Source organism: Pyrgilauda ruficollis, unplaced genomic scaffold, assembly GCF_017590135.1.
Source record: "Pyrgilauda ruficollis isolate IOZ18807 unplaced genomic scaffold, ASM1759013v1 scaffold9, whole genome shotgun sequence".
Lineage (NCBI taxonomy): Eukaryota > Metazoa > Chordata > Aves > Passeriformes > Passeridae > Pyrgilauda > Pyrgilauda ruficollis.
The window spans coordinates 12,226,394-12,514,751 of record NW_024531043.1 but is presented as its reverse complement, the minus strand read 5'-3'; the positions used below and the strand labels follow the sequence as shown (position 1 = coordinate 12,514,751).

Genomic DNA, 288,358 nt, shown 5'->3' with positions numbered 1-288,358 from the left:
CCTGCTGCTGAGCAAGCCATGGGCAAGGCCACTCCTAATTTCAGTGTGGGCATCCCTGGCTGCCACAGAAATTCCCTCTGCTCCCAGTTCTTCCTCCTTTCTTGGGCAGAACCAGGAGGGTTCCCACACCTAATCCCTGTCAGACAGTGCAGCAGCAACTGTGAGCCTGCCCAGCTAAATAACCCACATTAACATCAGTTAATAAATCAGATTCAACAGCTACCAACAAGAAATATGCAATATAAATGAGGATACTGAAGTACACCCAAGTCAGAATGTGCAGCACCCCTTAGCAGATGCTGAAATGAATTTTGCAGGGGTTTCTGAGGTCTCAGCCAGGATGAGACCTGGGCAGAACCACGCTGAGCTCCACTCAGTGAGGAGTGAACCCTGAGCAGAGGGAGATGACCTCACCTACTCAGCCACAGTCGTGACAAAAAGCCACTTAATTTGATTTTGGCTTGATCATTTTTAAAAATTATGCTAATCTTAGCAAATAGCTTTTTAATTTTTAGTATTCAGGCTTAATTAAAATGGAAAGTTTAGAGGCACTACGTCTCATCTCCCACACACTCTGCCACCTGCAAAATTGTAGAGAAAAAAAGGGGAAAAGATCCCTGAAGTCCTTAAATATCTCTGATAACTGAGACCCCAGAGCCCTGCTTTTTCACCCTGGTGTGGGTTTGTGCCACTGTGTGATGGGCAAAGAGAATCTGCCAGCTCCTGCCAGGCAGGGCACGGGTGCCCTGGGTGTGAGAATTGCTGGGCATGGGTGGGCATGGAGCAGGCAGGGGTGGCACACTGCACATCAAACCCAGAGAAGGACGTGTTTGCCTTCATCCTTTCTTCAGCTTTTCCCATCCTGATGACACAGATCTGAGCTCAGCAGGAAACAACCACGATCACCCTGCCAGTTCTGCCACAAGCCTGCTGTGAATTGGAAAGGCTCCTGGCAATGAGTCCCTTTTTTGCATACTTTTAAGGAAAAAAGTATCCAAATAGTAAAGAAATGTGACTCGTGAGCAGCAGCAATGGAGAATGTCAACTGACATGAGATAACAATGGTTTGTAAATCCAATCCAATCCTGTTCCTCCCGTGCTCTCCTGTTACACCGAGTTATGATTGCAAATGACAGAAAATGTCCAAATTTGTCAGTCCTCATCCAGCATTCCTCAGTTCCTAAATATATCCTGCTCCAAATGATCCCTCCAAGACAGGAGGGATTTAAATAAAAATATTTAAAATGTTTATGAGGAAATATTTGAGAAGTACTTGTGAAGGCATTGTGGAGTTCAGCAGTGTGTGTTTTCCCTGTGTGTCTGGGGCAGTACACAAGGCTCAGTGTGGCCCAGTAATTAAAATATTCTGATGAGCTGCAAACAGCTCCAGACCAAAGACAAACTTGCTTGCTTGAGGCAGTAATGAGGAATTTCCTTCCCACTGGAGGCAGAACCATTTGTGTGGTTCTTTGGGCAGCATTTTGGATGGAGTGGGTCCCCTGGGAGTGGGTTTAGAATCCAGCTCCAGTGGAGAAGCCTGTTCCTGTAAACCACAGCAAAGCCAGCCCTCTTTTCAGTGGTTTTATGAACCAGGAGCACTGTTCTTAATGTTATCTGTTCTTCATGTTATTTCCACTGACTCCTGTACTTTTGGAGTGGCATTTTCTGCTGGTGACACACGGCTGGGGACACAGCTTGTGGAAATGTTTTAGTGCCAGCTGGGAGCTCCTGACAGGCTGAGGGGCAGGATTTTATTGCCCAGGCACTAACACAGTTCCCTACATCAACAATCAATGTCTTACTAGAGCAGTGTTTCCTGCCTTTATCCATTTTTTTATGTATTGTGGCACTGAATGTGTGTATGAATGTGCTTGTCTGCAGCCAGCTTGGTTGGGTGAAGGTAATCACTTCCTAATTTACTAATCATATCTGCAGCTTAAGGGGAAAGGTTGGCAACCTCAGATGGAAGATTAAATGAGTGAGACTCCCAGAGATTCCTTTAGCTAGAGAAATTGATTTAGAGCACACAGGAAAATCTTTCTTTTTGAAATGGAATGAGCAGGTGGCTGCAATTTATATAAATTAAATCTTGGGCTTGTTCCTCTGGCTTGAGTGGGTTTTCACCCTGTTTTTAACAAAGCTACTGGTGCATAAATGGTGTTTGATTCTTTTTCTAAATGTTGGTTCCGTACAGTTGTTTTTAATCACTGAACCTTTAGGAATCAATTGTAGGATTGATCTAATTGCAGGCTCCTTATTCTGTGGAGCACAGTGCAAGAGAAAAGCTGTGGCCAGGGAGGGAAAGCACAGCTTTGCATTCTTGTCTCATGCCACTTTTCTCAACCAGCCTCTGCCCTGTCATTACAATCAAAATTCTTTATCCTGAAAATTGCGACATGAAATTTTGGAGCTTAAAATAGCACTTCTGTAAGGCAGAGATTAGATTATGCAAAGTGTTAATGCTGCATTAACTGAAGAGTCCCAATTAAATAATTATAAATAGTTACAAGTCTAGTCTCTTTATTTCCAGAGCACTGGAGTTTCAAAGTTTTGCACTCTGACAGAGTTCCTGCCAGTTAAGAAGGACCAAGACCTCTGCAGCTTTTGCTTTTTCTTCTTTTTTTTTTTTTTTAAAGGGCAGACATGAAATTTCAGTTTAAAAACTAAGTGTTCCTTAAGAGAAAGTGATGTCTCTCCCTGAGGCACAGTCAGTGGCTCAGGCTGATTTTCAGAGGCTCAAGAGGTGCCACTGGATGGTGAAAGTCCAGCCCAGTGGAAATCATGAGCAGTGGGTAACTCACAGGCATGGACAGGCTCAGGACCAGATTTATTTATTTTGCCTCTTTATTTGCCTAGATAAGAGATTTTAAACCCATGCAGTGATCTGGATTTTGAGCACCTCTGTCAGGGTCAGGAGCAGGTTCCTGCTCGTGAGGAGGCTGCAGGTGCAGGTTGCACTGAGTTATCATTGCATTCCATCAGGAATTCCAGCCAGCTGGAATATCACATCTCCCTTTCTGCAGAGCCAGGAGAATAAAAAACAAACAGCAGCACGGGCTGAAATCTGTTTGTCCCCCATGGATGTCTGAGTTATGCTTGAAGTGTTGTTTTTGGCTGTGGTGACATGTTAGCTCTGATTCACACCTTGGCATGGCAGGAGACACTGATTATTCACCAGAGCTGCTCCTTGTCTCATAATAATGCACTTCACAAGTTATTCCACCTCGTCCTCTCTGAAATACCTTCCCCAGGCCACTTTCAAAGTGAAATCTGAGGATGGGGCTAACCACGAGTCGTTATCACAGCCTTGCCACAGCAGGGACAGGAGGGAGAAATCTGAAACCAGAGGGGAGATGGGACAAAGCAGAAAATGAAATTTGCATTTAGCATTAAGAAGCAGGGATGTAATTCCAGGTTGGTGGATAAAAGCAGTGGGATAAAGAGTGTTTGAACTCCGTTAAAGCAATCACATGGGCTGCTGAAACATTTGCTTGCTGGTGAGACATCTTGCTTAATTGCTGAGCTGAAAACTATTTATAAAATGGCCCCATTCCTGGAAGCACAGGTAAAGGAGAACAGCTGTTCTGCAGGAGAAAACCTCTCTTTTTTCTGTGTTAAATAGGAGTTTCACCTCAGAGATCCTGGTGTGCATCTTGGTGAAGGCCTTGTCTCAAATAGGAGCGCACAAAATGGGATTTTAGGTGTCCCCTGGTGGGGCTGTGTGGTACCTGGAGGCAGGGATAGCAGGAGGTGTTAATCCCTCAGTCCTGGCTGGCATTTCAGTGCAGATGGATCAGTGAGTGTGCAAGTGGGTACCATTCCAAGCAGAGCTCCCGTGCTGGTTCCTGTGAAATGGCCGGAGCTGAGCAGTGCAGGGCCCCTGTTACCTTCCCTTTTGGAACTGCCCTTGTGGAACACTCCCAACTGTAATTTGGCTTTCCAGGTGAATGCATTTAAAATGGCAAAAAGGCCTCTCTCAAGTCTTGGCAGTGGAAAAACTGATTGACCAAGTGAAGAAGAGGTGGGAGTGGGAGAACAGAGGAGGCCTTGCTTTGAAAAGCAACGCTGTCATTGCACTGAGCTTGATTGCTGCCAAAGCATGAAAACCTGTTCTTTTGGGGGGTGGACTGAGCTTGTTGGGTGTGGAAAACGCCAATCACTTGGTTTTGAAATTTTAAAAGTTTAACAGTAGTAATACAATCAGAATAATAAAGTTTGAACAATTGAGATTAGGACAATATGAGACAATAAAAACAAAGAGATACAGACGTCCGGGTACCTTTTTCTGGGCATCACGAGCCCGAAAAAGGACCCCGGTTAACAGAGGATTAACCCTTAAAAACAATCGCCTGTTGCATATTCATACATCTCATACATGATGCATAAATTCCATTCAAACACAGGATTCTGTCTGGTCACTGTCAACTTCTTCCTCTTAATCCTCATGCCATCTTCCTGTCTGAGCGAGGTGGAAGAAGTTAGTTTTCTGCTGATAAGGGAGCAATAAATTCCCTTTCTCTGAAAGATTTAGGTGTCCTGCTATCAGGTGAGGGCCCCTCATTCCTTTCTAAAAGAAAACATTCCACATACATAGTTCCTATTTTAACTACAAAAGCTACCTTTTTGCTATGAAACTACATTTACCATAGTATTAAAATGTTAATACAGCACTACTCAATACAACTTAATGTGTACAGTAAATATCTGCGTACAGCCATATAAGATGCACTTTTCACATTGGGGATTTTTTTTTTCTCAGCAAATATTTCTCAGGTCCTCTTAATAGGAATTTTCACATTCTTCTCCCAATCCACACTCCTCAGGGGACTGCTGACCCCTTTCCCCCCTTCCTTCCTCCAGCTGCATCTCCAGAGGCAGCACGTCTCTGAACACATCCCTGCCCCTGACAAGGAGCAGTTGTGACAGGAGGGACAGCCTGGGCCTGGCACTTGTCCCTGCTGCACGCCGGGCTCTGTTCATCCCCCAGGAACCACAGCTGCCCTCGATTTCTGCTGGCATTTCCTGGCCCCGGAGCCTGGCTCTGGTGCCTTTGCTGTGGGACCCTGGCATTGTCCCTGCCCTGCTCTGCCCCTGTGGCCTGAGCCCCTTTTGGCTGCTGAGGAATCAGTGGTGCTGGGATTGAGGGTTTTTTGGGGGTGTGGCTGTTGCTGCAACACTGATATTATGTGAAAATGGAGAATAGAAGGTGATTACACAAAAAAAAAAAAAAAATTATAAATTACCTTGTTAGATACATTAAAATACAATACAACGATTGTGGACTTTATCATTACATTAACCCAGGGTAACTTTGTGGTTCTGGGGGATTATTTTGTAATTGTAAGTGAAATTGTAAGTGTAAGTGAAATCATAAGCGAAATTGCTGGTGTTTGTTTCACCAAAACTTAGATGCTGCATCATCTTTCCCATTCCCCTCTCAGCAGGACAAGATGAATGGTCATAGTGTTTTCTCTGGAGTGAAATTTCAAGATGTAGCAAAATCTGCTTGAGGGCTGTGGGCCGACTGACCTCTGGAATACTGTTTTTCTGCCTGACCTTCTTCTCTTAAAACAGAAAAAAAAATCAATTCTGTTGTGTCTAAACATCTCAAGTTGGAAGATCAGCATTAGATTGTCATAATCTTTATTTAGTGCAGCGTTGTGTTATTTGTTTAAAGCTGACACTTCCTGACAGTATTAGGTTACATCTTAGGGAGATGCTGGGAGTTGTGTTTGAAGCTGCATCTTGGATTTACTGCAGCTGCTGTAAATACCAGCTAAGCAACCTTCATAAATTATGCTAAAGGTATTTCTCAGTTATATAAGAATTATTCTGGTATGGAACTTAATATCTGCCATCAGATACTTGCAAACTGTGATAAGGCCAGTGAAATGATGGCATTAAAAATCAGATATTCAGGAGTCCTTGGGGTTTCCAGCAATTTGAGCACACGTGTTGCTTTCTGTACAGCCACGCTTGGAATTGACTTTGCCATTGGTGAAGCTGCTGCAGCCTGGCACAGATTGCAGCTGCAGAAGAAGCTGGGAAGGTTTGTAGCTCCTGTAGCAGTGATTCCCGAGGGACAGTGACTCCCCGGGGTCAGTGACTCACCAGGGTCAGTGACTCCCCAGGGTCAGTGACTCCCCAGGGACAGTGACTCCCAAGGGACAGAGATTCCCCAAGGTCAGAGATTCCCCAGGGACAGAGATTCCACAGGGATAGTGACTCTCCAGGGACAGTGACTCTCCAGGGACAGTGATTCCCCAGGGTCAGTGATTCCCTAGGAACAGTGATTCCCCAGGGTCAGTGACTCCCCAGGGTCAGAGATTCCCCAGGGACAGTGACTCCCCAAGGACAGTGACTCCCCAGGGACAGAGATTCCCCAGGATCAGTGACTCTCCAGGGATCAGAAATTCCCCAGGGACAGTGATTCCCCAGGGACAGTGACTCTCCAGAGACAGTGACTCCCCAGGGTCAGTGACTCCCCAGGGACAGAGATTCCCCAGGGACAGTGACTCCCCAGGGATAGTGACTCCCCAGGGACAATCCCCAGCTCCACCCTGGAGCCTTTATAAAGAACCAGGAGCCCACTCAGCACCTTCCAGCCCTGTGGCTGGGGCAGCCCAGGCTGGGCACAGGGTGTGCCCAGGGTCTGTGAGTGCCAGAGCTGGCAGGAGATAAATGGAGGGAAGGATGACACTCAATTCTGTTTACAAAGGGCCTGATCCCAGGCCCATTACAGAATTTCTATTAACTCAGCCCAGCGCTGGGCTGAGGCCAGGCATGTTTGCAGTGGCTGTGAATCTGGGAGTGTATCTGAGAGGGAGAACTCTTGCAGTGCAGGATGTACTGAGCCATCACCTGCTTTTGGCAAACCCAGTAATGGAGTTTTCCCATAATAAAAACAACAATAATTCCTCAGTCATAACTTTATGATTAAACAACACTGTGGTAGTGCTTTTCCCCTCTTCTTAATTTGCATAATTCCCAGGCTGCTGTGGAGAGAAACCTTTGGAGATTTTAAGTAGATTATAAAAATGTCATGTCAGATTTGAAACTGTCACTAACACAGGACTTTTAATTATGAATAAATTAAAAAAGAGGCACCACTTCTCCCATGGCCAGGAGATTTTGTGCTTTGCACAAACACTAAAGCCGAGAAATGTTCAAAGGCTGAAAAGTAAAATGAGATAAGAGAATGGATTATTCTGGAAAACAGGCAAAAGTAAAACTGATAAAACATTCCTATTCAAATGATATCTTTACAGGAGTCATTACAAGAGAATTACTATTGCTGGAACACAGAGAGAAGCAAGACTGTAAAGCATTCTAGGCCCTACAGCAGAGATTTAATTCAAGAAATGAATCCTTGTGCTTGCAGCAGCAGGCTGGGAGCAGACAGAGATCCAGGCCCGGCTGTGCAGGAGATGCTCAAGAGCTCTCTGTGAAGGGGATGCTCAGGAGCCCTCTCTGTGCAGGGGATGCTCAGGAGCTCTCTGTGCAGGGGATGCTCAGGAGCTCTCTCTGTCAGGGGAAGCTCAGGAGCTCTCTGCCGACCCGAGTGTGAGAAATGATATTTTCAAAACATGTAAAAGATTTATTAAACCTCATCAAAAACACAAGAGAAGACTGGATAGTAAAAATATCACAGTGCCAGCAGCCGAGGATTTTCCCCACCATGTGCTCACCCACACAGTGGAGGTTTCACCTTTTAACCCTTTAACCCCTCCCAAATTTCTGTCCATTGACTCCTCCTTCTCTGCCCAGGGGTGGAGATCACATCCTTAAATCCTGATTGGAGCTCAGCTGTTGCCATGGTAACAACCAAAATCTCCTCCCAAATGTCCCAAACCCGGGCTGTCCTCTGATAACAGCTCAAGGGGGGTAAAACATAATATAGATCTATAAAACTTCTCTTAACATATATACATGATATTTGCCTTTTAGTTGTGATAAAACACAACTATAAATCTATAAAAAATAACTGCATTCCAGGAAACTTTTGCAATCGTTAAGATAGCCTGAAGGCCATTAATTTCGAAGCCCCAAATAAATAAAATCGTTAGTGCCATCTCTTCTCCTGACCAAGATTTTTCACTGGCAGGGACTGAGCATTAGCAACCCCACATTGGGTGGGAGCTGGAGGATCTGCTGAAGTGGTATTTCATGTTTAAACAGACTTAAATTCACCAGATCTAATGGGTAACAATATTTCAAAAAGAGACTTAATCTATTTCATTGCATTTTATATTACTTTGTTTAATAAATCATCTTCCGCTAGAAGCCCAGTCTAAGATGAATTTAACAGACCTTATAAATGATGGGTCAATATCAACTTTGTCATAAATTCATTTTTACTTTGGATACAGGCCTGGTGGGTACTTCTGTATTGCTTTATTTCAAATTATCCATAATTCACACTTAACTTCGACTTTAAAATGTGACAACGTATTTTCTTTTTCGAAGAATGGGATTTTTCCCTTTAATTTTTCACTGAAGAAAAATTAATACCACTTTAATTAGAGGTTTAGATAATGCTAATTTCAATTTACTTTTCTTTGTTGCATAGGATGGTTTGAAATCCATCCAGCAGCAGGAAGAGCAGGATTAATAATGAGCACTGGCAAAAACAATGCATGAAGGAACAAGGGTAATGATTGTCAGTGCTTCAGGGAGCTGCAGGGGGAACTCAGCTTCCTTCATGCAGACCAAAATATTTGTTCCACTTCTCTTTTACTCAGATCTTGGCTTTTGCAGGTATTTACAGCAAATCTCACCATTCTGGTGATAGCAGGGAGACCAGGGGCAGGCAGGGGGGTGGCATGGGGAGAGAATTAATTGGGAAAATTCCATCTCTGGCGGGGGACTGGAGTAAATGCAGGGGGATGCAGTGTGGAAAGAGTCACCTACACAGATGGAACATTGTCCTCAAGCATGTCTTGTACAGGAGTGAGGAATGGGAGCAGAAATAAATGTAAAAAACAACTTACAGAGACCTGTGTAGGGGAATCGTCACAGGACAAAGCCACAAAAGCTGGCTGAAATCTGAATATCCTTTTGGGGCTCATCCCAAAAAAACTTGAGCAAAGGCTGAGCTCTCTACCTGACAAGGGTGTTCGGGTAGTTTAGAGAAAATTAATTGCCACATGTGAGAGCAGGATGTGCTGCAGGAAGCAAGGCGAGGCCCCCGGAGGTGGCAGGAGGTGATGGAGGGGCTGCTCCGTGGCAAACCTCACGGTGTTTGTGCCAGGCTCCGGGCTGAGATGGGAACCAAGCCAAGCAATCAAAGCCAAGCAGAAATACAGAGGTGCTGTAATCACCCCGCTGCCTTGTTCTGCTCGCAGTCATTTTCTCCTCCATCAGGTGGGGAATAAAACACCCCAGGGAGGTCTTGTTCACACCCAGAGAGGGCTCTGGCAGGGAAATTCCACACTGGGGGCTCAGATCCCTGTGCTGCAGGGTCCTGTGAGCACCAGTTCTGCTCCTCTGTCATCCCACACCCCAAGGCAGCTCTGAACCCCCTCTTCATCCCAGGGTGGGACAGGGCTTTGATGGTGAGCGGTTTTAGGAGCTCTTGGATCTCTTTAGGAGGTGGCAGCCAGCAGCGCCTGTCAGCACAGGGCTGAGAGAATCCATATCACAGTTCCTCACTCTTTTTCTGGTCTCTTTTTAAAGCATAATACCTCTGTTTTCCTCTCGGCCCTGAAATGAGATTACTTGGAGGTTTTCTTGCCTGGTTACCCTGTTTGGCCTCGCTCATCAGATCACAGCCTGGGCAGGGCTCTCTCAGGAGGCGTTTTGGGGGGTGATGGATGAGCTGCAGGGGAGATGAATCCAGAGGGGATTGCCCTGCTCTGCTCTGCCCTGGCACTGCTGTGGCTCACTGCCCCTGCCTGCTCACCAGTGCTGTTTGCAGAGCTCCCTTTTCCCTGCCATTCATCATCCCTGGCACACGGCTGCATTTTGCTTTTCCCTGTGCTCAAGGTCAGCCTTCTCCTGTGTCTTCCAGCCCCTGCTCTGTGGAAGATGTGCAGCTTCATTTCTGAGCCTGTTTCATGCAAGGAAAGTTCTGCTGTGGCAGCTGAACCTCCTGCATGATAAGTGCATCACCAGGCCGTTGTTGTCAGCCACTTTCCAGCTTTTTGCCCCAAATTCTTTTCTTTTCCAAGGGGAGATCTGGCTGAGGTCAAAGCTGGCACTGTCCTGCAGCTCCCAGGCTCTCTGGAGTGTTTGCTGGGATCCTGGTGAATCCTGCTGATGCCTTTTCAGGACCACCTAAAACTCGGTGGGTTTTGTTTTTCTTGTTTTATATTAAAAACATAAAAGCCAAAACCCCGAGGCATCATTGCAAGAGCTTTGAGAGGGGTTTCCCCAGGTTTTCCTGTTTGAATTGGATGCAGAACCTTTACTCAAGGCTTGTATTATCCAGTGTTTGCATCAGCTTTTCATCTGATCACCCCAAAAATGCAGGACTTTAAAACCTAACTCGAGTTAGGAAAATCCCTTATCCTGGCCAAGGATGATTCCAGCCCTGTGATGACAGGATGCTCTTCAGGTATTTCTGTTGTAGTCAAACATCATGAAAAAAGTGCCTGGGCAAGCAAATAAACACAGAACCTTTAGAAGCTAATAAATAATTTTATAAATATTATTTCTGTTATGTTATCTATGGTATATATTTATGCATTATAAATAATATTTGCATTTCAAAATTCCCCAGGGATTTTCAGGGAATGTGCTTCTTATTGCAAAGGCCTTTGAACAGAGCCTCAAAACTGAATCCCCAGCCCTTTTTCAGTGTTTAGTTCAGAGTCTTGGACAGAAGCTCGGAGGTGCTGTTTTGTAAACCTGTCACATTTCAGACTGGCTTTGAATGTCATATTTAAATGGGAGTTTCATGTAGGTTTGGGCTGGCTGCCATTCTCCAGGCAGAATTCTCAAGGATCTGAGAGGGAGGCCCAGTAGAAAGCAGAGGCTCTTTGGCCTTAATAGACGACAGAAAACCTTTATTTTTCTTTCTTTTTGGAAAAGTCAGACAACATTCTGCAGCTAAAAAGTGAAAATGTTCTGCCTGCTAACATAAACAATTGATTTTTTCCGACATTGCAGCAGTTGTAATGGAGAGAAACATTTTCTCCACAAGAGCCACGAGCTCCTGTGGAGAACTTTGCCATTTCATAAATAACTCCCCAGCCAGGGAAGGGGAGGGAGGCAGGGACGAGATGTGACAGGCTGCCACAAGGGCTGACCCCGTGCTCAGGTGACTCTGATGCAGGAGAGCTTCAGAGCTTTTCTCTTTCATTAATATAAATCCAGAGCTACTCACTGAATTCATCTGGATTTGATTATTCCTTGGCTGAATGAGCAGAGAGCAAGTGATTAAATTCATTGCTGATTTTCAGGTATGTGGCTTTGTGCATTGTCCTTCACTAACCAAACTTCCTCAGCTCGTGCTGCTGGGCAAACCCAAAATTAATGAAAACCAAAGAGCTGAAAAAAAACACTGTCAGTGGCTGGCAAGTTGCTGCATGGGGTTAAGAGTTGTGCCTGGGCAGTGGCTCACCTGGGGTTTTCTTTTTTTTCACAATTCCAAGCTCACTCCTGCCCTCTCTTATGGTGAAGAGTGGAAAGCACTTTGACAAAGAGCTGGGAGTCCTGGTATCCCATGGAGCAGTGCCATGCCACCCCAGTTTCTGCCTTCAGGAGAGCTTTGCTCGCCAGGGATGCTGTGCTCTCCCCAGGAACTGGCTCCAGGTCTCAGGGTGCTCCAGGGCAGGTGACCCCCGGGGCTCCGGGCACAGCAGCCTGTGGTTGTGGGGTCACTCAGGGACACGGGGACAGGGCTCCAGCAGCTCTGTCCCACAGGAAGAGCTGGGGCACAGTCTGCTCCTGCTGCAAGGGGAGCTCCAGGACTGCCCTGAGGCAGGGAAGAGCAGCCTCAGCCCCTGGGAGGATTTCTCTCTCTGCTCTCCTCTCCTGCCATCGAGGCAGCAGCGCCTTGGCTAAGCAGGCCTTGGGTTTATCTCAGGCTGGGCTCCTCTGTATCCTCAGAACATCTGGCTGAGCACATCTGTCCCCCAGCCAGAGGCTAGAGCAGGGGTTGCAGCTCCAGTTGTGAGCATAAATACAGCTCTAAATAGCATCTGGACCATGAAACCAGCGATAAAATACTGAATTGCAGGCATTTAGGGGGAAGGCAGCTTGACTGAGCTCAGTAATCACCAATTCCAAATGAAACTCGGGAGGTAAGAAAAAGGCAAGGGAGATTATGGAGAGATTCTGAATTTCAGAGTCATTGTCACAGACGCAAACCCTGGCAAGAGAATTCTGTTTGTGATTGAAATTGAAGCAAAATTAAAATTTGCTTCTAAAATGTGGATTCCTCTAGCTTGCTCCATCCTCTTCCCACATCAATGTAACTTTCTGTCCTCAAGCTACAATCTTCCAAGCAAAGCACAGAGCAATGAAATCAAACTTGAGAGAAAAAGCTTATTCCTTCTTTCCCAAAATCACAAACCCTGGCTTTCAGAAAAAGAAGAACAAAAGCAATAGCTTTAGGACAAAGGTAGCTGAGATCAAATGAAGCCAACTTGAGATGTGATTAAAATTAAAAAACAAACAAACAAACAAACTAGAAGTCATAATGAGGATATTCAGCTTCTTTCCCGAAGAAGGGTCAGTGGATTTAATGGAGAATATTTTCCTTTTAGATGTTTGTATGTGGATATCAGTAATGCAGCTAAGCAGCAGCACCCATGCCTCGTGGTGGTGGCAGCAGCTGGGTGGAGAAATGTAAGAAAATTCTCTGTACCTGCAAGTTTGTTCCCAGTAATATCAGAAAAACAAACCTCCAATCCACTGCAAAGGAAGGGAGGACAAAATTCCACCTGAAACAGTTTTTTTAAGGACAAAACTGTGAATAAAACAGGAAGGTTTCCTATGCTTATCCACAGTTTATGAAGATGGACTTTTAAAAACAATCTGAACTAGAAATAGCAGATATCCTTAAGGAACTCACTAATGCTGGGATGCTCTTGTTTAAGCTTTAGTAATTCCACTAAAATTGTGGGTGCTGATCACCTCCCTTGGCTTTAAGCTGTCCAGCACTGCCAGGCACAGCAATTCCTCCCGAAATTTCATGTTTTTCATCCCCTCTGAGCCCATTGCTCCTGTGCTGCTGAGGAACAGGAGGTTCAGTAGAAAATCTCTTGCTGGACACAGCCAGCTGGATAAACTGTGGCACCTTGCACTGGAGAATTTACACAGCCTTAAAGTATTCCGTAAAAATCTTTAAAATCTTCATTTAAATGGTCAGAGGCAGTAAAATAGCAGAGATTTTTAGATGAGGTGAAGAAACTCCGAGCCCATTGCTCTGAAGGACCATGAAGGAGATTGCCTGTGAGCAGCTCTCCCTAAATCCTGGCTTATTTCCTTTTCCAGCTGCAAGTGCCCGTGCTGAAGGTGAGGTAAATTAAATGTTTACTGACATCCCAGCGTGCCACTCTGGGATTTTCTCTGAACATTTGGGAAACCCGGGGAGGACTCTCTAAGATCTCATTATATTAAAGAAAAAGTGATTTTAGTTGCAAAGTGTGAGTTCTACGGATGAGTGAGCATCAGTAAACAAGCCTGGTCTGAGCTGGTACCTTGGAAAAACAACTTCTAAAAGCAATTAGTGACTAATTACCCTGGGCACTTGGGAAGGTCATTAAAGTGTTCCTTACATTAGCAACTAAAGAACATTCTCAGCTCAAAGATGGGGATGGAAATCTCTCAGGTGTTCCCCAGCCAAGGAAATTTTCCGCTGGGAAACAAAAATCCTTCCTGATTTCGGTGTGGGGAGTTCAGAGGGGCCAAAGGCCCATCCAACAGCAAAGCTTTGCAAATCCTCCCACGGCTCTCAGGCACTGCATTCACCTTTTACAAATACAAATATTTCAGGATTCCAAGGGGGCTGAAATGGAGGATGGTGTTTTTGTGCCACTCCAGCAGTGCCAAGCCTCACCCCTCTGCACCCTCCTGTTCTGTGTCCACTGCCGAGGCAGAGGGACAAAACCAGGAGTAAATAAATCCAATAAATCCCTGGGGAATCGTCGCTGAGTGCTGGCATCTGAAATGTCAAAAACTCTCAGGACTTTGGGTCTGTAAGCCAAAGCTTAGAATTAAACACGGGATTTGATCTGAGACTTTGGAAAAGGCTCCCAAACGGAGGTGCTAGAAGTGAGAATTTATAGTGGATCATTCTTAGTGGAGAATTATAGTGGATTTGTAGTTTAAAGCAGAGACATGTTAAGCTAAGTGGAGGAAAGTTTAGAGTTTTAGACTTTAAGATATAGAAAAAAATAAAAGTAGTTACAGAGGTAAACAAGGAGTTTAGAATGCAGCACTGTGGGTTTGTGTGCCATAAATGGTTAGTTAAGAAAGCTTACAATGTAACATGGGTCCATAAGACAAAATATTTAAGGATTGGGTCAAAAACATAAATAACCTTGTTGGCAGTGTTTTATTTGTCAATAAATCCTTAAAAGGCCTTGTAACTAGAAGTCTTGTGGCCTTCTGAGCCATGCAGTGAAGATGTGGGCCAAACTCACCCTGCTTGCCTGTGTGGAAGGTAAGAAAAATAAATTATATCATCTAAACAATTCAGAGGGGCTCCATCTCGAATTCCTTCCACAACTGCTCCCAGTTGAGGTGATCAGTTTGTAAAATGGCCGAGGAGGGGTTGTGGGGAGCCTCAGGGTGCTCACCTGCTGGGTTTGATACTGATGCACTGGGGCGAGGAGCCGGCTGGATTTGATTGTTGGTTATTAAATTGGGTGGACACTGTGGCTGAAGGAAGGGAGCAGCTCTCTGGAATCCATATTTCCCATGCAGACTCAACAAGTTCACTGTGATTTGAAAGAAGTTTAGTCCAAGTGGAGAGGCAGAACTAAAAGAAAACGTAGTTACAAGGCAGAATGTCCCTAAAGCTGTGCTACCTGGCAGCCAAGCAGATTGTAAAGTTCTTATCTGACCATACATCACAGCAGTGCTGTTAAAACAGCTCTCATTCCTTTAAAAGTTTGATTGAAATTGGCAAAAAAAGAGAAGGGAATTTTTTTCCCCAAAGCTGCTGAGTGTATGTAAACAAGCTGGTGTCTAATTCCATTTGTACCTCTGACACTTGCTCTTGAAAAAAGCAAATTGGGCAGCTTTTCCTTAGGTAAAACACCCAAATAAATCAGTGCATGGAAGGCCCAGGGACAGGGGAAGGAATGAAACTGAGATCCTTTGGGCTACAGAATATATGAATTCCTTTTAATGAGATTTTGATTACCAGCAGTAGTGCCTTGCAGCAAAAACTCCAGCAATAATCTCTAATGTATTATTTTGCAGGAGAAATTCCAACATGATAATGTTAATCCAATGAATGTCCATTGAGGCTGGCTAATGATGGAACACTGGATATTACACAGTGCTCACCACGAGGATGAGGAGAGATGTCCTTTATGGCATTATATAAAAAGAAATCAGTTTCATCAAGAATGCAGTTACTCACTTGGAAACCTTCTCATTTACTGAGTCTCAAGCATCATGGGGGATCAAAAACTGATATAATGAGATCATTTCCCCCAAGTAAAAATGCAATATGTGATTAGCCACTATTGACTATTACACCAAATGAAAAGGAGCTCAGTCCCACATCCATATCCTCTCACATGCTTATAGAAAGAGGCCTATAAACATAATTTTTTTGACTGGAGGATCCAAGGTCTTTCATTAGAGAGACTTATTTCCAAGGGAAAGTGGTGTCTTTATGGAGTACTGACAGCTTTTTCTGAGAGGAATGCAAAACTTCCAAATCAAGCCCCAAAACGTGCAAATTCTCAAGGAGTTTATCGCGCCATTTGCATAAATTGGAGCACAAAAAAAAAAACCTGAGCTGCCTTTTCTTGCTAACATTGCATTTCCCACGTGGCTGCAGGTGATTTGGGGCGCTCTGCTTTGGGGTGGCTGTGGGCTGAAGCAAAGCCCACCCCGCAGCCAGGCTGGGGCTGTGTGGGGTAAAACAGGGACAGAAGGAACATCACCAAACTGCTGACCCCAAATCCTGTGCCACGAGGTGCTGACACTGAAATAAAATGGGCAGGAGATCTTTCTCCTTTTTAATGCCTTTATTAAAGAGATTCAGCTCAGGTGGGGAGAAACCGACGGGTTGCGCCCACGCCGCCGCTGTCCCCAAGAGTGGCACGGAGGAGTAAGCTAATTTAACAGCAATTGATCTAACCGGTTTTAGCTCTGTAACCTTAAACAAAAATAGATAACTTTTTATTCATAACAGACACAAAGCTCAGAGCTGATATCAGACCGTGCAGGGTTATCCTCCAGTGTGGGAATCCCAGTTCTGCTCCCTGCTGCTCATCTCCCTGCTTCCCCAAGCAGCACAACGAGGGGCCAGTGCCTGTTTCATCCCAGCAGAGAATCAGTGATAAAACTGATTTTTTTTTTTTAATCAGCGATAAAACAATTTTTCTTCCACCTCCGCCATCCAGGGATCTGGAGCAGGTCTTGCAAGGAAAGTCTGCAGCAAGGTAGAGCAATTTAGTCTTTTTAAAAAAAATATTTTTTTGCTTTTTTTACAACTCTCTCAAGCTGAATGAAGTGAGTAGAGGAGAAAGCTGCACATCTGCCAGGAGTGAATAAAAATAGAAGGAGCTGGCTGCAGCACCCCCAGACAGAGGCTGGGACAGTCAGGGTGTGACACCCTGGTCTCTCCTTTTCCATGTGTCCCCTGCACAGGGAGAGGATGGCTTCCCACGGTGGCTGCAGTGATGGCTCCATGGCCAGGGACTTTGGGGAAGATCTGCTGCCTTTCTGATTTATTCTGCTGGGCTTTAGAGGGGAGCTGGCAAAGCCCTGGGCAGCTCCTGGGGAGAGCCAGAAGTTGGAGCTGCTGGGGGCTCACTGCTCTGCTCATTCACTGAGGTCACACAAACCCCAAATCCTGCAGCCCCAAACCCCTCAGACTCCTCCTGCCACAGCCCAGGGGAACGGCTGTGCCTCCAGGATGGACAGGCACTCAGAGATGCAGCAAAAACCACTCCTGTGCCTCTGCATAAATTAAAAACAAAAAGAAGGAGGAAAAAGAAGAGCTTTGGTTCTGTAGGCAGGGAAAGCAGGAGGAATGAGAGGAGCCAAGGAGGTGCTGCAGGACATCAGAGGAGTCCCAGAGGTCTGTGAGCTCTGGAATAAAGACAATTCCCAGGACATTCACAGGGAGGTCCCTGCTCCCCTGAGAGGGAAGAAGCTCTGCTCTGGAGGCCAGCTTTGCCTTGGGGGTCCCCCCAGCCCCTCCTGCTGCTGTTAATTCCATTCTGCATCACCCTCTGAGCCCCCAGCCTGTTTCCTGCTGAGTTTTGGCTGCAGAACCCTTGAGTGGGGTCACACCTGCCAAAAACAAGGCAGAGGCAGCGAGCAGGCAGGGAAATGGGGAGAGAAATGTGCACATGGGAGGGAAATTAGGGACAGAAGTGGAGCCAGCTCCTCCCTTGGCAGGCAGGGCCCAGGGCTGGAAATGTCTGTGTGAGATGTGGGGTGGTACATGAGGGGGGTCTGGGGTGCCAGGGGACATTTCTGCCTCTCCTGGGCTTCCACGAGCCCCAGGCTGGAGTTGTGCATGGGCTGGCATTCACTGGCAACGTCAGCTGATGTTTTTATGATATAATTAAACAGCAATTACTTCCCTCCCTCCCTCCCTTCCTTCCTTCCTCTTCTGTCTTCCTACAGCGAGCTGTGAATAGAGCGTGGTGAGATCTATTCTTGGTAAAACTCTACGGTTGTGCTTCTTTTTTTTTTTTTTAATTATTATTATTTTAGCAGACACTTTCTCTGCACAATTCCAAAGCAGGTAACTCGACAGCACGTGTTTGAGGCTCCCAAAATCTGATGTTTGTTCTCCTGGGTCAGAAGCAGGGCGTTAGCAATGACTGAAATAGATATTTCTTGGATTATTTTTTTTTTTTTTAATATTCTGTGTCTTTTTACAAAAATAACAGCTAGATCATTGGATATTAATAGAGAACTGTTTTTGGAATTTTGTTCTTGCTGTAAAATTAGTTTATTTGGGTTAACTTCCCGCCCAGTCGTGCTGGTCTTCAAAGCTCATGGAGATTTTGTGTTGTCAGATGACAAATTTAAGGTCATTTGTGATGGTCAGACTGGTTTGCTCATCTCCCAGAAATGTTTCATAGGTGCATTTGTGTGTGCATGACCTGAGCTGTAGAACTTCACTCTCCCTGGAGTTTATTCCTGGGAATTTCTTATCTCACAATTAAAAATAAGGAAATTTGAGACATTGCCATTGTCAGTTCTTATTGAAATCCAGCTCCACGAAACTAAAAGTGACCTTAAAACCAGTGTGTGGTTTAGGAGCACTCCCAGGAGTTACTGATATTCCAGATATTGATACAAACTACGGAACTCATCAGTTTCCAATCTCCTATAACAACCTGAGTAGCACAGAAAATGCTGTAAATAAAAAAGTGTCAAAGGAAGGCAGCTAAAGCCCATTGCCAGTCCTTGTTAAATTAAAGTTATTGTGTAAGCACCAGAAAGGAGAATGAGAAAAACTGGCAATAAAGGAATGTTTCTTTTGATACCTGGATGCCACTTTAATTCTGTTTTTTTGGATATAATAGAAGGAAAGAATAATAGAATAAACAGGTATCTGACATTGTTTATGACAGGTACCAAGTCTTCTATCCTGGTACTCTGAGAAAACCCAAAACCAAGGCAGATTGTGCAATTGTGAGGAGAAACGAAGCTCCCTGGCCATCAGGTCCCTGAGAACAACCCTTTTTGTTGTTGTTGTTTCTCCTTTTCCCCACTGCTAAATCCAGGCTGTTGTTTTTGTTGTTGTTGTTTCTCCTTTTCCCCACTGTTAATTCCAGGCTGTTGTTTTTGTTGTTGTTTCTCCTTTTCCCCACTGTTAATTCCAGGCTGTTGTTCCCCAGTTCCCTGCAGCCTCGGCAGTTTGTGTTTGGTGTCAGGGTTCCCTCTCCCTGCAGAATTCCCTCGTGTTTCCTTCACACCGTGCAGGTCTCTGACTGAGTAACGCTGCTCTGCAAGAAAAAAAAGTGAAAAGCAAGGTTTTTACCCGGTCACCCTGGAGGAAGGAGCTGTCTGAAACTCAAAGCTTGGCCCGGCTGGGGCTCAGGGGTTTTGTTTTTTTTTGTTTTTGTTTTGTTTTTTGTGTTGCAAGGTCCCATCAGTTCAAAGTGCAAGGCAAGAGTCCTGAAAAATGTAGCCAGAACAGGCTCCACATCAAAAGTTTCCAGTTAATTCACCTTCAGTAATTTATCAATTATAGCTTTTTTCCCCTGCTGCACCCTGCCTGAAGGCTGTGGCACTGTGGGACTTTGGAGTCTCCCCTGGGCTTGGAACAAGCTGTAAAAGATGTATTTTACATATATATGGAAAATGTATTTGTAATGTATTTTACATTATATATAACATGTATTTTACATATATATTATTTTGTGTATTATATATATAACATTACATAGTATATATTTATTATATTAATATTATATTTATATTTCTTGTATATTATGTATGGTATTTGTTATTATAATATTATATGTGATATTATATATAGGTATTAATTACATATATATATGAAAGAAACAGGGAAAATATCCTGAGTCCCTGGAGGCTGAGCAGAGCCAGCTTTTTGGAAAAAAAAGTATCAGTCCCCCACTGATACTCCAATAAAAGCACCTTTGGTTTGTGGCTGCACAGCTGGAAGGGCACAGGGATGCTGCCAGAGAGGGAACGGAGCCCTTGAACATCTGGTTGGGACTAAAAGTTCCAGTTTTTCCAGAGGTTTCTAGTTTTTCTCTCTCAGCTCATCCCTGAGTGCTAAATGAACTTTTGTTTTCTGAACTGGATCTCACTGGCACGTGGGAAGGAAGGAAGGAAGGAAGGAAGGAAGGAAGGAAGGAAGGAAGGAAGGAAGGAAGGAAGGAAGGAAGGAAGGAAGGAAGGAAGGAAGGAAGGAAGGAAGGAAGGAATTTAAGGTCAATCTCTGAAGGAAAGATGTCTGTGCTGTGACTCAAAACCATGACTGTCCTAGACAGGTTTAGTGAATGTGAGAAGAAATTTGTCTTTTTGGTCGTTTAAACATTCTTGTTTCACGTCTGAAAGGGGTTTTAGTAGCATTTGTCTTTCTATCCAAGCATGGGTTCCCTGTGTTTTTTGAGCTGAGCATTATTTCAGGGAAGCCTTGGCTGTGGCTCTGTCTGTCCCTGAGTATTCAGGATTCTCTGCCCCACTGAAATTCCTGCCATTGTACCCAAAGGGCTTGGCTACATCTGTGAATTTATTTTATTTCCTGCACAGGTTGGTGGGAGTGGCAGAGAAACAAGAGCAGGATAATTCTCCCAGCTCTCATCACACCTTCAATCAGAGGGAGCAGAAATAAATGCAATGGAGATTGTTCAATCAGACAGGAGCACTGCTAATCCAGCATTAAGATTCCTCATTCTTTAATGACAATCACACACTGCAGGTACCATGGATACATCTCGTTACAGCTGGGACAAATCCATTTGTTTGCTCTGCTGTAATTTACCAAATTGGCAGATTCTAGTGGAGGACAGAAATTATAGGTTAGGCAGACGTGCTGTTTATGGCATTGTCCATAGAAATGCAAAGTGGAGCAGAATGAAAATGGGAATTTTTTTAGCTTTGTGGAAACGATGAAATTCAAGGTGAAAATGACTGATTTAAACTCTTCTTTAAAGCTGCATTCAGGAAATTGAAACTTTTTTCCCCATCAAGGTTTTGTTTTGAGAAGCTTTCTTTTGCTGGTGTTTTCTTGCCTTTTCTTTTACAATAAAAAAGGAGTAAATGAAAGCTAGAGTGAAAATAATTTCAGAGGAAAAAGTTAAAATTTCACTGGAATACTTTTGGAAGAAGCATTTTGGCATTTTCAAAAATAACTTAAATGTGAAATTTGGCAGAACTCATGAAATTTCCCATCACTGTTATGGTGTGGAATCAGAGTGTTAATTCTCTGAACAAAATCTTATTAAAAATTTTGTCTGGCCAGATTTGATTTTGTCGAAATACGAAGGGAGAGAGATCCTTGACAAAATGATGTCATCCCAATCCCATTCCCCTCTGAGACTTCCTTGCTCTTCTAACCCTTCCAGACTTGGTATTTAACTTCCATTTCCCTGCTTCCCCCTCACCCACAGCTGCAGTTTTGGCACCAGGGGGAAAAAAAAAAAAAAATAAAAAATGTAGGGGAGATAAAACTTGTAAAATCTGTTCATGGAAATAGCTTGAATCCCAAGAATAACTCGGCACAGAATGTTCCTGAGTGCAGGAAGCAGGATCCAAGTGGAACATTCCAGGTGCCTGGGATCAGAGGAGGGGTGGAATGCTGAGCAGTGCCTGCAGAGGCAGAGCAGTGTTTGAAGGATGGAGGCACCAAAGAGGCAGTGGCATTCTGAATGCTGAAAAAGGGATTTTGCTATGAAGTCATGGCTGTGGCTTCATGCAGCACTTGAGGAAGATGTGAGAGCCCTGGGCTCTGGGATGCTGGGGAACGAGCACACCCACAGAGCTCTGGAGCACCACAGCAGGAGATCTGCACTTCTGTTTTCTGGCAGCCTGAGTGGCCTGGATGTCACTTGCTGCTCAGTTTTTGGAAAAAAAAAAAAAAAAGAATGGGGCTGCCACCTCAATCAGCTTTTAATTTTTCTTTTTTTTTTTTTTTTAATTGTGGAGTCTGTGCCTCCATTAATTCCAAAGAAAGCCATTTCAGGGGGAAGAACCAAAAGACGCTCAGACAATCCTTTATCTTCAGCAGGGCAGCACTGAAGCCCACCAGGAGGAGCTGCACTGGAGATGCACAGGGACACCTGAATTACAGGATTGACCTTGAGGTGGAGATGGAAACAACCACCCTCAGCCCCTGTTGGGAAAGGAGAGCACACCAGCACCTTCTGAGCTGCAGAGATCCTTCCAAGCCTCGAGGACTTGGCCTCAAACTGAGACCTTAAACTCTTGCACTTTGTAGAGTTTCTAGGGAAGGGTTAATCCCCCTGACACGCTTATTCTGTCCATTGAGCCATCCATAAAACCAGAGAAAGCCCTCAATGTCCTGCTGGACTTGTTCTGTTGTCAAAAATCTGATTTTTGTGTGCACGATGGACGTGCAGCTCTTCCAGGAACAGCTCTTTTTAGCAGGACGTTTTCACAGGCTGGATAAGATAAAAACTTGCATTACTTCAGTGGTTGAATTAGCGATAATTTGGCAACTGAAGGAGAACAGCACTTCATTGTGAAAAATGCTTCTGTAACCATTAGCAAGTCTGACCTGGTGTCAGGCTTAACTGTTCCTTAAAACTGCAGGGGCTTGTCCTTGGAGATGCTGGGTGATGAAAGCAGTGCCTGTCCCCATGCTGCTCCAGAGGTGCAGGGGCTCCTCTGGCAAATGCTGCACACACAGACCTGCAGCAGGACAGACAGCTCGGATGGAAATACAGACACTTGTCACGGATCCTCCAGGGCTTTCCCAGGCACTGACACGACCACGGGCTCATTAGCGAGGATGGCTTGATGGGGAAAACTGCCTGAAGTCTCCCGGGGAGCCTCAGGAGAGGGAGATTCGTGGAAATGGGGGGAATGGGGTTTAAGGAAGAGGGCAAATAGCCACAGGCACGCAGCAGAAATGCAGCTCTGTTGTCCATTCCGTGGAAGGGGCTGGCTCCTTCAGAAGGAGCCAGGAAAGTTTTGCCACTAAATTCACCGGGAGCAGAATTTGTTGCCTTTACAATTCAGGGCAGGGCTCAAAGGATAAAGCAGCAAAATCAATAACTGCTGGGAGCAGGGCTCCAGGAAAATGGAAATTCCACCTGTGTGGAGGGGAAAATACCTGGAACCAGCTGGGGCTGGGCTCAAGGAGCTTTGGCATTGCAGTTCTTGAGATGTCTCTTTTTCTTTCATGGAGCACAGAAAACCTGAGAGTGTGGAAGCAGTTGGGCAAGGAGACCAAATTAATGAAAAGTAATTTGTCACAGATAAGGCTTTGAGTCCTTTTTATTAGTGTGTCTGCAGCTATCCTGTCTCTTCTTTCTTAACTGAGGTCTCTCACCTTCACCTCCTTAACTTTTACTGGGAAATAATTTTTTGGAGGAAAGTCAGCTTTTCAAAATGAACTTAGGATGAAGATTTTATTTTTTAATGCCTCAACTTCCCCATTGAACAGTTGAGAACATAATTGATTTGCTAAAAGCTATATTTTCCTCATTGAAAATTGAGTATTTGGCTTCATTTTGGCTTGTGTTTTCATCCACAACTGGAAAGACTTGCATTGGAAGCTTTAGGGACAAAACCAGAAGTATTTAGAAGTTCTCTTGGAAGATGTTGTGTGTGGCTTGGCCAGGAGTCCTATAATGCAATTAAGACAACTTGTTCAGGCAGAGAGTTATAAATGCTGATCTCTTCATGGTTTTGTTGAATAGCTGCAGTATTGTCCTGAGGTCACTGGTTAAGTTTCAGCTGAATATCTACCCTTTACATTTTTTTTTTTTTCAGAATGAAACTTTCCAGAAATAGAGCTGTCTAAAACACGTTCTCTTTAAAACTCTATTTATAACACACATGGAAGTGTATTTATAGCCTTACAAACACATCTGGAAATAAATATTGTCCTGAAAACAGCCTGATTTTGATTTATTCAGGGCGCCTAATAACCAGGCAGATGCATCCACACCCTGTTGGGAAAGCACCAGGAATTTATCAAATTTATCAGATTTATCATCTGCCCTTGCAAGGCAGAGACAAGGGCGAGCTGTGGTGGAACTAGGGGAGCACCTTGGAGCTACCTGCCCTTATTTCTGTGGGTCAGGACAAATGCAGGGGGAGCAGCAGCATCCAGCATCCCCCGTGCCTGAGCAAGGATTGTGGCCGTGGAAGCAGGAACAGCAATGGGAGCAGCGTGGGGAGCTGGGGGCACCATGGAGCTGCCAGGAGAGAGGGGGCAAAGAGAGCAGAACAACTGCCCAAGTGTCACCTAACTGGGCAAAGAGAGCAGAACAACTGCCCAAGTGTCACCTAACTGGGCAAAGAGAGCAGAACCACTGCCCAAGTGTCACCTAACTGGGCAAAGAGCAGAACATGTGCTCAAGTGTCACCTAATTGGGCAAAGAGAGCAGAACATGTGCCCAAGTGTCACCTAAGTGGGCATGAAAGGAAAAGGAATCTCATTTCCTGCAGCAGTGCAACCAAAGTTCATCATGCACAAAGTGAGGGTAGTGTAGGAAAGGAAAGGAAAGGAAAGGAAAAAGGAAAGGAAAGGGGAGGAAAGGAAAGGAAAAAGGAAAGGAAAGGGGAGGAAAGGAAAGGAAAAAGGAAAGGAAAGGGGAGGAAAGGAAAGGAAAAAGGAAAGGAAAGGGGAGGAAAGGAAAGGAAAAAGGGTTGATGCTTGTGGTGATGTTGCAGGTGTTCCCTTGGGGAAGGTCAGGGCTCAGTGCTTGGATTAGTGGCTGAACAAATCAGAGACTCTTGGTTTCTCCTCTCAGCTCTGCTCCCAATCAGCTGAGCAGGTTTTCCCCAAGAATTGGTCTTCTTTCACTTTTTGCTTTCACCTGCCCTGTGTAAATCCCTCGGGGAGGGGTTGAGTCAGGTGGCTTCAGCCTTGGCTGGGCCTGGAAAGTGTCTGTGTAATACCAATAGCTCATCAGTAAGAGAACTGAGATAATGATGTGTGTAATTTTACTTGCCCTGAAAGATCTGTCCAAATATCAAGATAATACGGACAAGTGAGGTAAAAATTCTTCCAAGCATGGGATATATTTTTGGGAAGGAAAGGAGAGGGTCTTGCTGAGGTCCTGCTTGCCATCCTCTAACTCCACAGCTGGCAGGAGTTTGGGCTTCTGTCTCTTGAAATGATGTAAAAAAAAAGTCACAGGTATGGCCAGCTGCAGCCTGTGAAGTGAACTCCTTAAATAAACTTTAGATTATGAAATTTACCACAAACTCTTTTCTTTTCTTTTTTTTTCCTTTAGGTGTTTCTTACCTGGGAACCCTAAAGGAGGAAAGAATTTCTGGTGCAGGTGAGAAGCAAGGATTGAAATTCCAGTGTTTTCCTGAAGGTTCTGGAGTTGACTCAAGCCCGTGGTGATCCAGCCCAGCCCAGGGTGAGTTCTGCATGTTCCCAGGCCAGCACGTGGTGCATTTCTAACCATCCAAGCTATTAGCAAAATATGAAGAAAAGAAAAGTTTAAGTTATGAAAGATGATGGGCTTTGGATTCCTATTAATGATAAAATTAATTTTATACCCAAACCATTGAACAATGGCCCCCTGGAGAACAATGAAGAGAGTGAAAATCCCTCAGACAATGATTGTTGAAAGCTGCATAATAGTCTTATCATTTCTGTACAGCCTTGCTTGAGACAGCTGTAATTAATTATAAGAAAATGACAAATGGTCAAGGCTGTGCTGAAGGCAGTGGCCCTGGTACTTGACATTGTAATGCAACTGGGGAAAAGCTTGTCAAGTCAAGGTTGTGTTAATTTATTAGGCAGCCATTTGTGTCAAGTTGAATAAAAGGGGGAAAAAAATAAGAGGTGAAAAGCTACCGCAAATATGAAGTGTTTGGGTGGATTTCCATCCACTGTAGGTTTGAAGAATGCAGTAATTTCATTCATCTGACTTCTGCTCCAGGTCCTTGCTTCCTTGTCCCTCACAGTGAGCCACTGCTGGAAATCCAGCCAGCACTTTTAGGTTCTTGCACCCTACAGAGGCAAATCTCACTTTGGGCTTCCACTCCAATAAACCACAACTCTTTCCCACTCTGTCTAGTTTAGCTCCTGACAAAAGATGCTTCAAAATTCTTCCTCCAGTTCCTGGGATCTCTCATTCCCAGCAGCAGAGTCCTGTGGTGAAACTCTTGGGTTTCACCAGGGGAAAAGGCAATTTCAGCTCAGGGAAAGGGAATTTCAGCTCAGGGAAGGAAGATTTCAGCCCTGGCTGGGCTCCTGACTTCTTGTGTGCACCTTGCTTTCTTCTGTCGTGCTTGTTCCAGCCATAATTCCTAAAAACACAACTTTCTTTTAGCCCTTCAGGTCCCAACAACTTTCACTAGGATTAAACTTAAGCAAAAGATTAGTATTTGTAAGAAAACTGAAACTTTCTGTTTGCTTTCAGCACAGCCCAGCAGCCTCCTGGGAGGGAATTGGGGTTTTTGTGGTCACTAACAAACATGGCAAGAGGCACTGAGTGCAGCCAAGTGGGAAACGTGTGACAGGAAATGTCCAGGAATCCTGGATCCCTGGCTCCTTCCTGCATTAAAGCCAGGCTTTGGAAAAGCCCTGGTGCTGCCAGTCCCTGCATTAAAACCGGGCTTTGGAAAACATCTTGGTGCTGCCAGTCCCTGACTCCTTCCTGCATTAAAACCAGGCATTAAAACCAGGTTTTGGAAAAGTCCTGGTGCTGTCAGTCCCTGCATTAAAACCAGGCCTTGGAAAACATCCTGGTGCTGTCAGTCCCTGGGGAGCATCAGACCCTGCCCCAATGGGTTTGTGCAGGAAATGGGCCCTAAAAAAGCCCCAGATGACATCCTGGGGACCGTCCCTGTCTTTTTTTTTTAATTTTCTTTATTTTTTCTTTTTTTCTTTTTTTTTTTTTTCTTTTTTTTTAATTTTTTTTTCTGCATGAACATTTTTTTTTTTTTTGGCTGTTTAACCAGTTATCTCCCATTTGAGCACTTGGCCCAGAAGGTGGCAGGGTGTGGGGGTGGCTGTCACCAGCCCATCACTCCTGGTGGCACCACTCATTAAATTCTGCCTGCGACTGAAATAACCCCTCCTACAAAAATCAGTATTTTTTTTGCCTGATCAGTTGATTGCTGAGACTTGTGTGGTTTTGCAGCGTGGATCTGATTAGAGACACCTCTGGCTGAATGTTAAACATTTATCTGCTGTGCTGCAGCTCTAAGCAGGGCTATAAATCTGTTTATATCCAGATGTCTAATGGATGGTTGGCATTTAAAAATTGTTTGAGGTGGTGAATTGCCAATTTCACATCCTTGTGCCAGTCTTTGTGGTCAGAGGATTCATCTTGCACTTAAACATGGCCTGCTGTGAGGGGTTATATGTTATGTATTGATAGATAACATATATAAATATAAAATATATATATATTATGAAAATGTGTCTATATAAAAATAAATTATATTTGTTATATATAAAAATGTGTTTGTATGAAATATATAATATATAATTTTATATATAATATATAATATATAAAATATATAATATATAATTTTATATATAATATATAATAAAATTTATATATATATACTATAAATTAAAATACTATATACAAATATATTTATAAATATTTGACTATCTTTTCTATATTTATGTGCGTGTTACGGCTCTTTTGGATCAAAGCTGTGCGTGGATTGCTTTGGGCAAACCAAACTGGGATGAGCTGGTGGTGACATAGCAGGGAATGGTTAAAGCCAGGGCGTTCTGGGCGTGGGTATCACCCCTGGAGGGGCAAAACGCCTTCACATCAACACTGGCCCTGAAGCCACTGCATGATGGAGGCTGATTTCCTCAGTCCAGGTTTCCCGACTGAAGATGATGAGTCTGTGCTTTTGTTTTTTTGTTGTTGGGGCTCAAGACATGAAAACGCGACTGAAGCCTTTCATTTGCACCACTGAAAGCGCTTGAAAAGGGAAAGGAGCAAGCAGATGGCTCTCATTAGCACAGGAGTGCTTTCATCTTTTGCACGTTTTAAATTTTATTTCCCTTTCGGCGCTGGCGAGGAAATTGGTACAAAATTAAGGCTTCACCGGAGCAATTGAATTTCACACATTTCAATCCGTGAAAGGAGAGGTGGACTCTGTCCAAGTGGGGACAACTGATGTGATCCTGGCCCCACAATGACCCACGGTGGCCCAGCAGTGCAGGGAATGCAGCAGTGCAGGCACCGGCATCCCTGCAGCAAACCCCATCTCCCGTGTGTTAGAGATGGAAATGAGATGAGATGTATTCTTGTTTGTGTAGTGAAATGAAGGCTCTGAGTTGTTCTTATTTATATTTTTATATATATTTATTTATTTATTTAATATGTATTTGTATATTTGTATATAAATATATAAATAATATTATATATATATTTTAAATATATTATAGATATACACTTATATATGTATATAAATATATCTATTATATAAATAGATATAGTTATATATAGAAATATATCTAGATATATATAGATATATATATCTATATATATATTTTATATATATATAATATAAATATATAAAATATGTATATATTTATATATAAACTTAAATATATAGGGTTTTTATTAAAGTATCATGTTTCTTTTTAATTGGTCAGTAACTAGTTGTTACTTTGCTTAGTACATTAGCAGTGTTCATGAGTTGCTAAGTGGTTTTTTTAGATATTGTTTGTATTTTTATTTAGTGATTTAGGATAGGTTTTACAGGTGTGAGTGTCACAGTTTTAGGATTTTTTCTCATGAGAGAAAACTGGTTTTTGCTGTTCTAGGATTCTGTTCTTAGGAAAGGTTGGTAGGTTTCTCATGGGTATTTATTAGCTTTGGTCAAAGAAATAAGGTTTGATTTTATAAGGGCTTTTTTATAAGGTTTTACTCGTGCGTGACACTGGGGCAGCACCTGGCAGAGGTGGCAAAGCCCCCCCAGCCCTCGTGGCTCAGCAGCTGGGAGCTTTCAGGGACCCCACCCCAAAAATGCAGAGGTGGCTGCAGCCCCCAGCTGCAGAGCTTGGTGTTCTCCTCGTTCTTGTGCAATTCCTGCTCAGCAAATCCAGTTCCAAAGGCTGTTCCAAGGGCTCTTCCAAATCCAGTTCCAAATCCTGTTCCAAATCCTGTCCCAAATCCTATTCCAAGGGCTCTTCCAAATCCAGTCCCAAATCCTGTCCCAAATCCTGTTCCAAGGGCTCTTCCAAACCCTGTCCCAAATCCAGTCCCAAATCCAGTCCCAAATCCGTCCCCAGCCAGGGCTGGCTGCTGCTGCCCTCTGATCCTGCCCCAGGACAGGTTCCCCCGTCCCACCCCAGCTCCTGGCTCAGTGAGTGTAGCCATGATATTTTATGAAAAATCCTTTGCCAGGGTTTTTCTCCTATTCTGGCTGAGAAGCCTCAGAAGAGGAATGTAAACAATTAACAGTCTGATGGCTGTGGGATGTGCTCTGGGCATTGTTCACCAACAGGGGCACCTGGGATTGGTGCAGGTTGGTTTTGGTTGTTTCTAATTAATGGCCAATCACAATCAGCTGGCTCAGACTCTCTGAGAGTCACAAGCCTTTGTTATCATTCTACTCCTGTCCTTTCCGGCCTTCTAATGAATCCTTTTCTCTCTATTCTTTTAGTACAGTTTCAGTATATCATTTTAATATAATATATATCGTAATATCATAAATCAACCTTCTGAAACATGGAGTCAAGATTTGCACCTCCTCACACAAAGCATCAACCATGAGTGAGCAGGGGATTGTCACCACAGGGGATTGTCACCACGGGGGTACTGGGGACAGATAAAGGTGACACAGACTCTGTTATCAGAAGGTAGGAAAAGGCACTTTATTATCAGAAATCTGCAGTTTTTACAGAAATAACGGTGGGCTTAAGACTTGATTGGTTTTTAGGAATCTTTTTTCACTTATTGGTCAAGAAGGGACAACTCCTTCTTGAAAACGTTTTTGACTAACAGAGATTGCCTGCCAGGTGTAGAGATTGAGATAATAATGGGTTTCATTTTTTAATTTGAGTTTTCTCACAGCTTCTCAGGAAACTCCTGGGAGAGCTGTGTCTGTCTGTGCCCAGAGGATGTGTGACACCCCAGGGGAAGGCACTGCTGGGGACTGGGAGGTGATGGGTTTCCTCCAGGTGTTCCCCCACAATTCCTTTATCAGGAAATTTTGCCCTGATGTTTTCAGTCAGGAGCGCACTCTGCAAATCTGAATTGTTCCCTGGATGTGGGTTACCAGCTGGATTCCAGAGGAGTTTCTGGTGGCACTGAGGAAATCCCATTGTTTGTGAGGGCACACAATTACAAATGCAAACTGAAGGTTCCTGATGTCTCCCCTGTAAATAGAATTACATTATTTAAGGCTTGCTCTGTGTGATAGAAACCAAGGTCTGATCCTCTCCTATTTATTTTTGAAAAAAAAGGATGGAAATTGCAGGGCTGCTAGGTTTGCAACATCAGAAAATGAACTCTCAGGGAAAAAAAATTTTTAATTCTGTTCCTCTTAGAGCAGAATTGTGGATAAAATGGCTTTTTTACTTCCTAGGAGTTCTCTTAGTTTCTGAAAAAGAATGTTTATTCTTGGTGGCAGTGCACAGCATACTGATTAAAATAAAAAAAAAGGCTTAACATTTCAGTTATGTTGAGGAATTTTGTTTTGAGCCTAACCTTTTCAAATGGGAGATGTTTTACCAGAAAATGGAATAAATCTCATTCTGGAAAGTTATTTTTAAGTGGGGAAAAAAAGGAGCATTCTCGCTTGGCTAATACACAATTTCTCAGGTTTTCCTATCTAATCTGGGTGAGGGAAAGTGCTTCAAAAAATACTGTGTCAAAATCTGAGTAAGTTAAAAGGACTTGGGTGTTTCTCCTTGACAAACTTGTGTTTTCCTTGATATTGAGACAAAAAAAATATTCTGTCCGAGATGCTTTGCACACACTTCTCAGGACAAAGCCAGCTGCTTCGTCTGGGCTCCTGGGAGGCCAGAGAACATCAGGATTGTTATTTTTTTTTCCTCTCAGGATTTCGATTCAGAATGATTCAGCCGTGATTCACACCAGGAGGAATCATCTCTGCTGCCTGCCTGTTTTACTTTGGGTTGTTGCAGTCAGGTGTGAATGGCTCTGCTCTCCCTGGGAGGAGCTCCCAACACATCCTGGCCATTTTCTGCACCTCGGGGCTTCATGGATGCCCAGAGATCTTTCCTTCTGTCCTTTCCTGGACAATCCTGCTCCAGACTGTCCTTTCCTGGACAATCCTGCTCCAGACTGTCCTTTCCTGGACAATCCTACTCCTTTCTGTCCTTTTCTGGACAATCCTGCTCCAGATTGTGCTTTCCTGGACAATCCTGCTCCAGACTGTCCTTTCCTGGACAATCCTACTCCAGACTGTCCTTTCCTAGACAATCCTGCTCCAGATTGTGCTTTCCTGGACAATCCTGCTCCAGACTGTCCTTTCCTGGACAATCCTACTCCAGACTGTCCTTTCCTAGACAATCCTGCTCCAGATTGTGCTTTCCTGGACAATCCTGCTCCAGACTGTCCTTTCCTGGACAATCCTTGGGCTTTATGGCAGCTGAGAGTTTAATGCATACTATGAGTGTTTAATCCCTGCAAAGGGAAGAGTGCAGCCACTCTGCAGCCAGTGCTGAAATAATCTCACATTTGAAAGCTCTGCAAGGTCTCTGCCCTGCAGCTTCTGGGCTCGGGGTTTTTTTTTTTTTTAACTTATTGCTTTTGTTTCATCTTTCACAGTGAACATTCATTTCAGCACTGCTTGCAGATTTATTGAGCAGGCTCAGAAGAGCAAAGAGAGGAGGAGGAGGAACACAGATGAGGTCCTTAAGAATCAGAATTTCAATGGAAATAATTGATTTTTTCATTTTGTTTGGGGGGAAAAAAATAAAAGGATTTTGAAAAATCTTCTTCCTTTCCTCCTTCTCTGCTCCTGTTAGCAAACAGAAGGGAATGGCTTTGATTTCCTTGGAGGTGTCTGTGAGCTCAGGAGTTCATGAAAAGGTAACTGAGATGATGACACCAAAACCTTTAAGTGTAACAATTTATTAGGACCTTCCCACAAAGGTCTGACTGTACCAATTGCATTTGTCACAGATATTTGTACAGGGATTTTTTGATGGAGTTTAAAACATAAGAAGTCATAGACCCACGTGTGTTTCAGGCACACTTTATTGAGGGGGGAATGTGCCCCAAATTTTGCAAATGTCACAATATTTTATACATGTTATCCAGATAAATTTCACTTGTGAAGGGAATTTGAACCTTTAGGATGCTGTATTTGAATATCACACTCGATAGAAACCATCTATGTTTTTCCTTTGACCTTACTGAGGGAAAAAGCTGAATCTCAGAATCTGGGAAATTGGCCAAAACCTCAACCCTGGAAAAGTTCCTGCCTTAAAGCAGCTGGGCAAGGTGGCTTGAGGCTCTGTCTGATGGAGCATTTAGAGCAGTGGCCTCGGCAGGAAATTCTGCACTGATGGTTTAAGCAGGAGTGCACTCTACATATCTGAATTGTTTATTAGATGTGGATTATCAGCTGGATTCCAGCAGATATCGGGGGAGAGAGGCTGGAGAAACAGGCCAAATGCCTCTGTTTAAAGCAATTTACTGCTTACTCCTGATGTGGAGAGGATTCATTGCTCAGTGCCAGAGACAGCTCTGAAGGTGGGGCAGATTCCCCTTCACCTTTGCCTGTAACTCAGAATTAACTTCTGAATTTCTGAATTTAACTCAGAATTAACTTCCACCCTGAATGGTGGAGCTGGCTGGGCAAAACCTACTGATGCTCTGGGGAGAAAAATGTCTGTTCATGCTCAGCCAGCACATCTGGAAACACCGAACTGAGGGCAGTGAGCTCTGGAAATGTCTGTTCATGCTCAGCCAGCACATCTGGAAACACCGAACTGAGGGCAGTGAGCTCTGGAAATGTCTGTTCATGCTCAGCCAGCACATCTGGAAACACCGAACTGAGGGCAGTGAGCTCTGGAAATGTCTGTTCATGCTCAGCCAGCACATCTGGAAGCCCTGAGGGCAGTGGGCTCTGGAGTGAGCCCCTCACAGCCCTTGAAAGGAGCACAGCTGGCTAAAGGAGCTTTCTCTGGCACCACTGGAGGATGGAGGAGCCCCCAACACCTGAGCACAGTCTCTGCAGGTGGTGCTGGGGTGCAGCACCAAATTTTGACCACAAAATTGCCCTTGGCCAGGTGAACAGGGCATCAAAAATGTGCTTTTTGCAGGAGCAGAGCAGTGCATCCCCCTGGTGCCCTGGGTGAGGAAAGGAGCCAGCTCAGGGGGGTGACAGTGACAGCCACAGGGCCACATTATTATTATTTAAAAAGAAATACACATTATACACACATTGTTATTTAAAAAAATAATAGAAATACACACATTATTATTTAAAAAAAGGAAATAATACTTAATATTTTTTTAAGGGGCTTGTACTGAAGCTGTGTTCAGCCCAAAGTTCAGCCCAAAGTGGCATTTAGCTGCTAGGTGTGTTGCAGAAATTGTATTTCAGGCAGCATTTGTGGCACTGGTGGGTCCCTGGGAAGAGGGATGGGAGGAAATGAGCAGAGTTTAGCAGTGCCTCTCTGACAAAACTCATCCTGCCTCTTCTCCAGCAGTTGTGACCTTCAGAAAACTGTTCCAGTCACATGCAGAGCTTGCCCTGCCTTTTTTCCCAACCTGACACTAACCAGTGTGCTGCAGTAATGTAATTTGATGGGTCCACCTTTGTGTTGTGTCCTTTCCCAGCCCAAACATAACATCAGTTATGGTTTGTGCTGGAGGCTGTGATTATCCTCTGTAGATAGAAATGTTCTATTGCCTCAGTCAAAGGCGTTTACTTCGTCCAGAGAAGTTATTGTTTGGAGGCCAAAATGTCTCCAGTTCATATCCTGGCTCTTGTTTCCATTATTGTATGTGTGTGGTATTAATTTCTGTCTTTGAGGGAAGAAGAAATCCATCCAGTGCCATGAGAAGAGGGCAGAAATTAAAGGGAATGTCTGAGGACATCTCCCCTGGCATAGCTTCTGATCTTGGCAACAGCATATATGGAGGGGCTCCATTTAAATTCATTAAAAACTTCTTTAAAAATGTTGGAAGGTGTCCCAAATTCTGTCTGGGATAACTTACTTTTCTTCACTAGGATAGAGCTAGTGTTTACCCTTGTGTTAAAAAATAAGAAATTAAATAATATCAGGGAACCCAAAAATCCACCATGATGCACATAACAAATGAGAGAATTAACTTGCTCTGGTGTGGCCTCTTCTAGAGGTTTCATCCAAACAGAAACAGAATTTTGCTGCAGGAGTTGGTAAACAGAAACTGGGAAAGAATCAAGGCAAGTTCCAAAAGAGGTGCCATGATTTATATCTACTTAGGGAAATGCATTACAGTCATCATTGCCTTTTACCTCAGCCACAGTGTAGAAAATTACCTTCCACTGTCACAATTTATAAAATACTCTCGGAATGTTTATCAGCAGTGCACAATCATAACAAGAGCAGCAAATGGCAGGATTCTTTTAACAGCTCTTGAGGAGACTCGAGAAACCTGCACTAGAGGTAGCCAGTAATTGGCAGAGATGGGAAAAAATTGTAATAAAGTTGTTGAAGTTACTTTCCCCTAACAAAAACTCCATTAGTTAAGGAACTGGAGACTTCCTGCAGAGGGTAACGCTTGTCGAGTAGGTGTGAACACTCGGGAGAAGTGAGAGACAGGTCCCAGGAGTGCTCAGGATTGCCAGACTGAGCAGCTGCAGGTGCTCAGAAGTCCAGTCCCAGCTCTGAGCAGACTTCCCTTGCCATCTCTCAGCCTTACTGGAAAAAAGATTTCCCCCTTTTTTTTTCACCCCAGTAATGTTTGCACTTACAAGTTTGCAAATTTGGCCTGGAAAGTTGTGTCTGTGCAATACCAACCTTGCTTGGCATCCTTCACCCACCCCCTTCCAGCTGTGTCAGTGTGCCAGAGCCCCCACCCGAGCACACACACCCCCCAAACCCAGTGTGGGGCAGAGAGCACTCCCTGGCCACCCTCCCCTGCCTCTGGGGACAGCAGCCAGGTAATTTATTTAAAGTACAAGTATTTCAGCCAGCTGGAGAGTGGCACTTGGCTGCCCTTGCAGGGCCTCCTTGGCATTTGCTTTAGCCGTGGGTGAGTTGAGCATTCCGAGTGTGTGGAGGTAGCTGTCCCTAAGGCTGTACATGGAATTAAGATATCCTGTAAGAGCCTGAATGAGAGATGTGGGACTCCAGGCAGCTCTTCAAAACGCAGTTTATTGCATCCAAGAGGTTACAGCAGTCCAGGGTGGTGGGTGACAGAGCCTGTGCCTACAGCTGTGAGCTCCAGCTGCAGGCAGGCCTGGAGACCCTTAGTTTAGGTTACAAATGCATTATATACCTTTCTTTGCTGAGCATCTTAATACAATAGAACCAATCTATACCTTAACTTTTATCCCTAGCCTATCACAACTACAATAATTACCATATTCATGTTACTATTCTCCAATCACTAAAAGTTAGTACATTACAGTTTAAGCTAGAAGTTGTTTTTCAGTTTTCTTGCAGTGGAAAATTCTGAGACCTTTTTTCTACTTGCAACATTTGCTGACTTGTTTGCCTGTGCTATCTTTCTGCTTGGTAAAAGCATCTTCTTGTTTGAGGTGGGTTTATCCTTTGCTCTAAGTCATAAAAACCCCTTTCTAACTAACATACCCTTTGCCTCCTTGGTTATCCAGTAAGACTGGTTCAGCAATTCTTTTCTTCTGTATCAAAATTTGCTTCCATCTCTATTCCTTCCTCAGCTTCTACATTCAAAAATCTTTCTGCTCAGCATACATATCTGTGAGTTGTCAAACTTTCATCCTTCCCAACAATATCCAAGAGCCTGGCAACAAGGAGTTCAGCACAGGAGACTCAGCCAGCCCAGCCTGACCCTTCCTGCTCAGCCAGAGCCTTTGTGCTGCTGCTGGAGTTCCAGGCACAAATGCCTGAGCACCCCCAGCTGCATGAATATTCTCTGCTCTCCCTTGATCATGGACAAGGCCAGAGGAAGCAAAGATTCCTGTTCTGTAATCGTGGGATTCATCACGAGGGCTCCTGCCTTTCAAAGTGCACCACAGCACTGGAATTATTTAAGCAAGTGTTACCCCAATTTCTTTTTTTTTTTTTCTTTAGAAGAAATTGATGTATTCAAGGTCAGGACTCAAGCTGCATTGATTTCATGCCAGGGGATTTAGTCTTTAGGTGATGGATTGTGTGGTGAACTGATACATTTTTTAAAAATTAGTGCAACTTCCTGCTGTGGCTTTAATTGTTGGCATTTTCTGAGGGGTGGATGTATCACAGCTCTGTGTCCTGGGACTGCTTCCCCAGGGAGCAAAGCCCTGGCCAGTGGCCTCCCATCCTATTTGGGAGCTTCTGTGGATGTGTGCAAGGACTCTGGAGGTGCTGAGCCAGTGTTCAGCTGGTTCCAGGCACTGCCACCCCTGGGCTGAGCAGCTGCCACTCTGCAGGGCTGTCCCTGGCACTGAGCTCTGCATGCCCTGCCCCTCGTGGGCTCAGCTCTGCACCTCAGTTCTGGGCACTGGGAGGATTTGTGCAAGCCAAAGCAGAGCCAGACAGAGCCTCAGTGCTGCTCCAGCCTCACCTGGAGGAAGAAAATCCTCTGGGTGGCTGCATCCTCAGGTGGAGATAAAGCAGGAGGGTGGTGGTGGCCCTTGGAAAGCAAAATCCCATTCCCTCCTCTCCTCCTCACTGCTCAGCACCACGTGTGGCACTGCTGAAACTCCAACGAGATGCCATCAGTCATGGTTTTGCAGTCCTGCTTAAGGAAAAAAAAAAAAAAAAAGGAATAAAAAATTCAGATTTCATTAAACAATGCTGTGGAATGAACGGATTGGGTAAAATTTACTGAGGTTAACTGGGCTGTATTTTAGATGCCAGTCATCTTTAATGTCAAGATGGATGAAATAGGAAGTACTGGAGAGATGTCACCACTGGGAATGAGACAGAGACTTCCATGTAGAGAGGGATGTATATATTTGCTTTAGTAATGTCTAAATGAGAATCTCAGATTTCATTTTTCATAACATCATCGGGCAGATTTTGAAGGCTGATGTTATTTTTCAGAAAAGGCTCACACCTCTTCTTCTGGAGGTGAGCAGGAAAGAAACCCTTCTGCAGCCTGTTCCTGATAATTGTAATATTATTCACATGTAATTATTTCAGGATCTGTTCCAAATATTTTTTAGCTGGAACCTGATGATAATGAACTTCCAAGGCCTGTTTTCCTCCAGCTTGCAGTGTCATGCTAAATGGACTGCAACAAGAAGTGTTGCTGTGCCTGGGCTGTACAGGAGCCAGATCATAATTTGCAAATGTGTTTTTTGGGAGCTGCTGATATTTCTCACCACCTCCTTGCAGAGTGAGCAGAACACTTCCCACTGCTGAAATTTGAGAGTGAGAACTTTCCAGGCTGATCTTCCTGACAGTGACCAGTAAAGCACAAAGCAAGGCTTTAGAAAGGGCTGGGGAGCCTGGGGTGGTGCAGCTCCCTTTTCTTCTCTGGCAGCCCCTTGAAAAGCCACCTGGTGTTTTGGAAGGACAGAATATTTGCCTGCTAACAAGTAAATTCCCCCTTTGGTATCTCAGTTTCCCCAGAGAAAGTGTCTTCAAAACCAGCAGTCGTGTAATCTCAATATTAGTGCATTATTTAATGCTTGCCTAGCCCCTGTGTGTGTCTATATACACCAGGTTTTTTCCACACCAGTTTCCCTCTGTTGGCTAAAATGGACACAGAAATGGTGAAGAGTAGAAGGAGGCAGTTCAAGGATTAGAGCACTGAGAGAAGCTGATTCAGAATTCAGATTTTTCAAAGCAGATGGAGTCCAGGAGCCAAACTGTTAGCTGGAGCTGCCCTGCTGCAGCCAGGGCAGGGCAAGGCAGAGCTCAGGGATGCTCAAAGATGCTCAGGGATGTTCAGGATTGCTCAGGAATGCTCAGGGTACTCAGGGATGCTCAGGGTACTCAGGGATGCTCAGGGTACTCAGGGATGCTCAGGATGCTCAGGGATGCTCAGGATGCTCAGGATGCTCAGGGATGCTCAGTGATGCTCAGGGGTGCTCAGGATGTTCAGGGATGCTCAGGGATGCTCAGGGATGCTTAGGATGCTCAGGATGCTCAGGATGCTCAGGATGTTCAGGATGCTCAGGGATGCTCAGGGGTGCTCAGGATGCTCAGGGATGCTCAGAGATCCTCAGGAAAGCTCAGGATGCTCAGCCCCAGCTCCTCAGGACCAGGGCACAGAGCCCTGGGCACAGAGGATGCCCAGGCTGGGTTTCACCACAGGTTCAACTGGCAGCATTGCAGGAGCTCAGGTTTCTGCAAGGATGAGGAGGATCCTGGAAACCATCTGCACAGGAGCATCCCAAATTCATTTGGAGGCAGTGTAATTATATGGAATGTCGTTATTTTGGTCCTTTTGAGGTGGATGAAATCTTGCACATTTCCAAAAAAAAAAACCAAACCATTGAGCCAGCCACAGACACCAGAAAACAACTTGATTTAGACTGGTGGTATTTGCAAAGTAATAAAAGTAGCAACATTCTTAGGTGAAGTGATATAATTAACATATTCTTTCTGTGTGAGGACAGTGTGTTTTTTCTTGTAATGATTTGGGTTGCTTGATGGCAAAATTAGGAGAGGAAGGTTTATTCTTGTTCTTCAAGGGCAACAATCTGCTAGAGTGAAACCATGCCATCATTTTTTTTTTCTCCCCCTTATCAAACATTTTATTGTTCAAGAAAAAATGTATCAGGGGAAAAAAAAACGTAACATGGGGAGGATGAACAATGTGCCTGCTGTTTGTGGAGATAAACACCAAACAGACAGAATGGGAATTAAAGACTCTCACCACAAGTGTCATTTTTTTAAGACAGTGGGAATGATTTCAGCACCATAATAGAAACTCCTAATGTCAAATATTAGAACACTCCCTCAAAAATAAATTCCAGTCACTTTACAGCAGTTATGTGTGATCTGATGGCTCTCAGCACATGGGCCAAAAATGCTCTTTATTGTCACTAACAGCATCTTCCCATGAGTTTTTCCTGTGGATGCTCACTCCCCGTCCCTGCAATGGAGCCATGCTTTGGGATCCACCCTCCTGGATTTCAGATTTCCACCAGGAAAAGCAGGAAAAGCAGATTGACAGCTCTTGTTTTCAGCACTGCTCTATTCTTGGAGAGGAGCTACATGAGGAGGATGAGTCGCTGCAGAGACTCTGCCAGCAAACGCTAGATCCTCTTCTGGGTCACGAATTCTTGTCACCTTGTGTATTAATAGGATGTGCCAAGGATTTTTCCTGAGTTTCCTTGCTTGCAGTCAGTCACATGGGTAACAAAGAGCTGAGCATCTGTGACCCATATGCTGGGGAGGAGAGGGATGAGGACACGGTGCTGGAATCAGGAGCTCGATGGGTTTGGCAGAAATGTTCCTGCAGGGCTCTGAGAGCCCGTGGGGAAGGGAATCACTGCAAGGCTGGGGGAAAGAGAGAGGCAGAACTGTAGGAATACAAAAAGGCAAAAAGGCCCCAGAAAGTAGACACAAAGCTAAGAAAGGCTGGGAAATTTCTAAACCTTCTCATGGGAAACTAGTAAGTTAAAAATCAAGTGAATATATTTATATTTATCATAAGGAACAAGAAAGAACAAGAACTTATTGATAGTTCAAGATGTGAGAAGTTCTAGATATATGCTTTGCAAAGATAGAAAAAGTTTCAATCTTAAATAATGAATTATTGTGCATTGTTTGAGGTTTATAGAAGTCCTTTTGTTAATGTGAAACCCACGTGGGTCCCTTTCTTATTGGTTAGAGTATAATGACTTTACACCTTTTCTTTTATGCTATTGGTTCAAAGAATATGTAAAAAAAGGCTTTGCATAAGCTACCATCTCATCTCTAATCTAGATTTGCATGGATGTTGTTATTTTCCTGTGTCTCTTGCTTTTTGCTTGTATGACACAGACAGATAATAAATCCTAAGTCTGCAGTCAGTCAGGATCCCATCCCATTTGTGAGACACAAACCAATCCAACAGAAGTATCTCAGACACCACGTGCTGCCCTCACACCCAGCTGTGCTCTGGGGGCTTTGGGCAGACCTCAGACTTGGTTTTCTCCCACTCCAACAAGAGATTTCTGAAAGCTTTCAGCAGATGTCTGGGCTGGGGCCACAAACCCAGCTCCAGGCTCAAGGTGTCCCAAGTGTTTGAGGCTGTTTGCGCTGCACAAGAGGAGAGAGCTCATTCCTTGGTTGTGTTTGCTGGCCCTGGGAAGGGTCAGAGGGCAGAAATTCCCACTCAGCCCTGGGGGCTGGCAGTGCCAGCACCTGGGGATCCTTCCCAGGCTTCCAGAACCTTCTGTACCCACTGAGAGACACAGCTGGGAAGGATTCCACAGCAGGGACACCCAGAAGGACAAATCCCACCAGCACAGTGCCTTTGAAATGGGAGGCTGTGGCTGAGCCACTTCGCAAATTCACAGAACCAGCAGGGTCTGCCCAGGGCAGACATTCCCTATGCTGGAATGTGAGTTTTCCCTTGCTGCTGATGCACCTGCTGCTGAGCAGGGGGACAGATTCCCCTCTGTCCTCCACCGTGTTTGACCCTTCCAAACTGTGCAATAACCAAGGTTGTGCTCTCTCACCCCTTGGCACCAGCAGTGTTTCCCAGCCCTGCTGACCGTGGCACAGCTCCAGGGTCAGGATGGTGCAAAAATCCAGCTGGGGCTGATCCGCCTTGGAACGCCCTGCCTGCCCCTCCTCAGCAGCAGCAAGGAGCAGTCTTGCAGATTTATTGATTGCTCCCTGGCAAACACCACCTAAAACACAGCTCCACGGAGTAAGGGAGCCTGAGTGTGGCCCTGGATGGCAGTATGTAACAGTTAGCTTTTAAATTAAATGGTAAAGAAACGAATGGATAATTAGCAGATAGATAATGTGAATTAGCCCTTGTGTTATACATTAAATTCTGTTCCAGTTATTGGGCTGTAGTGCTCTGTTGCAAAGTGCTAAGCTGAAATCCATGCCCTAATTATTTGCCGTGATGTGAGTGTCTCAGCTTTTGTACTAAATGAATGTAGGTAAAGATAAAAACCTATTACAAAAAGCCAGGATTCTAATGTAAGATAGGCCAGTGCTAATTACTGGCTAATCATTGTGTTAGAATAATTATATTATGTGCTTTCAAAGCCTTGGTTAGTGCCAAGCTGAACACTAGCATATAATTTGTCAGAGAGGAGTTAATTTTTCTTGTTATCATAACAAGAGAGATTTTCCCATTTTTCCTCAGTATTTTTTCAGGAGTTTATGATTTCCCCACCTTTCTATAGGTTTTTCCTCTCTTGTTAGCCTTCAGGAGCTGCTGGGCTCTGCTTTAGGGCAGGTTTCCTCCTGTGCTGCACTAATGGGAGCCAGCTCCACCAGGTCCTGTGGCTGATCACTGCACTGATGGGATCATTACAGTTTTTCAACATTATTATTTTCACTTCTGGCCTCCTTGCTGGAGCCTTTCTCAGGCAGGTACAATGGCAAGGAGTCAGGGTTTTTTTGCCTGGAAACCTCCCAGGCCTTCTGTTGTGCCGTGTTTAAAACACACCCAGCACCCTTAAATACCCAAAATAAATACAGTCATGAGAGCTGATAGCACTGCAAGGCAACTCAGTGTTTCTAAATAACTGCTTACCATGATAGCAATTATGGGAAGATGGATGGTTTGAATCTCTAGAGCAAGCAAATAGTTAGAAATAGCTATATTCTTTACTTAACTTCTGTTCCTGTTACTCCACAGACATGTGGAGTATATCATTAATTTTAAAGAGGGAAATAAAACCAAATTGAAGGGCCTAGATTCAAAGGCAGCACCTAAGCATCACCATTTATTCTGTCTGTAATGGCTTGAAAATCTGTGTTGGGCTTCCTATGACAGAGCTGGCAGAAGAGTGGAAGAGTGCTTCCAATTAAATACAGATTTTGTATGGATCAAATTTAGAAACTTTTACTAGTTGAAGGTGCCTGTTAAACTTTGTGGGGACAAATGGTTCTTGGATCCCTAAAAGTTACACTATGTCTGCTTTTTATATATTTATACAGGCAGCTCTTTCTGTCTGGCTCACCTCATAAAAAACCTATTTTTTTCTTCTTATTTAAAAATAATGATTTGATTTGGTTTAATTTATTTCCTGTAAAATCCTTCTGTCTTTGACACACTGAATCCACTTCCTGATTTAGACCTCTGTGATCCTGCAGACATGGCTGGGTTTAGTACATTTTTTCCAGCTACAGCTATATCTGAAAAGCAGCTCTTCTTTTGAAGATTTTGGGGTAGGTTTTTTGCATGTTGCTCATGATGTCTAATTGGAAATAATCTTCAAAGGAGCTCAATATCTGGCATTTCTTTATGAGGAGCTGGTCCTTCACTGCAGCACCTGGAAAGATGAAGAGCCCTTTGAGAATCCTGGCCCAGCTGTGGGTGCTGATCACATTTCAGGGTCGGGTTTGTTGTTTTCCAGGCTGCAGCCAGTGAGATAATTGAGATAATTACCTGTCCCTGGTACTGGCAGTGATGGAGAAGCTGCTTGGCCACCTGAGTGTCCCCTGGTGAGCTCGGTGTCACCTGGACCTGCTCCACACCCGGGCTGGCCTGGCTCGGAGTGGCCAAGGAGCACTGTGGACAAAGTGCTTAATTGTACAAAGGGATTAATTGTAGGAATTAGAGCTCGTGAATTTGTCAGGGCGAGGGGGGAAAAGGCAGGATTTGTCCCCAAACAGGCTGATGGACCAGGCAGGTGCTGTTACTGGAGAACTCTGAAGCCTGATTTGCCTTTGCTGATGGACCAGCCAAGGAGCTGTTCCTGGAGAGCTCTGAAGCCTGATTTACCTTTATCCACTCATAATGACGGATTCCTTTGGATCTGCCTCTTCCTGAATGATTTGGGTTCTGTGGAGGACTCTGCTCTCCCAGCACGGAGTGCAAAGGCCTTTCCTGATCTCCGGGGAGCACCAGCCCACACCGATGTCCCCAAGGTGCCTCTTAGAGGCCCTTCCTGGCTGTGGGAGGTTTCCAGGGAACACGGGAAGCTGCAGAGGGTGCTGATGGCTGTCCTGAAGATGTCACAGGAGGCGGCTGCTGTGACAGGCAGTGTTGGAGCTGTCTGTTTAATCTAACATCAATGCCTCCACTCCGGCAGGGACGGGGCAGAACTGTCAGCAGAAATGTCCCCCTCCTTCACGTGCTGGATGCAGAGAGCTGTCTGCTCTGCCAGGGGAACCTCATTTACAGGAAAATCCTGTGCTGGAGCCCCCACACCAGATCTGCAGCAGGGATCTCACCCCTCTTTGTGTTTGTGTTCTGAGCAAACCTCACCACAGACACACCACAAACTTTCTGCGCAGACATCAGCACCAGCCTCTGTGCTCTGGCCGGTGTGTGATGAGGCTCAGGGACTGAAGTTGGATGTTTTAAGAAGCACACTTTTGATTTTTTTAAGAGGCAAACACTCCCCGTTAAGTGTGCGGCCCCATGAGCTCACACCCCATCCCTCAGAGCTGCTCCTTCCAGCTCGGCCCTGCTGACTGCAGAAATCCCGGCAAAACCTGAAGGGGCTTTTTGTGAAAACAGTGCTGGGGAAGGCTGAGCTGCAGCCCTGTAAATTCTCAGACAATCCTTCCCCACTCTGAGCTCCTATTTCCTGCCTTGCTGTGTTTGCCTGCCTGGATTGCCAGGCCTGCAGGGCAAGGATTGGTTCTCATAATGTTTGCTCTGCCTTTCATAATAGAGTCTGGCTCTCAGGTGGCTGCTATTAATCATGAATTATGTATTAATGGTAATGCTGTGCAGCCAGCTCACACAATGTGATGATAACTGGCAGGGATGAGGGTGAGCCGTGTTTTACAGGTGTGGAAGGGGCAGAGCTGGGGGATTCCAGGGCAGGAATAGCACAGGGGAAGGCAGGAAAAGGGGCTTCATGTTTTATGTAGGCAGCTTCTGTTCTCTGGCACCTGAGGAGGGATGGAAGATCAGTTAATCCACCGTGCAAGGTCATTTTAATGGTGATGCAGGAGTGGGAAAGAGAAGGTGACCCCTGAGGGGGGAACTCGGAGGAGCTGCTCCAGAGTCAGCTCTTGTGGCTCTGCTGTGGAGCTGCTGGCACAAACAGGGCAGGGCAGCTCAGGAGCGGCACAGAAATGGCTCTGGCACATATGGGAAGCTCTGGGGGGGAGACAAAATGCAGATTAGTGTCTGGAGTTTGTCACAGATACCGAAATAAGGGAAGAGAGAGGACTCACAACACAGGGGGAAGGAAAGGAGAAACCTGCTCCTTGCTGTAGATCCCTGAGCTCCGTGGGTGACTGCATCAGAATTCTGATTTGGATTTGGGTGTGAGTCTCCTTTACCATGGAATGAACGAGAACATTATAAACAAGGAAAACCGTAAAAATGAGCGGAGATGAAAACATCAAAGTAGAAGCAAGGCAATCTGCAAGTAACAGCATCAGGAAGCACATGAACAGGATCAGCTGTCCCTGGAAGAGGGAAAAGCTCCTCTTTCATTCTGCCCAGTCCCTGACAGAAGATTTACACCTGGGGTGAGTGACCCAGTGCAGGAGGGATCCTCTGGCCCAGAGCCTGTCCAGGATTTCCCTGGGAGGGAGCTGGGCTGGATGCAGGAGCCCCTCAGGCTGCTCAAGTGCAGGAGGATGGAACAAAGTATTGGAAATGTTGGGAAACCCACAGTCAGCCCTGAGAGCCTGCGTGTTCCCATGGTCCAGCTAGCAAAACCTTGGCAAGGTGTGAATGAACAGCTGAGGCCGTGAGAACCATGGGATTCCTGCCCTCTGCCTCAGGCCATGGGCTGCTTTAGAGAAAAAACCACCCCACGGCACTGCCAGAGATACCCCTGTGCTGGGAGAAATAAAAAAATCACCACAGCACTGCCAGAGATACCCCTGTGTTGTGAGAAAAAATCATCATTACAGCACTGCCAGAGATACCCCTGTGCTGTGAGAAAAAAATAAAAAATCGTCCCCACAGCACTGCCAGAGATACCCCTGTGCTGTGAGAAATAAATAAAAAATCCTCATCACAGCACTGCCAGAGATACCCCTGTGCTGTGAGAAATAAATAAAAAATCATCATCACAGCACTGCCAGAGATACCCCTGTGCTGTAAGAAATAAAAAAATAATCACCACAGCACTGCCAGAGATACCCCTGTGCTGTGAGAAATAAATAAAAAATCATCATCACAGCACTGCCAGAGATACCCCTGTGCTGTGAGAAATAAAAAATCATCCCCACAGCACTGCCAGAGATACCCCTGTGCTGGGAGATTTACCACCAGGCTGTTAAAGCTCAGGGGAAATGCTGTGCCTGGAAATGCTGGCAGAAATGGGTCCTGGAGATGCCCTGCTGCTCATGCAGGGCCTTTGGTTCCATTTTTCCCCTGAATACATGGAGGTGATGGTGGCAGAGGGCCTGCAGCCCATGGCCACCTCTCCCAGCAAGGTCCTGATGCTCATCCAGGCTCTGGCTGCTCTTGCCCACGGGCACAGGAGAGGACAAAACCCAACACGCTGATGGAGCTATGATAATTTTATTATAATTTATTATATATTTAATTTATTAAATTATTTAAATATTAAATTTATTAAAATAACATCAAATTTATCAAAAATATTTAATATATTTTATTATAGCACATTATAGCTATGATATTTTATCAAATATCCTTTCCTAGCATTTTTTCCCTCCTGAGGACCTGGGAGTAATAGACATGGAGTCAAGCCTTGTGTCCCCACACACAGAGAGCTCATCACAACAGAGGTGGCTCTTTGAAAATCCAGCTCGGTGCCAGCCGCAGTGGGACAGGCAAAGGGAGCTGTGGGATGGTCCCAGGAGCCAGAGGAGAAGTGTTTGTGATGCCCTGGGATGGTGTGTCCCTTACCTGGCTGTGGTCAGTGTTTGCCACCACCCCTGGACAGGGACACAGAGAAAGGCAGAGAAAATGCTCAGAGGCAAAACGTGGCTTACAGAGAGGAGAAATGAGGGCAGAAGTGGAGCTGGAGTAGGTGAGGTGTGTAAAAAAACGCAGGAGATGGAGAAAGAGAGAAGAGCTGTTCTTTATTTCTCTTTGTGACACAAGGCACAGCTCCCCAGTGACCCTCTGGCCACCACTGACCAGCAGAGGAGAGGACAAAACCCCCAGATCATTTCTGATCTCAAAAATGTGGCTCAAAAACGTGGTTTTCATGCTCTGCTGTGGGGATGGAGACAAGGCTGGTGGATAAAAATGACAATTGGCAGGGCTGGGGCTGCTGGGACAAACTGGGACAAACTGGGACAAACTGGGGGGCTCCTCGCTCGCAGGATTTGGGGGGCTGGAGGGGCAGGACACACCTGGACCCTTTTTCCCGGAGCTAACCCCGGTGCTGTGCCCCGGCCGGCGCTGCAGCCAGCGGATGGCACTGTTGCTGCAAGGAAATTTGGGAAAAAAAAAAAAAAAAAAGAAAAAGAAAAAAAAAAAGCCATTTAACACTCCAGAACTGTTTGGATGGAAGTTTTCCATTGAAAACGGTTTTGCCAAAATGGAAACGTTTCACGGCACATGTCTGTTCTCCATGAATTTTTAATGGAGAAAAATGTAAATTAATCAGTTTGACTTTATAATTGCAGTATAGCTTGGTTTTTCTTATTGTACTGAATCACTTTATTAATTTATATGGGTCCACAATTCCAATATAATTCTTAATTTAATAGTTGGGTTGGTTTGTTTTTTTGTTTTTTTTTTTTATCGTAATGATTCAAAATCTCACAAAATAAAATGGAATGAAAACATTTTGAAATTTTTCAAAAATAATAATACCAACAACTGCTGCCCCAGAAAAAAAAAAACCATCATATTTGACACTCAGTGTGAGACAAAAATACGTTTCTGAAGGGTTGAATTTTGTATGGCCTGGGTGATCTGGGTTTGGATCTGCTCTGAATGGGTCTTGTTGCCAAAAAAAGTGCTTGAGGAGCTTTTTCATGGTGCCACGAGAGTGGCAGTGCTGCCCAGCAGAACGTGCTGCAGGAGGTCAGGTCAGGAGGAATTCCAGGGAGGAATTCCAGGCAAGTGTGGACATAAATGCTGTTTGAGATCAGGGAGTGCAGAAGGAGCTCTGGCTGTCCCAGAGGAGCAGCACAATTCCTGTGCTCCCCTCGGGGATGCAGGGCTGGGCTCTCGCTCCTGAGAGCTCCTGCAGGAAGCTCTGCAGTCAGGAGAAACACATCTGGGGTCTTTTCTGAGCCCCCCATCGAAGGGAGGAAATGAAGGAATTTGACTCCATGCTCTCAGAAGGGTAATTTATTATTTCATGATATTATGTTCTATTAAAGGATGCTCTACTAACACTATACTAAAGAATACAGAAGGGATACAGGCAGAAAGCTGGAAAGATACTGCTGAAAACTCGTGACTCTGCTCCAGAGGCCAACACTGTAATTGGCCAATAAGCAAAAACAATTCACATGCAACCAATGAAACACTCACCTGTTGGATAAACAATCTCTAAACCACATCCCAAAGCAGCAAAACGCAGGAGAAGCAAATGAGATAAAATTGTTGTGGTTTTTTTCCTGAGGCTTCTCAGCTTCCCAGGAGAGAAATCCCGGAGAAGGGATTTTTCCAGAAAATATGACACACATCCTTTCTTGTTTGTGTCTGACACAGTTCCTTTGGTGGTTGTGTCAACAGTGCAGACAGAACCAAGCCCTGTCACTGCCTCTGTCAGCTCCAGACTGCTCTGCAGAGCCCCAAATGAGGCAGAGAAATTCACACTGTAATATTAATAACTGAGGGGGCCTTCAGCCTTTAATAATTAACAAAGTGCTAACTGGAACTGAATGCTCCTTTTCCTGACTCCAATTACAGCCCCATTTGGCCCAGGCTCAGCTGGGGGAAGAGGCTGAGCAGCAGTGTTCTAACAGAGACCCAGAGCTGAGAGAAATTGTTCTCCTTTGGCCCACACAGTAGATTAAATAAAGCTTTGGGCTCCAGCAGTGCAGGAGCCAAAGCATCAGGTGCTACAGGAGAATAAAGCACTGCTGCACCCCAGCCACTCCAAAGCAGGGACTGCTGTAGCACCAGAGCCAGCTCCTGGAGCCTGCTGGCCAGTAACCCACCTGTCTAAGGTAAAATGCAATGTTCTTCCAGCAGGTGACAGCTGCTCATGCCCTTGCCACTTCTCCCCAGAGCTGAGCTGAGTGGGAGGCTCCTGCTCGTATTTTCTGCCTGAAATAGAGCTGCTAGTGTGCAGCTTTAACGAGAAGTTTAGCGTTTGGAAAACCTGCTATGATCTTTGCAAGGTGATTTACAAGCCTTGGATAAATGTTGTGAGTGTTTTGCTGCACCACGGTGCTGTTCTGGCAGCACTCCTGCTCCCCCAGACACTGCTGCTGGCAGAGAGGCCAATTTAGCAGGCACAGCTTCAGTGCTCCTCAAACCCTGCTTCCAAAGGGCTGTTATGCAACCAGAAGGGAAGGGAACCAGTAAATTCCAAATTGTGGTTACCTAGCAGCTAAAGCTGAGTGATGGAGCTGCCATGGGTTCTGCTTGTACAGTCTTGTTCTTCCTCTGGTTGTACAATCCTCCTTTCCTTTCCTTTCCTTTCCTCTCTCCTCTCTTTTTTCCTTTCCTTTCCTTTCCTCTCTCCTCTCTTTTTTCCTTTCCTTTCCTTTCCTCTCTCCTCTCTTTTTTCCTTTCCTTTCCTTTCCTCTCTCCTCTCTTTTTTCCTTTCCTTTCCTTTCCTCTCTCCTCTCTTTTTTCCTTTCCTTTCCTTTCCTCTCTCCTCTCTTTTTTCCTTTCCTTTCCTTTCCTCTCTCCTCTCTTTTTTCCTTTCCTTTCCTTTCCTCTCTCCTCTCTTTTTTCCTTTCCTTTCCTTTCCTCTCTCCTCTCTTTTTTCCTTTCCTTTCCTTTCCTCTCTCCTCTCTTTTTTCCTTTCCTTTCCTTTCCTCTCTCCTCTCTTTTTTCCTTTCCTTTCCTTTCCTCTCTCCTCTCTTTTTTCCTTTCCTTTCCTTTCCTCTCTCCTCTCTTTTTTCCTTTCCTTTCCTTTCCTCTCTCCTCTCTTTTTTCCTTTCCTTTCCTTTCCTCTCTCCTCTCTTTTTTCCTTTCCTTTCCTTTCCTCTCTCCTCTCTTTTTTCCTTTCCTTTCCTTTCCTCTCTCCTCTCTTTTTTCCTTTCCTTTCCTTTCCTCTCTCCTCTCTTTTTTCCTTTCCTTTCCTTTCCTCTCTCCTCTCTTTTTTCCTTTCCTTTCCTTTCCTCTCTCCTCTCTTTTTTCCTTTCCTTTCCTTTCCTCTCTCCTCTCTTTTTTCCTTTCCTTTCCTTTCCTCTCTCCTCTCTTTTTTCCTTTCCTTTCCTTTCCTCTCTCCTCTCTTTTTTCCTTTCCTTTCCTTTCCTCTCTCCTCTCTTTTTTCCTTTCCTTTCCTTTCCTCTCTCCTCTCTTTTTTCCTTTCCTTTCCTTTCCTCTCTCCTCTCTTTTTTCCTTTCCTTTCCTTTCCTCTCTCCTCTCTTTTTTCCTTTCCTTTCCTTTCCTCTCTCCTCTCTTTTTTCCTTTCCTTTCCTTTCCTCTCTCCTCTCTTTTTTCCTTTCCTTTCCTTTCCTCTCTCCTCTCCTTTTTCCTTTCCTTTCCTTTCCTCTCTCCTCTCTTTTTTCCTTTCCTTTCCTTTCCTTTCCTTTCCTTTCCTTTCCTTTCCTTTCCTTTCCTTTCCTTTCCTTTCCTTTCCTTTCCCCTCTCCTTTCCTCTCCTTTTTCCTTTCCTTTCCTCTCTCCTCTCCTTTTTCCTTTCCTTTCCTTTCCTCTCTCCTCTCTTTTTTCCTTTCCTTTCCTTTCCCCTCTCCTTTCCTTTTCTTTCCTCTCCTTTCTCCTTTCCTTTCTCCTCTCCTCCCCTCTCCTCTTTCCTCCCAACCCAACCAAAACAACCAAGTTTTGTTATCTTTATTAAACCAGGCTCCCCATCCATGCTTAGAAGAGCTCAGGCAATCACAGCAGCATCACCAGGAGAGGCTGGGGCGGTGTTGGGTCTTGTCACACCGTGGATATTTTTAATCACCAGCTCTCCCAGGGTTGCCCCATCATTCCTGCCTGATCCTCGGTGCAGGGCTGGCTCCCAAAGCGGGCTGTGACCATCGCTGTGGCTCTTTTCCAGCTGCCTGGCAGCAATTAATGAGTCCCCCGGGGGATTTCCTGATTTGCAAATTGTTTTCCTAGCACTTAAATAGGAGGAGTTGGGAGGTGGGAGCAGGGTAGGGGCAGGAGTGAGGAATTCTCCTGGATTATTACCCCATTTTATCCCATTATTGTAAATGGGATCTTCACCTGGATGCAGGGGGGGAGTGGAATTTCCCTTCCTTAGCAAGCATGGAATTTTCAGTCAAAAGCTGGAATCAGGTATTTTGTCCCTGTTATTTAGATTTTAATTGTGTTTTATAGGTAAATGTGTGTGTTCCATGGCCATCCTGTCTCAGTTTGCCACTGCCTGCAGGGTTTGTTCAGGGTCAGGCTGTGCCTCCCTGCTCACGACCAGAACCTGGGAAATAAATTGTGTTTGCCAAATGTCCTGGAAAGATTTGGGCTGGGAGAGCTCCAGCCATGGAGGAGAGCAAGAAAAAAAGCAAAGAAACAAGAGTTCTCAAAAGCATAATTGCAGTATTTCAGAATTAACATATACTTCATTTTGGTGGCTCAGTTTTTCAGTGAGAAAACAGCATTTGCTGCAAAAATGTTGCTTGAAACTGAAATTTCCATTGGAAATCTGGCTCTGATGGAAAAATCTCTGATGGATCTGTGCTTGCTCCTTCTCTGTGTTTCTTAAACAAGAACTGAAATTCAGTTTTTCAGCAACACAGAGCGTTGCTGGCTGCCTCAATCTATAAATATAAATAAGAACTACAATTGCAATCCCAGTTCTGTTCTGTGGAAATATAAAAACCATTGGAATGGGTGAAAATGAAGAATCTGGGAAGGGTTAAGCTTTGAGGATGATCTGATGATTCCAAGAGGCCATTAAACATTTTTAGCACTTGTACAGAAAGTCAAGTACAAAAGACAAGTTTTTCAGAGGTTTTTTTTATTGAAAGAATCCCAGCAAGCTCTAGTTAGGAGAAGTGGGTACTCATGGGAAACATCAGAATAAAGACAGGATTGCTCCACACATTTTGGACATTTTGGTAAAGATAATTTTTGGTTTCTCCAAGCCTGCTCACCCATCTGTGATCTCTTCCAGTGCCATTAATTGAAAATGCTGTACCAGTAGAGAGAAAAAAAAAAAAAAAAAAGAAAATAAATGCAAAAAAAATTTCTTTTAAGGAAAAAAGCAAAAGTTGTTTGTCAGAGTGATGCAGAAGAAGAAATCTGACTCTCCAGGAGTGCAGGAGGCACCAAAGCTGAAGCTCAGAGGCCACCAGGCTGTTCCTGAGCTTCACCTTGCACAGCCCCCTGCTCCTCCCACACTGGAGATTCCAGACAGAATCCAGGCACAAACTGTGCTGGGTTCCACAAGGAGCCCTTGGAATATTCCAAACCCCTTGGGATGTTTCAGCTGCAGAAATTCCAGCAGAATCCTGGTTTCCCTCTGGGAGTGTGGGGAGCAAAGCTCAACTCCCTGCTTTTATGTCCAGGTTCATTTTTTATCTCAGGTTTCAGTTTTCTGCTCTGTTCACAGCCCCAGGAAAGGGAAAATCAGGTGAGCTTTTGTTCCATGTTCTGCACCAGAAATTCCAGCCCAGGCTCAGCCAGTTTCCCCCTAAAACTCATCAAAACCAGCCTTTTGTTTCTGAAAATGCTTTTTGTAAGAAAATGCTCAACCAGCTTCACTCAGGGTACTGTGGCATTAACTGTAAATAATAATTATGAGGAGAGGATTTAAAAAACCTTCACAGGTTCTGATTAGGATAAAGACCTAGATTAAACTTGCCTGAAACACTGGAAAACAGTAGTTAAATCCTCTGATATGCTTTGTTATGTCTGTTTCCTGGCCATGAAAACCCTAGAAAAGAAGGGGATTAGCAGAAAATGCAAACCAGAGAGGAAAATTGCTCTTTAGGAGAAGTTGTTGCACCAAATTTACCTTGGTGAGAGCAGAGCTTTCTTTAACTTTGAGATCTGGGGCACGAGATGTTCTGCCTCAGTTTTCATCCACAGCTTTTCAAAAGCCACAAGAAGGTGCAGGTCACCCCCATGGAAAGCCAGGAGACTCGTGAGGAAAAACAGCCAGCAGACATTTTTAAAATAATCAAAGAAGAATAAACCATGAACAAGTCCCAGAAAAATGCTCAGGAGGCGGAGAGTTCATTTTTTAAACTGATCTCTTCTCCCTGCAGAATCTTGCTCCCACCTTATCAATATTTTAGGAAAGAAAGAGAAACCTTGTGCAGCTGCAGAAGCAATTTGGAGGGATTAAAAATTTATCCTGTTTTGAGCAAAGCTTTCAGCAGGTGCTGGAATCACTTAATCACAGGTGGGTGACCTGCCCAGCTCCCCTTCCCATGGCTGGAACTGGGGTGGAGGTCCTGGGAATTCTCCTGTCAGAATTCCTGCCACAGTGGGTCACACACTTTGCCTAGAAAAGCAAAAAAAATATCAAGTCTAGGATGGAAAAATGACATTTTTCCTGCTGGTTTCTTTCACTTGGTGGTGGAATAGAGGCAACAGGTTATATCAGGCTTTGAATTTGGCTCAATAATTAAACTGGCTGATTAACATCAGCTGAAACCCAGAATTTGGGCTTTGCAGGAAATTTGGACAATTCCACGTTGATTTTCACTCTAGAGCAGAAGGAGCCTTGTGGATTAGAGATTTCCAAAACATCCCCCTCACCAAGAATTTTATTGAAGTGAAGAAAAAGGAAAATAGGAAAACCTCCAGCTGACACACAGAAATCAACCCAAAACTTTAATTCCTAAAAGCCTTTAAAACATATGGTTTTTTGGTTTTTTTTCCATTGCTAAAGGAACCTAATTAAAACATTTCCTTTACTGTGCTTTTCAGTGGAATTTCACTGTGATTATGATGTTGGATGGAACATTTTGCTGAAACCAACCAGGTGTGGAGACACCACCTGGGAGCTGGGGAGACTTTTCCCAAATTTCCCTGGTGTGTTTGGCACTGGGACAGCTGGGTGACAAATCCCTGAGGAGCTGCCCACCCTGGCCAAGGACAGGGCTGTGGGATTTCCCCTGCTCTGAAGGGAGCAATGGATGTGGCACAGTGACCCCATCCCTCTGCTGGCAGAGCTGCTCCTCATTCCCACCCACCAGAATTAATTGCTTTCATCAACACCACTCATTAGAGCAAAGAATAATCAGATTTTCTGGCGTGGTAAGAGCTGGTGTGCGACAGAGCTGTGATGGGTTACACCAGGGCAGGGAGATTGGAGGGGAAATGTGGGCACAGGTCCTGTTGGGATGTGGAAAAATGCAAATTGGAGCTTCCTGGTGGGAAACAACCTGGAACCATTTGTACTCCCCATGGTCAGGTCCTTGGGGCCCTCTGGGAGCTCAGGCTGGGTTTAGGGTCTGAATCCCTAATTCAGGCTGGGCTTTAGGGTCTGAATCCCTAATTCAGGCTGGGTTTAGGGTCTGAATCCCTAATTCAGGCTGGGCTTTAGGGTCTGAATCCCTAATTAAGGCTGGCCTTTAGGGTCTGAATCCCTAATTCAGGCTGGGTGTACTCCCCAAGGTTGGGTTTAGGGTCTGATCCCCTAATTCAGGCTGGGTTTAGGGTCTGAATCCCTAATTCAGGCTGGGCTTTAGGGTCTGAATCCCTAATTCAGGCTGGGCTTTAGGGTCTGAGTCCCTAATTCAGGCTGGGTTTAGGGTCTGAGTCCCTAATTCAGGCTGGGCTTTAGGGTCTGAATCCCTAATTCAGGCTGGGCTTTAGGATCTGAATCCCTAATTCAGGCTGGGTTTAGGGTCTGAGTCCCTAATTCAGGCTGGGTTTAGGGTCTGAGTCCCTAATTCAGGCTGGGTTTAGGATCTGGAGGAGCTTTTGGGGAGAGGTTCTCGGGTGGAGAATGGCCCAGCAGGGAGGGGTCAGGGTGGGGCAGGGGCACAGAACATTTGGGGTGTCAGGGACAGCCCTGGGATGTGCCCCAGCACACAGGAGAGTTTCCATCCTCGGGGGCAAACTCTGTCCCAGTTTTGATTCTGCCCCAGTGCAATCCAGGAGTTGCTGGGAACAATTCCCAGCTCAGTTTGGGCTCAAGAGGAAGGAAATCCCCTCCCTAAAGCCCTGTCTGGGAGGACAAATGTTCTCCTGGCCATGGGGAGTGCTCTGGTGTCCCACACATCCAAACTGCAGATGGACCCAGGGCAGAAATAACCCAGTGAAAGGGAGAAAAATACAAAATATGTTTTTTTTTCAGTCAGAGGATTCCAACTTTGGACCTCCGTGCTGGGCAGGTTTCTGCAGCATTTGTCACAGGTAATACTGGCAATCTATTCCTGGCTGAACTGTAAATAATTGCTGCCAGAATGCCATCGTGGTGCTGAGGAATATTTCTCCAACAGAAGAGAAACAGCGTGTTGATTCTTGAACCACAGAAAGCTATAATTGTCATTTAAAATCTGGCACGTTGTTTAAAATACTGAATTCTTTATCTTTCAGAATCTTTATAATTATACATCTAAACCATCACTCTGAATACATTTGCAAGTGTTGTTCCATTTTTAAGATCTTCCCCAATTTAAATATCAAGGCCTGAGAGAAAAATGAAATTAAAAAATCCTACCTGCACAGAAAGCAGAGCCCATTCTGTTTCAAAGCTATTCATTCCTGTTATAGTTACAAAAAAAAAAAAAAAAAGAGTTATAAAATTTAAAATTATAACACTTATTTGAAATGTCTTTTCTCACACAATAGCAAATGTTCCTGCTCCTCCTCTCCCTATAAAACCACCATATCAAATACCTTTTTTCATCAAATTATAGAAGTGCTGGGGGAAAAAACCCACAGAATATTAAAACTTCTCAGCTTCAGAGACGCCAAACTGTTATCAAGGACTGTGAGAGGGTACAAATTTTCAGAAATAGTGAAAGGAGGGGGGAAAACCCCAGGCTTTGACATGAACAGGATTTACCCAGCCACTGGCTCTTGCTCACAGCCCAGAGTTTCAGCAGTGGCTGGAGTGGAGATGGCTCTGACATGGATCAGACTCTGATCTCTGGCCTGGCTCTCATTGTGTGCAGTTATGCACTGGAAGAGTTTTGACAAAAATAATAACCCCCCCGCAGGAGCAGGGACCGTGTGAGACAGGAAAATCCCAGATCCCTGAATTAGCTCTGCTCTCCTGGGATGTCTGAAAATGCAGAGCCTTGGTCTGGAGGGTCTCTGCTGCTGATCTCCACAGGGAACGTTCTGCCGGGAGGGAAGAAAGGAAGCAGACATTGCTCTGCCCAGAACGTGCTGGGGCTCCCTGCTGTGGAAGGGGATTACAGGCATGGAAGGTGCTGTCAGAGCCTGAGGGCTCATCAAACAATTCCCATGGGATTTCCACCATGGCAGCTGGCAGCCAAGGAGCAGTGGGGAGAAGACCTGCAGGTGATCTTCCTTCCTGGTCTTGTTCCTGAGCTGATTTCTGACTCCATGGGTTATCTACCCCAAGGAATGTCCCAAGGAATGCCCCAAGGAACATCCCAAGGAATCCCCCAAGGACTATCCCAAGGAACATCCCAAGGAATCCCCCAAGGACTATCCAAGGAACATCCCAAGGAATCTCCCAAGGAATCTCCCAAGGAACATCCCAAGGACTATCCCAAGGACTATCCCAAGGACTATCCCAAGGACTATCCCAAGGAATCTCCCAAGGAATCCCCCAAGGACTATCCAAGGAACATCCCAAGGAACATCCCAAGGAACATCCCTAGGAATCTCCCAAGGACTATCCCAAGGAATCTCCCAAGGAATCTCCCAAGGACTATCCAAGGAATCTCCCAAGGAATCTCCCAAGGACTATCCAAGGAATCTCCCAAGGAATCTCCCAAGGACTATCCAAGGAAAATCCCAGGGAATCTCCCAAGGAACATCCCAAGTGCTGTTTGTGTGCTCCTGGTGCCACCCATGCGTTTTTGGCCAGCTGGAGGAAGAGAAACAAAAACTCTGCTTAAAGAGAAATTCTTTCCAAGTGCTGGTGCATGGGAGCAGTTTGTGGAAAGGAGCTGAGCTGCAGCAGTCCTGCAGTGACATGCTTGATTGCTGGGGAGAGGAGATGTAATGATTTTGGACAGCAACTGTCAGGGTTAAGAAAGTTATTTGTTCCATTGGTTTATGGCACAGACTAGTAGTATTTTATTGTCAAACAGAATTAGTTTTATATCAAGAAGAGTGATTACTTGGGTTCACTGTGTTTGAGATTAAACTTGATGATTTCATGTCCATTATTGATTTAGGCTTTACATTCAGAGGAGTAGCAGTTTATATTTTACTTAAGGGGATTTGATCACAGTAGATGGAATCTTCAATGGTTTCTGCAAATAAATTAGTAAAGTTGCTGTGCCTTTTACAGTAACTGCAGAAGGAAAAGGAAAGGGGGTTTAGCTCAACTAAAAAAGTGCAAAAAGAAGATGGCAAAAATGCTGCTGAGCTTTTGCAGGGTGCAGGGGACGTGGTGACACCTCAGAACGGGGTGCAGAAAAGCAGGAGGCACCCAGGGGATGCTGAGCCTGGGCAGCTCCAAGGCCAGGTGATGCAGGACTGCCAAAGCCCCAGGGCACTTCATCTCCTCTAATTCATCCTGAAGTTACACCCAAGGAGAGAGGGACATGCAGGGGACATTCCAGGCTCAGAGGAGGGCCAGATGTGGGTGGGACCTGTAGGAGGCAAACGTGCAAAATAATACCTGTCCCTAAAAATCCCTCCTGAAACCCCCTGAAGCAGGCAGGTTGGAGCACAGCCAGCATGTGGGTCCTGCTCTGCTGCTCAGGTCTGCAGCCAAGAGCAGACAGTGCTTTGTGTGAGCCAGGGCTGTGCCAGAGCATTCCTGCACAGGAGGACAGGGAGGATGCAGGGCAGCAGGGGCAGAGCCAGCCTGGCTCAGCACCCCCAGGGATGGACACTGTGGGGTCCCCACCCCGAGCCCCTGGGCAGCACAGAGCACTCCTGCCAGCTCTGTCAGAGCTGGCACAGCCAGGCCCAGCCCCTCTGGCCTCCCAAAGCTGGGCTTTGCTGGGCTCTGCTCAGAGCCAGCTGTGGGGTGGGTGCTGAAGCTCTCGGTCCTGGTGGGTTTGGGAGCCCTGAGCTGTCCTCAGTGCCTCCCCTTGGCTCGTGCAGGGCCCTGTGACACAGGCACTGTTCAAATGCCCATTTTTAAGGTATTTAGACTCAGCTGGCAGCCCTGTGCACAGATTGTCACCTGCAGGGTTACAGGGCCTTGGCAGCCTCACCCACAGCTGCCCCAAACGCCCTCAGCCTGCAGCCAAGCCTGGCCCAAAATGGGATCTGAGCTGTGCCTCAGGGCTGCGTTCAGCTCCCAGGACTTCTCCTGTCTCCATCCAGGCCTAAACATGGCCTGTTCCTGTGAGATGGTGATTTAGGAACAAATCTTGTTTGTGTTCTGCTCCCTGCCCAGCACGCAGGGCACAAACCCCCTCTGTAAAGAGTCAAACCCTGCCAGCTGCCAGGATGGATGGCAGCTGGTGCTGCCAGGGCTCTGGTAATGATGTTTTCCCTTCTGTACCTGGGGTCACTCCCAGCTCTTGGCTCTCTGCAGTGTTTGCTTCATTAGGGACACAACAAAGCCCAGCTCTGTGTCCCCCAGGGTCAGGTGTTTACTGCCTCATTTTTTTTCCTCACTTTCAATTAGCGCCCTTTGCCTTCTGTCCTTTTGCTGAAAGACACGGAGGAAAACCTGGCTCCTTTTCCTCCTCTCCTTCCCCTGCAATAGCCACAGGCACTGCTGGGCTCTCCTGAGGGCCTGGGGCTGCTGGGGGCTCAGCAGAGAGCTCAGCTCCCTGCACTGCCAGCCGCAGAGCCTCGGTCACCTCCAGGCCAGGCAATGACCAGCACTGGAAGCAGCTCTCCAGGTGTGGTCCCCCCGTGCTAAGCAGCTTTTCCAGACTTTAAAGAAATGTCTCCATTCCAGCAGAGAGAGAAAAAAATGAGGAGGAAGCAGAGGCATGGCTTTGAAACCAGTCAGACACATTCACTGAGATGGGTGTTAAAAAGCTGCTGCCAAGAGCATTTTTTTTGGTTTTAATATTTTTTGCTAATACGGGAGTTTGTTTATCATTTGAGTTTCTCTGTCCAGTGAACTGGCTCATATTTAATGGCTCACTAAGTTATGCCTACAATGGAAATGACAGAGCATGTGTTTTCTAATTCAGGTGGATGGACAAGTGCCCTTTTTTTGCTGGAAAGAGAACAAAGTGAATCCAAATTAATGGTCAGTTTGAGTGGTTCCAAGGGCTTGTAGGAAGTCACATCAACATTTTCATCTTTGGAACTGGTGGAAAGTGAGGCAGAGGGCAGCCCCAGGGGCTGGTGTGTCTCTGGGTCAGCTCCTGCCAAAGGAGGGGAAGCAGCTCCCTCACAAACCCCACTGCACTGACAACAGCATGCTCCCATTTTTGGGATTGTTGGCATGATCTGCCTCAATTCACTCAAATTTTCATTTAAATACCCTCCATCCTCACGAGCTCCAGTGACCAAGAGCATGACAAGGTAAGACAGACACAGTGAAAGAGCAGCAGCACAGCCAGGTAACAGCTGAACGTGCAGGAAAATCCTGGCTCTGCTCCTTGTTTGCTTTCTGAAACACTGAGTCAAGTGTCCTTGTTGAAATGAAGCTTAGTTTCAAGTGCCTCAGAATGCCTGCTGGCTCCTGGGTGGGTGGGAGGCTCTGACAGGCAAGGCCAGACTGCTTTTGGGGCTGTTCCTGCTGTGGGAACAGCTCAGGGGGCTCCTGTGCTTCTGGGCAAGGTTTGTCCCCCCTGTGCTGGCCCTGCTGCCCCTCACAGGCACAGCTGAGTGCCCTGAACGTGCCAGGGCTGTGCAGGTGCTTGGCATCAGCACCTGCCTGTTGGAGATGTAATCAGGAATTGTTTCCTTTTTCTGAGGTGCTTTCTGCTGGGGGTGTCCGTGGGAGGAAGCTCAGCCAGAGAGGATGAGCTCTTTCCAAATCAGGGGATGCCCTGAGGAACTCTGGCTTTTAGAAGCCTGACCCAGAGGAAAGCAGCTTTCATTTTTCAGCAAATGAAATGGTTTTAGGGATGTGCTCAGGTCCTTCTGGCACAAGCCCTAAAAGCCTGAAACCTTTTGCTGGTTTTGGTGATGTGATGTGTGTGGTGGTGCTCTTACAGCACTTGTGAGGTTACAAGGATGCACTGGAGATGGCTCAAAGCCAGAAAAAGGGCTTGAACACCTCTGTCCTGCATGGGCCAGGTCTGACTGAGAGCAAGATATGTTCCAAAAGGAGCTCGTTTGATGCATTTCTGTCCAGTGGTGCTGCACCTGAGTGTGTGTGCCCCTCTGTGCTGCTCCAGGATGAGTGGAGCATTGGCTGTGCATGGATTGCAGCAGTGACTGAATTTTCTGTGCATTCATTAGAGCAGTGACTGCATTGGCTGTGCATGGATTGCAGCAGTGACTGAATTTTCTGTGCATTCATTAGAGCAGTGACTGCATTGGCTGTGCATTTACTGCAGCTGTGACTGATTGGCCATGCATTTACTGCAGCAGTGACTGCATTGGCCGTGCATTTACTGCAGCAGTGACTGATTGGCTGTGCACTGATTGCAGCAGTGACTGATTGGCTGTGCATTTACTGCAGCTGTGACTGATTGGCCGTGCATTTACTGCAGCTGTGCATGTCTCCAGCGCTGGCTGCAGGCTGGTTCTGCAGGATGGCACTGCTCACACCCTGCTGCATTGCTGGGGGGATTTTCTGGCTGATCTCTGGTCTGGGCTCACAGCTTGGTGGCACTGCCATGAGCCAGCAGCAATGCTCAGGTTTGATTTTTTCTCTCTGGAGTTTGACTGTTCTGCTGTTTTGTGCCACACACAGGGACCTTCAGGACCCTGAAATAACACCATGGGAGTGGGGGGGTGTGTGCTGTGTCCCTGGGTTTTCTGTGCCACCATCAGTGGGGCACTCAGTGCCATCAGTCTTTGTCCAAATGGCCAAGGACTTTTCATTTTAAAACCCTACTGATTAAAAAAAAAATTCCTACAGAGAATTCCATGATCTAAACAGTGTCTTCTGCTCTGCCTACCACAGGTTTAAATTGGAGGATTAAAAATATCCATTCTTCATTTCCACCAAGTCCTAAGCTGCTTATTTGGTTTTTGTACCATCAGATCCCATTGTTTTTTAAAACAGACTAGCCCAAGATTATCAGAAGGAACGAGACAAGCCTTCATCTGCATTGGGTTAGAAATCCTGATGCTGATACATATGGTTTTGGGAGCATGATGCCCTCTGAGAGCTTCAGAACAGGACTCAAAACATCACCCACTTTGCTTTAATTTCTTAAGCCAGCTGCCTCTCTCAACAAGACAGCTCAGTTCTATTCCCTGAGTAACCAACCCTGCAGAAACTGCCCAAGTGGATCTCTGGAACAGGGAGGACAAGGAATGCAGAGTTATGCTGCGAGGGCAGCATGGAGAGGAGGCAGAATTGCTGATTCTTCCCCCTGGCTGCATTTCCAGAGCCCAGAATCTCCCCAGCCTCACTGGCCCTGCAGTGTCCTGGGCACAGCAGCTCTGGCAGCTGGTGTCACCGTGGTATTTTTATGAAAAATCCTTTCTATAGGGTTTTCTCCTGAGCAGCTGAGGAGCCTCAGGAGAGAAGTGTAAACAATAACTGTGTGCTGCTGTGGAATGCAACTGGTGCATCTTCCATTGCTCCATGTGGATTGTTTTCATTGATAACCAACCACACCTGTGCCGAGGCTGTGAGCAGTCACAGGATTTTGTTATGCATTCCTTGCTTCTTCTTTCCAGCCTTCTGATGAATCTTTTCTCTCTATTCTTTTAGTACAGTTTCAGTATAGCATTTTAATATAACATATAATATAATGAATCAGCCTTCTGAAACATGGAGTCAAGATTCTCATCTCTTCCCTCGTCCTGGCACCCTGGAGCACAGCCATAGGCTGGGGTTGTGTTTCACAGGGATTTTCCAGACCCCTGTGACTGTCTGCCTCTGCTCCTGTCTCAGTCCAGCTCCTAACAAGGCCAGTGGGACTTTCAGCAGAGACAGCCTCCAGGATCTGGCCTGTTTAATTTGTGACAAACACCACTCTGCAGGTCTCCTGCCTGCCACATCCTCAGGCCTCCCTTTTTGGGGAGACAAAACCCAGCTGTAATTGCTGGGCTGTTTCTTTCCCAGATGAATGCAGGGATTTTTTCCAGTGACACAGGTATTGGTAGTTAAAATGTACCCCTGGCCAGGTGGTTGGGGCAGTTCAGTGTGTGTGTGCATGTGTTTGTGTGTGGATAAAACAGAACTGAAGACTGCTTTTCTGTGAAAGGTCTTTGATCTTTTCTGGGAAAGATTTTTGGTTTCTGTGTGTGAATGAAGGCACTGGCAGCCCTCAGATGCTGCTGAGGGGATGGGTGTCCAGTAATGGCCAAACTGGGACAACAGAACTTCCAGGACACAAAAGGTGTCATTTATTAAAAAAACATTTCTTATTTCAGGGTTTAGAGCACCAAGGGCAACCGAGTGGAATCTGTGCCCAAAGCACTCCACAGAACTGGCTCTCTGAGGCACTTCCTAAATCACACTTTTCAATCCATTTGTCCAATTGACTTCATACAAAACCACAATTTCAACACATTAGCAATTACAACAGCGCTCATTAAATCATTCAGGTGATGTTAAATTGCTCCCATTAGTGCAGAGGCAGCCCTTGGCTTTGGGACAGCCAGGTCTCAGGTGTGGGCCAGCAGGAGGATGCAGGAGGATGCAGGAGGCTCCTCCTGGGGCTGATTCCCAGAGCCTGCAGGAGGCCCAGCTCCTGAGCTAGCAGGGGGCTCTGGGTTCCTGGCTCTGCCAGAATTTCCAACACCTGGAGCAAAAGGCTGAGGCTCAAATTCCCTTTTTTAGCATTAGCAAGATGCTCTCCTGCAGCTCTCACGAGGAGGTCAGTGGGCACTTAAGAGTTTTGAGGCTCTTGGGGTCAGAGAATTCAGAGGACTGAATCCAGTTCCTGACCTGTGGTGGTTCCACTGGAGAGCTCAAGGGCCAGGTTTGGTTTTTGCCCTTTTCCTGTAAATCTGAACGTGCTCTGTGGGGTGTTCACTCTCCACTCGTGGAGCAGGGGAGGGAGGACAGGGCTGGAGCAGGGAGCAAAGCCCTGGGCTGTGCAGTGCAGGGATTTGTGCTGCTCTGAGGAAGGGGACCAGGAGAACTCCACACTGCTGGTTCCTGCTCACCTGGCAGGGACACATCACCCTCAGCCCGGCCAGCAGCTCACCCTGACCAGCACCAACACCAAATGGTTTAAAAAAAAAAAACAACCACATGAACATTATTTTTATTTCTCCAGCAAAATCTGTTTCTTTCAGTCTTTCATTTGCTTCTCTTCTGAAGACTCAAGTCTTTATTTCAGACATCTGCCTATAGAAAATAAGTCTTTTTTTAAAGGGCACATTAAAAGATGAAAACTGAAGCTTGAATAACTTAATCAGCATACAAATTACACAGATATAAAAGTTCTGTTTCATTGTCTTAACTTACAGTTTATTTTGTACAGAATTCATTATGTTATACATCTAAGACTTATTATATTGTATAAATATCTGGGGTGTGATGTATATACATATCCAGTGTTATAATTCAGCAATTAATGTATGCATTTCACAATACACTCTCGTGTATTTCAATGTAGTGCACATGATTTCGATTCCATAGAAGAGCACATCTGCCAGAAAAATCTGCATTTCCTTCCTGGGGGTTGAATCCCACCTTGCAAGACAAGGGTTTTCTCCCTTCTCTGATGGACTCTTTGCACTGCCTATGGCTGTAAGGTCTCCTTGTACATTCCCCAAGATGAGTGAAGGGCCAGCAGCTCCAAACATGAACGTGGGGGTGCTGAACAGTGGGGGGAGAGGAGTGGGGCAGGGTCCCTAGGGGTGGGGAAGGGGCACAGGGGGCCCCAAGAGCTGACAGGGTCCCTAAGGGGTCCCTAAGGGTGGGGAAGGGGCACAGGGGGCCCCAAGAGCTGACAGGGTCCCTAAGGGGTCCCTAAGGGTGGGGAAGGGGCACAGGGGGCCCCAAGAGCTGACAGGGTCCCTAAGGGGTCCCTAAGGGTGGGGAAGGGGCACAGGGGGCCCCAAGAGCTGACAGGGTCCCTAAGGGGTCCCTAAGGGTGGGGAAGGGGCACAGGGGACCCCAAGAGCAGGACAGGGTCCCTAAGGGGTCCCTAAAGGTGGAGAAGGGGCACAGGGAGCCCCAGCTGGGCACTGTGGGGTGAATGGAACTAAAGGTTCTGCCCATGGGAACTTGCAGCTCTCCCTTCCCTGTCCTGTGCACGCCCGGGCTCTGCTGTCCCTCCTGTCCCTGTCCCTCCTGTCCCTGTCCCTGCTGCCCCTCCTGTCCCTTCTGTCGCTGTCCCTGTCCCTGGCAGGGCTGGGGGCTGGCACCAGCTTTGTTCTGCAGTTTGCAGCTCCCCGTGTGCCACCGCTGCCCCTCTGCCCCCGGGGCTCTCCTGCGGGATGTTCTCAGCACAGCCTGAGAGCAGCAGAGCTCCCAAAATCTGCACGCAGCAGAGCCAGAGATGTTTGTTTGGTATTGAATTACAGCTATTGCTTCCCTAGGCACCTACTGAAGCATAATTCTAATTAATCTGACGGTACAGCTCCTATTTTCAGACAATTCTACTTTCCTACATACATACATTTTGTGCCTTTTGATCACTTGGCCACCATTGCTTTGTTCTCTCAAAAGCAGAGACTCTTTCATCAGTGTGTAAATGCTGTTCAGTTAACAGCAAAGTGGAAAATTATCTAGTCCATGAATAAAATATTGTATTTAACAGCATCACTGAAAAATATTTAGGTGAATGGGAAAATTGGGGGGGGGGGGGGTTTAAAATAATTTAAAATTGAATTTGCTTAAATTTATAGAGTATGCCATAATTTTGAAATTAAAATTTGAGATACTAAATTTAAAAGGAACTAAACAACTCAGAACTATTTTGCATCAGATATATTCATGTTGAATATATTTTCCTTTCATCTTACAAGAAGTAGCATAAATGGTCAAACCAGGATAAATCCAGAATAACTCCGCTGCATTGGTGTTATCCCAGTTTCACTGAAAATAGAGAGTTCTCTCTTCCCACTTCTTTTCTATTTTTTTGTATTGCTTATTTTCCATGGTTGTATTGCCATTTTCCATGTAAGAGCTTTCATGTGATGACATGTGATGGAAAAGAAAAAGAAAATTTATGAACCTGCAGATCTTTCTTTTTCCCCCCCATTGCCTGATTTGGGGATTGGGGTTTTTTGTGGACAGCTGTCCCCAGTTCCACTGTTTAACTGGTTCCCAGTAACAGCTGTGCTCCTTCCTGATGGGCAGGAATTGTCATTTAGTCACCTCTGTGGCTCTAAAACCGCCCCAAATTCAGCCACTGAGCCACCCCAAACCTGCCTGAGGACCCTCACAGCCACGCTGGGACCTCACCCTGAGTGGCACACGGAACAGAGCCCAGGCACTGTGACCTCCTCCCCACTGTGGGTTTGGGCTCAGCCAGACCCCAGGAGCACCAAAAAGTGCTGGAAAGGCCAGAGGGGTCCCCTGGGGGCTCTGGCCCCTCCCTGAGTGCCCAGGCACGATGGACAGCCAGGGGCTGGGCACCAGGGACAAGGATGGGGACAAGGGACAGCCCAGTGTGCCAGCAGGGAGCCCCTGAGCTCTGGGATCCTCCAAGGGACATCTCCAAGGGACATCTCCAAGGTACAGGTGTGACCTCTGCTCCTGTGGGTGAGGCAGGGGAGCAGCCCAGGACACCTGCACATCCCTGGGGACACGGGCAGGGACACGGGCAGGGAGCCTGCAGCACTGCTGCAGCCTCAGCAGGAGTGGAAGGAAAGGTTTCCATGGGGAAATGGAGCCCAAAGCAGGAATGGAAGGAAAGGTTTCCATGAGAAGATGGAACCCAAAGCAGGGCTGCAAGGAAAGGTTCTCATGAGAAGCCTCACAGAAGTGGAAGGAAAGGCTCCCATGAGGAAATGGGACCTCAAGGGGAGTGGAAGGAAAGGTTTCCATGAGAAGATGGAACCCAAAGCAGGGCTGCAAGGAAAGGTTCTCATGAGAAGCCTCACAGAAGTGGAAGGAAAGGCTCCCATGAGGAAATGGGACCTCAAGGGGAGTGGAAGGAAAGGTTTCCATGAAGAAATGGAACCTCAGCAGGGCTGGAAGGAAAGGTTTCCATGAGGAAAGGGAACCTCAGTGGGAGTGGAAGGAAAGGTTTGTTTAAGAAATGCAATCGCAGCAGGGCTGGAAGGAAAGGTTTCCATGAGGAAAGGGAACCTCAGTGGGAGTGGAAGGAAAGGTTTCCATAAGAAATGCAATCGCAGCAGGGCTGGAAGGAAAGGTTTCCATGAGGAATCTCACAGAAGTGAAAGGAAAGGCTCCCATGAGGAAATGGGACCTCAAGGGGAGTGGAAGGAAAGGTTTCCATGAGGAACCTCACAGAAGTGAAAGGAAAGGTTTCCATGGGGAAATGGAGCCCAAAGCAGGGCTGGAAGGAATTATTTCCATCAGGAAACAGCTCGGTGCTCTCTCTGAGGCCACGGCCTCGCTGGCTCACGGAGGGTTTGCTCTTTGGGCTCTCTGCCCTCTGCACCTGCCAGCAGAGCCTGGTTCTTCTAATTTCAAGACTCAATCAATTTGTGGTCAGTTTGGGTCAGTATATTGTACAAACAACAGTAAATAGGGGTGGTTTTTTATTTGTTCTGTTCTTCGTTTAGGCCAAATACAAAATAATGCATTGGAAAGAGAAGTTAAATTCTAAAAAGGGGTTTTTATGTTGTTAGTGATAAGGATCATTGTAGGAATTCATCTTTCCTTATTTCCTGGATCATTGAAAGGGGAGAGAACATTTGTTAAACAACCCAAGACTTCATCTGACGCACAAGTGCTGCATCCCTTATGAAACAGAAGCATATCTGTGCTCTATTATTTTCTCTCCTCAAAATTAGATTTTAACAGATGTCATCTCCTCCCTGTGCAGTTCAGTGCCAGCAAAAGCAAGTCTCTAATCACTTATATAAGCCTGGTGTCCTCACTTCTAGGCTCAATGTTAAAATTCCTGTATTTTGCAGCAGTTACATTAAATATGTTCCCAGTTGTGAATTAGGACCCAAATGCAGAATTTCCCACAATTTTCTGGTTTATATATAAATTCAAATCTTGCTTTGATCTACTTAAAGGATGGGAACTCCAGCATGTAAGGCAGTTGTAGTTTGGCTCTTGTGGTTATTGCACAGGATCCATCACAAGAATATGTGCTTTATTGGGGGTTTTAAGTATTCTGTAGATTCAGGTTTTTCCTAACTGTAATTTTCAACTTATCTCAGTCACCCTTCAGTAAAAAAATAGATGTGATGCATATGAAATGGCAGCTTTGAACTTCCAGCATGTTTTCCTTGATAAAATGGGACAGTCCCTTGTGTGGCTGCAGTCCCAATGTGTCTTTTCTTCCCTTTTTAATGAAACATGGTGTAAAGTTTTTCTCCCTAATGGCTTCATGGCCAGGGATGTTTTAGACAAGCTCTGGGGCTGTTGAGCATGAACTTCTCTGGCCTGCTGAACTCCACCACCAATGGATTCATGAGCACAGAAACAGAGAAACAGTGACTCCAAGCTTTGCCTATTTCCTAGGAAATTTTCCTTCCTACTTCATGCATTCCAATACCACGTTTGACTTTCCCACTCAGATAATAACATGTGTTGTCAGCCAAGCTATTGTTTCAGCAAAGCATTTCCCTCTGAAGTATGTGCTGGGTTTTTTTTTTTTTTTTTACAGGTTATTTTTTCATATTAGCAATGACAAAAGTGAACCCAGGGCTACTCCTTGATTTTTATTTTCCAGGGTTTATTATTATATTTACAGTTCCCTGTAAGAAGACACAACCCTTTCTCAGTAAGAGTTCTAATTCCTTTCTATGTTTCAAATACTAAAGACCCATATGGAAAGGAGGAAGATAATCAGTGATGAAGGAGGTATCTCTGGGGGCTGAAGCAGATGAATAAAAAACTCAAATTATTATAAATATTACTGTACTACACTTTGGTACCAACCCAAAAAAAAACCCCAAACCCCTTCAAAGAAAATATTTAATGTTCCCTAAGTCAAATAAAATTCACAAACAATATAAGAAGAAATTAACCACATGGGGTTTTTTTATATCTGTAAAAAATAATAAGACTACTTGGCTGCATTGCACATAGGCAATAAAATGAGATTCATTCCAATCCCTTTTTCCATGAGCCTCCTCTCAGGCTGTGAGCAAGAAATGTCCACTGTGCTTTACAAAGGACGACGACTAGAAAAAAATCAATGCAAACAAACATCCCTTTCTTTTCTGATTGACCATTTCTCGTGAGAGATGACAAACAAATGAAGTCTCCTCTGAGTCTGAGCGCAGGTGGATTAGCATTTTGCTAGTACCAGGCAGTACACAGAAACAGCCATCGTGTGTGACACCTCCAGCACCTACAGGGAGCTGTTTTAGGGGCACATCCTGGTTTGTGGTGAAACAGGATTAACTCAGCCAGCCTCCTGTACCTGCTCTCTGCCATCACGTTATCATCTCAGTACCTCCAGGGTTGGGCTGTCTTGTTCCTATTGCTGACTGGACTGACTGCTCCACCATCCATAAACAGAAGGCATAAAGGTGATTACAAACATAAGAAAGTAGTTTTACATATTGTCTTGCAGTCTTTCCATATAGTCCCTAAGTTCCTTGGAGTCACCAAGATTCATATCTTGGCATACCCATTTAATATTATCATCACTGTCAAATAGAATTGAGTTGGTGTAGGGGCCTCCATCCTCTGGCAGGATTGTTGTATATGAAGTGAACTTTACTCGCTTCTGCTTTGGCCCAGAAGGATTTATAGGTTCACTTTTAACTTCTTTTTCACAAAGGTACTCAGAAGATCTGAGGATATGATTATGAAGAGTCTTCTGAGAACTCCCATTAAGGAGAAAGTTGCTTTCTTCAAACTGCATCCCTCTGTCAATCATGGTAGTGCACTCCTCTGATGGGAGCGAAATGTCCACTGGGTTTTCCAGGAGCTCCACCTCATTTCCAAGCCAGACCCAGTCATGGGAATGGGGGATGTTGCCTTGCTCACTCACAGCAAACCTTTTGTGCCTGTACTTCCAAGCAAATGCCACGCAGTTAATCAGAAACACCAGGATTGCCAAGCAGAAAACACAGAGCAGCGCGTACATGCCAATCTCCAGGTCTGTCAATCCTCTGGAAGTCAATGAGAGATCACTGGGATTGTTTTCTCCTGGTATTTCTACTTGGGCAGGGAAACCTGTGAAGGCAGTTGGGCTGTTTTGAAGCTGGCCATCCTCCAGGGACTCCTGATCAATGGGAGAGATGAAAGTTGTGCTTTTGTTTGCGTTGTCCTCAGGACCGGACACGTCCTCGTGGTTTTTGGACCAGTCTTGTGCTGTCCTGTCTTGTTCTGCAGCTTTCTCTATAGCATTGCTTGCATGGCTTTTAAAATCTTTCTCCAGGTCATCGATGTCGTTGGTGCTCCCTTTTGGGTCCGAATCCTTCTGGCCAAACTTCACTTTGACGTTTCCTTTCCCCACGGCCAGCACGCTCTTGCGCTTGGTCTTCTGGCAGGGCTCGCTGATCACCATCTCAATTTTAATCAGGGGCCCCTGCCCGTCCCCTTCTGCCACCACCACAGGCCAGAGGGACTGAAGGCTCTGGTGTGAGGACACCACCATCTCATCCAGGGAGCTGATGGACACGGAGAAGTCCTTGGAGTCGTAGATGTCCAAGGGCGTCACGGCCCCGTCGCTGAACAAAACCCAAGCACTCACCACAGCCTCCTGGTGGGGAGAGGATGGGGGAAAACAGTGTGAGAGAGAGCACAAATCAGACAGTCTGTTGTTAAAGTCTGAAAAAGAATACAGAGTTTAACTTTGGGGATTCTTTTTGCTTTGTTTTTTTAAAGAAAATGGAAATGTCTACTCTGCTTCTCATTTTCTTGCAGGCTTGTGTTCTCTAGACCACTGAGGCATTTACCTCACCTTCAGGAACTATCAAAGAAACACTCATGTAAATTTAATAAAAGCGCTGGAAAAAAACAATTGACTTTTTTCTCAGTCTGAAGTGAGAAGCCTCTTTTGAATGCTAGAGCCTTATGATAAAAATAATAATATTTCCAACGTCACAGTCAATTAGGTTTGTAAAGGACCCATAATGGGGAGTTTCTGTAATGCTGCAGTTCCAGGGCCTCATGTAATGCAATGAGCAGGGCTGGAATGTGTCAGGCCAGTGAGCCCATCCAGCCCATGGAACAGACTGGGAGGAGAACACGTCTCAGGGCAGCACTTTATATTTTCTGTCATGCTTTCAAATATGCAGGACTTGCAATATGCAAAAGGGATTGTGGTCTTTCCTGGGAACTATAGAAGCACTCATAAAAAACACCATTTTTATGTTTTGACCAAACCAATTTGTCTTCTTACTGCAAATTGCTAGTGCAAAAGATATAGTTACACTTTCTGCACTGATGTAGATCCTCAGCTCTAGGAAATCTATTAAAAAACCACATACAGAATTTGTTCTGTGGTCTCATTAAAAGCTGTTTAATTCCTCGGATTATATGGTTCAAAGTAAGCACAAACTCATCAGTTTTCAGCAATGCAGGTCATGGAAACTTCTGCACCTGCAGCCAGAGGTCGTTTTGGCTGAGCTGACTTTGTGAGACAATTAAGGACAGGCATTCCCAGCCCTGCCAGCACAGCTAGGCTGCATTTCCCCACAGAAAAGGAGGTTTTTGTGGCACACCCACGTGTGTTTGGCACTGGGCACTCCCAGACTCGTCTGTGAGCTCCCCAGAGCAGCTCTGGAGAGTGCAGTGGTCACTGTGCAGGGGTCAGGAAGATGAACAGCCTTTACTATGAGAAGTGACTGCTTTTCACTGCCATAAATTCATTGTATCTGCTGCCTAAAATTTACAGCAAATTCCTCTGCCAAAGCAGAGGGAACATTAAATTAATGTGATGCACTCTTTGGAGCATACCTGCTTGGGCGTGCGCAGGATGTCGTGGGCAGAGGTGGTGGCAAGGATGGCTCTCTTGTTTCCTTTGCTGCTCTGGAAGGACACGGACAGGCCTGACACCAGCTGCACCCCCAGGTCAGAAATGGTCACCCTGTCATCCAGGACTATCACTGTCTTCTCTGCCAGGATGGAATCCGAGAGAGGGGACAGAACCTGGGAGGAGAGAGGAAACACCCTGCATGAAACAGCAATGAAGAATTTCAAAGCAAGGCTGGCCTCTAACCAGCACACCAGATCAATCCTGGGTTTGTCACCTCCATGTCTAAGTCAGAGCTGATGTTTCCTCCAAGACATTACACTCATTTGCTGCTAAATTACTTTATCGGAAAAAAAAAATTTAATAAAACAACAAATCACTTCAAAATTGCAGCTTCATCTCGACAAAATATATATATAATATAGAATAAATTAAATGGATATGTTGGGTTTTTTTAAAGTCATTTTCTGGGGTCTATAAAACTCTCTGTTAATGCAGTGCAGCACAGGACAGAGTGTAAGACCCTGATTAACACAGAAACTCAGTGAGGGGATAAATAAGTGCTCAAAGCCTGGCTGATGGGAACTTGGCCTGTTGCCTTTCTAGGGACAGGGGACCTGACTGAAATGAAAGTGAGACTTGCAAAAGAACTTTAGAAATCCCACTGGGTGCCTGCCTGCATTTTTCAATGCCAAAACACTCCTGCCAGTTGCTCTAAGACCTTGTTTCCAGCATGCTCAGAAGGAGACTCATCCTTATCCTGGTGACAGAAACAGCTGCTTTGAGCCCAAAATAGTTGAGGTGTGATTTGTCTAATCCAACATGAGAAACCTGCAGCACAGCTCCCTGCACTGGAGCTTCCTGCTCTTTTAGAGTCACTGGAGAGAAGGAGACATTTTTAGGGCAGAAATCCCTTGACCTCTCCATCCCATTTATTTCAGGTTGAGGGAGCTGAGCCCTAAAATCCCTGGGTTGACTCCAGAGTGTGACCAGAACATTGCAGGTGTTTGCAGCCCCTGAGAAGAGCCCCAGTGCTTCCACTCCTTTATTCTGAATTTGGACAGAGGTTAGGTGGGGAACATGAACACTCCAAAAGGCACCTGAAGATTATCTTTGTGTCCATGGTTTGTGATCGGTTTTGTGAACGTAAAAGGACTGATTTTTCAAATATGTTCAAGCATATAAAGGTGCATGTAGATATTTGGTACAATTGGTTATGTTCATATGGTCCCACTGAAGCTAAAAGGAGCTGGCTGTGTGTCTCGTGTCACCTCTTTCCCCAGCCAGGGAAATCTCCCTGTGCTCCAGTCACACTAAGATGGAAAATCCCTACAAAACCTTCACCTAAGGGCATTTTATGGAAGTGACAAACAGCCACAATGAAAACCCATTCAAACTTCCTTTTCTGTTTAGCAAACCCATTTTTTCACCTTTTATTTTTTTATTTTTCCCCCGAGATCAGTGAGTTTTCCACAGCAACCCTGAGCCCTGCTAAGCCAGGGTGTGTGTGAGCCTGAGCCCGCAGCGGGGCTGCAGGGGCTGTACCTGCACCGTGGTGATGCCTTGCTCACGCCCAGCCAGCACCCGGCCCTCCTGCAGCTTGGCCACCTTGGGCTCCTCCACCTTCATGAAATCAGCCACCAGGTCTGTGATGTCGAACTGCCACTCCGAGCCCAGCAGGTAGGTCAGGTGGCCTCCAAGCTCCGAGGACTCGGCCACAAACTGGGTCAGGACCCTCACCAAGGCGTGCTGGTACTGCAGGGTGCAGCCTTTGCCTTTCTTCTCGTCGTCCTCCTCGTCCTCGCTGTCCCGGGTGGGCCTGTGAACACAGCCAGCTTGGTTAGCCTGGTCCCCCCAGCCCTGCAGAGCTCCAGCTGCACCTCCTTGGTGGGAAATGGTAAAGGTGAGGTGATTTCCACAGAGCTGGAAAAGCAGGGCTTAGAAACGGGAAGAGCAGAGAAACTCAGAACTAGCGGCAGCTGCAAAGCCTGAAGGTAGAAAAAGTTACCATGGTATTACAAGCAAGGACATAAAACAATAGCTTGGCTAAGATAGACCTTAGGACTGCAGAAAAATATGCTTAAAAGATAGTAGAAGGTTTTAAGCTTAATAATGGAATATTGTGTATTGTTAACAGAAAGCAGACAAGCCAGCATTGTGTGCAGCAGGTGTAGGTGTGCTTTTAGTGACTGGCTAGAGCAGCTGACTGGAAGCTTTGGCAATGTTCTATTGGCTGGAAAGTTTTCCAAATGCTCTGTAACAAAAAAAAAAAAAAAAAAAATCTTTAGCTGCTGTTAACAAAACGTGAGCTGCTACCACCTTCTGTTGTCTCAGCCATATAATGAGTGATACTACAGTAAAAGCTCAAAGAGCCTCTCCCAACAGTCCCATCCTGTTTGTGAAAGGAAAAAACCCACAGCAACACACTCACTGTCATCAGTGTTGATGTTACCACCCGCTGCTGGGTGAGCCAGATCAGGGTTTGGATGGGCAGGTTAGTAAATCCTGGGGGGATGTTTGTGCAGCTTTCTGGTGCTGTGCAATTTAAAAGCTACTGTCGCTTCTTCCAGTGAATCCTTTGTTTGTGTGGGCCTCCCAGTGAACTGAAAATGTGTTTGTCATTGCTGGGATCCCAGTGGAGCCACTGCCCATTCTCCAGGCAGCAGAGGGCTCAGGAAAGCAGAGGGAAACCTTGAGGAGAGGGCAGCTCTGGAGCAAAGCCCTGTAGCAGCTCATCGGGTGGGAGAAGGTGTTTCACCATCTTTTAACATTTGTATTTCTGAGCTCTGCCCTTCACACCTGTAACAGCTCTGTTACAGAGGCAGAGCACCCAGCTGAGCCCAGCTGATCCTGCTGTGCTCCATGCATCCCCGGCTGCTGGGAGAACACCTGGGCTGTACCTGCACCTCACACCTCCACATCATGCACTGACCTCAGGGGGCCTCCAAACCCCAAACCAGGGCTTTGGGCTCCCTCTCAGGGCAGAGCTACTCAGATTGCACCTGCAGCATTAGACACACTTCCTTCAACATTTTCTATCTGTCCCCCTTTCAAAACAGAAGCTGTGAAATAAAGCAGCTTTCCCCAGAGCTCAGAGAAGGAACCACAGTGATTTGTACACGATAGCACTGCTGTCACACCTCACAGAATTTTTTGTCTGCTTAAAGACCCAGTTTACCACCAATATTAATATTTTTTTTCCTCTTGTTCATTGCTGGCACAAACACATGGATCCTCTTATCTCTTCCAAGTCAGGTATTAAGCAGTAGCTGGTCACACTTTTACTCATTATGCCCCCATGCTGTGGATTCATTGCTCAGAAATAATTTCCCTCCCTCCTGTATTTATTGAGCCTGAAGCCACCTCTATATCAAGGGTGGAAAATACAGGATAAGTCTCTCATTTTTCAAAGTATTGCAGGAGGTAGTTTTGTGGTTACTGTGTCCCTTTATCTCCTCCTTTGAAATAGCAGCTATGAAAAACTATTATAAAACAGAATTGCTTCTGTTATAAATTGTTTTATGACAAAGTTGGCAGCCAGTAAGGTGAAAACATATCTAAGAAAAACCCTTGTGCTCTTCAAAATGACTGAAAGTCCCAGTGTTACAGAACCTCATCCACTGGAAATACATTTTCAATGCATCACTTGTTAGCTGAATATTTATATTCAGCCTCAGGTAAATGGTCTGTGCTGCCTTTTGGTTTTGTGTGTGTAAAACAAGTGTCCATCATTACTTGCTGAGTGAAACATCATTGAGTAACAGTGGAATTGTTAGGGGAAAGGCTACAAAAATAGGATTTATACTTCCCAAAGAAATTATTCTTACAGAGTTTGACTAGCTGGATATTTCAGGGAAACTTTCAGTTGTTCTCTCCTTCCCAGCACAGGTGTCAGTCTGAAGTCAGCTCACAGTTGGCAAAACAGCCACGAAGAAAGTTCTAGAAGGGGAATGTTCATTCTGTGGTCCACATCCATCCATGCTGTAAAGGAATTCATGAACTCCTTCATGTTCCCACTTTCAATTTATTCCTGTGCTCTGACCCTCTTCAGCCCAGCTAAGCCATAACCCAGCTCTGAACAATCAGACTTTGGCAGGACCAAGCTCAGCTCTGAGATTTTGGGATTTGACCCTCTCTTAATAATACAGACAGTAACATTAGTGCCTGTGCAGAACTGGAGAAACATGTGCAAAAGCTGTTCAGGTAAGGAGTATTTATGGGATTTGGGGCAAAAGAGCACAGAGCTGATGGGAACCAGCCTTGTTATGGGAAAAGAGAGCCAGAGCCAGTGTTGTGTGCCTGGCAGGAGATGTTCACACAGTCAACATCCACGCCAGCATCATTTACACAACTCCCTGTCTGCTCCTGTTTGTCCCTGCCCGGGGCAGGGGTTGGAACAAGATAATCTTTAATGTCTCTTTCAACCCAAACAATTCGGTGAGTCGATGTTTTATTCAGATCCAATGGGTTGCTGTTATCTTTATTTATGTCCTTGTTTATTTCTACTTTCGCTGTTTAAAACTTTGCACTGCTGGATTGTCCAAGAGGAAATCTATTCAAAACAACTGGAGGGAATTCTTTTTCAGCCCCAGCTCATAAATATGAGCTGTGGAATGAGCAGAGGGAAGGACTGCTGCTCAGGGCACAGAGGGAGCACTCCTGTCCTTATTTCCAGGACTAGCACCGTGTGGGCAGCCAGTATTTACCACAACAAAACCATGACTCAAGTCCAGCCCATTCCTTGGGGTGTCTTAAATGCAAAGGCTCCATTTCAGCACAAAAACATTTAGAGATGTTGATGTACTTCTCCTCAGAAACGTGTTTTCTGTGGCAGACAAATGTGGAGCATCAGAAAAGCCTCTCCAGAGCCCGGGATGAGCAAGGCACGTTCTTTGTCAGTGCAGAGGAGAGGGAGGTGTCTGAATTTTCAGTACAAGCTTTGCAAGAATGCTTTGCCTGGTCTCAACTCAAGTTCTTTCTGGGTTTTTTTTCTGAACAAAGGATATAATTTTTCCACTTTAAAGCCACAAAATCAATATTTAGGCAGTAAGTCTGTTTCATCTCCATGCGTGCAACAAAATGTTTGAGATCCAGTGAATTACACAGTTCCCTTTAAACTCCTCATTAAAGTGTTTTCAGTAAGCTTAAAATCCTTCATTAAGCAGGGAGCTCATTTTCTGCTCAAGACAAGTCCTGGTGAATACAAGCTATTGCTGCATATTGTGCTTTTTTCCCTTGGTCATCTCTGAAAATCTCTCTGAGTCCTCCTTACCCTATTTCTTGCTGCTTGGCAAACTTGCTTGGAAGGTTTTTTGCTTTTCTGGAGCGAGCCAAGGTTGCCAGAATTACATTTAATTTACATTTCACAGAGAGAAAGGCTCTGCCAGGGAGCTGAGTTAAAGCAGCAGGCTGTTCCAAGGGTGCCTGCGAGCACTGATCTAATCAGTGATCTGTCAACTGCACATTACAGACCTTGTCTCTGAGCAGTTGAAGTGTGTCTCTTTTAATCTGCACCCCTCTCCAACCAGGCATCACATTCTTGGGCCAGATGCTAATTTTCTGTTTAAAAAAAAAAAACAAAAACCAACCCTAAAGAAATCAGTTCTGCTGGGTTTGGATTTGAAATGCTCATTACAAAGAGTCGTATATTTAAACAACATTTGCAACACCCCTAATTGAAAAAAGAAATCTCTCTCAGATACAAATTACAAACCACTAGAAGCTGATTTAGTGGAAGCTACAGAAATAAGCTGCACATAACTCTACTCACAGTTCAAGAAGAAATGTAATTTGGTACTTTCACAGATCTTGAAAATACGGCCTACCTATTAACAAAAATCTGCAAGGCCTTATCTCCAAAGGACATTAAAATCAATTAACTAAAGGAGCAAATTTACAGCGTGTTCCAGCTTAGTGCAGATGCTGTTAGCCACCAATGGAATGGTTTGGATCCAGTGTCACTTAATTTCACTTAAAGTACAGCTTTACCTCAGAGGGGCAGCACTCACTGAGGGTTTCACTGAAGCAGTTTCTTTTGTCCTGCTTTTAACCCAGGCCAACTTTCCTGCTTTTGTCTCCAGAATTGGACAGGACCAAAGCAGAGCTCAATAAATCCTGCCTGAAGTGAAGCCTGTGCTGGTGGTGTTGGGAGACTCCTGAAAACAATGTCCTATCCCAGCTGCAAATATTTACTGAAATTAAATTTCCAGCTTGTTCTGAGAGACTTTAGCCATGCAATTCCTATTAATGCAAGCTGAAGCCACTCAAGCCATGTAAATATGTGTGCACAGAGCTGGTGCAGGAACCTCAAGAAGAAGGTAATTATTTTGCAGATGCATGAGGAATAGAAATAAATGTTCTTGTTAGACTAGCAGAGTCTGCCTGGACCTCTTCTACACTCTAATATTTGATTTTAATTTAAATATACACCTAGTGTTTGCTGAGGCTGGGGGTTTGTGCAGCCCGTGCTGGCTCAGGCACCACTTTCCCTGCACCACCCAGGAGATGATGGTGGAGCTGAATTTCACCTGCCCAGGGAGGCTCCTCCTGTCTGCAGCAGCACTCACCAGAGATCAAGTTCTCCTCCTGATAATATTAAGGATTTGCCATATATTTTCAGGCTGATCTGGTACATCGTATTGCTGCTTTTATACAGGGGAGATTAATTGGGGTTTTTTCCAGTTTCTGGCATAAAAGCAGCCTGTCTTTTCCTTTCTGTTCTCTGACAAGTTCCTGCTCCTGCAGCAGTTCACACCAGCTAAAAACCAACACAGTTCAAACTGTCCAGGGGGCGTTTGTAAAAGATTTGTAAAGACCCTGCTTCTTCATGGCTTTGTGGAAATCATTCAAGAAGTCAGAGAGGCAAACATGTCTGTAATCACATGTATTTTACAATTTCAAACATGACAGGGTTTAGAGGGAGCAGCAAGACATTTTACTGCCTCGAGAGCCATCCCTGGGAAGAACAGATGTGATCTGGGGCACATAAACTCTCTCAGGTCTGAAGGAGAGCAGCTGTATTCAGAAGAAGAACAGCAATGCTGATGCACAAACGTTTCTTTTGTTAACAGCACCAATAAACACGTTTAAGAGATTATTGTAAACCCAGTTCTATTTTGCCATCTGGCCCAGCCCCTCAGACATGAAGCAGCACAGCCACGCTCTGGGGGTGGAAATGAGGCCCTGGGGCAGCCAGAGAGATGAGAGAAAGTCTGGAGGTTGCTGAAGTGTCTCTGCACAATCCCTATAAAATTTCCATCATTTTAGCTGCTGTGTGTTGATGAATAACTTTATAGCAATGTTCAGTTCCTGCTAAGAACACAAGCAGTGGTGTGAGGACACCAAACCTGCAGCAGCAAAGTGGAAAATTGCTTTGTTTGTGGGGAGATGCAATGCTGCCATGACCAGAACAGTGACACAGTTTCTGTTGATTTTTGGGTTAAGTTTAAGGCTGCCTAAGCCTGTTCTCAGGGACTTTGGAAAGAATCCTTGAGTTTCCTTCAAGGACAGATATCAAAAACCTCGTGCAACTTGCCAATATTGGCTCTCACATGAAGGTGAAATTGAAACAACACAATGCTATGGCTTCACCTGCTGAGAAATGCTTGGATTTGGGGTTTTTGCAAAGATAAAAGCACTCTGCTCACTCTCAAACCTACAGCTCCTGACTGCAGTCCAAATGTCTGGAGTGCTTCAGCTTATCACTTAAAAACTCATAAAAACTCCCCCAGGTTTAGGATTTTGGGAAACACATAGGAGGTGGAGGTATAAGCAGATTAAAAAGTAAAGAGAAAAGTCATAATAATAAAAAAGAGCCAAAATGAAAAGCCACTAAATCTCAGGTAAAAACCATCCAAATCTAAAAATAAAGGAAATGTAAAAACCTTATGTGCAAAGTAAATGTCAGCGTGAGCACAACTAATGCTGGCTCTGAACTATTGATTCAGAATAGCCCAGCAAAGTTAAAAAATCCACATGAATGGTCAATAAAAGGAGAGATCATTTGTTTCCTCTTGAAACCTCTGCTGTTCACATGGGCATGGCCCTTCCAGGGGGATGGCACAGTGTCCCCACTTTGGAAAATGCCTGCAGGACGTGGGCCAGCAGCTCCAGTGCAATCCAAGCAGCAGCAAATGCTTTGCACCCAAACTCTGCAAAGCCTGCCAGCTTGCAAGCAAAGCAGACTCTCAGAGTTCCCTTTATTTCAGCTGGCCAAATAAATCAGGAGGAGACACCAGGGAGGAAATTTCCAGCGCTCCTGTAATGGGTTTAACTTGAGAATGCCCACGACTGCTAAACACGGCTGAATGGCTGCTCCTGCAATAAACACCAGCCTAATCCTGCAGCTGTGTGCTCAGCAAAATCCCACTGCTTTCAGCAGGATCTGTGCCTCAGGGATGGGACAGCACAGGCAGGAGAGGGAAGTTCAGTGAAGATTTAAGCAGTCAGCTTAAACCCATTCATTCCTCACCCAGCACAGCTCTCCCTGTCTTTGTCACTGAAGCAAACACTGCAGCTTCTCTTGTGCCAGATTCTCATCACCTCTTCTGTCATAGCCAAAAAAATACCCACATAATCGAGAGGTCAGTCATTGCCCTTCTCTGGAGCTCATGATCTGACTCCCTGCAAACTGTGGGCTATTCCCTTAGATGAAGTGTTGGGTAGTTCTCCTCCACTGCTGTCTGGGTTCTTCAGGCTCTTCAGTAGCTGAGATGTTCTCCTGGGCACTGGAGAGCTTTAGCTGGAGCTGCCACAGTGTTTAGCACTCCCCTTGCTGCTGCCAGCAAGGCTTTTTCACTGAGTTATAAATCTGAGCTGGTGTCACGCCTTTTCCCCACTAATATTTTTCAGTTTCACCTGAAATCCACCAACACAGTAGCGTTCCTGGAAGTTCTTAATCTTGCAAATGATGGTCATTACAGGCATTTCCATAGGGAATGATGGGATCAGAGCTCAAAACCCCCCCCTGTCTCTGCCCTCCTTTTTTCCCTGTCCACTTTTTCCTGGTGGAACACGGTCTTCGGTAGGAATTGTTTCTTACTGAATTCAGAGCTGCTAAGTAGTGCAGCAGCCAGGTCTGCACAGACTGAACAACCACCCAAAGTCATGGAATCACAGAGGGTTTGGGTAGGAAGAGACCTGGGTCACCTGCTCCAAGGCAGTGACAGCTGAACCCTTCCTTGGCCCTGTTATTTGTCCCAGCAGAAGGAACTGAGGTCTGGCAGTGCTGAATTTTGTTGTGTTACAGGGTTGTGTTACACCCACAGGAGAGGTCCAGGTCCTTTTCCTCAGGAATGTGTGATCCACTGTCCTGAGATTGTGTGGGATTGATGAATGCTCCAGGCAAAGCTCTGACTTTGTGTACAGATCAGGATAAATGCAGTGATTGCTGGGTGTTTGAATGAAGGCTGAGGCAGCCTGTAACGCTGACAGCAATTTTTCAATGCTCATTTTTAAATGGCTGTGCTCTAAAAGCAGAGCCAGGCACGTGTGAGGAGAGGGGCAATGCTGAGAACATACCTTTTGTTGGAGGTGACAGGGATCCTCCAGCCCTTGATCTGGCTGAGCTCCGTGTCAGAGATCTCGATCCCCTGTCTTTGTCACTGAAGCAAACACTGCAGCTTCTCTTGTGCCAGATTCTCATCACCTCTTCTGTCATAGCCAAAAAAAATACCCACATAATCAAGAGGTCAGTCATTGCCCTTCTCTGGAGCTCATTATCTGACTCCCCTGCAAACTGTGTGCTATTCCCTTAGATGAAGTGTTGGGTAGTTCTCCTCCACTGCTGTCTGGGTTCTTCAGGCTCTTCAGTAGCTGAGATGTTCTCCTGGGCACTGGAGAGCTTTAGCTGGAGCTGCCACAGTGTTTAGCACTCCCCTTGCTGCTGCCAGCAAGGCTTTTTCACTGGCTTATAAATCTGAGCTGGTGTCACGCCTTTTCCCCACTAATATTTTTCAGTTTCACCTGAAATCCACCAACACAGTAGCGTTCCTGGAAGTTCTTAATCTTGCAAATGATGGTCATTACAGGCATTTCCATAGGGAATGATGGGATCAGAGCTCAAAATCCCCCCTGTCTACTTTTTCCTGGTGGAACACGGTCTTTGGTAGGAATTGTTTCTTACTGAATTCAGAGCTGCTAAGTAGTGCAGCAGCCAGGTCTGCACAGACTGAACAACCACCCAAAGTCATGGAATCACAGAGGGTTTGGGTAGGAAGAGACCTGGGTCACCTGCTCCAAGGCAGTGACAGCTGAACCCTTCCTTGGCCCTGTTATTTGTCCCAGCAGAAGGAACTGAGGTCTGGCAGTGCTGAATTTTGTTGTGTTACAGGGTTGTGTTACACCCACAGGAGAGGTCCAGGTCCTTTTCCTCAGGAATGTGTGATCCACTGTCCTGAGATTGTGTGGGATTGATGAATGCTCCAGGCAAAGCTCTGACTTTGTGTACAGATCAGGATAAAGGCAGTGATTGCTGGGTGTTTGAATGAAGGCTGAGGCAGCCTGTAACGCTGACAGCAATTTTTCAATGCTCATTTTTAAATGGCTGTGCTCTAAAAGCAGAGCCAGGCACGTGTGAGGAGAGGGGCAATGCTGAGAACATACCTTTTGTTGGAGGTGACAGGGATCCTCCAGCCCTTGATCTGGCTGAGCTCCGTGTCAGAGATCTCGATCTGCAGCGGGAGCCGCGGAACCCAGACCGTCACCTCCAGCTGCGTGGTGAAATGCTGGTAGGTGAAATTCACAATGGTGTCCACTTTGCTCTTCATCTCCTTGCCATTAACAAAGATGGAGTCGCAGCTCTCAGAAACCTTAAAAAAATAGATATAAAAAAATTAGGAAATGAATAAAAGTTCCTGAGGAAGAGCGAGGATGATACACGAGTCTTAAGACAACACTGCAAATGTAAGTCATGCATATTGCATTTCCAGTTTTCTAATTAGAAGCAAACAGTGATAAATGGACCCCAGGGAAAGAGTTGTGCTTTCCTCAAAGGATACTACTCAAACTACAAAAATAATTTAATGATGTTATATAACCTGTGTGAATCTTTTATATTAGGCAAATTAAACTCTTCATGAATCAAACTCCATGTGCATCAAAGTTTATGTTTACAACTTGTTTAAAGAACCAGGAAAAAATGGGGCCATATGTTAGTAAGAAAAAGACTGACTCAGAACCATAAACCAGAATCTTTTCTCTTTTCCTTGAGCACTGTAATGCTGAAAGACAAAGATCCCCTTATGGCTCATGAGCAGAAGTGCAGCAGAAGCATTATTTTTTAGAACTTCTCAGTAATTGTTTTAACAAAACGTATTCATAGTTGCTTTGTGGCATTCTGTGAAATCACTGCTGAAACGAGCGTGTGGGCTGTGCACTACAACTCATCTGCCCTCTTGGTTCCAGGCATCTTCTGGCACAAAATCAAGGTCCTGAGCACAGATCCTATTTATCTAAAACCATGATGTAGCAACTAATTCAATCTGCATCCTGGAAGACAGGACTCCTCTGTCAGGAAGGAGTTTCTAACATATTCATAAATATGTGTGTGTGTAGTTTTAGATATACAAATAGTACAGTTTTAGATATACAAACACCCAGCCATGTAAAACATTTATGTGTATTATTCATGTACAATATTCACGTTTATATACATACATAATGAGTTATATACCTGCATACCTGCATGTGTACATGTATTTTATCTTTATCTGCTTTGCATTCTGCCTTGAAGAGAGAGAGGAGATCATTTCCCACAGAGTGCATGGTTTCAGTGTGGTTTTAATCTTTCAAACCCACAGCTGATGAGATGTGGCTGTGTTCCTGGAATGCACTTTGTTCTCCTGTCAGGACTGCTCTGTGTCACCTGTCCAAGGCTCTGGCACCCGGATCCAGCGGGATCCTGGCTGAGCCTGTCTTTAAATTCTGGTTTCCTGGAATTACTGAGATAACTCATGTAGGCTTCAGGAGGGAACAGGATGAAACACAGGCTGGGTTCCCTCTGCAAACCTCCTCAAATCTTTTTCAGATACTAACAGGGATTAGGGGTTACTGAGCCAAGAAAAATTAGATAAAATCTCTGGCAGACGCTTTGTTTTGCTCAAAAAGCACACAATTTTCAGATATGAAGTAAAAGATCTGTCCTTCCTTATTTGCCACATTCAAGTCAGCTTCTCAGATCCTTCTCGATGTACTGAAACTACAATTGCTCATTTACAGAGGGGCTGAGCCAGGTGATGAGGGATGGGGCAAAGGAAACGAAGTCACTCTTCTGGAGAGAACACTCCTCCACATAAATGCTTAATGAACACAAGAATATAAAAATAATAAATCTAGATAATCTGATAAAGAGCTTAAAATGGACTTCAGGCTCAGGAGTATCACAAATGAGATGGAGCATACTTGGAATCTTTTTTTTTCCCTCCCTCATAATGTGTCATGAGTGTCTCTGGAAAGTTTAAGCACATTAAGCAAGCCCATTAATTGAATGAGCAGTTGAGATTCTAAACCATAAAGCTTACATCGAGGGAGTTATGTGAGAATTAATACAAGACAGAAATAATTAGGAAAATTCAAAGAGGGAGGGATAAACATCAAGGCCGGATCAGGGGAATAACTAATATCTGACAAGACAGCAGCTAATTTTTCAGATTCTCTTCTTGCTGCATCAAATGTTCTTGTCAGCAGGCAAGAAAGGTGCTAAATTAGAGAATTGAAAATGGACATTAATTGTAGCTATAAAAATATCAGTCTAGGTGCTGGAATGCTGGATGCTGAGAATTTTAAACTTTCTGTGCTGAAAGGCACAGACCCACAAGAGAGCACTGCATTGACCTGAGGCCATGGAGAAGGCTTCCAAAATTGATTGACAGCACTGGGATTGTGGCTGTGGAGTTGATTAGAAGTGTGTAATATCATGTGGTGGAAAACTTAAGAGTTTAAGGGTTTAGAATATAGCAATATATGTAGAGCAGGATGGAGGTTTTAGGGCAGAGGCTGGTCCTTCTTCTTCACCTCCTTCTTCCTTCTTCTCCATGGGTTTGGGAGGTTTTGTGTAATTGGACAGAAAAGTCCACGTTGCAGGTGGTTGGTTATTGGGTTAAAAGTAAAAATAATTTAGGTGTCATTTCTTAATCTGATAGTTTAGCCTTAAAAGACCTTGTAGAGAAAGACAGCTGGCCATTCTGTAGCTTGTTAGTAGAATGCTGTAGAACTCACAACTTGTCATCTAGATAAGAAATAATAAACATCTGAGTCTGAGCACCAAACACCGTGTGGAGCGTCCCCATCCCCACCTTGGCAGAGGCAGACCAGAAGCCAAGAGCCAGCAGAGAGTGCTGCCCGGTGTGGGGACACCTGCTGAGGCTGGGACCCCTCTGAAGAAACAGAGCTGTGAGCTGGAAAGGAAAAATCCCCGGGGAAAAGAAAGAAAAGAGGAAGAAAAAAGAGCTCGGGCATCCCCAGACGCTGGTGAAAAGGGTTTGGAGCAGAACGTGGGTGCTGGACACCCAGAGATGAGGAGGAAAAACGATGGCGATAAATCAGGTATGATTTATTTCTTCAGGGCTCGTCACAGAGAGAGAAATGTGCGATCACAAAGGGATGCCTCAGATCTGCTCGACTCAAAGGGCAGGAACATCCCGTGGCTGTCCCAAGGGACAATAAAAGATCTTTTACTCTGGGTGCAGGAACAGTTTCCAAACGCAGATCCAGGGGATCTTTTTGATCCCTTTCTCTGGGACTCTCTGAATCTAAGACTATGTGAAAAGCACCAATCACTTGTTTTTAAAATTTTTTAAAGTTTAATAGTAATAAAATGGTTATAACAATAGTAATATAAAATTTGAACAATTGAGATTAGGACAATATGAGACAAAAAAAACCCAAAGAGTTACGGATGTCTGGGTACCTTTTTCTGGGAAAAATAAGCTCGAAAAAGGACACCAGTTAACAGAGGATTAACCCTTAAAAACGACAGCCTGTTGCATATTCATACACCTCGTTCATGATGCAAAAATTCCATTCAAACAGAGGATTCTGTCTGGTCATTGTCCGCTTCTTCCTCTGAATCCTAACGGTGCCTTCATGGTGGGAAGTTAGTTTCTCTTGATAAAAGAGCAATAAATTCTCTTTCTCTGAAAGATTTAGGTATCCTGTGGCTGCTATCTCACTGCGAGTCCTTTCTTTTTTTAAAAAAAAGTATCTTACCTAGCATAGTTTCTATTTTAACATTATTATAACCTAAAACTGTATTTAACACACTACTTAAAAAAATTAATACAGCATAACTTTCTAACACAACACATACAATATTCATTTTAATATTTGCGAAAAGCCAGTCATAAAATATGCATTTTTCACATTATACGACGCTGCTTAAGGACACAGCAGCAACAAAACTTCCAGCGTGAGGGTGTCTGTGAGGCTCCAGCCAGCAGGTGCCCCTCACAGGAGGTTAATGAGATAATTAGTGCCCCACAGAGCGGCCGGGCCCAGAGCGGCGGGACGGGCAGCCCCCTGCTCCCCTCCTGGGAGATCGCTCACCACGGGGACAGGGGACACCCGAGCCCTGCGGAGGGGCTCCCCAGAGCCAGGGGAGCCCCGAATTACCGGGACCGGGCCGGGCCCGGGTGCGCGGCGGCCTGACAGCGCCACAGCGCGAGGTGCGCAATGTGCGCGCAACCTGTGCGCAACGTGCGCAGCCAGCGCCCTCACGGACCGCCCGGGGTACGCAAAGTGCGCAGCCAGCGCAAACTGAGGGAGCGGAGCGGGACCCGCGGTCCCGCCGCCGTTTTTAAACGTAACAAACATGACTGCGGAGCGGGACCCGCGGTCCCGCCGCCGTTTTTAAATGTAACAAACATGGCTTTGGCTTCAGGCAGTGCGCAGAGCGCGGCGAGGACGGGCCAGGGGCAGGCGGAGGTTGCGGGAGGACAGCGGTGCCTCGGGACGGGCGAACGTGGATGGAAGTTGGATGGAGTCTCGCACCGGGGGTGGCAAACACAGACACAGAGATCACAAAGAGCCCTTCTTTACTGCCCATAGCAGCGGTGCGCGGTGTCCCGTCCCTGCCTGCTCCCTCCCAAACGCCGGCAGCCCACCCGGGCCCGGCACCAATTCATCCCGCCATTCACCCCAGCCACTTCGGCACCGCCCATGGCCCCGCCTCCCCGCCTGTCAATCACTCCTCACGGCGCTGTTCCGCGGGAGACCCCCAGACTCATTAGTGCAGCTCACAGGCTGCGCACGAAATATGTCCTTCCCACACAATGGCGGCGCCCTGCACACCTCTTCCGTACGGCAACATGGCGGCGCCCTGTGCACTTCCGGAAATTATAACTGTCTTCCGCTAGCTCCATTTTGTAACCAACAAGACGTTCAACCTCCTGCTGCAGCGCCAACTCTGGCCGAGTGTATTATTGCAACCTCCAATTCTAATAATATACAACAAATGCTATTGTTCAATATTTCTAATAATATTCTAATGTATATTCAAATAATATACAACAATATCTCAATAATATACAACAATATTTCAATAATATACAACAACAAATGCTATTGTTCAATATTTCTAATAATATTCTAATGTATATTCAAATAATATACAACAATATCTCAATAATATACAACAATATTTCAATAATATACAACAATTCTAATAATATACTACAACAAATGCAACCACCAATTCCTCATACAGAAGGGTGTTATAGATATATATTATAATAGCAGCTTTCTGCAAGTATTAAAATGGATTTTATATGTGGGATGTTAAAGTAACTTTGTTATAAAGATATAGTTTGCATTTCTACTGTTAATTAAGCTTTATTTCTAATAATATTCTAATGTGTATTCAAATAATATACAACAATATTTCAATAATATACAACAATTCTAATAATATACAACAACAAATGCAACCACCAATTCCTCATACAGAAGGGTGTTATAGATGTATATTATAATAGCAGCTTTCTGCAAGTATTAAAATGGATTTTATATGTGGGATGTTAAAGTAACTTTGTTATAAAGATATAGTTTGCATTTCTACTGTTAATTAAGCTTAGACATAGTAGTGCAATAATTATGCTTGTGTTAAAATGCCTGTTTGGATGGGGTAACATCCAATGAACACAGGATAAGGACACCTGTAAAGATTTGTAAATTGAAGAAAGTATGGACCAAGGCCTAAAGAAAGTGATAAAGAGAACGGACCAAAACCACAGCCAAGAAAAACACAAGCTCTAAAAAGGCAGATCCTAGGAGGGGCCATGCAAAATATTCTCTGGAATATGTAAAGTAGTTTATGGATATGCATAATGGTCTATGAATATGCAACAGGCTGATGTAAGGGAAAAGGAATTTAAGGGGTATCCCCAAAGATAACAGGGTGCTCTTGGCTGAGTGCCAAGATCACCCAGCTGTAATTACCTTTGCTCCATGGTCTTTGTCTCTTGTTGTCCTTTAATAAACTTTTTTAATTTTCACAGGAGAGTGAATGTGTTTTTCACAAGGGGAAGGAATTAATACAGCTTCGAAACTTGAAGAAAGAGCATCTTTGCAGGACACAAACCCACAAAATACAGAGAATTTGTCCCATTTCCTTGGATTCCAGAAGCCATCTCAAATAATAATACAAAAGATCCTTCAAGAGACATACCAAATTCTACCCACTGGGCAGAGATTAGAAGAAAAGCATTAAAGGAAGGAGATTTTGACAGGGCATCAACACAATCAATGGTCATGACAACAAAATATGGCAGACAAAATGCAAATCCCAAATGGAGACCACTGACATATGACGTAATTAAAGACTTGATACAGGCAGAAATAGAGGATGGTTTAGGCTCTCTCTATGTCCAGCAATTATTAAAAATCACCTTTCATTACTGCGACCTGGTACCTTATGACGGCAGATGTCTTGTCTCGGTAATTCTCCCAGATTTACAGGTCCTGGTGTGGGATGCGCGGTGGCCGAGGGCTCTCGCTCAGCTGAGGAACAGATATGCAGGAGGGCCACACGCAGCTCTCCCACTGGCTCAGCTGGCAGATGAACCCCAAGATCAGTTAGCAGAGTTGCCTCAAGACATGATTGTGGACATCCAAGAGGCAGCACTAAAGTCAATTCTGCAAATGCTACCAGCTGGAACTCCAGAAGGCATTTACACAAAAGTAAAGCAAGGTCTTTTTGAGCCTTTCACTTCATTCATCGATCGTCTCATGCAAGCAGTGGACAGACAAGTGAGTGATGAGGCGGCAAAGCCACATCTGCTTCGAAGTCTCACTTTTGGAAACGTCCATGCAGAGTGCAAACGCATAATGAGCGCCATGCCTTGTCTACCAACCGTGCCCGAAATGATAGAGGCGTGCAGTAAGGTGGGCACACCTCAGCACATCGCAGAAATCCTAGCAGACATTTGAGTAGAACAGGTCAGGAAACTCCTTCAAGCACAGAACGAAAACTTTTCAAGAATCCTCGCAGCACTTCAACCAACTTTTCAACAAGGCAACTCCACTGAAGTGATCTCAACAGAATTCGCCAGTGGACTGTGCTTCAGATGCAGAAAATATGGACACATAAAAAAGGATTGTCTGGAGCCTACAAAGAACGTGAAAGCGCCAAGCCTTTGTCCAAGATGCAGAAGAGGAAAACACCATGCCAATGAATGTTATTCCAAAACCTATGTGGATGGAAGACCTCTGCCTCTTTCAGGAAACTCGAAGAAGAGCACGGGATGCAAACGTGCCATGACACAAGTGATGGAGAGAGGGCTCAGCCAGGAACCCCACAGGGAACACAACCATTAGGGAACGTCAATCCACTCCATCAGCAGGACCATCTGCCAGTTCCCCACACCCAGAATTGTTGCCCCCAAGAATGTATTGCAAATTGGCAGCTTCCAAATTAGTATGCTTTATAAATGAAAGTCATGAAGTGATACCCACGGGGGTCACTGGAACATCATGGAAGAGACAAGACTTTTTAATCATAGGTAAGGACAGATGCAGCATTTTAGGGCTCATTGTTTATCCATCAATTGTTTCAGCAGATCATAATGAAGAGCTGACAGTTTTGGCTCAACCTATATGCCCTCCACTGATCATTCCAGAGAATACTCCAATAGCCGAGGCCATTGCTTTGCCATCTCATGCAACAGAGCAAATCATGCCAGTGAGGGATCAGCAGATTTCACCTGGCAATGAGGACATGGAGATCCATGCCACTTGGATGAAGCAAATAGGCCATAATCAACCTGTAATCGTCTGCAACTTGACATGTGGCGACAAAGCAATTTCAATCAGGGGCATGTTGGACACCAGTGCGGATGTCACAGTCATTTCCTACCTCTTTTGGCCCAGAGATTGGAACTTGATGGCACCTTTGAACTCCCTCTCAGGTGTCAGAGGAAGTACGTTGTGCCTGCAGAGTGAGAACCCCATCATTGTTTCAGGGTCAGGAGGAAAGACAGCAATCATTCGTCCCTTCGTTGTGCAGAGGCCCATCACAGTATGAGGGAGAGATGTTTTATCACAATGGGGAACAAAAATAGAAGTGGATTTTTAACAGGGGTCACTGCAGCACTCACCACCCTGAAACTGACTTGGAAGACAGGCAACCCTGTCTGGGTGGACCAGTGGCCCCTGGAACAAAAGAAATTAAGTGCCCTTAAGAAATTAGTTGAAAAGCAGTTGCAGAAACACCACATCAAGCCAACAAATAGTCCATGGAACTCTCCAGTTATCATGATCCACAAGAAATCCTCAGATTCATGGAGACTGCTCCATGACCTCAGGAAAATTAACGAGGTCATTGAGGAGATGGGACCACTTCAACTTGGACGTCCATCTCTCAGTGATTCCGAGAGATTGGCCACTTGTGATCATTGAGCCCAAAGATTGTTTCTTCAACCTCCTGCTTCATCCCAAAGATCTCCTTCTTGTTCTTCATCTACTCCATTTTCTGCAGTTTTGGTAGCACAGAGTGATTAGTTAGAAAGAACCACAATGTAGGTGTTGGAAAAAATAATTAGTTATTGGTAGAAAGGTAGAAATAAAATACGTCCTAAGAGTTAATTGGACAAAATAGTTCTAAAAGACCTTGAACAAGTGTGTCTTGTGACTTTTTTGGTGCCTTTCTCTTTGTAGGCTAAGTTTGGTATATAGACAGTGTGCTGAACTGTTGATAATAAAAAAATAAACAGCCTGAAGACCGAAAAATAAAAGTCCCATTCATCTCTCAATTATGGCACACTTTTTAGGGGTCTCCCCATCCAGGGAACCTCGAGGAGGGGGGATTTCACATCTAGGCTTACAAATTTCACAGATTTTATGTCTAGACAGAGTCATTCAGTCATTTATATACTGACCAAAAGGTAAGCACAAAGCAGGAAATATAACTATGCTATAGTTCACCCAGTGCAATACAGAGGTCAGGATTCACTCAAGTGAATGTCCCAGAAAATAACCCAGCCTGGATAGGAAAACTTGAAGAGAGCCATTGTTGTTTCAGTTCTCTGTCTGGAATTTGAGTTTACTCTATTAAGTACAAGCATACCAGCTAATTCAAAGTAAAATCCAGCTGAATCCTGTGACAAAGCAGGATAGACTAAAGCTCACATGAGGAAGCCTCCGTTTCACTCACACATATTTCATTACTGCCATGTTTCTTTCACTCACCTCACTACAGCTGGTGCTAGAAAGTAGACTTGGCTCATCTGAAGGAAATGGGGACCTTGAGCATGGATAGAAAATGTCCAGCACTCCTTTTTCCCTTGGCACCCACTACAGAGCCAGGACAAAGAAGTGATTCCATCATGGAGCTGTGATTGCATGGCAGCACCACTGCTCTGAGAGGGAACAAAACACCTCTTGAGCCTTGGGGACTGCACCCTCTGGCCAGGGGCCTGCAGCAATGTCCTCCTGCACTTTCTGTCCTTTTCAGTCCCCTCCAAACCTTCCAGCCACCCTCTGACTGTCAGAGGTGGTGGGGATGCTGCTGGAAGGGGAGCTGGTCCCAGTGCTGCTGCCTGTTCCCACTGGAGCTGCTGGGCTGTGCCAAGGGGCAGAGCTGCCCCAGCAGGTGACTTCCACACTGCATTCCTTTGAGCTGCTGCTTCTGAGGGAACAAAGAGAGGAAAAGGCTCTTAAATCTCTCCTACAAACACTACACAGTGAGAAGAATCAGCAAAAGCTCAGAATGCCACCCTCTCATGTAAAATACACGGAGCAAGGCTGTTTAAAGCAGTCTGTCACCATCCATTGTCAGCTGCCTGACAGCCCCAGAAAGTGCTGTTTGAGACAGTTTGCAGGGGAGCAGGCCAGCCACCATGTGCTCCCATATGCAGGTCAAGAGAAAGAGAGCTGCAATTAACCTCTCAGGGCTTTGAAGCAGGTGGTTGGCTCCAATCCCCACAAGTAATTGTAAAAAAGCTCAATTTGCCCTGTACAGTCTGTGACAGCCTCCTCATTTTAGGCTAATCCAGACGAGAGGAAGATAACAGTTCAGGAGGAGTAATTGGGAAACCATTTGATGTTCAGGTCACAAAGGTTTCTGCACCCTTTGGGGGAGCAGGTAAAACAGAGGGAACGTGAACTGACAGGAAAACAACTGATGGCTGCTCGTGGCTCATCCCTGCATGCAGGGTCTGCTCCCAAGCTCGTTCCTCACCCTCAGCTTCCAGGTCATCCTGCAAGGAGCCCTCACAGGAGACAAACAGCCACAGTCCTCGTGGCTGTTTATTATTCAGGAGCTTTTTTGGTCGTGCTGAAACCCTGCTGGGCACAAACATTTTCCTCTGCACTCTCTAGTGTGGGAGGGGAGAGCAAGATCTGCTTGAGCAGAGACCCAGCCACAGGGACATCCATCTCCTGTCTGCAGCACTCAGGGGGCCCAGCCCACACCTCATCCCCAAGGTCATCCTTTTCACCTTCAGGAAAACACTTCTCACTGATATTTACACACAGCTCTGCGTGGACATGGATAATGAATTACAAAGGAGAAACTCCTACCCAGAGGAATGAATTCTAGTTAATCCAGTGCAAAGCAGCACTGACTGAGTGTGTGTAAGAGTCAGACCAAGCACAGTGCAAAGCTGTCCTGTGGCACTTCCCACCTGTGAGTTTTTGACACAAACCCCAAAGGGATGGTGCTAATTTTACAACCCGTTTCAAGAAAACTGAGGCAGACACCATGCGTATCAGAATTTGGTTTAACACAGAGTCTTTTCAGCTGAAAAACTCAGCCACTTGGTTATCCAATCAGGTCCCCAGATAATTTAAATTTGAAGTTCAAATTCACCCTTGAAAAGAGGTGCTTGCTGCCAAAAGAGCCTTCGCCAGTGCTTCAGAAACGCTGGATTTACAAGAGGAGGTTTTTGCTTGGAGTCAAGATCTACTCATCTTTAAAATAACCGAGTTCACTGGGATGGGCATGCAGACTGCAAAGTTGTAATCTTGATTTTTCTCATTCACTTCTCATTCCTTGCCTGCCCTAAACAGCAAGGGGCAGAAGGATGTGCCTCATGTCTTGAGACAAAACAAAATATATTCCCAAACCCTTTTCAGATAAGAAATGCTAGGTTGATTTAAATTCAGAATTATGCCTGACAGCAGTCAGTCTAATAAATGTCAGGCTTCTTGTTTTGGCTGCAGCTTTGTGTTATGTCATGACGTGACAATTATCCAAGCGCACAGGACTCACCCACATCCGTGTGTCGAGTGATAAAATCAAAACTTTTCACTAGATTTTGCTACCCTTTTAAAATTAAAACGAATTGGCCATGATTGAATTCCAGCTCTGCTGAAAGATGACCAACACACTGTCCTGTTTGAATGACAAACACCCTGTCCTGTTTGAATTCCAGCTTTGCCCAAAGGTGACCAACACACTGTCCTGTTTTCTGTTTTTGGATGACAAACACCCTGTCCCGTTTGAATTCCTGTTCTGCCCAAAGGTAACCAACACATTGTCCTGTTTAAATTCCAGCTCTGCCAAAAGATGACCAACACACTGTCCTGTTTGAATGACAAACACCCTATCCTGTTTGAATTCCAGTTCTGCCCAAAGGTGACAAACACCCTGTCCTGTTTGAATTCCAGTTCTGCCCAAAGGTGACCAACACACTGTCCTGTTTGAATGACAAACACCCTATCCTGTTTTCTGTTTTTGGATGACAAACACCCTGTCCCATTCCGGGCATGAGTGGCAGTGCCAGTGCCCTGTGCCACCAATGTCACCTGCTGGGCTGATCCCTGGGGCTCCTGTCCCTCCTGCACAGGTGGCACGGAGCGTGTGGGGCTCCCAGAGCCCACCAGGACCCAGCCAGGTGAGGGGCACCGTGTGCTGAGGGGGCATTGCCCTTGCCCTGGCACCTCTGTGCCCCTCACAAACCATCCTGGGTCCAAGCCCCGGGCGAGGTGCCAGGCCTCACGAGGATCTCTTTCTCTTCCACGAGCAGGGATTTTTCCATGCAGATAATTCTCACAGTAGTTCTGCCTCCCGCTGCCCCAGCTCATCCTGTGCACTGGGGTCTGCAGATATTGCCTGCAAGCAATTTGAGGCAAATGGTAGATTAAGAATATACAGAGTAAAGGATGGCAAATGACATGATGTTGGAATTTAAACTAATAAAACAAGAGGTTTTATTCCCTTTTAATCTTCCACATGTGCAGAACAGTCTTGGAAGTGTCATTTTTGAAACATTCTTTTCCCGTTAATTTGTTTTTATTGGCAAATCAGTTCTCTGAGTACTGTTCTCTGAAATAGCTGCTGTAGTTTCAGATAGAAGTGTTGTTTTTAGGAATCCCCTGAGATATATTCTAAGCTTTCTTTCCTACTTAGAAACGATAGCCAGAGTTTTAGTCGAGTATTCCCCATCCCATGTGCAGGATATGTGTTTGTTTTTCATCTTATCATTGAATAATAATATTACACAGGAACAGGAAACAAACTGCCTGACTCACAGCAGTCCAACAGCAGGATTAGAAGGATTTCCCCCTCCCTACCGCCACCTTTCACTGGAGAAAAGGTAAAAAATGAGATATATCAAGGTGAGCCTGAAGCACTTCCAATGCTCCTCATCCTAAGTAGTCTTTAACTGCAACATCCACCAAGAATTAAATCCCACATTTCACACTGAAACAAGAGGTGTCCCTAACCTTGCTGCTTGGGGGAATTGGGATGGAGGCAGGGAAGTTTGTCCAGCCCCTGGACAAAAGACAGGCTGGTCACATCATCTGCCAGCAGGAACAGGGCTGTGTTTGGGTTGGTTATTTTCAGATACATCTGCTCCCTTTTTTAATTACCCAAAGGCTTGATCTGCTGAAGTCAACAAACAAATCAAGTGGAGGATGATCCAGTACCAGGGCTTCACTGGTTAGCAGCCATTTCCAAAACTACTTCCCAAATCCATTGGAAAGTCCAGGCCATTTTGAGATTATCCTTTTGTAATGGTCTTTCTTCCCAGTTTTATTGCTCTAAAGGAGTAAAGCAGGAGATCCAAAACTCATATCTAGACTTGGAGTGTCTCTAATGAGGGACAGAAGCACAGCCTGGCAACTGCTTGGAGCTGGAGGAGCACACAGCCTGCCACAGAGCCAGTTTAAAGCCCCCAAAATAATCCCCTTGGCTGCAGTGAGCTGCAAGAACAGCACAGACACAGACAGGAGCACCATCCCTGTGTCTGCCACAGGGCTGTCCTCAGGGCACCTCTGGCAGGGTGAAACTGCAGTCTGGGATTTACACCCAGGCCTGACTCTAACGATGAGGAGGTAGGAGCAAGGATGAAAGGAAAATCCTTCACCCAGGAAAGCACAGATCTGGAAAAGCAGATAATTTACTGAAGTGCTGTGTGTTCAAGAGGCCAGACAACCTCGATGGTCTGAGCAATGGGCTTGTGGAGGGCCAGCAGCAGTTACACAGAGCTGGTGTGGACACCAAGAGAGCAGCAGTGGGACCACAGAGCTGCTGACACCTCGTGTTCCAGTGAAGAAACCTCTGCTCATTTTCTCTGAGGATCAGTGTTTAACACTGCTGAGGAAGAGAAGCAGGAAATTGAGGGAGGAGGGAGATGAGCCCAGGTACAGCCTGTGATGATGTGAATGGGTGTTTGAAGTTTTAGAGTGGTTTTAGCATTTAACCCCCATTGAAATGCACTGAACTAGAGGGAAGGACGGCGCGGCAGACATTAACATTTGGGTTTAACAATGCAGACAATTGCTGAGGCTTAGAAAAGGTGCACTGATCCATGAATGCACGATGAGAGTTTAAAAACCTGCTGAACGGAACGGAGTGTGCACTATTCCAAAACTGTTGATCTGTGCAAAATTATTAAACAACACTTGAGATGTGCCAGGATTGCAGTCCCAGGTGCAGAGCAGCTGCTCCCTTTCTCTTCCCAGCACCGTGCAGGGGCGTTCCTGCTGGAGAGGAGAAGTTTGGCAGGGGCACAGCTCCAGAGGGGAAGGTGGTGGGCACTCACACTCCTGCCTGCTGCTGAATTCCAGCTCAGCAGCAGCCCCTGAGCACCCACAGCAGCACAGCAAGGGCAGCTGCTCCACTTTCCTCTTATTGATTGTGGAGAGGGAATACTGGAAGCAAATGGGGAGCAGCTAAAGCAGTACATGGGGGCTGCCAAAATGTTCTCTGCTTCACCAAGTGAGATCCTCTACCCATCAGCTGAGATTTTAATTAACAAAAAATCAAGTTGAGGAATTCTGTTGGAATTAAGTTCCTGTTTCTGCTCTGCTCACTGATTTCTCATCACCATGTGCAGACTGAGAAAGAGAGATATCTGCATTAGGTGAACTCCATGGCCATGTTAAGATGCTGGTACCTTTGGAAGAGAAGAGAATGCCTTTGCTCACAGTACCTGGGACAGTGGCTGCTCCCCAGGAATGTCACCTCCCCTGCAGGACAAGAAATGCTGCTCAATACCAAGAACCAAATGGGGCTCTGCTGAGATGTGTGAAAGAGAGCGGGATGGCAGGGGAGGGGATGCAGCCTGCCTCTGAAATTGGATCCAGCCCTTGCTGAAGCAAATGAGAGACTTTCTCCTGCTTTACTGGCCCCAGACCAGGAGCTTTCAGGGCTGTGAGGACTTCACTGTCTATTGTAAAGCAGTGACAGCCAACTGTGACACAAGCTTGGAACAAAGACTTGTAGGCAGTGTGGTTGTGGAGGCTCAAGCTCTCTGGTATGTCACACTTCAAGTTGTTTAGACCAAGTGCAATTATCCCTTGATGGAGCAGCAGTTCCACTGCCAGGATGCAGCAGAGCAGGTGCACGTGGAGCAAGTTCAAGCTGATTTCAATCTCAGCACAGTTTGTGTTTAGGGAAAGCTTCAGGAATACTTTTTTCTTCCCATTCAATCACTGCTTTTGTTGATAATGAGAACACATGGAGCAGAGCTTAGAGCAGGATCTCCTTTCTTCCTTCTCCACTTGTGATCAAAATCCTGTCAGTCCCATTCTTGCTCCATGAGTTTCTGTTTCTTTGGAGCAATCTCACGGCTCCTGCTGGCCTTGTCACCAGGATGCAGTGCTTCTCCTGGGCCAGCATCCTTCCAGCCTGCTCATCTCCAGACATCTTCATCCTCAGCACTGAGATAAAGGATCTCTCACCAGCACCAATCCCAAGCACACGCTCTCGTCTGAGGTGGATTTGCTTAAATATGTGATCCTTCCACTTGTGCAGATAAAGCATTACCAGCACTTGTTAGTTTATGTAAACATCCACATTTTTCATATTCATCAGCTGCTATCCCAGAAGGGCTTAAGAGCTGTTTCTGTGGTGAAACCCCAGCAGATGGTACCAGCTCCTTCTTGCACCCATCTAATTGCAAACACGGAACCTGCTCTGTACAAGCTGTTAATTAGGTGAAAATAACACATATGTTTGAGCTATAAGCTAAGGTGGGTTCCCCCCCTCCTCTGTTTTCCCCCAGTTGAATTGCTCACACAAATGGGGTTATAAACTGACAGAATAATTTGCAGATGGATGAGAAAAGTAAGAGGGGAAAAATACTCAGGCAGCATCAGATGTAATGTTCTTTGTAAAATAATGGACTTTAAAAGTAATTTTCTGAGCACTAAGTAAACTAAATGTTCATGATTCACAGCTCTAATCCCTGTAACTGAAATTTAAGATCTAAGACTCCATGAAATTAAAGAAAAAGAAACAATTACATGCATATTCATTCAATTTCATGTACTGTGAATCCTTCAAAAAAAAAAAATTTAACAGGGGAAACAGAGGTTTCTAAAAACTGTGTTTGAGAAAACCCAGCAGATCAGCTGTGACTGCTGGAGCCAGCCACCCTTCTGTGCCTGCTGGCTTCTCAGCCTTCCTGGGGAATGCAAACATTCCACAGGTGTGAAGCACAGAGTGCACAAAGCTGAAGGCACGGAGTGGGCAGAGCCAGCTCAGCCTTCCCCAGCTGCACAGGAGCAGAGCAGGTGCCCATGAACCCCTGTGCTGCTCCTGCATGAGCCCTCATCAGGGCTTCACTTTGAGCTTTCACGTTTTCCACATTCTATACTGCATTAGTATGTAGCTCTGAACTTCATATAAAGTGTTAGCAAGTTCTCCTCACAGCTCAGCCAGAGAAAAGAATCTTTTTCCAGCCCCAGAAACAAGGACACCACAGCAGCTTCAGGTCCAAAAAGTGTAAAACAACAGGGAATTGAGGAAAGCAAACTGGGAGGATGGGACTGCATCACCTGAGTTGGAATTGGACAACGAACCCCAATATGGAAATGGACCAAAACTGATAAAAGTGTGAAAATTCATGACATGCCTTCCATCTTGGGTGGAGCCACAGCTGGGCTCTTGCACTGCCCAAAGTGCATCCTTTGAAGGCCTTTTAATAAATCCCTGCTTTATTCATTTAACTCTGTCAGCCTCTGTTCTAGGCAGCCTCTCTAGGCATCACTCCAGGAGAAGGAGCCCCTCGTGCTGCTCCTCCTCCCTTCCCCAGGGATGCCATGGGAGTGTGGCAACAACATCACTGCAAAGCCCCCAGGAGCAGACAGCCAGGCTGGAAAGCTTGGGAGCTTAACAGTATTAGAAGGAATGTCTTAAGTCATGAATATTTGCCACACTAATCTAGCCTTTAATCTTCTCCCAGTAACACAAGGATACACCATCATTATCCCAAAGGATCAACAGAAAACCAGAAAAAATCCCCAGAAAGCTCTTGGATACACAACAGCAAGCTTTTGTTTTGTGAAGATAACTCTGGTCCTATGATTAGATAGTGCTGCATTGACATTCGCAAGTCTTCCCAGTTAGTTTTTAGTCTCTGAGCCACAAATAATTCATTAATTAGTAAAAAAGAGACTTTAGGACAGCCAACACAGCCAAGAAAAGCAGCCCTTAAACTGCATTCATTCAGCCAAGTGCTTCAATAGAATTATTTGGAGAGAATGTCAAGAGTCTTTACCTAAAAATTACTTTTCTCCTCTGGTCTTCTGAGACTGGACTGCCTTGTTCATCTAACCCAGGATCACAGAGGCTCCCTGGCCAGGAAGGGGCTCTGGAATTTCCCTCTGGACTGTGCCAGGGACAGCACTCACAGGGAATATTCCTCAGGGAAACACACGGAGCTCCTTTGGATCAGAGACTGGAAAGGACATCTTGTTCATCTAACCCAGGATGGCACAGAGGATCAGCATTGGGAGAGGCTCCCTGGCCAGGAAGGGGCTCTGGAATTTCCCTCTGGACTGTGCCAGGGACAGCACTCACAGGGAATATTCCTCAGGGAAACACACGGAGCTCCTTTGGATCAGAGACTGGAAAGGACAAGTCCCTCTGTATCAAAAATATGGAAAATCTGCTGCTCACAGCAGGAGCTGCCTTTGTGTTCTGCACCTGCAGCAGGAGAGGATGCATTGTCCCTGTGGTGCAGGAAGGAGCAGAGAATGGAACAGAACAAATCCTGCAGGACCTGCCCTGTTCAGGGAGAAAGCTCAGGGTGACCTCTGCTCTGCCCTCTCTACTCTCCACTTTCATTGTGCCAGTAAATCCAAACTCCAGCCGGGGTGAAAGAAGCACATCCCAACCTCTTCCGAGCAGAATATCTTAATAATTACCAACAATTATTTATAATTACGTGTATTTATAATTATAAATGTAATTATACAGAGGTAATTGCACATGCCTGGTGCAACTCTAAGGGGATGTTTGGCTGCTGCAGTGCTGGGTGAATAAGCTGCACTGAGTGTTCTGTCACTGGGTCCCCAGCCCAAAGGCCTGCAGGAGTCAGGGGGCTCTGACATCTCCTAACACCTCCCAGCTCTGTTTCCTCCTGCAGTGACAGGCTGGAGCTGCTGTGGTGACCTTGAGGTGTCCTGCAGAGTGCTGGGGAAATGGCCTTGCCAAGGGTGACACCTTTCCCTGCACATTGCTGTCCAAAGGCATCCGTCCAGCCCCACGCTCCTGCCATGAGCCACGGAGGGCTCTGTGTGCCTCTGGAGGTTCTCTGTCAGCCATCCCAGTGTATCTTACAAAAGAATTAACTGGCACAACCCTTCTTCTTCCCAAGAAGGGAACACAGCCTGTCAAAGCCCTCAAGCAGGAGAGGAGCCCTGGGGACACGTTGTGGCTCCAAGGGACACGTGTGGCCCTGGCAGCACAGGGGTGGCAGGTCCAAAACCCCCAAAATCACAGCAAAGAGATTCTGCAGACCTCATGGCTGTGGGGGTCTGCAGAAAACAAAACAAACCACAGAATTTTCCTCTTTTGAGGAGAACTTTCAAAAAACCTAATCACAGTGAGAACAAATGTCAAAATACCACATTGTGGATGACACAAAATTTGCCTTTTCTAACAGAGCTCTTCAGAAACCATGACTTATTGAAATCAACACTTCACTATTGACTTTCAGTTACAGGCAGAGATTGAATTATCAGAAAAATCAGTGCAGAGCTCCCTGAGTCCTCCACTGTGCTCTTCACTGGAGCATTTTTGATCCAAAGCCTGTATGACACACGTGGACTGGGCTTCTCTCTCATCCAACAACACCCTGCTCAAATCCATTTACAAATGAGTTGGCCTTCCTATCTGTCAGTCTTTCTGCCATGGACTTGTATGAACCCTGTCTAAATGCCAAGACAGATCTGTAAAGTTCTTCAGTTTCCCCTCGAATCTGGGCAAAAACAACTGTTCCACCTCAAGCATGAAAGGGAAGTGACAAACTGCAGAGTGCTGCCATAAGTTTGCTCTTCTACTTTAGGATTTTTCTCTTTTTTTTTTTGTTTTTCAACATCTTCCCTTAGGGCTGTGTAGATACAGAAAAACATGCCACAGTGAAAGAAGACAAAAACATGGGAAGAGTGAGAAAAGGTTTCTACCTTCACTTCATCACAAGAGAAGTTTATCTAAAAGCTATGTGAGACATAAAAATACATCCTCAGAATCACAGAAAACTTAAAAATCTGACTCTTTTACTAGAAATTATGAGCTGTCTTTCCTAACCAGAAAATTTACAGGTGCCACACAAACAGAAAATGCTTCCAGACTGTGCTTGGAAAGGAAATGATGTCATTAAAAATGGTGCTTTGTTAAAAATCCCTAGAAAAAAGGATAGGAATAACCTGTGTTAAAAATGCCTGGAAGAAGAGGCAGGGAAAGCAAAATGAAAGCAAAGTAATCAGGTAACCAAGCAGGCAGAGAGCACCAGTGAGTGCAGCTGAATGAGCAGGACATTGCTCAGGCTGCATTTGGGTGAGAATGGATTGCAGTTCTCCTGTGCTGCAGGCTCAGCCCCTCAGCCTGAGGTGGATTCTTGGCTGTGGCTGCCACCCAGACCAGTGAAGGTAGCAGAGATTTTTGAATTTTAGTCACGTTGCCAGGCCCAAGGGGGTTTGCTCAGAGGGACAGGATCAGAGAGCAACCCAGAGGTGCAATCCAGCTGTGAACACTCCATGCACAGACACAGAAATTACCTTCCCATGAAACCCCAGGTCCCTCTCTTACTTTCATCTCCTGCTTGCTAGAGCTACAAGAGAACAAGTTAATGTGAAGAACAGATTTAATTTCTTAATTAATGCCCAGTTTTCCTTTGTGCTGCTGTTCTCTGGAGACACTTCCTCCCCATCCACACTCACCAAACTGCAAACCAGTGCTGTGGCTGCCACATTTCTGCCCTGTGCAACATTTGCATCCCAGGCATCCCTGCTGCAGGTGCTGCACTCTGCTTTTATTCTCTGTGCAATCAGCACTGAAGGCTGAATAGACTTTTTTTATTTTCTACAAGAGGCTCATGCTCCCTGTCTTCTTTTAAGTTTTTCTTAATAGTGGCTTCTCAGCTGACATCACATGGATTTTTTCCCAATGTTTGTGCTGCAGGTGCACTTTGGAGGCTGTGGTAGGACAGCTGTCATCTCCTCCTCTGCAGCCTCACTTCCCATTTCATCCCAAAATCTTCAAATAGTTTCTTGCTTTGATCTCCCACTTCTGTGGCAAAGGAGGGTTTGGTGAAGTTCTGTGGATTTTAACCATGCTTCCTGCCAAAACACATACTTTTTTTTTCTGTCCATTTGGCTTATTCTGAGATAATTTCATATTCTTGCCAGGATTTCAAGGAGGGCTCCTGAGTTTTAAGGAAATTCTCTTTGATGCCAGCAGTCTCATCCTTATGTCACAACACCCGTGCAGCAGGGGGCTCTGAAGTCAGTTTGTGGTGACCAAAGCCATCAGCTCTTTTAACTCTGTTAAAGTCTCATGTTTTATGCAGGTCAGAGATGCAGCCCTGTTGATCTCACTTGAGAGAGGACCCTTCTTCGTGGCAGTGAGAAGTTTGTTTTTCACCACTTTGCTGCCCCTGCAGCTGCTGAAGGTCACCAGTCCTCGGTGAATTTGTGCTCAGTGCAGGGCATCTGCACTTCTTGATTCTGCACTTGGGGCCATTCTCTGCCTTCCAATGCCCCCCTTCATCTCTGGCTGCACAGTTCAAGGGGATTATGCAGAAAATATTTTCTTCAGACCAGAATAATCCAAACTCACTTCTGTGCTCCCGTGCTGCTGGCTGGAAAACACACTGGCACTTGGAGGGTGCACCTCACACACCTGGCAGCACCTGAAAGGAGCTTCCAAGAGCCTTGGAAAGGACTTGGTGCACAGGATCCATGTCTTGTGAGGTGAAAAGCCACCCCAGCTGTGGCAGATTTTGCTCACGAGCATCTCCTGCTGCTTGGAGAGCAGCACATGCACAGGGCCTGCAGCTACAGCCCAGGGCTTGGGAAAGGCTGCACCAACATTCTAGGAAGGGATGAGCTGCTCCAGTGAAATCCCTGCTTTTCAGGATACCTTCTGTTTCTTTTCCTTATTTCTCTTCCTGCCTGTCAGTCTCACTCCAGCCTTCTTTATTTAGAATCACCTTCATTTTCAGGTATCACAGGCTTTTCTCTGAGCTTGCTGCAGCTCTTCCTGGACTCCCAGTGACAGAAAAAAGAATTATTTGAAAGACAGGCAGCAGCAGCCCCCTTCAGGATCTCCTCAGTCTCACTGAACAGGATCCCTGACTCACACAAGGTCAGCAGCCTCCTCCCAGGAGCCACACTCCTGCACAAAACCATCTGTGCATTCCTCAAATGGGCCAAAGCTTGGAGGCATCTTCTCACAAGAATTAAGGGGATCAAAGTTGGCAATAATGGATTTTTTTCCTCGGCAGAACTGGTTACACAAGATGAAAATATCAATAATAACATAAGGCAGTGAAACAAGCCCCACTGTCACGTTTGGGAGGAACAGAAGGTCTTAGCAAATGGCTGTCTGCGAGATTTCAAACCCACCAACAGCCCTGCAAAGTGCAAACAAGCTGGGACTTCACCAGTCCCAGTGCTGTGGCATCCACAGCAGAACTGGGCAACATCCACAGCCGTGGGCTGTCACTGTGTTCAAGGCAGCACCAAGGAGGAGCCTCTCAGGGTCTGAGCTCTCCATCAGCCCATGGAAACGGGATCCAGCTGCACCCCGTGGGTCTCTCCCTGTGCCACCTTGCATGAGGACACCAAAGCCATCCCTGGTGCTCTGCAGGAGCAGGGTCACCCTGGGGTGCTGCAGGATGGGCTGTAAGGAGGAGACACAGCCCTGCCCCAGGGATACAGGATTTCAGCTGCTCTTCCCCTTCTGCCCTTCCTTTCCTTCAGTGGCACTTCGCCTCTGATTTTTGCCCTCGGATCCTGATCTTCACTGAGCAATTCTGAAAACATTTCCTTGGCATTTGTAGTGCACAAAATGTGCTTAAAAACACAGCAATGAAGCATTTACTCCAAGGAAGGATTTTCTCATTTCACTCTCATAATCTCTCATGCTAAACTCACTGCAGGTTGGGGAAATCTGGAAGTCTCCAGCTTCTGTGTGGCAGGAACTATTTAAGTCTGCAGATTTCCAGTATGGGTGTTTTGAAATCTTTTCTTTCTGGGGTGGCAATAAAAGATGTGGAGAGAAAATCTCCCCTGGCAACATGTACTCTTGAAAGGCCCTTTGAAAGCAAACATGCCAGCAGTAAGAAATATTTCAGCATCTTGCATTCCCATCTCCCCTTCCTTCCCTCTCCACCTCCCAGCCTGGGCTCTTTGCATTGGAATAATAAATTTCTTTGTGCCCCATCTTACAAAAGTGTTTCACATCACCTCCATGCACTTGGCTGGGGAAGTCCTTGCAATCACAGGTTGTGTTCTCTCACACAGCACTGCAAGTATTTCATGTTTCTTTGAAGCCAAGTGTTATCAGCTGGCCATGTAATATTCAGTTTCGGGGAGAAAAAAAAAAAAAGATGATTGTATTCTGAAATACTGATTGCATCAAATGGCAACTAGATTGTGAGACAGTAATCATGCTGAGCTCAGGCGATTAAAAACTCACTTGGAAAATTGGTGCTTGCTGAGCCTTTATGGAAAGAAATGAATTAAGAAGGGAAACAATGAGGAAGGGCATACATTAATTTGGCTCTGCAGTGCATAATGCTGATTGTAAGAGATCTAAAGAAGAACTGTGTGTCTTAAGGATTTCCTCTTATGTTTCCAGAAGGAAACCCGAGAGCCACCGGAGGGGGACTGCAAATTAAATCCTAACACTAATCTCAGAAGCAGCAATTGGAAAAGAGCAAATAAATAAACAATATAAATAGCAGCTAGCATTTCCTGAATTCTCTTTTGTGACAATGCCTCTCCCACAAAGGAGTCCCCTGGCTGGCAGTCCTGCAGTCTCATCCATCCCTGTCCCTGGCTGCTGCTGAGCTGCACTGGGTGTTTGCACGAGGAGCCCAGCGCAGGATGAGCAGTGTTGCAGCTCCTGCCTGTGCTGCAGCCAGCCCCGTGGGGCTCCCGTGCAGCGTCAGGGTGGGCACTGTGTGCACAGCAGCATATCCATCAAATAAATAATCCATCAAATAAACGCCCAGACCCGTGCCAAGAAGGGAAATGTTCATTTCACAGCCTCTTGCTGACGCCTCCACCAGCTCAGGTCTCTCTGCTCATTATCCCCCCTGGCCCACAAGGGCTTTTGGGCCAGGCTGACACTGGAGGGAGGTTTCATCCTGCAGCCCAGCAGGCTCCATGCCCATACCTGTGGCCTTGGATGCACCAGCTCTTTTTGCCTCCCCCTTTGCTGCCAGACTCTGGTTTTGCACCTTATGTTTGGGTTTGAATCTAAACTCCCGTATTTTTAAATGAAACCAAGTTTTTGCCATTCCCTTGTGAACGGAGCTGTAGCAGATGCAAAACCAAAGTGCTGATGAGCTGCCTGGAGCACCAAGGTGGCTGAGGCTGCTGTTGCAGCCTGGGCTGCAGGAGATGGCCCTGCCAGAGCCAGGGCTGGGCGCTGACTGCTCTCTCTGAACACAATGCCTATTTGTTCTAGAGCCGTGGAGCACTTCCAGTGCTTTTCCTCAGGAGAAATTCATCAAAGGAGCAAAACTCAACAACTTAATATTAACAAAAAGTGATTCATTTTCACAGTGAATTTGATGGAAAGCTGCTTAATTGCCCAGCCAAGCATCACAGAGTTCCAAATCTGCCCCTCAACTTCTTCTTGAGCAGATGCAAACTTTAAAGTTTAATCGCCACTTAACACTTCTGATATTTTAAAAGATTTACCTGGACCGCTCTCCAATAGCCTGGCTCGACCCACAAAAACAACTCTAGCAATTCAAGAAGTCTTAGATGTGGGAGTAAATATCTTGGTACAGTGCCATGAGTATAAGTCAGACCTTAATAATTGACAACACAAACCAAAATGCTAAATCCTGACATTTAGTTAACCATTGAAGCCACTGCTCGAACTGAAGCTGAGGGACCCTCTTCCCAGAGTGTGCAATTAATTGGAAGAAGAGAAAAACCACACCCCAGTGCAACTGTGCCATACTTCAGGCAAGTGGAAAAAGAAATCCATTTATAACTTCACTTTGTTCTTTCATCCTCATTTAATGAGCTGTCTGACTCAATAACCCAGCATTAAGTATGATTCTTTAGGGCTGGGTTTTCCCCATTCCCCTCAGAATCCCAATCTAACCTGCATGTTAATTCTCCTCCTGTTCCTGATCCTATGAAGAACACCAAACTAGTTTTCACTCTGAATTCCAGTTCCATATAATGAGAATACAAAACCATAAATAACTAAAAACCTAGCAAGAGAAAGCCTGCCTTTGCCCACAGAGGAGGAAGGGAGCTGGTTACTGTCAACAGTAGCTGCTTCTTCTGTCAAATAAATTAACTATATTTCAAACTGGTGGTGCCATGTCAGCCTCCTCATCTCCATCTCCAACTCCCATTCCGTATCTCGAGGGAGAGCATCTCAGAACATGTTACTAAAACACAGGTGTGGGTGAGCTAAACCACAAAAATAAACACCCAAGCTGCCTTCAAAACCCAACTGTGACCCACAGAACGGAGTGGGGGGAACACAAAGCTTTGGCTGTGCCAGTGCAAATCACTGCTGAGCTGCCTCAGTGCTGCAGACAGGTAGAGCCTGAAAGAACCCATAAAAGAGGGTTCAGGCCCTGCTACTCTAGCTAGGCTAGCAGGCAGCTTGTAAGTTCCCATGTGAAAAAATCAGAGGAATGACAATCAGTTTGCATAACAATCTCTCCTTGTGGAGAAAAATAGGTTGCACCTGTAATAACAAAAGATCTGTCCCATGAGAATCCGTGAAGAAAATATGTAAACTAACCAAAAACAGAGAGATTTGATGGATATACACACGGGCCCTTTACCAGCGAGCAAACTGAGTTTGTGTATTGTTAGCCAGTTAGATTTAACACGGTGCCTTCTGGTATTTCCTATAAGTATGAGCTTTGTGGATAAAGAATTGGCTTTTCTGCATGAAGAACCTGAGTCCTGTCTGTTTCTATTGTGACATCTCAGCACCAAGGTCTCTGGAAATGCATTTCCACACAGGTGGGCGCTGCCCCAAGCCCTGCTCTGGGTCAGGAGGGGATGCTCTGCACCCCTGTGCTGCCCAGCCCCACTTCCCCCAGCTCCCACATCAGGGAGGGCAGCAGAGAAAGGCTCTGCTCCCACCCAGAGCTGACAGCTAATGGCTGCTTTAACTCTGCCACCAGCAAATCGTGCCCTCTGCAACGCCCCTGTCACTCCTGTGCCTGTCACACACTGGCATGACATTAGCTGAGAGCACAGCTTGGCCCCAGGGGTTTTGATGACAACGGGAATCTGAATTCATTTACCCAGCCAGAATGGTTCAAGAGGTGTAAAAGCCTTGGAATCATGAGGTTCACAGAGCTGCAATTAGAATATTTAATAGCCAGCTAGGATAAAGTTTACAAAGTAGAGATTATGTCCTACAGAATCTGGAGGAAAAGCCTGTAAAAGTTTGTCATTTTCTCCCAACAACAGCTACTTATTGCTCTCTTTGAGCATGGACTGAGTTGTTTATTTACTGGTGCATTTCTTACTATAAAATATTCAGAGTTTATCCTAAGCAATGCCATGGTTTGGGTAATGATTGTTTCTCAGGACTGGGATCTGTGCCCTTTGCATTTCTGCTCTCAGAGCAGCCAAATGCTAAGCCATAGAATTGTTTTCTTCCTCTGAAGTAGCAGCTGGTGCCTTGGAAGACACCATAAGCATCTCTGCCGAAATCTGTGTAATTGCACATGTCGGTGTGGTCTGCTCTGAACGAATCCTTCTCCCAGACAAAACACTGTTTTCTCAAGCTGGCTTTGAAGACTGTGTGTGTTCAAATATAGCTTCAGGAAGGCACACACATATATTTTGCTATAAACTGTGTACAGCGTGTGCTGTATACAGAATATTAATGCCTCAATATGTGATTTTGTGCGACTGCCTCGCTGGCATCTATTGCTATACATGGAGCTGGTTTGTGGGCAAATAGAACTCCAAACACAAAGTTTGAGCTTGGCACAATCCTAAAACAATACAGATTTCCACCTGCTGTAACAAGAGCGTTTTAAGCTAAATCTTTAATATGCAGTAAGTGGCTGTGGTCCTCTGTTCTGATCGTACTTTGTCAAGCTAGAAAACTAATTAGCAGAATCTGGTGACCTGGGTGTCAGAACCTCTGATATTTCAACAGAGAGCAAAGTCCTTAATTCAACAGCAGACATATTGTAGAGAGATCTGATGTGCTCCCCTGCCCACCCCTAATGACTCATAAAGATGAACTTTGTACGGGGACAAAGAGAATGGACTTTTTGTCCAAAATAACCAGAAATTGCAAGAAGCTCTAATTTGTAAGTTTGATGAATTGCAAACAGCTCGATGATAATTCATTATTGCCCTAACTTAGGCATATCTGCCTACAGATACAAAAGGCAAGATGTTTAACGAGACAACTCTTTCTTGCAATAAATCCTCCTGGGACAGGAATGTCCTTGTCATCGCCGTGGCACTGCTGAGACAGACACAGCAGCCCCAAAAACACTCCTCAGCTCCCAGCAATCCTCCTGCTCAGCTGAGGAATGTTCCCTGCCATAAAGCAGGGGTGTCATTACTCGAGGAGCTGTGCCATGCACTGCAGAGCCCGTCCCTGCCAGCTCCTGGGGACAGCTGGGCACGGAGCTGGCACTGACCTGTGGCTGCTCACAGCTGAGTGCAGGGAGCTGAGCTCACTGCCACTAATCAGCTGAGATTAGGAGGATGGACAGGGAGAAGGACTCACCAAATTAAACACTCAGACTTCAAAAGCTTTTTCAGCACGCAGCCCCAGCCTGGCCCCTGCTCGGGGACAGTCTCGTCTGCAGGGCTGCCAAACCTGAGCCATTCCACTGAAGAAAAAGATCACTTAGAAAATAAGATCTAGCTCAGAATTCATAGTGCAACAAGCCAAGTGGCACCAAAGTAAATCCATCATGTAAACAAGCAGAGAGGATTTTCACTGCTTCCAGGAAGAGTTTGGCCTCCTGGAGGAAGGTAATTTCTGCACGAGTGACCGCAGAATAAAGCAGTCAGGTACTCAAAAATATGATAGATGGAGGAACAACATCAGCTCTGCTTTATGTACAAGTCCATCACATTCTTGATCACACACTTTAATGGCAAAGCAGCTGCAGAACTTGCAAATTACAAGCTCTGGCTTTGTTTTCAGAGCTGCTGCATAAATAGCTGTATTTAACAACTCCAAGCAGGCTCTTCTTTCTGTAAATTGTCCCAAGATTGTGCCATGAGTCTGCAGCAAGGAATTGTTCTCAAAAATTCAGTGTCATCTAAATTGGAGAAGCTCAGTATCCCTCCATTTCCCCGTTTGTTTTTTGCCCCTGGAGCCTTGTTGCAGTTTTTGTGCTGGGGTTGGAGAACTCTGTGCCCAGGGCTGTTGGACAAGGTCCTCAGTCACTCACCTGTTTTGCCTGGAAGAGGAAAGAACTCTCCTCAGATTTAATCTATTTCAGCTGTTACCTCTCTGCCTTTGTTACACTGGGGTTTTTTTCTGCACATTAGATAAAGCCTGCCTGGCTGCTGCCAGGAAAATTAGGTCTTCTATTGTTTTACCATTAATTATGGAGAGTTCAAGATAAGGTTTGTGTTCCAAAAGTAGAGGGCAGGAACGGTTTGAATTTTACTTTCATTATAATTAGACAGGAAATTATGAAAAGGTGAAAAATAATTCATCGAAGAGCTTTCCTCTAGCAAGATAACAAGGAAGGCACATTCTGGCACAGATGGAGTTCACGGGGCATTATTGAACACCATTGTTCTGTGTGCCTGTGCTGGGCAGGGGAGCCTGCTCCTACTGATTCATGTGTGGGCAGAAATGGGCAGGGGGGAGGCCCCTGACTCCCTGCTGTTCTACTGAGGGCCTTTTCTCCTACCAAAAAAAAAAAAAAATCAGGTTAAATTAGTCCAGGGTGTAAGGCATTGAGTGACTGCAGAGATTAATTGGAACAATCAGTCACTTTCTGGGTAACTTGCAAAGGACATGGAGTTATGACTAATGGAAGGATGAATTAATTGGGCAGCTGTCTCGCTTTCAGTTGAACACTACTGAGATAAACATTTGGACTAAGGAGCTGTCCTCATTAGAATTTCTTCATTTGATGCTGATGGTGATGTTTACAACTATCATGAGACTCCAGAGTCTTCAGAATTTCACTTCACGTGGAATTGCTGCAGCTCAGGCTTTTAAAGGCACTTTTACAAAGGAGGGCATGAACCTTACCTGCAGGTTCCAACTGCAGGCTGGCCATGCCAAAGCCCCTCAGGGTCCATTTCCTCCTGCAATAAACCTTCTGTAATCAACCTCTGCCATGCTCCCACCATTTCTTTCTTCTCAGCTTCACAACCTGATTATTTATTTAGGGTTTGCAGGAAAAGCAGGACACAGGGACAGAGGAGTCCGTGGCAGAAGATCACGGAGGTGAAGATGAGGATTTTGGTCATTCAGAGCCAACAGAAACTTTAGAAACCATATAATGCAGGTGGAGGAGGGGAGAAGGATGAATTTCTCTCCTTGTTAGCAGATAAGGAAGCAAGATTCCAAGGGGAATGAGTGGTTTACCCACAGTCACACAGGAAATCAGCAAGAGATATGGAAATTAATGCTGAGAAGCATTTCAGTGCCTTAATCATAAAGCCAATCTTTTCCCTCAAATGCCAACAGCATTAAACGTTCCTTTTAAATAATGGAATAAGCATAAGACTTTCATTGACTTACAGGAATGTTTCCATCCAAATATTTTAGAGGGCAGCCAGTTCCAGTGGAAGGGTTGGTCAGTATTAGGATTTATGTCCAAATTGAGGAAGCAGGGATTGGGATGAACTGAAACAAGTTCAGCTGTCAGGTTCCTTTGAGGATCATATGCTAAAAATGCAAGGTCAAAAACCCCTGGGTGTGTTTTATTATATTTACCACTAATTAGGTAGGCTTTGGGGAAAGGAGCTGAAATATTCTGTGGTTGAGAAGCTGTTAAACTGTTAAATGGCTGAGAACAGGGAAGATTCCCAGTTCTGGCACACAAATAAATCCCTTGTTCATCTCTTATCTCTTTGCCCATCTCTGAGCAGCATCAGGTCGCTGCCCAGAAAAACACATTTTGTATAAACACATAAGAGCCTGGGTGGAAGCCTGTTTTTATTTAATCTAGCTTCAATTCACTGTCTTAACTGAAAATAATGATGTTAGAGCAGTGATCAAAGAATTGCCTCATTAATTGGCTATTAAATCATTAGCTATTAAACAGAAATAGAACAGAATAATAATAACAGAAAAGGTTAAGAATGCAACACTCTATTCTGCCCAAAAGAATAGGAATATGTCTCCAGCATCAAAGAAACAATAAAGGCAGAATTAAGAGTGAAAAGAAGCTTAAGAGAAAGCAATTAGATCCAAAATGCCTGACAACTCTCATTAGAGGGTTTAGCACTACAACCTATATGGGAAAGGCAACAGAAATTCAGAAGCAAAGTCAATATTGACTTTACCAAAGGGGCTTGTAAACGGAATATGCATTTTTCTGAAAAAAATATAGGCACATAAACGTTGTACTAAATTTTAACTCATCTAATTAATTGTTATGGATTCAATCTTGCAACCAGTACATATATTTGCAGTTAAAAAATTATGCCTGAACAGCATCCGGTCTCAGCAATTTGTGACTGAAATCATGCAAGTATGCTGCAATTTTTACAAAAATAACATTAGTCCCCGTTTCTACCACCAGGATGAGGCAATATCAACTCAGCAAAGACAACATTCAGACCTCTTGGGTTTGTTCACTATGTCCAAAGATTTGAGAGACAGGTACCAGGCCTGGGAGAGGGTCCCAGGGGCATTGCCTACTGTCAGTGATTTGAGACCCAGATAATTTCCTAAAGCAGGCAAATTAAAACCTGATTTATATCAAGTCACTACCAAAAAAAAACCAAACCCACAAAACATTGTAAATCCTGTCTGGTTCAGTCCAGTATTCTCAAAGTACAGCAAGTCCTAGGAACTCAATTAATAAAAATAAAAGTCCCCACACAGCAGCTTTTGGATCTGGTTTTCTGAAGTGCAAAAAGAAGACAGTCCCAGCAATACGTTGGTGATATACAACTCAATGCTTGAGTTTATAATATCAATTAATTGACCATGTTTATCAACTGATAAATAATAGTCGCTAATCAGATAATAGCTGTATGCTACACAGAGAAAAAAATGTAAAGAATAGCAACATTTATCAAGGCAGTCTTTTCCTTTGAGAATTAATCTAGTTATAAACAAAGATATTCATCCATGTTCCTCTGGTAAGGACCTTCAAAGAAATTTGGTTTCCAGAAAAAGAAAATGGGATTTTTTTTCTTTCTCTATCTGATACTTAAGGGAAAATATGGAACCCATAAATAATACCAAAAACCCCACCCCATACAGAATTCAATATATACTGTACTCAATACTGTACTTAATTTTTAAGTTCATTTGAAACAAGAACATCCCCAAATCACATAATAAAACAAATTAATATATTCAAGATAGTCAAAAGCACCTCTTTTATGTTTAATAATAATAATTATGAGCTAAAAGCTGAAAGCCAGGCAGTGGTGTCAGAAGTCAGGCAGGCAGAGTCTTGGTAAAGTCACATCAACACAATTTTCATTGCAATGTCAGGGAGACAGAACCACTCTAACATTTTAAAAACCCCACTAAAACACAGCACAACATTGTTAAAAGCTCGCAGCTGTCATTTTAAGACTTTTTGCAGTATGATTGTTATTTCCTATCCCTGTCCCTCTCCTCCAGATGTTGGTACAGCTCAGGATCATTTTAAGAAACTCCTGAGTGGCGATGCAGCCAGAGCACGAAGGAAGCTTCCTGCCCCCTGTGCCAATATTCTGCATTTCTGCTGTGAACCCATGGGCAGGGCACAGCCCCAGAGGAACAGAGACCCCTCTGGGTCTCCCCACATGGGACACATCAGCCACGCCAGCCCTGGCAGCAGAGGAACACCTGGGCAGATGTGAGCAGCCACGGGGCTGTGCAGCACCTCTGGGAGCTCCATCCTCCCCTCCACGGCAGCAGCCAGCACTGGGGAACGACTGGCTGATGGAAAATCCCAGCGTGGGGAGGCTGGAGGAGGAATAAAACACACAAACTCGTGTGGGTGCCTCACCTTCACGACGTCTTCGTCGGCGGATCTGCACTCGGCGGAGTCCGAGACGTCGACCACGGAGCCGTCCTCCTGCACGGCGACCACCTTGACTGGCACAGCCACCATCCTGCCCGTGAGGATGGCTGTGTTGAGGATTTCTGTGTCCTGGGAGCACACACAAACACAGGACGAGTGTTAGAGCAGCACAACACCACGAGAATGGCACAGGGGCCACGACAGTGACAGGCACAGGGATGGGACCCTCCCTTGCACGCACCCTTCCAGCTCCCTGAAATGTTTTAGCAGCTTTCTAAGCCAAAAGCTGCATCAGGACCACCAAGCCCTGGTTCTGACAAACTCCTTTTGAGCCCATGTGCAGGTCTGGCTGAGGGCAGTGGCATCTGTAAGCACAGCACTGCTCGGTGGCATCTCCAGGGCATCAGCATCCCTCCCAGCCCTTTGCCCCAAAGGTGCCACTGCTTTGGGAGGGGATTATCCACCATCACAACAGCATTTCCTCCTTCCTGTTCCAGCTCACTCTGCTGTGAGTCGACCATTTATTTCCATAAATACATTAGGAGAAAAACTGTGCATCCACATACAATTTTTTTAGTCTTTCCCCAACAAAATCCCACCTAGAGACGCTTAACCACGTTTATCTGTAATCCTGATGAATTCACAGTGCTGGCACTCTAATGACTCCATTACACAGCCTTCCTCTCTGTCTCACTTTGATTAATTACTTGCTACAGAGGCCTCTGCCTGGCATAGGCAGGTCCAGGCTGGAGGGGAACAGCCTCTGCAGAAGCAGTGCTGACTGCCAGCCCAAAAGTTGACAGACAAGTGGGGCAAGGAATGATCTGGGATTTCACAGGGATTCATCCTGGCCCCCTCAAAAAGCCTGCAATAGGAAATACTGCTCTGAATCAATCCCCTTTTCATTTTTCAACTTCCATAAAACTAATTGCTTGCCAGTTGGGAGGGAAAAAAATAAAAAAGTTGCTTCAAACTAATCTAACTTTAAATTCCATTATTAGAATTGGTGGAAGAAGGAATGGATTTTAGTGAAAAATTTGATGGCAGCTTGCATAGGGAGATATATTCACTATCATTTGCTCTGGCTGCTGGCTAGATTGATAGAGAGTAATGGGCATTGACCACAAGCTAAGGACAGCTAGAGAAGACCAATAAATACTTGCAACTAAGATGTATTATTAATCAATATTCGGAACCTTTTACAAAAAGCGTCCTGAATTAAATGAGCTGCAGCACTAATAACAGCAGTGCCAGCCACCTCCAGAGCCTCAGAGAGGTTTATGGGCAGCCAGAACAGCATCCAGCACACACTGGGGTCCATTTCTGGTCAGAACAGCACTGAAAGGACGTGCTCAGCTCCACACTCAGACTTCAATGTGATTTAAGAGTCATCCTGAGCAGAGAGGCTTTTTGGATAACACCTCAGGAAATAAGTACAGGCTTTGTTCTGTTCTCTGCGAGGCACAAACCAGATGTTTTACACAGTAAATGACTGTCTAGTTTTTGTTTCTGCTGAACAGGCTCATTTATAACCAGCTGCCAGCCAGGAGAGAGGGACACTGGCAAAGAGAGGAGTAAGTGACAGAAGTGGAAGTGTGAAAAAAACAACTGAAAATCCTTTACAGGGACTGAAATTTGAAAAGGCTGAGGAGAAAATGCACTGCCAGGTGGAAGAAAGCACTTAGGTGCACCTCAGGTGGAAAAAGGTTTTGTAAGACAGCAAAGAGAAGCGGAAGGTAATTCATCCACAAGTCAGAGAAGAGGTGGTTAGATTTCACCACTGCAAACATCCCATATATCCTAAGCCCTCAAATATCAGACATTTGATGAAGACCGGGTGGTCCTGGGTCAAACAGCTCGTGAAGAGCAATTCTCCAACATTCTCCAACAATAGATGGTGTTCTTCAACCCATCTGGGGAAAATCTATTTTGGCCAAGGTCACAAGCAATGAGCACAAAACAAATTCCACCTCTCTGTTAGCACAGCTGTGAACTGCTCCAGGTCAGGCAGGCAGCTCCTGTGGCAATCACAGCCCGATCCAAAGCACTGGGGAGTCAGGATTAAAGAGCACTGAGTCAGGATTAAAGAGCACTGAGTCAGGATTAAACAGCACTGAGTCAGGATTAAACAGCACTGAGTCAGGATTAAAGGGCTCTCTGCACCTTGGTGGGTTGGAACCAGCTCCTCAGCAAGCCTGATCCATTTCTTGTTTGTTTTTTGTGCTGTTTGTTCTTCCCCCAGGTGTTGGCCACCCTGTGTGGCAAAGCACAAGCCCCCAGCCCCCTCTGAAGCCTCAGTGCTCTTTAGCTGCCAAAGCTGCCCTCAGACTTTGATGCACTGAAGGACAATGTGAAGCTCATAAAGGCTTTGCATTCCTTTCCTAAGCTCCTGGTGAAGATGAGCATGGGACAAGCACGAGCACCAGAGCTGTCCTGAGTTCCCCAGCACACGCAGGAGCCCACCGTGCTAATTGGCTGGTGCAAACTCACAAACCCTGCCCTTCAGCAGCTCCAGAGAAATCAATATCTCAGAGGCCTGATGCCTGCAGTGAGTGTTACACAAATATAATAGGCTAGGTAAAGGCCTTCTTAAGAGCTGGCTATTTATAGACTGCAAAAATACATTTCCTCTGAGGAAGAAATATGAACTAATTGACTGTCCAGTAGATTTATAAACAGACTTTTTACTGCTTCTTCAACAAGTCATAACATTTCATCTGAATTCTGTAAAGCTTGGTTTGCATTTCCACGGTAGAGTTTCCTGCAGGAAAAGAGCTGCTGAGCTTCATCTCCCTGTGCTGGTGATTTGACAGCACCTGGAGTGTACAGAGGGGTCATTGGTCCTGCCACATGGGGCACAGTGAAGCATCAGCACCAACAGCCAGGCACCACCAGCACCATCCTCCAACCGTGGGCACTGCAAGGACCCTGGTGAAAAACTGGAAATCCTTCCCCATTTCTTTTGTTGAGGTCAGATCCTGACCAACTCCTTCAGCTCAGCAGCCTGGCTGGAAGCTACACATTCATATCACAGGCTCCATCCCTGAATAATAATAATTATTATTATGTGTGTTTATCTGCAGCTCTCTACCTGACTGCATTAGCACTTCAGCAGAGCTTTTCTTAATTACAACTGTAACCTGCTAATAGCATTTCTTTGTTGTCTGAAGGAATCTACTTCTTATGCAGCCCAGGCTAAATTAAAATTTAATACAACATCAGGTCGCAACAGAACTAGGAAGCAAATGACAGCTGTTTAATTAAAACCTAAAGCTGATTAGATGGCACTACTGAGAGAAATACTCAAGAGAAAGAGCAGAAAACTACTGGAACTCAAGGCCGGGATAATGGCTTTATTTAAATATGAATCAACGCTGCACACAGCCGTAGTAAATGTCTGACAACTGGTGGGTTTGGACAAATGTGGAGGAAAAGTGAATGGGAGACGTGTCAGGAGCCCTGAGAGAGCTGTGAGTGCACACACTGCTGTCACCTGGAGCTGGCATTGCTGAGAACTCCCTTGGGTAGGCACAAACCAGCTGAGGAACTCCAGGCACAGAGTTCCCGATAACTGTGCTTTAAACAACACCTAAACAACACTTAAACAACACCTAATTTAGTGACCTAAAGGCTCCTTGGGCAGGTGACTCCGGCAGCTCCCCCAGCTCCCTGAAGCTGCCACCACGCAGCACTTTCACCCTCTTTTGGTTGAAAAATGAAGACATGGAGAGATGGATGACACATCTCACAAGCAAGCACCTCAGGAGCTGGGCTCAGGTCAGCCCAGGGCCCGATTGCTGCCCTGGGGGAGCAGCCAGAATCCTTCCCCCAGAGCCTGCAGCCCTGCAGCCCAGGCTCCCCTGACAGGTATCATCCCTGTGATTCATGCACGAGCTGCCTGCCTTTTGCTAGAGGTTAACAAAACATGCTACAGTACACTAAACCCAATAAACACTCAATTGTAAATCAGGAGGGAAACCTAAAGCCAGCCCTATTCCACTGACAAATGCTACAGTTAAATGCCTTTTGGCATTTAGCTGAAATGACTGTCTTTAGTGAGGAAGGCAGAGAGCTGGAACATTTGTCTGTAGAATTGCATTCCTTCATTATTATTTCTTTCCCCTGAGTGTAGCTCAGGAAAATACATTTGTAATATTAGAAGGAGTCTTTTAGGAACCAGGTCTTCTGCCTGGAAACAGCATCTCTTAAAAAATGTAAATTGCAGGGCAGATTGTGACGTGTGGGCTGGGCTAGGGGAGGGTTTTTTATTTGATAAATTATTCACCACCTTTTGCTTCAGATCAAAGAGCAAGGCAATATAAATCCATTAAGCAAGCTTAATATATAAATTAGATGCTTTGCTGCAATTATTATAATCCACAGCAATTCTGTGGTTTTCCCCCCTCGTGGCTGAATACCGTTTTAGGTTTCCAATACATATTAATGAAGCCTGGGTGTGAGGAAACTCCATTTTCCACCATTCTATCAGGTAAGATACACGTTCAGTCACCCAAAGGCAAGAACAAACAACTGGGATTATGTGTTTATGAAAGATTAGAAAATGTAAACAATCTTGCAGAGATTGTATTCTTTGACCTTTTTCCTTCCTCCTTTTTCCTTTCCTTTCCTTTCCTTTCCTTTCCTTTCCTTTCCTTTCCTTTCCTCCTACTCCAGGGCTGATCCTTACCCTGCAATCACCATTTGAGTGCAGTCACTTGTTGAATCCCCCATTCCCAAGTTCTCAGGTGCCAGCCCGAGTCCCCCATCCCACTCCCTCCAACATTTCCCTGCTCTGTCTCCTCATCCCAGCCTGGAGCATCCCTGCCAGAGGGGTCAGCTCTGACAGGTGGACAGTCACAAACCCTGCAGCCTCTCTGCCCAAGCTAAAGGTCATCCTCCAGCTCCTTTGTTTACCTGCACAAAGGTTTTATTTCCCGTGGGATGGCTGAGCAAGGACAGGTGCAGGTGTGCAGCAGGAATTGATGCAGACTGAACCATACCCCGAGGTTCCTAATCACTGCTTCTCACTGAACAATGGAAGCAGCAGCCATTAGCCTAATTGAATATTATTCTACAGGTGTATCAGTGCCGCAAAAACAATTTGTTTTAGCGCAAAAAAGCACGATCCAGAGACTCCAAAGCACAGTCTCGTTTCAGAACTTGTCTTTTTGCCATGGAGACACCGAAGGAAGCTCTGATCTCAGCAGAGTGTACCTGGCACACAGAGCCAGCGGCAGGGGCTGCTCTCCCTTGGATTCATGGAAACTAAAGCTGAGATTTACTCCATTTCATGTTTTTTTACCGAGGAAATTCAGCTCATTTTGAGGTTTATGTAGGATGAACAAGAAAAACCTGCTGCTGAAGGTGAAACCTGATTAGACACACAGAGACTGTCATTTCTGTGACCTGAGGCAGTTTGGGGTTTTTTTCTTTTCATAACTCAGAACAAATCTGCCCCCATTAAGCAAAGGTTCAGAACACAGCCTGGTGCACTTGGCAGAAGTAATTGCAACCTGTCAGGCAGACTCCACTGTGCCTTCTGCACGAGCAAAAGCCCTTTCCTGAGCCTGGGCTCAGGTTATTTCTCCTCAGCACATCATGTCCAAACCTGCTCTGCGACACCATCGCTCTCAAGTGCGCACCTGAGGCTGGAGGAGCTGGGGAGCAACTGTTGTGTACCTGATTTTAGATGTCTGCAGAGAGGAGAGGCAGCAAGAGCTCCTGACTCGTGTTTCAGGCCCTTCTAGCCAAGAAACACAGGGCCTAAAGTCAGCCTCAAAGTCTGGTCAAGTCTGCCAGCCATTCACACTGGAATTTATGCTGCATTCTGTTCTCCTGACACACTCAAGCCAGTCCTTCCCAACAGCAGGTGACTGGGAACCATTTTAAAGCATATTTAGAGGTTTGCAGTTCATTTAAAAATATTGGTTTTTTCCCCTTTTTGTTCCAGAGAAAGATAATCATGTTCTGACTTAATAAAATTGTGGCTCCCCTCTGACTGAAATCAAACAATATCCCCCTGCAAATGGACACAAAATGGGCAGAGTTCTCTGCTCGAGAGCAGTGAGTGTACAAACTGATACACCAATGACTGCTTTCAAATGGCCATGAAATAATTAATCTGAACATTCCTCAGAGGCATTGTTTTCTCCACAGAGCAGTCTAAGGAGGCCATGCCTTACCATGGAACATAATTATCAGATCCACTGGAGTACCATCAGCAGTCAAAGATACCATTTCCTGGCTCTGTGTGTTTGTCCCACAGGCTTAATAATATTTAACAACATCAGGGATGGCCATTTGGAAAAGTTTCCTTCAGACATCCCTCTAACTCTTTTCCTACTCTTGCTATTTCCTTCAGACTGGGTTGGAGGGAGGGTTTTCCAGAGGGAATTCTCTGCCACTAGTGCAATGGGAGAGCTGGCAACTCAGTGGCTTGAAAAGGCTTCAGTTTCACAAGAGCAAAACTGCAGACACTGAAACATAAGGTTGTGGATCACGTGAGTTTAGCACTGCAATCTGTGTGCTCATCTCCTTCCACCAGCCCTACCTGGGCAGAAATCCATGTCCTTCTGTAAGAACAGCTGCTTAATGCTATAGAAGGATGCACAAATTAATTCCAGCATGTCTACAGCACATCCCAACATGCTGCAGGAGCAGCAGCACGGAGGGAGTGTGGCTCTCCCTCTGCTTTGGCCACGCTGCCTTGCTCCCTTCAGCCCTTCCCAGGGGCTGTGCCTCAGGAAAACCTATTTATGAGCAGGAAAAGATCCTTGGGAAAGCAACCATAACACTGTGAAAAATCCTCTGAGATTTCCTGACAGGAGACAGCTGTCCAGCAGTCACTGACAGGGGGGCAGAAGAAGCGGGTTTTGTGTCTTCCCCCCGAGCACAGCTCAAACACTGGTGTAAGTCCTGGCAGAGCAGGATGCACATTAATTGTACTTGAGAAGTGAATTATGGAGTCTAAACAGAGCTCTGGGAGATGCTCTCATTCATTGTCCTGCCGAAGGAGGATTTCATTTTCTGAAGAAAAGGAAAGGTCTGTGTCTTACCCAAAGAATTCCTGGTTTTATTCTTGAGGAGCAGACTGCTGTGCTCCCTGATTCCCCTGTTTGGGTAATTTCAGAGCTGCACTGGGCTTGTCTCAGGTGGGGAGTGCACCCTGCCCTGCAGGACTGGCTCTCCCAGCCTGGCTCAGCCTCTCCTGTGCCAGCAGGGAAGGATTCCCTCCCTGCCACTCCAGGCCAGCACCACAGACGCTCTGCAAGATTTATCTCTCTCCATTGCCCATTAAAGCGTTCAGATGTCTCTTTATACTTGAAGTCAAGAATTAGAGGAGAGAATCTCTATCCCTCCATGCTTTCAGAACTATAAACAGTCAGTACCCACACACAGCTGCTGGTTCTTTCACCCCTGGGAGTTAAAATTTACACCCCTGCACGATGCACGCAGTGACACAGACTCACATTTGGTCTGCTTCACTTAATAAAATTTCCTGCTGCTCTATGGGATCAGGGAAAAGGAAAACATCACATCTGCAGCCCAAGCAGCATCAGCCCTTTCTATCCTGCATGCCCAGAGCTCTCTGCTGCCTCGTTCCCTGATTTTGGGAGCCTCCCTGCACTGCCACTCCACTCAAACCAGTGCTGCCCTTCACCTCTGCAGCGCTGAGCTCCTGCCAACAAACACCCAAGGAGATCCCAGCTGGCTGTGGCTGCCACTGCCTGGAGTGCTTTTGGTTTGGAGAAAACAAATGAGCTTCTTGATGAAAATCAAGTGTAAAGACAACTTTGAGAATATTTTCTTTAGGAAAAAAACCTAAAATTAAAAAAAAAATGGGATTTTTTTTCAAATCAGAACATTGATTTATTTCAGGTGAGTTTCTGAGAGTTTTCTGACTGATCTAAGAACTACTGGAGGATTTTTACTTCCTTCCTCTGCTTCTTCTTGGCTTGAGTTTTGTTCTTGACTTTAATTTGTCAGTCTGCTCACCCTGTGTGACGTTCCACCTTGTTCTGACATGTCCCTGTGTCTGATTATTTCTTTTCCTGCACAACTTTTACAAAGAACAACCTCTTTTTTATTCAAGTTCAGAACAAAATCTCTTTTTTGTTTTCATGATTGAATTTCCCAGTGAACTCTTGTGAAGTGTATTTATTTCCTGCAGACTAGGACAATATCATCTGTGTTTCAAAAGCTGAGCTGCTGCTGCCAGAACATCAATATTTTTCCAGAGTCCATCAGATTTTAGGAAACACAGTCCCTCAAATGAAAAAATGTGTTAAGAATCTGTGGAAATAAAATAAAATAAAATAAAATAATAAAATAGAGACTGACTGGAGGTAGTAGCTATAATAAAGACCAAGTATCCACAGAAATGTAAAGCTGCTGTGAATTCAGCATCAAACTGTTGAACTTTTAATCTTTTCCCATCTCTACTTCATCTGTTCTAAGAATTAGATCTACAATGATTTATTTAAACCACTGCTCCTAGTACCTAGTCTTTCCACAAGACTTCCAAGCCAGTTCTCAGCTCTGCCAAAGACAACAGGACAGGTTTTTTAGGTATTTTCATTTTACATCTAAAACAACCGAGGCAGAGGAAATCCCAGCAGGCCAGTGACAGATGAGGAAAAGGATTCCACATTCCCAGTCCCAGGTCCATGCCTGCTCTCTGGGTGCACTCAAACCTGCTCTTGGTTCTGACCAATTTAAACACCAATTTCCACACCTCTCCTACTAAGTGGCCTTTTTGCATAACATGAAAATGGGGATTTTATTGGCAGGTTCCCTGAAATTCAGCTGTGCAGCAAAACAAATATCAGTGACTGCAAGGAACTACAGAGGGCTCCAAATGCAGCAAGAGATGAAAGGAAAGGAAAGGAAGAAATGCAATATTACAGTATTATTTGCCATCCTTCTTAAGTGGAAAATGATAATGGCATATCTAGTGTTTATAATGGCAGATGAGTTTGTAATGCCACCGGCAGCTGCAGGAGTTCAAGGGGAAATCACTGAATATCCTTTAATCTGAAACTATTGCAAAAGGTTCCACTTCCAGGGGGCTCCCAGTGTCACCTCACAGGTGGTTTGAAACGGGGCAAGGGGGATGACATCAATGTTTCTCAGGAACAGAAAGTGACAGTGTTATTGGTTTTCAATAGAATTATTCTGTAAACAGACAAAGGTCTCCCACTTACTATTCTATAAAGGCAAGTAAATATCAAAATCACTGCACATTTCCTTGATAAAGGATTTTAACTGGTCCCTCGTTCTTACACCTCAGCACCAAACTAACACCAGGCTGGGATTCCACAGGAGCTTTCATTTTTTTTTCATTTAAGCTGTTTGTAAACGATGTGAAAGAGTGGCTGACTTGGTTTTCCAACAACAGACACTGAAGGACAGAAGGAAAGTGAAAAAAGACTTCTGTCTTTGCTTCCAAAGTATTGTCTTCATAATTAGCCTTTAGAAGTCATTAAGACATGATTTAAATTCAAACCTCCCCATCTGTTTCTTCAGAACCTGCTCCATTATGAGAAATGATTATCCAGGAAGATAAACTGGGTGCAGCAAGAGAGGTAAAAGAGAATTACCCAATTTTGTGTTGGAGGACTCATCCCCAAGAAGTATCTAAGTGAAGGAAAGCCTCTCCCATTTTCTGCCATTTCCCTAATGTGAGACACAAAAATACACACCCTGAGCTGCAGAAAGAAATCAGGCCAGCCCTGCTGCACTGTTCAAATACAAGGAATATTTGCTGTTCGCCTCCATTAAGGAAATTTATCTCCCTTAAATTTGCCTCTGTTAACCATTCATTCTTTACCTCTAAAAATTGGCAGGTTTTCCAATGATAATACATTTATTTTTTTCTTTTGCAGTACCAGTTTGGAACTGTTGACTGCTGCAAGGTGGGAGGAAGGCTGGGTGTGAGGTCCTTTCTGTCCTGCAGCTCATGGGTGCCCTCCCTGCACATCGCTCCTGCTAAATGGACACACGAGCACAGGAAAAGAGGCTTTTTGCACAAAACACGGCTGAAGAAAACATGTGGTTCTCTGGCATTTTGACACATCGTTTTAGCAAAGAATTGGACAAAGGTGGGAAAAGCGCTGCACTTAAAGGCCTCCATAAACCTGACACGAAATTCCAGCTGCAAAGTGCTCACACCTAGAAGCACCCCTGCACAAATACCACGCAGAAAAGAGCAAGCTCTCCTCACCTTCCACTTCTCAGCACTTGGGCTTCTTTCCTTTTTTTAACCAACCTTGGAATATTTAGGCATGTCCTCCCCTCCTGGTGATATTTCACCCCTCGGTGCTCAAAGACATTGGGCACAGATGTGGGGCAGTAATTCTTTAAGTTTGTTTTCAAAGTGTTCCTCCAAAAAGGGAGGCTCTTGCCTAAATCAAATTCAACATGGTGATTCAAGTATCTCATTTAAACTACTGCATTTTCGATTTTTCCAGGCAACAGGAATGAGTTGGCAATAGAAAAACTGGACCTGGAAACAAAAATCATGTTTCTGTATATTTTGTTCCTTTGTCACGATGCAAGAATTTTCCAAAAGCCCAAAAATTACTGCCAGAAAGGTCCTCTAACAAAAAGTGAAACAAGGTAATCAAACATTTCCCTCTGCATTCTCTTGTGCTATTGCAAGTTTGTTTTCATGGCCAGTGTGATACAAAGTGGTCAACCATGGCCAAGCTCCTGAAGTCACAGCAACTACATCAAACACACCTTTCTATTTAGTATTAATTTTTTTAAATTTAATTTCATTAAATCAGATTTCATTGTCTTTTAAATGACACTGGCATTCAGCTACCTGCCCCCCAGTTACACTCTCTCAAATGTGGCATTCAGTGCTGTTTTTCTTCCTCTCGGTTAATGAAGGCAGTTGTGCAAGTTATTGTTGATTTCGTTTGGGATTTTTCTCCCAGCAGCATTGCAATTAATTCTGGTACACAGATCCAATGCAATCTGACAAGAGCTATTATGGGGAACAACCTGGAATAAAACTGCATTTCTTCCTAAAGACAGGTGGTGACAGGGGTGGAAGGGAAGAGGAGGGTTCCTGGCCAGGTAAAGTGGCACCCAGAACAGGGACAGAGCCAGCCTGGGACACCTGAGCAGCAGCTCCCTCCTCTGCAGCAGCACCTCTGCTTTGGTTTCCTTTGCTTTTCCTCCTTTCTTGGGCAAGAATCTCAAAACCAGAGTTTCAATCTAAAAAGCCTCACTCCAGCATGCACTGCAATTCAGTCCAGAGGGGAATAAACCTATAATCTGGGGAAATCAAGGCAGAGGAAAGGAATGCAGACTCTATTAAGCACAGCTGTGTGTAGCTGCTGTAGTCTGTATTTCACCAACTTTTGTCATAGCTCTTCCCACTTATTCTGCATGGTCTCTTGGGGTAAACAAAACCAGAAACTCTGTGTTTGACTGAAAAAACATTGACATGAAAGGTGCACTGGGATATGATATATAAAGATTTTGCTATTTTTACATGTGCAGTGATATTTAGAAAGGTTGGGAATGATGTTTAGATCTTATTTATTTCTGGTCAAATGGATTGCCAGAGGATTTTTCTGACAGTGGCTGTTTACAATTCCATGGCAGTGAATAATACGCAGAAAATGTGCGAGGTTCTGGGATTTCATTCACAAAATGCTGCAAAATGAATTCAGCTGAGGTGGGAGCTGGGGCCTTTTTGTGAGTGTGTGATTTGCAGAGCACAACACCCCGAGAACACACCCCTCTCCAGGGCAGAGTCTCACTGCAGATTGTTTGAGCATCACAACAACCACACCTGTTAATTTTACATTGTGTCCTCACCTCTGCAGCACCACAGGACGGGGGGAAATGTGTGACTTAAGGGAAGCTCCCATTTATCTCTCCAAGAGCCAGTGTCACTTTAAAGAGAGTTTTTTCCCTCAAAGTGTTCCGACAGGCGTTTCACCAATAACTAAAACTTTACATTCAATATTTTGTTCACGTGCCCACAAGGAAGAGCACAAACATGATTATACATTGAAGTAAACCCACAATGATTAACTGAGTAGATTAACCTCCAGAACACTTGGACAGCTGTTTCAACATGCTGTCTTTGAGGGCAATATGCTGAAGCAGCTGTTCTTACACATAAGGTAAAATTGTCCGCTTTGTTTTGCAATGGGAACACTCAAGGCCTGTTCCGTGTCTTACTGACTTTAACGCACACCTGGAGCGTTGCCAAGGCTCTGGATAACTTGCATACATTCCTTTTTTTCCTCCTTATTAGCAGCTTCAACAATGTCAACTCGTTTGCTCAGCAATATGCTCAAAACCAGAGTCAAGTGGCTTTCTGTCATCTTTACACAGGATCTGCGCTCGCAGGCTGCTCCCTGCAGCAAGATCCTCCCAGAGTGCATGAATGAATTGGATTATTTTTGCATGTGGTTTTACAATAGCACAAGTGTTCCTTAAATGGAAAGCATGTCCTGGTCCATGGAGCTTTCTCTCCTTGTTTCCAAGGCAACTCAATACACAGACACATGCAAACACACGTGCGTGCTATTAATATTCCTTCTGGATGGGGGAATATCTTCATTTATCAATGAAACACTCAACAGCTTCTGTAGGAGTGAAAGACTCAGACAAACTTCTCACAGAGGAACTCACAGCAGGAAAACATTCAAGAAACTCTCCCCTTTGACTGCACACTAAGACCACACGGTTTGGAAAGTTTTTGCACCAAGATCTCCTCCAGCCACATAAACACAGAACCCTGAGTCCACCTCGCCTTGTCCTGCAATTAAGCTTTCAGTCAAGCTCTTCCAAAGAGAGGGAAATAACCACCTGGGAGCTTGGTTGGCATGTTCATGCCCCTGGATTCCCTCCTATGAAGAAGAAGCTGATAAAAATGGTGTCACTTTGTGCTTCAGGAGAGGTTCTGCAGCCTGGCCAGAGCCGAGCTGCAGGAGCTGCTCCTGACACTGCACCAGGGCTGAACCTGCTCCACGCTTCCAAATGAAACTCATTTCTGAACTAGCGAGGTCTGGGCACATAAGTGATTTGTCATGCTCAGCACTCCGTGCTAAATCACATTTATACCCTCTAATTCTCAATTGTAATCCTCTTTGGGATTGGCTTAATTGTTCTGCTTTTAAGAGCTGGGGGTCAGGCACAGCCACTGAGTGCTGAGTGAGAACTGCACAGTCTGTGCCTGGCTGATTCTGCTGCTTATCTGAGAAGGGAGATGTCACAAAGAAGGAGGCAGCTGGAAATGGCAAGAGATGCTTTCAAAGAAAGCACTTTGAACTCTTGTTGGTTCATTGTTGTTTCCATCTTTCTGATTTCACCCTGGCATATGAAAGGCCTGATGATTGCTGTCACTGCCTGGGAGGTTGGACTTGTCATTCCCACAGTGCTTTGTAGGGTTTCAGAGCACATCAGGCTTTGAGCCAGAGTTGGCTCTTGTCTATCTAAATACCCCATTAATGACAAGAGAACCTGGTCTGTCCTTAGGGGTCAGGTTCCATGTCCAAAATAAAACCCACAGGCACAGCACACCTCAGGGAACTGCAATAATCCCAAATCCCATGGCAATGCAAGCTCAGGGCAAGGCAAGCTCAGGCAAAGGGTCCTGCTCAGATCTCCTTACACCAGGCATGGATTTGAAGGGACATAAATGTGATTTACCTCCAAGTTTAAGAGCCAGCAATTGTGCTGAAATGGGACGCTGCTCATACTGAATTCAGTTCAGCTTGGGGTTGATTTAGAAACAGCTGGCTGTGATTTATGGTGTAGGGAATGCAGTAGAATTCCATTAACATCAGCAGAACACCTTTGCATTTCACTGGGGAGCCTGGACCTCTTTTCCATATGTGAATACAGGATGTTCCTCCTCCTTTGCATAAGTATTTGAAGCTGCGCTTTATGCAGCTCCAGTCTGGAAAAAGATTTGGGGTTTATGTCACCTCTTGTTTGTAAATAAATTTTTAAAAAGAGGAAAACCTTCAGTGGATGCTATGAGAAACCCCTGACTTCAATGGGAACCATCCTGTACTAAGAAAACAGTTTATGAACCCAATTCCCTACATTCATGCACTCCCTAACTTTTCAACATTGTTCCAATTAACTTGCACACCATGTAGCCTTAATGATTCTAGGTTACATTTATACTACATGCTTCTATTTATAAATGGTTTATAAGGCAGACTAATCAATATTTAATAGACATTTTAAGTGTGCAGCAGACACGAGCAGCATGTGTTAGAGAAGGTCAAAGGCACATCAATAGCAGGGTTAGAAACATCTGTGAGTTCTGACTTGCAAATAACCCCCTGGGCCAACAGCATTCTGTAACAATATTAATAGCAATTATCCAATTAGTAACAGTTTTGTTAATAACTGAGTCTTTGTGAACTATTTTAAATGTGATGCAATCACACAAGGAAGCAATTCCTGTGTGAGGTGACCTATTCCATGGCAAGCATTAGGGAGAAATCTGTGGGTTAGGGTTTGAATGCCACCCTTCTCCCATAAGCCTGAACTAACACTGTAACATTCCAATGCAAACACCATTACGGTGTTATTTTGGGATTTGGGCATTTTATCATACATCCTTAGGGTTAAACTCTGCTTTAAGACACATAAATTCAAACCTCACAGGAGCCTAGAGCTGCTTGCTGTGCATATCTGTGCGTGCAGGAGGCCACAACTTAGCCTTTTTATTTACAGAACCATTAATTAAATTACTGCAATTAAATATCAAATCAAATTGCATTAAGATACCATTAAGCACACAGGAAGTCAGAATCAGAGCTGGTATCATGGTTAATGGGAGCTGTACGTGGATAGGTTTTAATGCACTCTCTATAAGCCAGGTCCCAAAGGATGCAGCTGACACACACAAAACCAACACTTTATGCAAATATTCTTTCCCAATGTCCTAGTTTTTGCAGCTTTTCCAATTGTTTGTGTGGGTTTCCTGCTATTTTCCTCTTCAGGCAAGTCACCTGAAGCGAGATGGAAGAGTTTTATAAATGACAGCTTCTGATCAACTCAGAGCAGCCGAGAACCACAACATTCCCAGCTCCCAATTAGTCCACAGGGCACAAGCTGCAATAACAAATCCACCTGGAATTCTGATTCTTCTACTTTCTTTTCAATCTCTTTTCTAATTAACTGTAACAGTAATAGAGATTTCGGGGGGGTGGGGGGGTGGAAATAGAAGTCAAGGGAATCTAAATCCCTGTTTTCTGCACTGTCACAGCCACAGGAGTGAGCAGCAGCTCACCCAGCAAATCCCAGCAGGGGTAGATCCCTCCCTGCAGAGGTCCTGCATTGCCTGAGAAACGCAGGGAATCCCCCAAAATTCTGATTTTTTGCCACAGCAATGGAGTGGGAGGGCTCAGATCTGCACCCTGGGGAGCGCACTGCAGCACACTGACCCTGAGTGCAACCCCAGCCCTCCTCAAGGATCCAAACCTGCTGCTGGAAAATCAGCACTGAAATGGAAAATGTTCCTGCAGCAGGCCCCTTGTAGATTCTTGCTGTGTTCTGAACTTAATGGTTTTCTTGAGAGTTTCACAGCAGAATTAAAATAATAATAATAATAATAATAATAAAATGATGTTTGCTTATGCACTGATCAAACTAGCACAGAACTCTGTGTGTGCCTGTATTTTCAGCTGGAGAAAAAACATTGAGAAGATTCAATATTTATGCAATGTTTTATGGAAGTTCAATAGAAAAATCCAATATAATTTCCCAATTAAAATCACCTGCTAGTTGACTTACATCCATTACTATTATCTCAAGCCACTGTATACTGAACCTATTCACACAATAGTGTTATGTGAACATGCATAGGTTAAAAATTAGTAATTACTGTCTAGACAATTCACTGTTAGCTATAGTTGAGTGAATATAATGAATAATTTATTTGATTAATTTTGCATTCCTTTTCCTCTTTGTGAATTGATCATGACCATGGAAAACTTGAAAATGTACTCATTTATCAGAGTTATTTTCTGTGAATAATTCTTAGCCTGAACATTTTTTTCCACAAAACAAACTATTCTTACTTGTGGACTGAAATTCACATCATGGCATAGAAATTATGGAGACCACTGGGATTGTTGCTCCTTTTGCTTAAGCAGATCATCATGGAAACAGCAGCAATGCTGAAATGCTTTTACAAACAGAGAGCCCAAACAGTTTGATGCTCATTTTGTTGTGTAAGCTACATAATAAAGAGAACATATGCAACTGATAAGCAATAGCTAATACTTGATTTTAAATTACAGATGAAGTGGGAAGTCCATCTTTACTTTGAGTTTCAATGCCCACAAGGAAAGGGGGAAAATAAGAAATATCTGAGCTGGGGGAGCACTGGAGGAAGGGCTGCAGGAGTTCACTGTCCATCACAGGGCTGGAGGGCTGCTGGGCCCAGAAACCAGATAATGCTACAGGTAAATATTTCTGATTTCCATGGGCAGAGGTGGATTTGGGCTGGCAATCCAGAGGCAAGAGGCTCCACAACCATTCCAGCTCCCTGTTTTGATCTGAAATTTAACAGTGTGGTTTTCCCTTTGAAATTTGCTCTTCATTAGGTGAGCTTCAAAATGGAGCCTGAAACAATGAGGGGCTTTGAGTCTGCACAGATCAAATGCATTCTGACATCCATACAGCCAGGAATAAATGACACACTAATGAGACACCGAGATCAAATGCTCTGTTTGCCACTTAAATCCCCAGCAATGAGAAGCACATCAAGTTGTTAACCCGTTCCTGGCACTGCAGGATGCTGCAGGGTCCAAATGGCCCCACATTTTCTTTCTATCACACTTCATTCTCCTGACTCTTCCTCTTTTGCAGGGCCAAGCCAACACCATAGGAATGATCTTGCTCGTGACCACAGGGAAACAAGAGGAGGAGGAAGGGGGATGAATGAACTTTGATTTTGGGGTTATAATTTCTACCTTTTTCCTTCCACTCTTTACAACAACCTTACAGGAACACAGCACATGCAGCAACAGCAAACACTGCCTGTGATCAGTGTGTCAGGGCAAGGAACTGAGGAGAGCAGAAACCGAGGAGAGCAGGAATTGAGGGGGGCAGGAATTGAGGAGGGCAGGAGTTAGGAAAGCAGGAATTAGCAGGAATTGAGGGGGACAGGAATTGAGGAGAGCAGGAATTGAGGAGAGCAGGAACTGAGGAGAGCAGGAATTGAGGAGAGCAGAATTGGGGATAGAAGGAATTGAGGAGAGCAGGAATTGAGGAGGGCAGGAGTTAGCAGGAATTGAGGAGGGCAGGAATTAGCAGGAATTGAGCAGAGCAGGCTTGGGCTCTCTCCCAAGCACACTGCTCTCATGGCATTGAGGTTTTGGGCAGTGACATTCCCAGCTGTGGAAAGCAGCTGGAATGATCAGAGCTGTTGCCATTCCAATGCATTTACCAGCCCAGAAGCCCAAGGTCCAGAGATGATGCAAAACTCTGTCAGCTCCTCCCTGTCCTTGTTCCCACATTTGTGTGATGCCAACATTTCACCCCTTGACACTCTCTGGGTCTGTTCCTTGCCCTCCAGCCACAGCAGTGACTGCATTTATTCCCTCTGAACCGCTGGAATTTGCAGTGCCTGCTCTCCCTGCCCTCCCCAGTGCTGCTGCCTCTCTCCCACCCTCTCTCCTCTGCCTCTGATGGATTTTGGTAGAGCTCACCAAAAAGTGCCAACAGCACAAAATGCACCTCCCAGCCCCACAGGAGGCAGAGCTGGGAACTGCTCATTCCCAAACTTCAGCACTGAGCAATGCAGAATATTCCAAAGCTGTCCCAAAGCTCTGGGCTGGAGTCTCCTGATCACATTAATGAAGCTGCAGCTTAGCATTTTCAGTAAAGCTGAGGCACCTTTGCAAGAAATTTCTTCACACACAATAGCTGCTCATAGGCTGCATTACAACTTCCAAAGCTCTTGGATTGCTGCTCTGCTCCATCTTTGTGCTGCTATTTAAATTTAATTTTAAAAATATAAATTACATGAAAAATAATTCCTGAGCCTAACTGTATTGGGACCATGTAAACAGAAATAACTACACTGAGGTCAGTGACAGCTTTGAACAGGAGTTGTGAAGAGCACAAATGACTGTTTAAAAAGGAAAGCTTTCACTGCAGCCAGTACATAAGAAATATTGTATTATATATACGTATATACACACAATACAAAGTTAATTTATGCAGAAAGGACTCATCTTGCTGTACATCTAATAAATGCAGGCTGACTACTAAATATTCCTAATAATGCTTCCTCTCCAGCTAGCAGAACAGCTCAAAAACAAACATCATTTTGTTCACGTGTGTCCATTATATTCGTGTGCTGATTTAATTAACAGTAATTTCAGTATCTTGGAGATTTCTTCTCTGTTTTACAAATGATGCCCTTTTGCTGAGGGCTTGGGTTCGAATTACTGACCAATCAGCTGTGCATCAAGTCTAGAATGCTAATTGGCAATAAAACCAGAGTGAGCACGCTGGAAAAACTTACAGATGAGCCAAATTATTGGGGAATTGTTAAGGAACACGAAGAGTTTTTTAGGCAGACAAAGTGAAATCTTTGCATCGCCCTCCAGCAGCGTGGAGGGTGCTGGTAGTGCTCTGCACTGCCCAGAGCCCCCGGGGCAGGCTCAGCTCATCCCCCTGGCCATCACCTCTCAGGAGGTCCCTGTGCCCTCATCCTGCCCTGCAGGAGCTCCCTCCACTGTCCAGGAACCCCTCCCTCAGTCTGAACTCCCATCAGAAATTCTGTCATAAAAGGGAGCAAACCTAACGGAGCAGAGGGGTCCCAGCTCAGCAGAAGCCAGCTCTGAGCATTTCCTCTGCACATTTCTTATTGGAAACACTTAGTTCTAACAAGAATTTAGTGCCTGAGCACCTCTGGAGAGGATTTTCTAAGAATAGTAAGTGTCCATGTGGATCAGAGAGACCTGAGATCATTCTGGCTGCAGGAATGGCTGCTGAACTCCCACCCTTGATTTGTGGGCAGCACCTCACCTCTTCCAAACCCAGCTTTATTCAGAAACCCCTGCCCAAATCTGCTCCAGATCCTCATCAATCAATTCCAGAGCACAGCTTCTTTCCAGAACAGGCCTGTGTGGTGCAGAACTGAGGCACCACCACCCTGATCTCCAGGAAGAGCTCTGGCCAGAGCACTGTGGGGAAGGAGGCATGGCAGAACACTGTCTGTGCCAAGGGGATTCATCCCTGGAGCAGCCACAGCTCTGGCTGGAAGCAGAGGGACAGCAGAATGTGGTGCTGGGAGCAGGAGGAGGAGGAGGAGGAATCCCTTTGTCTGTCCCCATTGCTGCTTGCCTGGGTGATCATAAATCCGCTCCAAAACTGCATTTTACAGCGAGGCCAAAGAGGAACAGCAAGGCCAGACTTAGGAGACCCCAGGCACACTTAGGAGATGGTTTGTGGGACCAGCACAGGGTTCCCATGGCACAGACAGCCCTGCCCCATTCCTGCGCTGGGGAACGCTCTAGGGACAAACCCAGGGCAGGCAAAGCCAGCCTGCAATGCTGCAAGGGCCTCCATGCCCCATTCCTGAGCTGGGGAATGCTTTAGGGACAAACAGAGCACAGGAAAAGCCAGCCTGCAATGCTGCAAGGGCCTTCCTGCCACAGGGCAATCCATCCAAACTGCAAACAACTGACAATATGTGGGCAAATCTCTGTAATTTGGGGAGATTCAGAGTGACTTCCAAGAGGTGGATAAGTGGGAAATGCTGCCTGGAGGACTGGATCCTAAAGGATCTGGAGCATTTGGCATCAGCCTTCTCTGCATGTTCATTAATATTTTGGACTTTGATTGTAACGAGTATCAGCAAGTGTATCAAATTTCATGAAAGCAAATTATTGGTTCACAGTGGAATAACATGGTGCTTTACTCAAGCACAAGGATGAAAACCTCATATAATCTCCAGCTATTGTCATTCAATGTTTATCATCCAACACAGTAGAATACAATCCTTATCTTTGATGGATGTGGCACACAATAGCTGTTTTCTTGAGTGCATCATAAATATTAATAGTATTCACAGAGCTTCTTAAAATTTGTCATGTCACATTGCTTTCATGGAAACACTCAAAATGTCATTATTTTTGTCCCACCAATAGCAAATTTTCCTTTAGTTTCTTTCTTTTTCACTCACAAAATTAAATGGTAGAGGATGTTTAACTGAGCAGAGGAAAAAAGGGATAATGGTTCACATTCAGCCATTCCAAAACCTACTTCAGATGCCCAGAATTAGACTGAAAGAGGAAAAAAAATGTGATATCCTTTGGAAAACACAGTCCAGTTAAAAATGAAACACTTGATGAAATGGAGGAGATTTGTCTGGAATTTCATTTTTGGAAGAACACTGAGGAAGAATGCTGACATGACCAAAATGTTCCTGTCTGCCATATTCAGAATGGGACACTTTCACTTCAGGAAAAAAAAAAAAAAAAGAAGAAGAAGAAGCGCTTTTTTCTCCCAAAATAGAATATTTGTACATTATTGTGTCTATCCTGGGCTGCATCCAGAGCAGGGTGGGGAGCAGGTCAATTCTGCCTCTGTGCCCTTGTGAGATCCCACATCTGGGACCAAGGGCACAGGATGGGATTTAGGGTCCCCTCCAACTCAGTCATTCTCTGATTCTGTGATTTAATCAAGCTGAATCAAACACCTCAGTTCTACAGAGCAATAAGTTTTCCTGCTGTTAAACAGCTGAGATCACTAAAATGGCTTTTCAGGGTGTCTGATGACAATGCCAGCTGAAATCCCCTGGCCTTGCCCAGTGAAAGCCCACGAGGACATTCCTCACATCTGCTCCCACACATTTCCCTCCCAGAGTTTTTCAGAGTCAAAGCCTTCCCCTGATCAAACTCAATAAACCTTCAGTGCTTTGTGTTTTGGTTGATGTGTTCCAAGAAATCTTTTTAAATTTCATCTTTCCCCATAAAATTCACCCTGTGGTTTTAGGAGCAGCCTGACAAAACAAAACCATTTAATTCTCTATGACAATTAATTTGGAGATGGTAATAATTGCACAAGATCTTATCTCTGCTACAGAGACATAAAACACTTGCTATGGGCATGGGAAATAAAGTAATACAAAAGAAGAATCTCTTTTTTCCTACTTTGTACTCTCTCCACAGTAGTTAATTTGCTCTGAGTATAAAATCAATCCTTCCAATGTGGGACTTTAGGAAAGCTCAAGGCTTCAATCCTGCTGCCATTAATCAGTGTTAAAATTCACACTGAAATCTGTGATCTGGGAGCCACAGATTCCAGTTTTATTTTAAAACAATGTTGATAATCCCTAATATTTCTGGGATGAAGATCCACTCTAGACTGAATTTACATTTATTTTTTTTTAATGAAATGATGAATGTTGGGAAGGACAAAATCCCACTCAGGGCAGGTTCCTTTGCATGCAAAGTACAACAGAAAGGCACTGCTAAAAAGGAGCTGCAAAGCCAAAGGTCAAAGTGATTTCAAGTAAGAAATATGCATTAAGTGCAATGGATAAACACATAGGGGACAATTTTGCACATAAATGCATTTAACCAACTTCTGAAAGATACATAAATCATCTGGGTTTGCTAGAAATGACTGATCCTGTCCTGGCTTTTTTATACTTCAGAATGAAGGGGGTTTGGTTTTTATACCAACCCCAGAGCAAGCAAAGGAAAAGCTGGTAAAGACTGACATTTCCTGGTGTAGTTTAAGGTGCAGGGGAGCTGCTTTCTAAGTCTGGGCCACCTTCCACCTTGTGAGTGTGCTCCTTTAATTGATGTCTGAATATAAATTCCATTAGCAAACCATGATTTCTGTAGGAAAAATAAATTCTTTAAAGTTTTTTTGCTCAAACAAATCAGCCGTGTTGCACTCAGCAATCCTGTTTCAGCCTGAGTTACAGAAATGGGCACCTTTAAGGACAATTTTTGTGGGTGTTCTTGTCTGGCAGCAAGCAGAAGTGCAATTCTCCAAGCTCCCATTTAAAGAATCCTCACCAGAGCAAGCACAGCCATGTGTCTAAGAAACTCACAACCTCAGGGAACCTTTACTGCACCAACAGCTCCCATTTTGGGGGAGGAAACAAACTTCCTGAAGACATAGTTCAAATACTTGTAGGAAACGGAGAAATGTTTGAGGCTGATGGGCACAGAGCCCTGGGGAAATATTGATTGAATTAAAAAACTGAATTTAAAAAATGCAGTCTGGGACTTACAGTGCCATTCCTACACGAGACAGGATTTGCAGCATGGACACCTGAAAGAGCAGGGCTGCCAGCCACAGACCAAGCCTTCATTTTCCCAGATAAGAAGACAATGCCAGGTATTTATTATTAAATCTATTGTTCCTCAAGCCTTCAGCCCCAGCTGGAGCCTTCTTACATAAACCAGTTAAGATACATCTCCTCAATGTCTAATTCTTTACTTTAACTAAGCTCCTGGTTGCCTAGAAACTCTCTAAAAGACCTGGATTTTAATTTTTTCTCTTTATATTTTTGCCAACTGTTAGTTAGGTAACAGATTAATCAAATCACAGGTGTTTGTGACAGAAGCCTGGGTGACAGACTGAAAGCTGGGGCAATGTTTGTTTCCTGCATCCCAGGAGTGCCAGACTCCACTGACGACCTTGCTACCAGCAACTTTCCACAGCTATGGAAATTGCAGATGATGCCTGCTTAGATCAAGAGCAATAACTGAGAATTACAGAATTATATCATCACTGGACAGAGCAGATTTATCTGTGCTCTCAGTTTCTGTAATTAGCAGGACATGCACTGCCACTTCGCAAGATTATGATATCACATTTTTATATTAAGATAAATCAAGCTGTCTAGTTTAGATCCAACTTTAGAATGTTCTGCTGGACCTTCTGGATGCTAAAACACACCTTCTGCTGCATCAGACATCAACCAGATTCACAACTCCCAGCCTATGTCAATGCCATAAACATTTTAAAATAATCACCTGCTGTGTTTAGAGTCAGCAATGGTAACAGAAGACAGAATAGCAGATTTTTTCCCCTGATATTCAGCAGCATAACAAACAGAGGAACCAAAAAGGATTCTGGCTGTGCTTTCTTCACCCTGATCTGTCCTTCTGCTGTGTTTGATGGGAATGGATCACCTTTACTGTGGGAAATGTGAGTTCCATGTGTTAATCTGGGCACCAGGAGTTGGAAGAATCAATGAGCAGAGATGTTTTCACAGAATTCACAGAATCACTGGGTTGGAAGAGACCTTGGTTCATCACCAGCAGGAGCAGAGGGGCTGATGTTTGCCCCTGGCTGTGGATCCTGGAAATTGAAACTGAGCAGAGGAACCTTTGTGCCCACCAGGAGGATGGTGTAGCCAGAAACCTGAGGTGGATCCCAAACTTCCCTCCTCAGCAGCTTTCAGAGCCATTTCCACAGCTAAAATCTCTCAACAACTTTTTATCTCAAGAGATTATGACAAAAAATTAAGATAAAACTAAATATTCCTTCCACTACCCTTCAAAGAAACCTCCAGGAGCCAAAATATTCCAGCTTCTAAGTAACCTTCCCATCCCTGCTTTTTCAGCTGAATTAAAACCTAAACAAAACAATACTTTGGTGACAAAAAAACATTTACAGTCTTCAAAGCCACTCATCCCTGCTGTCACTTATTCTTAAAGATATAAATTCTACCTCTTTTCTAACCAAAATAGTTTTTAGATATAATAAACAAGAGCTTTGTAAGATTAAGTGTTTTAAAAGTACCTTTAAGAATATAAAAAGGGACTTAGAAGTCATTCAGAAACAGGTAAAACTAAATAAGAGTGACTTCATTTCCATTTAATTTTCTATTTTTATCAAGCTTAGTTTATTCAGGTCTGATTAATTAATGTCTACAAAGAGTTCCAAAAATATAGAACACTACATAAATACTAAATAATAATAGAGTACTTAAGGAAAAGCTCATTTGTTAATTTGCACGGAGTTTTAGGAATTAGCATTTATTTATTTCTTTATTTCCCCTGTGCTAGCAGGTTCATCCAATCCCTTTTAGCTTTTTTAGTAGAAAATACTTTTGCAGCTACAGGACAAAGGACAAATGTTCATGAGGAAGCAAGCGAAAAAGGGTGGGTGGCATCTGAAGGATGGAAGTGCTGCAACATCCAGACTCTCTGGCTCTTTCTCTGCTTTTACACCCCAATTTCCCCACTGAAATCCTTGTTCATGTGTAAAGCTCTGGTATTAAAAAGTCCATCAGGACCAAACACAGTTCAAAGGCTCCTCCTGGCCTCTGATTTTACCAGGAGATATTTGCATTTTTTAAATAAATCATCAGCTTCAAGCTTTCTGCACACATACACCTCAAATGCTGGACACCTCCATCCTCAGGAAATATTTTCTCCTTTCTGTGCAACTCAAGCCAGGCCTTCTGTTAAATTGGCCCTTTGCAGCTCACTGGACTATTTGGCTCTTTTGGGGAAAAGCAGAGCAGCGAACAGCCCAGTTGTTTGGCTTAGCAATGAACTTTCCCACACGTGCAATGCTAATTTATTCCACTGAAAACGTCCCCACTAATGACAGCAGTGACCCTCAGAGCACAGCCCTGGCAGCCCCATTCACTCAGAGAAGACAAGGGCTCCAGAGGAGCTATTTCCATGTAGCAGGCCAATAACCCACAAACGGGAAAGGATTTTCACAAAAGGCCCAAATGGTTTCCAAGGAGCCATTACGGCACATCAGGTAAATAAAATATTATTGAAATGTATTTTTTGCATTTAAATCACTTGCAGCAGGTGCATAGGAAGCAGCTTATAATAAAAAGGCTCCCATTCCTGGAATACTAACGAGGATCGACGGAAACATTGAGCAAAAGGGAGCAGGAACAGGTTCTTAGCATGGCAAGGGGAACAATTCCTACAAAAATATTCAGAAAAGGGAGCAGGGGCAAGTTCTTACCATGGCAAGGGGAATGATTCCCACAAAAACTTTCAGAAAAGGGAGCAGGGGCAGGATCTTACCATGGCAAGAGGAACAATTCCCATAAAAATAGGGATCAGCAGCAGGCCCTTACCATGGCAAGGAGATCAATTCCCACAAAAACATTCAGATAAGGGAGCAGCAGCAAAAAAAATTTAAATTTATGATTCTCATAAAAATAGGGATCAGCAGCATGCCCTTACCATGGCAAGGGAAACAATTCCCATCAAAATAGGGATGAGCAGCAGGCCCTTACCATGGCAAGGGGAACAATTCCCACAAAAACAGGGATCAGCAGCAGGCCTTACCATGGCAAGGGGAACAATTCCCATAAAAATAGGGATCAGCAGCAGGCCCTTACCATGGCAAGGAGATCAATTCCCACAAAAACATTCAGATAAGGGAGCAGCAGCAAAAAAAATTTAAATTTATGATTCTCATAAAAATAGGGATCAGCAGCATGCCCTTACCATGGCAAGGGAAACAATTCCCATCAAAATAGGGATGAGCAGCAGGCCCTTACCATGGCAAGGGGAACAATTCCCACAAAAACATTCAGATAAGGGATCAGCAGCAGGTCCTTACCATGGCAAGAGGAACGATTCCCACAAAAATAGGGATCAGCAGCAGGCCCTTACCATAGCAAGGGGAACAATTCCCACAAAACCATTCAGATAAGGGAGCAGCAGCAAAAAAATTTAAATTTATGATTCTCATAAAAATAGGGATCAGCAGCAGGCCCTTACCATAGCAAGGGGAACAATTCCCACAAAACCATTCAGATAAGGGATGAGCAGCAGGCCTTACCATGGCAAGGGGAACGATTTCTGTGAACATGGTGCGGCTGACGAAGATCTCGGACACCACGAGCTCGCTGACGGAGTCGTCCCGCGGGTATTCCACCTGCCAGGTGATCTGCTGGGCCCCTGCCAGGCTGCTGCCGTTGTCGATCTCAAAATCCATCTGCAGGATCTCGTAGGAGGTGGTGTTTGCTCTGGAAAACAAGGCAGAGTTCCCCACAACGTCACTGGGATGTTGATAGCAAAATGGATTTTCGTTTCTCTTTCCTGCTCAGAAGATCTGCCATTAAATTCAACGTGCAGACTTGAGACACTGACAGAAACCTAAATAAAACTGCACATGGGCAAGCACAGACATTTCTAGGGTGAAACTGTATCTTTTAGTTTTCTGGAATGGAAGCATTTTTCCCATTAAACTCAAGCATTCATTCTCCATAATCACAATGAACTTACAGAATAAGCCACAAACCCTTGGAAAAGCAGTGCACAGAAGTTGCTAAATTATTTAATACAACATTATTATAATTTTGATGCTGCAAAACAACAGAATACTTGGCCATTCCTCATGTTCTACCAGAAATGAGCTCTTGTGGAGGGAAAAAAAGTCTTTCAAACCCAAACTGGTCTTTATCTCAGTGAAAAAATGGATTTGCAGAAATTATACATGACAATAAATGAGGGGTAGATTATCCCTATTTTGAATTCATGACAACATTCTCCTCGTCAGTGGTGCAGACTTGTAATTATATGGCAATCGTATATTTCTCATCTGGAAATAAAAGTTTAAAAGTAAAGAAATGGCTGTAAATGCACAGCAGTCAGAAATGAATTTAAGAATTACTTCTGCTTCCTTTCTCAACAACAACTCTTATCACTTTCCTCAGGTCCAAAGCTATGTAAATATTAATAATTAATCCTCAGGTTAGAAAAGCAGATCTTGTTTTGTGTTACAGAGAAGCAAACAGACACCAAGCTTTAACCAACAGCACTCAGCGCATCCACAGCAGGGATCTGTTTAGAAAACAGACCTTTGCTCATCCAAACTTCCCCACAAACTGAGTTCTACAAATCATACAAAGTTTACCCACAAATATTTACAAAGAATACAAGTTCCCTGCCCAGACTCCCAGCCAGACCCTGCAGTGTGGAGAGCTGATGGAGGTCACAAGCATGGAGAGGGGATGGAAGGGCTCTGCCTGCAGGGCCAGCTGCTGCTTCTGCTGGAGAAACACCTGATTTTACCAATACTGCTCAAGTTTTGGGGCAAAATCTGAATTTGCTGTATGTTAGGCCAGTGGTACATTCATTGTCTGTGTGTCCTTCCCCAAAGCAGGCATTCCAGGAGCTGTGCTCACTGAAGTTTTAGCTGCTGCTGCAAACAGAGACTTAAAACATCCTTTTCCTCTCCCCAAATGCACAGAGGCAGAATCTGGGTTTGCCATATGTTTCTGAAGGAGAATTGTAAAGGGGGGAAAAAATCTGAGCAAGAATTATTGATTTTCATGTTTTCTTTCTGACAACAAACAACCTAAACATATGCTTCAATGCCTGGAGGATAAATATTTTCCATGCTGACAGAAGATAATATCCACCTCCAGGCAAAACTAGAAGCTATTAAGGCATCTTTTGTATGGCCAAGCAGACAACCAGCAAAAACCTTTTAAGATAAATTTTATTACATAATAATAGGGATGTAATTAAACCATTTCTGTTAAAAACATAAACTGAACTTCATTGTTTTTTGTGTATCACCTCCAGCAGTTTGTTTTATCTAAATTGCATAAAATTAATATGCTCACAACACAGAACTAAAATTCAGATTGAGCTTTCCACTGACTATGGATTTAGAGACTGGGCCTGCCAAGGTATGTTTAGGTCTGCAATTTCACCTCAGTCTGTTCAGGCCAATAGCTGCCAGTCACAAAACCACCCAGGAGTGGTTTCAAATTGAGAACAAAACCAGCAGTGGAGGGTTTGGGTACAGAGACACCAATTAAATACTAGGTCAGGTTGGTCTGCAGTGACCAATCCATTCCATGGGTCCCACTGACTGGCATTTGAGTTCAGCCCACCACGCCTTCAGTTATTGCTTTCCTGGTTTTCCTTTTACACATCCAGAAAGAAACCACAACAGGGGGTTTGTATCTTGTATATAAACCTTCCTCAGGTGCAGCTACATGAACAGGTGAATTCAAACAAAGCTGCACTAACAGGTGAATGAAAACAAAGCTGCATTAACAGGTGAATTCAAACAAAGCTGCATTAACAGCTGAATTAAGGCTACATTAACAGGTGAATTCAAATTAACAGGTGAATTCAAACAAAGCTGCATTAACAGGTGAATGAAAACAAAGCTGTCCTCCCTCCCAGGTCTCGATCCTGGTTCCAAAGAGAATCCTTAGCACCACCTGGAAAAAGAACTCCAAATGTTTGTCAGAGGTTTCTGCTTTGTCTCAGTAGCCCATTATGCAGCATGACACATGAATATTGATTAAAGAAGGTTCCACTTCTCTCTTGGGCTTCTGCTGCAAGAGATGGCCTTGAACCATCTCTCACCTGTGGAGCCTCCCTGGAGTGCACAGCTTTGGCAAACCAGGATTCAGCTTTCTGCACTCGTATTCCCCAGCAGGTGGATGAATTTCCTCTAAAATTATGGTCTTTTTTGTCCTCTTTAGAGATTGAGCCTTGGAGCAATGCTGCTGTGGTATCTGGGACACAGATACCCCACGGATGAATTCACCCTCTTTGTTCTAAGCTTCTTCCCAGGTTACAACTGGAACAAACTCATGATAAAACCTGAAAAGTGAATTTCTTTCATGTTCAGACTAGTGCTCACCTACTGGCTGCTGCATCTCTTATCCTACAGAGGTTTCCTGGTAGAAAGGCTGGTATTACATTCATAATTCTTGCAATTTATTAACCATCCCCTGTAATACCGTGTGGGAGACCACTGCCTTTTTCTACTGAAATTGATGGAGGCTGCTAAAGTAAAACCAGAGATAAATTAAACCATAATCAAGACCTCAAATGTCAGCATTTACTTATGTCAGCTCCATTAGCTGATAAATTCCCATCCCAACACCTGCATTTCAATTTCTCTCCTGGCTGTGCAGCATACCACTGAAAGGCTCTTTAAAAGCAGCTGCTCCCCCCTGCCAGGGCAAACCTTCAGCTTTTTGTCTGATTTGTCACTGGGGGCAGAACCTTGCTCTTGGTGGCCACTGTCCATCTGCAGCTGCCTGGTGAAGACAAAATGCCAGCAGTGGGAAAATCCACAAGCAGAGAAGACAAGGACTGTAACTCATGCTGTTATCAGCCATTAAATCCTGTTAAACCAAACTTTATCCTATCAAGATTTTTTCAGCTTTTCCTGGAGACTTATTTCATTTTTCTCTTAAATAAGTTTGCACTCTTGGGGAGAGTCTGATGGAATCCAAGGGCTATAAATCACTTCTCCCTTGCAAATCTTTTCTCTCTTTTTAGTTAAATATTTCTATTGTCCAGTGAAGTTTTTTCCTGGTTTAGGATTTTGCCAAACTCCAGTTTAGAGAAGCAATAAAAAATAAAGTCAAAATTACTTTTATAAAAAAAGATTATTTCCTGCAAGCACAAGGAAAAGACCTTATAATTTTAGGCAGCTGGCATGCTTGCTAATAAGTCCATTTCTATGGAAATGAGTTCCTAACTATTAATTTTGCCTGCTCCTGATCTATTCTTGATGAGCCTTTCAAATTTAGAAAAGCGCTTCATGATTCTCTCAATTTGGTAATTACTAACTCCCTTTGATGAATCCAGCCCAGTGTTTCAGACATGAGACATTCATTACACATTTTTCTCTCTGGTGAGAGGAGGGAAAAAAAAAACCCCATGGGTCTTTTTGGATTTATTTCCTCTCACAAACTCCTGTAAGTAGGTCCTCTTCTTCAAATGGTGATTTAGAATCCTATTTGCCTACCTTCACAACCCTGTCTCTACAGGGGCTGGAAAAACGCCCAAATCCTTGGGATTTCTGCCCAGTCTCCTGCTGTCTGCCCTCACACCTGTCTGATGCATTTTCAGCAGGTCCCACACAGCCCAGCCAAGCTTTGCCACAGCCCAGTCCCCATCCCACACCCAGCTGGGAGCTGTGGTTGGGATCCCAGTCTGGAATCTGAGCACAGAATGGAAAATCCATTCCACAGAAAGCCAACTTAGCTCCAGCCAACCCCAGAATAAAGGAGTTATCAGGACAGGAAAGCGCTGCTCAGTCCCAGAGCTTTCCACATACACACAGCCATGAAAAGGAGCTGCTGTTATTTGTACAAAATAACAGATCTCTGTCAGGGTCCAGCTCTGATGAGAGAGGTTTTACCCAGCACCACAAAATCACCTGGCACTGAAATAACAATGAATTGAATTTGTCTGAGCCCAGCGTGAATTATTGAATTAATGGAACGATACTCTGACTAACATTATGGCAGCAGCAACAGCACAAGTGGTTCATATTTAACTTAAATAAACAAAATTATTCATTACTGAGAAGGATTAGCGTTGCTAACCAAGCTGAAGAGCCTGCCCTGTGTGTTTGGGCAGAGAATGAGAGGGGCAGGGTGGCATTTCTGGGCACTCTGCAGTGCCACACTGAGCCTCTGCTGGCTCCCACTCACGGGTCAGCAACAACTGAGCTGATAAAAGTCAGAGCCTTCTATTGCTGCACTTGGCTATTACAGGAAATCACGAGTTCCATTCGCTCATAAAAGAATGCTTTCAGTAAATGGCAATTTGTTTATGAGGCCCACAGCAGTGTAAACAACGCTCTCAAAAATGGAGCGGACATGAGGTATTGGAAAAATTGGAAAATAATACATGTGGGCTATCATGTTGCTTGAGAGCCTTTTCCAGGTTGATAATGGCCAATTCTTACTCTGACAAACTGTAACCAAATTCAATGAGAATTCAGTGACCTTACACTATCAAGGTACATTAGTTTATCAAATACTTGAGTGAAAAAGGTCTGGCTCCTTTGATCTCAAGAGGATTAATTCTGTAAGTATGGTTTACTGAAGAGCAAACACTTACAAGAGGAGGCTTTTGGAAGTGCTCAAGACCCTCATTTGCTGCTGAAGCCAAATGAAGCAGCAGATGGCCAGGACCTCTCAGGGAACAGACCCACACTAAAGGTCCTGACCTTCTCCCCTGAGGGAACGAAGATCCGAGCAGCCTGAGATGAAGGAAATGAAAGCAAATACCAGCCAAGGGCAGCAGGCAGCTTCTGCATGATGAGGATTTGCTTATCACAGCCCTTCTGCCTTGCTGAGTGCTGCCCTCCTGTCCTGGGCACCTCCAGCCCCTGGGTGTGTCCCCCAGCCACAGCCCCCCAAAAACACCTCCCTGAGGGGAGGCACCTGGGGTTACACACAGCCTTGACCTGATAAAGGATGGCAAAGCCTAAACCCTTTTCTCCAGCATGAATAAGCCTGATGAGGCTGGAAGGACACAAAGCTGCTGTCTGACAGAGAACTTGCTTTGCTGTCCATATTTTCCCAAACGTTTTTTGGTGCCTGATCTCGGTTTTCTTTCACTGCCATAAAAATTCAGGCTCTTCACAGACATACAGGCAGAGAAAATGGCTACAGAGGAGAAACCCAAGCTTCTAAATCCATTAAGAATGTATGGATTGACATAGCATGTTTTTTAATAATCCAGTAAAAGCCGTAAAAACAACAAGAAAATATTTTTGTTCAAAACACACCACCAACACCAGGTATTATGATGTTATTTTGCTTAGCCAACATTTTCCCACCACTGAAAACAATAAATCTAGATAATGAGCAAACCTTTTAAGCTCTTCAGCTTCTCCACTGCCAATTCACAACTGTGCTGCTCACTAACAATGTGCAATAACTTCCACTTTATTTGATTTTATCAACATCATCATGACAACCCTGGAGACAACTGAGACAATTGCTTCAATTATTTTTATTTTCCTGCACCCTTGTGACAGTGCACAGAAATGCTTCTGGTAAAAGAGTCCTTAGATACTCTTTAAGTCAACCTTTAACAAAACAACTTTTAGGACTGAGCTTGGTGAGCTGCACTGGTAACATTGCTGGGCACTGGGAGCCCATTTGTACCTTTGTCATTACTCTCCCCTTTTGGAACAGCATGCAATCTTTTGGGGCTTAAAAAAGCATTTTGATTGCACTGGAATATTTCTCTGACTACTATTTAGAACTTCTTTATTGCTGTGTTGTGTATTTCTTAAAATAAAGATTCTCTGTCAGGAGGAAGTCTTGTTGGGAAACAACAAACACATCCAGTGAGAAACTGGGGCCAGGCTTCAGCTGATGGTGGAGGCAAATATAGAGGGAGCTATTGTTGTTTAAAAAATAAGAATGATTTTGTGTTGAAAGACTTGTGCTGAAACCTATCCAGTTAATAAATATCAACAGCCCAAATGGTGCTTATAATTTTTCTTCAACTATTGAGAAATCCTTACATTTTTACATGCCATAATCACATGGTCTATTTTCAACATTGTTGTGAAAGCAGCTGAAATACATCAAAAAGCAGAGATGACTTTTTAAATAACCAGTGACTGAAAATTAAAGATAATAAACTCAGTGGCATAAGAAGCTCTTTACAGTGCAGGAACTCACAAACAAAGATCTCTGCAGACTCTCCAAAGGTCTTGACAAGAACCAAAGTGCAGCTCAGGGAGCCTGGATGACCCAGGGCACGGGGAACTTCAGCCAAGCTGAAAACATTTCACCTCAGGGAAAACACAGGGCAGAGACAGGGCGGACAGGGCCATCCATGAGACAGGAAATATTCCCTGGGAATCCCTGGTGACACTGGCTGTCCATACTGCCACCACACAGGCACACACCTGAGTTTCTCTGCAGCTCCTCCACACCGGGCACCAGCTCAGCACAGCTTCACTCAGAGCCTTGCCCTTCCCCAGGCAATCATGAAATGGGAGGCAGGCAAGAGTTTAATTTATCTGTGCCTCTTCCAGATGCACTGTGAGCCCCAGGAGGAGAGATTCCACATGGCAGCTCCTGAACGTGCACACTCATTTGGAGTTCTGGAGTTTTATAGTTACCAATACTCACAATTCCTCACCTTCCCAAGCAGAGATCAGACCTGGGGGAAGTGACCTGGAGCCACCCTAAGAGCTCAGACCACACCTGCAGCAATGTTCCTTGCCATTTTAAACACTTCACCATTTTAATGTGAGATTAGCACCAGGTGATCAGACCTTTCTGTATGCACCAATCCCATGAGAAAAGAAAAACCCTCCTAGAACCAGGAGGAAGCTCCTTGAAATCCAGTTGCTGTTTTGATTTCAGAATTACAATTGAGGCTGACAGCTGAATCTCCCTGGGGAGAAAAATCAGCCAGAGGGGATCTGGAGATGCAAATTCCCCAGGCACAGAATTTCTGAATGAAGGCAGGAGGGAGCCAAGCTGCAGCCTGTGACACGAGCACACCTGAACTGCTGCAGGATGCAGGAACAGACAAATGAGGCTCTCCCCTTGAGCATTCAAAAAGTCTCATTCAACACTTTAATGAAAAAAATTAAAAAACTTGGAACTTAATCCTTTGCTCAATGGCCAATGTGTAAATGACTAAATAACAGAATGCCCCAGACAATTAAAACCAGTCCATATTAAAAGCCATTCCATATTTTTCTCTCTACAGCTGGCTAAGGCTGCACAGAACTCACAGGTCTGCTGTTGAAGCAGCTGTGATGCCACCTGCATTAAATAATTAAAGAAAAAAAATCAAAATTGGGGCATGGCAAGAATTATTTTATTCCTCCAACATTCTCTTCAGCTCCTAATGAACTAAACCTGGCTCTCCTTGAACTCAATGTGCTCTTAGATGGAGAGGGAAGGTGCAGGGTGTCCTGTGCCTAATTCCCACTTGTGCTAAGAAAGAAATGTCCATGGCAACATCCTCAAAGGAGTGAGGGCAGGGAGCAGGGCAGCCCATTAACATCAGCACAAACGGGACCTCCTCTCTCCCCACTTCCCTGACACACACATGGTGTGCACAAAATTGTTTTATTTTAAAGGCTGCTAATTATGGTTTACAAAAGAGTTAAGCTCTTCCTCTTGCTATTGGTACCCACTGAACAGACAGTAAAAACATGAAAGTGAAACGGGCACAGAAACATCAGTTTCCCATGTTTTAATTAATAAACAAGATTATTTTATCCAGCTGAGCAAACAGAGGGTGGCTCAGGTCTGCATTCAGTGTGTGAACAGAAAGAGCCATCTGCAGTAAGTCTCTGAACCTCCACCCTCTGCTAGTTGAGCTTAAAGTCCTGATCTTCACACCAGAACTAAAAGCAAGAGATAAGCAAAGAGTTCCCATGTAAGTCACTCCATTAAAAGATCATTTTTGTCCTAAAGATGAATCAGATTTTTCCTAGACATGCAAAGATAACTCCAAATAACAAACCGCAGAGGGGTGGATTTAATATTTCTCCTTTTAAAAATCATTCCACAATTACTTTTTAATGGCACAAAAATAAAGTCAGCACCACGGGCAGCCTGAAAGATCTCCAGGTCACCTTTCCAAAGGGCAGCCACGACCTTGGCACACTCACAAGACAACGATTTCCCAACGCAGCTCAAGGGGAGCTGCTGGGACATTGCTCAAAGCCAAGGTCAACCCCGAACAAATGAGTGCAGGCACAAGTGAGGAATAAGTGAGGTTAATTCACTCAGCCTCTGAAAAGGAATAATTAGAAAGGAAGGGAGAGAACTGGTGTTCCACCCAGCCTGTCCCACCCACTGTATGGTGAAAGCCAAAACATGATCCCAAAAGTTCATTTAAAGGAGTTTCCTCAGCAATGAAGCCTTGACAGCCTGAGATGGGGTGGGCTGAGGGTCTGCGCTGAGCAGACCCCTGCACATCACACCAAGGACATCACACCAAGGACATCTCCATCCCTCCTCTTCTCAGGGAGTCTGAGCAATGACCCAAAGTGGCAAAATGACCCAAAGTCACCAGCGACAGAGATCCTGCTGTGGTGGATGTGATGTTCCCTTCTCCCCCACAGTAACAGCCACACAGTCTGGGCATGGTTCTGCTTTTTAATTTCCTTACTATCAAGCTACTATCAAAAATTTCACCCAAGCAAAAATACCAGCTGTCACAAAGCACAAAGAGACAGATGAAAGGATTTCTAGAAAAAGAAGGCAGGCTCCTGCAGGCGCTGCAATTCATGCTAAGCTACATAAAATATCCCCAACACCACGGGTTAATGCGAAGCAGAATGTACAAAATCATTCTCCTGTTCCTCTCTTTTCTGAATCTCTTCAGGATTTCATCATCTCTTCCCTTCTCCCACCCCCTCCCAACTCCCTTCCTCCCCATACAAGAATATGCTCAGCCCTGGAAAATTGTTTAGCTGAAATCCTGAGATTTTGTCGAGGCCTGGCATTCTTTGGACAGCTGTATTTACACCCCTGGCTGCTGGGTAGTCATGCTGGAAGCAATTAGCTTTCATGCTTTTTCAATATTGCCTTTCAAAAAACTTTGAGATCCCTCATCTCTATCGATTTAGATGTAGAGAAGCACAGAAAAAAAAAAATTAAAAAATAAGAGATCATCCATATGTTGAGCTCCTTTATCTCATTCAAACGCAGCAAATTCAGCTCCCCACCACCTAATGAATGCCACCACAGCCACGCTCCCAGCCCATAGGGGAGATGCTCAAAGGCCTTGAAAACCATCACCACAACTCTCAAAGGCAGCAGCTTCCAGCACTGCTGGTGCAGGGGAGGTTCAGCAGCCAGCAGCCATCTCCCATGGAGTGGGACAGGTCACCTTCCACCATGGCTGTGGAGTTTAACAACACTTTCAAGTGTGTCCTTTATATTTTTCTAAGAGGAAAATCTGTCACTGCTGGACTATTAAAAAAAAAAAAAAAAAAAAAAAAAAAAAGAGAGAGAAAAAGGGAATGGAAAGAAGAAACATAAGAGCGTAGCTAAATGTATACTGATTGCAGTAATTGCATCCATTCCTCTGCTGGAAAGTCTTGTATTGTATTTCTAATATGTGCTGATAAGTGCATTCACAACATGATTAACTGCCTGCAGACAAGAATGGCTATTATGTTTAACAGACTGATTAGCAAGTGACAGAGCTGCAAACTGTACTCCCGGTAAATTGGCTGCTTTTAAATTACAGCAACTTTTTTATGGTCCCATTTTTAAAATGCAATGGCTTGTTACACATATGCCACGTAAATTCCTATCTGACAGTAAGGAATAGAGGATACTGAGCTTTTAACTTTTAATCTTCAGATCTCAATTAAAGCACTGCTCATTTTCTTGTTAATTACACCAAAATCTGCACTGTACATGGCTCTCATCAGGCATCATCTCATTTTCAATACTGGTCTCTCCAAAGCTACCCTTAAACACATGGAGAGCGATTTCAGCCCTTCTCTTTCTGAAGTTCTGCCTTATTTTTGCTGGTTCTGTAAGCAGATAACTAAGATGGGATTTAGTGTATTCTTCCCAGGATTTGATTAATTCCCCTCTCACAGCTGCAGGCACCTTTCCATGGACTCTCTCAGAAGCCCCAGTGCCCCCAGAGCAGGGCAAAGGGAAGAAGTGCAGGGTCTGTCCCTGCTCAGCTCCTGGAACTAAATCACAAATCTCAAATCCCCCTCAGTTCACGCTGGCCACGGCATGAGGCTCATCCTGCAGCCAGGACTGCTCCTGCTTCAAGTGAAATGAGCTCCTCATTAATTCCCTCTATTTTATCCCAACAAAGGGTGGGATTTGGACACCCAGCTCCTTGCAGTGCTCCTGAAAATCCTGCCATGCAACACACGGCTCAGGCTTTTTGATTGCTCTTATTTTCCTCTCTGTAATGTGTAAGAGCACCAGCCTTGTTTTGGGCCCCTGTGTATTTCATACAAACACAGACACAGAGACAGTCATGACCCCAGAGAGTTTGCAGTCCACAAACTGAGAGAGAGAACAGAGATTTAACAATCTGCACCAATTTAAATTCATACAGAAGGCACAAACCCTTTAAGTACAAATTTATCTAGAGACTTTCAAGCTCAATGACATCATGTACTTCAAACCAACTTATTTATAACATAAAGCTTAGTATAACTTGTAAGGAGATAGAATAAATCAATTTGCTCTATCACAGAACTTCATCAGATACAATACAGATGGCTCTGCTACCACGGTTAAAAATAACCTACACATTTTTACATCAGCTCAAGGCATTTATCAAACCAGGAAACTGGTGGAGGAGGATGTTGTCTGGCTCGCACACAGTAATGGGAATATCCACCCAGGAGTCTGGGGCTTTTATTAATCTTCTATCACGTGTTTATCATTTTATTCTGAATTGGGAGAATTCCGTTTCCAAAATCATTTATCTTTGCTAAATACCAGGACAGAGCAACTTGAATTTGTCCATTGAATGCAGATTAAGAGGGGAGAAAATAATCCAAAGGGCAGCCTGGTTGTAGAAGGGGATAGAAAACACCTGAGTACCAAACCCACTCTAAAGCACACCTGGCTGAGCATCCAGCACTTTCTGGGTAAAAAAGGGTGATGGGAACGACCAGACCCCGAGATTGCAGCACAGCAGTGGCTGTGCAGATCTGGCATCCTCCTGCATGCTCCTCAACCAGCCAGCTTGTGATTCCAAAAAACCCCACAGCCCTGCAGATAATGCTGCTGGAAGAATGAAATTCATTTGTTTCTCAGCTTTCATCGCTCGTGTTCTCACATTCCACCCACAGAGGGGAAATTAGGTGTTGATGTTTGCTCGGGATTTATTGACTGGAGGGTTTATGTGAGGTTCCTCAAGGAGCTCTGTGCAGCTCTTCCCACTGGAAGGAAACCTCTGGAGAGAGGGGACACAAAACCACCCTGGACAAAGGGCTCAGGCTGCAAATGGCCAGAGAGACAGAATCATTCTCTGTGCTGGGAGGGAATTCCAGTACCTGTGCAACCCCTGCAAAACGAGGAGGGAGAGCTCGTGCTGTGACCACTTTTTTACTCTTTTTCAACCAGGTATAATAAGCTCCTGGGTCAGCCAGAGCTTTGACATCTGCTGCCTAAGATTTCTCTTCATAATGAGCTCCCTAAAGAAGACCAGAAACCTTTGTAGCTCAAATAAAGGCAGATTTCATCACAATGAACCTCGAATATGTAACGTTAAACAGGGAAAACTCCAAGCAACTGGATCAAACAGAAGGGAAATAAAAAGTCACGTACACAGCCCTGCCCAGACTGCAGTCACTGCAGGCAAGCCCTCCATGCTTATAATATATAATTATAATTATAATTATAATTCCCAGCTAACCTGGAGACTCCCTGGGCTGCAACAGAGCCTTCCCTCACCTGGGGATCCCCAGGGAGACCCTTTAAAGATTTTAAAAAATTAAGGAATAAAAAGATACACTAGATACACAATTTAAACTTACTGCATATTAAAACATAAATTTATCATTCCCTGCTCCATGCCCATATTTTGTTTTCCAGGGGATTACAGCAGCACAGCTAATTATGTGAATGCTTCTGCAGGTGACAATTGGCAGTGAGATCAGTTGATTGACTGCTTTGATAGGGATTCCAAGGAGTACTGGGAGAAAGTGGGAAGATCCCCCCGAGCCACCTGGGCTGGTGGGAGGTGTCCCTGCCCCAGCTGGGTTTGGAGCTGGGTGATCTTTAGGGTCCCTTCCAACCCAGGCCATTCCATCATTCTGTGATCTGATTCTGCTTATCTTCAGCTTGTTTCTTTCTCATCCTCATTATTACTGAAATTATCACGGACAAGAGGCCCGTGTGTTCCTCCCCTCCATTTCTTTATGATCTCATTCCATTATTTAACAAGCACCCAAAGCCCAGCTGGAAATCTGCTCCCAGGAATGAAAGGATCACAAATCTGCTTCCTGAAATGAAAGAATCACGACAGGAAAAAGCTGCAAGAAGAAAATCATGCAAAGGTCCAGTGAATAACCCAGCAGGTCCCAGTGCTGCTTTGGAGATCTGCAAGCAGCCAAGAGGTGATAATACTCTAATTAAAACAGCAAACTGCAAAAGGTATCCAAAAGGTTTTCCTCCCCACCCAGCCCTGCACAGACATCAGGCAATAAACTGAACATCAAGTGGCTCTGGGAGGTGTTTCCATAAACAAAATGCAGATAATGAGGTGTCCCTCAAAACTGTTCTCTTTTTTTCAATTTTAATTTAAAACTGAGAGGAGCGTGTGAATAAAAGGGAAGGTGTCTGAAGCAAAAGGACAGATGGTTCTGCTTCCAGAGAAGTGCACAAAACTGAGGTTTATTACAAGCCTTTTATTTTACTTACAGCTTTTTATTTACTCTTCTTTCTCCCTTCACTCACCTATTCATCTCCCCCTCAGAGCACTGCAAATTCAAGCTCCCATCGAATTCTTCTGATTCAAATTCAAATTGAAACGCACAAAGCCCAGCACCGCTTTCAGTGCACAAGTTTGAAGGGTTTTGTTGCAGATTTTGGGGACTTTTTTTTTTTTTTAAGTGTCTAACAAGCCAATTAGAGGCTGAATCAGTACCTTTCAGATGAATACACAGGAAATGAGAGGAACGTGGCAGTGGTGACACATCCTGCAGCCTGAGCCCCTGGAACATGAGGCATGTGCTATTATTTTATGTGGAATGACTAACTGCTACTGTGTTTATCTCATCAAGAAAACCACTTTACCCCCTTGCTTTTGAATTCCCTGGGTGCTTAACCAAGTGGGATTGCTTTTGATGAAGGTAAAGGCATAAAGAATCTGTTCAGAACCATTCCTGGGCTCTGGTCATGGTTCCTGTGGAGGCACTCCCATCCCTGGCTGCAGGAGGTGTGCATCAAACAGGGCAAGCAGAGAAGGCCCTGTGCTGCTCTCATTTCTGAACAGGTGCATAAAGTTTATCTTTATATTTTTATGTATATTTTACATATTATGTAAGTATTTATTTTTTTATATACTTTCTATTAAGTCCCTGTTCAGTTAAACCCTCTGAGACCCTGCTCACCTGGCAATGTTTAATGGGTTCATGGACTGGATTTCAACTCTTCCAGCCCAATAAAATGAAATACTCCAATTCAGAGCAAATTTCTCTGAAATTAATATCATTAAGATCATCCTGCATTAATATCATCCTGGCTGAACACTAAACACTTGCAGGAAAGCTGAGGTATCCTGGATTTCCTCTTGGAAGTCCTGTTGTTGAGCAGCCCAAGTTACCCTGGGAATGTTACTGAGGTGGGTCCTTCCTTCCTGTACCTTCACTTTTGGTCTTTTACCTTGGGGGGGAAACATTATGTGTGTTATAATTAAAAAGAAAAGGAAAAAATAATTTAAAGCTAACAGTCATTGCAATCACCATGATAAATTTATAGGAAATACATTTAACTATTGCCATGGCAATCAGGAAACTGTTTTGTTATAATTAAAAGGATAATTACCTTTCTCTATTTTAACAAACTCATGAATTAAAAATTTAGGACAGCTCTGCCAGAGTAAATGTATCTGCATACATTACAAATCACACATTCCCTTGGCATTTTTCTCTTTAACTCATCACGGGGTTCATGTTTTATTTTATATGGTTGTTGTATCTTTATGCCACGCTGTAGAATTCAAGGTCAGGTTGGATGGGGCTTGGAGCAGCCTGGGGTAGTGTGCTGTGGAATTCAGGGTCGGGTTGGATGGGCTTGGAGCAGCCTGGGGTAGTGGAAGGTGTCCCTGCCCATTGTTGGACAAAATCATCTTTGAGGTCCCTTCCAACCCAAACCATCCCGTGATTCCACGCAGTGAGAAAACCCTGAGTATCTTATTTACCCAAAATCTACAGACTAAAGCAATCTGAGAAAGACACTTGGCAAATAATTTCAAATTACAATAACGTGGTCAGATCCCACCGAGCCTGAGAACAAAGCAAGCAGGACAAAGCAAAGCTTTGCTATAAATTGCACATCAAGAAGCCAGGGGGAGTAACTCGCTGCTGTGTTTTGGGCTGTCACCTCTTACAAGGCAGCACTGAGCAAAACTCCTTGCTGAGGAATGAGGGAAACCTATTTAAAGCTCCTTTCAGCAGTGATTTTCTCTTGTTTGCAGGTGCAGGTCACAGGTGAGATACAGACCATGATCCCTTTTGTTTGAAATATAGATCTCTCTAAACTGTCTTACAAAACAGGCACTGCCTGGGAAAGTGCCTCTTCCTTCTAGTTTTTGTTGGAATAGAAAAAATGGACGTTTGCTTGTTACTTAGGTGAAATAAAGATGCTTCTGAAGACTGTAAAGGGAAAAAGAAATTGAAATTATAAGAAAACATGAGCTGTAAGGATGTTTAGTATGTAATTATTTAAGTAGAAGACCTTTAATAAACTGAATACTCAACCTCAGTTTATAAACTCAGTATTTAAAGAGCAGCTCCATTTCTGGGGAAAAAGAAACCAGGACTGGTGTTAGATCAGTAATATATTTTAGCATGGCTTTTCCTTTTCTACTGTAAAAATGTCTAATATTAAATGTACAGTGCTAAATTGGAAGGGAAAGCAAACATTAGCCAGGGCAAAGGATCAGAAAAAAGCACCTAGAGAGATCATGCACACAGACTATGTATAATCACGTGGAAAAACAGAAATAAAGGTGGTGCATCTCTGCTACAATAAAGTCAAGAGGTGCAGGGTGTTATGAATAAAAAGTTATCTTTTTTTTTTTTAAGGTTGCAGAGTTAAAACAAGTTGAACCAGTTGCTGTTAAGTTAGCTTCATTGTTAAGAGTTCTTCTTCAATTCCCTGCCATTGTCCTCCTGGTGCTTGCCAGACCCTGCAGGTAGCAGGGGAGAGGTGTGACATCAGAGCTAGTATGCAGATGAGAATGCATTTCACCAGACCAAATGGAAATGAGCTCCAAAGGGGATCCAGCAAGGAGTGGGTGAGACATTTCCTGGCTGCCCAAAGCAGGGCTGTCTGTCCTTGGTGCCCAGGAGGCACAGGGGTGAGGCTGGGGCTCCTCTGTCTGCAGGGTTTAACCCAGACACTGCTCCCCTGCAACATCTGTACTTCAGGAAAGGCAAGGGAAATCCAGGAAAAGGAATTCAGCATCTTGGAAAACTCCAGCTCTGACAAACTGGGATGAAAACAGGACTCGAAGCTCTCTGGGAAAGGGAGCCCAAACCAAACCAACAGATTGAGATGGCACCAAGGATTTCCTGCCAGGGATTTCCATGAACCAGCCATGCCTACATCACCCTGGCTCTGCTACAGAATTGGAGCTTTACCTGAGGAAAATTAAAATCCTGGGTCAGCAGTTCATCAGCTGGCTTCAAGCTAAGGGACACAGTCAAGGACAACACCTGAGACTGCAGCCAAATGGCCACTGAAGGCCAGTGACCTGCACACTAGAAATAGAAATATAGTATAAATATATATATATATATATATATATATATATATATATTAATATAAATATAACTAGAAATAGAATTTTATATATAAATTTTATCTATAGAAATATAATATTTTTATATTTATATATACATAAATACATAAATATATAAATATATAAATATAAATAACCAGCACCCAGCCAGGCAGAGAGCAGGAAACATCCCACATGGAGCAGAATCTCCCAACTGCTGAGCTGCTCCTTCCTTTTGGACACAATGAAAATGAGAAACTCTGTGGATCTGGCAGGTCCCAGCCCCAGCTCATTCCAGCTCCTCAGAATAAATAAAGAAAAGGCCATGCTGAGCAGAGGAAGGAATAGGGACAAAAACTCCAGGTTTTTGCTGTGTGACTGCTCTGCCTGTCAGGCATCCCTGCCCTGCTGTGATCCCCCAGATCCCAGGGGATGATGCCTGAGGGAGAGGCCAGGCCAGGGAAAGCAAGCAGAGACACCCTTGGCCAGCCAGCAGCAGCCCACAGTGCAGGGAATAAAGAGAAATTTAAAATAAAAAGGGAATTTTCCTATTACTGACCAGCTTTTTCCCTCCCCAAGATGCCCCTTTCCTTTCCAAACCCACATAAACTCTTACAACGCACAGCATCCTCTGGCACACCTCCCCAGGGCTGCAGCTGGAGCAGCAGCACCTCCTTTCCTTCTGAATCTGCCAGCTGCCAGTTTCGAGTGATAGCACCAATTCTTTTTTGGAAAAGACAGTAATTTCCCTGTTCACCTGCCACACTGGTGATTTCTCCAGAGCTGGCTCATTCTCACTGAGATGGGCATCTTCATGCCAGTGCATGTATTCCCTTTCCTGCAGGAGAACACAGATGTTGCCTTCCTAGCTGCTAATTTTTATCTTTTCTCTTAATTGAAATTACCTTCTGCATCTCTAATCTTATAACTAAATGTCCCATATGTTGATTATAGTGCAGCTTGCATAAATTCACTTGAAGAAAGTTGGTAAATTCCTTTAATTAATAATTATTAGAAAAATACCCATTAAGGTAAATTGAAATTACGTTAGTTGGAAATTAAATTGTTAAAAATTATACTTTCTTTCAAGTTTAGAAATGATGACTGAGTAATCCTTCAACCAAGCATTACAAGACAGGAATTCCAGCGCTCAGCACGGCGTAATTTCAGAGAGAAGTGGATATTCTGTTGTGATATAACACAAACAAATATACATGACTGAAACCTTTCTGACAACCCCTTAACAATAATGAGTATGAAATGCTCAGAGAAACCCCTTCAGGAAACAGTGGTTAAATAAACATGAAATGCTTTCAGGTTACAAAGTACATGGAAGTGTCCCAGGGTCAGGAAGGCAGGGACACCTTCCCCTGTCCCAGGTGCTCCAGCCTGGCCCTGGGCACTGCCAGGGATCCAGGGGCACCACAGCTGCTCTGGGCACCTGTGCCAGGGCCTGCCTCCCTCACAGGAAGGACTTCTGTACTTCTAACCTGAATTTCCCTTTTTGCAGTTCGATCCCAATTAATATTAATATTCTTTATTTAAACCTTGCCGCTCATTTCCCTCAAAGGTGAAACACAAAGCAAACCTTGGGGTGTAACTCTGGGCAAAGGCTGAAATGTTTGCAGTGTTAGAAAAATTATCTGCAGGACAAGTGAGTTTAAATAGATCATTTCAGGAGCTGCACGCTGTGGTGAGGTGCTCAGAGGTTGTGATAAAGCTAAACCCTGCTGTCCCAGCCCAGCACCTCTCAGGACACCTGTGAGTGACACAGAATCACTGTCCCTGGGCACAGGGCACTGCCAGCCCCAGGGCAGGGGCAGAGGAGAAAACAAATAAAACAAAGATCTTTATTTTTTCTTACCATTACAGCTCTCCTCTGTGACTTCCTTTTCCTTTCTTTTTTAAATTTTTATTTCCAACCTCTTAAATTTCATTTATTTTTTAGCTGTTCCGTGTTTTCAAGGAAAAAAAATCTGTATATTCTTTCAGATTAAGCCAGTCTTCTGCACTACAGACAGTAATTATTTCATGTAACACACACACCAGCACACACATATTTCCTGTCACCAAGTGCCTGACAGCATTTCAAATGCTGGGAGAAGTTTTTGTATTTAATAAATGGAAAAAACCTGCCACAGTTGATTTTATATAACTCATCTTTTTCAGTTTAATAAAAGAATCCCATCCTACACCTAGACCAAGAAATTTGGCTGCCACATATTTAAATTAAATGCCCAGTGGAGCTTTCTAACTGCAAAGCAGCAGCAGATTTACTGAGAGCAGTAATGGTCAGCCTGAGTGGCAACTTTTAATTGAGACTTATTAGAATTGGAGATTCAGGAAAAGGAGGCCTGTGGATAATTTAGAAACCATTTCAGCTGCAGAGCTGCAGGTTCTGAGCGGCACACATCGCAGCTGGCAGGGACTGGTGTCACTGCAGTCACTGTCAAAGCCTTCCTGGTGCCACCAGCCTGCACGAGCTCCACCTGCACTCTGAGCAATGCTGAAAACTGCAGCATTAAAAATGGGAATATCCCAAAACCCTCTCTGCTAAAGGGAAAGGGAAAACCTGACTTTCAGGGTAGCAAATAAATTGATTTTTCTGTTCACTCAGGACGGAGCTGAGGTCAGGTCAAAGACCAAGGCACGGCACAGGTTTTGCTTTCCCTGATCTCTGGCATTGGGATGTGCTGAGCCCCAAAGTGGGTGGAAAGAGAAATCAGTGCCTAAATCAGCAGAACCTGCCCATGGCAGTGCTTCCTTCCAGGCTTGCTCCTCCATCCTCATCCCAGCACTAAACTGCTTCCTCTGGCACCTGCTTTCAAACAAAAACCAGATTTGAGGTCCCCTCCTAGCCAAGCACGAGGACAGAGCTGGGCTCTTTAAAGATTCAACTCCAGCAGCCCTGAGTGCCAGGGAAATAAATATATGGTATTTTAGAGGCACGGGGCATAAATTCTGGCTTGGTTTAGAAGCCTGTGGGCAGTAAAGTGCTCTGCCCATTAAAACATAAATTATCAGCTGAGTGTAGCTGATGAGAGGCTGGGACTAATAGGAAGTGGTGCTAAATAAGAATTATAGGAATGCTTTTCCCAGCCTGACTGCAGGGATTTACTCTCCACCCTAGCACGCCTCAAGAAGGCAGATGAAAATTAAGGCTGCTGTGTATGGGAGCTCAGAAGCAAACTGTTACCCCTCACACACATCCTGATCAATCAAGCATCTTCTTAATCCCATCACCTGTGATTGGAGAGCACCTGTTATCCCCAAACTTCCAAATCTTTATGACAAGAAAATGTCCAATCTCACCATCACCCCCTGAACAGGGAGCAGCAGCACTGACAGTAACTCTGGGTGCACCAGGAAACTGAGCCTGAGCTGGGCTTTCCTCAAATCATCCCAAATCAGCCTGGTGGCCCTGAATTTCCTCTGAAATCTGAGCCTGTAGCACAGGTGAGTCCCCCCAGAAACCCCGACCCTGTGCAGCAGGACTCAGCAGTGAAGACCACAGCAGACTCAGGAATTTGATCCAGATCATTCCAACTTTTCTCTACAGTTTTAGCCCAGACCAATTCTGAACTCCTCTGCTGGGAATTAGGAAAAAGCGAGGGTAACAAGTCTGAAGTGCTTCATGAGCTCCAAACTGCCAGCTTATTTATGTTCTACAGATAAATTAATACATTCAGATAAAGTTTCTGATTATCATAATATTTTCTTTGACTCCTGAATTTACCCTTTTCTCCAGATGCTCATTTCTCCAGAAGTAACAACTCATCTCTCATATTTATGGTCCCTCTCTGCCATTTTTTGCTCTCCCTCTCCCAGCAGAGCTCCCAGACCCACTGAGATAGGAGAATGAATCCTGAATTCCGAATTCTGCTGGAGAATTCAGTGTTGGCAGTGGCACCAGGAAGGATTGCTCGAGGTCCCACTGCTGCAGCCTGCAGCCCAGGGCATCACTGACAGAACAGGATTCTTGACACACATATCTATTTCTTCAATGAAGATTGAGAGCCAAAATAAATGGAATGTCAGTTAGGAACAGGGAATAGCTATGGGATCCCAGCACCCACGGCTGTTCTGATTGACTGGGCAGGAATCCTTTCAGCTGCAGGTTTGGCCTCTTGCTCCACATAACTGAAGTTACTTAAACTCTGCTGGAGACCTATAAAGAGCAGAAGAGCCCCAAGCTAAAGCAGATTACAATGGTTTCTTGTTTTTTCCCTACCAACACAGTGATGGCCTATTGTTCATTACAAATAAAGTGGAAAATCAGTCCTGCACTGAAACAGCAGCCTCTGCATCATGCAGCACAATTGGACTCTGTTTCCATCCCATCTCAGCTAAACAGGACTGGAATTGTTACACAAGTCCCAAGGTGCCCACTGATGTGAGATGTGGTTTTTATTTATTGGAGAAGACACTTGCATGCTCTGGGAAAAAGTTATTTGCTGGCCTTAAATCATCCATGCAGGAACAACTGAAGGAAGCCTGCAAATATATCAAGAAAGGATTCAGGATTGAATAGGGCAAGACAGGACCGAGGAGCCCAAAGAACAGGGGTGGAGAAAGGCACATCTCTGAGGATGGAGGAGCACTGCCACTGCCAGCCCAAGGGGCACAGGGCTCAGATCTGCCCTGCTCTGTGCCAGTCCTGTGGCACGTGGCACCCACCCCAAAGGGCACAACCCTGGTGTCATTTCCTGGCCATCAGCTGCCCCCCAGCACATCATGAACTTCCATTCCAAACTGGGGATGTAGAGGAATTCTGAAATTCAGCAATATCCAGTGTCCTGCTCAGTGTGTATCTGAGTGCTGTGGTGTCTGTTTGCTGTGCTGAAGTGGCAACCCATATGTACCTCATTTTAGGAAGATATTTAATGTATGCCCTTGGCAAATAACAAACTATGGAGCATCTGAAATAAACAGAACCATCACCCAAAGATGAGACATATTTCTAAAAAGATTCTAAAAAAAAAAAAAAAACCAAACAAAAAAGAAGCTGCTATTTACAGTAAATTAAAAAGATAACTATCAAATCTCACTTATGGTAATATAAAACTATTTCTGAACTTTAATTATTATGACAAACTGGTCTCCTGTGGCTTGTTCATTTCACGCAGCTAAAAAAAATTGTTAACAGTCTTCTAATTATATCAGTTTTCTGTGTTAAAAAAACTGGCTCACACTTATTACTCTATCTAGAGAAGCTATGGATCATCTTGCTATTCACTTAATGCTTTTAATTTACATATCAGAAATACTAATAAGTGTGGTGTTATTAGATCACATTCGCTTTTGCTTCTAACCCAAGAAAATGGTTCATTTTGTTTGGCTGCCACAATTAAATTAATTTATTTTCCTATGGCATGGTTTTTGATAAGGGCCTTTATCAGAAGTTTGACTGTATTAAGCTTAATAGGACATCTCTCATTAAAATAAAATACGTTTCATTAAAATCAAACAATGGCTTTGCCCCCCCGCCCCCATTTTGGCTTCATTAGCATATTTAATAGAGGAGATAATTGTGCTTTCCACTTGGACAAGAGCCTCAATCTGAAGGCCTGGATTTGTTTAAAATTCAGCAGATTATTTCAGTCTCACGTGATGACTGGCAGTGCTTTGCCTGGAGGTGGCCAAGGCAGAAATCTGACAAAGAATTCAGATTGGGCACGTTCTGGATGTGCTCCACATTCCCTTCCTGTGCTGCTCAGAAAAGTACCCAGGAATTTGCCCTTAACTTCCTATCATATTTACAATATATCCAAATGGTACCAATTAAATGATATCCTTTAGCCCCTTGCAGCCACTCCTGGAAGAGAGAAGAGTCTTTTTGAAAAGGAACTGATCCACAGCCCAGAAAATCTGTATTGGGAGAGCTGGCTCCTGTTTCCAGCAGAAACAATCTCTGATGAGCTCTGGGATCATTACTGGTTAGACCTCCTAAAGGAACAGAAAAATACAAATAATTTTTCAAGAGACAAAAAAATTCTCAAGCTGAAAAAAAACCTCAACTCTCAGAATAAGAGAGCCCAAGGTTTTGACCTCTTGCTGTTTCATGTGCTTTCAGCCCCCGTTTCAGGCAGGGGACACAGCATCCCTGCCATGCCTGGCTGCTCAGTGGCTCTGTGCCTTTGAAGATCCCTTTCCATTTCCACTCATCAGGGCTTGGAGACTCACCCCAGGTCCAGCAGATGCTGACACCTGACAAAGGGAGGAATAACATACCCTGATTTTGGCTCGAGGCTGGATAGGAAAGGAGAAGCAGCTTAACAGAGATCTTGGGGTCGGTTCTGAGGCAGACAGAGATCCTTGCACGAAGCCAAGTGGCTGGAAAAGGGTCCCAGTGCAGGTGGAGTTTGTGCCTCTCACAGGTCAGCAGAACTGCCCAGGAATCCAGCAGGAAACCCTGGGCAGTGTGTGCACACAGTGATTTTATCCCAGGAACACTGGGATCATTATCCACAGTGTCACTCAGGATCATTCTTCTGTTCTCCTGGCACCTGCTCCACTTCTTTTGTTCTTCTGGCACCTACCCCATTCTGCTAAAGAATTTTCTGAGGTGGAAACTTTTGTCTACCCAGCTCTGTTCCTGCCTCATATCCTCTCCAAACAGATTTCTGCTCACAGTTGAACAGACATTAGCTGCCCAAACAAAGCAGCAGCCCATATGCAAAGTTTGTTTATTTGCACCGTAGTGTCCTGTGCTTCAACTCAAAGCCAAAATGCCCATATGGCCACTGGAAAAAAAAAGAAGTGGGAAAGAAAAAAACCCCAAGGAGAGTAAAATATTGAGTTGTTTCTGCAGGAAGGAAAGGGGAGCTGTCAATACAGAAAGTGGGTTAACACCTCAGCAGTGTAAACACAGAGTGTGTCATTCTGCAGGGGAGAGGAGCCGAGCACACGCTGCTCAGCAATTTCCTCTCCCTCCTTGCCCTGTCCTTCCCTCTCTGGGCATCACCTCCTGCACAGAGGGACCTGGGAGCCCTGCTGGCACCACAGAGTGCTCCTGGCAGAGCTGGCAGCCCCCAGACAGCCCCCAGAGCACCCCGGGCTCCTGGCACTGTTCATGTAAGGCGGAATTTCTCACCAAGCTGCTGTCAAAGGGCACTCTTGGTACAATGCTCAGACATCACACACAGGGCTGCTAAATAAAGAGGGCTGTCTTCAGCATCAAGATCAGTTTTAGGGGAGAACTCGGGCTTTAAGCTAAACCAGAGCTAGGTTGAATTTTTACTCAAACAGCTGCTAGGACACACCCTTGAAATTCTAGCCCAAAATAATGAAAAAAACCCCAAACCTTTCTGTGTTCTCTGTATCCCTGGGCATCTTTTAGGGCTGTCCCCAAAATTACCCCAGTTTAACGTGCAGTCCTCTGAGAGACCCAGCAGCAGGAGCACTTAAAGCAGGGCTGAAAAGCCTGGTCTGGTTTGAGCCTGCGCTGGGGCAGGAGGCAGCAGCAGCAGAAATGATTGCACAGAGGCAGCAATCCGCCAGCCCCCGCGGAGAGAACCCGCAGCATATGTTCAGTGCAGCATGCAAACATCTCTGATCGTCCCAAGAACGCTCTGCAGACACGTCCTGAGCAGCGGGGAGCAGGAGATTGTGGCACGAGGCTTCCCTGGCCCTGCTGCTGCTGTCTGAGGTTATTATATTTATCCATCTTCTGGATCATCGCTTCTGCAGCCCTGCAGCTGCAGCTGTGGGGGTGTCCAGGGGCTGGGGACACACAGCATGGCTCCTCTGCTGCTGCTGCACTTTTCTTTAGTTTTGTCTGAAAGTTATCTGCATTTTGAGCCCTGCTGGTGCTCGGATTTGCTCCTGAGCCAGAGAGAATTCAGGTGCCCTTCCTGCCTGCCTGTGCAAGGTTTCCTTGCACGCAGCTCTTGGCATTTCCCTGGGCAAACCTGACAGAAATTCCAGTGCTCCGTTTCCTGTTGTGCCCTTCTTTTCTTCTCTGGATGGCTCCTAAGCTCAGTTCTCTGGAGACAGACCCATAAATGTCCCAACTACAGAGAGCTGTGCAAAGAATTTGTTTTTTAATGTGATTGAATCTGAAAAAGAGAAAAGTTGCAAGATTTCTTCAGATCAGAACAGCTAAAATTAAAAATTTTGTATCATTCTTTCAAGGTCAGAACCCCTACATTTTAAAAAGCCACAGTAAAAATATTTTAAAAGAAAATAACAGCTTCAAACGAGGATATTAAAAAGACAAAACAAAAAACAGCTCATCTATTTTTTCAAGGAAAAAATAGGTTTCAAGAAAACATAGGTCAAAAGTTTTTCCTTCTTTATAGCCTGAATGGTCTAAATATATATTGACTTTTGGTTGACACAATAATTCACTTTTTTTCAGTGAATAAATAATTTTTTCTGCAGTTCCACAAATAACTACAGACAACTGAGAACTGATGAGACTGTTTCAAAACAAAGCAAGCAAACCAAAAAAAGCAAGGAAATGAGACTGAACTTTGTCTTCTCTCCAGCTCCCAGCCCCTGCCATGCTCCCTCCATGCCAAACTTTGCAACCACAAAAGCAAGAACATAAAGATATTTAGTGTCATTCACTTGCATTTGGAAATGAAAATTAACTTCATAGCTTTCATTAACAGCTTCAGATAATTAAAACAACAATGGAAATGTTGATGTACAAAATGTGATTCCCCAAACCACAACTGGGCCAGGAGCTGGGGGCTTCCAGCCACATTTCTGAAGAGAAGATGACAACCACCTCTCTTGTATCTCCAAGTATTACAGCCTTACTTTTACTCTGACAGCAGAAATTAGCACTAAACTGGTGTTTTATTTCCTTTTCTTCCCGAGAGGAAATGCCAGAGTTTCTCCTGGTGTACACATCATTTCCCTTTTTTTAGCACTTATTCCATTGATTTTCTGAATCTTGGCAAGACACTAACCTAGTCTGTATAACCACAGGCTACAGTACTTCAACTGCCAGACATTAATACATCTGTTTTAGTCACTCATCCACCCTCAAAATTGACAGTTTGAAAAATATCAGCTTCTGATACGTGAAACTTAACTAAGCCTGGACAGCTGAGTCAGTGAACAGCCCAGATTTCCATGTTAATACCACCCTGCTCGACACCAAGCACTTGAGGTGTTTTATCAGTTTGTGAAAAGCATTTAATCTTTTCAGAGCTATAAGGCAGGAGAAGGAAAGCCTATTTTGCCTCACTGGGAATTTCCCATGCACCCATGACTGAAATGAAATGAGCCTGTCAGGTGTGGGCTGCAGGCACTGACCACACTCCCTTCTCTCTCCAAACCAGAGTCCAGCCCACTCACTGCAACACCTGGGAGAAATGCAGAATGTTCCTCTGAGAGCCACTGGAGAGCCTACAACAATAAATACAAAAATCTGCAAAGCTGAGAACAAGGAAAAGCCTTCAGCTGTCACCCCCAGGCCCCACATCTCCAGGGGGAATGCAGACATCCATCACTGCCCCAGGGGGAACTGCAACACCATTCCCAGCCACACTGGCACTGCCTCAAAGTCCTCAAAGGAAAAAGAGAGGATGGGACACAGCTACAGAAACTGAGAAACAGCACAAACACAGGAATCAGCCCCAAACCTCCCCTACCATACACACCAGCAAAAATGCAGCTTCTCAGCGAGGATTATGTTCAACAGTTGGTCAAGGCTGCAACAGGGCAGGGAGGCTCTGAGATCATAAAAAGTATTTGATAATAATGAAAATACAAACCTAAGTGAAGAGGGCAAAGAAAACCAAACCATCTTTTTCAGAAATCTGTTACAGGATGGTGAACTGATGCAGAGCAATCTGCAAGAGACTTAAGAGCAGAGAACAAGAGACAAGCAGAGATTTTAGTGTAAAAAGTCAGAGAGGCTTTAAAGTAAAACCACAGAGCTGCAAATTATTGCAGAATGGGAAAAATGCCTTGAACAGTCACATGGTGACAGCAGGACAAAGGGCTGTGTGGCGTCTTCCAGTGTGGAGCACTAAATGTCATTATCTGAAATGGGACTCTCTTGGGCTGCCAGTGGGATGCCAGCACCTCAGGAAGGGCCTTCAGGCTTGGAATTGTGGAGAGAAAAATCAACCTAAAGCAGGCAGGACAGAAGAGCTGGAGAGGCTGGAAAAGAGGAGGGGTCAGTAACAATGGAGAAGGAATACATTTTCTGGGGCACTGCACAGCTATGACCAACACTGTTCTTGTTCACTTGAAGGAGCTGGGACATTGACTTCAATAAAAATAAAATTTGGCCTTAAAGTTGCAATGAACTGTTTATTAATTAGCATGACCTAAATGTTCAGAAAAGGCTATTATTTAAAGTGCATTATTCCCCTCTCCAATCTTCTTTAAATGAAAGTTGATTGAAATGATGATAGGATTGTGAAATACAGACTCTTGCCATCTGAAGATGCTCTGTTACATCCTTTTTGCTTAAATTTCATCAAAAGCTAGCACAAAAGGGATGTCAATGACACAAGAGCAGAGCCAAATGCATCTGGCTTTACTGAGTGTAATTGCAGTATCAAGTGCCTTGTTGGGTTGTGTCTTTCAGAAACAAAAACAATCCATTGTGATATTTTGGAAAGGTTCCTTCTCATCTGCATGGGACTGGTTTAAAAAGGATGATTTGAAACAAAAGAAACATTATCCAATATTAGAAGTAGCAGATAGCAGGGCTCATTGATGCAGTGCACTGAGGCCTCAGTCTCATTCCATGGCACAGCTGAACTGCTGTAATTAAACCACAGCTCCTCTGTGTTATTTAGCAAAGTAAATAATTACACCGTGCCCCTGAGCTTTATTGGTAATTGGTAGCATCAGGCAGAAGCCCTTGCAGTGGTTCCTGAACCTCCACTCCATGGGGCCGTGTCCCTGCTGGACATTTCTGGGCATTTCTGGCATTTCTGGCATTCCCTGCTGGTTCCTCCAGCTGAGCACCAGCAGCTCTGAAACACTCTCTGTGGGTTTATTGCACAGGGTGGGAAAGGCAGTGTTACCCCTGAGCACCAGAAAGGGTCTGGCTTTGTTCTTACTGAACTAAATTTCTTACTGAAATTTAAATTTTTTTCTCCAAACTACAATGTCACCACAGCAAGACTACAGTCAGTTCCAGCATCACACCTCCTTTGCTAAGTGTGGCTCTTCCTGCAATCTTTTTATTTCCCAGGCAGCAGGACTCATCAGCCCTGGAGAATACCCAGTTTTCTACAACCTGCTCATACCTAATTTAACTAAAGATGGAGAAAAGAGAGGCAGGTAATGGTAATTGTTTAAAAAAATTAATTCTCTGTTCAACTTCCCCTCTATCCCTGAAGATTTTAGGTCATGCTGGGGGCACATATCTGTTCTGGAAGCCTCAGAACGAGAGCAGGGCTGGCAGGATTACAGCTGTGAAAGGGCTGGCGCTGCACAAGGTGACAATCAGTCCATTTTTAATGGCACTTCGATAAATACCCAACATCCTTATGCACTCTGTGAGGTTGAAAAGGGGAATTAAAAGCACAGTGCCCCAATAATCACAGAATTCAACACAAAATAATTGTATTCACCAACATCCCAACAGGTGAGACCAGTAATTCCCACATATCAGCAGGAAAATTAATCCAGGTGTCAACTTCAGTCCTTCCAGTCTGGGAGTTGCTCTGAGGAGGAAGATGTGGTTTCCCTTGTTTTCCTGCTCCTCCCAGTGGCAGAAAGGCAAGGTCTGTCTGCTGGCAGCACAGCACAGACTTTTCTTCCCTTCTGACTGGCCATTCCCACGGCCCCTTTTAGCCAAAAGCCAGGAGGGGCTCATCGTGGTGCTCCACACACCCAGGATTAATCAGGAAAAAGCTCTTACATGACCAAGAATTAATATTCCATTGCCTTGAAAAGCCTGTGACTACATGTCAAATACAGTAATAGCAGAGCTGATGAAATAAAGGCATCAAAGATAGGGAAAACAGATTCAAGAAAGAAAGGAAAAAAATCTTTCCACAGGATATTAGTTTTGTCTGAGAGACTCCTCATAGTTGCTAGCATCTAAATCAGCAATTTGTATCTGCTTGAGCAGGACAAGAGATTCCATTTCACAAAGAGAGGTTCATCAGGGAAGCTGTTCTGAGCTGGGGGGATGCACACACACAGATAAAGAACAAAGCACTGCCTTTAAACCCTGCCTTCAGCCCAGGGGGGTCTGGGGGCCAGCAGAGATGTTCTGTTGGTCAGCTTGATGCCTTGAGAGGCTGCCTAGAACAGAGGCTGGACAGAGCTAAATGAGTAAAGCAGGGATTTATTAAAAGGCTTCAAAGGATGCACCTTGGGCAGTGCAAGAGCCTGGCCAAGGCTCCACCCAATGTCATGAATTTTCAGACTTTTATCAGTTCTGGTCCATTTCCACATTGGGTTCATTGTCCAATTCCAACTCAGGTGATGCAGTCCCATCCTCCCAGTTTGCTCTCCTCAATTCCCTGTTGTTTTACACTTTTTGGGGCTGAAACTGCAGTGGTGTCCTTGGTTTTGGGGCTGGAAAAAGATTGTTCTGTGAGGAGAGCTGCTGGCACTTTCTGTGGAGCTCAGAGTCACACACTGAGGCAGTGCAGAACGTGGAAACAGGAAAGCTCCAGCTGAAGGCATCAAGCTCAACATGCCATCTCCAGTGACCACACTCACCCTCCCTGCCATGTTCCTGGGTCCCCACAGAGCAGCAGAATCTGGAAAGGATCTGGAGATCCTTCAGAAGGAAGGACACTGAACTGTAAGATATTTCTGTGTGGTTGTTATGGTGTGCCATCATTTCTCTTAGGAAACACATTTTGAGGCTGATATTCCAACATAGGTAAAGAGATTAAAGATTTCTTCTTTTTTTTTTTCTTTCTTTCTTTTTTTTTTTTTTCTTTTGTCTGGATAAACTATTTTCACCCAAAAATTCAAATGTTAAAGTAAACAAAAATAGAATTCCTGCAACATAACACTGACAAGAGAAAGACATGAAATCTCTACCTTTCCACAACTGCTATTAATCCTGGTGGATCCCTGCAGCTCTGCACAGCTAATTAGCAACATAACCCAGACTTGGCATGTCTGGCTAAATTTTGAGCTCTGCGATTCCTATACACCAAAAGTTTACCTCTACAGGTAGGGTGCTGACTTTTAATATCTTTACTTAAGCTGAAAAATGCTGTCATGTCCAATCAGTCCAAGGTTTGTCACTCATGAGCTTTTCCCTCACTGCTCTCAGACCTCTGTGTTCCCCAAGAAAACAGAAATAACAGAATATGGGATGGCAAAAGACCACGTATAAGCTATTATTTGTTTTATAGTAATAGGTTGTTAGAGTCCTTCTTTCAAGGTTGGCATTTTCTTTAATGAATCACCTTTCTCCACAGTTATTTTTAATGTACTGTGCCATGTTTCTCACAGAGCCTCACTCTCTTTTGCTTAAATGCCCTGTTGGCATTTAATTTACTGAAACGAAAGGATTATCACCATATCTTACAGTTAGATTGGGATGATTAAATGCCTACCACCATACTATTTTTAAGCAGCAGCTCATTTAGCCTCAGTGAATTGTCACATGTACAATCCAACTTCATTGCGTGTTGTCATCGGAGAAGTAAAATATTGTCACTTCTGGCATAGTTTAGGACACTCTAAATTGACTCAGAGATTTCCTCATGCACAAGCAAGGACAAAGTAGGACTGGAGGTCACCCACTGGATCATCTGGGCCATTTGCTACCAGAGCTGGCAGCTGCATTTTTGAGATGTGTTTTAGCAGTGGTTCTTCAGGGGCAGGGAATGTTCCAGGCACAAGGCTGCTGGACTGAAGTGGCTCCAGCTCTGTGGCCAAAATTTAACAAAACTCCCCCCAGAATGGCTTTCCAGTATAAAACTGCTTGTGAATCCTAAACGCTCAAGAAAAAGGTTGACATTTCAAACTGCAAGGGAATTCGTTCACTTTGAGCTGCACAAAGTGCACCTCTCACAAGATAAATCCCCAACAAATGCCAGCCCCAGCTATCTCTCACCTCAGGCAAAACCAGAGGCTGTTAGAGATCCTGTCTGCATGCTGTTGGTACCACATAAAAACAAATATTACTTTGGATTTTGTTCAGGGAGCTCCATAAACACCCTGCCCTGATGCTCATGATAGTGCAGTTAAACATGGGTGGGTGTTTTCCTCACAATTCCTTTCCTCCTGCTCCTGTCCTCTACCAAAGTGTGACTCCAGATTTCCACCACCAAAAGCCTGATCCAAAAAAACCAAGAATTCAGGGAAGCTTTCCCACCAGCTTGACTGGAGGTTGGATTGGGACCTTTAAAAGAAGGTCCAAACACATTGAGTGTGGATAAATGAGACACTCACTCTTGGAAATTCATGTCCAGTCTACAAAACCCACAACATTCCTTTTCCAAACCAAGGGATGGGCTCTCTGCTCTTTCTCTGGGTTTCCTATCCCTTGCCATTGTCTCTTTTAGGAGAAAAAAGGCTACAGAGTAGACCAAAGGGGTCATTCAGGCAGCTGTCCCTCCAGGTGACCTTGGCACACACATGGACACGCAGCCCTGCTGTTCTCTGAGCCCTCACAGCTCTCCCATCACATTCCCACACACATTCCCTGCTCCACACAAGTCCCCAGCTCCATTATTCAAACACATAAAGCATCCTTTGCCTTACTGGCCTTGGGAAGTCAGATTATCTCATTAGTGCAGACATCTCACTTTTCCTGTCAGCTTCTGACTTGTTCCAGTAAGTGAAAGAAAGCCAAGGAGTTACATAAGGAAGGACTTGTCTTCAGAAGCTTTGCAGACAGCAATCCCTCATCTTGATAATTTTTAACAGGTAGTTGCTTTCTTCTTTTTCTTCCCCTCCTCCTCCTATCAGTTTCTCTTTTTATCAAAGAACAGTTAAGCAGGCTGACTGGTTTGCAAAGTTTTTATAAGAGAACCCCCACTTCTCTTGCCTTTTTTGTTGATCTTTTCAAGCTTGTCCTTAAAGAGTGCTTTTAAATGTTGTTGCTATTATGGGAAAAAAAAAAAAAAAAAGAGAGAGAGAAAGGAAAAAAGACCTTGATAGGTTGCAGACATGGTCCTTGGAGGCTTATTCCTTACCTCAATCTCTTCAGAACTCAGCCCAAAAATTCCTTTACAGCCAAGCTCCTTCCCCAAGGAACTGCAACATGCACATATCCCTCCTTTCTCCCCTTTGTTCCCATTTCTATTTTCCACTTAATCCCTGTGGACAGAAGCTCCTCAGGCACCAGCAGCAGGAGCCAAGGCAGCAGGAGTTCACCCACCCTGCTGCATTTGGGAAACAACAGCATTCCCATGGCTGATGTGCACCACAACAGCAATAGGCCAGCCCATAAAATTCTCACTTCTACAACAAAAATTGAGTGTTCTCCACCTCAGTCATTTTTAAAAAACAAAAATAAAAAAAATCCTTAATATGAAGCTTCCCCCTGGAGTCTGGCAGAATACCTCCTTGCCTTTTACACCCTCCCTGTCTTTGCCAAGTGCCCAAATCCATTACCTTGACAACACAGTGCATCACTGTAATAGCATGAGTCAGCCTGGCAGTTTTTGTGACCATAACAAAAGCAGATTCCCATCGATTGGCGTGGAGCTCCCTGCTCCAAACTATAATTTCAGAAGGATACTCGCTTTAAATCTCGTCACTCTGTGCTTTGAGTCTTGCCAAACTTGTCCATAGACCAAAACCAGTGGCTTGTTTTATGGTCTAATTTTAATGGGTTTGTCTGTATTCCAAGCCCCAGCAAACAAAACAGATCAAACTTCTCCATTTAGAGTTCTCACTCACAGCTTTTCCTCATCTTCATGTACCCAATCTGGCCAGGCTGAGCTCAGTGTCTGCACCATCTCCCAGAGTTTCCAAGGGATGGTCACAATGTTCTGTTCCAGACTAAAATGCAGGCCTTTCACTCAAAACCTTTGGCACCTGCAGAGCTGAACCAAAGGCTTTGAGCAGAGAAGGAAGGAATGAGGGGCATCACCCAACAGGACTGTACAACAGCTTTTCTGTCAGAGAAACCACAGCTCCAGAGGTATTGATCCAGAGACAGGGCTGGCTGCTGAGCAGCACACCTGTGGCTCACAAGCCAAGAAGGCAAACAGGTTACAGTGATGTCAAGAAGTCCTGTCATCACCAGCACACAGCAGTGCATCTTCTTTTACAACAGCCAGGAGAAAAGGGCTCAGATCTCTTGTTTTGGTTTCCTTTCCTTGTCAACATCCCCTTTTTCAGCAGCTCTGTTTATGGGCACAGGGACACCTGTACTCTTCTGCTTTGTGCTACAAGAGGATATTCCCAAGGCTGTGGATGCCAGGCCAAAAGCAGAGTCTCCCTGGAAACACTGCATGGCAATGCACAGCCCACACTGCTGGTGAGAAATCTGATTACCATGGGATGTCCTGAGCTTTTCCATGTGCTTCTTTGGGACAGCACTGCAGTGCTCAGCCAGAAATTCAGAGGTTTTCATGGGAAGGATGTGTTTCTGCTAAGCCAAAATCCACTTTAAATCAAAAATCCTTGCAGGAAAGATGGGTGGGTCACCTCAGCACTTCCCTAGGGCTGCTGAGGTGCAGGAGCTGGGAACTCTGCAGGGCCAGTGAGAGCCTGCAGCACTCCCCAGGCAGCAGAGAGCACTCACTGCCCTGGCACAGCCTCACAGGAACCTTGATGGCATCACTGCTCTGGGGAAGGGTGGAGGACTCCTCCTCAGGTGTCTCAGGAGATCCTGAGTATTTCACAGCCCTGAGCCTCCATCTGTTCCTGAGAATGGGATGAAGGATCTCATTAAGGAGAGATTAACATGATGGGCTCGAGGCAGCAGAGTCTCTGCTGGAGAAAACTCAGTTACCTGCTGGAGCCCTCTCAACAACTTAATGCTGTAGTAGAGAATGGTGAAAGGCAACAATTTTCTACAAGTTTTCAATAATGCTCCACGTAACAGAACAAAGGTCCTGTCCTGTCCTGTCCTGTCCTTAGTGCAAACAATGCTATAGAGTTCAGAGAAAAAAATGCAAGAGAAAAAAGATAAAGCAAAGCAAGACACAAATCAACTTCCAGCCCAGCGTTTTGGGCTACTTAGCGATACACAAGTAAAGACAAAGCACTGTGGCCCGTGACCAGGCTCTGCTGGACAAACCAGCCCCTGAAGGACTGAGAAGTTCTCCAGTCAAGCTCCAAGGGTGACTAATGGTGGTGCAAATGAGGCAACGCTGCAAGGGAATAAACAGCCCTTCAGTAAAAATGAAAAGAATGACCTAAGTGACCAGAAGAAAGAACTACTGAGGGCCCAGCAGAACTTTCTGTCATACTGCTGCAAACTTCAGCCTGAGTTAGGTACAAACATTTCTAAAAATCCCAAGGAAGTTTATGTTCATTTTTAGGCAGAGGAAGAGCGTTCCCTTGGCTGCTTCTCTTCCTGTGGCTATCAAAGACTTCAGGTTCAGCTGGAGCTTTGCTGGGGAACTGAAGCCAGCTCTTGGGACTGGTGCTTTAGATGCCCTCATCTGAGGACATGGCCCAAGCTGGGTCAGACCCATGGGTGCTGCTCTGTGCCTGCCTGAGGAACGTGGAGCATTCCCCCAACACCCTCTGAGCGCTCAGCTCCTCTGATCACTGTGTTCCTAAGGCCCTTGTGAGAGAAGCAGATGTTAATATTCCCATTTTATGACTAGAAACTGAGGCACAGAGAGTCTGAGTGCCTTGGCCAGAGTCACAGAGGGAGCATCTGGCTTAGCAGAGAGCTGAAGCCCAGCTCCCCAGCACCAGGCGAGCAGCCAAACTCCTGGAACAGCTTCTGTCAGGAACAATTCCCATATGGAAACATGCCACGAGCACAAGGACAGCCTAATTACAATTAAAAAGGAATCTTCCCATACACAACTAGGCTAGCAGTGCACAACGTATATTTAACCCCTTCCTGCACTGAGCAGGAAGGCTCTCCCCATCCCGAGGGCTTTGGAGAGCACCTGCTGCCAGTGCCACAGCCAGGCCAGCTTTGCTGCTCAGGATGCTCCACAGCTGCCAGCCCTGCTTTTCCCTGTGCTTGGAGCCACCCACCAGCCCTGCCAGAGAGCTCTGTCCCAGCAGAGCCCAGCTCAGCTGGAGCCTCCTCTGCCCCGCTGCCATTTCCCTGCAAATACACTCACTGCAGTTAAATCCCCTCTGTGCTTTCCTTCGGAAGGGAGGATTTCAAAATTTGATTTGTTTTACACACTAAGTACTCTCCGGTATTCCCAGCAGATCCTTTAGCTGACAAGGTTTGTAGCTGTTGCCACTTTGTTGTGTTTTGTGAATGGGGCCCCAGCAAAGCCCCAGCCGGGTTTAGCACAGCACACATCAGTCTCACCCCGCGTGGCACAGTGTCACACACAAAACGCTCCCTGCAGGCACAGCACTCAGCCAGGGAGGATGTTAACTCAGCCCAGCAGGGCGTGGGACACAAATGCTGACATCCCTGCACTTTAAAGCACTGATAAACACTTGTGCAGATCAGGGAGATGCCGACCCAGTTCATGGCAAGGTGAAGGATGACACGGGGAGTGTGGCAGTGCCCACCTCTTCACCTGCCTGCTCTGGGATTCCTGTGCTTCTTCCCAAATCCCAGGCTGGACTGCCATCCATGGCAGGCTTTAGGGCACCCGTGTGAGCAGGGCTCCTGTTTCCTGAACTCACCTGCACCCTGCCCTCCTCATGTGATGAGCCACAGAAGGGTTGCTAAAATCCCATTCAAAAGGGACTAAAGACACAACTGGGCAGTCCTGATTTGCCACCAGGAATCAAGAGGTGTTTCACCAGCACAGCAATGGCATGAAAAACCTGCAACAATCAGATCAGCCACAGTGCGGAGGGAGAGAACAGCCCACAAGAAAGGTGCTGCCCCAACTATACATAAAAAGTTCATCCCAGAGCATGATCCCACCTTGCAGGCAAGTGGAGATGGCAAACAGCGAAGAAACACCAAGAAAAGGAACTGGAGATTTGAGGCACACCAGCTCACCTCCCTCAGCAAGCAGGGGATAAAAGCCCTGTGCCAGGGAATTACAAGGCAGCTGTTGCACAATCTCCATCCTCACGCTGCCATGGCAGAATCTTTCACCCCTGTGACGCTGCACTCAAGGCTGACAGCAGAACCAGCAGTGGGACTCCTTGCCCAAAGTCCTTAACAAAGTTCGCTGCCTTTGAAGGTGTATTTTGTGAATTCTGTTGCTCCGTGCTCTCTGCTGAGCGTGTGTTCAAAGGGAAAGGCAGGGTGTCTGCCAGACTCCAGGACTTCTGACCTCACAATCCTCCAGGTGCCTTCTGCTGCAGCCACAAACCCAGACAAAGCCACCCCTGCTGCTGCCTTGCGCTGAGAAAATGGAACTGGATGAGAGCATTGCAGGTTACTCCAGTTCCCAGAGAAATTAGCAGGAGTTTTTTCACTCACCTCCTTAGGAACAAAACCTCTGAATAATTCCTGCCTCCCACCAGTCTGCTGCTCAAAAATCTTTTCGGCTGGGATTCATCAAAGCAAGCCATAAAATGTCAGTGAATTTAATTTAGGCTTAGGGTCAAGTGTGTGGCACCTTAAACCCCCCAGAATTTTACTTTATTTTCGACAAAATTAATTTTTCAAAGCACGTAAGGAGGTGAAAGTAAGATCTTTCCAAGTATCTCTGCCTTTAAAATTTGTCTTGAATCATCTTCATTAGCATCTGTCACATTACACCCAGAGACAGAGTTTGCTGTGAGTGACAGAATGTGGCAAGTCAGGACATGCAGGTGTGTGACAAACAAAATCAGTGTAATCATGGAGCTCAGAAAATTGCTTTTAATGTTATGTTTATAGATGTAATTCTGTAGAATTACCTGGGCAGGATATAGATGGATTTTGCTTTACACAACTGCCTGGAAATCCTAAAATTGCAGGTATAGTGGTGGGACTTCACTCACATTTTACTGCAAGTATATAATGCAGAAAGTAAAGATATGTCAAGCAGCAAAGTGACATCTCAAATATTGGTCAATAAAATGGCATTCGATTCTTTCTAGTCAATGGTGGGAAAAGGTTTTAAATACAAGTAAAGAGTTGAGGAGGGGACTGGGAACAGACCATCCCACAGCCCATCCCACCGACAGTCTAGGACCTACAGCAAATACGTGAAAAACATCGTATTTGTAACTAAAAATAAAATGCCACTTCATTTGGTGGCTGTGCAATAATGATTTCAAACAGTGCCATTAAAAGTAAAATTCAAACAGGAAGAACTGCTGAGTTCTGCTAAACTGCAGAATTTTTAAGTTCTTTTGAGGCAAGAACATGTCAATCTTTTATATGTCTGCAAAATGCCACAAACATCTACAGCAGTCTATAAATCATAAAGGGAATGATACAAGCAAACAGGAATTATGGGATCTTATCTCTCTGGCAGATTTTGCCCTATGGATAAAGTAGCTTACAAAGCAATAATGGAATATTATCAGCAAAATAAAGTTTTAGTGGCTTTTTATTCTTAGCAGCATTTTCCTAGCACCATGTCAATAGAAGCAAAGCTTCATGTGGGACCAAAAAGTTCTGATTTGCATATGTCATCATGCAAAATGAGATTTTATTCTGCCCTTGCCTTCAGAAACACTGAGCCATGCCTAAGATCAGATCACAAAATTAAACAATTTATTGCACTGGAAGTCTCTTCTGTTGGTCTTGGCCAAGCTCCCAGTTCAAGTGATTAGTGAAAGCACAGAAATACTAATTAGCAGGGCAAGCTCCTCAGAACCCGCCCCGTTTGTGTTCACGGGGTATTAACAGGTAGACTAACCATGCTCATATTAAAATTACTGTCTGCTCCATCGTTAATCACCAAGACAGGAAATTCAATGAGCACTTTCAGCAGACAGATAATTTATGCCTGGAGTTGTAGCCCTCCCTACCATGGTGTGGTCCTTCAGCAAGAGCTCTGAGAGCATCACCAGCTCACAAACATCAGAATCACACCCTGCACACTCAGGAGCCCATCCTAAGGATTCCTGCAGCTCTAACTGCTCCTTCTTTGCTCTCATCTTTTGAGTCTCATGAAATTTTCAAGACTTTTCATCAGTCAAAACAAGCAGAATCTTACTTTTTACATTCAAATGCGACAGCAATCCTTCTTCAAAATCACTTGACTCCAGAAGTCTGGGATTTTGAATGTAAATATTTGAAAAGACATGATAGAAAAAGTGACTTGTCAACATGCATCGTCATCACTGCTTAATAAAACCCCTCTGCACATGAGTGCCAGCACTGTCCTGGTGTTTTATGGTAAATAGGTGGAACCAAAGCTGAAATAACAACCAAATAAAGCTTTGATTAGCAGGAAACCAAACCAGATTATCTATGAAGAGTAGTGGTCTTTCATGTCATCAGATAAAGAGTTCCTTCCTGGTTTTTGTCAAACATCAGCTGCTGGTATGAATTCAGAGCTCCCCTCTTGATCACCCAGAATCAAATGGTCCCATAAACATTAAGAAAGCCTTGCAGCATGAGACCTCAAAAAAGAAAAGTTTCCACTCGCAAAAAGCACTCAGGAAACAGCAGCAGAATGGGCTGCATTAGAGAAAACATCCAAAAAGCAATTAAAACTCCTCCTGGACTGGGCCTAACCCTGCCACAGCCCAACTGCAACACACACTTCATATTCCAGAAGGCAGCTCCCACATAATGGTTCAGCAACCTACACTGTTGCCAGGAATAGAAAAGTACATCAGACTTAAGCAATTAAGTTTTTCTGTGCCACATAAGCCGGAGAAGAACCACACAAAGAAAATAACAGCGCAGAAAATGAACAGGATGAATTACAGGCATCAGCAGTAACAGATAAAAGAATAGCTGCTTTCTTTCATTCAATAATGTATTTGGAGGAATAAAGCTTGTGCTGACAATGAAAAATGTAACAAGTGGGACTACAAATAAACTTGCAGTTAGCATTCATTTCATCAGAGAGAGTCCAAAATTCAGCCTAAGATTCACATTTGGTAGAAAATTTCTACCTAGGTCAAAGACTTATCCTACAATTTAGGGCCATAATAGACCTTGAAATTGAATTTTATTTGGAGTGGGGGGACAGACTGGGTTAAGGAAGGTCAAGCTTGCCAAAAAACATTTTAGTTTTGTATTTATGCATGAGTTATGAGCGGGGGGGAAGAAAAATAGTAAAATATAAATGGGGGCTTTTGTGTGTTACTGTGCTTTGTTAAAAAAATCCTTATCTACAGTATAAAAGGTACTAGAATCTAATCAACTGCTCCCAGCAGGAAGCCAGGAGTAGCACTTACAGAGTGCAGCAGACTGACATATAATCATGGCTGAAGCAGAATTACAGCTCACAGAAGCCCAGCACTCCTGTTGATCTCTGCTGGAGCTTCGGGGTGGAGGAAGAGGTGGAGGGAAGAAGTCCAGCAGACATCCCCTCATCAAAAAAGGGAAACTAAAGGATTAACTGGTGCCAGCCCCAAAGCTTCACCAATTCACTGAATCACAAGAGGCAAAACCACAAATTGTCCCACTGCAGGTGATCAACTTCTTGTTCCATTCAGCTGGTTCTATTCAATTCCTGCTCCCACCCATCCAGTTCTCCAGCTCTTTATACTATTTATTGCTATATATATATATATATATTTTATTTTATTTTATTTTATTTTTGTAAAAAGATCAGAGAGTTTATTCTGTAAAACACCAAGAAAGGAGCCCCACAGTGGCTTTCAACACTCATGCAAAAAAATAAAGGTATAAATGCCTGTATAGCTCCAAATCAACAGGCATCTGCTGGTATTTTCAGCTTCTCAGAAAACATTTGACACTTTTTCCCCTCCACCACAGTCTTTTCAGAACATGTCTACGTTCATCTGGCTTGGGGTTGCCATATATGTAAAAGATGAGTAATTGCAAGAGCTGAGCTAATTGTGGAGCAGCAAAGAGCTCCTCAAAGGGAGCTCAGATCTCCAGACACAGCCCCTGGAAGTGCTGCTTTGGGATGGAGAACACAGTGAGAGGAGGGCTTGAACTTCTCTTTCCCTGTCTCCTTGTGGTGCATGGGAAAGATAAATGTTCCAGGGTGTAGGGAGGAGCAGAGCTCTGGTTTCTGCCTGAATCAGGTGCTGGGCTGGGACAGGTTTTATTTCATGCAAGTGTCAACTTTTGGATGTTACTGAACTCCAGGGAGCTCTCAGTGTGATGTCCAGAGTGCTGACCACACTGCAGAGGGGCAGGGCCTCCCATTTAAAGAAAATCCTAAATAAAGGCACACAAAACAGAGAGAACAGCTGCTCTCTGCCTTCCTGAGCACCAGCTGAGGCTCTGTAGTGAGCTCCCCAAAAGTCTGCCCCTGAAACAAGCACGAGTGCACAGGGACCTGCAGGTGACTCCCCCTGCACAGGGACCAGAGATGGCTTTTTGGAGCCCTGTGGAACTCACTAATAAACAGCTCATAACGGTAATAGGATGACAATTGGTAATCAAATGAAAATATTCCGTATGAAAGAAGTCATTTTCTCTTACAAGGTGTTGTTAAGGGGCAGTCACAAGGTGTTGTTGACTGAATAAATAAGTTTTCATTATTAAGGCATTCATAGTCACTATGTTCATACTCATCATTATAATTTTTATTTAAAAAAAAAAAAATCTACTTTTCCTTTATGGCAAGGCTTGGGAATGACAGATGATCCATCAGCTTATCTGCTGATTTTTAATGACAGCATTTTGCATTCATTATTCCCTACTTAAATGACTCTTTTTAAAAGAGGAATAACTTATTTCTTGCTCTTGTTACTAGAGAAATTAACTGGTGCACAATTAAGAAGTGCTTGTCTAACAAAAAGATACACCAGTCACAGACTTAGAAAACCAGCATGGACATAAACTGTCCAAGAGGGAGAGTGAAAACAGGAACCCATACATCCAAAAACCTCCACTATCCCCTCACTGCCAAGGTCAGTACCTCCAGATTTCAATCTCTGCACGGAAAACTCCCAAGAGAAAAGACAAAATAATTCTCTTTGCTTGTGCAGGGCTGATGCCTCCCTGAGCTGAGGAGGGGGAAGCCTGTGGGGCTGGCAGGGTCCCCACTGTCCCAGAGCCAGGAGCAGGGATATTCCCTGGAAAACCACGGCTCCAGCTCAGCCAGCAGCTCAGCAGTGCTGTGAAATCTGATCAGGAGGGGAGAGCTCTGTCAGTCCTGTCAGTCCTCTGTCAGCCAGCACAGCCAAAGAGCCCAAAAATGCAGCACCCAGACCCCAACAGCAAAGCTCTCCTTGGCACTTGGACATGCCAAGCTTTTGAGCCCAGTGAGCCCAAGATCTCCAGAAGAATCAAACCAGTTCATTAATTACACCAACCAAGAAGAAAAAAAAAAAAAGCATTTTTGCAAGATCAAGTTATTGGCAGTTGGTTTTAAGGATTTAAGGAATGCTTTTTTGCTAAAGCTTTAGTGATTTGCCTTAATGACTGCAATATTTCACAGCAAACCCCTGAACAAGTGTCCTGGGAAAATCCACACAGACCAACACCAAGAGAAAGAATAAACACAGCTTCTGAGTGTGAGTTCCCAAAGACAGGACGTCCAAGTTTATAATAAAATGTTCTTTTCAGCCAAGTGCCAAGGGGACATTCCCCTGTTACAGGCTCAGTGAGATGAGCTGGTGAACAGTCCTGGTGCAAAGTGCTTAACTCCATTTAATGCTCTTCTCAAATAAACACCAGTGTTACAAGAAACAAACAAAAACCACAGCCTGACACTGACAAAAGCATCAGCCAATTTTTTTCATTTTACAAGAGTTTATAGCTTTTCAAGTTAACCATAAAAAACATCAACATAAAAAGTTTGTAACTTTTTAAGTTGTAAACACAGGTGAAGCATATTAATGGCAAAATGAGTGAAAAATTCTAACTAAAGCAAAAAATAATTTATGCAAAGTTAATGCTGGGCTGTTTTATAATGTGTTTGGCACAGATGATTCGAATAAATCAATGTAACAAACTTAATATTTGCCTGTCTAGCAACAGCACCTCCTAACAATAAAATGAGTTTAAGTTTTGGCTAAATGCCTAATAAATGAGTTGTTAGCTTTTGTACTTTAATGCACTGGCTATTAAGTAAGCAAGTCAACACATCACGAATGGAATCCAAATGTGTGCAGTAGGCTTTGCTACAAGCCAAACTCATAAACTGCTAAAAGAGGGAATTAAACACACCTCAACCACCAGCTCCCTGATTTCACATTCATTCAATAATCTTTTCCAGTCTATTATATCAAAGAACAATCCCATTATGGTACTTAAATCCCTGTGCACAGTTGCCAAAAATAAATTCCTTAGCAACACTTGAAATATCCCCAGAAATGTTCCTGCACTCCAGAAAATTCCAGTTTCTGATTTCCACAGTATTTCAGGTGTGACACACTAATGCCTGTCATTATACAGAACGTGGCTCACCATCAAAACTTATATTTTCTGCAGATTGGTGTCTCTAATTGCAGGCTCTGAGCACCTCCTTTATCATTACACCTGCCACGCAAAAACGAGACAGCTACTTCAGAGCAAGTGGGTACTTAAGTGGCACCCTACATCAAGGGGCTCTCCTGAGTCTGGAATGGGTTTGCAAGCTGGGACTGCATTAAAAAGTACAATATTTACAGAACAATCAGGTCATGCTTCTGTGGCATAAGGGTTTGGATCACGTCTCCTCCTCCCTCTGGGATTTCCATAAGGATCCATGAAGATTTCCCATCAGTGAGGGGATGGAAAGTATCTCAAGGTGCTGCACAGAAACCTAAACTTGTGCAGACCCCACATTTTGTACTAAGAATTGTGTTTCCTGTGTATTCACCTCAACGAACACCAAGGAAAAGGCTACTTCAACCCATCAAGGGAAAACTGTGATTAAATTATGGGGAAAAAGCCAAAATCCAACACACAGCCATTGTGGTCCTGGAGTCAGGACTTCTGTTCTGAGTGATGAGTTCAGCAGCCATGGTTACCTGGGCTTCATCACTCACACTTCAGCTCTCAATTAGCACGGCTGCAAAGTGCCACAGAACCCTGCAAAGCTCTAGAAATTCCCCACAATTGGACAGATTTTGGTCATGGAGCTCGTGAGGCAGCCCACGTGCCATCATCCCCACGGCCATTAAAACAACAGCACAGGAAGAGCAGGCAGGAAAGCAGCAGAGCCTTGGAGAAGCCCATTGATTGTGAATATGTCATCACTCCCTTTGGCACCCAGTGTGGAAACCATGCAAGCTCCACTGGATGAATAATGATTTCAGCAGTCACTCACTCATCTGCATGCACTGGAAATTGGCTCTCAGCCTCCCTGCCACGTTCTTGCATCCTAATTATACAGACCACCCTACCCTGAAATTAAACTTTCCCAACTGTTACATCAATATTAAGCTTCACATTGAGGAATGATATACCCAAAACCGAGGTAATTAGGTCAAATTAAAAAACAAGATCAATTTCAGAATGATTTGGTTCGCTTTTCTGTTGCTCAGAATAGGGTTTGGATCAGGTTCTGTGGGCTACACTCCTGAAGAGTTTATTTAAGCCACTCCTTTGCATGTTCCCCTCCGCACCAAGGAGGAGACCAAAGGGTCTGGAGTTCCAATGTTTGGGTTTTGTTGCCTTTTTTTTTTTTCCTAGTATTTTTCTACTTCACTGTAGTCCCAGTAAACAAATGCTGCCAAGAGAAATTTTCTGCATTTTTCTCTGGATTTGCACAGAGCTTTCTACTGGTTTGGCAAGTCCAGAGATCTTTATCAAACATTAATTTTCTAAGCGATTTCCATGCTTCTGTTTGTATTGAGTTCTTCCAATAAGACATTCCTTATTTTCCAAAATTTCCAACAGACAACAGAGCATTGACTTTGCTGGGGCTCCCTGCACGGCACACCAGGCTGCTCCAGCTACCAAAGATAAAATTTGTTCAAAAAGATTCTTTTGGGTCATAATACAAGATGGAACAAGAAGAGTGGCTAAGCCATCACCTTCCTGAGCTGGTGAAAGAGGCCAGGGGCAATTATCTGCCCTGGCAGTCCCTGTTCCCTCTGGCCCAGCTCTGCTGGAGGTTCCACCAGGGCAGCACTGAGCCCAGCTGAGACAGAGGCAGAAACAGCCACCCCAAAGAGCTGGCCAGGAGGGAATCCATGTGGCTTCCAGGATATTAGGCTCCCTACAGGAGATTGAGACAATTCATTGTTCTTGGCTTTGAATGGAATAAAAACAAGGGAAAAAAAAATCAAAGAGGAAAAAAGACCCTCCAGAAATTGTATTTGACCCTTGCACAACAGTTTTCTACAATAAGCTGTCCCTCCTACTGCTGTTAATTTGGCTATTATTTTTATGTCCTCTCTAAGGTACTGTGAGTCAGTGCTTTCATCTCATAGGAACATTGCCAAGCTGGCCTGGGTTCTTTCACACAAAAGGGCTGAGATGTAAAGAATAAAGGCCAGTTAAAATTCTTCTAACTCAGGTTTTCTTTGTGACTCAGTAGAGTTGCTTACGTTTGAAAATGCGTGGAGATGCTTCTCACTGGACACTCCTCACATAAAGAACAGACTCCATCACTCACAACAGAGGTCACAGCCTGAAAACTGCTGCATTAAAGATAAAATCCTCTTCATCAATGGCTCAGGGGACAGAGCTGCCTTGCGGGTGGCCAAAGGCCAGGAAATGAACTCCTGCAGGATCTAAAGGCCATGGGCATCCTACAGCCACAGCACATTTCTTTGCCCATAACACTCTGACCTAAGGAAAGTGTCTAAGAAGAGGAGGGAAACACCCAAGTACACAGCAGCACAGCATTTGTGCCTTCTCCCCACACCTTAAGCACCCCTAATTTTTATTTCAGATCTTTCCTTTCCAAACCAGCTGAAGTCTGGCTTCATGGAAATATGGCTTTCATGGTGGCAAGAGTTCCTGAGGAACTCCAATGTCCTCACCTACATCAGTCTGGCAGGGGGTGACAGCAATGGCTTTCCCTCCCCATCTCCCTGGCTTTTTCCTCCCCATCTCCCTGACTTTTTCCCTCCCCATCTCCCTGGCTTTTCCCTCCCCATCTCCTTGGCTTTCCCTCCCCATCTCCCTGACTTTTTCCCTGCCCATCTCCTGGTTTTTCCCTGCCCATCTCCCTGGCTTTTTCCTCCCCATCTCCCTGACTTTTTCTTCCCCATCTCCCTGGTTTTTTCCTCCCCATCTCCCTGGTTTTCCCTCCCCATCTCCCTGACTTTTTCCTCCCCATCTCCCTGGTTTTTTCCTCCCCATCTCCCTGGTTTTTTCCTCCCCATCTCCCTGGCTTTTTCCTCCCCATCTCCCTGGTTTTTTCCTCCCCATCTCCCTGGCTTTTTCCTCCCCATCTCCCTGGTTTTTTCCTCCCCATCTCCCTGGCTTTTTCCTCCCCATATCCCTGACTTTTTCCTCCCCATCTCCCTGGTTTTTCCCTGCCCATTTCCCTGGCTTTTTCCCTCAGCTCTTCTCGATTCTTTCCCGCCTGCCTTCCTCACCTCCCTGTGTCTCCTTTCTCCCTCTGCTCCTCTTACTCATTCACTTTGTAGTACTGTGTGAACTCATGGCATCCAGCCCGCTGCCTTTGCATGGCCTAAAATAAGACCCAGCAAGGCTGCCTGTCTGCAGCAGTTACTGCTCTTTTGTGCACAGCAACACACGCAATTGATCTTCTGTCAGACAACTGCTGCTGCTGGTGGCACTTTACACACTCGCAGTCCTGGGGCCAGGCGGGTTCCTGTGGCAATAAACACATCAGGAATGTTTGAGTGCACGGCCTGATGCCCTCCCCGGGGTGGGGAACAGCACTCTGCTGTGTGTGCGCTGCCTGCAGCCCATCTTTCTGGGGTTATTTATCTCCCAGGAGCACCAAACTCCTCAGGGCAGCAGCAGCCTGGCCTGTGCTGGTAGCAGGAGGCCGAGGCACTGCAGAGAATCCGCTCAGCAGAGCCCAGGCCCAGCCTGGGACAGGGCCGTGGGCGATCTCTGCCTCACAGCCCCTCTGCTGACGGCTTGGAGGGGATATCAGACCCGAGGCTGTCACTCTGGAGGGGAATTCAACACAGGAACACCTCCAGGGATCTCTCAGAATTTCCCAGGAAGCCCCAGGATGTTTTTTGCCCCATGAAGGGGGGACTGGAAGGTGACGAGGGAATGAATGGCGTTCCATTCCAGGGACAGCAGGCTGTCACCTGTGCCAGCTCTGCCACAAACCCTGCCAAAGTCAGCACAGCTCTGGTTTTTTCAAGACATCCCCAAAGCTTTGAAAATGAAACCAAATGATGCATCTTCGCTCAGCTGATCATCCGTGCCAGCAACACATGTTTACTTTAAATAAATATATGCACAAATCTTAACTGGCAGCAAATTTTACATCTTTCTTTTGGCTGATATTCCTGGTTCAAAGGGCATTCTCAAGCACAGGAAAATAAATGAATTATTTTAAAACAGGAGGATGTATTTGCATGCCTATAAATACATAAAATAAAACTGCTTTTCCTGTTTCAAAGTTACATTACAATTACCATTTTATAAAATAAGTTAATCATTTGAATTCTGTAAACACCTCTTAAAATAGTAAAGAAATTGAATGATCATAAGAGAATCTTATTTTTTCATCCAAGTTTAAAGACAGAGGATGTCAAATGTTAGAGCTGAGCTGGACTGCATCAATTTAAAAAATACATAAATTTCCAGGTAACAGAATAAATACTTCTGAGGACACCTGAAAAAAAAGCCTTCTGAAGATTTCACTCTTTCTACTTCTGCATGCTGAGTGCCCCTCATGCAAGTTTAATTTATGCAGTGACGAATATCCTGAGAGACAGAAGCTGTATTAAAAACATGAAGATAAAATAATCCCTAGGTGAGAAGAACCAGTTTGGGCTCAATAACGCTCTGCTCAGCACTGCAGGTTAAATCAATTTGATTAACTTTGCTAGTTAGCATAAATATAACCTTCCTGATTAAAATACTAGTTTGTCAAGGATCAGATTCTCCTTACCTGGTAATAATCCAATTTATTGGCTGTTCCTGAGGAAGGAAAAGGATCTCTCAGTATGATATTCCCTTTCAGAGCTGTTGCAACTCTCTGGCCCAAGTTTTTGTGCTGGTGCCACCTCCTCTGTCCTGAACCACAGGCTGGGTCACATGAAGTGTTTGTTCTTCAGCTTTCAGCATGGAGAACATCGAGCACCATGAAATATGTTCTGTTCTGGAGCCTTTCAAATGAGACCATGGAAACTCAGCTCCTGCTCAGCACTGATTTGAAATAACCTAATCCTATAAAATGCTAAATCACTCTGGCAAAGCTCCTGCAGTCCTGTTCCTCAGGATATCAGCCCTGAGTTATGGGGTACCACAGCTTGCCAAGATGGACCAGGCTCTCAGGGCATTTTTTCAAGCCCTCTTGCCCTGCAAGCTAATTTGTGGCATGTTCCTGAAATGCTTCCAGAGAACTCTCAGGAGCAAAGGACACAAGAACTTCAAGGCTCCATCCATCTTTTGACAAATGCAGTGGAAAAAACCTGCATGGTCTTTACCAAGTGGGATCTGCTTGCAGGAAACCAGCAAGGACTCGTGTCTGGTAGACTCCCAAATTTTGGCTATTTCAAAAGCATTTTTGCACTAATTCAGCACTGAGAGCACTGGGTAAGATCCCAGCCCTTCAGCAGCTCAGCTGTTCTGCACAGAGGGCTGAAAACACCTGATTTTAGCAAAGCCCACCAGCTCTGACTTCCCTGCAAGCCGTGTGTGCACTCAAAGCAGAAATCCACACGGATCCTTCCCCAGGAATGGCAGTGCTGGGTCCCAGCTGCAGGCACGGAGCAGAACTATTTGTGCTTGAAGAATAAACTGTGTCTTTTTGAACCAAAACACTGCTGCTTCAACTATCCCCACCAAAATGAGATTCTCAGAGTTCTGCCCCAAGGAGAGAGCTCGAGGGAGAAGAGGTGCAGATGGCAACAAGCAATCTCCTCACTCAATGAGTCACAAAAACCTCCTTTGAGATAGCAAAAGTAAGGGCAAAGCAAGGCTCCACACAGATGAGAAAAGATGTGGGCAAATATCTGTGTGTATATTTAAAATAAATCTCTTCTTTTTATGCTCTTTGTTCAACTGCATTATCAAAAAAGAGGGTTTAAATACAAGCTTATGGGACTACTAAAGAGGTGAATTTATGAATGTATTCCTAACAAAACACACTCTTGAAGGCTTTAATCTATGAATTGTGACAACCTTGGACAAAATGGATTTTTAATAGAATATAATGTAAACTGCCTGAAACACTGTGATAAGGAATTTTTTTTAAGTAATGCACAAAAAAGGCAAGGATGCACTCTGCATGAAAGGAGGAAAGGTCTTAATTTAAAGCATTTTAATGGACACTCAATTTGCGTAGGGAAATGTGAGAAATGGAGATGAAAACCTCCTGATAGCAGTAGCACTGCAGAGGGGAGAGGCAGGGAGATTAGAAAAGTAAGCAAATTTGAAAATGCTCCAGCTGATAACAGGGGCTGAAAGGAATGCAGGCAGGATGAGAACATGTCACAGCCCAGAGTCACTGCTCTCCTGGCAGGCTCTGCCTCTCAGGGGCTCTTATCAGAGCTGAGCACTGGGCAAAGCCCAGCCCAAGTGAAGAGCAGACCTGGCTGGGGTGGAGGGCACCAGGAGGGCACAGATCTCACTCAGGCTGCCTGTGACTCCTGGGGGCTTCTCGGTGTCCCCAAAGCTCCCAGAGCTGTGCCAGGGGCTGGTGGGGCTTTCCACCCCGCACAAAGCCTGAGGGAGGCTCAAACCCACATGAATTCGGCCAAATCTTACCCAGAAATCAGCTAAGCTCAGCCCAGAGGCTCAGTCCTGGCTTACCCGCTGCTCCTCTACCAGCTGGGCCAGTCAGCAAAAGTGAAATTAATTCCAAGAGAGAAAAAAGCATCTCCCCTGAGGTGGATACTATTCTGTCCACTGACAGAAAAGATGATCCTGCACTCTCACCCAGACACAAACTGCCCTCCAAGAAGCCCTTGAATTCTAAAATGAAACACATGAACCAGCTCTAGTGACAATTCTGTCACCTTGACCTTAACAGAAGCAAATTCAGGTCTCCCATCATTTAAATGAAACAGCAGAACTTCTACATAAACACTTGACATTCTTCAAAAGGAAACAGGAGGGCCATCATTATGACCAAAAAGACAAATTAAAGGAAAGATCAAAGTTAAATATTTACTCTAAGCACTACAATATTTGCAAATCTGGAAGTGATCTTTCAGCAGTTTCTATTTGCATACTTTAATTAATCCAAAAATATTAAACTAATCTCACAAAGGAAAGGGTCAAAGTATTAATTAACTTGAGATGCATTGCTTTTGTGCAATTTAACAGTTCAACACAAAGCAAAACTCAGTTTTAATAAAACCTAAGTTACTGTGACAGGTATAATTTCATGGATTAGTGAAACCCCATACAAGGCAATAAGTTTCAGTGTTCAGGCTATTTTTTTTTTTAGTCAAACTTTAAAAATAGTCCCTTCATTTTGATTTCACTAACATCAGATGACCTCAATCTTCCTTTAACCTCAGTCTTTCACTTCTAAACTGATGGTTTTCCACCCTGCTCCAAAGGGAACAGAGATCATGGTTGTTAGAAGAAAGAACCTGATGGGGTTCACAGGGAGCAGACCCTGCCCAGCCACCTGTTGCATTTTGGGACTGCCTAAGAACACAGGGCAAACAAAATTAAGGGGAAAAAAAGCAGTTATATTTATTTATGGGCCTTCAGGTACATTTGGGGCAGACAAAGCCCCGCAGGGGCTACACCCAAAATGGACCATATTTCTCTGGTTTAGTTCATTTTTTCTGTTGGCTCTTTGGCAAGAGGAATTTGTTTGTCAGGGGCTCTTATCAGAGCTGAGCACTGGGCAAAGCCCAGCCCAAGTGAAGGGGTTCTGCTGCCCTGAAAAGCAGATGTGAGCTGGGACTGGGGGGCTGCCTCCAGTTTAATTCAATAATCTACTCCCAAAAGCTCGGCAGCGAAACAAAAGGGAATAAAGCTCTGTCAGATCAGAAAAAAAAGGGAATAAAGCTCTCATCAGATCACCTACAGCTTTCCAGGGGGGCAGAGGGGCAGTATTGCAGCTGTTTAGGGAAGTCAGTGTGTCGTGTCTGGTGCCCCATGTGTGGAGACACAAGGCTTGACTCCATATTTCAGAAGGCTGCTTTATTATATTATGATATATATTATACTAAAATACTACATTAAAACTATACTAAAAGAATAGAGAGGAAAAGATCATCAGAAAGCTAGAAAAGAACAAGAATAGAACACATAACAAAATCCTGTGACTGCTCACAGCCTGGGCACAGGAGGCTGTGGTTGGCCATCAATGAAAACAATCCACATGGAGCAATGGAAGATGCACCTGATGCATCCCACGGCAGCACACAGTTATTGTTTACACTTCTCTCCTGAGGTTCCTCAGCTCCTCAGGGGATTTTTCATGGAATATCATGGCTACATCAGTGTGTGTGTGTGTGTGTGCAGCATTTGGCACAGGTCGGGCAGGAGGGCTCACCTGTCCTCGGCGCCGGGGTCGTTGTGCACGCAGGTGAGCGTGGCCGTGCTGCGCGCGCTGTCCGTCTCCTCCTGCACCCCCCACTGGTCAGCATCACTGACCCTGATGTCCGAGATCCTCACTCCTGGGGCCGTCCTGATCCTGTTGGGGACAGCAAGGATTGCCTTAGCTACAGAGAAACCCAGAGAGGTGAACAAGGAGGCTGAAAGGAAATACTCCCTCTACCATCAATAACAGGTTGCAACCACGAGTCACTCTGCTTTGAAAACACAAAACATTTAAAGAGGTGAGGTGGGAGTTTCATTCTGTGCAAAGCCAGTCAACTTTAGCTTGAGCAATGTGGAGAGATTAAGAATGGTTTCTGCTCCTGTGGCACCAGTCTGATACAAATGAAACAGATGTGATGAAGCATAAATTGATTTAATTTGCTGTGTCTGTCCTGCAGTTTAAGATGGGCAATAAGAGCAATGTGATATAAAATACATCCTCCTGCCTGCAAACCTTTGGGAGTGAGGTATCTTCTGATATTAGGGATGTCTGCATGGAAAAAAATTCGTTTCATTGCTCAAAGACCTTAATGCAGGAAGGAGAGAAGAGGTGTTAAGTTATCCTAGACTGAGGGAGGAAAATAATTATGTCATTGCAGCAGGATCTATCAAACTGGGCACATCAGACTGCTGCTGCCGAAAATAATATGATGCTGACATGGAAAACTTTGATTTCCTGAGAATGGCTAGAGTTTGAGAGCAGTGTGGTAGCTGGTAAATGTCGCTGTTTTTTGGCTCAGAAAAAATAAAACTTGCCAAAAATAAAAAGTCCATGCTCCAGCGAGGCTCAGCGTTAGGAACAGATTGCCAAGGAATAGGAAACAAACTGCTTTTATTAGCAGGAACTTCATTTGTGCAGCTTGACTCCTGAAACAAGCCTGGGATTACAACAGGAGTGCTGCAAATACGCCTGGAGAACAATTAGGCAGAGAGAAACTGCTGTAGCGCCACGCTCGCCACTGCTGTGACTTAATTAATTAAAAGCAAAGCCAAGAGGGACCTTTTAGTTATATGGTGGAATGGAACAGCACTGCTGGGACCTGGAGTGTTATTTAACAGTGAATTGTGATGAGTTTGCCCCATGCCTCATGGCCAGTTGGTGCTCGTGTTACACCATTAAAAACTTCCTTGGAGCTCTGGCTGCGTTCATGGGCTTGGATCAAAGCGAGTTCATGACTCCATGGGTGGTCTGTTCCTCTGAGAAGGAATTAATTCATCCTGCTTTCATGATATCCTTATTTTTGCCTGTAAGCCTTTAGTGACTTGATGGGTCAAATCCATGCCTGGCATAACCAAGCTGATGAAAAATATTCTCTGTAACAGGATTTTACCTGATATTTTTCTAATTGTCTCCTTCCTGCTTTCCCACAGGCATTCATATCTCCAAACAGCATTCCTCAAAGCTGATGTGCCCCGTCCCTATCACCTCCTCTTCTTTTTTTCAGAGGGACATTCACTTACTCTGTAGTAATTACACTGGACCAAATAATTCCTGCAAGACACCTGCATGGCTTCATTTCAGACTGACTTGTAATCCACATGAGATAGAGAATTAGGCCCTCAGCAATGGATTCAATATTTTTTTTCATTAGTCAACCACTTTTGAAAAAAAAATCATTAGGGCCTAGCAAAAAAAAAGACCCAAAACAAAAAAAACCCAAACAAATCAAAGTACCTGTTTTTAAATTCTCTCTTCCCCAGCTAATTTTGTATTTTTTTAAAGAAATTCATATCACCATTCTATCAAGTTCCCATATTTTTTGTTGACAATGCGTCTGAAAACTTCTACCCTGACTTTTCACCCAGGTCAAATCCTGATTAATTAAAGGTTAATTGAAGGGCAGGAGATGCTGGGGGGACAGGCACACCAGGACAATTGGAACTTATCCACAATTTCGGGATTCATCAGCCTTTCCCATCTGCCAGAAGCTCGTTATGTCCTCCTACACAGCTTTGCACTGCAGATAGCTTCACTCTGCAGCAGCTCCTTTTGTCTGTCCTGAACCAAATCCAGGGAGGAAGAGGATGAGGAGCTACAACAAGGATGAGGAGCTACACTGAGGATGAGGAGCTACAACAAGGATGAAGAGCTACAACGAGGAGCTACAGCTAGGATGAGGAGCTACAATGAGGATGAGGAGCTACAGCGAGGATGAGGAGCTACACCAAGGATGAAGAGCTACAATGAGGATGAAGAGCTACACCGAGGATGAAGAGCTACAGCTAGGATGAGGAGCTACAAGCTACAACGAGGATGAGGAGCTACAATGAGGATGAAGAGCTACAACGAGGATGAGGAGCTACAGCTAGGATGAGGAGCTACAATGAGGATGAAGAGCTACAATGAGGATGAAGAGCTACAATGAGCATGAAGACCTACAATGAGGATGAAGAGCTACAACGAGGATGAGGAACTACAACAAGGATGAAGACCTACAATGAGGATGAGGAGCTACAATGAGGATGAAGATCTACACTGAGGATGAAGAGCTACAATGAGGATGAGGAGCTACAATGAGGATGAAGAGCTACAATGAGGATGAGGAGCTACAATGAGGATGAAGAGCTACACTGAGCATGAAGACCTACAATGAGGATGAGGAACTACAACAAGGATGAGGAGCTACAATAAGGATGAGGAGCTACAACGAGGATGAAGAGCTATGAGGACGAGGAGCTGCACCGAGGCTGAGGAGCTCCAGGACGCAGTTCCTGCACCCCTGGGCAGGATTCAGGTGCCCTGTGCAGCTCCTCCTGAAGCTGCTCCCCTTTGCCTCCATCAGAGGTGCTCACACAGAGTGTAAGGATGCAGGAGCTCCAACATCCCCCTCTTGCTGCACACCCAGCTGTCCCAGCCTCGTCATGGCCCCTGCACCCCAAAACACCGACCTCCCTCTTGGCCCACCCCTCACCAGCGAGCTTTGCTGTTCATCCCCTTGTGTCTGAGCTGGTTTTTGCCATCAGGTGAGACTCTCCTGCTGGCCCAAGCCTGGCTTCCCTTCAGGGTGACCCTTCCAGAAGGCCCTGTGGTTTTTGGCCGTGCTGTCCCTGCTGGCTGTGCCCCCCTGCCTCGCTGGGTGAGCAGCAAGTGAACAGCGCTCGCTGCTCCCCAGCCACGCTCTCCAGAAGTGTCTCAGAATGCTGCATTTTAGGAAAAATTCCAGTCTAATCCCTTGCATTGCATCTGCTCTAGTGGGCTGAGACAAGATGTCATTTTGCATTTTTGGATATCAGTAGAGCCAGGAAGGTTGAAAGAAGGAAGAAACTACGTTCAGCTTCTCACTTAGGAAAAGTCAAGAAATTCAAATGAAACCAGCCTACATATGGGAGTTTGAGCCTACTGTTCCTCAGATAAGTGATTCATATCTTTAAATTTTCCCCCAAGCTCCACAGGCACAAAAATTATTGTAAGTGTTGGGGACTGAGGCTTCAAAAAAGAGTAAGAAATTCCTAGCAGAGCTGCCATGAGCTGGAGAAGGGATGGTGAATGGCACGTGTGTGGGCCCTACTCTGTGCCAGGCTTCAATTAGAAGCTTGGGTGGATCATTTAGTTTTCTTATACCTCCCTTCCCCACGTATAAAATACTGGAAAGTGTTGCTCTGCCAACTCAAAGGGAGCTGTAAGGATAAATGGAATTGCCTGAAAAAAATCTGATGTCCTTTAAGTTTGCCAGCTGACAAAAATTCTGCCATCTCTGTGCATGAAACTGTGGAAAGGAGCTGCTGAAGTATTTCATAGAACCCTGACCCAATAAGCAACTGTTAACACTAAGATGGCTTAATTACTTTTTTTTATAAAGACAATTTTTGAAATGAGAGGGGCAAAAAAGGAAAAAAAGGAACAAAACATGACAGCCAATTGGAAATTTAGCAAAACTGACATTTTGTTCTCACAAAATATTTGCTTTCTGAAAAGCAGAATTGTCAGACAGAAAAGCGTCCTGTTGAAAACCCATGTCTAAAACATTGCAGTGTCTGTGGCATTTGAAAATGCAGTTAGCAGGGATGTGAGGCAGGGAGCTGGGCAGAAATTACCCTGCAACAGGGCCAGTGCATTGGGGATATCTCTGCCACAGGGGTGAGGGAGGTCCCACAGAAAGGTGACCCCTCCAGCACAGCCTCTGTGCCACTGTCCCTTTGTGATGCCTTTGTGGGATGTGCAGGGGATGCAGCTGGGGAGAAAGCCAGAGCTGCTTCAGAGTGAGCACAGCCCCTCCTGCAGCTCCAGAGGCACACCAGGAGCTGCTTGCAATGAGGATTTTGGAACACATTTGGTAGCCCTGGCAGGACTTTCCCCTGAACAATGTGTCCCCCATTTACTGTGGAATATAAAGATACAAACGTGATGGGCTGGAAGGAGCAGTATTCCCAGCCTGCCAACCTGGAACCAGAAACTCTTTTAAAATGCAATCCCAGCCCAAAATGTATTTGATCCTGCAAATTGAGCCAGTCTAAACCTCTTCTCTCAGTTCTCCCAACACAAGGAAAGAAGGGACAAGTAATCACCAGGGCTGGGAGCAAACTCAGAGCTGCAGGAGGGGTTTATGCACCCAGCACTTGGCGAGGGAAATTCCACAGCCTCCCAGTCAATTAAGTGCAGTCTGAAAGGTAAATCCTTGCTTGTCACACAGCCCCAGCCCCAAGCCTGGCAGCGGGAACTGGGAGGTAAAGTCTTGGCAAAAGGAACTTTAAAATAGAAACAGAAGGAAAAGATATTTAGGAAATAAACCAGAGATGTGCTCACAGCAGATGGGAAATGCTCAAAATGATGTGAAAAACGACTTTTTCAGAGCTATTTTAGAAATCCTCTTAGACCTTCCCCACCCCATTGGGGGGGAAAGCATGATCTGAGCTAAATTCACCCTCAGTGACATACTAATAATAACAGTTATGATAAATTTCATTTGTAATTTCCAGCCATTTGTGCAGCCAGGCCTTCCACACACATTTTTAGCCCAATTAAAAATAAAGCCATTATCCTTTCCCTACAGGAAATCCAAGCTGTAACCAGTTTAGTCAACTTGCCCAAAATTATACTCTCTGCAGAGCCAGAATGAGGGTTGGTCCATCCCAATTCCCAGCTAGACACCCCTCCCCTTCCCTAAGACCAAACCAGAGCAGAGCTGAGTAATTCCAAGCCCTCACAGAGCATTTAACATATTTGAAGAATTGCACAAACAGCAAGCAATTAGTTCTGAACAAGGTCCCTGGGGAGTTTCTAGTTAAAATACATGTGTTTTAGGCTACATTAAACCAAGCATTAGAAATTGAAATCATCACTGAACTCAGACATAACATCTGGGGACTCGTGGGTGGGGGTGAGATGGGCAGTGTTCTATAAAGGATGGAATACCAGGATTCCTGGAGAGGTGGAGGAAGGAGAGGGAGCTGGCTGGGAGAGAGAAGCAGGTCTGTGATTCACAGCTCCCACATCCACGGCACTCCGTGGCTTTTGGGAGGGAGGCACAGACAGTCAGGAGTTCATCCCTAAAAGGGTGTGAAAGCAAAACCTCCTGGGAAATGCAGCTAGAGCAGAGGGAGCTCCCCCAAGGAGAGGCAGCATCCCTCTCTTCTCTCTTCCTGAGACTCCTGGACAAAATTGTCCATGGATAATCCAGAAATATGAGGAAATGAGGTGAGGTAAAGCCACTCCAAAAACACACAGCAGAACCAGGAGTTAGAGCCAGAGCTGCCAAGGAATATTTTGGTATCTTCACCCTCCTGCTGCAGAGCCATTGATAACAGCCAGCCATGAAAAACCAGACCCTGGCAAATGCCCTTTCTGCTGCTGTGGCCTTGGGGTGTGAAATCAGGAGCCCTGCACTGCCTCACCTCTCACAGAATTCACAACAGCTCAGGGGATCAGGTCCTCAATCTTCACAAGCTAAGCAAGTGTTTATTTTTCAAAATATTTTCCCAAGAACTTTCGTTCTTCTTTGTTCTTCCATATTTTAAAAGACCTGTCACAGATTTATGTTCAAATTACTTCCCCGTCAAATTCTCCTTAAAATAGCAGCACTGGGCCAGCTGTGTTTGCTTCCTCAGTTCCATATTAATGTCACTATAGGCAAAGTTATTTTTCCAAGTATGTAAAATGCACTTCAAAATACATAAAGACCCTGCAAAGACCCGAGCCCTCTCCAAAGAGGTCACAAGAGTAGAAACACAAAGAATATTCTGCTTTATAGCAAAGTAAAACAAGCAGCCTACACAGCCCCACAGAGAGGTGTAAGTACATGGTGAGCAGATGGCAATTTGGAAACAGCAACTGCAAGGCACCAAACTGAAGGGAACCCCAGGTAAAAGGGTCTGATGAAGGTACCAGCAGGCAAAAAGCTCAGCATGGCTCTAAAAAAGCCAGGGCCAGTTGTGAAAAATGTGTATTTTATGATTGGCTTTTCACAACTTCAAAAACAAGTGATTGGCGTTTTCCACACCAGTGAAACAATGGTGGGACAAAACCCCCAGGTGTGCCCTTGGGGTTAAAGGCAGCAAATTCCAAAGTCACCTGGATTTTTGCTTAAGATTTGATATCTGAATTTCATCCATGCTAAAAACTGCTCCAGTGACTGACCCTTCAGTGCATAATTGGCTCAGATGTTGCCAAAAGCAGCCCTGGGTGTGCCGGGCTCTGCCTGGCCCCCCGTGCCCCAGAACGCCTCCCCACTGCAGGTCTGAGCTTTCCTGGGCCTCCCCAGCTCAGCACTTGTTGTATCGTGCTTTTTGTTTTATCAGTAGGTTTATGGTTTGATTTGTGATTTGGTGGTTTTCCTTGGTGCTGTTTTCCTTTTGTCTCCACCTTTTCCCAGTTATTTCGTCATCAAGTTTCTAGTTTCTGTTTCTCCAGACTTTACCCATTTATTGAAATCGTTTTTCCTCCCTTGGAAGTTTATTGGTTCACTATTGTTATCCCCGCCTAGGTTTTTTACTCCCAACTCTCCTGATTTGTTGAAAGTTGTGCCTTCCCCTGACCTTCCCCCACATATAAGTCTTTGTTCACCCCTTGATCGCGGTCCCAGGAGAGGAAAAAGGGGAAGTTTGCCATCAAATAAAGTTTCCCTGGGACCCGTGTGCGCTGCCTGTGTTTTATATTGCAATGAAACAATTGACAACTGGGATTCAACGGAGCTCCAGGGGGAACCTGGAGGGGGAACCCCCACTTCTCTTTCCCCATCAGCTATGGTGGGGAAAGAGAAGCAGCAAGCACTGTCCCACCTTCACACCTAGCAGGAAATGTGCCTTTCCTTCCCTCTGGCACACCTCACTTCCTCCCTGCACCAGTTATTTTTAAATAACCTTTTGTAGCTGCTGTACTTAACCCTGCCAAGCATTTGGGGCTGCAGCTTCCCTGAGAGCAGCTATTAGTGTCACACGCCAGAAAATCTCAGTCCAACACACGCTCAGGAGGAAAGGCAATGCCAAAGCTCTGGGTAGGACACAGCAGATAAAACGGGCGCAGGGGGGCAAGGCAGGAACAAATCTGCTCAACAGAAGCATCAGTTAACTCACAGAAAATTAAACCTGTTCACAGGCTGAACCAAAGGCACAGTTATTACTTTATATGTTATTATATTATTTATTATATTATTATTTCTATAATATTTTATACATTATTATTTTTATTATTTTGCTCAGCACCAGGTTCTCATAGGAATACCCTATTCTATTGCCTATAAAACCACATGAGAGGGCTTGCACTCATGAGTCCTTCCAACAGTATAAACTAGGAACAAATAAAAGGATAAATGATTAAAAGGAAAAAAGCCAGTGACTCAGAGGACAGAAAACCCTTTGAAATCATGGAGGGGATCAATGCTGAAGATTTAGAATGTTACAATTACCACTCTTCTACCCAAAAAGGTAAAGCTATCAACCTTTTCTTTTTTCCAGCCCATCAAATGTTTCAAATTATGTAAAACATTGAGCTCACTAGCATATTGGATTTTGAATAATGAAAAGAGTAAACAGGATTTTAATTTGGATTCTGACAGTAAGGCGCTTTCCATGTGATAAATTAACTATTAGGGAAGACAAATTAACACAACCACCCCTTGAGTATGATGGCTTATGATTCTGAGGAAGCTTTTACAGAAGCATGATAAAAATAAGGCAGGATGAAAAACAGGATATGATGATGGAGGGAGTATTTTACCAAAAATTCTTCCTCCTTCTTCACACCAAATTGTGCATATAACTTCGCTTTTAAAATATGCAGCAGCTTCTCTCAAGAGCCCCCCATTTTTCCTAAGAATGACTCAACATTTTAGGAGAGTTCCTCAGCTGCTCTAGATGACCAGACTGATGAATTTTAAAGTGCTTGTTGAACACTGAGATGTTAAATTTGACATCTGTGAAGCAAGGTCAGAAGAAGAGGTGTCAACCCTCCTTAGGATTTTTTTTGAAAGGGAAGGTGTCTGAGAAACATTTTCTAGGCATAAGACTATGCTCATAAAATCAGCAAAGAGGATGTGATCAACTTCAAAGCAGCCAAGCATCATGTTATATTTCCACATCCAAATGAAAACTCTCAAGTTTTGTCATTTCTTTAAAGGAGAGAAGACATTTTAAGATTTCATCTTCACATTCCAGCAGAAACTCCATTTTTCAAACTGCTCTCTCTCTCTCCCTCTCTCAGGTAAGCAAATACAGCTTAGAAAAACAGCAGAAAGGCATCCTAATTGGCTTGAAATTAAAGCTATTAATTTTTATTCTTATTTATTCCTGTCACAAACCAGACCTGTTTTATATGGATTTCCAACACTGCTATGGAAACCTGAGAGGTTCTGAAGTCTTTATGTAACACGAGATGAAAACGCCGTCTCCCACAGCGAGCACTGTTTTCTTTGAAATATGTCAACAGTGGAATTTTGTCCCTCTGGGAGAAAAAGGGTTGCCAGGCACTGAGACAGGAGACATCAGGTCCAAATCTATTGACTCAAGACATGCTATTAACCATTTAACTCACTGGGCAACTTCAAAATAAGGATGTTTACTCACCTTTGCTTGGAAATTCATGCAAGGAGAAAAAACCCTATTATTTCTATGGAGACACCATGTACTTGTATTCCTAAAAATTGTACAGATACTGAATTTCAATGTGTTCCAGTAGTACTTCAAACTGAAGGTCAAAAAGTTCTGTAACAATTGGCATTTTCTTCATAAAACTAAAAGTCACCATTTATTGGAGTCCACCTGAAAACACTGTTGTACTTTTGACATATAAATTACTTTAATCAAAATATAAGCAAGTGTGGGTCTAGATTGTGCTGAAGGCTCCTAAATTCCAGCAAACTCGTGACAGCAGTGGGACAGGCCTGATGTTTGGGTGGCCAACCCTGGCATCCCACCCAGCTCCAGAGAATCCTGCTACACCAGCATGGAAAGGGAGCAGATCCTCTGTCCTCTGCCTGCCTGGAGGGCAGCAAAAATTGCCCACAATTTGCAAATAAACACACAGTTCCTAGAACTCATTGGACACTTTACACATCCAAATATCCAATAAACGTGAATTAACCATTGCTGCTATAAATCAGAAGGAGACAGGTTTTTTTCCCAAGCCTAAAGGATCCTTGTAGCAGCTCCTGACATCCCTCCCTCCTGAGGGTGCACACGCAGCTCGCAGCCTCCCCTGAAGGAGAGAGATGTTTTCCTTCATCCCAGTGCCTCTGTGAATTAACTGAGCTGGGATGTGTGCATTGTGATTCCAGGAGCTGGGAGTGCTGGCACATGCCCTCAGACATCTCCAGGACTGAACTCGGTGCCCTCCTCCCTCCAACACAACAATTTGTGCTAAAGCTTCTCTGCAGAGAGGAGAGATGAAAAGCTGGAGTGGTTTTCTGTAACACATCTACAGAATAAAAATCAAAGCTCCTTCAGTCACTTCAGCCTTTCTCTGGAAGATCTAAAACACTCCGACCACGTCCTTTACCTTGAAACCAACGCAATGCTCTAAGAAATGAAACTCCTCCTTAAAACCCAGAAGTTTTAAGGGAGAATATGCACTACCAGCCTGAAGGAGTTCAAAGTATTTGAACTTGGAATTCTTGCAATCATGCAGAAACACAGCTTTGGAAACCATAATGAAAAAATCAAAGTAAGGCAGAAGTTTCCTCCTGCAAAGACAAAGCTACTTACAGGTTTCTTTTTATTGAAAGGCTCCTTCCAGAGATCATCACTGCAAAAACATTTGCAGCCTGAACAGAGTTCAGGCCTCCTGGGAGACAAAGCATTGTTATAAAAGGGTCATTTTCTGCCTCTACAAATAAAAAAACCCTGAAGGTCAGAGATTCTGGAAGCACCTAAACAATAACAAAATAAAAACTTTCCATCCCTCTCCTTACAAAAGCAGATAACGAGCTCCATGGCATGTCCTGGTCAACACTGGAGCAGAGCTAACAGCATTAAAACACTCCATCACTGCAGCTCAATTTGCTCACCATCATGGAGTCTCAGACATTTCCTTTTAAAGATTATTAAATCCAGTAATATATTATTAGAATTTATTCTCTCTTACCAGACATCAGTATATATGACTTAGGGCCAAAAGAACCTTCAAGCTGCACCAGCAGAAAAATAAACTAAAAAATGATCATTCAAAAGAGCAGGTCTTTGAAAACTATGTACACTTCTAATTCCACTGAACTCATCCCAACCCTTGGCACCTCCAGCAGCTGTTTTACAGCATGGAGTGATCTATCCTGCATTGTCCCATGCTTGCTCAGCACTCTGAATACAAAAGCAGCACAGAACAAGTTGTCACCAGGACCTCCACCCAGGCTGTGGCAAGGAGACACTGACCTGAGCACAACGATGGAGTTAGAGAGAAGTGAAAAAAAAACCAACAACACAGCAATGAAAATCCTCCCAGAATTAAAAAGGCCACAAGAACTTTGCCTGAACTAGTAGTTGTTGTTTTTATTGGAGTATTTTATGGGGTTTTATGTTGTTTAATCGAAGAAAGAAAATGGATGCCATAAAATATGCAGAGCTAACTGGGGCTGCAGAGTACATTGCTGAATATTGCTAGTAATGCCATTTCCCCTTCACTGTCAAAAAATAAAAATATCCTTCTTTATATCCCTGTCACATGGAACAGCAGTCCCCTCGCGCTTGCCAATCAATCATCCTGGAGTGCACCTTTACCTTGAGCACTGTGTGCTAGGACGGTGAATAAGGGAACCTTAGGAAATAATCTCCCTTTCCACAAGATAGAATTCAATTTCCAGCATAGCTCAGGCCAGTAGTTTTCTTGAAAAGGTGGCACCATATATTACAGCAGAAAAGCATTTTTCTGCTGGTAGTGAAAACTTTAGTGAGCATTATGATTATGTGGTTTGTACTCCAGGCACCAATGACCACCGAGCAGGCTAATAACGAGCGAGTTCTGATGAGAACAGCCCTCCAGCTGGGATAAAACATCAAAGACTTTTTTTCACCCTGGTTTTTTTCTCTCCGTTCTCCTTTCTTCACAATAAGATTTGTTTTTTTCTCTAACCTGCAGACAATTTTCCAAGATCCTCCTCAGGAGTCAGCACTTCACTCTGGTGCTCAGGTAGCCCCAGTCAGCTCTTTGGCCACGGTGCCAACAGCTTTTATCTCTGGCAGCCCAGTTTGGTTTCTTCAGGTGGTGCTTCTCAGGAGCTTTTTGAACACTCTCTGCAGGTAGATTGAGCCTTCACCAATGTCTCTTTGAATCCCCCTTTGGAACTCTGCAGCTTTGGCAAGGATTTTGCAAGTCCCAAGCTTGGTCTCTCGTCTGAGCCCAGCTGTGCAGCAGAGGCTGGCTGGGTCCACAATCCACTGCAACAAAGTCCAGGGAAAGCCCCACAAATGGATGGTGCCAAACCCTGTCTGCCTGGATTTGCCTGCAATGTTTCCAGCTATGAAGATGAACAGACAGTTTTTTGCCTCTGGACACCCTGAAGCTCCAAGTCCCAGCTTTTGCTCTTCAGATCTGGCCAAAATATCATTCTGCAAGCTGATGCCTGACAGACAGAGCCCAGCAGCTCCAGAGCCAAAGATGGGAAAGAGTTCAGGAGGATTCAGCCCTCCAAAGTGAGTTGCTCACAGTGCTGCCACAACCTAGAAAGCTTATCCAGCCTTGCAAAGCTGTCAGGAAAATTTACCAGCCACCACACAAAAATTACTTGCCATTTACCAGAGTGATTGATGGTAATGCAAGAAACTAACGGCATTTTACTTGCCTGTTGAAAGAAATTACTCACTCTGGACCAGCAGGATTGGGGAAGGATTCTTTAATCCTTACAGTGATTTTTAAATTAAACTCAAGTGTTCATAGGGCTGGAGATCAGTCTCAGACAGCAGCTGGCTCCAGGATGGATTCCACCATGATATAGCACGGACAGACAGGTCTGGCACAGCAAGAGCAGGGTGACAGGCAGCTGCACACGGTGCTTCTGACTTCTTTCTACATTTGCAGATTTCAGGAGGCCAAATCCATTTCCAGATCATTCATCCCTAACAAAGACCTGAGTCCTGGACCCATGCATGTAATAAAAAGTTGGGGACATAATGGGACAAAGAGGCCATAACCAAAAACTGGAGCCTTCAGTGGCAGAGGAATGTGCTCCCATTTTGTCTCTGTGCTCAGAAGAGTATTCCAGGATTAGGGATAAACTCACTTCCTGAATCAGTAGAGGGATGGGACCATTCTCTCTGTAGCTTTCCCCTTCCTTCCTAACACCATCCTAGAACCTCCTTTGTGTTTTAGCATTTTTCCTTTACCACTGCAGCTGTAGCCACCAGGATTTCTCTGTTTTGGTCTCACCTGCAGAACCAGCACTCCCCTGGAAGGACAAATCCTCCACCACAGCTCAGTCACCACACCCTTCTAAAGGAGATACTTCCCTAGTTTGGGGGCAAACAACATTCATTCAGGAGATTGCCAAGGGGGAGAACTAAACAAAGGTCCTTGAGCAGCAGCTGATTCCTACGGGCAGAGCCACAGGTGGCTCCAACACTCAGCACTGCCTGGAGAATTCTGGAAGACAAAAAGCAGAGGAAAGCCCAACTTTTGAGGATATGAAGGAGCCACTCTCACAGCTTTGATTTTGGTAGCCTGTTTTCTTGACCAGTCCTTATGATTCAAGCTCCTTACACATCCTCAGACACCAGATGGAAACAAAGGTCACAATCAAAAAAGGCAGAGGAGGAACAATTAATGTTTTATGAAGACTACACAGGCCTAGGTGTTAGATACCAAGAAGCCTCTTAAACTTTCAGCATGTCAAAGAAAACACTGTGTTTGCAATAACACTCCAAAACCAGGCTTTCCCACTGAGGGGGTTGTGGGGCACAGAATCAGCTACCTCAAAATCCAGCCACAATCCATTATAACAATTCAGTGATTTTCAGAGAAAAACACTCACAGTGAGACTCTGTATCCAACTGAGCATTGAGCACTTCCCATTTCTGTTCTGCTTTCCCAATTTCACTAGTCCCTAACCCTGTTAGTCATGAATTCTTGATTAATGAGCCTTGTTTAGAGGATGTGAATACTGAAATTGCTCTGATATACAGGCTCTAACCACAGAAAGACAATCTAATTCAGCGAGGGAATCTGCTGTGCTTAGGGGGGTTTCCAAACCTTCAATAAAGGAAATCAGCTGTTAAGTCATGCTAACAAGGGGCAGCACGCTGTGCTCTCAGCTCCGTGGTGCCATGTGATGGTCTCACAGCTTGGCATCTGGGGGCAAAATCATCTTCATGTGTTAAGGATCTTTAACATCTGCTTGTAAATCTGGGGCTGGTCAAAAACCAGCTGTGAGAGGAGCGAGGGTGATGCCAGCGTGGTTTTACACCAGAATCCTTAGCTAGGAGGAACATGAGCACACACACATCTCCTGAGCCTGTGCAGCAAGGACCAATAACCCAGGGCTAAACTAATTATGGCTTGTTATGCTTGAGCAGGAAAACAGCAGCCGCTCCTCTCCTGCTTCCAGGGGACGTGTAAAACAAGTGTCTTCCTGGCTCCTCTTCCCTGTGCCTGCAGGGGAAGAACTGTCTCTGGGGAGTTTTCAACTCCCAGGGTGTCCAGAGGAGCAGATTTCTTCCACAGCTGGGGACATGGGGACAGGCAGGACAGCTCTGCTTTCCAGGCTTGACAGCAGGGCCCTCAGCAGGCCAGCCTTCTTGTTGACTCTAACATAAAAATGTATTTCTCAGGACATGAAAAATCTGATACAGCAGTGCAAAACAAAAAGATTAAATTCTTCATTAAATAATATCACTCATCACGTGCTTATGAATATTCATAAGTTGGGGGGTGGAGGGAGGGACCTTAATTATGCTTGAAATGGTTTATAAAATGCACCAAGATGGAAGAAATGCTCCTTGTTCTCCTACATCAGGCATTTTCAGACATGTTTCAGGAGCCCAGTCCTAGAGAGCAGGGGATTAATTCCTGAAGACAAGCCCTTTTCCCCTGAGCTCCTCCCCAGCTCTTCTCAGAAAATGACCTTTTCTGATCTTAAAACATCTTGAAAGAGACAGAAAGATTAATTATGCTCCTCCCTACTTCATCTTCACAGAACATCTGAGTGGTTTCTAGAGCTGCAAACCCTTGATGTCCATGGTCCTTTTGACTGCACTGCTGAGATATTCAAAGACCCATGAAACCAAAGGGGAAGACCCATTCACTGAGACTTTGTGTGGAAAGGAGGTGGGGTGGGAGGCTTAAAATTATCTTCTACTTAAGTTAGCCAGAGACAACTGGAGAAGATTTATTCATAAATCAAACTCTCCCCTTTCAAAAAGTCACCCATTCTCGTGGTGCTCTGCACACAGGAGATGTTGGGACTAAAAGGTTGAGAAATGCAGCCTGGTCCAATGGTTCTGCTTATCCCACAGAACATCCATGGGATGAAGAAACAAAAGCAAAGCAATCTGCCCTGTATTTTCACAGTTTTGTACCTAAAAGTCACAAATGTTTTCCAATTGGAACATTAACGTGAGTTGGAGCTCACCTTTCAGAGCACTTTCCTGCACGGGTGGTGTTTGTTGATGCCTGCCTGTTTGTGGCTGTAATTTTTTCCTCCAGCAATTACTGTCACTGTATCAGACCTTATCCTAGAGTCAGGTGCTGAGGCATTCAGGGACAGTGTCCTCCCAGGAAGGAATTGCTGATACAAAACCTTATTCCCAATTAACAGTGTCAATAACTTGTGGATATGAAAAGTGAAGACAGTGTTTTCCTGGGCTGAGATTGCTTTCTAATCAGATACCTGGGCTAGAAATGATCTGATTTGCTGATGAAGAGCTCAAATTAGAAAGGCACCATTCAAAAAATCACGAAATATAAGGCTGACATCTTTTGATTTTCAGTGTCACCGAGAGCACTCTGTTCCTTCCTGGTGGTGTTGCCTTCCTGGCTTGAACCTTCACTGTCAAGACATCATCCTCAATTAACTTCAGGCACAACTACTCCCAGCTTTAACACTCTGCCCACCAGATTAGCAGTGGGTTTCAAAAGTGGGTCTGCAAGCTGAAATCTCAAACTCATCTATCAGAAATACCAATATTATCCATATTTTCTACTTCTTGGAATAGTGAAACCTCAGAAGTATCATTACATTCAAGTTTTGGCTTAGTCCTGGGAACATTTTATCTTATTTTCACTTGGGGAACCCCTTTCTTTACTGAATATTCCTGCAGTTAGATCTCTCTGCAGCTTTATGTGACATTAAGTAGCCAATGTCATACACATGGTGCTTCAAAGACTAAATCTTGATATTAAGCAAAGTCAGGGTTTAATCTCCCTGCATGCAGCAGGTGAGATGGGGAAAGGCTAGATTTGGAGAATGTAATAAGCAGTCACAGGTGAACATAAAATATAAATGCAAAATGCATTTCCTCATATTTATTGCATTTTTTACATCTAAATCAGGCAGATTTCATTCCACAGATTGAGACTGATCTGAAGTAATTTAGTGGGAGGCTGGTAGTTGAAACACATAATCACATTTCTAGAACAATGTAATTACATTGAATTTAATGTGATTTCCTGCCACAGGTTTAAAAGTGCAGCCTCCTCCACATTCTCAATTTATGCTGAACATGACACTTGATGTAAGACTACTTTTACACAGCCAGGTAGAGCATTGCATAAGGGGAGAAAATACTCTGTGGCCACTTAAATTCCCCAGGACCATCAGAAAAAGATGCCAGTCATGAGCTACCAGTAAGCTCAAATCTTAAATTTCTAGGAAGATACTGTTTCAGCAGATGACCATTGATTTTAAGATTTCATTTTCATTAAATGTCTCACAAGGAACAATTATGCCCACCTTAAGAACTCCTGCACAAGTCAGCTCTGCTCTGTGGAGCAAAGAAATTTGATTGGAAATTCACAGCAGAGGAGTTTTCAGGATTTTGTGGGTTGTAGATATTTCAGAGAGTGCTATGATAAAGACTTTTTATAAAGATCAGGCTAATAAATTCATAGGCCAGGTCAAACCCATTAAGAACTGCTAGGAAATATGGGGGGAAAAACTAATTGCAACCTGAATGCAGAGTAAGAGTTTGAATACTAAAATAAAAACAAGGACAAAGGGCAGGAAATGTATCAAAGCTAGGAATAAAACAGCACAGTCAGTGGTGTTTATTTAACTCCTACAAATTACTTAAAAGTTGATCTAGAGAAAGTGTGCAAGTCAATGCATCAGGACAGTGCTGCCAAAGCACTGCAGAAACAGGAGGGGTACTCTTAAAAATAAATAACACAAAGTTACAGCTGATCAGATGAAATTCTGCCTACGAGACAACTCAAGTAATCTGTTTGCAGAATAATTCCAAAGTTGTACAAATGGAGGCATATTTACAAGCAATTTGCAAACAGAAAGAAAAATGAATAAATTGATCAAAAATGCTATTTACTGCTGGCAGTTCATTTGACTTTCTGCAGAATGCTTCAACATTTCTATTCCTTCATTGGAATAAATAAGTATTGAAATATAATGGATAATGAAGCAGATGCTAAAAAGCAAAGAGCACAGGATTTCCTTCCCCCCCCCCCCCTAAGACCAATATAAATCTGAATGAAATAAAAGTTAAAAAGTGGGTTTTAAAGCTGGGGACTTTTATGAAAAGCAAACAAACAATGGATTTAAAGCAGTATCATTGTTGATGAATCACAACACTATGGAAATGGCTTCAGAGAGCTCCAAATGCATTATACACTGTGGAAGGGGAGGGAGAAGAGGGAAGAAAAGCCCCTAAAAGGAGACAACACTGAGTTCCCCCTCAGCCCAGCCACCCTGTACTGATGTCATAAAATCGGCTGCATTTAGGTTATAAAACCAAATCTTAGGATTACCCCATGCATGGAGGTTTCCTTTGGCTAGATAAGAAAAATCTCAAGATGTGCAGGCTTGAAACAAACCAAGGAGAGACCTCAATGTCTTTGAGAGGATTTTTGTCACTCCCTGCAGAGCGCTGTGCTGTCAAAGGCTCCCACAGCCAGCAATGTGCTGAGGTGGCAGCGACAAATGTGGACCTGTGACAAAACCAGGGGACAGGAAAGCTTTGTCTGGGAGATGACAACGTGTATTATTGATGGCTTGGCCACCTGCAGGCCTCAGGCTTGGAGAGGATAATGGCTGTGTCCCAGGAAGGACTTGAGGAGGGCTGAAGGCAGGTGTGAGTCCCACAGTGTCACAGACGTATTTTATGAAAAATCCTTTTGCCAGGATCTTTTCTCCTGAGAATCTGGGAAGCTTCAGCTTCTCCATGTTTTGCTGCTTTGGAATGTGATTTGGAGAATTGTTTACCCAGCATGTGGAATTGTTTTTACTTGACCAATGACAGCCACCTGTGTCGAGGCTGTGAGCAGTCACAAGATTTTATTATCATTCCATTCCTTTCTCCTCTAGCTTTCTGATGGATCCTTTCTCTCTATTCTTTTAGTATAATTTCAGTATAGCATTTTAATATAATATAATATCATAATATAATAAATCAGCCTTCTGAAACATGGAGTCAAGATTCTCATCTCTTCCCACATCCTGGCACCCTCGAACACAAGCACAGCACAGGGCACAGCAGCGCCAGCTCAGCCGCCACATCCACCCGCCACCGACCCCAGCACACAGCTCAGCTCTTCCTCCTGAGCCTGACAAGCTTCCCAACAGCTGCAGCATCTCCAGGCTTCAAACCCTTTAGCAGGGTTTCTTCAAGGAGCAAATGCATTTGCTGAAATTAATTTTGGGCCGCAGCTCCTTAAAAGGTGCCCATTTCTACATCAGGCAGATTAGCAGCAGAGCCGGCTGCAAGCTGCACTCTTAATCAGAACCAAACATGTACTAAGCAGATTTTCCCTTTTGTTTAGTGGAAAGCTACTTTCTTCAAGGTGACTCAAGACAAAAGGCAGTTTGCTTAAACAGTAAGAGATTTGCCAGAGGTCCCCCTTTTCATCCCCGATCACTTCCTACGGCTCGGGAAGACAATTCTGCAAAGACACACAGAGTGGGGCAGTGGAGTCAGAGCCCTCATTAATGTCAGTCAATCAGCTGCAAACCAGAACCAACCCAACACAAACACTTGGATCCAAACTTGATCAAAAATGGTTAGAAATGAGAAACAATTTGGCTACAGCAGGATTACCACTCCATTAACTGGGAGGTCAACCCAACTATTCAGAACTTCCATTATGAAGCAAAAGAATGCAAATCTCTGCTTACCCCATCACCGCTCCAACAGTTACATATTCAGATTTCTTTCTGGAGTGAGTGCAAATTTGCTTTGATTCTATGACATTTCATCACTTAATACATTTATAGCATGTCAAGGGAAAACTTGACTGAATTCACAATGCTGTACTGATTGAGTTCCTAATAGGAACAGCTGTCAGAAGGACTTGGAAGGATAAATTTCAAAATCACACTTCCTAGCTGGCAGAGGACTTTCTTCACTTTCTGCACCTATGTATGGAACTTTCTGGGACACAGAGATGGACAGCCCATCAGCCCGTGACGTGGCAGCTGCTGCAGCCACACCAGAGCCTGCACAAAACGTTTTTTCTCCAGAGTCCTGCACTTGAGTCTCACAGTTGTAGAGTCAGGAAAGGCTTTACTGGAGACTCATGAACCAGCTGTGGGAGAGCAGTGAGAGATCAGTTGAGGGGAACCCACCAAAATGTCCCCCAGTTACAGACTACCCAAGCAAAGAGCTCAGGTGTGAGCAGAGAACACAGGAGGCAGCAGAGCTGGAGCTCAGCATTGACCTTGGCTGAAAATGGGGAAAGATGACACAGAAAACCAACTCAATTCAAGTTTAGCCCACGGCCAGTGCCCCAACCTCAGAGCTTCCTGCCCCTTTCATCTCTACCTGTGAATGGAAAAACATCTGGGGAGTTTTGCTCTGCTCCTGATCCCTCCTTGAAATCTTCACATTTGTTTAGAAAGGTCTTCAAAATACAGCTTCCAAGGGAACCCAAGCATTTCCAAATTCCTCTCCCTCTTTGCAGAGACCTGCAAGGCCCTGAAGTGACCCACCCTGAGCACTCATGTCCCTGTTTCAATTAGGCAAAGAGGGGGAAAAAAACAGTGCTTTTCAATACTTGAAACCAACCAGTTTCAAATAAATATTTAAAACTGTCCTGATTGTTAGATAAGCAGCTTCTGCAAAGAGATTGCAAACGTTGCAACTGTTTTGCCATACGGTCGCCAGCAGCTGGAAGCTCTGAGATGCCCATTTCAATCAGAAATTTTCCATTTCAAATACATTTGGCTGTTTGTTCGTAGTGAGAAATGCTTCCCATTACGAGAGCTTTCAGAAGACCACAAGGAGTGAAGCACAGGTGGCTTTTCTTGAAATGGGGGCAAAGCACAGCTTTCTGTAAACACTCCTTTTGATCAGTAAATAAGTAAGAAAAGGTGCTGTGCCACACTTTCTGCACTGCCATTAGGCAGCTGAGAGGCTCCTGCTAGACCAGACAAAGCCTTCAGTCAGTCCCAAAGAATATTCCCAAACAAATGAAAAGAACAGGGGGAGGAATTCACTTTAAAGTGCATTCATTGTACTTTTCTTTTCATTAAATATAATAATATGCAACAGCTCCTTGTGGTGTTGAACGGACAATACTCTTCAGTCTTTTTTCATGCCAGCACTTCAACCACTTGTACTTACATTCTTCCACCTAATCATTACCTCGCTGTTGTTAAAATCCATCATGCACTAGGGGCCAAATCTTGAGGTCCCCACTCAAACCCTCACTTAAATGAGCTCTTAGGAGGATTTTTGCATGATTAAGCATCACAGGCTTTTTTCCCCGAACTGATATTTGAATAAAGAACACAAGAATTGGCCTTGATCATTACCATAATGCTTTCATGTTTTCCACAATGCCACTCAAAAGCCTAAAAATATGGCATAGAAGCCCTGCAGGGAATTAATGCAAAGTGTCTGTATTTGCACCAGGAACCAATTGCTGAAAGAAAAAAAAGGGATATCTGAACTAAACCTGGAGGATGCATTAGCAGAAGCACTTGTGAGCAACTTGCCCTTTAAAGTACACGTGGGACAAATTCATCTCGAGAGTCACTTCAAAGAGAATGGTCTGTAATCAAAGTTAATCACAATTAATTTGGCCCTAGGTTTCTGCCACAGAGAGCAGCTCCTGCAGGCAGTGGATGGCAGGGATCACATCCACAGCCTCCACCTCTGCTGATATTGCCAATTCTGCTCTGCTGGTGCCATCCTCAAATGCTGCAACAGGATTCAGGCCAAATTTGCTTATCAGCTCTGAACCATGAGACCAGCCAGCAATATGTGCTGAATGGTGCTCTTTTGGAGGATGTCATCTTTCTATTTATATTACCTAATTCTTCTCCTCCAGCTCCCTGTGGCAAACCAACAGTAGAAATCAGCCAGTAGAAGCTAACAGGGTTATGTAAGTGTCCATTTGCTGTACATATGCTCTCTCCCCCCTGAGGCAGGCAGTCACATGAGAGAGGTGCACCTTCCATTTTTGATGTCTAAGCACATCAGAGTTTTGGAGATGCTTCAGTGTCTCCACCCTTGCTGGAGGAGCTGAGCAAGAGGCAAGCAGCAGAGAACTGTCACGGGGGAGGACTCAGAGCCAGATGAGAGATGCTTCTGGGCTGGACACAGATCCTTGTCTGCCCCACTAAACTGGGCAATGCCAGCTCCACCTGTGGCCCCTCTCAAGGCATTGATGAGTAGACACAACCCTCAACTTTCTGCCCGGGCTTAATGCCTTGCTCTGCCAGCACAAAAGCAAAACACTTCCTTGATGTGGAAAGATGCAGCTTCCCTGCCTCTTGATCCCTCTCAGTCTCTACCATCTGTTTCAAAGTAAACTGGGCTTATGGACCTGGATAATTCTTTTGTTCGAAAAATATTTAAGTTGCGCTTAAAAGAAACAATATTAATCCCTGTAATCCATTAATTATCATATCCTTCACCCCAAGATATGTAAAAATTGCACAGGCCCTATAATTTGAGGGACTGTTGGCACCAAGTCTCTTGCTCTCTGGAAGTATCCAGGGTTTAAAACCTCAGGAAAACTCTCTAGGAAAGCTGAACTCCTTAACTCCAATTTAGTGTTAAAAATATGACATGAAGTTTAAAGTAGTCATTTTAATTATGTATATTCACATTTTTTTCTTTGCTATTCTAGCCTGAAGCTTTGTCAGAACAGAGCTCACCAATATACAGCACTGAGGCTTTACCCACAATCAGAATCTGTAAATTCAGTTCCTCCAAGTGTTCAGTCACATGAAGACAAAACTGATTCCGGCTGCCCCTTCTCCTGTCTTGAATGTGTATTTTGGGAGGTGTATCTTCCCAGAATATAGTAGTATCACTTCGAAAACACCCCAAGTTTTTGCACAACAATTCCCATGACACATATCCAAGTGAAATCCAGCAATAGCAACTGGAAATGCTGGATTCTTTTCCACAGAGCACTTGCTCCCTCCTGCCAGCAGATGGGCTCTGCTGAACCCAAAGAAGATGATCCGAGCCCATGTCAGGCTACAACACTGCAGAAAAAGAAGGAGCCATCACAGCAAATGAGGAATGTGTCATTTCCCCCACCTTTTCTTGGATGGTGAAGCAGGAGCAGAAGGAAAACAAGCAAATCACTCAGGACCACAGCAAGAATAGTCCCCCAAGCACAGGACACGCTACATACTTGTAGTAACAAAAAATATATCTGTCACTGCATGTCACACGAGCTCATTCAAACTAAAAATTTATCACTTGCTTCGGACTCCAGCCAGGTGACAGCAAATATATCATGGAGCTGTCAACAATCTGCTAATCTGGGCTGTGAAGTGTAGGAATACAAGAAGCTTAAAAATATACTGCTCCTTCAGAAACCATAAATTTTGCTGGCTCTTTCTCACGTACCACAGGGTAATAGGTCTGCTCCAGCTCCTTCACTCCCACCTCCTGCAGTTAAACAGTCTCATTTTGCATGTCTATTTAGAGAGTGACAATCACCCTCTCGAGGCAATCACCCATGGGTATAGCTCCAAAGCAGCACAGACCCTCTCTGGCTCTGTGACTGAGAAGAATTACCAGTGGCAGATTTAACTGCAAAGCTGGTACAGAAATCCCAGGACAGACACAACTAGATTTTCAGAGACAGCTGGAATAACATCTGGAAACCTGAGCTGCTGTGCTCTTTGGAACAAAGAAAGCAAAAAGAAGAGAAGGAAGACCTTTCCTCATCCAGCTGAAACCAAACCACGTGTCCAGGTTGTAGCATTTTGGAGACAGTGCAGAGGATAGCACAGTCCCATGAGTGAACACTCAAGGACTTCATCTTCTCCTAGCTCATATATTGGACAAAAATTCAAACTGAGGTGGGGGACGGAGCTCTGATTATAAACACAGGAGAAGTTTCAAAGAATACCTCACAAATAGCTTGTGACACTTCACACTGGGCACATTTCTGGGAGACTACCAACAAAAGCAAACTTCCTTGTTGTCCAGGTTGTGATGCTTTATGGGCAGCAAGCTCACTAAGGTTGGCATTATCCTGCTCAGCCTGAGCACTGCTGCCCCTCCAGCCCTGTGACCTGGCCTGCCTGGAGGAGGCAGTCTGACTCACTGTTCTTTGTGAAAATTCAGCTCTTTAACTGCATTTCTCTTATGCCAAACACCTTGGTGTGCCTGCCATTCTTCATTTCCTCCTCCGGCCACAAACTTCAATTTTCTCTCCTCAGCTCTTAAACAGCGCGTAATTACAACTAATTATCGATCACTGAGGGATTACTAGATGACAAATCCAATTTCCACACGGTTATCAAGCATGACTGACTGGGGTGCAGAGAGGATGAAAGGTACCTGTGCTGAGGAGAAGCCTGCAGGTGTCTGGCCCAGGCAGGACCAGCATTGTCACTGTCACCAGCGCTAAACCCAGCGGGCTGAGTGGCACCCTGATGTGTTTAGGCACCTGTGACACAAGACTCCATAAATCTACACCAAGTGACACTCACCCCAAAGAGATTTACAAGCCTGCAAAAGCTGAGCCTTTTACATCTGTAAATGTATTCGGTTTGGCTGCATTTCTACCACTTTTGCATTCCATTTCTGCAAATATCCTCCCAAGCAAGCGAGCTGGCAGCGATGTTCAGAGAAACAGCTCATTTCAGTGGCAAAAAACGCCACTCCATTTTCCTCACAGCAAATTTTAAATTTGCATGCTTTGGTGCATGTGCTGATCTCAACAAATTGGATAATGAGGGGAAGGGGAGCAACCCCGGGGCCCCCAGAACGCAGCCCATTAATGGCATTTGTGAGCTGCAGCAGGCCAGCTCCCCAGAAATCAGGAGTTTGCTGCCACGTGCTCGGGGTTGTACAATAGAGGCACTGTGCACACAGAACATTTAAGAAAAAAAGAATTAAAAAGAGAAATCTGAGAGAAAAATACATGGAGCTGCTGAAATATCATTGAACGGATTAAAAAAAGCAATGTTTTAATAAGTCACATGATGAATTGTTTCCCAGTTGTACTTCAATGGAGTTATTCACATAATTCAAGCAGACACAAATCCCAGTGTGAAAATAACTGTGCTCTTGTAGCCCAGTGGCAGCCCTTCCAGCATGACTTACAACAAAAGGCTGAAAAAGTCCACTCCCCTGGTACACACAAATTGGTTTATTATTAGAGCTCATCCAGCACCATTATTTTCTGACAGTAAATGTGTTTTTAACAGAATTGAAATTGCTGTGAAGACCATTTTTCTTGCAAATGTTTAACTTTTCTTTGGGGAAAAACCACATTTTTGTTTCACGTCTGTTTAACATTAAGATACATTTCCCTTTACATTCTGTTCCAAAGGAAGCACGACACAATTTAGAAAATGCTGCACTAAATCTTCCTAGCTCCTAAAAGAAAAAAAAACCTGAGAATGAGCCTTACATAAAGAAAGATTGCAAGTACCTTACTAAGGACTTTATTCATTAAAAAAGACTCAAGTCTATTCTGCTTCTTGTCTATAGAAGTGAAATATGATTTTATTAAATGAAACCCTTAATATGTTTGCTAAGACTCTGTCAGGCTGAACATTAACTACATTTCCATTGTTTTTCAAGTCCGAAAAAGAAAGTTGTTCTGCAAAGAGACAATCTCACTTAGAGCTTCTTAACCTTCAGACCAGCGGGGAAATTTGCTTTATGAAGTGCATTTGCAATATCCAGCTCACACGGGGCACAGTACATCCGTAAAGAGAAAATGCAACAGCTCTCAGAAATCGTTCAAGGAAGGGAGGAGGGGAAATAATAAAGGAATAAATCACAGTACAACGTTTCAGTTTGGGTAGGAAATTGCAGCTATGGGCGCACACCCCAGGTGTGTGGCCAGCCCTGCACAGCCCTGCCCTCCTCTCTCGGGGATGGAACAGCTCCTCAGTGTCCCACCACGGAGGCATTTCTAGCGGAGGGGATGCTGTGAGGCACGGCTCGCTGCTCCCGGAGCTCTCCCCGGGCAGGCTCTGCTCCAGCACAAGCCCGCTCTGCCCTCTCCTGGGCTGCGCTCGGATCCCAGCCCCGCCGGGATGCAGGGACACCGCAGCATCCACGCTGGGCATCGCCCCTTGGGGGCACCCAGCGTGGTGTCGCCTTGAGTTTTCTAAGGTTTTCTAAGCCTTCTGATGTTTGCATTCTTGTAGCAAGCTTTCTCACACGCTTTCTGTAAACAACTTATTGTTTTGCGTTCTTTTATGGAGGAGGAGAAATTTGACGGACTGTTGGTTTGTCCAGTGTCATTGGAGAGGTGGCACTGTCGCCCTCCAATCCACTGTCACCTTTGGGAATCTATAAATGTTAGAGCCAGAAAATAAACTGCCCTTTTCTACCCTGAGAACAGCAGTGTGTTCACATGGTGGTTTTTTGTGTCCTGTAGGGACAGGATGGCACCTCCCTGCCCACCAACAGTGCATCATCCCTGGGTACTCTCTGGCCATCCCAAATCCGTCTGCCCTGGTAACGCACCCAAGGGACGAGGCAGGAGCTTTTTCCACACTGGAAAATAACACTTTGAGGGTAGGAGAGGCATTGCCTTCCTCCTTTTGCAAAGCATCTGCTCTTTGAGGTGTATCACTGGAACACGAGCAATAAAAACAGTGATTTGTAAAATGAAAGCAATGACAGACGTTCCTTGTACAAACACTGTGAGACGTTACAGACAAAGTAACGTTACATAAATAGGCAAAGCATTAGAACTATTACCACCAACAACAGCACAGGGGACACAGCAGTTCAGCAAAGGAAGTGAAAAATAGCGGATGTGATTTAAGAGGCAGAGAAAATCTGAGCTGGCAAGTTGTAATTACTGCAGCTGAAAGCCAGCCAGGATCCTGGTTGACTGCCTCCAGGCTTAGGAAATGCAACCCAGAATCTTTAAATGACCAAATAATTGGGACCTGGGTTTCATGTCCCCGGTGAGACACAACCATTGATGTGGCCACGCCAAGGTGGAGCTCCAGGAGAATGATAAACACCGTCCTGCCTGGCACTCCTGGCTGCAGATGCAACCAAATATTGACCTGAACCAGATCTGCTCTGCAAGGTCATTTTTCTTCCCACAGTGGTAGAGCTGCAGGGCTCTTTCAACCATTCTTCAGCTTCAGCAGCCTGTAAGCATCTAATGTCTAGTCAAAGGACATCATTCATCCATTTTATGGTTCCCAGAATGCAAAGATATCTACCCAATTTCCTAAGAAACATTAATATTAAAGGATGGCTTTCTCAGCCCAAATCATGCAAGCTGAACAAAGTTCTCCTGACGTTTCATGACAAGGTGATTAATAATACCAAGAAGAAGAATGAAATGATACCAGATTATAAACTATTGTAAATCTTTCAGTCATCCCAGGAATAATGAATGTAGATTTCTTAGGAGAGCAGTACAGATTTAAACAGAATCATTTTAGTTTCCTTGTCAGTCAAGAGACTATTTATGTAATACCAGAGAGAGACAATGAACTCACGTAATCTTAAAGGAGAGTGTAGCACATGTCCTTAAAAACAAAGGATCCCAAAGATCATCCTAAGCTAGAATTTCCAAAATTGTTAAAAAAAATATTGCACTTTAACCATTATTTTTGATCACTGACCTTCCCTTCTCCAGGCAAGAGCCACAATGAGGAGAATGCAGTTGGACTTCAAATGTCTGAGCTGACCAACCTTCTTCAGACACTTAATTTTAGGGTATGGTCAAAACTATACTGGCCTAAGAACCCACTGGACCAAAATGCCCCAAACTTCCTTGACGTGGGTTTTGGAGTCAAGCAAAATGCAGAAGCAAACTCTCACGAGTTGTTCCACAAATGCTGTTAAATTTTCAACCCCCACCTCAAAGCAAAGTTTATGGCCTTACTCTGCTTTTGTCTTCATGGGGAACCCAGTGCCCTCTGACCCCTTGGGGCACTCTGTCCTAGACATTACCTCAACACAATAATTAATAAGTAATAATACTGAATTTGAGCTTGCGGAATTTGCACAGGGCTAAATGTTCCAAAGAAAAATGAATAATGCATGCAGAAGATATTCATTTGGGGGAAAAAAAAAATGTAACTTCAGTTAGAAATAAAGCCCTGGTTGCCTTGGCAAAGAGGATTTAATTGCTGTAATCGCTACATCTCACATAAGGTCGCTGTTTGAGGGAGTCCACAGTACTGCTATTCATTCTGTGGCTGCTCTATGGCAAATAAAGGACTACTGGTCCCTAGAGCATCAGGGGAATAATTCTGGAAATGTTTAAATTATTTTTAAAGGGTTATTAGCTTTGGCAAATGAGTCAAAAGTCATCTTAGCTGAGGAGCATAGGTACTTACACCACATTATGGAGATGACAGCAGGAAATGCCACAATTAAGTGTTCTACTGGTGTTACTGTGTGCCATTAAAAACACAGCTCCAAACACCACCGTTCCCTCTCCATCTGTGTCCTGCCCACCCACCCACTCGGGCTTGCCGCTGTCCCTAACAAATTTCCCAGAGAAGCATGAAGCCAGGACACTGGCACGCACACGTGTGCCTTCACACAACCAAATTCAAATCTTTTTACTGGCACAAATCCTAAGGAACTCTACGGAAGTCAATTAAATCACCCCTCTTTTCTGGGTAACACTGAGAAGACTCTGGCCAGGCAAATTAAATTAGAGATGGGCCAGAGCCAAATTCCCAGATCCAAAACTACCCAAAACTCACAATGCATTTGGATCCAGGTCCAGATTCTCACAGTCTGCTACTGCTTCTCCCTCACTCTCTGCTACCTCCCAGGCCAGGACAAACTTTTCAGGCTGTCCCCAAGCATCACTTGGTGCATTTTATCACCATCCTCCACCAGGGATCTGCATCAAAGTGCTCATGTGTGTGCTCCCTGTGGCTGCTTGGCACATTTCTTGCCCAGACTCTCATTAACTTGAGCAGATGCTTAGAAAGCTCATGAACAAGGCATTGCCTATCCCACACTTCTGCTTCTCTGCCTTTCCCACTTGCTGTCCTCCAGGACCAGCACAGTTAGAGATGGGGATTTAGTGAAAATGCATTTGAGGACTCCTTCATTAATACCACAAAAGGCTGGGCCACACAATGAGAAAAAAAAAAGGAACTGAGAGTTTGCTTGGCAGGAGATTTTTCAGAAGGATGTAGTGGGGGGACCGGAATGTACATTTTGGTCTCAGCGAGCCATTTGAAGGAAACCATGGTGGGGCAGAGGGAGGGGGACAAACATGGGGCTGCTTGAGCATGGCTCTCCCAAGAGCACCCTCCTGGGGGATACCCCTGGAAATACTGCTGCTCAGAAGAATTCCTCCTCTGCTGGGAATATAGCATCTCCCCAGGATGCTGAGGAGAATAGATTTGAGAGACATTTCCCTTTTATTTAGTTGTAACCCCCACGAGAGGGTGAAGCACTGCTGCACCCAGGGCACTGACAGCCAGCACTGCTTGGTGTCAGACCAAAAGCTGGGGGAGAGGAGAGCCAGAGCACCCAGGAGCAGCTCCCTGGGCTCTGGAAGCTCAAGAAGAGCCCCTGAGTGGTGCCCCCTGTGTCACTGGCCCCACGGCAGGGGCTCTGGGGGCTCTGCCAGCCCGAGGCTTCCCCGTCCTGGCACGGCCGCTCCTGCTGCCCACGCTGCCAGGGCTGCCAGGAATGGTGCAAGGAGTGAAATAGCTTTAACTGTAAGCACCATTTGCTGTGCCTCGGAATGGCAGACTCATTTGTCACTGTTTTCTTCTCCTGCAGCTCTTTAGATTCATCTGGGATCCAATAACTTTGTTAATATGATTTCTTTCATAACCTGGCTGAGTACAGCATCCAAGGCAGACGTGGCAGCTATTTGAAGCATTAAATACCTCACACAGCACAGCTCCCTGCTCTGCCTTGTCCAAAACCATTTCTTACGAGTCTTTTATTGACATAAATTGCATGGGGAGCAGGAGCAGCACCCAAAACAAGAAGATATGTTGACAATTTTCTTGCAATATTTGGTTTCCTGCTCTTTCTGAGAGTCCTTTCTCCCCAGAGCTGTCAGCAAACTATCACACTGGCCTTCTTCTATCAGAGCATGCAAAAACTCATGGGTAAACACAAGGACAAAAGCAACTCTCTGTTGCATCAGGGGGAACATGAAGAAATTGAGATCAATGTGCTCACTCCAAGCAATACTTCATCAGCTTCACGGGAGAGTAACCTGGTTTTTACCAGGATAAAATGACAGCAATGCATGGCCTAAAACACCTCAGGAAAAAAGGAAATTTCAAAGTAGTGGCATTTTTCTACTTTTAATACTATTCATTACTCTGAATGTAATGAATAGAAGGAGAAGTAACTGCATCAACGACCGAATCACTGTTGTGTCTGACTTGTTTAAACAAGACTGTGATTTACTGCACTGCCAGCTAATGAAGAGCTGTACAAGGAGCTGATCAATGCCATCATTGTCTGGCAGCACAAAGCAGGGACTACTCAGCATATTGTCCAAAACAAAGGCTCCCCCCAAGCTCCCCACCAGGGACTTGTTTATGAGGACACACAGTTTGCAGAGAGCCACAGTGTGCCCCAAACTTGAAATGATCGCTCCAAGACAGGAACCTCTGCTGACCTGTGTTTCCAACCTGAGTACAAGGTAAAAAATAAAAGAAATGGATGAAGAAAAGGAAGACAGCTGTAAGACAAACATTAAATTGCCCTTTGTGATACTGTGAATTTAAGCAGTTTTGTCACCCCAAGGCAGCTTTGTGTTCATTAAGGGAGGTAACTGAACTCAGAGCTGGCTGCTCACAGGCAAAACTCAGCTTCTAATTCCATCTTCTGTGGTTTCCCTTCCCATTTCAGAGCTGCACCAACATTAATCACAGCAAAGGTAAGACAGGATAGCCCTCAGCAAAAGCAGGTTCTGGAGAAGAGCAGTGGCAATGCCCTGAGCTGGATGGACAGGCTGAACCTTTGGGGCTCCTGTGATGCAGCTCCCATCAAAAGGGAGCCCCAGCCCCATCCCAGGCAGGCTCAGCACCAGGGGAAGGTGAAGCACAGCCTGTGCCTTGCTCAGTGCAGCCAGGCAGTGCTGACAGTGCTCTGCACATCCACACCTGGCCCTGCAGCAAGCAGCGAGCCCTGCAGGAGCTGCCTGCAGTTAATTAGCAGGAGCTGTCATGTCAAAGCTTCTGGAGATGGGGTTCAGCTTACAACAAGCTTGTAGAACCCGAACCATTCAGAAATGTAAAATCTCTTCCCATTACCATCAACAAGGCAGAGTTTGTGTCAAGTCACGTGGCATATTGGCACCTTCCAGATCCATGGGAAGTGCTGTTCACATCCTCTCCCTTTGCAGAGCACAGCAAAGCCTGCTGACATTGGCAGGCAAGAGCCTGCCAGGGCTCCTCTCACATCCTCATTTGTCAAACAAGATGCAGAGCCACCAGTGACACACAGCACCACGAACCCACTCGCAGAGCAGCCAGGAGACACCTGCTCATGCACCAAACAACTTAGAATAAACACAGCCACCTCTCTTTTTTCCTACTTGATGGTTCTGGATATGAGATACAGCAAATTCATTTACATGACATTGCCAGACCCTTACTGTTCACAGGTGCAGATGAATGAGATAGCTGAGGTGCAGGAATTCAGGGCTTGAATGGAAGGAGAAGTAGGCTTTCAAGGCAAACCAAACACCTTTTCCAGTGGGAAGTGGATCCTTGTTTCATTCCAGCTGTACTCAGTGTTCTAACACACACATGAAATATTCCCAAACCGCCAAAATTAAAACTAACTGGCAAATGCTTCAGTGGAAAAACACTGGTGGGATACACACACAGGCTAAATATTTGTAATTAATCTAATTCTGCATTTTGATCCACCCTCCCCTCCAACTCTTACAAGAATTTCCCCACTGCCATGACAGAAGAGAACATCCTGAGCCCAGGCTGTGGAGGCCAAGGGAAGGAGCAGGCAGTGGGAACATCTGCCACAGCCACCAGGACCTGTCCCATCCTCCTTGCCCTTACCAGCACCTGCAGGCAGCACAGGAGCCTGGTTTGTGCACAAAGCAGCACAGCCAGGACCCCTTCTGCAGGGCAACAGACACTTCCATCAGGAAACATCTCAATTAAAACCCTGTTTTATCACCACGAGGCTGCAATCCCATCTGGAAGTGCTTCCAAGCCAATATCCAACAATTCCCAGGGCTTCTGTCTGTCACTGGAGCTGCTGCTCTGCCTGTGCAGTGATCATGGACAGCTGATTATTGCAGCACATAGTTGACCTTTATCTAAAATTCCATTAAAAAGCTTTATTGACTGTAGCCTTGCAGGCTCTTTCAGGATTCACTGGGTCATTTATTCCCTGCCGGAGATCCCTTGATTTCTAAGCTTTTAGAATTGCTCCAGCTCTAAGGAGGAGTTATTTTTTTGTCATGGTTTTAAGACTGTGTGAGGGGGTGGTTTCTTTTCTTCTCCCTCTCCAGGATGGTTTGGGCACAGGAGGTTATCTTAAGGCACGTGAGGAGGAGAGGGAAGCTGCCAGGGTGGCACAATGATTTCCAGGCTGGTTCATGGATATGGATCCAGCAGCTCCCAGGGGAAAAAAGTCTTTTTCCCTTCAGCCAAGACAGATTCAGGTCTAAGTACTTCATACAGCATCCTTGTGAAATTTGTAACTCCATACCATCATGTCAGGTTTTCAGCAGCTGCAGCCAATTTTTCTGGGCTACAAGCCGGCCTCAAACAGAAATAAGAAAAATAAAAGAATGTTTCAACCTTTCCTGAAAGAGAATTTATAGAAATGGTTCATTCAAGCAAAAAAAACCCATTCTGGTGACAGCTCCCCCAGGCCCCATAGGAGTGTCCTGGAAGGATATTACTCCCTTTCCCATTCAGTAACAAAAAGAAAAGAAAATAGTGGGAGGAAGACAATATAGGCATCAAATGAAGCAGGAGATCTGGAAAAAAGAAATAGTGTGAATCTGTCTTGGAGGAATATGAAACAGTGCATAAGTACTTGGGGACTGAAGGTTGCACAGACAGATCTGGCATTTCCAGACTTAGCAGTGCTTGATATTTTTATTAACATTACGTATCACTATTTCATATTTACATTTAGTTCCATGTGCATTCAGAGAGGAAAGAGAAACCAAAAATTTCAACATTCATCCTGGGTTTATTAAAATTTTGGACTAAAACCCAAATTCTTCCCAAGCCACCAGTAACGGTTTATTTCTGCGATTATTTCTAAATCTGAACCAGCATTTCAAATTTCAGAAGAGTATTTTTGGGGTTTTTTTTCCATTCTCAACACTTTGATTTCTGCTGAATGTTCATCCTACAATGATGTTCCAGTGAAGCACTTCTTTCTCTCCCGGTGGCAGTGCTTCCCCATTCCCAGCAGCCTGCTTAGGAGGGATGAAGGCCATGTGGAGCCTCCTCCTCACAGGCAGCCAGGCTGCATTCCCCACAGTCTGTACTCTCATTTTCTATGCATTTCCGGATCCAAAACCTTCTGTTTTCTTTCCCTTGTTTGCTCTTGGCAGCTATTGGCAGGAGACATCCTCTTAATGATCTTTTTCTGGCCTTCTAGACGACTGCTCAGACTTCTCCAGATCCTTCATTATTAACGCAGAAGCCTTGTAAGTCACTTTTAATGGTCTGTGCGATTTTTATTCCTTAGCAGGAGACATCACCTCCTCCATATGGATACATGCTTATTAATATAAATCCTTAATATCATTTTGCCTAGTGAGAATAATCAGGAAGGGTCTCCTGGCATGTGTTACACCTTGTCCTGGTTCATGCCCCAATCCAAAGGCAATCTTTGTGCTGCTCTGCGTGGAGCAGGGCAGGGAGGAGTGGAAAATCCTTCTCCCGAGGCTGCCAAGGGACAGTGATGTCCCTGAGCAGGGTCCTGCCATCCCCCTGCAGCCCCTGCTGCTTCCATTTCCCTTCCCAGGGTTCATGACCTGCTCTCAGCCCCTCGCTGTTTCTCCTGGAATTTCTCCCATCTGCAGCTCCGTTCTGACCAGGCACAGAAGAAGGATGGCTCCTTGCTCTTGGGGAGTGTAAGGAATGCCAACAGACCCACTCTTTGTGTGTGACAATTTGCTGGTAATGCTCAGCTTTCAGGAGCAGCACAACTTCACTGACAGCTTAGATGGGGAGACTTGGAAAACAGGCCAAAAATCCATTGTTTACTCCTAAAGAGGCTGTTCTCATTTCTTTCCTATAACCAAGGGGCAATTGTCCATTTATTTCATTAAACGTTCTCCTGCTGTACAAATTGACTCCCATTTTTCTTTTAAATACATCCTCTGAGTCTCAAGATGGAGTTAAATAATAACAAACACCAGAGAAGAAATAGAAACCATTCCCAGTGCTATTAGATGAGATTTCTGTTCTTCCAGTTGAGCAGGAATTGTTTTCTCCTGTCTCTTTTATAACTCCTCCATGTATCAGGAGACTTCTTCTGTTTAGCAATTAGCACTAAAGTTGCTGTTACCCCTTCTGTAGTCACGAATTCCATCTTTTCTTTTCTCTTTTACTACATTTCATCTACGTTTGTTGGTGAAGAAGGAAACTCCAGCACATCAAAGGACAAAAAGTGCCTGAAAATTTGTGACACTGAAGTACGTATGAATCCTGCTGGAATGTCAAACCTGTCCTTCATTTTTACCCCCTTTTTTTTTTTTAACAAGGAGGCCCATAAAAGAGTTTAATCATGGCAACATAGCCCATTTCACCTACCTTTACAGTTAAACTATGCTTAGTGACAAACCACCAAACATAATGGGCAAAATTTATCTTCCCAGATGGTGAATTTTGCAGTACAGATCAGACCAGCAAGGCCACAAATTAATCTCCAGTGCCATAAGCACTTCATCACACACGTGTATAGATCATCTGTCATCAAAGGCAGCACAGGCACAGCAAAGGCACTAAATGCACGCTCTGTCCCCAAATTCTGCCCCTTGACACATCTGTGTCCTTCACTGGCACCAAGTCAAGCTGCCTGCATTCCAGCAGGAAAAGAAACAAATGTATTTTCTTTAAAACACAGCACCACCAGAGCTCAAACTCCACCTGAAATTCAAGTTATTGAACGAAAATAACCAACCAAGACTTAGCTCAAGCCAAGCAACACCAGTTTGGAGTGATGGAAGGGACTGGAAGCGATAGCTGGAGCTTCACTAACGAGCTGCAGTGTCACCCTGCAATGGCAGGACTGGGAGGATGGGGACCAGACAAGGGGGTGTCTCTCAGCACAGCACACTGCTGAATCAAGGAGCTGCTTCCAGCTGCTTTTCAGTTTCCAAGCTTGGTTAAGAATCACAGATTTCACCAAAACAAAAAAGAATCAGCTCCCATATGAGAATTGAAGTCAGTTCTGCTAGGAAAAATCCAGCATAAAATAAAATACTATGCAACACAGCATGAAATAGTAAAGAGGTGCATAAAATTGAGCATATCTGCTCCTTTGCATCTTGTCAGAGCTCAAGGCTGTGCTGAGATGACTTGGTTTTGATGTATCCTCTCATATGAGCCAGACCCTGCTACACTTACAACAGATATGATGAAAAACTATCAGTTATATTAGGCAAAAATATATTTCCCAAGGCAAACATTCACTTCAATGTATTTTTTTCTGGCTATAACACACAGAAATTCTAGGTGTATGAGAACCTTCTGGGTTTTCACAGACATTAACATTGAGCAGAAAAACAGGGAAAGCTGGTGAGGGAAACTGCATAAATTAGATGTAGGCACTATAGTGCTTGTATTTCCCTCAGCATCCTTCCCTGCCTTCCATGTAAACTTCAGCTGAAAATCTCCCCAGGGACCCAACATACATCATTCAACATAATCACAGCAACAGTTGCAGATACTCTTTCCATTTTAAAGGGCAGGTGAAGCACCATCAGAATTGCATTCTGCCTCTCACTTTCAGCATTCAACTGAAGGGTAAATAAAAATACTTTCAGTTTCTCTGATGAAAAGCACAATGCAAGCAAAGCCAAATAAAAGCCCAGACAGGCTAGACTACAGAGAGCCAACAGTGAATTTTCCAAGGAAATATTTCTGGGCACGTAAAACATGCTGATTTATTGTACCAGAAACATTTCCTGGTGATGAACAGACTCCATACACTTTTGAGAGAAGGAAATCCCCATGGAAACCTGACTGCCTTCCCAGCAGCTCAGGAGCACTGAGATGGACCTTCCAGATGTTGGGAGAACACCTGGCAGCTGGAGCCATGCAAACCCCGTGGGCTGTGGGGCCAGGTGAGGTCTCAGCAGCCCCAGGCTCTTGTGGATCCTCCTGGGGCTCCCCAGCCTGGGAGCTGCTCCCTCCATTTCTGCTTCCCTGAAAACCCAGCTCAGTCACTTGCTCAGTGCTTCCAGGACTCATTTTGCTTTTGAAAGACAGCATTTCAAAAGTGTCTCTGCAATAAGTTTTTTGTTATTTCCTGGCCAGCAGAAATATCAAAACTCAACCCTTGCACCATTTGTTATGAGGTAAATGCTATTTTAGAAATTCCAGTGGAAAGAAAACATCCTCACCTTAGGATAGGTTGTCTCTAATACCTTGGGAGTTTTATCTGTGGTGTGGGGAAGAGAACAAAACCCTGAGAATTAAGAGCTGATGTTAAATCCTTGCAGAGCCTTAGGCAAATTCTATAATCTCTCTGCTATAGCACCGGGGATCAATACATGCCTGCTGAAACCCGACTGCTCCGTGAGGCCAGTCCATCTACTGACGTGGATGCTGGCCAAATTCATATTTAACAAATTAAAAACACTAAATCCACGGAGGAGCATGAATAAGTTGTGTTTAAAGGAAGCCCCTTCCTGACCCAAACCTTTTAAAGTTTGGTTAAACCCCATTATATTTCTCACACATTTCCCCCATTAGCAGCGCTGTGCTGTGAATCACTTGTCCCCATTCAGGCAGCAATCTGTAAGTTTATTAATATGCATGTGCTATTTCACAAATGCTGAACGATTTGAAAGTGCTGCATAAGGTTTGCTGTCTGTTTTCTCAACATCTGTCCCCTAAGTGCACTTCTGTCACATTCTGCTCCCATCCTTCTCGGATCAAAAATTGGAAGTAAGGCACGAATCTGCTCTGAGGTTTCCTTGCACAGACTGCAGCTCCTTCTTTCCCGAGAGTCTCACATCCTTACAGCAGATGACACTTTCCAATTACCTTTTGGCCCTTTTATTCCCCCAGTTTGGCTCACATTTCTCTCTGAATTTGGTCCCTGTGCAGCTCTGAACCCAGAGTCTGACAGCTAAGGACAGAACAAATACGCAGCACTAACCCTCGGGGTGGTTTGGAATGCCTGAATTCTCCTATTACAGGCAGATTCACAAGGAAAGGTCAACAGAGAGTCCCCAAACTTAAAACAAAAATGTGCCACGAAACAAGCAGTCAAAAGCTTGAAGAAGCAGGAAAGGCTGATCTTATAGAAAAACTGAAGCCAATTTGCAAACTTTAGCCCCAAATCCTGGCTCTGCCAAAGGATTCCTAGACAGGCTGAGCTCATTTCCTCACCTCTCAGCTCCCCTCTGTACAGTGCAACAGGAGTTCTCACCACATTTGACCTGTGCAGGATGTAGCCCATGCATTTTGGAAAGATGATGATGCTAATGTTGATATAAACAGAGGGAACTTCACCAAAGAATCAGAAAACCCTCCTGCAAACTCTTTAGCAAAACACATTGTAGCAGTTACCCTTACCATGGTCCAAAAAGTGTCATCCACACAGATAATTCAAGACTACCTATAGCTTTCCCCTGTTGAAGAGGAAATGCAGAAGTTCTCTCATGACAACAGTAAATATAATCAAAGATTTACACCCAGCATTGATTTGCCCCTATTTGTTTTGCATACAACACTTAAAAAATTCTCTTACCTTAATACAAACTGATCTGCTAGAGAGTAATCAGCCAGGAAAACATGGAAGGTCACAATGTCACCCTCTCTGACCGGGCTGAGTGGTAAGTGAATAATGATATTTTCATCCACCCTCAGCGAAGATTGCTTTAATTTGTCTTGATTTGGGTAAACAACGATGCTACCAATCCTCTCCATAGCTGACAAAGCTTGGTGCTCATTCTCTTCACCTGCATGGATATTGTTTTCCCATTTTGCATCCTCTGGAGAACATTCCCCATCCACTGTATAAATCTTATAGAAGAGCTCCACAGTAATCCCTTCCAGGGAGGCTGTTTCCTCTGGAACCATGGGTGGAGGGGAGCTGAACCAGCTGGGAGACAACTCCAGCTCCACAACACATAATCCCAGGTGGCCTGTCAATCTGCAGCTGGCCACCACTTCTCTAGACTCCAGGAAAGCAAACATCTTCACACAAGGCAGCATCTCCTCAGAGTCGTAGTCATCCCAGTCCTTCCCCGCAATGTAGAACAAGGTCTGTATTTTAGGTTTGTTGGAATAGATTGAGCTGTTGATTATGTGGGATTTTAATTTCCAATTAAAAGTGAATTTATTTGTGAAACCAAAAGATGCAGAAGTCAGCATGAGGTCCAAGGGAACGGGTTGTTCAACAGAAAAGGGTCCATACGTGGCATTGAGGACAGGTGGCTGTTTGGCTTTGTATATAAAGAATGAATCCACCCTAGACTGCAAACTGGAGTTCCTCATGATATCCTGGTTGGCTTCCTTGAGGAAGAAGAAAGTATCAGCATTGGAGACGTGAGGGCTCGCAGGGAGATAGGTTGGCAGGTTTGAGAACCTCTGGATGCTGTCCATGATCCCTCCTCGGCTCTCCACCACTGCAGGCCAAAGAGAAAAGGAAACAGAAAGAAACTCAAATGTTTGCTTAGCATGGCCCTCAGCTTCTGACAAAAGCAATTACAGGAAATCAATCCTGCTGGCCACAATTACAGCACAATCTGACACAGGTACCATGGAACAACACTTGCATCAGCTGTGCAGCTTCCTCTCCACCTTCCCCAGCCTGTTATCTATTGAAAGCCATTAATCAAGTACTGGGTACCACAGAGAGAGGACTGATTGGCCAGATCCCAAACTAACTTCCCAAACTTTTTACTGGCAGTCTATTATTTTTTTTCTTTTATCATCAGATCAAACTTTCAGCTTCTCCTCACCCTAGTTTCAATGTGCCTAAGAAACTGACATATTGACTATTAGTAGCAGTAAAACAGAACAGTTTAAGCAGTAAAAACTGAACATTTCCTTTAATCTACCATCACTAACACACAAAGCAATGGGGGTTGAACATCTGCATCACTCCCAATCCATTCTGCCAGGTCAGCAGCTTGGAAGTTAGTGAGAACCTGATAAAAGCTTCATGTTCTTGAAACCAAAACTTTTCACACTAAAATATATGGGGTTTGATAGAGGTCTCAGTGGGATGGATTTAGAGGCAAGAGTGAACTTGAGAGAAGGAGAAATCCTTTACACACAGAAGGTTCTCAGACACTTGGAAGGATTTTTTTGGTTTAATTTCTGAGGAGAATAAAACACATTTGGAAACCACAGAAGTTTCTCTACATCACAATGGTCAATCCTCCAGCCAGCGCTGAGCGATTTTTCCCAGGAAAGAAAAGATTCCAGAGGGAGGGAGGGATCAAATAGACACCTTTGGTTGGGCTGATCTCTAATTAATAGTGAGATATATTCAGTCTGGGCTGTGATCCTACCAGAAACAGTGGCTCTTTCAAACTATCAATTCATACCCAACAAAAAGCCGGTGAATCCGAGCTCCTGGGACTGCCTCAGAGGAAACAAACAGAAACCCAAGGAATTAAAATGCAGCAGTTCCATAATGCACAGAGATAACAAAGGCACAGTGACAGAGCCTAAGGTCAAAGCTCTCATTGTCTCCCTGAAGCTGAGTGGTGATTTCACTGTTTGTCAGGGCTGGGCAGAGCAGATACACAACCACAAACAATTACACCTGCTCAAGCCAGATGACTCAGATACTTGCAGCCACGATTTAGCAGAGATAAAAGCTCTAATATTTAAGCTTTTTTTTTCAGGTTGTGTATTTTTAAAGCCTACATTTATCAAAGACAGATTCTAGGGCAAATCCCATCCATTTGACTTTGCTCCACTCTTGTTCTCAGTTGAAATTCTGGTCATTTGTTTTTTGATAGTTTGATATTATCTACACTTGTTTAAATGCCTCTCATTTCACCACAATGCTTTTGCCTTTACTTTTGCTGTATATTTACTTGTGTCAGGGAGGTTTTTTCAGACGTTGGGATATTCTTTGGAATGAATAAACATGCAAAAATAGACAAAAGCAGCCAAAAAAAATTCTCAGCAGGAAACACACTGCTAACAATCTCCTCTCTCACCACTGCACCTGGGGATCAGGTCAGGGTTTCCTCTCAGCTTCACAGGCAAATGCAGCCCCAGCCAGGTGTCCCCTGCCTTGCTCTCACCAAAAACATCAGCCCAGCTCTGGAACTCACCAGCACAGCCCACGGTGAAATGCAGAAACCCAGATGATGAGAAACTGGCAGTGGCATCACACATGGAACAACCAATTTTCTAGTTGGGAAAATTGACCTTGGTCCTTCCCTGCCACATCTCCCATCCCCATGTGGATGGTGGCAGTGGGTGCTCTCCCTCCCCAGGCAGAAAGTCACCAAGGGATGTTTTAGCAGCCCCGTTTCTGCTCTGTGGTTTATTTACAGGGCACTTTGACACTTTTTGCCATTGTGCAACTTCCCAATTCAGGAGCAGAAAGTGAACTTTGATCCTTTGAAAGCTGAGGCAGAAGGGAAGGAAGGGTATTTTTTCTTTGCTAAAAATTCACATGCAGACAAGCCCCTTTCTGGATTAATTGTAAACACATTGAGCTACATTTGAAAGCAATACTTTTGAGAAGTTGCATTTAACATAAAAACTTTACAGCCTTAGAGATAAGCAACCAAGCAGATAAGCAAGAGCCAGAGCAGCCAGAGTACCCTCTGATTTCTGGATCAGGAGCTAAATCTCCTCCCAAGGCACACCAGGTTGCAGAGGAGATTTAAACACTGACGCAGTTACAAACCAAAAACAAGACAAGGCTTAAATGCACTTGTGTTTACATTACAGGACTCCCACACACGCTTTATGCAGATATTTTATCTCTCTCAAGCAGTGATTTACAGGAAGTTTAAAAGGGATGTTTTTCCCTTTCCTCCATTTCATTACAGTGGCAACTTCTCAGTGCCTCTGCTCAGAACTGGTACGAGGACTAGGACATCATCCTGCTGTAACTCAAGCAAAATGAGATACAAATTTTGTCTGAAGGCTTATATGGGAAGCCATAAACATCAGTAGACAGGGCTGGGCTTTGTCCTAGAACCAGCCTGCAACAAAATATGATATCTGAATTTAGCAGCGTTTTATGGTGCTGTTGGAAGATCTAAAAAGAAATACTTCATAGAATGGCAGGCCAACACCCCACCTTTTTAATTCAGCACATCAGCACCACAGCATCAATCTCCTCACAGCAACAATCACAAACCAGACACATTTGGAGCTTTCTGGTATGCAATAATGCCATGAAAAAATCACCTGCTCCTTTAATAAGCACTCCAGCAAGATCAAAGAGGGCAGAACATTAGACCAGAACGTGGGTTAGTTCTAATTAGGTACCAAAAGAGATCAAGAGCTGAGGAAAAGTAAATAGAGACCAAATGAGCTTCCCCAGAGCCCAGTGCTTTCTCAGACAGAACAGTCTGGTTTGCTCAGGGTGTTGAGGGGAGATGTGTGGAGATAACACACTGTGGGATGTGAATTGAGATACTCAGTTGGAATTTTGGAAAAACTTTTCCCTTGTAACAGATTCTCTGCAGCTGCTTTGCCCCTGCTAGGGCACTCATTTGGATTAAGGAACTACTGACCCCTAGAGCAACAGGTCAGCTTTTTAAACATCACCACTGCAGTTTTATGTTCAAATCCTTCCCTCCAGAGTTGGGCAATATCCTCATAGCCCAGCTCATCCTGCAAACTCAGAGTACAGGAAAGAAAAGTCCCTTGTGATGTTTCTGAGGCGCAGAGGGAGGAAAGCAGCAGGCACAGAGAGAGCATGCAGTGCTGAGCATCACAGACGCCCCTTCCTGCTCCTTACCCTGCCCAGCTCAGGCCTCAAACGAAGCTTCTGTTCCGTTCTCTTGATCATTTCTTATCTAACCATAAAATTATCCATCATTTTTGGTTTTAATCTCGCTTGACCCTGGACTGCCACCACAAAAAGCAGCACAGGACTGAAAGAGAAGCAAAGCCACAGCTGCAGGACAGACTGTGCAACAAAAATCTGCCGTTCATGCAACTCAAGATTTCATTGAATCTTTATTGAATTTCTTAGATTTCATACTTTTTAAATAAGAAATAAAACAAGAATGCTGCTGGAAGATAGTGGCGGCAGTGGCAGGTCAGTGTTAAAAACAAAGCATCTATTTTAAGTTTTAGTAAGAGGAAAGTCTTTTAAAATCATCATTTTGTAGCTAAAAAGGAAAATAGCTCCTGATGGAATAAAAATCCAAAATTCACATCTAAATCTTCTCTCTGCTTTAGCAAACTATTTAACAGGAGCCAAGTCTCCCATAAGCCATCAGTAATTCTGAAGCTGAAGGTGCAAGGAACAACAACTGTTTAAAATTGCAACTCTTTCAATATCCTTTTTCTCTGAAAACAAACAAGAAGCCAACCCTGCACCTGTGGAAAAACTGTGAAAATGTTAAAATTCATCTTTCCTGCAGCATCATCAGAACTGTAGAGCGAGCTCATACAGACACTCCTCTTTGTAAAAGAGGAATCATTTCAAGTAATGTGGTGCCAGTAAGTGCTATGATGTTATCCATGACTCACAGAGGCAATCAATGGCTTGTCTGTACAGGAGAAAAATCACCAGCCCCTCCCACCAGCCCTCACTGAAACACCATAAAGATCAAACTACACATGTACATTATTCCACTATAAAAATGGCTCTGTTCATAATAATTATTTCATTGTGGAATTGCAGGAATTAGCCTTGAATAAAAACACACTGTGCCCCAGAATAGGGTGTCCACACAAGGAAAACTAATCTGGAACTCATGAATTATAGGAAAATCCTTCTGGACCAGCTGTGTGGGTCACTTTGTCTCATATTGCCAAGGGATGCTGTTCAGAGACCCCAGCCAGGAGAAGCTGCTCAAGGTGATCTGGGCTGGCTACAGCTGGGAAAACTCTGACTCCTGGAGGAGAAGGAGGAGGATGATTACAGAGTGGAAGTCTACTACGAGTTTATTCATCATCTGAGCACTATGAGTAGGCTAAGCCTGGGCTGTGTGAGGATTTCGGGATGAACACCCCCCTCGTGCTCTCCCTGACTCACTCAAAATGCAGTGAAGTAGCCAGGAAAGGAGGATGTCACTGTTTACTTCCTACATTCAGAGCCCATCCTGTGACTCATCTCCTCAGTTTTACATTCATAAGGAAAAGGAGGAGAACCCTCCACAGTGCCCCGAGGGGTAAAATTCCATCACCCAGCTGAAGCAGGGAAAATTCCATCACCTTCCATTCACAAGCAAGCCTCACTCCCTTATTGCTTGACTGCTATCCAGTGAACCCCACTGCACAGAAAAAGAGCCATAATGACAATTAGAGTCATTTGAAAATACAAATGATACTGCAAGAAAGAGTTCAGAAGTGCTCCCAGTACATTTTTAACATTAAAGCCAGACCAGAAGCTGTCAAGATATAAAAAATAATAGTGTGAGAAAAGATGATAAAATCCCTTAAAGCTTTTCTCATTCTCTCTTCTTCTTATCCAAATTTGATGTAAGGACAGAACTCGATATAGGACTTGCAACCAATTCACAGTCCTTCCATTCAATCTTGATTACACATTTGTGGAGACAGAGATTTGCTTTGCAAAACACTGCTGGACCAGCAGCTTGTTTGGAAAGACAAGAAAAAAGATGCAATTAAAAAAAAAATCAACTTAATCCAAATATCTAAAACTGAAGAGAGGTTAATTAACTTTTGTTGGCTTGGGACAATGTCTCACATCCTTATCTCCAAATGTCTGAGTCAAACTCCTGCTGCCCAGACTCCTCTGCAGCTGCACATTGTGGCCCAGCTCATTCCAGAGACTCCTCACTAAAGCTTCTCCTCCCAAAAGTTTTAGAGGCTTTCGTGGCTCCTCTGAACCTTGTACAGTGGGGTTTAACTAAGGCACCTGTTTTTATGGGCTGCAGTAATAGAGAAACCACATGCCTATGTTTACCCAGCACTCTGCTTCCAAAAAAAGCTTTAAAGCACATCTCTGGCCTCATAAATCTTTTGTCTATTAAAATAAGTTTTTAAGTGCAAAATTAAACCATGCATATGAATGAAACCCCTGATCAGGCCACACATTCAGCCATAAATTGTGTTATTGTGTTCCAAAGCAAGGCAAGTGCTTTTCCTGCTTGCCACTGCCAGCAGATTAAGTTGGATGGTGAAGTTTCTGAGCTGGTGCTGGTGCTTTCTGGAGGTTTTTTTGCACAGTCACCCATACTGAAAGACATATGTGCAGCAAGGCCACCTACAGATAGTAATAAAACCGTGCTGTCTGAAAGGCTGCCTATAAATCTTATTAAAGTAATCCCTTCCCTGAACCCAGATTATTACATTCACCTTTATGGTAGAATAAAAATTAATTTTCTCAGCTATAATAAGTGTATGATAAGAAGGCATCGCTTGGGACTAAATAAAGATTATAATTAACTCCAACTGAATAAATCTAAATTTAGCTTGGACTAGCAATTTGCTTTCATGCATTTTCCTCTCCGACTGAGTGAATAGGTACAGGAGGATTAGCATCCCATGCCAGTTCCAGCACTGCTGTCACAGAAAGGACTGGGACAGAGTGTAATCCAATACCCAAAAGGCCTGAAGATTAATTCTGGGTTCTCTATCAGCAGAAGTTTGGAAAACTGGAGAAAAACAAAAAGGCTTCAAATTGCCATTAGGCTGGTAATGAAAATGTGAAGTGCTGGACTCCAGAGGGAATACTGCTCCCTCTGCTCCCTAAATGAGGCTTGGGCAAAGGCAGGAGCTCTGCCCCTGCTGCTGAGAGCACATTTAGGGGAAGCACTGTCTGTGATTGCTGGATCTGGCTCTCTCCTCCCAGGCACCTGCCTTTGGGTGCTGTTGGAAAGGGGCTGCTGGGCCAGGTGGGTCTGTGCCCTGACCTGGTCCAGTCACTCTTCATTTGCCTTCCCTCACCTGCAACACGCCACAGGTGACCCTAAAGCAGCTGCAAAACAAGAGGCCACAACATTAAACAAGAACATTCAAGAAAACGAAATAGGGTGAGGTAAATGCATCAGACAAATATTCAAAATTTACCCTGACTTTTTACTTAGCTGAAAATAAAACTCCTTAGAGCAGCGCCATACCCAGCAGATCAGAGATTTATCCTTTTCCAAGGAAACAAGGCTCCACTTATAAAGGCTTGAGGAACTGCCTTGTTAAGCCACTACCTCATTATTTGTGTTGTCTGGGAAGATGATTGTTAACAGTGTTATTAGTGGGAAGGAGGAGGTCCAGCTTGTTCCTCAAAACAGAGCCTGTATTTATCCTCAGCAGGGCACACGTGCAGCCCCAGCAGTGAGGCTCCTGTGGCACCTCCTTCCTCCTCAGCCCTCCCTGCCAGCCCGTCCCCGAGCTGCAGAACAGAATTTCTCTCTCCATATCACATCAGCACAGCCAAGGCCACCTCAGAGCAGGCACCAACAAAGCTCCTCTGGCTGCCCACGCCTCAGAGCAGGGAGGGTGCTGAGGAAAGGAACCCCCCACGAGTTTTCTCATTTATTTTGGCTGCTGCAATGGCTCAGGTTGCTCTGCTGGGCTGATCACTGGCCTAACTTGCCATTTTAGTTTCCATCAGGGCTGTTAATACAGTGGTTAAAAGTCACAGGCTGCTCTTGGCAAGTTTCTGTGCATCTCTTATACAACTGCAACAGGGAAATTGTCCTGCCACTTACAACTGGAGGCATTAGTGCAGTGGCTAAAGGTCACAAATTTATCAGCTGAAAGAACTGAAGGACAGAGCTACTAGTGCAAGTTAACCTGAAGTTTAGAAAACACCTGATTAACCATGCAGGGGTTTTGTTCTGGTTACCTGGAGAGGAGAAACAGCTGCTAATGCAGCTGCCAGCACTGACAACCCCTGTGCATCCCTCCTGGCACCTGATAAATAAGGTTTGTCAAGGCCACTGGAGGTTCTCATTGCTAAAAGAAGGTTAGGAGAGGGCTCCCTACCATTATCCAAAGCAAAACTCATTTTCCCTCTGAGATATTTCATAAACAACAGAAAATGAATACATGTATGGAAGTGTGTGAAGATATTCTCCAAAAAACAGAGAGGCTTTACAAGGCAAACACATTTACTAAAGGCACCAGGTGATTGCAAAAGTAAATCTTTTAAATATATGCTCTAAACCATTAGCTAACTGTGAAATATTTGTATTCTGTGTCAAAACACCTACACGTCACACAAAGCCAAGAGAGTGACAGGAGAAAGGCCAGGATTTATGTTAGCTGGGGTCTATCTGTCATGGAGATAGCAGAGCTGAGAGAGAGTCCTTTTATTAAAATCACTCTCTGGCTGCAGATATTGATCTAAGCAGCTACAGTTGGACAGCAAAGTGCATCCCCATTTCTCACAAAGTTCCTCCCTGGCACAGCAGGAAAGGACTGGGGTGAGTGCCCTCACCCCCCAGAAAATGGCACCCCAAAAGGATGGGCAGGGAACAAGGGGCACTGGCATAAGCAGCACCCCACAACACCATGGCACAGCTGCCTTCCAGGAACCACAGAGTCCCTCTCAACTCCTCTTCCCAAATTTCCAGGAAACCTATTTTGTTCCCCAAATCACTAAGGCAGGTTGCCATTACTCCCAGATCGAGTTCAGCATTAAAACAAAGCAGAGAAACACAGTGCTGAATGCATTTCTTGCATTCCCATTTTAAGGAGCAAATGTCATTTCAAAGGGATCTTTCCCTAAATCTGCTTCAGTATTTTCCATTTTTCCTCTAAGCAATAATTTCTCCCCTGGTTTGGGCTGATCCCTCCCCCTCAGCCTCTGGAGAACACAGATTTTTGGCTGTGCTTCACTTTACAAACCCTGGCTTGTGACTGTAGTCAGTGGCTTTGACTATTACACCTAAACCCAAAATGAAGGAAAGGAATTAGAAGTTCTACATTCTGCAAAATTCCTACATCCCTGCACCCACGGGTTACACAGGTATTTCATTTTAGGGCACTTGTGATTCTCCCCATGTAAGCATCTCTCTTTGGAGATATTGGAAAATTCCTTGCATGAGCTGAAAATTGCAGGATATTAAAATGCTGGCTCTCCAGAGGCACTGTCAGAAAGCAGGAAGGTTGGTCCAAAGCCTTTCTCCAGAACAATGGGCTTTCACTGGGCTCTCCATCCTGTTGATTCAAAGCTCTTGGAGCTCTGAGCTGATGGGCCCAAGGAGCTGCATGAAACCACAAAAGCAGCTTACAATAAACCCCTGTAAAGTTATTAAGAACACAGATATGTCTTGAATGCAGAGAAAATCCTCTGTTTCACCAGCCCACATCCATATCCCACTGGGACTGTAATCCCAGGAGGAGTCTGTGCCACGCCTGGCCCTGCTGGGGACCACGATAAAACACAACAGAGACACCCAGAGCAAAATCCAGCTGGGGCAGCAGCTCTGAGCTCACAGCCTGAGCCCTGGGAGCAATTCCCCTGTCCCTCCCCATTTCTGCTGGATCACCCACAGGGCTGCTGACCCTGACTGTCCACGCTGGCTTTGGGCACTGTCAGTGGAGTAAATTCCTGCTTAAACCTTTGCCCTGTTCAGGTCTGTGGAAAGAAGTCATCTTTCCCTTAGGTCTCCCTGCTGAACTCCAGAGGTGCAGGCAGTTGCCTCCAGCAAGATTTGTGTCCCCATCCTGCAAACACACAGAGATCACTCCAACTGTGTGCAGCCTGGCTATGTCAGGGAGTTTTCCCACTGGGAAATTGAAGCACAAGCTACAAAGTTCCAGGACGGAGACCTGGGAGGGCATGCAGCCTTTTAGCTGCTTTAAATAAAAGCTCCACAGCTTTACAGATTCCCCACTATTAGTTCAGGGATGTCTGGGCCTTTATTCTCTGAACCCAGGCTTCAGCCTGCACTTAGCATTGCTCTCACAAATAACCAATATTATGCTAAGCAGACTCCCAGAGCAATATGTGCTCTCTGACTCCCCCAGGAGCAAGCACACAGGCCAGGTTCTGCAGTTCAGACATCACTGAGTTACCAGTCCATGTATGCCTCTCAAGGAACAGCACATGAAAACACAAATCCTTCCTTTCTAATGACAGCCTGTTTCTTTTCCCCTCCCCAAAATACCCAGAACAAAAGTTTCTATTTCGTCTCAGATTTCTTCACTTAATTCAACATTTTATTTTTGGAATGACAACAGCCTCAAGCAACTCCATTAATTTGTTACGGAGTGGGAGAGCTTTGCATTCCAAGTGTGATTGCTGACCTGCTCCCTTGCTTCTTGAAACAGCCCTGCTTGAGCACATCCCAGTACCAGAACAAAGCATAATTTCTCACGCTTCAATGCATTATTTTACTTTATGAATACACATTTGACATATTTTACAAATTTACGGCAGCTGCTGTCAGAAAGGACAAAATAACCCTCCCCCAGTACCACTTTTCTCTTACTGCAGCAATCAAAGGCTGCAGCTTGTCATTCACACGTGGAGAACAGCTCCTCTCGGGGCCAGCAGAGGAGCCTCACCCAGGACTCCTTGGGTGTTTGTTTCTCTCTCTGATGCCAATTCACAATTTAGAGTTTGATTTTCTAAGCACAATGAAAATTCCCAATAGCTCTGGAGGAGGCAGTTCAAGGAGACCTTGTCAAAATATTTGTGTGTAAAGAGAGTGAAACCTTATTGTGACTTTCATGCTGTGAGGCACCGAGTACAGTTACCTTGCTCACAGACAATTATTAACTTACAGGCAAAGAATAAAAACTCTTGAGCAAAACCCAAATCTGGATGAGGTCATACTTGCTGTGTGGTTCACTCATGTCAATGTATTAATGCAATAAAAGATAATGAGCATTTAGCTGACAGCATTTTCAAACTCTCCAAGAGTCAAGAGGAGTAAATTAGACCAGATTTGAGATTGCCTGAGAAGGCAAAAAGCTGGATCTAGTTATTTTCTCAAGGACAGGGGAATTATAAAATTGAATAATAGTCACAGGACATCACTATCACAGCCCAACGTGCCTGGGCACAGCATTTGGGTGTGCTGAGAATGCAGCCATCACAGCTCAGCATCAGCATCTGCCCATTTGAAAATGCCATCATGGGCAGTGACAGGGACAGCAAAAGAGCTGTGTTCACCTTCTGCTTGGTGGCATCACCTCTAAACCTCTGTGTGGAAACATCACTACTGTAGCTCAAGTTTGAGTCAATTCAAGTTCAAGTCAGATCTTATTACATCCAGTACTGCTCACCTACCCACAGCCTAGAGAATGAAATTCTGCAGAAATTCAGCATCCAGGTCACTTCAGCACTCTGCTTTGTCTGGCATTTATATCTAGAGCCAAGCACATAATTCGCACTGCATAATTTATCCATGGGATTTTGCCCATGGAACAGCCAAAGCAGATAACAATTTCTTCATACGTATTTATTTTTTAGAAAATTCAGTCAACTTGTCCTCTGCTTCTGAACTCTGCAAAAAGATTAGGAACCTCTGGTTTTACTCTTCCAGAGCCTGAGCTCTCGGCTAGCTGTGATCAGACAGATTAATTCACCTCTTGTGCAGTCTTCTGCCTTTAGCTATTCTTGTTTCCTGGGTGGAGGGAAATGTGTACAAGCACTAAATCTCAAACATGCTATTCTAACATTTGGATTCCATTATCCTAGAGATAACATATAATCCTATAATGATATGTAATAAATTAACATTTAATCTCATATCAGAGAGTTCAAAGGGATCAGAGCCAGCTGGTGCTAAAATAAGCATTTGCTGGAGGCTGCAGGACTGGGAGCTGAGGATGAGATGTAAGATCTGAGCTGCTCTGATGTTTTGGCTTGGCAAGAGTGGTTGGCAAGGAAAGGAAGGAATAAACCCTGGACACGAAGGGAACATCTCTGAGACCACCCAGCCTGTGCCCATTCCCTGTCAGGGAAGTCCCTGCAGACCTTTCAACAGCAGGAGAGGAAGATTTCCCCCTGAGAGCTGACGAGCAGGGAAGGTGATCATCCCACAGGGCTGCTCAGGGGATTTGATTCAGAGCTCCACTCATTCCCTGTTTGTCAAGGTGCCTTGAGATGTGACGAGGCTGGGAACAAGCACCAGGCTGGGGCTGAGCTCTCTCCAGCTGCAGAGAGCCACGACAATCCAATTCTTCCCCCAGCCCTCCCTTATGCACATGCAGAACTGATGGACAGTTTCAACACAGAGAAGGCAAAAATAATTTTTCATTTCGTTTCCCTCTCATGTGCCTTCACACACAGAGCTAATGCGCCGACCACTGAACAATCTTCATTAACAATGACAGCTGTTAATAAAGTTTTATCCATAGAGACTTCCTTATTAAGTGCACACAGTGGGTCTGGTGTGAGGGATGTGTTTCTCTGGAGACAGGCACAATTAAACAGCCGGGAGAAGAGGCAGCCTCCCGAGCCAAGCGAGGCACTGACGATTACCGAGGGCTGCTGACCCAAAAAAAGAGCAGAGAGGAGCCCCTGACTGGATTCCAAGTCCCTCCAGCTTCCACCAAGCCCAGATTTCACTGTTAGGGAAAGGAGATAAAGACCTTAATCTTTGTTCAGGGGTAGCAGCAAAAAAAATATTGACATCAGTGAGATTCAGCTTTTGTCTCTGAATCCAAAGACACACTTCACTGCTCCATCTCAGACTGGAACACAATGTAAAAAGAAGACTCTCAGCCAAGAGAGGCAAGAATCCATCAGACACAACAGTCTTTTGAAAAATCTTGTCATTGTCTCTGTTAGTTTTTAGTGATCACACATCAACTTCACTGCCAAATTAACTTAAAAGCAAAGGCAGATAAAAAAAGAGAAAAAAAGAAAATTAGAGAGGACAGCCAATAAAAATATACAGTGAGAGGAGTTTCACAACTGACCACAGTTCTGTATCTGAAGAAAACTTAATAAATAAAAATAACACAAAAATTTGAAGTGTTACAGAGTTATCTTTGCTTTGGCATTTAATACACATTTCTATTACCCTTTCTCGATTAGCCAAATGAAGATCAATGTATCTATAAAACTCAATGACATGTTAATGCAAACCTTAAAAAAGATAAAATGCCTTTTATCTCAGTCTTAGGAAAACCTAATAAAGAATTAACAGTCCATGAAGCTGTGGAATTTCACTCAAGGCTTTACTTTATGCCAGGACTTCCTACTCCATTATTTTTTAATGGACAGGTTTCCCCAGGCTTTGGGACATGCCAGTACAACTGTACGTTGACATTAAAATTGGTCCTATATTTTTCTTCAGAGGAAACTGCATTGTAGTTGGATAGGAACTGCACTGTAGTATGTGAACTTTAAATACAAACACCCACAATGCATCAGAAGTGCAAATCTAGAGCACATGTTAAATAAATATGGGAAAAATTGTAAAAAGGAATGATTTTGGTAATGATCTGACAATTAATGAATTTATGAGGTGAAACTTCCAGCTGAAGGATGAGCACTTTGGACCAGAACTCATTTGGAACATCAGCATTTCAAATATCTATCAGAAGCAACTGCCAGGAATCTACTAACATGACACTAGGTGTTGAATCTTGAAAGGGAGGCAGGCAAATATTAGTCTGGGACTTTACTTCAGACTGGTTCTCAGAATTAACAAGCCTTCAGGGAGTGACACAGAGAGCTGGGATCCATCAAGCCAGACACCCCCAGGCTCAGTGGGAAACTGGCCCCATCCAAGTTCCATCTGTACTTATTCCTACTGACAAACACACAGCAGCAAGACCATAAATCTCAAACGCCAGCACTTAAAAGACACCTCAAATCCAACGCTTCTGCACACATTTAAAAAGTTGCTTGTTCTCAAAAGGGCCTGAACCCTTGCAGCTCCCACTGAAACGAAAGGAAATGCAGGTGCTTCCCACTTGTGCTAATTGAGGTGGGTTTGGTTGGGATGCCAAGGAGGAACCCACTCCTGGAGACACCCAGGGGTGGCTGTGAGGCCACAGAGCCCAGCTGCAGCAGGGTGCTCGTCAGGGGGAACGTGCCAAGAGAGGCACAACGCGGAGCCTGAGCTCAGATACTCCTCAAGGCTGATGGGTTTGGCCTTGTGAATCAGCACAGGGAGAAAAGAGACAGCAGTGGGCAGGAAAAACACTCCCAGGGAAAAGCAGGAGGCAACAGTCCAGGAGAGAGCGATGGGAGAAGCAGTGAGCAAAGAGGAGGTGGCAGGAGCAGAAGTGACTGTACACAGACTGACAACTCACTATTTCCATTGAAAAAACCCCAAGCCGTCAATGATTGGTCCAAAAAAGCTAAAAGCCACTTTGAAACCTTTGTTTTTCCTCTGGATGAGGGTGTCTTGCCCTTAACCCAGCTGGGTCGCCACTTTGAAACCTCTCTTCTTCCTCTGGGATGAGGGTGTCTTGCCCTAAGCCACTTTGAAACCTCTCTTCTTCCTCTGGGATGAGGGTGTCTTGCCCTAACCCAGCTGGGTCAGGTAGAAAAGCTTTCCTGCCTCAAAGGTTGCTCCAGCCCAGCATTCTCCCCCAGGAGCTGCACTGTTTGTACCAGTTTACCTGGGACCCTCCTCACCTCCCCTGCTAGCTCTGCTTTTCCCCCTGTGTTGGGAGAACAGCTGCTTCTCCCAGGCACTCTGAGATTAATTATTCTTGGCTCTTCTGCACAGTGCCTTGATCTGGAAAATTTATTTAGATAACTTCTCAGGCAGCATATTTATCTGCTGGCCTCAACATCTGCCTGAGCATAAAAGTCAACAGCTGACTGATGACAAATGTCATGCCAGTTTAGAAGAGACTGTCCTCTGCCAACCTCACCACCCTTGCTCTGGAAGACTTGGGTCTCATGGCAAGGAGCCTGAGTGTGTTCCCTCCCTCCTCCTTGAGGAACAAGCACAGGTCTCAGCCAGAGTGGGAAATCAGGCATGGGACAAGAGGAGAGGGCACCTTGTCCCATCAGGACACAGGGACAAAGCTCAGCCCTAAGGAACTACAGCACTGCTCTGTCAGTCAGATGAGAAGAGATGAAACCCAATTTGGGACAAGAAAGACCCTAAACCCACCCCATCCCCATTTCTGCAGTGCCACCCCAAGCACTGAGGACATTCAGGCTCCCCCACAGTGTCCCACCACCACATTCCAGCCCAGGGTAAGGAGCTGTCCTGTTGGGAGTGGATGGGAACAAGGCTGATGTCTGGAGCCACAGGCATTTCTGCCTCTCTGTGCATGGATATGGAATAATAGTCCTGGATGCGTCTCACACTGCAAAATCAATTGCTGGCAAAAAAGCTTATTTTGCCATCTTTACTCACCCATCCTCTCATACACAACAAGTACACTTGGATCACCAAGGTGGGATGTGAAATTAATCAACAGGAAGGACTGCTTCCCAAAGGCAGCCTATTCCAGATCTATTCCTGGCCAGTCTTCAAGTAATGTTCTTCTACTCATACAGAAAATGTGTAAGGACTGCAAATACAAGAAAATACTGCTCTGTGCAGCAGGGTTCAGACCAGTATCCTCTGTTGCCTGATGTGGAAAATTCCATTACCAGGCCCCATCTGACAAAAGTCCCTTCCATGAGCCACAACTTTCAAGAATTCTTATAAAAACCTACTGCAAACTTGGAAAAACCAAACAAATAGTAGAGAAATAAATACTTACTTAATAAAAACCAAAAAATCCTAGCTGTTCCCTTTTAAACACACCTTTGAACCTCACCATCTCTACTGAATGTTGGATGAAACTTAGAGCCAAATATTTATAGGCAGCCAACTGTAACAACGACCCTCCCTTTTGATGTCACCCTCCTGGCCCTCAGTGAGAGGCTGGGCAGACAGGAACATGAAGAAGGAAGGTGAATTAGCTCAGGAGGGGGAACTTGTCAGTCAAAGCTGCTAATGCAAGACCACAGGAAAACTTGGGTTTAACCTCAGCAGTGACCACCTGTCACAGTGTGGCACTTTGACTGCTCGTCAGTGACCTGCTTTCAAAAGCAAGGATGCTGCTCAAGTCTTCCTGAAAGAAGGAAGGAAAAATGCACCTGTCTGCTGGGCAGCCAGCAAGGCTTCCAAAGTCTGCAACCAAAAGAATTCTCAAGTTCCGAGGAAGTTATGGAGACGAAAAACGTGCAGTATAAAGGATTTGTACAAGAGGGACTCCACAGAGCTCCCCTGTGCTCCTGGCATATAAATTCTCAGGAAAATTACAGCACTTCTTGTATAACCACATCTGACTGGGGTACGAGGTTGCACATGAAGAGATCACGTGTGTTCTTCACGTTTACCATCAAACTTAAAGCACTTGCACAGAGGAAGGCAAGGTCCACAGGCCAGGGAGCTCCCCAGCACATGTCCAGAGAAACTGGAGGTGTGGGAATGGAGAGTGGTCCAGAGGAGGCAACCTTCTTCCTCTTCTTCTTGGCTCACAGCTTAATTGTTTTGGGTTTCTCTCCATACCAGGAGCAGTGCAGAAGTGGACCTGGGCCCCTGACATGGACTGCAAGCAGGGTTTGTCTCAACCAGTACAGACCTAGAGCTCACCCTGTTTTCCCTGTAACACTCCTGCCTTAGAGTCCCGTTGTCTGAACATCAATAACTGCAGGATTCACCAGAGATTACAACATTTTAAACAGAACTTGTCTGAGGATTTTTCAGGAGTATTAGTTTTCAGAAATGCTGTATGTTTATTCATGCAGTTAATTACATAGACCACAATAAAAACAAAAATGTCTGGTTTTTCTAAGTGTAGGAGTAAAAGGAAAAAGTTCAATTCTTACTAACCAACAGTCTTATCTTATTCTTTCCTCAGCATTTAATCAAAACGTTTCCAGCATATACAGCTAGCAACAAAGACCCAAACCAGTTAATTTTCCTTAAGCAAGACACATTGCAAAACCTGCAACTCAAATAAGCCAAGGCTCACCTTGAATAAAAAGATATCCCCCACCAGCAGGGAGCTGAGTCCCAGGAGTTTGGGATCCTGACAGCAGCAGGGGGGAGCAGCAGTGGGAAGGGGCACTGGAGGTGGGATTCCTGCCCTGCCACAGCCCTGTGCAATTCCCAGCCCTGGGACTGTGCCTGTGCCTCCCGCAGCGCTGCCCACACCGCCTTCAGCTCTTGTCACTTTATCAATGAGAACCAGGAATTTGTGAAGACCAGCCTTCACTGCACTTCATTATGTTTTTAGCATAAACCAGAAATCGATTGTGTCTCGTTAATAAAATTCCACCACAACAAACTAATTAGAGAGGCTCATTAATTTTTTATGCGCGTTACTCCTGTGCAGGAAGCCGCTGACCTTTCGGTGACGGGTGTCGCATTCATTACACACTTCATGTTTTCTGCCTTCTTTTCTGTGATTTACAGTAGTTGCAACACGTTTTCCAAAAAGCAAAGCCTGTTTTTTCCAGGGAAGCTCAGAGCTGCCTTCTCCCTCCTGCCATGTAATTCCTGATCACGTTTGCCTAGTCCTGCATGGCCCAAGGAGCAGGGAAGCACAAAGACACCTCCAAGCCACTTCCACCTGCAGAACAGATGCAAGCAAAGCCTGGGCACACCTGAGGGTGCAGGGAAACACAGGGATTCAGATTTTTTTCAGAGAAAAAGGGGCTGAGGATGTGCAGTCTCTGTCCTGCTCAGCCCCAGGGTGATGCCAGCTTCCATCCTACACAAATCCAGCCTGGTGGTTTCATAATGAGCAGCCCAAAGGTCAGTCAGTCCATCCCAAAGCTGGCCTCAGCACTGCCCAAAGCACAGGATGCACCACTACTAAGTGGCCATTAAATCCTTTAAAGAGAAGCAAAAGAATTTAGGAATAAAATGAAATTTCTGCTTGAGTAAGGTCTCCTGGATCAGGCATTAAATCTGCCCGGTATCTCTTTCCTGTGTCATTGCACACCTATTTTCTCCTTGTAAAGCACAGTATTGATTTTTACATGTTTTCATTCACACTTAGAAGCTTTCCAAGATTGGACTTTATTCTTCAATATTTTCTGCTGAACAGTGAAACACTGGAACAGATTGCCTGGGAGCACCACAAGGTCTTCATCACGGGGAGGCCACAAGGACAGGCTGTCTGTAAGGAATTCCACAGGTAGAGCTGAGCTCTCCCTGGGACAGGGACATGCACAAGATGATCCTTTATGTCCCCTTCCAGCCCTATTTCTCTACCAACACTCAAGCACACTCTGCACCTGAAACAACCAAGGGAGTTCACCTGCCCTTTGGGACAGCAGCAGCACCTCAGCATGGGGAAGAAAAGAGATTATCCTCCTTTATGTCATCCCTAGAAAATCCAGCTATCTCAGAGCTCATCTGTAAGCTACACTCTGAATTTCTCAGATCTTACTTCTGTGTATTGAACAAAAAGAGCAGCCACTTCTCACAAGTGAACACCCATTTCCAACAGTATTTCCTGAGCCCAAGGCAGTCTCATCCTGGTACTGGCCCATATTCACCATGGGCATCAGTGATGTTTGGAGGGTTAATTTGTTAAAATACAGCAAAATGGCAAGTACTAAGAAGCATTATCCAAGTGACAAGTGCTTATGCATATTTTATGAAGCATCTTCAACCTCAGTTCAATGTATCCAAGAATACTTCTGAAAAATGGCAGATTCTGGAGGGGATTTGGAGAGGAAATGACATATAGAATAGGAGGACAGATGTTGCTAATTTACGATGCAAAGGCCTTCACTGAAAAGTGCACATTTTGCTTAAGATTCTCTACAAATGCTATTTTAATGCTGATTTCCTCCTCTTTAGAATTTCACGAACTCTTGTCTGTAAGAACTTCAGCTTGGCTCAGAAGTTTAGCTTGGATCAAAAGCAGCATCTGTAACCAGCAATTAAACTGGGGCTTCAGCACTGTGCTTGTTTTTAAAGCATATCCACTTTTTAACACCATCACTTGGAAAAACACAGCTAAGCTGTACATTGGGAATGTCAGAATGCATTCTGCCTTTCTGCCTTCCACTCCTGCCAGGATTATTGGGACTTTTTGACCTCGGACTAAACTCAGAACAACAACACAGTAGGAACCAGTGAGATGGATGGATCCTAATACCCAAAGAGGTCAGAAAGCTGAAGCTAGATGATCTGTTAAAGAAAGAAAAGCAGGATACCTACAGGCCCAAGTGCTTCATCAGTAACTCCCAATGCCTCATGCATACAATCCTGCTTTTCCCACCAATGCTGAAGAGCTTTTTGAACATGAGTCAGTTGGTTCTCCTCTCCTCCCTTTCTGTTCTACCCCAAAAGGTCTGGACTACAAACGAGGAAGACACTCATGTCCCACATGGAACCTGCACAGATCCTTTTCTGCATACCAGCCCCTCCAAATGCATGTGTGGCTTCATGGCTCTTCTGCAGCTCTCCACAGACAACCACTACAGAGCAGATTATTTTGTGCAAGGATGTGACAGAGGGGCCTGTGAAATCCTCCTCATGTGTAAATATCAGTTAAAAATAAAAAAGGGGAGCCACGCACTGACTTCTCCTTCTGGCATTCATTTCAGATACTGCTGGATCATGCCAAAGTGCAAATAAAAGGCAGCCACCATCGTGTGCAGACACTGCACTGCAAAACCTACACCAATCCAGGGCTTTCACTCTATCACAGGGCAATGTTTGCTCCTCAGTTAAGACAGCATAATTATTTCACATAAGGTGGCATTTAAAAATCAAACACACACCAAAAACCCCCACAACCTGACAGTTACGTAAGTCAGCAATGGAAAAATTTCAAGAATTGGGGTTCCCTGTACAACCACATTGGGGATGGGAGCAGCAGGGCTGGGACAAGGCAAAGCCTGGAGCTTCACCCACCAGCCCAGTGCAGGATTTGGGGTGCCTCAAGCTCAGCTCTTTGCTTGCACAGCACAACAGCAGGAGCTCAAATCACAGCCCTGCATTTCACTTCCAAGGCAGCTCCCAGCTCTGCTGCAAGCCAGGAGTGCCAAGGAGGGACCCCAGAGAAGAAGGAGAGGCAGCAGAGATGGCCAGGGCAGCGTGGGCTGCACCTATTATTGGCAGCACACACCAAACCCGTGGTGAAGGATTCCTAATCCATAATTCAGTGGCAGTCCCTACGCCCATGGATCCTGCAGCCCAAACAACTAATGACCATCAGCATTAAACACTGCTGATCCTGGGGAGCTGCGTGGGGAAGGCAATGCTAATTATAAGCCTTAGAATGACACCTGGCTGATATCTGGGCTTCCCAAAAGCAAAGGGGACTCTCCTCCATCAGTGGCACCGTCCATCCCCAGGTGACACCGTGACAACCACAGGGCCACCAGCACAGCCCTGCAAGGAGGCTCTGAGTGCACCAACACCCCACCAGCACCAGCTGTGCTGCTGCCCTGGTCCCCGTGCTGGCAGGGGTGTCCCCCATGGCAGGGGGCTCTGGGAGGGTCCCCAGGCACAGGCTGCACTCAGGGACCTGGCCAGACCCAGCTCTTGGCAGCACTTCATGCTCACACACACACCCACGGTGCTGCTGGAGGAGAGTGATTACTCTGCACAGCACTATCTCTCCCATCCCAAGCAGAATTTATTTACCTTTTTTTGTTGTTGTTTTTATCTGATAAGTTGAAATTTCAGTGCACTTGTCTGCAAAAAACACTGCATTACAAAGACATACAACAAATACTGACTGTTTATAGACTCTGTTATTTATTCCCAGTGTATCTTCCTACCTTTTACTGGCCACGTCTTTTATCAGCAATAACCAAGTACCTTTCAAGTTGACAACCTGTTTGCTTTATGGCTGGAAAACGTATCCAAGTGTCTTCCAAGCCTGCTGTGGCTGCATAGAATTCAAATAGCTCAATGAATGTGGTTTTTGCAAAGTTTAGTTTAGATGTTATTCACATTTTGCTTCTGAGTTGTTTGTGGGGTTTTTTGGTTAATCAGCATTGTCTTAGGATGGGCTTCTTTAGGCAAAGCAAAGTTTTCAAAATTGACAGTGTCAGAGCCAGAACCAAGGTTTCCAGTCTACATATCACCCAAAATTATAGTGTCTGAAAAGAAGAATAATCATAATCAAGGTCCAAGCAATTTTGAGATTATAGGCCATTTCTAGGCAGCATTAAAGGGAGCTGGCCACAGGGATATAGGAAGAAAATCAGCTAATGAAAAGTGACAAAAGAAAATAGATAGAAACTGACTTTGTGGCAGCAGGCAGGGACACCAGACTGCTGGGACCTGCAAGGTACATGCACAACTACAGGGTTTCAGGGCAAGAGGAGAAAGCCCAAAAAACCAGAGACCACACGTGTGTTCTGCCTGGACACTCAGACATGGACTCCAGGCATGTCCACAGGAACAGAGAAGATGGTTTCACTTGCACATCTGACAAAATCAGCACTGGAGAGAAGGCCAGGGCTCCTGGGGATGTGTGGTCTCTCCCAGAGCTGCTCCCCTCCCACACCCAGCTACCAGCTGGGAGGACTCTGCCCTCCTCCTCCTCCTCCTCCTTCCCTGCCAGCCCTCCATCTCCTCACCAAGGGCTTCCTTCACATCACTCTTTCCTTTGGAAAGTGCTGTTTCTCAAGCAATAATCATGCTTTTGTGTTTTAATGTTTTGATTGTAGTCAGCCTCCTGCTCTCCCCTAAGCCCCCTCCAGGTTCACAGCAGTGACACCTTTCCCTTCACATTCCCTCTCCAAGAGCCATCATTTCTCTCCCTAACTGAATTGTTGTCATGGAAATCATTCCTCCTCTCCATCTTTCTGAAAGGCTTTGAAAAAACCCAGCCCCCTGCTCTCCCACCTCTCAGCACTCAGCCACCCCAGCTCCTCTCCCAGCACCTCTGGGAGAGCCCCTCTCCCACTGGCCCACCCAACACAAGGGAATATCTGGCCTCCAAAACAAGGGATCCTTTTCAGACCCCCTTAGGGTGATTGCCAAGTCTGCCACAGCACTTTGGTTCTCAGAGGTGCAGCCCCCTCCCAGCTCAGGAGCCATTAGCTCTGAAATGCAGGGAGCAGCCACAGCCACCTGTTCCCTGTCTATATATACAGATAGAGATGTGAAGTGTTTGGGGATTTTGTATAAAAATGGTTCTGCTTACATAACAGGCAGAAATTCTGCAGTCAAGAAATTCTGGTTTTCCAGGCTGGCAAGTTAATTACTGAAAATTACCTTTGATGAACTTCCAAGACAAAGGCTGCTGGCTCCAAAAGTGAAGCATGGCTGAGCTGCCTCCAAAGAGAGAGGAAGAATCAATTGTGCCCAAAATAAAACCCATGAAACTGCTGCACAGGGCACCTGTGCCCAGAAGCTGGGGGCCACCCAACCCAGGCCAGCACCTTCAACTTCATTTGACTGACACAAAGGCAGAGGTCAGTGTGAGGCCAAGGACAGCAGGGCCTGCACGCAGAACCAGGATTAAAATACCCTAAATCCCAGCTAGGAAGACACAAACAGGCATTGAGCCATGACTAATACCCAAATATTCTCAAGATAGAAAACAAAAAATCTCTTCCATGATCATTCACTGACAGAGTCCCATAAAGCTACTAATTAGAATGGTGTTTACAGTCTATATTTCATTTCATCTGATGTTTTTACTCTGATTAGTTATTCTATCACCTGCAGAGAGCTAGTTAGCTGAATGCAAAGATGTCATTGGACTTAATCAAGTAGCATTTCATAGAGGGAATTCAGCTAGCTCCATCCTGCTCAGTGCTGTGACCCTGTTAATAACTTCTTTTAAAATTAAAGTTGAATGAAAGCTAAGAAGAGTCAAGTTAGGCTAGTGATCAGAAAAGTAACTTTAAAAAAAATGGGTGAGCCACAAAAAAAAGTGATTACTGATTCTTTCTTCTGCATAAACACCTCAGCCAGACAGCAGAGCTGCTGGAGGAATTACCAGCCAAGGTTTAGTGGCCCTGTGTTCCCAGACTATCCACTGCATCCCCGTGGAGCAGCAATGCTCCTCCCAGTGTCTCCTCACCCCAGCCAGCCAGACTCCCTGAGTGCTTTCAGATGTCAGGTCTGATGGGAAGGTGTTCTCTCCCTGCCAGGCAGGGTGTCAGTGATCTCAGTCTCACGCTGTCCCACATCCCTCTGAGCACCCCCAGTGCCAGCCCTGCAGAATGGCTTTTTGTCATTCTGTGACATGCTGATGTCTGTGCTGCTGAGAGCCCACTGTACCCAGATCCTTAGCCTGGAGTGCTGCTCTGCTGTAATCCTTGCCCCAAGCTATCACTTGGCCCTTCCATCCCTTGATCACCATTTCCATCTGCCCAGATTGATATGAAGTATTTTAAGAAAGCTCCCTGGTTCTTCTTCCCCAAGCATCTGCAGTCTCTCCTGACTCTACATCACCTGTCAGTTTAACAAACCTACTCTCCGTTCCATTACCCAGATTGATAATGAAAATATTGAACAGAGATGGACAGAAGCCAGCCCTGCAGAGCCTCACAGATTTTTCTGGGAATTCAAGATAAATGGGCTGTTCCATAAAGCCCTCCTCTCCTCTGTTTTAAACCCCAGAAGCATTTCCATCATTATCTGTCCTGCAGGCAGCTCCCACCTGACACACACACCTGTCCCTCAGCACTGCCACACTGTGCTGCATCTCTGGGGCACCTGAAGCTCCCAAACCCCTAAAAATACCTCAAATCCCAGAGCATGGGCAGATCTCCCCTGGCTGAGAGATGCTGGCACCTCTGGCCTTTCCCTGCCAGGGAACCAGCACCCTGGCTGCTGAACGACACAAATAAGCTTTGGCTTTAGAACAAAAATTGTTGCTTTTTTCCCTCCATTTAGCTTCCTAATCACAGTTAGCCAAGCTTGAAAATGCTATGGTGCATTATGCAATAATCCACCGGGAGCAGGGGATTTTTGCATAAGCTGTGTGCTCTAATGAAAAGCATTTCCCCCCCCCCACCTCTGCCAAGGGGCAAAAAACCCCAACCCACACAAAACAAAAAAAACCTCTGTCTTCCAAGAGACTTTTACCAGTTCTTTCTTCCATTTGAGTCATACATCTACTGACAATACTTCTGACAAAAGCAGAGCAGAAAAAGCTCAATTTGCAAAGAGCTGGGCTGTGTTCACCTCTACAAAAGCCATAAACTGATTTGCCCCAAGTTCCACTAAAAAAAACCTAATAAAGGCTGCTTCTCCAATTGAGGGGCTGGGGTTTCTTTTTTGAAGTTATTAGAGTGGAGAAATCTCTCTCTACAAGACACAGAGCATTGAAATGTTCTAAAATTAATAAACTGCTCTATTTGGTGCACTTTAAAATTAGATTTCCCTTTTCAGAGAACCTGTGTGCAAAGTTGCAACCTGATGCAAATTGAAACAGTAATAAACACTTCAAAAACACGTTTATAACAGAAACGCTAACAAATCCTTAACTATAACGATAATGGCTTGCAAGGCAGCTCTATAATGTAAAATTAATCCTTAACATGTCTTAATTTTTTTTCCACTGGGTCATTTAATAATATGATAACTCATTTCTTTCCTCTGCCTTCATCTCTCACATTGCCATGGAGACAATTGTGAATCAGATATAAATAAAAATACTCTAACACTGTGGCACCACATGTTCTTTTGATCCGTTGCCAACACGATTTTAAAATTACAGGAATTTACAGGAGCTCAATAATTAACAATTCATTTGCTAAGAAATCACTTCTTTTTAACCAGTTTCCTGGTGATTTGCTAACTCAGGAATGCGCACAAACACGAGCAAGAAATTAAAAGTTCTGTATTTCCTTTCAAATATCTACCTTGCATTTCAATCAGCTCAAAGGAAAACAACCATTGCAGGCTGGAGTCCAAAAGACAGCACTGCATTTCCTTTTGTGGTCTCACCAGTCACGGTGTGATTCCTAATGGGAATCATTTTTAAGGTAATTTTTAATTGTTTGAGCTCAGAATTTACTCGCAAGGAAAAGCAGAAGTATGCAGTGAGCAAGTTTATTGCTGGCCTCGATTATCTGAAGTGTCAAAGCCAGGCCACGGATCCCTGCTTCTGTATTAGTTTGTTAAGTACATACAGCAGCAGAAAGATTAAGATTAATTATACATTAATGATCTTGACACCCCTTAATTGCTACCCACTGATAGAGGCCACAATCCCTGATATTATCCGTGTTCTCTGGAATTCTGATGCAGAACTCTCCTCTGCCATGGTTTCACGGGGCAGGGCTGGGGCCAGCAGCTCCTGCAGCTGAGGCTGCTGAGCTCCACCGGTACCAAGGAGCCCCTCCAGCCCCCACACCTGGTCACTGTCACCTCCAGCCCCCACACCTGGTCACTGTCACCCCCAGCCCCCACACCTGGTCACTGTCACCTCCAGCCCTAACAAACCTGGTCACTGTCACCCCCAACCCTCCCACACCTGGTCACTGTCACCTCCAGCCCTCACATCTGGTCATTGTCACCCCCAGCACTCCCACATCTGGTCACTGTCATCTCCAGCACTCCCACACCTGGTCATTGTCACCCCCAGCACTCACACCTGGTCACTGTCACCTCCAGCCCTCCCACACCTGGTCACTGTCACCTCCAGCCCCCACACCTGGTCACTGTCACCCCCAGCCCTCCCACACCTGGTCACTGTCACTGTACGTGACCTGGAACAATGTGAGGACAGTCCTGGTGCTTCACAGTTAGGGACTTGAGCTTCTTGAAGAGCTCAGCTGTGTCCTCAAGCCTTTGAAGTCAGGGAAGAAGTCCCAGTCTTGGGTTTTACAAAGGCTTTCATGCAACTGCACCATTTTTATTTGCAGTTGCACAAACCCCTCAGTTAAGCAGCATTATTACACCATCTGCATGGTGCTCTGTCCAGCCTCACCAGGCACTCCCAGCCCAGCATCCCCAGAGGAAATGTGTTTCTCTGCACAGCATTTTCCATTCTCTGCTGCCTTAGAAGTGGAAGGGCCAGCATGGGCTGACCAAGTTATTAATCACTGCCATGTCTCTTCCACTAAAACATATCAGCTACAACTCCACAAATACCTCTGTGCATCACAGGGAAACCTCACGTACACAAGGTCTTGTAAAAAAGCCCCCAGCTCCAATAACTGTTTTGTCCAAAAGGATTTAAAGTGATTTAAGAGCTCAAGTCTGACTCTCAAGAGCAACATAAGCACCTAAAAGGTTTAAATAATAGTGAGCACTCAATAGCTCAGGACTTGCCTTCCCAATATAATTCCTGCTGTAACAACTAATTATGGTTAGTGATATACTTGATACCAGCCCCATCCTTTTGGAGACTTACAATGATCTGCTTCTAGAGCAGGCTAGGGGAGAAAAAGAAAGAAAAATTTATTTAAAAAAAAGGGAAAGAGAGGAAAAAAGTCACTCCTCCTTCTGACAGCTGCTCAGAGCTGGTCCATGGGGAAATAACACATGTTGACCAGCCCCACCAGCTGCCTGCAGCCAGAGAACTCCAAGAGCAGCTGCTCCAGCTTCAGCTCTGCCCTCTGCTCCCCTGCCCTGACTCACAGGTGGACACCACCAGCCAGTGCTTCCAGAAATGGGACAGCAGAGCACCTGGGGCAGCAGGTGCAGGGCAAAGGCATTGACACCCTGCTTCCAATCCAAACCCCAAATATGTGCAAGAGATAATAATTGGATAAAACCTAGTAGGGAACCCATGGCTGGCAACCAGCATGGAAATATAAACACAGAGCAGCAATTTTGTATAAGGTGAGCTCAGTGTTTTGTGCCTCCCTGCCACTAGATCTTGATATTTTACCAAGCAAAGCCAGCTGGTATGTTAGTGAGAGACAAAAATAACTCCAACACGCAGGAAACCTGCCTGGTGTTCAGTTCTGCACAGTGGATAACCCCAGTCCATCAGCACAGGACACACAGACCTGCTGCACAGGGACACACCACCTTCAGCTTCCCAGGAAATGGCAAACAGCCTTGGGAGGGGCAGAAAAATGAAACTCAACTAGAAGGCAAAAAGCAGGGACAGAGGGGGCTCTTCTTCACTTATTGCACAATTTGACCTAAATTACATGCTCAGTCTAAGCAGCCAGGAGTGGATTTGGGGGAAAATAAGTTACCACAGGGCTTTAGCCTCCTGCATAGCTCTGCTGCAGAAAAGCTGCACGACCTCCATATCTCTTAATGGGCAACTTTTGCCTACTACCTATGGCCAATTTCTCCCTTTGATCTGGTCCAGCAGTCTAAAAATAAAGTTAAATATAAACATCGACATCTATACCACAGTGTCAAGGCAGGAGGGAATGTTTAGTTGAGGGAGAGGGCTTAATGCACAAAATAACTTTGACATTTTGTCGTACTTGCTGAAAAACTCTTCAACACCTACAGCCTGGCTAAGGCATTTGAAAACAGATGATCTTCCAGTCAATACCCTGCCTATCCTTGGGAGGAAAGCAAGGCAAAACAGTGCCGTGTTATATATCAACTATCCCAGTCAGACAAATCAATAATTCATGATTTTTCCAAAGGCCAGGCTGTACCACAACCTTCTTCCACCTTACTGGTGCACAGGACTTTCAATTAGCCTGGAAATATTTCCACACCAAAATGAAGCAGTTTGGTGACCTGAGTCAGCTGTGGTGTTTGCTATGAAATTTCACAATTAACCCCAGATTCAACAGCAGGGACTCAGAATGAAGGCACCCCCCTGAGGAAGCTCCCACTGATGGGCAAGACTGGCATTGCTTGGTCTGAAATCTCATCAGCTCCAACTGCCGAGCCTGGAAAAGAGAAAACCTAATGGAAAAATGCACCAAGAGCTTTGGGGAGACACAAGAAGGAAGAAACCTGAGTCCTCAGAGATGGGAATAAAAGCTGACTAAGTCAATAGGGAAGACAGATGTGCACAGAAGTTTTCCACCATCCAAACCACCTCTTCTCCCATTATTCCTTGCTCCTACAGTTTGCTTTGAAAACAGTTGCACAAAATCAGCTTCCAAGTGGGGAGCTGCCATGCCCAGATGCAATTACAGGAAAGAAGAGAGAAATTGGGATATATTCCCCTCCCAGAGCCCCTGTCTCACCACAGGGAAACCCACGGGACAGCAGCTCAGGGATGGAACTGACACAGATCCAGAGGCAAACAGAGCACAGGGCTTTCCTGGGCAGGGAACTTCCCACTGTGGAGCTGGCTAAACACGCTTCAACAAAACAACTTTGAGGGAGGACTGGTGGCATCCCCTGGCCCTGCTGCCCACCCCAGCCACTGCCAGCACTGCCCTGGTGGAGCCTGTGCAGCGTGGGAAGGCAGCTGGAGTGCCCTGGGCCAGGCAGCAGAGAGGGCAGCAGGAGCTGTCAGCTGCAGAGTCCCCTCGGTCTGGCTTGGAGGCAGCCAGGCAGGACTTAGGATGGCAGCCTAACTCTGCAAACATGATCTCTGCTTTAGGACTGGAGAATCGAGACACGCAGAGAGGAAGCGCCCGCTGAAATTCAAAGCCCAGCCACTGTGCAGAACTTAACACACCTCTCATGATCACAGTCCAATAACTTAAAACACAGGAGCATCTCCTGCTCTCCTCCATCCAAATACCTCAGTAACCATTAAACATTCAAAAGGGAGCAGCAAAGCCTACACACCAAGTAAATAATTTTTCAGTAAAATCCCATCCTTGTGATTGATGCTCTGTGATACCCTGTGTGCTCCTTCTGAGGGGCTCTGCTTTTCATCAGCTGCTGGAGCATGGGGTTTATAACACACAAATTCTCACTCTTGTTAGGATTTTGCCGCCTGTGCTCTCCCACAAGGGCTCCCCACATTTATTAGCAGTTTGATAACAGAGTGAAGCACTTGTGAAACTGGCCCCAAGCTCCGCTCGCTGAACTGTGAATTAACTGTAAATATAATTAGAGCTGTACCTCACACTCGGGACTGGGAGGAACAGGAGGTCTGCCCCAGAGCTGTTACTACAGCAGTGCGCAAGTCCAGGGCTGATAAAAATAGCAAATCCCAGCTAAAAGAGCAGAATTAATTACATCAACTGTTAAAACAAGCCACACAAAGTGCTTGTTCCTCTGCTTCAAAATTAGGAGGAAATTCCTTCTTGCACTGTTTGGGGAAGGATCAATGATTTGAGCAGCCACAGCCACAGTCCCCTCCCAGTGCATGATGGATTTCCAGGAGGTCTGAATCCATAAGGCAATGCTCAGTCATGGAGAAAAATTAAACCAAAATTTTCTTAGACAGACAATCAAAGGGGTTTTCAGAAGTACCCATCTGCACCCTTTCAGGAAAATCCAGCCTTCTGGTAAGATGATGAACACAGCCATGGTGAGCACCCTCAGGGACCTCCTCCCCACTGAAGGGACCACTGCTCTCCTAAGACAAGCAATAAAAGATGAGTGGGGCTACAATGGGAGAGCAAGGAGAAGTGTGAGCTGTGACAGCTGAAAACCCAAGATATTTTCAGGAAATTATGTCCTGGTGACACTGTTGGACTGGGGAGCTTCAGCAGGCAGGAGGAAAGGTGGTAACAGGGCAGCAAGGACCAGAGGGAGCAGAATCAGCTCAGTCTGAGTGCAATAAATAACAGATGGAGGGATACCAAAAGGAAACTGTCAGGAAAACTGCAGTGACAGCCCGAGTTACAGATTTAATCTAGGGGTCAGGAAGGTTTTCCCTCAGAGAGCACAGGAACAGGCCCCAGGGAAGGGATGAAGCCCAGCCCCAGGGGAGGAGGCTTTCATACTCAGTTCAGCAAAACCACTGCTCGTGTGGGCAACTGTCCTGCTCCAAGCAGGAAACCTCCAGAAATCCTTCCTACTGACACCTCTACAGTGGCAGAGATACAGCTGTGTGAGATTAAAGGAGCTGCACTTGGTAGGGGCAGGATGCAGGAAAGCACATGCCACGAAGAAGAGGAGAAGTGGACGAGATGCCTTTCTACCAAAACTGCTTTTCTGTGGAAACAATCTGATCTTTTGCAGGGCATCAAGCTGAGACCCACAGCGAAGGGGAAGCACCCAGCCAGCACAGGAGTCCCTTCCCACCCCTGTGAGGATGGAAGCTCCAAACCCCTCACCACGAGGATGGAAGCTCCAAACCCCCTCACCATGAGGATGGAAGCTCCAAACACCTCACCACGAGGATGGAAGCTCCAAACCCCTCACCACGAGGATGGAAGCTCCAAACCCCTCACCACGAGGATGGAAGCTCCAAACCCCCCAACCACGAGGGAGGAACCTCCAAACCCCTCACCACGAGGATGGAAGCTCCAAACCCCTCACCACGAGGATGGAAGCTCCAAACCCCTCACCACGAGGATGGAAGCTCCAAACCCCTCACCACGAGGACAACCAGCAGAGGGATTCCCATTACCCAGCTGCCTCCTCCAGCCCCCATCCCACGGCAGAGGCATTTCCCACCCCCGAGCTGCAGCAGCAGCAGAGAATATCTCTGGGTAACGCAAATAAAACCAGGACCCTGCACCCATCCCCACATTTCTGACCTAAATCTGTGCCAGCATAGAAAGCGAGGCCATAAATCGAAAAAGTCTTGTAACATAATGTCTCCTTGTGTTGCCTTCTTCCATAAACAAGCAAGATTTATGCATTCCTGGGGCTATTAACAAAAGCCATTTGTCTTTATTTCTGCATGTAACTAATGGAGACACCAGCAACATTGATGAGCCACGTGGGATTAATTAATAAAGCTGTTTTCAAGGGGGTATCTGTGGACTTGGTTTCTCTCATACTAAAGGAAACGTCAAAGCATTTTTTCGAAGCAGAGGATGAAATTTCATTTAAGAGACCAATGGCCCATGTGAGTGCAAACATTACCCAGCCTAGCAAAAAATTATCAGTGTCCAAAAGGTTGATGACATTCTCAGGTTTTCCTTAATTACTGCGTTTTACATTTATTAAAGCAGCACAGCAAATCAAATCCAACAAGGCCACAAAAGGTAAAAAAAAGAAAAGAAAAAAAAAAAGCCAGAGGGTCCATATGGCTCCACTCTTGAGTTGCTGATGGCCACAGCCAAGATGTTCTTTTAGATACCCTTTTCAAACCAGTCAGGATGAACATGGAATTCAGGAATCCCCTCTTCCCCGGGAGAATCATACAAATCAGGATAAAGAAAAACACTAAAAACCCTGATGGTTCCACAATAAATCAAAGGTTGAGTATGGCTTAGTATCCTGCAGGCTCATGTTTTACACAGATTCATCTTCCTATTGATGACCAGGCTGGGACAGGGAATAACCAAATGAGGGGTGGAAGGACAGGACTGACCGGAAATATTTGAGACAGTTGAAACTTTGTAAATATGAGCTTTCACCAAGACAACACAAACAGAAATGAGTCATTAACTTAATTCATTTTATGAAAAAGTTGAATAAAGGTTAATAGGAAATTAGTCATCTTTCCTTAGGTTTTTTCCTATCCATCCTACATAATTTAATTAAAAACGTGCTGTAGAGTTCCAGAGGATGATTAAAAATAACCTCTCATTTTCTATTAAACTCCTTAGGTTTGTACAGGAATTCCTATAGAATCTTATTAAACTTCTGTTTACCTCTGGTGCATTTAATTTCTACTCTGCACATCTTTTCCTTTAGTCCAAAGGGATTTCGTGATGGTGGTGGCTTATTAAATAAATATTCTTCCCCATGGCTGGCAGTCCAGACTTTAGGTCAGTGCTGAACACCAGTGTAAAACCTCTTCAAAAAGCAACATTAGCTTTGCTTTTCTGAATGGAACACAGGAAGAGTTGAAAAGAACTTTTCTACCCATCACTGCTGCAACTTTGGAAAAGAAGACCCACAGCAACTCAGTCAGTCTGCAGGCTTGCTGAAAGCAAAAAAAAAAAAGGTTTTCCCAGCTTTCTGTTCCTGTGAGGTAGAGCAGAGTTCTGCAGCATTTATTAAAAGAAGGCTAGATTGCTTTACAACAGCAATCTTTACGACAGCAATAGGATGTATTCAACAAAAGGAACTAAGGCCAGAGCTTGCAAGCGTTCTGAACCTATTGAAAATGGTAGAAGAGCTCTGATTTCCTTACTCAAGCACATCCCTCTTGCTGTCAGTCTCCTTGAAAATTTGACCCAGCTAAATTCACTCAGCTGTTCCTGTGTTCAGTCCATCCAGACTAAATCCAGGTAAGTCAGAGGCCCAGAAAGGTTTCTACAAATTCCACAGACCCCCAAATTCCAATTTTTAAGGAGCAAATGAACAGCAAACCTCACACCCAGCACCCCCCCTGCTGCACATCCAGTGATGGAACTGGCTTTGGAGCTGAAGACCCAGGTTTGATATCAACAGACTCATGTCCAGCTCTGGTCAAATATTGTAAGTTTGGCTTCACCAAAACAGGCTTGCTAAGGATCATAACAGGGTTTAGGTGATTAAATCTCTTATTGGAGCTTAGTTTTTTCCATGTTGCTGCTTCATCCCATGTGAGCACACCTGCACTTCCCAGGGCAGATGGGGGGTTACAAATCACCTGTGAGCAGCCTGGCACAAATTTCCACATGGGCTGGGAGGCAGACCTGGCACATCCTTACCACCAAGGCTTCAAAAAGAGCCCCCCCAGCAGCAATGCCAAGGTCTTTCCTGGCCTCCCCAGCACAATACTGCTGCCCAGGACAAATGTGCTTTTTTAAAACTAATTGCACAACAAGAAAAGATTCTTTAATATCATGCAGCCAATCCTAAGGGGAATAATTATTAAGAGATAAAAAGAACATAGAGGGAAAAAAAATTAAAAAGACAGATTTACAGTTTGTACATTTCCTTAGGAAAGCCTGTGGATTTGACAGTCACCTTGAGCAGCATTCAGGAGGGCAGGGAGGAGCCAGTAAACATCCAGAGGCTGTAACACTGCAGTTCTGCCCTCAGGTAACTGTGCTGCCATTAGAGACCAAACCTAATAAGAACTTGTTCTGCCTTGCAAGCCAGACAAAGCTCAATAATCGGTTAAACTGAGGTGAGACTGCAGCTGGTTCCATGCACACACTCAAGCCCAGGTTCCCCATCATTTTTCTGAGATTAATATTCATCAATGCACGGCGCTCAGGCACGAACCCATCACCCTCAAGGCTGGCATCCAGCACAGGGCTCTGAGCACACCACGGCAGCCATCCTTATTCTTCACTGCAAAGCCAAACTTGAACCCCTTTGTTGCCCAGGAATGGTGGAGAAGAGGACTGAAGAGAAACCTTTTTGTTGAGAAGGAACACCAAGTTCTCTGAGAGGGGGCTGCATTCTTTAAGAGCCAGAATGAGAATCCCAGCTAGGCACAGGACCTTGCAGCAGGTGCCTGACTGCCATGGACACAGCTTCCTCAAGGTTTTACTGCCCCTGAGCCTTGACTGGCTTTCCATCCGAACACAAGATTTTCTCTCCTGAATAGAACAGAGTAATTCCTAATTTGAATTCCACTGCACAACAGAAACAGCCTGCAAAACCTTAAAAAGAAGCCAGTTCCCTCTAGCAGAATAGAAGATATATTAGGCTCCAGGACTGTATAGAGCAGAACATAAAATTAAAATAACAGACATCATAGAGTTTGATAGCATCTTCCAGTCTCAAAGATCTCAAAATACATTACTAAGTGCAACAGCCATTGCTCTGCTAGACAACTGCACATCTCCAAAGTGAATCACATATTCAAGAGAGGAGCTGAAAAATCTTTATGTAAATGGAAAGTACTTTGTTGAGCCACAAAACGCTGCCAGCTCTGGGAGGGAGCACAGCAGCACAACACAAAGGTCATAACATTCACCATAGGTGTGCCTGTTACTCCAGCTCAGTTTGGACAGCAAGAGTAAATTAGCATTTACTCTCTCACCAGCAGAGGAAGATCATACCATAAATGTTTTTTCGTCAGCTTTATGTAATTCAGAATCTTCACTTTCTTTGCTCTCCCCAGTATTTAATGCCTAAATTCTGTGGTTAAAAATTGGTATTGCTATAAAGCAATGTAATAATAATATCCTTCTTCAAGCCAGCTCCAACAGGCTCCTCTCTAAAGGGTTAAATCGAAAATTATAGTTAACAGCTGACTCAGTGTTTTCATTAGTGACTATTTTTTCCTTTTTTTAAGTTTTAGTTTTTACAGAGATAAAAAGAAACAAGCGTAACCTGTTCTGAAAAGTTTATGAAGTTCCAGTTCAGTGTTGTTGATTCAAAGCAGTCCAATAGACTTTTTTTTTAAACTCTTATTTCTTTTTTTATTATGTGCCTTTTAAGAATAAGCTTGGTTTATCCTTTATCCTCTTTCTGCAGACACAGGAGAGTCAGATCTATACTCAATATCCAACTTCTCCAAAGAGAAACTCATTCTAACAGATTTTTTTTTTAAAATGCAAAACCTAGAATTCAATTTTTAGGTCTCTCAAATACCTTCCGATGCTGATAAACAGAAGCATAATCCAAGCAAAATAAGTGTCTCAAATCCTCACAGCTAAATTCCAATTTCTGTGCAAATTTTAAATGTTGCCCTCCAGTTCCAAGGAGTTACATGTTGCACAAGCAGATAGTAAAGGCACTGACCTGATTTGTTATGCCAAGTATATAAAGTGCCACAAAATACTGCAGAGGAAAGCTCAAAATTCCAGCACCTCCAAAATCAATGGAAAAAAACCACAAGACTCTCCCAAGCCACCAAGCAGGTCTCCCAAACTCTGACATTTTCATTATGAAAGCTTGTTTCCCAAGTCATTAATTTGTCAGCATTTCTACAGTATTTCACAACTCCACAAGAGCAGCAAAGCAAAGCAGCTTGAAATCAAATGCCCCAAGATTTCCCTTCCGTTGCCACCCACAGAAAACATCTGGGTTCCACCTAAATATCCACCAGAGCACAGTTGTGCCCTCAGGCCCCCACAGGGAGTGACTCCCCTAAAAAACAAAATCTGGACACGCTCTGCCTCCCCCCTCAGCTCCAAGCAGCCTCTTGTTTCCCACAGTGGGAGGAAAAAATATCAATATTCTGGTTGGAGACACTGAGCATGTGAGCATCCGTGAAGACATTGCAAGGATCCTCTGGTGGCAACGCTAAGGAAATCAGCATCCTGCAGGACTGAGCCTGACTCCCAGAGCTACACGAGCTTTTGAAGATCCAGCACTCATTTGAGAAATGCCAGCAGCTAAACTTTGCCATGTTTGAGTGCAGGGAGAGAAGACTTCCCTAAGCAGAGCCTGGCAGATTTATTATTTTCCCTGCTACCCATAAAATTTTCCACCAGAAAATCCACATTTTTTTATACAATATTTTTTTAAGGAAGCTAATTCTTTAAGCTCCCTAACCAATCCCAGAAGGCAATCTCTACCCAATGCTCATTTGCACTGGAGAGACACAATTCTGCATTTTTCCTTGACTCAAGCTCCTGCTCACTGGGAATAAGTTGGGCAACACGAGCAATATACAGGTGGCAGACCAGAGACACGTGCAAGCTGAGAAATCCAAATCAGGCTGGAGGCACGATGTGGAAAATCCTGCCTGTGGGAAAAGCACCAACTCCATGATTTACCACTGTCCCTGTGAGTGACAGCACAAAATAACCCAGGATATATGAGATCCATCCAGGCAGCAGCTCCTGCCAGGAGGGAATGGCTCGTGTGGGTACAGAGGAATGGGGAGGCAGGTTGGCATTGCTGTGGAGGCATTTCCCACCTGAGCACAGATAAATACCCAGCTGGAATTACATACATCCTAGAAAAGGGTTTTTGTTTTTGTGCTGTCCTTTGCCATTACTGTGCTGTTGAACTTAGTACAGCCCTGGAAATACAACTGGGACCTTCAGAAGCATCACCGTGACACTGAACCAGCCCCAAGTGGAACAGGCCTGACAGCACCACCTGAGACAGCTCTAAATTGCCCAGCTGACATGGTAATTGCCTCTGCTAGGAGAGGGGAACTATCTCAACAAGAAGAAAAATTTATTTGGGTCAGGATTTAAACCTTTCAGCTTCATTTAGTCCCCATACCCACCAAGATAAATCCAGCTTATCAAGCCCCCATCCCTCCATTCAGGGCCTGGCTCCACACATTCCTGGCAAGGAAACTTGTGGATTTTTTGCTGAAACAAAGTATTAAAACCATGTGATATGGCAACTGAGAACACCTTTCAAAGACTGTAAAAAAAATTTAAAAATGGGATTTCCAAGTCATCCATTCCTTACACACCCTGCACAGCAAAGACTTGAGCACGTATCACCTCAGAGAGGTTTTTTCCTTGACACAGAGGAAGAAAAATACAATTGCCACGCGCCACAACAGCTGCTAGTTGTCCACTGAAATAAAAAGGAAACTGCCATTTCTGCTCCTACACCACAACTGCTGCACCCTGAAGCAGAACACAGCCCTCAAAGGTAATTCCAAAGAAACACCACCCTCGTGACAACACGTGTCAGCAAATTACTCCTAAGGAGTTTACAGCCTCAAGAATACCAGAAGGGAAAAGCTGAAAAAATAAATACACCTAATTTCACCTGCATGCACTGTGTGTGCTCTGATACACCACGCATTTGTCATATTAGTGTGTGCATCTTATTACCCAGGGATGCATCAGAAACTGCTGCCAAGGTAACACGATGGCAATAAACAGCAGCCAGGGGAAGCACACCACCAGGAAGCCAATGCCTTTCCTCAGGTTATATTTTCGCTCCCCCTCTTACAGCCTCTTTGGTTATTAACATATCAAATATTGGATTTGTACAATTTGACATCTTTTGTGTTTTTTGAGAATTAAGAGCAGAGTCTTTAATAGCTCTGCTAGAAGAAAAAATTCTCATTAAGGACTGAAGATGAAGTGCTGAGATTTCTCATACGAGGGACTCTTCAGAGCAGACATATTTGTGTGAGTCAACAGCATATGTCACTCTTGGAAAATAAGGCATTTGAAAGTGATCTTTTCTCTACTAGTTTTATTTAATGAACAAACAGAACAAATCTTCAGCACTTCATTTCAAAAGGGTGCATGGCAAGGCACGGGTTAAGTTGATTTCCAAACTTCACCAGGACAGACAGAGAACTTCCCAATTCTGGCACAGATCTGGGGAGAATGGCAGCACAGGGAAAACAGAAGGATTTATTTCCCTTTTTTTGATAAGATGACAATTCAGGAGCCTAGCAAATCCTTAAAAAAGAAGTCTCTAGTGGATGGATGCAAACAGAAATGAGCCCAGGCACCTCTGCTGCTGTTTTGCCGACCACATTTATATACCTGGCCCAGATCAGCAAAGGGAAAATTGAGCTCTTTCAGGAGGCCAGATGGGCTCTCAGTCTCAGGTGTTGACAGTTTTCATTTCTTAACTGTTTTACAAATGAATGTGGATGTTTGGGGACGAATTTCCATTTTTATTCAGTGTATGAGAATGGCCTTTCTGGATATAGCTGTCTCACAAAAGAAGCCACTGCTTGATCATGGCCCCAGCTCATCCAAAAAAAGGCTGAGGACTGTAAAGACTTGGCAGGGGAGCACTTGGGAAGGGCTGCTGCTTCCCCAGCCTCTCTTGCCTGTGTGCATTGATTCAGATTCCCTGGCTTTCGTGGCAGCCCTTTTATTATTCTTATTATTGCTACTACTACTATTTCTACTATTCCCAAGACAGCACCAAAAGCTGCTACAATAGGAGGGAGGTGAGCTGGGCTCTACTTTGCCCTGCTGAACACTAACATAATTACCACGTCCCAAGTGCACTACAGTGCCTTTGTGGCTGGAAGTGATTCATGAGTCCAAAGGACCTCAACTGGAATTTAAATTCCCAGGGTAGGCCATTGGGTTTACAGACAAAAAAAAAAAAAAAAAAAAAAAAAAAAAGAAAAAAAAAAAAATGAAAAAGTCTAAAAAAGGGTAATTTTTTTGTAAAATGTAAAAGTCTCAGAATAGGTACATTTGATGTAAACGTCTTGAAGAGAGATATTGAACTCCACAGCACTATATTTAGACTCACTTTTCAAATGATAAATGCACTTCAAATCTCTTCGTTAGTTCCATTCTTCAGCAGTGGTTTATTCTGCCAAGAGCAAACCTGTTGTGCTCTGGAGATGATTGTGGTGGCCACTCTTCCACAGCAGAGCTTGAGGGTCCCTTCCCACCTGAGAAAATCCCCATGAAGGCATGGCAGGGGAGGAGGATATTCCTCTGCTGCAGGGCTGGGTGAGGGCACACATGGGCACAAATCCCTGTCCAGGCTGCCCAGCCAGGGCTGCCCCTCTCCAGCCAGCAGGACCAGGGATCCTGCTCCCCTGTGCACAGACACCGGGGTCACAGCAGGACAAACTGCCTCTGAAGCAGCCCACATCCTGCAGAGACTGAGCAGAGAACCAAACCACCCTTTTGGGATGACTAATTGTTAGACAAGATACATCCCACATGTGGCACGCTCCTCCTCAGCATCACCAGCCCAAATTCAGTGTGCAAGGGGAAGCAAAAGGCACTGCTGTCTTTGGCTACCTGTGAAAAGCCGTGGGGCACTGACCCAGGGATGGATCTTCACTGCAGAGCCAAGCCAAGCTGCCTCTGGGGTCCTGTCCCCAGAGCAGAGCCGCTGAGTGCCCACCTGGAGCCCGGTGGCCCCTGGGGACGTGGTGTGCAGGATCAGTGAGGCACAGCAGCTCCAGCCTGGCCCCCAGGGCAGGTCAGCTCCTCTCTGCTGCTTGCACAGCACAGAGACAGAGCAGTCAGAGCAGTGAGTGTGGCCCGTGGAGACCCTGCTGGGGCAACCAGACCCCCCCAAGGCCACGTGGAGGAGCTGCCTCCCAGATGTGAGGTGCCACACGAGAACCTCACAGAGCAGTGCCTGCTGCAGTGAGTGTGGCCCGTGGAGACCCTGCTGGGGCAACCAGACCCCCCCAAGGCCACGTGGAGGAGCTGCCTCCCAGCTGTGAGGTGCCACACGAGAACCTCTGCTGAAGTTTTGACCAAATTTCAGCCCAGAAAGTTGGTCAGGTGCAAGGAGGGCACCCAATTCAAACAGGTCAGGCATTACCTGGAGGAGCAAACACGACAGACTCTCCTCCAACAGCTGCAATAATGCATTTTACAGAGAGCTCCACGTCAGCTCAGATTTAAGAAGCTGCATACTTCAGATGTCTCTGAAGAATACTAAAATGAGAACTCGGTCACACTGCACTGTGACTAGTGTGGAGCACTATTAAAGAGAAGCTAACATTTGTTTTCAATTACCCAGTGTATATCTGAAAGACTAAAGCTGTCTCCAAAGTATTAGATAAATGTGTGTGTTTACTGTGCACGGAAAATGGAAGTTATCTGACAATCATTTCCAAATACCAATATTTTACCAATATCGTTATATCAACATCTAACGAGTCTCCCTGGGCTTCACACCATGGTAAAAGGCAAAATTAAAAAGCAGAGGTAGCTGAACACTGCTCTTCAAGACACAGAATAAATGCAAATTTAAAAGCTAGGATCTTACTCCCATATCTCCATTTGTTCAGATCGCGTTGCCATTTTTTCAAACTCTCCTGAAAAAAAAAAAAAATGACAGAAAGCGGGAAAGTTTGCGGCAAATGCAGAATGGCATCCATAAATTTATGAACTAACTAGACTGACATTCAGTGCAATGCAAAGTGCTTTCCAATCAATAGCCATGAGCATCAATTCCCCGGGAAGAGCAGCGCTGTGCCACCGCCTCCCACCAGCAACAGGCAGTGCCATTTTCTGCTTAACTTCAGATGGCTGCAATCTCCCCCGATCGATGGCATCGATGGGGCTGCGGGATCAGGAGCCGCGAGGACAATGGGGACGGGTGTGTGACAGGGACGGGCGGCGCTCCCGCTGGGTTGCTTAGCAATCGCCCATCCCTGCGCGCCCATCCCTGCGCTGCTCCCGCAGCCACAGCAGAGGCATTCCAACAGCAATCCCAACACTGCCGAGCGGGAGCAGTGCGAGTAACGGCATGCAAAATAAATAAAGGCTCTGCTTTTGCTATGTGATTTAAGGAAATTTAAGTCTCCGGAGCATCGCAGGAAGCAGCGGGTGGTGTTGGCTGACTCAATGCAAAGCTTACTGTGCCCAGAAAGAGACCCAAAAATCAGAGGGCTTGGGCACAGCCCCACTCATTTGTGATCAATAATTGTTTTTCCTCTCTCTCTGCTGCTAAGTATCAGCAGAGAGTAAATTTCTCCCAGCTACCAGAAAGGTTTGCTCAGGATTCACTCGGGATGGATTAACAGCACCAGAGACTGAGAGTCCCTGACAGCAGTGACAAACAAAAAAATTGTGTTTGAGGGCTGCAGTGACAGACAGGGCTCTGGAGCAGGGCTTGGGGGAGTGAGCCACACGGTGCTTGCAGATGGGGCAGCCTTGCTGCCAAAACCCTTATCCACAGAGATGCTGCTTGTACTGGGATAAAGGGAGCTGTGACCTGCACTCCTGTCTCACACAGGAGGGACACTGAACACCCAAACAATAGCAGGTGAACAGGTTGTTTAATGTTTTGGTTACTTCTGACATGATGTCCTGTAATCTTCAATTAAAGATTTAATTCAGATTTGTTAGACACATATTATGTGCTAAATTCCTGCTGATAATTGCTAAAAGTGAACTGCAATGTGATCAACATAATCCTTCCATTTCTGTATTGCCTCCAAACAGCCCCAGACAAGGCCATGGAGGAAAAACCAGCTTCTCAGTCCCCTTTTCAGCATCTGCTGCAAACAGGTTCCTGTTGGGCAACTTGCCCACTTTGCTCAGCTATCAGCACCTTCACTGCCCAGGACCCAGAGATGCCCAGCAGGGACCAAATAAATGGTCAGCAGGGCCAGAGTGGATTCAGCAACTCTGTGGAACAGGCACGAGGGATGCCTCAGAGTCAGTCACTGAAAATCGCCCTGCATCAAAGCCTGTCAGAGCAGTTAGACCATCAACTAATAACTGTCAATCCCCATTTGTCTGCAATGCTGTGAAGAAGGCTTTCTTAGTTCTCTTAGAGATATAAAAGAGGCTCTCTGATTTTGCTTTAAATGGAAGTGTGTGATAATGTTAGCTGCTGGTAAACCTCAAAGACAGTACTTGTACAACATCAGAAACATTTGCAAAGATGCAAAAGATCTAACTTTGGACTGAAAGACCTTGAAATCTGCAACTCATATTCTGCAAACTTGGTGCCTCTGCCTAAGCACACTGCAGGATCTGTGCCTGTACCTTGATCACTCCAACAAGGCCTCGTAGTATAAAGGAAGTTACAAAATTTTGAAACTGTATTATTCTTTTTCTTAAGGATTTGTATTTTTTAAAGTGTTGAGGAGGATATAGCACACCCAGAAACTACAGTCTCCAGCTTGTCACAAGAGGCACAGCACAAAAATAAAAATACCTTAAAACCCTTTCCTAAGCAGAAGAAAGGGCAGCATTGCTAATTTATTGCAGAGCATCGTGTTCTTGCAGGCACCAGGAGGGAAACACTGTCCCTGCATTTCATGCATCAAAACCTCCTAAAAACAAATCAGGTTTGTGCCTCTGTGGTCACTTTCTGAAGCTGCTGGGGGTGGATGGGCAGAGCTGGTGCTGCTGTTTTAGCCAGGTGTCTCACTCCAGATGCCAGCAGATGCCCCATCCCTGTGGGCCAAGGCTGTCCTGAGAGGGCAGTGAGCAGCTCTGCCTTGCTGGGTGCTGCACAGACCTTGCAGAGGAAGCAGTAACAGCAGCAGCATGGCAGGCTCACAGTGCATTTTTGTGTACCTTGATGAGCTGAGCAGAACTCACCAGTTCCATCATGAAAAACCATGAAGTGCTTCTTAAATCCCACCTGAGTGTGGGCACGTGAACAATGCAGAAAGGAAGAGGAGGGAGACACTAGAGGGGAAAACCAATGCCCAGAGCAGGGGGAAGATTCAGCCCCAGATTATTTAACTGGTAAGAGGAGCCAGACAAGCAGCCAAGTCTATCAAGGTTTCATGCCTCTGCTATACAAGGAGCACATAATCCCAAATATTCACCACTACTTCCGTTCTTGTCACACAGGGGGAACTCGAGGGCAGGCCCATAAAACAAGGTTGAGCTGAGCAGGATGACCAGCTCAGCCCAGCACCTCCTGCTCCAGTCACACGCTGCAGGGTGACTCCCAGGCAGGGCTGTGTGGGGTTGTGCAGGATTCAGGAGCTAAAGGCTCATCTCTTTTCCTGGCTCTGACAGACACCAAAGTTACTGCACATCTCTGCCAGTTTCCTCTGCCTGCAAAACAGGGATAACTGTGCTTAGCATCCTTTTCCTGCAGCTTGAAGAGTGCTTTATAAAAATAAACAGGTGTGGAGAACTGCTGGTAGAAAGTACCATTAAAAAAGCCCCTCTAGATAAAAATCCAGAGTACAGCAAACTTACTAAAACAGGATGCAGCCTTTTAACTACAGCAACCCTGTAGCTTCTTTTCTCCCCTGAAGTTAAATCGAGGCAATTTTCATGACTATGTTAAATTGGCATGAAAACTAAGAATGAAGAACAGTATGTTTCTGCTTTGGAAATATTCCTCTCCTGGTCTCTTCATTTTTCTTGCCCATATCCAGCATCTTCTTCACTTTCAATTGTGTTATCACACATTCCATTCTATGATTCTTCATGGAAAAGAAAAAACCATCACTAGCAATTCAGCCTTCCTTTCAGGGTCACTTAAAGGACATTTCAGTTGCCCAACATGATGCAGCTGAGGTCTCCAGATTATTCACCTGTTGGTCCTGCAGGTGCTGTTTCTATAAAATTAAGTGCCTGTCTAATGGAAGTCTTTTCCAAGGAGCTGGAGAGACATATGTACAGCATGGTAGAGAGTGCACAAAGTAAAATGACATCATCCTAAGGGGAAAAAAAAACCCAGGGAGGATCTGGAACCAGCTCCTTTCAAAGCAAGGCAGAATTCTGCTGTGCTGAAAATACCAACTGGCTGCTTTCCCAGGTAAAATGCCATTGCTTGAAAGAAAGAGTCAATTACTGCCTCAAGGAACCTCCCTGTTGAGGCAAAAAAGCTATTTCAGACAATGTGCTGAGCCCTCTCCATGATTGGAAAAAGAGAAGAGAAAGCTGCTTGTGTGTCAGGCCAAGACACAGGAAATACAGGGAGATGTGGGCACATTTTTCACCAGAGGGTGGCAAAGGGGAGACACATCCTCTGCTCTGGGCTGCTCCAGCTCCACTCCCAAGCAAAGCAACAAGGACCAGCCCAGTGTACTCTGCATTTGGCAGACAGAGAGCACAAAATACCTCGAGGAGATCAGCAGGGACGCCCCTCACCTTGCTCTCTCTGAGAATCCTGCCTTTTATGTTTTAACCTCCCTCCCTGTCAAGAGTGGAGCCTGCTGGAAGGTGCTGTCCCCAGCGGGCAGCCCCCATGGTGGGGCCATTGGAAGCCACAAAAGTCTCTCTGTGGGCTCTCACAGAGGCAGCTGGGCTGTTGCCATTAACTCACCCACACCAGGTCATCTCCAAGGGTCTGGTGAACCTCCCCATGCACCCAGTGACCAAAATCCCAGTCAGGGGTGCAGGGGAGGAATGTCCTTGAATCAATCCCAGCAGATACAGCTGTGAGCCCATCAGGGTACTCTGGTGAGAATTTTCTCTTCCACCAGTTAACAACACTCAGTTTTTGTTGAAGAGATGAGAAAAGCCTATTTTATCTGAGAGAAAGAGTAAAAACCCTATGTATACACACATGTATCTCTGTATAGTGTGTGCCTGAGTATACAGAATATACATATACATGCACACACTTCACAGCTTTCAGAGAGGATGACAGCATGTTTTCATGAGCACATCTGAGGAAAAGGTCTTGTATCAGTGCTACAGCAGAGAAAATTTCATCTTGAAATGAAAATAGAGAATGAAGGGAGAAGAAAATAAAAGAGAGAGAGAGAATGTTTTCCTTCTTCTCATGTCTGAGGAACTTAACTACAGCGATGGGAAGATATAAAACCCCAGACAGCAGAGCACTGTTCTGGAGAGCACGATATGCATAAAAACTCCTGCAAGCCCTTGGTAAATGTTCCTATCCCTCCTAGCCTCCAGTCCATACCTCCAGGGTGCAATTTCCAGGAGACAGAAAGATTTAATGTGCTTTGGTTAAAATAATCCCCTGGATTCTTGCTGCAGAGACTGTCATGACAGTGTGTTCCTCTGGTTTATTATATTAATAAGCAGAGTCATTCAGCACTCAACATGATGTGGCTCTCTGACTTGCACGTGACTGTGTCCCCAAGCTGCAGCAATACAGAGGCCTGCCCCTAGCTCCTACTTGCAAAAAAGGTTTGTTATTTTGAGGCAGAATAAGCACAGCTGCTTACAAACAAGGATGTACCTACAGCAGGTTTTCAGTATGCTGAGTTCACCCCCAGTCACGTCCAGTTTCCTCCCTGCTCCCTGCCAGGCTCCTTGGGATGCTGGTGATGTCCCCCACTCCCAAGCCCTCCATCCCACTCCCATGTCCATCCCATCCTGTGCACCCAAGGTGCATGTTGAACATCATTTCTACTGAGTAGAGCCAAATAAGAGTAAAAAATAAGGTCATTAAAACAGTAAAAAAAAAAATCTCTGACCCATGAGAAAACTCTTCTTCCTGGCTTGAAAAACACTGCTATCCTGGCCTGACATCACATGAACTTCCCCTACAACCTCTAATCACTGCTCCCTGCCTTTATTTCCCAGCTGGGAGAGGCAAGTTCTGTTTCTGCACCCCAGGAAGCAGCACTCACTTGGCTCTGAAGATGCCCCATGTGCAGCTCTGTTATCACCACCTTTTTCTGGGGTGTTTGGTTCCAGCACAAGCAGAAAGAAGACTGCACCACTGCTGCTAATATCCACATGTACTCAATCCATGAGGACCCCAGCTGATTTTCTGCTCCCCTTCCCATAAAGGTTTTCTATTTTTCCCCTAAGATGCAGCCTCAGGAACATGTTGTGTGGCAGAGGTTTTATACCATGTAAATGATGGATATTGTTTATGTACTGATTATGTTGAACCAGCTGTTTACCTTTGCTAGGACTGCAATTATTTTAACAGTAATTGTAAAAATAAATTGGGGAGAGAAATAGCAGGAACTTTCTAGTTTGGTTTTTGAAACTAGAGCACTGCCAAGAGTGACCTGACCTCAGACAAGTCACATGCAGCCACTTATTTTAAATATCAACTGAGCTCATCCATGCATGGAAAACAGAGTGCTCTGTAGGGTTCTGGGCACAAACGGGTCCCAAAAGGTTCAGAATTCAGCCCAGTCACATCTTCCTCATTTATCACCAGCTGCTTAAGCTGCCACAGCACCCAAATCTTCCCAGCAGCCAACCAACCACATAACACTGACATCAAACCTGCAGAACACAGTCAGACAAGCACATTGACCTCTCTTCTCTTCTTTCCAACAGGTTCACTCTCCTCCATACAAAAATGCCAGTATAGGCTAAATATTTTTGAAGGTACTCATTTTGCAGCTGGAGCAACCATTTCCCAGCCCTGCATGCAGTTCCCCTGCTTCTCCTCCTCTCCCTGGATCGCAGACAGATGCCAAGCCATGGAAGTTATTCTTTCATTTACAGCATCTGGTTCCTTGGCAGACTCCTCGGGTAATTATGTTCATAGCTTTAAAGCTGTCTCTAGCTCTGCTTCATGGGTTTGCTGCTTTTGGCTTCTAGCAGTCTCTTCTCATCTTCCCTGTCCATCACATGGGCTGAACATTGCTCTTAAAATACAGGAATTAGAGCACTTGCATGTCCCCCTAACCAGAGCACAAATAAACAATACCCCACGTTGTTCTTTAAACACAAGCCCTTGTTTTACTGCATGGTGCTCCTCTGCCTCTGGAGAAACCACAAACCCTTGTGCAAATACCTCCCAGGACCACCAGGCTCACACCTCTCCAGGGCTGGAGAAAGTGTGGCTACAACCACAGCCATGATGGGAAAAGCACCAGGTGACCTTTTCCTTTGCTTTTAGCTAAAACCTTCTCTGGGTCTGTGCAACTGCAGGGTTCTCATCATGAGGAACAGAGGGACAGACATTCACTGACTGCCAGACAGAGGGACAGACATGCACTGACTGCCAGACAGAGGGACTGGGTGCAGCCACAGCAGCTCTGTTCATTTAACTGGTTGAGAAAATGATGCTTGTGCAGGTCAGAGGAGCAGGGTGCTCTCCTCCCCTGGCAAGGAGGGAAGCTGGATGCTCTCTCAGCCCTCAGCACCCAAAGGCCCCATCTGGAGCAAACAGACTGAAAATGCTGCTCCCTCAGCACAAGGGGTGCAGCAGGGCTGGGCTCCCTCCCTGCTTTGGCACAAACCTCCCGTGTACCCTCTGTGCTGCAGAGCCCCACCACAGGGCTCACGGAAAGAAATCATCCTGGGCAGGGAGGGACCCTGGGCATAGTTATGCTTTTTGAAGGAATAAGCCCATAAAGAGAAAAGTACGACAGATTTAAGCATTTAAATGCATTTCCGTAACTGTTTGTGATGATTCCCAGACAGCAGCCTTCATTAAGCTGGAGCTCAGGCTGAGAGCACCAATTAGCAGGATTTAAAAACAAAAAGAGGAACTGCTGCAGTTCTCCCCAAATAAAGAGTACAGGCCCAGCCTAATCTTTTATGCCTGGCTTTGCTGGAAGCGAGGGGAGGTTAAAGCTCCAGGAAGGGGCAGTGCACAGTCCTTGGGATGGGCAGGCAGCTCGGTCACTCAGCACCATTTGGCTGCTAGGGAGGGAAGATGTAAAATATGGCAGCTCATCCTCATCCACTGCCATGAAAGCAAGGAAGGAAAGGAAGAAGAGAAATCCTGGCAAAGCACTGGTGGACACCTCTGTCTGTTCCTCAAGCTGGAGGAGGGGCACACTGAGAAGTGCCCAGCAGGCACTCTCACACACTTTGATTTAGTGATGTTTGAGCTACTTTAAAATCACATGGCAAATTAAAGTTATACTTTTTCCCATTCATTCTGTATTCTGTCAAATTCTTTAACTTTATGCTGTGCAAAACAGTTCTACCAGTGGACCTTGACAGCAAGAGCCTGCTTCATCCCCACTGCTCAACTCCCACCATGGGAACTGCTTTCCAAAGCAGTAAAATTCCTTATCCAATTTTCCTTCCCTCAGACTCAATCTGCAAAGCCTGCACATCGACTTTGTCCAGTTTAGCCTCAGACTGGCAGCAAAGACACTCAGCAGTGCAAAACACAAACCAAAAGGAAAGATCAAATCATCTATTTAAAGGGTGAGTGTTATGGATTTTCATTTTTTCTGTAAGAGCCATGAGCAATTATTTTTGAGCACAGAGATCTTAACCATTCATTTATCCTGAGAATAAAAGTGGGAGAAGGGGAAATGATTGCTTTTTCATTATTTGTCGCGCTGCCAGTACTGAATCAAAGTCAGAGGACTGCCAAAACATCTCTTTTGATCCAAATAACTATCATCCTCATAAACATTTCTACAAGGAGAAAACCCAAAACCCCAGTCCAATCTTTGCACCACGAGTCTAAAGATAAATATATAAACAACAACACACACACACACAGAAAAAAATAAAATAAAATTAAAAAGCAACTCTTCCTGTATAAGTTTTTGCCATTCAAGCCAGGCACAAAAGCTTTTTAAAAGATGCTGTGGGGGGGGATCTAGAACTGGACCAGAAAAAGCCAAGCTTGAAGATTCCCATCATCAGCCCAACACTGTAACACCACTCACAGTGACTTAGAGAGAACAAAAAAGAAAAAAAATACACACATCTATATATAAAAAGATTTTACATCAGGAACCAATTTACTTTTGCTGCTCCACAGAGCAATCATGCCTCAGGACCCACAGCTAAATGACTGGAGCTCACACAACTGGAAGAGCAAAGAAAGCAGCAGAGAACTTTAATGGCTTATGAAATTCAATTGAAATTGATGGTTGGAAAAGTGAAACATTTAACACCCCACCAACTTAATGTCAGTGCACCCATGTGCATGGACACACACACAGGTACATGAACCAAAAAAGGTGGGAACTCATTTTCCACTCACCCACAGAGCCCTAGGGAAGGAGATGGCACCCTCATACAGGAACTTAAACACTGTGTAAATATTTTAACTCCTCCAGACCTTTTTCCACTGGAAGCTTTAATATGAAACCCATCTTTTGTGAAAATGCAACACATTATTATGACCTGCACCATTCATGTCTCTGAAATATTAGAAGCTGCATTCTGCATTTCAACTTCAGCTGGAGCAGGAACTCAAAAACTCTCCCTGCTGTTTGAGCTGACTTTGAATAAACTGTTTGCAGCTGATGTACTTTTCCAGCACGGATCTCTTCTGTTATGAAGCCTGTCTCTGATGAACAATAGAAAAATATTGTTGACAGGGGTGTACTTTTCCATCTACTCAAAAATATCATTTTGCAGAATATTTTCACAGCTCAGCAGAAGGTGGAAAGAAAGACAATATTATGACTAGATAAGAAAGAAAGAAGACATTCGTTATAATTAGCTTATAGTAGTTTTCTTGTTGGTTTTGGCTTGCTTGAACAAGGTTCTTTACTAGTTAGAGCTCCAATCTGACTTACAAAGCCTTCAGGCAAAACTCATAATCAAAGATTAACCTGGGTAAAAACAATCAGAATATGGCCAAACCACTTTAGAGCAATGCTTGTGTCCACAAAGCAACTAGAACCACCAGTAATTTCACACCATGGCTTTGAAGTGCTCCTGGGTGCATGGTCAGCTGGGTGCTTCAGATGCATCACCCCAGCCCAGAGGCGAGAAAGGCACGGCCACGTCCTGGTCACGCTGTCATTTACGGAGTGACTCGGGGCACAGGGACACTGCTGCCTTGCAGGAGGACTGAAACATCAGGAACCAGCTCACTGGAGCCTCCCTGGTGCCCCTGGAGCAGGCAGGGACACGTTCATGTGGGCACTGGAGCTCTCTCTGCTGCACTGCACCAGTTGATTCATGGGGAGGCTTTGATGTGCAAATTAATCATTATAACTTTTAACTGAGCTAATGGAAGCGTCATATGTTGCTAATTACACAATACAGGGGGGAAAAAATTGCAAATGAATTTATGCTTAGCCTAATCAGGATGGCAAGTTGTGGTTTAATTACAAATTGTTGTGCAGCAGCAAAGCAGCTGCTGCATTTCAGCAGCTCTGGTTCCACAGCAAAGTCCTGCTGCTCCTCACTCGTGTGCTCAGGTCCAGCTCTGCTCCCCTCAGCCAAAGGTGGCTGCAGCCTTGGCTGGGGACAGCAGGGACATCCTTCCAGGGGTGTGCCACCCACACCTGGCATGAGGAAACGCCCACCCTGAACATCTTTCTCCAGTAATGTCTACAAAAAGTGCTCCTTTTGGTCACCTTCAAGCTTGGCATGTTCAAACCTCTCTTTTAATCTGAATTAATGTCTCCACACGCAGAGGAAGAAATCAGTGATCTTCCTCCAACTCAATGCTGCTCAATTCACACAAGCAAGAATCAAGAGGCATCTTTGGAGCCTGCTTCCTCTATGCCCTCACAGTTAAGGGGAATGGAAGAATAAAATGAGATTACAATAAATAAATAAACAAACACTCCCGAACTTTGTAGTGCCTGGAGCAAGTTTTTACAACCAAATTAAAATCCCTGAATGTTGTGGCTTTTATTGGAGATGCTGATAGAGCCAAGGAGATGTAGCATGGCAGTGCACCTGCACGATGCATCACCCTGGGATGTGCCACTGTGAGGTCAGTGATGATGACCCTCACCACCCGACTGGCCCTGCACAAAAACACCCACTTGCCAATAACTCTGCTGGTAATTAACCACAGAGTTATTAACCACAGAGTTTCAGCGAGGACAGAAAATCTCTGAAATGTATGGCAAAAGCATGGTTATCTAAAAAAGCAAAGACAGTCTATTGTTTCTTATATTATTTTCAACTTGATACAACCCCTACTTGTCAAAAAGAAGGGGGGGAAAGCCTCACAGCCTCTGAGAACATTAATTTGCTTTAGATTTTCCCAGTTACCCACAGTAAAGCAAAAACCTGCAGTATTTTTGGTTGGGTTTTTTTTGAACACCAGGGGGCTGATTACTGTGAAATGATCTTAGGCTTCTCCCACTAAGTGGACAGATGGATTGCTACTTTTGCAACTTCTTTTTGCAGCCTTGAATTCGGTTGCTGGCGGGAGGCTCCGTTCCAGCTCTCCCCAGCATCATTTCTCTCCTTGCACTTGTCATCTCACTTCCCAGCCTGAGGCTGGGCTATGGAAAAGGCTCTCTGCAAGCACAGGAATTTGCTTTTCCAGGCAAAGGCTGGACCCCACTGCGTGGGTACCACTGGGCTCTGCCCCTCTCTCGTGCCCACCCTGGGGAGAGGGAATGGCACAGGCACAGCACAGCCCCACTCCTGCATTTCCATGCCAAGGAAGCTGGCTGAAGCTATGGAGACAAACAGCACCAGTGCTAGACAGACCAAAAATGAGGTCTCTCAGCATTCCAGCAAACAATCTGCAATGTAGAGGGTTCTGCAAGGTGAGAAAGAAACAAAAAGCACTGCTAGGCAAAAGTCATCTCCTTAACTTTTTTTTTTTTTTTTTTTTTTTTTTTTTTTTTTTTTTTTTTTTAAGACAAATTTTACAAAGTGCAGACTGAAACGCTGCCAGGCTCCATCCCTGCTTCCCTGACAAGCACAGAGAGCTCAAAGCAACTCAGGAATGGTAGGAACAAGGTGGGTCCCCGGCCAGCAGCCTTTGCATTCACAGCCCTCCACTCCCACAGGCAGCACACAGATGGCCAGAAAAACTCAAAAGGAACCCCTGAGCATGCAGGGAAGGGAACTGCTCGTTCAGAAGGTGCTTTTTAGGAACAATCCCCTGAGGGAACACTGCCCGACCTACTGGGCATCACTCCACTGCAGCCCAGGGACCGCAGCCCCTTTAAGATGAAGACCAGGAACAGAAGGAGGAAACACTCAGTTTGATCCGAGGAAGTGAAAAACCTCGGGAAAAGCAAACTGCCAGCCCCAGGAATGACTAAGCACAGAGCCAGGCAAGGCAGAGCTGGCTGAGGCAGCCACACAGCACACATTCCCAGATCGGTGCCAGTTCTGAAGGTATGCTCTACGGGAAAACCATTTCTGGGGAGAAAAAAAAGAAAAGCCAAACCTAAAAACAAGGACTCAGTTCTTTAGCAAACCACATGAACTGCCTGTGTGTGTTTATAAGCATTCCCATCCGTCTGTAACTCCAGCTGATGCACAGATAGCAATATAAGGGTCAATAATGGTTTATCTAAAGATGTGTGTCAGCCCATCTCTCCTCACTCTCTGACAAACCTTTTACAAGAGCCACTTACTTTAACCCTGAATTATCTGCCTCTGCTCATCTTCAGGGAGAATCAGCACGGCAGAGAAAGAAGCAGGCAATTCCCTGTGATCTGAAAGCTCACTTTCTAAATCAAATCAATTTTTCTAACGTAATTTGCCTCATCTAAATCACTGACCCATGCATTTTCTCACCATCCTTTGACAAGAACTGCACCAATTGAAGCAAAGCTAAAACACTTCAACCAGACCAATTCATAGAAGTCTTTAGAGGAATTCTTTCATCACTGTAATTAATTCTTTAAGTACCACAGTGGGATGCTCTGAATTCAAACCCAGTCCGAGGAGTAATGATTATACTAATGGGAGAAGCTGCGCAGTAAATAAATGCAAGTGCCCTGCTGAAAGAGATCGTTTTCAATAGGAGACTGCCACTGAGGGAGATAACTGTATTCTGGAGATAATAACTCAGATGATGAAGTCCTACAGACTGGAGTCTGCTACAATTCCCAGATTCCACACACCTAAGGGATGAGCATTTTGACAGATATGCGTTAGAGCTGGGGCTGCTCCAGCTCTCAGCCCTTGGAGGAGGGAACAGAGAGCCTAGGGCAGCTTGGGAAACCATCTGAGAGCTTGCTGGTTGGTGCAGGAACCAAAGCTATGACTGCCCTTTGGCTTTCCCCACGTGGTTAAATGCAACAAAGCCTTCTCACACATTTAAAGTGTTGGGCTCCAGAGAAAGGGAGGGAGATGCTTTAGCTCTGGATGGTGCAAATCAAACACAGCAGAAGAACCAAGCAGTGCCAATGCTGGGGCAGAGAGAGAGCCCTTAGAGAGAGCCTCAGCACTGCCTGGGATGGGGCTTGGAGGTGCCAAGCAGCTCAGGCACCAAAACAGGCCAGGGATGAGACATGGAGGAGGACACAGTGCTCAGCACACCAGGGCTAACAGACTGGCCATGAACATCAGCAACTTCTGTCCAAGGTGAGCCTCACTCCTTAAAGAGCAGCAGCAAAAACCATCAGCTGCCACCCCAAGGCCCAATTTCACCCAACACCTCTGTTCTCTCTGCCAGCAGGGCTTAGACTTTGGGCTACTGCCCCAGGGCACCTCATGGGGATGATTCAGAGGACACACAATGGCTTCAATGGTACCCACTTTTTTCCCTAAAGCCCTTTGAGATCTACAAGTGAAAGAATGATAAATTACTAATATTTGAAAAGAAAAAAATGTGTCAATTGTAATAAAATTCATGCTATCTTCTGTTTATCTCTTGCTTGTTTCTCCTCTTTAATGAAGTTGAGCCTTTTTGCACCAATATTCATGCTAATAACTTTCAGTGGCCTACTCCTAAGCAAAAGACCCAAAATGAGTAACTGTGCTGCATTAAAAAAGAAGTGGAAGAAACCTTTGTATATTAATTCTCATTGCTGTCAGAGATGAGGATTTAATAACGTTAGTATCTAAGCTACTCCATTATTTCCAAACACCTTGGAGCAGAATGTCTTAGTGGGAGATGAATTAGATAGTGGGACTGTAAGTGCCTTCTGAGTGTTTTCAGAGCATAATCTATGGCTCATCACCACGTGTGTTTCAAGTCCTTGCCCTCTCTTCTCCAAATAACCTCCAGCTGTAAATGCATTTACATGCTGGGTATTTGCATGCCAGACCCAGCTCCTTTTCTTGAGCATTTCCTACTCACTGTTTAACCATTTGTCCCCGTTTAATAGATTTGCCTGGCTTTGGCTTTGGATGGGTGGTAGGGATGGAGAGCTGGGAACTCAGGTCAGCCAACAAATGATGGAATGAAGCAAAGAAGGAAAACTGTGGGTGGAATACAGGAGAGGTCTGATGGGCTGCAAAGCTCTCTGCCAAGGGAAGCAGCAGAAGTCCTGCACAGCTGAAAACCAGCCATGCTCAGGAACAGGCTGTACCCAACCTCCAGAGATGGGAAAGGCAGTTTATTTGCCAACTTTTCCAGCTCTAATTCCTATGATTTGGAGAGGCTGAAGCACATTGGCCTTCGAGCTTGCCCTGAAAGGGCTCTGCTGCTTCTAGAAAGCTCTTACCATCCTCTCCAGGTGCCTCTGTTGCAACCTTTTAAAAGCTTGTTCCACTGAGTGAGTGTTGTGTCCTCTCTGCACTCAGTGAAAGACACTCAGACCTTGTGCTACTGGTCCCTGCTACCCCACCCAGCTCTCTGAGTGCCCCAGTGACATTTCAGGCTGCTGTGGCCCCACAGAGTCAGGGACAGAGGCACTGGTGGCCGTTGTCTTCCACCAGACCAGGTTCTCACACTGGCCAATGTCTTGCTCCACACAGACATCCAGACCAGCTCCTTCCAAAACTCATCTTGGATTTTTCCTTTTTCAACCAGAAATCTGGTTACCAAGACCAGTCAGCAGCTACCAGCTCTTTGCTGAGTTTCTAATTGCTGCTTATTGCATAGAAACCTGCTCCATCTGCTCAAGGGCTCCCTTTTAGGGCACAGGGGCTCTGTCTTATTTTTGGTGCGAGTTTCATCCTTTTTTGAAGCTGTAGCATAAATGTTCGTTTCAAGAGCTGCAGCATCCATTAGACAGCCCTCCTTCCCCATTGTGGCAAGAGTCTTGCTGCTAAGCAAAAGCTGTGGCTAATTGACAACAACTCCTAAACTGAGATATAAAGTAGCTGCGTCTGTCATTCATGCAAACAGCAACGGCAGCTCAGCTGCTAAATAATGGAAAATGGTTCATTTTTCTGACTCAGGGAAGATCCTTTATTAAAGAAATGAACCTCTCTGGTGCTACAGAGCCATGCCCTGATCATTCCTGCATCTTAAAAATCTAACATTGCCCATAAAATTCCTAAGTAACATAAACCCTGTTCCTTTCACTACTCTCCCAATCAGAAAAACTGGGTTTAAATCACCTGCTGGCAGGTTTATTACAGGGCCCACAAGCAGATAAGGTCCTGTGCACCAGCCCTCTGCACTTAACGGGAAATAAATCTCTGCTCTGCCATCTGTTTTTGAAATGTTTCCATACAAGCTAAACAAAAAACCCAAAGATACGTGCACCTCTCAATCCTTCTAAAGGATTTTATTTCTGGGGTAATGAGGATGCCATTTCTCCCCTCTCTAGCAGAAATGCTTTTCCTCCTCAGGCTGATTCCCCCCAGGGCTCCCCCAGCCCACAGCCAAACTCTCCCAGCATTGTATGTGTGGATAAATGGGCTCAGCACAGGGGCAGCTGCTTGGCCAGAGGCACCACCTCCCACACATCCCATGGGCTGCTACCAGTGCAAACACCATTTCTGGATCCTGCTGAGCCCCTTGGCTTGCCCAGAATGAGGATTGGATCCCTGCTTCTCCATTTAGCCCCAGTTTGAATTGCACCGTGGAGTTTTTTTTTCCATCATCTCTTTCCATCACCAATGCCAAGCTAGAGCTGCCCAACACGGGTGGTTTCACACCATCCCCTCCCCATAACCACACCTGTGGTTCTTGCACAGCCTTTGAGCAGATGGCAGCACCATCCCAAGGCAGGAGGACATGGCCATGCAACCACAGAGCACCCTCTACCCAGGATTTAGCAGCTTTGTCACTAAAAGCCCATTTCCTGCCACTGCAGGTCTCCTTCCCCACCGCAGGGGAAGGGCTGGGGCAGAGCAGCTCCTGAGGGCCAGCTGGTGCAGGCACGGTGAGATGAGCAGAGCTGGTTTACATGCAGTTTCCAATTAGTTTACTCAGCAGACAGCAGCCTCGTGGAAACTCCTCTGTTCCTGGCTATCCCTCACCCCTCAGGGCACCCCTTTGCTTGCTCTCTGACTACCACCATCACCAAAAAAATCAGGAAAAAAAACAGAGTTAAAATCAAATGCTACACTTCAGTTTCTCTCCTTGCCTGAAGTTGCAAGAGACAAGATAGGACATAATCGCCACTTTTAAAATCATCTCCTATGACAGGCAAATTGATCAAGTGGAGAGGCTGGGCTGCTTTTGAACTTGAACAAACTGATTTTCCATGAAAGATGGTGTTTACATTGCCTCTCAATAGCCTGCTGAAATATGCATTCCTCCTGCCATTTCATCACCAAAATTTGGGAGGAAAGAGTGTTTTTGGGGGGAAAAAGAGAAAAGGAAAAAAATGCGCTTGAATCTGGAGCACATCATAAATTCATGAAGCTTTCTGAATGCTGTCAGAGACAAACATTTATGTCAACAAAGAACAGCTCAAAGTGTGTTGCAAGAGAATTTTTGGGAAGCATGGAAAAAACATTAATATTTACCTTGCACCTTAGACTAAAGCCAATTGTGTGAGGTGCTGCCCAAACAGCAAAGTCTTCCTACAAGGAGCTCACCCACCACACACACTCCAGCAGTCCTGGCTTTACTTCCCAACACTGCACTCTATGTCACAGAGGGCAGTGGGAATACCCAGGGAAAGCCAGACACCGAGCAATCCCCATCCCCCTGTAAGTTGTCTCCAGGGACCTCTTTGCTTTGTAATTTCTGCCTGCCCATCCTCTCGTGGGAACCGCTTCCTCTGAAATGCCAGCTGGGAACTCCCGACAGCATGAAATCCAAGCATCTTCCACGACATCTAGAGCACCACATGGTAACTCACACTCCACAGCCTCCGTGGCACTTCATGAGAGAGGATCTGACAGTTGGGCAAGCACCACGTGCCAGCACATCAGTGAGCCTCTGACAGGGCTGAGAGCCAAAGCTATGCCAACAAACCAAGTCACTGCTTGTCATTAACTAACATCGGTTACAGCTCGGCAAGGAGAGAATGGGCGGTCAAGATCAGTGAAGTAAATTTGTTGAGCTGACAGTGTTTATTGTAGTGGGGTGGCTTCTCTCTCTCCGGGACGTTTGTTAAGGCCAGAAGACCTTGGTTGTGCAGGACATAGGGGGCTGCCACCTCCCCTTTGCTCCTCTGAGACAGGACAGGTCTGCAGCCACCTCCACGAGACACAGAGCTTCATGAAGCCACCTCTCCATCACAGCAAAACCTGTGCTGGTACCAGCATCAACCACCAAGGACAGGACAAGCAGCATGAGTTGCCATAACCCATCATCATGAGTAATGACACCCCTTCCTCCACCTTTCAGCAAAGGGACACAGGACACCACGGGCCCCCTGAGCAGCCTGGCTGCAAAACACATTTCTGAGGAGCTATGGAGAGGGTTAGGAGGACCCTGACTCAGCGTGGGGTCAGCAGGGTGGAATCCCCATCCCACTGGCACCATTGGGAAAACCCTGCACAGCCTAAAGCCCTGTGTAACCCCAATCCCTGTGCACCTCCGTGGAGCACAGTCTTCTCTCCAGGCACTTGGTCCTGGAGAGAGTCCAAGGGAGTCCTTGCCTAGGGACTGTGCCTTCCAAACTGCTGCCTGGGCTCAAAGAGCAACCAAATCCGTGATGGCAAACTCAACACAGCAATTAAATAAATGGAGCCATCTCTGGCTCAGGAATGCATCCTTCATCCAAAAAATCCTTCCCGAGACATAAACCCTGTCCCAGCCTTGGCAGCCCTCTGCTCTGACCTGCTGCAGCTGCTCCTGGGCTCACACCTTCCTCACCACACTAAGCTGCTATAAACACAGAGATAATAGGGCTGGGAGTGGCTATCATTCCCAGCAATAAAATACAGCAAATTAATTGCATCTAATTGATTTTTATATTTTAATGTAACTATTTTGGTATTCAAACCACAAAAGACTATTGATCAGGCAGAGTCAGTGAACAGAGTTCTGTGACCAAGCCGCACGTATTGAAGAAAATAATCAAAACCCAAAACCAGTGAGACTTCCCCATTTCAAATACATAAAGGAGGCTGCAGCACCAGTGACAGGAGATTTTGAATTGAAAAATGCTGTGCAGGGTAAGTCACACAGTTGCCTCCTGCATTCCCAGAGAGCCCAATGCCGATAGCAGCAGCAATGAATAAATCCAGAGTAGCTCCACTGACTTCAGAGCAGCTGGTCCAGATTTATGCTGATGGGAAGTAAAATCAGGGTATCTAAAATATTCTGCTCTAATGGATGCTGGAGCAAAAGGCACTATAATAATTTCAGACTTCTCCCCCCAGCCCACTATCCCCCACTTCACATCAGTTTGAACAGTCATTGCATAAAATGTTGAGATCTGCACTAATCTGGGGAAAATAACCTACATTTCAACAGTTTGTACGAACATGATCTGCAAATCTATTGTACGGTAGATAACGCAGGTCTTTCATTTCTGTTCCTAAAGAGCCTCTGAATAAAAAGTGTCTCCATATTAGGTAGAGTGATACAGGGACACATAATAAAATAAGCATAATGTCTCTCCACCCACGCCCCCCTGGAGCCAGAGTCTAAAAGCAATCGCGGGTCCTTCCTCACGCACAGCTGACAGCAGCCCAGGCGCGTCCCACGGGGGCTGAAGGAGCGTGTTCAGCGAGCCCTGCCCTGCCCTGCCCCGCGCTCCCGCACCCGCTCCGGGGCGCAGGGCAGCGGAGCGAGCCGGTGACACAGCACCGGGCAGGAAAACAAAATATTCAGGTAACTCATCCAGCTCGCTCGCAGGATACCTATTCATATAACCTCGGAGACAGCTCCGCCGCCGCCAGCGAGGAAGGCGGCCAAAACCCTGCCTAGATGGCAGCAAAAAACGGGGGCCTGCTGCCAGGCGGAGACATCCTCGAGCTCAGCGTGAGCGGCCCTCGGCTGCCAAGCACACACGCACACCCTCTGCTCGCAGCCGGGCCGCCGGAGAGCCGGGCCACGGAGTGATCTCTTAATTGGACCTTCACGAAGCTATTTAGGGGACCTGCTTGACAGGCGAACAAATGCCACCCGCTTTGAAGAGGCTGCAGAAACTCAGCCTGGTGCATCGCCGCTCCCCGCAACGCAGCCGGTCCCGGCAAGGGGGAAGGGAGGGAGAAAAAGCAAATAAATAGAGAAAAATGGCAAGAGCCCAAGGCGAGCGGCTGCATGAGCCGGGAGCTTTGCGGAGATGGCAGCACCGCGGCATGACTCATGCAGGTGTCTCTCCCGTCTGCAACAACCCAAACCGAGATGCGCTTCGTTAACCCCTGTAATCCAGAGGAGAAAACCGACTCGGATGACAGCGAGCTGCCGGAAGACCGGCACAGCTCGGGAGGGAGGCGTTCACCGCTCGCCTCTCTCTGAAGAGCTCTCCCCTGATCCCAAAGCCCCTCTGCACGCCCAGGCATTGCTGCGGTGCGGGTGGGACGGGGCAGGGGCAGCGCTCCGCTGGGGAAGCAGGAGGATGCTACGGCCGGGAGAGGAGAGAGGCGCAGGCGGAGAACGCTCTCGTTATTCACAGCTCGAGCCGAGAGCGCACTGCGAGTTCCTGACGCGCACGCTGAGCAGGGAGGGCTCAGAGCAGCGGAGAGGGATGGAAGGATGGATATCCCTGTGCACCTCCGTGGAGCACAGTCTTCTCTCCAGGCACTTGGTCCTGGAGAGAGTCCAAGGGAGTCCTTGCCTAGGGACTGTGCCTTCCAAACTGCTGCCTGGGCTCAAAGAGCAACCAAATCCGTGATTGGATGGATGGATGGATGGATACGTCGGTAGGTTTGCAGCCACAAACTGTTTCAAAGTGGGTTTCCATATGTTTAAGCACTCAGAGCGCTGGAAGAATTACACCCACAGCCCGATCTCACCATGGTAGCTACCCACACAGGAGGAGACGGGAGGGGGGAATAGCAGGGAAAAGATTAGCATTAATATGTCAAAGCAATAAATAAAAAGATTTTTAAAAAACCAAAAACCAGAAACCTGCTCCTTTGCTGTGCCAAACTCTCTCCTCGATAAAAGAAGAGCTGCACGGCACACAGGGCATGGCAGTGACCACAGAAAGCCACCATTCCTCGGGGCACTGCTGACCCACAGGCAGCCCGTGCCCTGTGTCCTGTGCTTGGTGCCCCAGTCCCCACAAGCTGCACCCCAAACTCTGCACCCCGGTCCCCGTGTCCTGCTCAGGAGGATTTCCAGGTGCCGCCGTGGCTGCACACGACCCAGCCAAGGAAGGGGATGGAGGGCAGGGGCAAGCAGTGCTTTTTGGGGTGAGCAGAGCACGGACCTCCTGCTGTCTATCTTCTGTGTGCCCCCAAGGTTGATGCCTCCTTCTTAGCAAATCGTTCCTGCTCTTCCTGTAGGAACCTTTCCTAAAACACCTCCCCACCACAAAGCCTTCCCTGTGCCCTCCCCAAGAGCGACAGCTACTGCTATTACCCCTCCCATGGATCGCTCCTTTTTCACCTAAAATCCTTGCATTTAGGCATATTCCTAAACCCCCAGCGAAGTTTCCCCAGCAGCCCAAGCTCCACGCTACGGCCAAAGGCGAGCACCGTCCCGAGAAGCAGTAAGCGCAAACGATTCCCCGAGCAACTTCAGCACCGATGCACCTTAATTAATTTGCTTTTAACAACCCCTGTTTATTAGGAGCAGCATCTGCGAGGCAGCTCACGAGAGCACGCAGAGCAGAACGTCCCCAGAGCGAAGTCCTGCTAAAGACTTTCCCAGGGGCAGCGCTCTGGCATCCTGGAGTGATCAAACACCCGCACCTGGGACCCGAAACGCAGCTCCCAAGTCCAGCTGGGGGGGGGGAGTGGGGGGGAGGCGGGGGGAATAAATAAAAAAAAAGAAGAAAAATAAAATAACAGAAGAAGAGCATCTTCCAGCCGCACTCCCTGCCCGGGCGCGCTGCCTCGCAGCCGGCCGCGATGAGGGAATCCCACCTGAGCCCAGTCAAGGGCCAGACCCCGCTCCCCGCCAGCCCACCGAAACCCGTCCTTCTCGGAATTAAGCGCAAAAAGGTTGCGCAAGTATTTTGTTACCGAAGGGGTTTAGCTCCTGCACATCTTTCCCCCCACCCCATAGATAGCAAGAAAGAACGAGAAGCATCGGGGAGGAACGGGGGTCGGCCGCACCGTGGGAAACCCCACGACCCTTCTCCATCCCCAGAGCTCCGGCAAGCCCAAACTTTTTCCTTTTTTATCCCCCAAATCGGCAGCAACGCGCTGGCGGCGGCCGAAGCAGGCGGGGGTCCGGGAGCCCCCGACACGCGTGGGGACAGGGGACAGCCGGGGAGGCAGCGGAGCTGATGGGGACTTCTTGGTGTGCCACGGAGCTCGGAGCGCGTTGCAGCCGCAGCGCTGCGCGGAGCGCCGCGGGGAGCCGGGGGAGGGAGGGCTGGGATGGGGGAAACGGCCGTAAATAAAACCGGGTGAGGGGGGCAGATATGAAATAAACACAAACAGTTAAAAAACAAACAGCGAAATGAACACAACAAGCAAACCAGACAAACAGGACCACAGTGGCGGGGTCGCGGCGGCGGGACCGGGGTTACCTCGGCACAGGAGCAGCAGCGGCGCCAGGAGCAGCGCGGGGCCCCGGGAGAGCATCCTCTTTGTTCCATGCCCAGAAGTAGTCATGGTGCTGATTTATTTGGAGAGGGGCGGCTGAGCGGGGCGGGGGGGCCGGGGGTGTCGCGCCGGAGCCCGTAACCACTCCCCCCGCTCCCCGCCCGCTCCGCTCCGTCCGGCGGCGGGGCCGGCGCCCGCGGAGGAGAGGAGGGCAGGGCAGGGGAAGGGGAAGGGGAAGGGGGGTCCCCTCTCGCCCCGCAGGGCCGGGCCGGGCCCGCAGCGCCCCGGGGCCGGTCCCGCTCCCCCGGCACGCGCGGGGGCCCTGAGGGGGGGGGCGCGCGCCGGCCGCGAGCCGCGGAAAGAGCGCGCGCGCGCCCTGGCGGCCACAGGCGGCAACTGCGGGGGCCGGGAGGGGAGAGGGCACCCCAAAAACTGCCGGGGCACCCAAAAACTGTGAGGGCACCCATAAACTGTGAGGGCACCCCAAAAACTGCCGGGGCACCCCGGAGTGTGTGAGGGCACCCACAAACTGTGAGGGCACCCCAAAAACTGCGGGGGCACCCATAAACTGTGAGGGCACCCTGGAGTGTGTGAGGGCACCCCAAAAACTGCGGGGGCACCCCAGAAACTGTGAGAGAACCCCAAAAATGTGTGAGAGCACTCCAAAATCTGAGAGGGCACCCCAAAAACTGTGAGGGCATCCCAAAATGTGCGAGAGAACCCCAAAAACTGCGAGGACACTCAAAAAACTTGACAGAACCTCAAAATCTGTGAGAGAACCTCAAAAACTGCGAGGGCACCCCAAAATGTGTAAGAGTATCCCGAAATCTGCAAGGGCATCCCAAAAACCGTCAGAGCATCCCAAAATCTGCAAGGGCACCCCAAAATCTGTGAGAGCATCCCAAAATCTGCAAGGGCATCCCAAAAACTGTGAGAGCATCCCGAGCAGTGTCAGAGTATCCCGAATGGTGTGGGAGCATCCCGGGAGTGGGCAAAGAGCGTCCCTCGGGATGTGGGGGCATCCCGGATGGCGTGAGAGCATCCGAACTGTGTCAGAGCATCCTGAACAGTGTCACAGCATCCCAAACAGGGTGAGAGCGTTCTAAAGGCTGTGCAAAGGGCATCCCGCGGGATGTGGGGGCATCCCGAACAGTGTCACAGCATTCCAAACAGTGTCACAGCATCCCGAACAATGTCACAGCATCCCGAACGGTGTGAGAGCATCCCGAACGGCGTCACAGCATCCCGAACAGTGTCACAGCATCCCGAACAGTGTGAGAGCATCCCGAACAGTGTCACAGCATCCCGAACAGTGTGAGAGCATCCCGAACAGTGTCACAGCATCCCGAACAGTGTGAGAGCATCCCGAACAGTGTGAGAGCATCCCGAACAGTGTGAGAGCATCCCGAACAGTGTGAGAGCATCCCGAACAGTGTCACAGCATCCCGAACAGTGTGAGAGCATCCCGAACAGTGTGAGAGCATCCCGAACAGTGTGAGAGCATCCCGAACAGTGTGAGAGCATCCCGAACAGTGTCACAGCATCCCGAACAGTGTGAGAGCGTTCTAAAGGCTGTGCAAAAGACATTGCTCTTCAAAGAGTGCAAGAGTGCCCAAAGGGGTGTGCAGAGGGCACCCCAAGGAGTGTGAGTGCCCAAAGGGGTGTGCAGAGGGCACCCCAAGGAGTGTGAGTGCCCAAAGGGGTGTGCAGAGGGCACCCCAAGGAGTGTGAGTGCCCAAAGGGGTGTGCAGAGGGCACCCCAAGGACTGTGAGGGTGTCCTGAGCAGCATGAGGGTGTGCAGAGGGCTCCCCAGAGGTGTGGAAAGGGACCCTCAGGAGTTTGAGGATGTGCAAAGGGCATCCCAAAGACTGTGCAGGGGGAGAGGAGCGTGCCCAGGGCAGTGCCAGCCGAGGGTGTCCCGAGCAGCGTGAGGGTGTGCAGAGGGCTCCCCAGAGGTGTGGAAAGGGAGCCTCAGGAGTCTGAGGATGTGCAAAGGGCATCCCAAAGGCTGTGCAGGGGGAAAGGAGCGTGCCCAGGGCAGTGCCCACCACACCAGCACTGTGCCCAGGGCAGTGCCCATCACACCAGCAGCGTGCCCAGGGCAGTGCCCACCACACCAGCACTGTGCCCAGGGCAGTGCCAGCTGCACCAGCAGCATGACCAGGGCAGTGCCCATCACACCAGCACTGTGTCCAGGGCAGTGCCCATCACACCAGCAGCATGCCCAGGGCAGTGCCCACCACACCAGCACTGTGCCCAGGGCAGTGCCAGCTGCACCAGCACTGTGCCCAGGGCAGTGCCCATCACACCAGCAGCATGACCAGAGCAGTGCCCATCACACCAGGACTGTGCCCAGGGCAGTGCCCATCACACCAGCAGCGTGCCCAGGGCAGTGCCCATCGCACCAACACTGTGCCCAGGGCAGTGCCCATCACACCAGCAGCGTGCCCAGGGCAGTGCCCATCACACCAGCAGCGTGCCAGGGGAGCCCCAGCGCCCCCATTCCCCCAGGATCGCCCTGGTGGCACTTTGCCAGGGGAAGCCAGGCATTGCCTGTGTCCTCTCCCCTGGAATGCGAGCATCTCCCACTGCTGGAGCTGGAATTCCGCTCCAAACCCGCTCAGCCCTAGTTGCTGGGAGTTGTGGCTGCGATGGAGGCAGGGAAGGAAAAGGAGAGGGAACTCCAAACCCCGCCCCTGGGCTCTCCCGCAGCTTTGCGAACGCGTCTCCGAGTTTGATTTTTTCCCCTCCCTGCATAAACAAGCTTTTCTATAGTACTTGCTGTAATCTTGTTTGCTCCATAACCACTCCTAGGAATGTCATAAAAAATTTAGCTCTAATATTTTACCACTCCACACAAACATGAACGTGAATAAATGCTTATATCCCATGGAGGGAAACGTGCAGCAGTGTGAGAACACATGGGAATCAACCCACAGAGGTGGGGAGAAAACAAAACCCAGAGGAA

General features: G+C 45.2%; 1 protein-coding gene across 1 annotated transcript; it reads right to left on the bottom strand.

Annotated features, from left to right (window-relative positions):
* Positions 1-67,601: 67,601 nt before the first annotated feature.
* On the bottom strand, positions 67,602-285,458 carry LOC121364760 (transmembrane protein 132B-like). Its single transcript, XM_041488266.1, has 9 exons — positions 285,374-285,458; positions 224,487-225,366; positions 187,543-187,683; positions 137,520-137,706; positions 111,714-111,857; positions 80,755-80,960; positions 71,698-71,971; positions 70,137-70,328; positions 67,602-68,937 (listed from the first exon to the last, which is right to left on the bottom strand). Exons 1-9 carry the CDS (start codon positions 285,456-285,458, stop codon positions 67,783-67,785), a joined length of 3,264 nt encoding a protein of 1,087 aa, XP_041344200.1. The 3' UTR covers positions 67,602-67,782.
* Positions 285,459-288,358: the final 2,900 nt, after the last annotated feature.

Bases quoted from the DNA above. Each gene is read 5' to 3' on its own strand.
- LOC121364760 (XM_041488266.1), bottom strand. From the start codon at position 285,458: ATGACTACTTCTGGGCATGGAACAAAGAGGATGCTCTCCCGGGGCCCC. The intron at 187,684-224,486 runs GTAAGAGAATTT...TGTCCCCAACAG, and splicing joins GCAGATCAGTTTGTATTAAG to GATCAGGACGGCCCCAGGAG. The intron at 70,329-71,697 runs GTACAGCCCCTG...CTCTCCTCCCAG, and splicing joins AAGGCATCACCACGGTGCAG to GTTCTGTCCCCTCTCTCGGA.